At 44.9% G+C, this 288,358-nt stretch overlaps 3 protein-coding genes across 4 annotated transcripts; 1 reads left to right on the forward strand and 2 right to left on the reverse strand.

Moving 5' to 3' along the window:
- Positions 1–14,943: 14,943 nt before the first annotated feature.
- On the reverse strand, positions 14,944–54,097 carry LOC136587442 (cytochrome P450 2B19-like). The gene is made up of 11 exons (XM_066586011.1): positions 53,920–54,097; positions 49,597–49,741; positions 35,811–35,920; positions 32,024–32,173; positions 30,838–30,866; positions 26,570–26,746; positions 24,365–24,506; positions 21,027–21,214; positions 17,676–17,767; positions 17,310–17,359; positions 14,944–15,255 (listed from the first exon to the last, which is right to left on the reverse strand). The coding sequence occupies exons 1-11, from the start codon at positions 54,095–54,097 to the stop codon at positions 15,071–15,073; spliced, it is 1,446 nt and encodes a 481-aa protein (XP_066442108.1). The 3' UTR covers positions 14,944–15,070.
- A 12,623-nt stretch (positions 54,098–66,720) lies between these two features.
- On the forward strand, positions 66,721–132,531 carry LOC136588082 (zinc finger protein 250-like). Of its 2 annotated transcripts, XR_010787536.1 has the most exons (9): positions 66,721–66,791; positions 69,975–70,075; positions 70,533–70,724; positions 70,805–70,928; positions 71,019–71,116; positions 71,195–71,300; positions 74,458–77,030; positions 109,446–109,554; positions 132,466–132,531. XR_010787536.1 is itself a non-coding variant. In XM_066587024.1 (7 exons), the coding sequence occupies exons 2-7, from the start codon at positions 69,998–70,000 to the stop codon at positions 75,771–75,773; spliced, it is 1,914 nt and encodes a 637-aa protein (XP_066443121.1). In that variant the 5' UTR covers positions 66,721–66,791; positions 69,975–69,997; the 3' UTR covers positions 75,774–78,154. The 2 variants fall into 2 exon arrangements, 1 of the variants encoding a protein (XP_066443121.1); XM_066587024.1 differs by lacking the exons at positions 109,446–109,554; positions 132,466–132,531 and having other exon boundaries at positions 74,458–78,154.
- Positions 108,319–239,116, reverse strand: LOC136588079 (pendrin-like). The gene is made up of 20 exons (XM_066587017.1): positions 238,980–239,116; positions 227,046–227,185; positions 204,199–204,309; positions 196,170–196,330; positions 193,175–193,339; positions 189,501–189,653; positions 187,609–187,691; positions 185,509–185,656; positions 179,693–179,806; positions 171,123–171,200; positions 166,556–166,651; positions 159,437–159,543; positions 146,962–147,031; positions 146,784–146,876; positions 140,232–140,327; positions 132,259–132,498; positions 132,099–132,153; positions 108,925–109,070; positions 108,700–108,783; positions 108,319–108,353 (listed from the first exon to the last, which is right to left on the reverse strand). Exons 1-20 carry the CDS (start codon positions 239,114–239,116, stop codon positions 108,330–108,332), a joined length of 2,301 nt encoding a protein of 766 aa, XP_066443114.1. The 3' UTR covers positions 108,319–108,329.
- Between the last annotated feature and the right edge of the window lie 49,242 nt (positions 239,117–288,358).

Consider the following 288,358-nt stretch of genomic DNA (forward strand, 5'->3'; position numbering starts at 1 on the left):
ACCCCCTGATGGGGATGGGACAAAGGGTATAAGATCTCATGTAATCTGTAATAAAGCACATTGGCACAGCCGAGAGCCATGTCCCGTGTGAGGAATTATACCAGACCTCTCTGTGGTGTCTCTTCTTACCGCCGGCAACGGGGCAAGTGGGGTGGGCCCGATTGGTGCTGTACTTATAATATTTTATAACCCTGATACCTTCACACGGGCGATCACACCTGCGTCAGGGTGCCGTCACACGGGCGATCATACCCGCGTCAGGGTGCCTTCACACGGGCGATCAAACCTGCGTCAGGGTGCCTTCAGATGGGCGATCACACCTGCGTCAGGGTGCCTTCACACGGGCGATCACACCTGCGTCAGGGTGCCTTCACACGGCCGATCACACCTGCGTCAGGGTGCCTTCACACGGGCGATCACACCTGCTTCATGGTGCCTTCACACGGGCGATCACACCTGCGTCAGGGTGCCTTCATAGGGGCGATCACACCTGTGTCAGGGTGTCTTCAGACGCCGATCACACCTGTGTCAGGGTGCCTTCACACGGGCGATCACACCTGCGTCAGGGTGCCTTCACACGGGCGATCACACCTGTGTCAGGGTGCCTTCACACGGGCGATCACACCTGCGTCAGGGTGCCTTCACACGGGCGATCACACCTGCGTCAGGGTGCCTTCACACGGGCGATCACACCTGCGTCAGGGTGCCTTCACACGGGAGATCACACCTGCGTCAGGGTGCCTTCACATGGGCGATCACACCTGCGTCCAGGTGTCTTCAGACGCCGATCACACCTGCGTCACGGTGCCTTCACATGGGCGATCACACCTGCGTCAGGGTGCCTTCACACAGCGATCACACCTGCGTCAGGGTACCTTCACACGGGCGATCACACCTGCGTCAGGGTGCCTTCACACGGGCGATCAGACCTGCGTCAGGGTGCCTTCACACGGGCGATCACACCTGCGTCAGGGTGCCTTCATACGGGCGATCACACCTGCGTCAAGGTGCCTTCACACGGGCGATCACACCTGCGTCCAGGTGTCTTCACACTGGCGATCACACCTGCGTCAGGGTGTCTTCACACAGGCGATCACACCTGCGTCAGGGTGCCTTCACACGGGCGATCACACCTGCGTCAGGGTGCCTTCACACGGGCGATCACACCTGCGTCACGGTGCCTTCACACGGGCGATGACACCTGCGTCAGGGTGCCTTCACACGGGCGATGACACCTGCGTCAGGGTGCCTTCACACAAGCGATCACACCTCGTCAGGGTGCCTTCACACGGGCGATCACACCTGCGTCAGGGTGCCTTCACACGGGCGATGACACCTGCGTCAGGGTGCCTTCACACAAGCGATCACACCTACGTCAGGGTGCCTTCACACGGGCGATCACACCTGCGTCAGAGTGCCTTCACATGGGCGATCACACCTGCGTCAGGGTGCCTTCACACGGGCGATCACACCTGCGTCAGGGTGCCTTCAGATGGGCAATCACACCTGCATCAGGGTGCCTTTACACGGGCGATCACACCTGCGTCAGGGTGCCTTCACACGGGCGATCATACCTGCATCAGGGTGCCTTCACACGGGCGATCATACCTGCGTCAGGGTGCCTTCACACGGGCGATCACACCGGTGTCAGGGTGCCTTCACACGGGCGATCACACCTGCGTCAGGGTGTCTTCACACAGGCGATCACACCTGCGTCAGGGTGCCTTCACACGGGCGATCACACCTGCGTCACGGTGCCTTCACACGGGCGATGACACCTGCGTCAGGGTGCCTTCACACAAGCGATCACACCTGCGTCAGGGTGCCTTCACACGGGCGATCACACCTGCGTCAGGGTGCCTTCACACGGGCGATGACACCTGCGTCAGGGTGCCTTCACACAAGCGATCACACCTGCGTCAGGGTGCCTTCACACGGGCGATCACACCTGCGTCAGAGTGCCTTCACATGGGCGATCACACCTGCGTCAGGGTGCCTTCACACGGGCGATCACACCTGCGTCAGGGTGCCTTCAGATGGGCGATCACACCTGCATCAGGGTGCCTTTACACGGGCCATCACACCTGCGTCAGGGTGCCTTCACACGGGCGATCATACCTGCGTCAGGGTGCCTTCACACGGGCGATCATACCTGCGTCAGGGTGCCTTCACACGGGCGATCACACCGGCGTCAGGGTGCCTTCACACGGGCGATCACACCGGCGTCAGGGTGCCTTCACATGGGCGATCACACCTGCGTCAGTGTGCCTTCACATGGGCGATCACACCTGCGTCAGGGTGCCTTCACACGGGCAATCACACCTGCGTCAGGGTGCTTTCACACGGGCAATCACACCTGCATCAGGGTGCCTTCAGACGGGCGATCACACCTGCGTCAGGGTGCCTTCACACGGGTGATCACACCTGCGTCAGTGTGCCTTCAGACGGGCGATCACACCTGCGTCAGGGTGCCTTCAGACGGGCGATCAAACCTGCGTCAGGGTGCCTTCAGACGGGCGATCACACCTGCGTTAGGGTGCCTTCACACGGGCGATCACACCTGCGTCAGGGTGCCTTCACACGGGCGATCACACCTGCGTGAGGGTGCCTTCACACGGGTGATCACAACTGCGTCAGGGTGCCTTCACACGGGTGATCAAACCTGCATCAGGGTGTCTTCAGACGGGCGATCACACCTGCGTCTGGGTGCCTTCACACTGGCGATCACACCTGCATCAGGGTGCCTTCACATGGGCGATCACACCTGCGTCAGGGTGCCTTCACACGGGCGATCACACCTGCGTGAGGGTGCCTTCACACAGGTGATCACAACTGCGTCAGGGTGCCTTCACACGGGTGAACACACCTGCGTAAGGGTGTGTTGCAGACGGGCGATCACACCTGCGTCAGGGTGTCTTTACACGGGCGATCAACACCTGCGCCAGTGATACTTCAAACGGGCGATCACACCTGTCAGGGTGCGTTCAGACGGGCGATCACATCTGCGTCAGGGTATCTTCACACGGGCGATCAACACCTGCGCCAGTGTTCCTTCAAACGGGGCGATCACACCTGTGTCAGGGTGCCTTTAGACGGGCGATCACACCTGCGTCAGGGTATCTTCACACGGGCGATCACACCTGCGTCAGGGTGCCTTCACACGGGCGATCAAACCTGCGTCAGGGTGCCTTCAGACGGGCGATCACACCTGCGTCAGGGTGCCTTCACATGGGCGATCACACCTGCGTCAGGGTGCCTTCACACAGCGATCTCACCTGCGTCAGGGTACCTTCACACGGGCGATCACACCTGCGTCAGGGTGCCTTCACACGGGCGATCGCACCTGCGTCAGGGTGCCTTCACACGGGCGATCACACCTGCGTCAGGGTGCCTTCATACGTGCGATCACACCTGCGTCAAGGTGCCTTCACACGGGCGATCACACCTGCGTCCAGGTGTCTTCACACGGGCGATCACACCTGCGTCAGGGTGTCTTCACACAGGCGATCACACCTGCGTCAGGGTGCCTTCACACGGGCGATCACACCTGCGTCAGGGTGCCTTCACACGGGCGATCACACCTGCGTCACGGTGCCTTCACACGGCCGATGACACCTGCGTCAGGGTGCCTTCACACGGGCGATGATACCTGCGTCAGGGTGCCTTCACACAAGCGATCACACCTACCTCAGGGTGCCTTCAGACGGGCGATCACACCTGCGTCAGAGTGCCTTCACATGGGCGATCACACCTGCGTCAGGGTGCCTTCACACGGGCGATCACACCTTCGTCAGGGTGCCTTCAGATGGGCGATCACACCTGCATCAGGGTGCCTTCACACGGGCGATCACACCTGCGTCAGGGTGCCTTCACACGGGCGATCATACCTGCGTCAGGGTGCCTTCACACGGGCGATCACACCTGCGTCAGGGTGCCTTCACACGGGCGATCACACCTGCGTCAGGGTGCTTTCAGACGGGCGATCACACCTGCGTCAGGGTGCCTTCAGACGGGCGATCAAACCTGCGTCAGGGTGCCTTCAGACGGGCGATCAAACCTGCGTCAGGGTGCCTTCACACGGGGGATCACACCTGCGTCAGGTTGCCTTCAGACGGGCGATCAAACCTGCGTCAGGGTGCCTTCAGACGGGCGATCACACCTGCGTCAGGGTGCCTTCACACGGGCGATCACACCTGCGTGAAGGTGCCTTCACACGGGCGATCACACCTGTGTCAGGGTGCCTTCACACGGGCGATCACACCTGCGTCAGGGTGCCTTCACACGGGCGATCACACCTGCGTCAGAGTGCCTACACATGGGCGATCACACCTGCGTCAGGGTGCCTTCACACGGGCGATCACACCTGCGTCAGGGTGTCTTCACACGGGCGATCACACCTGCGTTAGGGTGCCTTCACATGGGCGATCACACCTGCGTCCAGGTGTCTTCAGACGCCGATCACACCTGCGTCAGTGTGCCTTCACATGGGCGATCACACCTGCGTCAGGGTGCCTTCACATGGGCAATCACACCTGCGTCAGGGTGCTTTCACACGGGCAATCACACCTGCATCAGGGTGCCTTCAGACGGGCGATCACACCTGCGTCAGGGTGTCTTCACACGGGCGATCACACCTGCGTCAGTGTGCCTTCAGACGGGCGATCACACCTGCGTCAGGGTGCCTTCAGACGGGCGATCAAACCTGCGTCAGGGTGCCTTCAGACGGGCGATCACACCTGCGTCAGGGTGCCTTCAGACGGGTCGATCACACCTGCGTCAGGGTGCCTTCAGACGGGCGATCACACCTGCGTCAGGGTGCCTTCACACGGGCGATCACACCTGCGTGAAGGTGCCTTCACACGGGTGATCACAACTGCGTCAGGGTGCCTTCACACGGGTGATCAAACCTGCGTCAGGGTGTCTTCAGACGGGCGATCACACCTGCGTCTGGGTGCCTTCACACTGGCGATCACACCTGCGTCAGGGTGCCTTCACATGGGCGATCACATCTGCGTCAGGGTGCCTTCACACGGGCGATCACACCTGCGTGAGGGTGCCTTCACACGGGTGATCACAACTGCGTCAGGGTGCCTTCACACGGGTGAACACATCTGCGTAAGGGTGTCTTCAGACGGGCGATCACACCTGCGTCAGGGTGTCTTTACACGGGCGATCAACACCTGCGCCAGTGATCCTTCAAACGGGCGATCACACCTGTCAGGGTGCCTTCAGACGGGCGATCACATCTGCGTCAGGGTATCTTCACACGGGCGATCAACACCTGCGCCAGTGTTCCTTCAAACGGGGCGATCACACCTGTGTCAGGGTGCCTTTAGACGGGCGATCACACCTGCGTCAGGGTGGCTTCACACGGGCGATCACACCTGCGTCAGGGTGCCTTCAGACGGGTGATCAAACCTGCGTCAGGGTGCCTTCAGACGGGCGATCACACCTGCGTCAGGGTGCCTTCACATGGGCGATCACACCTGCGTCAGGGTGCCTTCACACAAGCGATCACACCTGTGTCAGGGTGCCTTCACACGGGCGATCACACCTGCGTCAGGGTGCCTTCACACGGGCGATCACACCTGCGTCAGAGTGCCTACACATGGGCGATCACACCTGCGTCAGGGTGCCTTCACACGGGTGATCACACCTGCGTCAGGGTGTCTTTAGACGGGCGATCATACCTGCGTCAGGGTGTCTTCACACAGGCGATCAACACCTGTGCCAGTGTTCCTTTACACGGGCGATCACACCTGTGTCAGGGTGCCTTCAGACGGGCGATCACACCTGCGTCAGGGTATCTTCACACGGGCGATCACACCTGCGTCAGGGTGCATTCATACGGGCGATCACACCTGCGTCAGGGTGCCTTCACACGGGCAATTACACCTGCGTCAGGGTGCCTTCACACGGGCGATCACACCTGTGTCAGGGTGCCTTCACATGGGCGATCACACCTGCGTCAGGGTGCCTTCAGATGGGCGATCACACCTGCGGCTGGGTGCCTTCACACGGGCGATCACACCTGCGTCAGGGTGCCTTCACACGGGTGATCACACCTGCGTCAGGGTGCCTTCACACGGGTGATCACACCTGCATCAAGGTGCCTTCACACGGGCGATCACACCTGCATCAGGGTGCCTTTACTCAGGCGATCACACCTGCGTCAGGGTGCCTTCACATGGGCGATCACACCTGCATCAGGGTGTCTTTACATGGGCAATCAACACCTGCGCCAGTGTTCCTTCAAACGGGCGATCACACCTGTCAGGGTGCCTTCAGACGGGCGATCACATCTGCGTCAGGGTATCTTCACACGGGCGATCAACACCTGTGTCAGGGTGCCTTTAGACAGGCGATCACACCTGCGTCAGGGTATCTTCACACGGGCGATCACACCTGCGTCAGGGTGCCTTCACACGGGTGATCACACCTGCGTCAGGGTGTCTTTAGACGGGCGATCACACCTGCGTCAGGGTGTCTTCACACGGGCGATCAACACCTACGCCAGTGTTCCTTCACACGGGCGATCACACCTGTGTCAGGGTGCCTTCAGACGGGCGATCACATCTGCGTCAGGGTATCTTCACACGGGCGATCAACACCTGCGCCAGTGTTCCTTCAAACGGGGCGATCACACCTGTGTCAGGGTGCCTTTAGACGGGCGATCACACCTGCGTCAGGGTGCCTTCACACGGGCGATCACACCTGCGTCAGGGTGCCTTCAGACGGGCGATCAAACCGGCGTCAGGGTGCCTTCAGACGGGCGATCACACCTGCGTCAGGGTGCCTTCACACGGGCGATCACACCTGCGTCAGGGTGCCTTCACACAAGCGATCACACCTGTGTCAGGGTGCCTTCACACGGGCGATCACACCTGCGTCAGGGTGCCTTCACCCGGGGGCGATCACACCTGCGTCAGAGTGCCTACACATGGGCGATCACACCTGCGTCAGGGTGCCTTCACACGGGTGATCACACCTGCGTCAGGGTGTCTTTAGACGGGCGATCATACCTGCGTCAGGGTGTCTTCACACAGGCGATCAACACCTGTGCCAGTGTTCCTTTACACGGGCGATCACACCTGTGTCAGGGTGCCTTCAGACGGGCGATCACACCTGCGTCAGGGTATCTTCACACGGGCGATCACACCTGCGTCAGGGTGCATTCATACGGGCGATCACACCTGCGTCAGGGTGCCTTCACACGGGCAATCAGACCTGCGTCAGGGTGCCTTCACATGGGCGATCACACCTGCGTCAGGGTGCCCTCACACGGGCGATCACACCTGCGGCTGGGTGCCTTCACACGGGCGATCACACCTGCGTCAGGGTGCCTTCACACGGGTGATCACACCTGCGTCAGGGTGCCTTCACACGGGTGATCACACCTACATCAAGGTGCCTTCACACGGGCGATCACACCTGCATCAGGGTGCCTTTACTCAGGCGATCACACCTGCGTCAGGGTGCCTTCACATGGGCGATCACACCTGCGTCAGGGTGTCTTTACATGGGCAATCAACACCTGCGCCAGTGTTCCTTCAAACGGGCGATCACACCTGTCAGGGTGCCTTCAGACGGGCGATCACATCTGCGTCAGGGTATCTTCACACGGGCGATCAACACCTGTGTCAGGGTGCCTTTAGACGGGCGATCACACCTGCGTCAGGGTATCTTCACACGGGCGATCACACCTGCGTCAGGGTGCCTTCACAACGGTGATCACACCTGCGTCAGGGTGTCTTCACACGGGCGATCAACACCTACGCCAGTGTTCCTTCACACGGGCGATCACACCTGTGTCAGGGTGCCTTCAGACGGGCGATCACACCTGCGTCAGGGTATCTTCATACGGGCGATCACACCTGCGTCAGGGTATCTTCATACGGGCGATCACACCTGCGTCAGGGTATCTTCATACGGGCGATCACACCTGTGTCAGGGTGCATTCATACGGGCGATCACACCTGCGTCAGGGTGCCTTCACACGATTACACCTGTGTCAAGGTGCCTTTACATGGGCAATCACAATTGCGTCAGGGTGCATTCACACGTGCGATCACACCTTTGTCAGGGTGCCTTCACATGGGCGATCACACCTGCGTAAGGGTGCCTTCACATGGGCGATCACACCTGCGTCAGGGTGCCCTCACACGGGCGATCACACCTGCGGCTGGGTGCCTTCACACGGGTGATCACACCTGCCTCAGGGTGCCTTTACTCGGGCGATCACACCTGCGTCAGGGTGCCTTCACACGGACGATCGCAAGAAAATCGCGACAGAGTCATGTCTTTGTTCGTGTGATTTTTGAGCGTCCGCACTGCTTTCCCTCGACAAAACATCGCAGCTGCTTGAGATTTTCTCGTGCTCTTTTTTTCGCCCACTTTTCTCATGAGGCAGACAATAGGACTTTCCAATATTAGAAACGCATCGCACACAAAAATTTCAAGTTTGTGCGTAACGATGCGATAAAACGTAAGCTCCATAGGGAAACATGGGCGAAAAAAAAAAAGCAAAATGCAGAAAGATAGAGCGTTACGCAGGGAAACGTGGGAGATGGAAAAAAAAATCGCACATTGTAGAAGGATAAAGCGCGCGTGATTTTTTTTCCTCGCAACATCGCATCAGTGAAAACATGGCTAATGTGATGGAAGCCGTTGGACCTAAAGCTACATTCACACGAGCGTGAGTCTAGCGACAGTTTTGCACGTTGCGAGATGCAGAGAACTCACGCCAATATGAACGCCATTCTTTTGAATGGAGTTATATACATGACTGATATCTTTCACTCACTGCGAGGTAAGAAAATCGCCGTATCTATTGTTCCCGCCCCTTGAAACGCATCACCTGTTATCAACGGGACAGTCAGACATCGCATGGCCGTGTGAGGGTCATGCCAGTGTGATGTTTACCCTTTAAGTCAGTAAGAAACACTTGCCTGTTTCATGTGCGCTGGAAGATCGGCCGCTGACCGGCCCTGACCACAGCGAGTGACCCTGCGTACGTGAGTGTGCAGGCTGCTTCGTCCGCGCAGACCTATTTTCTTTTCTGGCTTCTCAATACTGCGGTTGGTTGGCGCGGCTCGCCATCGGACATGCACAGCACAATGCTAATTGTGCGCAGGCCGCGGGTCGGACAGCTTCCATTGATTTCAATGGAAGCCGTCCGTGCAGAAACCACAGGAAAATGGAGTATACTACGATTTTTCATCCAAGAGCGGAAATCGCAATTGGTTTTCCGCTTGTGTGCGTGAAGAATCCTTTCTGCATTACATGCTATGGAGGGTTATTGCTGCGCAATCTGGAGGCCGACGCCCCCTCCGCATTCCGCAGCAAAAATCCGCCCGTGTGCGTTGGGGCTCGATTCTGGCTTTCCATCTCTCTGCTCCGTTTTTGGCGGAAACCGCACAATCTGCAGCGCTATTCTTATGACCCAAAAAACAGGAACCGGACGGAACGGATCCATTTTTTTCCCCATTTAATATCAGTGTCCAAAAACAGAGCGGAGAGACGGAGACCGTAACTGAACCCAAACAGAGCGGAGAGACGGAGACCGTAACTGAACCCAAACAGAGCGGAGAGACGGAGACCGTAACTGAACCCAAACAGAGCGGAGAGACGGAGACCGTAACTGAACCCAAACAGAGCGGAGAGACGGAGACCGTAACTGAACCCAAACAGAGCGGAGAGACGGAGACCGTAACTGAACCCAAACAGAGCGGAGAGACGGAGACCGTAACTGAACCCAAACTCGTCTATCCAAACAAATGGAAAACTACCGTACTGGAAGCAAACAGAAGCCGCAGACTGAAAACAGAAGTCAAACAGATCGAATTTAAACAGAAACGTCCATTTTTTTTACTATTGATTTTAATGGGAAAAAAACATCCATTTAAATTCAGTTTAACTTCAGTTTTTCTGCTCCAAAAACGAAGAAACGGAAAGCCCCAACGGAGCAGAAGCCAAAAAGCCTTTATTGCTCTGTACAAAAGGAGGAGCCCTACAATACAACCTGAGGGTGGCTTCAGACGACCGTATATCGGCCGGGTATTCACGCCGATATACGGTCGTCTGAAACCGCCCTACCAAACACAGTGGGGTAGATTTACAAAAGTAATTTTCACATGTTAACCCCTTAAGGACCAGACACTTTTTAGGGATTTTACGGCCTTATTTTATTTTCTTCAGCTACCAAAATGATTTTTGCAGTTTATTTTTTGTGACATATAAGGCCATTTTTAATATTTTTTCTCACTGATTTTTTTTTCCCCATTTTTTCTTTTGTTTTATTACGGGGTAAACTAAAAAAAAGTATTTTTTAAATTCATAATTGTTTATTTTTTTAATTAATATATTTACACTAACATAAAGTACAGGAGGGGGTTCCTTATTTTGCTTCAGACTTTTTGATATATAATTTATATGGCGACGGTTTTAGGTTGGCGTCAGCGGCGGGCTGTTTTCTGTTTTTATATACACTCATTGTCAATAAAAAATAAATCAAGCACCTGGAAGGAGTTGTCTGAATGGGACTTTATACTTGTGATTCGCTGTTAATATTGATAGGCTCACTTGTGATCACGGAGACAAAATATATAAAAAATTCCTCATTTTATTGAATCTCATTACAAGTCTATGATGAACCCTAAGGGCTCATGTCCACGGGCAAAATGTGATTTAAAATCCGTAGCGGATCTCCCGCGCGCGGATCCGCACCCCATAGGGATGCATTGACCACCCGCGGGTAGATAAATACCCGCGGATCGTCAATAAAAGGCATTTTAAAAAAAATGGAGCATGAAAAAATCTGGACCATGCTCCATTTTCCTGCGGGTCTCCCGCGGGGACGGCTCCCGCGGGCTTCTATTGAAGCCTATGGAAGCCGTCCGGATCCGCGGGAGACCTAAAATAGGAATTAAAAGCATTTACTCACCCGCAGCGGGCCGCGAAGCTCTTCTCTTCCTCACGGCCGCATCTCCCTTGCTTCGGCTCGGCGGATGTGCCCGGCGCATGCGCGCGGCACGTCGACGACGTGCCGCCGGCGTCAGGAATTCATCCGCCGGCCGAAAATGAAGATCCGGCCGTGAGGAACAGCTGACCTTCGCCGCCCGCTACGGATAGGTAAATGCTTTTAAATTTCTATTTTCAGCGCTCACGTCCGCGGGGCAGGAGGGACCCGCTGCAGATTCTCCATGTAGAATCTGCAGCGGATCTGATTTTCCCCGTGGACATGAGGCCTTAGTGTTGACAGTAGTTAATAAATTGACGATCACACGTCATCATATTAGGTCAAAACAAAGGTATAACTTGAAGCTCCCGGGCCCCAATGCAAAATCTGTAACAGGGCCCCCAACTATAATGCTATATGGAGAAGAGAGGCCTTATGGGCCCCCTAAGGCTCCTGGGACTTTTTGCATCCTCTGCATGTCCTTTTTACCTTTGCTGATATTTTGGGGGACAAACCTGGCAATCCTAGATGTTAGGACTGTAATTTGCACAGAATTAGGGTGGATTCAGACGACCGTATATCGGCTCAGCTTTCACGCCGATCCCTCCCATTGCAAATAGTGGCAAGGGGCGGGGAAGGGGCGGGAGCTCAGTTCCTGCTCCTGGCTCTTCCATCCCCCCCCCCCTGCAGAGAAGGACACCGTATATCGGCTCGGCGTGAAAACCAAGCCGATATACGGTCGTCTGAATCCACCCTTAGCGCTGAGCCAATCAGGGGGTAGGTCTGACTCACACCCCCTTCACACCCACTGCAGGCCGGCCGCGGGGAACTCCGACTGCCGGAGCAGGTGAGTATGTATATTTTTTTTATTTTAACACTTTTCTGGATGAATTGCAGGGAAGGGCTTATATATTTAAGCCCTTCCCGATAATTCATCCCACACTCGCCCGCAGCGCATTGCTTTCAATGGAGCCGCTGTATTGCCGGCTCCATTGAATGCAATGCGCTGGACAGCTCCGGCCCATTTCTAATGAAACGCGGCTAGGAGCAGATTTTCGGGCACTGGTCACGCGATTTGCGGATGCGCATCCGTCATGCGATCCGCAAATCGCGTGACCGGTGCCCGTCTGACTAAGGCCTCAGATTGTTGTAGCATGGTGCAATTTTTTTTGACTGCTAATAGACTGAGGGAGCCCCCTGCTGTCAACCACTTGTATGCCGCGGTCGCTACTGACTGTGGCATGTAAGAAGTTAAACATAAGGCCTCAAAGGCTTTCTTCTTGCTCCCATCGCTGGCACATAAGCCCCGTCAGGAGACAGCTGTGCCCCAACTCTTCCTGGCACTTGACTCCCATGCTGAGCTTAGACTAGGCTTCCATATAGACTTCTATTGCTGTTCACTAGGGGGTTAAAAATGTACCCGCAGCTGCAGTGTGTGAATGAGATTCGTTAACTTCTCATTTATGTACTGTATTAGGGTGCGTTCACACGAGCGCATAAACGGCGTGTTTTTACGCCCAATCGTATAAACGTGACCATCTGAGGCATTGGCTTCCAATATATTCGTTCGCACGGGCGATTTTACGGCGCGTAAAAACGTCAACCCGCAGAAAATTGAACATACGCGACTGAAATACGCGCCAACGCATATACGGTGGCCAAAAAAGATAGTTTGAAAAGTAGGAACAGATGAGAATACGCTTTCTAGCTCTAGGTGTGATTGCCGAAAAACGTTCTTTCCGGCGATTATACGCTACGCACATGCGAACGAAAATACGCCTGCGCTCGTGTGAATGAACCCTCACATTGTCTATTTTCCGTATTTTCCGTGCATAAAACTGCATAGAAAACTGACCGTATTTCTGGAACATGTGAATGTACGCTAATAACGGGGGGCGAGCTTCACCGGCAGGAATCCTGCTAAACATGGTGACAGAAGCCTCACTGAAGAACACAACTGCAGCGAAGAACAACGTCAACATGTGGGCTGGACTTTAAAGGGAACCGGTCACCTGCCTAAAGCACCATCAACTAACTTATAGCGCTGTTAGGGGAGGTGACAGGGAGCCGCTGCTGAAGTCTGTACGCCGGCCGAAAATCTGACTCCTTCCAGATTCCTGTGCATGCGCTCTCCTATGCTAGTCTATGGGAGCTATGGGAGCACTATTACTACTAGGGCCAATATTTGCAAGTGCGATAGTGGCCCCAAAATAAATGTTTAGACAGGACTGCAGAGGTTATCAATAAACAAATATTTATGGAGAATCAGATCTGTAATAAAAGCATTTAGAAAAACAGAACATGAAGGAAATGAAGCATCAATAAAAGGGGAATCCATCGGCTCCGGTCACAGATGGAAGACGTTCCCAAAGAAAGTCATGCTCATATTAACCTACAATAGGCGCAACCAAGCTCAATGTCATACACATAAAGTGTTACCACATGACCAAGGGTCTGGGAATCCCTGCGCCCCGACGCACGCGGTTCAGCCTTAGCTTCGTCCAGAAAAACGCCTCGCATCCGTGGGTGAAAATTACGGTTCACGAGCGCAATATCAGGCCAAGATTCCCAGCCCGATATTACGCTCACCCATGTGTAGGTAGCCTAAGGGATCTTTCACGTGGCCGTTGGCGTCTTTACGCCCTGCCTCCTCCCATTGCAAACATCGGCAAGGGGCAGAGAAGGGAAAGGGAGTTTAGCAGTCACGCTTCTAAACTCCCTCCCACCTCCCCCGTCCGCCAGCTGTCATTGGCTCCCAGTACGATCTTTCCTGCCCGGCGTAAATGCGCCTGGCATTAGATTGCCCGGCTGGGTGCTTTTACGCTGTGGGAATACACCTGTATGATCTGATGCATTGGAATCCAATACATCAGATGGAAGCGTATATTGTCCAGCTGTTAAAACAATATCCGCTCGTGTGAATATGCTCTAAAACTGCAGCATAAATAGACACACTGTGGATTTAAGTACGCAGGTACGTTCAAACGAGGCGGATCTGCAGCGGATTTTACTTGTGGACCCTCCATGGCATGTATAGTAGCAGCAAAGCGTATAAGACTTTGAAACTCCTACAATAATGTGCTGCGGACATTGACCTGCGGGGCAGATTGTGGATCCACGGCATCTCAATAATAGCATACACTTTCAGTGCAGGCTCCACCTCCTGACACAAAGGGGTGAAATCCACACCAAATTCTGAGTAGAAAACAATGTCACCGTATACTATGTGCCGGACTAGACGTTAGCAATTCAGTCTGCGACTGCTCATTATCCGGCTGTTCCGCCCTGTCCAACAATCAATTAGGATATTATTTCCTCACGGGAAAATGAGGCCCGCCGCGGATTCTTCATGTAGAATCCGTAGCGGGTCCCTCCTGCCCAGCGGACATGAGGCCTAAAAATCAGAATAAACTCACCTGCTCCGGACGATGCGGATCTTCCTTCCTTCGCGGCCGGATTCTTTTTCTTCGGCCCAGCGGATGTACACGGCACGCCGGCGGCGGGCCGCGCGCAAGCGCCGGGCACATCCGCCGGGCCGAGGAAAAAAGATCCGGCTGCGAAGAAGGGAAGAACCGCATCGTCTGGAGCAGGTGAGTTTAATTCTGTTACGGGCCTCCTGCGGATCCGGACGGCTTCCATAGAAGCCTGCGGGAGCCATCCCCGCGGGAGACCCGCACCAAAATGGAGCATGTCCATTGTTTTTCCCACACGCGGATCCGCGCCTGATGAGAAAAATGACATCCGCAGGTATTTAACTACCTGCGGGTGTCCAATAGATCCCTATGGGGCGCGGATCCGCGTGCAGGAGAAACGCTGCGGATTTTAAGCCCGTGGACTTGAGGCTTTAATCAAACATGAGAAATGATATGGCAGAACCTAATTTTGGACAACAAGCTTAATAAGAGAACTAATCAGGATATCCTTTATTAAAACCATAAATGAGAATCAGAATGTAAACTTCTCTTGTGTTGCTTAGAATCCCTTGTTGTACCACAAGCAAATCAAGACCAAGAAAAGTCATGTGGCAGAATGTGAGAAGTAAGTGTCACCAAGTGAAATCTGAAGTCACACTTTCTGCAGATGCCTTATGTGTACATCACATGAACCGCTCTGTTATGTGCGGGAATAGGCTCTCAGGTGATAAGAAAGTCCCTTTTTTCGGAAGGCTCTTCTAAGGGTCCACAGGTCAAATGTCTCAGACGGATTTGCGGCTTTGAAGGTGAACTTCTGAAGAAGAGCAGTAAAGAAGAGGAACGTTTCCATACGAGCCAGTGCTTCTCCAGGGCAGATCCTTTTTCCTGTAAAAAACACATTTTTTAATGAGTATCTCCATGCTAGCCGTAATTCCCTACATTAAAGCCAGAATGTAATCCATACTAGCCACATTGCCCTTAATGCGGCCAAAGTACAACCACCACAGCCATTATGCCCCTTTAGTCAGCCACAATGTCTACAATGTAAGCAATATGGGGCTGCAGCACTGTCCATGTTTACAAAAACCCAGCGGTACTTATGCATCCACACACATGTGATCCTCCCGGTCCTTGTGGTGGAACGGACACTAGGTGACTGCTACAGTCAACTACAGGCCACTGCGGTTGGGTGCCATTCTCCGGACATCATGGCTTACTGCATCTAAACAGATATACCAGAAGAACCAACTGCTGCGGCCTCTACTAGACTGCAGTGGTCACGTGGTGTCCATTCCACAAGACTGGGAGGAACGCGGAGCTACTGCGCTGGATCACTGGGGCTGAGAATGGGTAAGTACCACTGGCTTTGTTATGTAAACATGTGCAGCTATATGTAAGATATCATTCTGCATCCAGACAACCCCTTTAATGCTGTTCCTACACAAATTAAGACTAGAACACATGAGATATACACGCTTTGTAAAAAAAAAAAAAAGATCAAGAAGGAAATATCCTTTTGTTGCAAAACTTGGCATGCAGTCCCATCTCAGGCAGCTATGTAAATGACAGTTGTGATGATTAGATGAATGGTCTTGTCACCAGAGGCCCTAGAAGTGGTTCCCCCTTGGCCTATAAGAGGCTCTCTGAGGCCCCTTGTGTGTAGTGACTTCTTCTGCTTGTGTGGAGCTTTTTGACCACTAGACGCCTTTGCGATGCAATGTAAGAGATTTTGCCCAGTTAACAGAGTTTGAGAGGGGAGTATTATTGGAATCTATGAAGCTGGATAGGTGTATCAACAAATTCCTTGCCACCTGGGCCATTCTGGCTGGATTATTAGGAGGTATTTAGACCAGTGGATGTGTGAGGACACACAAGGCAATCAGGCTCAGGACGCTCTTAACAGATCAGCAGTAGAAAGCATCATCTGATCATCCGAAAAGCATAAGCAGCTCCAACTGTTTCGTTGTCTGCCATTCAAAGACAGTTGGCACTATCGTGACACCCCTGTATCTGTTGGAACCATTTCCAGGCTCTGGGCTGAAGGACATTTGTTCTCACGACACCCATTACATGAACGGACTTTGACGCCTACCATCACCTCCATTTGCAGCTGTGTTGTGAATGACAAAACCGGACTGCTATAGAGTGGAATGGGTTGTCTTCACCTACGAATCCAAGTTTAGTTTTGCCATCGGCGATGGCTGTTTTAGTGTCTGGAGTGCTAGGGTCGAGCTGTGGAGCGGCACTCTGCACCGGCTGCTGGTGTTAGGGTCTGGCGGCCATCGCATACGACAGTCAGTCCCCCCCTAGTAGTGGTAGGAGGGACAATGACAGCTCAGCGATACGTTCAGGACATCCTGCAGCCACATGTGTTCCTCTCATGGCGGCTTCCAGCAGGATAATGCTCGGCCGCAAAACACAAGGGGGTCACAAGAATGTCTCCACAACATTGACACACTTCCGTGCCTGCCTGGTCGCCAGATTTATGTGACCATCTGGGATGCCGACTTCGACAGCCTACAAGGCTCAGTTACAGTAAATGCAGAGTGATACTAGGATACCATACAGAACCAGTATATCTCCATGCCCCCCTCATATCACAACTTCCAGCCAAGCTAGAGGCAGTACAACAGGGTACTAGAGCCTCCATGCCCCCTCATATCACAACTTCCAGCCAAGCTAGAGGCAGTACAACAGGGTACTAGAGCCTCCATGCCCCCCTTGTATCACAACTTCCATCCAAGCTAGAGGCGGTACAACAGGGTACTAGAGCCTCCTTCAAGGGTTTGGTTTTCCGCTACAAATTATGTTTTTGCTCTAATATTGTAATCATGTTCGTATACCAAAATTACAATCACACATAGAAAGTTTCATTCCTTTCAGACAACTCCTTCTAGGCAGGGGATTTTTTTTAAATTAATAGGCCATCTATCATGTACCAGCTGAGAAAGGCATCCAAGCATCCTGTGTGCAGAACAATCCATTCTGGTCCAAGAATAGAGATGAGCGAACGTGCTCGGCCACGCCCCTTTTTCGCCCGAATACCGCGATTTTCGAGTACTTCCGTACTCGGGCGAAAAAATTCGGGGGTCGCCGTGGCGGCGCGGGGAGTTGCAGCGGGGAGTGGGGGGGGAGAGGGAGAGAGAGAGGGCTCCCCCCTGTTCCCTGCTGCTACCCCCCGCGCCACCACGCCTCTCCCCGGCCCCCGGCGCACCCGAGTACTTTTCACCCGAGTAGTGAAGTACTCGAAAATCGCGGTGCTCGATTGCGAAATCGCCCTTACCGAGTACGTTCGCTCATCTCTATCCAAGAAGTTTTCTGGATTAAAATCATAGGGAGTCTTCCAGCATTCTGGATCTGATAACACTGAGCCAAGAAGAGGGAATATAGTGGTTCCCTGTTGAGACATTATCACATGTTAGATAAAATAAAGCAATCTGTGGAAGTTAACTGATCATCCACTTAAAACTAAGTGTCTATTTACACACAACCATCATTGAAAGACTGCCCGTTTATATGGGCCGACTATCGGCAGGTTTTTATGTCTGCATTAACTGCTGTAGAAAAGAGGACGAGGACCTGGAATGTTCTTTGACAAACGGAATGAGCTGTATATATTCACAGCCTGCCGATTCCTCGTTTTTTTTTGTTTTAGGCCACTCTGTTTTCCATACCCCGCACGGCGTGTTCTGCTTTATAACAGCCAGGCGCTCTGTGCAGAAAACAGCTGGATGCAGAAGACAAGCAGGGCCACCCCACTTGTCTTCTGCATCCTCCACTCCGAAGATCGGCTGTATAACAGCCGGGCACACGGAGTGGGGAACAGCTGGATGCAGAAGACAAGCGGGGACACCCCGCTTGTCTTCTGCATCCTCCACTCACAGCTCAAGTTGATCGGTCATCTTAAGCGATCATCTTGCGCTGTAAATGACAACACTTGAGTGACATCTTTTGAGCGATAATCGTTAGATCTAAATGGGCCTTTAGTTATCCAGAACAGTGTTAATTGCATCAACTACAATTATTCAGAACAATGTTAATTGTATTAACTACAATTCCGTTTGTACTTAAATTCTGTCCATATGCATTGTATCGCCATGAATCTGTTGAGTCTGTTAATCCTGTTATATCATCATTCTTGTCTAGGGAATTGAGTCTTGTTAATTCAGAACCTTTCATCAGTGAAGCTGGCCACTTCAGATGTTGGGGGGTCTCAGATTGATAACACTTTGTTCTAAATCAAACATGCGAGCTTAGGTCAGACGAGCTGCTATTAAGCTATTTTTCTTAGTGTATAAGGAGTTGGTCTGGTGGCATGAAGTTAGAGGCTTTTATTTGGACACAGGTTCGGGCATACCCGCACAGTGTAAATCTCCAGGATCTCTCTCTGCCTTTCACTGCTACCTCTCCAGTGATAGACAGATGATGACGAAGGAAGGCTCCTACCGATGAGGATTGGTTTAGTCTTCGCTGTTACTTTCTCCAGCTGATGTTCAATTGATGAATACAGTTTGTATGTTGTGAGTATATTCAAGTGTTGTTTCTTGTAGGGTAAATTATGTTTATGTCTATCATTTGGAGATTTATGTACTTAACCTTTGTCTAGGAGAATCATTATACAATTGTAATCAATATAACCTTATAATTCATAAATTTGTTTAATTATTGTCATTTTAATAAATTGCTATATATCAACCCATCTGTCCTTCTTTAACCCCTTCCTGCTCCATGACGTACCGGTACGTCATGGAGCCGCGGGGTATGTATGAAGAGAGGTTGCGTGGCAATCTCTCTTCATACAGTGTGGGCGTCAGCTGTTTATAACAGCTGACACTCGCGGGCAATAGCCGCGATCGGCCGCGCGGTCGATCGCGGCTATTAACCATTTAAATGCTGATGTCAATTCTCCCCCCGCGGTGAGATCGGGGGAGCCGTGCAGGTATCATGACAGCCGGGGGCCTAATGAAAGGCCCCAGGGCTGCCTTACCAGACTGACTATCAAGCCATCCCCGTGGGGTGGCTTGATAGACTGCCTGTGAAAAAGCAGTATGACGTAATGCTATAGCATTACGTCATACTGCAGGAGCTATCAAAGCATCGCATGTTAAAGTCCCCCAGGGTGACTTCAAAGTAATGCAAAAAAAAAATCAATAAAGTTTTTTTAATTGTAAAAAAAAAAAAAAGTTGTATAAGTTTAAATCCCCCCCCCCTTTTGCCATATCTATTATTAAAAAATCTAAATCATACAATAAAAATACATATTTGGTATCGCCGCGTCCGTAAAAGTCCGAACTATCAAAGTAGCGCATTATTTTTCCCACACGGTGAGCGTCATCCGAAAAATAAAATAAAGAACGCCAGAACTAAACTTTTTTAGTTACCCTGCCCCGAGAAAAAAACGCAATAAAAAGCGATCAAAAAATCGTATGTATTCCAAATTGTTACTATCAGAAACTACAGAACATCCCGCAAAAAATGAGCCCTTGCTCAACTACATCAACGGAAAAATAGAAAAGTTATTGCGCGCACAAAATGACCGCAGAATATAATTGAAAAAAATTAAATGTCTTTGAAAAAAAAGAGTAGTATAGTAAAAAAAAACTATACAAGTTTGGTATCATAGTAATCATAGTGACCCATAGAATAAAGTTATCATGTCGCTTTTGTTGCCGTTTGTGCGCCGTAGAAACAAGACGCACTAAAAGATGGCGAAATGTCGGGTGTTTTTTCATTTTACTCCACTTTGAATTTTTTAAAAGTTTTTCAGTACATTATATGGTCCTTTAAATAGCACCATTGAAAAATACAACTCGTCCTGCAAAAAACAAGCCCTCATACAGCAATGTAGATGGATAAATAAAGGAGTTACGATTTTTTTGAAGGGGGGAGGAAACAACGAAAATGGAAAAAGAAAAAGGGGCCGCTTCATTAAAGGGGTTGTCCCGCGCCGAAACGGGTTTTTTTTTTTTTTTCAACAGCCCCCCCATTCGGCGCGAGACAAACCCGATGCACTGGTTAAAAAAGAAAACCGGACAGTGCTTACCTGAATCCCCGCGCTCCGGTGACTTCTTACTTACCTGGTGAAGATGGCCGCCGGGATCTTCTCCCTTGGTGGACCGCAGGGCTTCTGTGCGGTCCATTGCCGATTCCAGCCTCCTGATTGGCTGGAATCGGCACGTGACGGGGCGGAGCTACACGGAGCCGCTCTCCGGCACGAGCGGCCCCATTCAGAAGAGAAGAAGACCGGACTGCGCAAGCGCGTCTAATCCGGCGATTAGACGCTGAAAATTAGACGGCACCATGGAGACGAGGACGCCAGCAACGGAACAGGTAAGTGAATAACTTCTGTATGGCTCATAATTAATGCACGATGTACATTACAAAGTGCATTAATATGGCCATACAGAAGTGTATAACCCCACTTGCTTTCGCGGGACAACCCCTTTAAGGGGTTAAAGCCGTATCCGATCTTGTTGCCTTTCGAGTTGGCAAAACACCCGCACTGATCAAATTTTTATTACCTATCTCCTCTAAGATGGGATACATCCTCCTATTCATTGTCAGCAAACAGAGATCTTGAAAATGGTTAATACATGTTAGAAAGGTGCAGATTTTTCTACTGCTTCGGTATGCTTAAAATGAATAAAGTCACGTACCTTGGGGATCATAAATCCTCTGAAGGATGTGTCCTCAGACGCCTTGTGAGGGAGAGCCAATGGAACGATATCTACATATCTCATGATCTCATGCACTACAGCATTTGTGTAAGGCATCTGGGTCCTATCAGAACATGTAGGCAGCCTGTTTGGACCAACGACTGTATTTATCTCCTTCTGTACCTTTTCTGCAAATGGAGTAACATTTCAATGATTACATCAACGCAAATAGGCACCTTGCTTACCTGGCACCAAAACTGGTAACTACCTACAATCTTAATATTCATTGTATGGCAGTGGTTTCTAATTATGTACAGAGCCATTCTTCATTTGCGGTGTTGGCATTACGTGAGCCCTGGTATGGTGCCATTTACACTGTGTGGTACCGCTACTTTGGCACTGTATAGTACATTAGATTTGCAGTACATGATGGTGCTGGTACTTTTTCTCATTGTTATGTACACAACTTACTCGGCCATTGAATGGAACTGATATTTGGTTACTGTATTGTATGACGCTGTAATGAGACACTGTACGGTATGGCGTGCGGCATCAGCAGCTGGTAATGCTGTCAAACTTAAATGGTCACTAACTTTTCAAACAACTTGTGCTTATGTGAGAGCCAGTGTGATAACTGAGAAAAAGTGCTAATAACTTTATTTAGCTAAATTGACGTTTTTGTGTTGAAAAATCCCTCTAAAGTGCTGGCCACTAGTAGTCTCCGTTCCTGCTAATTTGCTGTCCACTGCCTGTTGTCAAATGAGGTTTTCTTTGTTATTGGAGACAGCAAGATACTTGTCTAGTACTTGATGCTATGTCTCCGTGTGATACAGATACTTAGGGAGCAGAATCAACAGTTTTCTCTGTGTGCAGTATATAAAAGACATCATAACCGTGGATTCCTCCCACAAGTTCAGAAAGAAAGTAAAATCATAGATACAGCCTGCAGAGGGGAAAAATGTGTGATAAATGCAGGATACAAGTCATATAATGGCTAGATATAGTGTTATTCCTTATGTACAAACATCAGAGAGAAAAAAGTGACACAAATCAACTAAAAAGCATGAAATGCTACGGAAAACGCAGAACTGCCAGTAGAAGAAAAAGCACAGTCATCCACAGACCTGAATCAAAAAAGATAATTAGAGATGAGCGAGCATACTTGCTAAGGCCAATTGCTCGAGCGAGCAGTGCCCTTAGCGAGTACCTGCCTGCTCGAGACAAAAGGTTCGGGTGCCGGCGTGGGGGAGCGGTGAGTAGCGGCAGTCAGCAGGGGGGAGCGGGGGGGAGAGAGGGAGAGAGATCTCCCCTCCGTTCCTCCCCGCTCTCCCCCGCAGCTCCCTGCCCGCCGCCGGCACCCGAACCTTTTGTCTCGAGCGGGCAGGTACTCGCTAAGGGCAATGCTCGCTCGAGCAATTGCCCTTAACGAGTATGCTCGCTCATCACTAAAGATAATCTGTAAGGAGATACAGGTGTAGCTTCATCGCCCAGTCTGACATTACATTTTGTCAAATCTCGGTTGGTACCCTTTGATTTTCGGGAATCTGTGCTTGATTCGATGTCATATTGCTCAATTACCTGTTTTTTTTGCACTCTGTTGGGTATTGACTGTGTATGGTCCCTTTGTGGCTGCTTTCTTTTGCACCTTCTTCCAGATATTCTGTTCTGTGGAGGGTCCTCTGAACATGTATTATTTGATTACAGATTATATTTTTAATTCAGGTCTCTGGTCTCTTGTCTTTTATTGTGTTGGCAGTTGTGCATTTTCTATAACATTTCATGTATTTTTATTATTTTTATGTCTGTTGTGTGCTTGTGCGCTTCAATAAAATGATCACAAAGTTTTTGTGTTGATTTTTTTTCTTTTTGATGTTTGGCCAATGCTTTTGAACACCAATGTAGCACCTCGTGCCGCTATCTTTACTATGAGGCCAATTTCAGGCGATCGTACTTTTGTGCCCTTAAACGGCCGTTATAATCACAGCCGTATAACGGGACAAAATGAAACCACTGCTCTCTATGGGATTTCAGTAGTTTCATTTTACTAGTTTTTTTCCCGTCCAGGAAAAGATAGGACCTGCCCGATAGTGAATAACACGCACGGGAGAGATCAGGCTGCCGCTAGCTTCTCACCTTTTTTTTCAAACTAGACTCTGGCGTGGAGTTTGAACTGCCGGCGAGGGAGAGAAAATCTCCCTCATTCAGGCGCAATTACGCTCCGTGCTGCCTAGTGTAGTTGCGTCTATGGCCATGTGAGTAAGCCTCATTGTGTGGACATGGTAGTGCCCACTCTCTCTTTCCTCACTGGCACCTTATTCTGAAAGGTTATCTGAAAGGTCAGGTAAGCTTTAAGGCCAACTTTGATTCTCTATTGGGCATGAATGGGGGTACTCACTCTACTTCCCAGCAATACCGCTCCCTTTTAACCTCAACAAAACCCCTCTACGCAACGTCTGGCTTTTTACGTGTGGTAGGCCACAGCTTTATTAAATTAATTCTTTTAACTTTCCTTTTAAAACCTTTCTAAAGCCTTTCCAAAAACCTAAACTTTAATGAATCCAAAGAGGCGTCAGAAAGCCCTTTAGAAATAAACCGGGCTTGAAGAACCGCCTTCTCCTAACCAGGGCTGGCATGGAAAGCAATTTTCCACCTACACCTCCAGCTGTGACAACTTCCGAAATCCGCGAATCCACGACTCTTACTTCCCACCATGCAGCTGCACCTCTCTATTACCCAACTCCTGGGTGGGCGAGCGGTTGTCCTCTTCTATCTCCCGAATGAACTGCTCCTCTTCCTCTTTTCCTAACCTAACTAAACCCTTTCTTCCAACTTACTTCCGGTTGTCCAACCCCCTTTCCTCACTAACTGCGCCCCCCAGTCCCTAGCAGCTTCATTAATCATTTTGCTGCCATACATTCTACAGAAATACTTGATAAGATCATATACACTATATGGACAAAAGTATTTGGACACTGCATGTTTTTCAGAAAAAGTGCTTTATTCTTCTATGTAGTAACTTGTCGGCCCTCCTTTTGCTTGTATTACAGAGGCCGCACGTCGAGGCAGACTTCCCACAAGTTCTCTAAGTCTGGGCAGGAATACCTCGCCATTCCTTGTGCAAGGCTGTGAGAAGAGATTGTTGTGAGGATGGGCGTGGGTGGCGGTGTCGTACCCGTAACTCCATTTCGTCCCATAAGTGCAAGCAAATTCACCTTATTTGCAGGAAATCAGGCCAGCACACGCTTTGCGGTATGACACGGAGCTCTATCCTCTAGGCTGATTTTCTGCAGTGCCCAAATCCTTTTGTCCATATAGTGTCTGTAAAAATATATTCTTACCTTGGATGTGTGGATATTGTATCACCGCCAAAAGACTGAACAGGAGTGTATTCGATATGGTCTCTGTTCCAGCTGTGAACAGCTCAAAGGCTAAAGTAACCACACTATCCTCATTGCACTCTTCAGAGTTTATTTCGTCCTCCTAGAATTCAAAAATAGAGTATATACCCTGTTTCCCTGAAAATAAGACATAGCATGATTTTCCAGAATTTTTGAGGATGCAAAATGATTTTTCAGGCTTTTTGAGGATGCTTGAAATATAAGCCCTACTCCAAAATTAAGCCCTGCTGACAGTTAATTTAAAAAGTCAATTTAAATAGTATCCAGGCAGCTATACATGTAAAAAAGTTAAACCTTTTTGAACAAAAATTAATATAAGACACTGTCTTATTTTCGGGGAAACACGGTAATTGGCTTTACAAATTCCCTTGTAATGAAAAAAGGAATGAAAAGCGATGCTGCGGCCGACACCGGCTTTTAGCACTCATCATTGATGAGGTGAGCTAAATGCCCAAAAATAGAACAGACCTAGCGTGAAAATCAAGTGGCTGTCTGAGAGGCTCCATTGAAACCAATGGGAGCCTCTGACAGCCTTTAGTGCTGCGCTAAGCGCTGAAAAAATAGTCTGTTTAGACACAACGATTATCGCTCAAAAGCTGCCTTTTGAGCGATAATCATTGTGTGCAAATGTGCCCATCTTTCAGTTTTCTGCCGAACGACAGTCTGCAGTTCGGGTTAAAAACCGTCATTCAGCAGAACAGCTGATAAGCAGGACCGCACGCTGTGCTCTGCCCGGAGAGCGCTGATAATAGCTGATTGCATTGTCTCAGCTGTCAGCCCCACTGGCAGCACAAAGGGAATTTATTCAGAAAACAGCAGGCGGTCCTCTGAATAAATTAAGCTCCCGGCGGCTCACACTCTGCTAATTGGTACTAATAGGCATTAGTACCAATTAGCAGATTATGCAAAATGATTGCTCAAAAGCCATCTTTTAAGTGATCATCTGTATGTCTAAATGGGCCTACGGGTGCATTCACACGAACGTATATCGGCTCGGTTTTTACGCCGAGCCGATATACGTTGTCCTTGCGTGCAGGGGGGGGGGGAGGATGGAAGAGCCTGGAGCAGGAACTGAGCTCCCGGCCCCCTCTCCGCCTCTCTGCACTATTTGTAATGGGAAGAGGCGGGGCAGGGGCGGGGCTAAGTTCCGAGAATTAGCCCAGCCCCTGCCCCACCTCTCCCCATTGCAAATAGTGCAGAGGGGCGGAGAGGAGGCAGAGAGGGGGGCGGGAGCTCAGTTCCTGCACTTGGCTCTTCCATCCCCCCCCCCACCCTGCACACGAGGACAACGTATATCGGCTCGGCGTGAAAACCGAGCCGATATACGTTCGTGTGACTTCACCCTACATCAGCAGTTCTATCAGATTTGATGACAAACCAGTGCAGCATGCAGTTCTAGTCTTGCTGCTAAATTGACAATAGCCATGGGAGAACCTTCATCATACCCCATTATGACTCACTCGTCTCCATCACAAATCATCTGGGAAAGTCCATAGAATCTGACCAATGTGAACCTACCCCCGAGGCTCTGTTCCCACGAGCGCATATACACGCCTATGTTGCCGCGTTTTCATGGCCGGACGATATACGTGACCATCTGAGCCATTGGTTTCCAATGCATTCATTCACACAGGCAAATTTACAGAAGAACAATGCACCATAAAAATCGAACAAAGGTGACCAAAACGCGCACCTGCTATTATACGCTGGGTAAAAGATACTTCTGGTTCTATCTTTTGACTGATATACGCCGGCGGCTCCCATAGATTCCTCTGGAAGCTGGGAAAAAAAGAGGAGGGGGCAGTTTAGCAGCGCCCAATGCTGCAAAAAGCTTACAGGTGCCTCTATTTAGGCTGTTGAAGACCTTCCGAGGATTTAAGCTGAACGATGGTTTTCAGGGCTGCGACATATTTTTTCGCTAAACCGTTGCGCCGGTTGTGTGAACGGATGAGAAATCGCTAATTATCTCTGTCCGTCATCGCAGAAAATCATCCATTCATGCGAATTTACAGCGCGGACGAGAGAACATAAAAACGCAGACGCTCATGTGAAGAAGCCCTGACACTGGAAACTGGTCCGGAAAGTACATGGAGAAGTAGCACTTTGAATGAGTGGATTCACTTGTTGTCTCACAGGTTCTATTACCTCGTTTGCTCTAATAAGGAAGCAGTCGATGAAATCTCGGGGTGAGTCTGGATTCAGCGTCTTCCTGTGAGCTTGGACTTGCTCCTTGATGAAAGATTTCATGACTTCACATTCTTGAAAGATCTTTTGATGACCGCCAGGCAGATGCTTCATTATCCTTTCAAATGCAACATATATCTGTGGAAAGGAAACGTGTAAGGATAGATCAGAGATGCAGGATTTAAAGGCAACCCCTGTCCATATGCCCCTTTAAGGCTTATAGACATCATAGCGTTGGATCCCCAGCCTTGGATTCTCCTCTAAGCCAAAACGGAGAGCCGAACTACCTGTTCTTGTGGCCATGCATAATACACTGTACTCAGTTAAATACATATGTAACATGAGTATTACCTGTGTATTATAAGGCCAGCTTCAAATGGGCATAACTGCAAGTGCGCACACCTCAGTGCTGCCTTTGTGGAGACTGAACAAGGCTTTTCTTGTGCGTATCGGTGTATCGTACTGTAATCTTACTTCCCGTAGGGCATGTTCACTTACTTACAAGCACACACTGATAGAAATGGCCAATTAGTTTCAGATGTGTTATTTTTCCAGCGCGATTATGCAGTATCCCCAATCATTGTTTAATTCCCAAGGCTTGCAAAGCTAACTTTCGCTTGAAGGAATGCTGCCTTCCACTAGGTGGCACTGTGGAGGTATTATTCCATCTCCCTTAGGGTGCGTTCACACGAGCGCATAAACGGCGCGTTTTTGCGCCCAATCGTATAAACGTGACCATCTGAGGCAATGGATTCCAATGTATTCGTTCGCACGGGCGATTTTACGGCGCGTAAAAACGGCAACCCGAAAAAAAACGGAACATATGCGACCGAAATACGCGCCAACGCATATTCGATGGCCGAAAAGACCGTTTGAAAAGTAGGAACAAACAAAAATACGCTTTCTAGCTCTGGTCGTGATCGGCGAAAAACGTTCTTTCCGGCGATTATACGCTGCGCTCGTGTGAACGTAAATACGCCTACGCTCGTGTGAACGCACCCTTAGGGTGCGTTCCCACGAACGTATATCGGCTCGGTTTTCACGCCGAGCCGATATACGTTGTCCTCGTGTGCAGAGGGGGGAGGCTGGAAGAGCCCAGGAGCAGAAACTCAGCTCCCGCCCCCTCTCTGCCTCCTCTCCACCCCTCTGCACTATTTGCAATGGGGAGAGGCGGAACGGGGGCGGGGCTAATTCCCGGAACTTAGCCCCGCCCCCGTTCCGCCTCCTCTCATTGCAAATAGTGCAGAGGGGCGGAGAGGAGGCAGAGAGGGGGCGGGAGCTCAGTTCCTGCTCCTAGCTCTTCCATCCTCCCTCCCCTGCACACGAGGACAACGTATATCGGCTCGGCGTGAAAACCGAGCCGATATACGTTCGTGTGAATGCACCCTTATACCCAGTATTTCACACATCGCCTTGCATATTGCGCAAAGCTCCCATTGTCTTCTATTGGGACCTTTGGGTCACAAATATGCAGAAGGATAGAGCGTGTTCTAATTTTCCTTTTTGCAAGACCGAAATGCGGACAAAACACAAGCACATCCGCCGGGCTGAAGAAAGAAGATCCGGCCGCAAAGAAGGGGAGATCCGCATCGCCCGGAGCAGGTGAGTTTATTCTTATTTTTAGACCTCATGTCCGCGGGGCAGGAGGGACCCGCTACGGATTCTACATATAGAATCCGCGGCGGGCCTGATTTTCCCCGTGGACAGGAGGCCTTAGAATCTTGACAATTTTCTACTCCAACAGATTCTCAGTTTAAAGTCTTTCTCGCCAGGCAGTATTGTACAAAAGCAGGAGTAGATCCAAAACATGGAAGAAATACAAGTCTTTCAATTAGAGAAGACAAGCTCATTAGCAGTAATGACCTGGTGTGCCCTATAAAGCCACATCTAGACTTTATCTCACTGGTCCACACGAATAGCTCTTCAAAATCGCTCCAGTCAAGTGATCTATAGTTTTTTTTTTTTTTTTTCCTTTTAATGGCTATATTCTGGGATTTCAGAATCATTTTAAAAAGTAGTAGCTAATTTTTTCCTTGGGGCACCACCACATTACACTACATTTAGGGCTCCTTCACATGCGTTTATTTGCGAACACAATAGCAGAGAATAGGACCCATTGATGTCAATGGGTTCGTTCATTTCCTTTCTTTGCATTTCTCGCAGGCGCAAAAAAATAGGACCTACTGTATTTTGCGCACCCAAGGTCCCCAAGTCAATGGTACGTGTGCAAATGTAAGTGCAATGCAGACAAGAATGCGCAATTCGGTGAAAAAAAAGAACACGTCTGGACATCATTAGGCTGGTCATTTATATGCATATGAACATGCCTTGCAAATGCAAAAAAGTACAGTACAATGTGCAGACACTCGCGCAAATCCACCTTGTTCATAGCACCAATATGTAGTGCTGAAGCGGGCGCATTTATGCCCACGCTCTCTGAAGGAGTCCATACAGAAGCATTGAAGTGGATGAGGTTTAAATAAATCTCATCTACATGAGGCTGAAAAAATCCATTTGGAGATTGACATGTGGAGTGTATTGTGAATTGATAGCATGTCCGTTTATGCTGGGGACGGTCACTGCGCATCTGATCCTCTGCATGGCAAAGGCTGAGATCTGCTGCAAATCACAAAGAATTCTATGACACAAGCGGCACCATTTAGGGTAATTTTTGCTGGCCTAGTGCGGATGTCAATGTGTTCTGCCTGGAAAATCCGGCCTTCCCCAATGTAATTGATAGGCCTGAGCTTGTCCATCGTAGAAGTGTTGATGTGCTGGAGGCTGGGAAGTGATTCAGCTGGAGAAGACTAGTGGATCGCGTGTAGCAGAAGGCAGGAGCGTAACTAAAGGCTCAGGGGCCCTGATGCAAAAGGTGAGCTGGGCCCCCCACTATCTGTATCTGTACCCGTACCCATACCTAAACCATGCTGTACAGAGACATAACCTGAAGCTTCTGGGCCCCAATGCAAAACCTGTAACAGGGCCCCCAACTTTACTCATAGTACTGGGCTCCCTATATGGAGAAGAGAGGCCTTATGGGCCCCCTAAGGCTCCTGGGCCCGGATGCAACTGCATCCCCTGCACCCTCTATAGTTACGCCCCTGGCAGAAGGGTTGGCTACTCTGTGGCTTGTGATGTGGACTAGATGGTTTAGTTCTGTGGTATTGTGGACTGAACGGGAGTGTAGGAGGGATTGGCTCAAGGAGGGCTCTGAGGCATAGGGTTGAGTCTGAACAGTGATCCTCATCCTGAAAACATAACTAGTTGCGTTCTATGAAGTGTTTACTGCAACTCACTACTAATTGGTCTTCCCCTCATTAAACTTTCCCCTCTCCAATCTATCCTGAATGCAGCAACTCATAGTTTGCCCAACTGCTACAACAATGCCTGCACCCTATGCCAGTCACTGCACAAACCAAGATGTCCGTACCTCTTCACTGACTAGCTGATGCACACTATACATTGGCAGTGCATCAGGTAGTCTAAGACACTACATGCTGCTGATTGGCCAATGCTGCTCATGTCAGCAGCATTGGCCAATCAGAGCAATGAGTAGTGTCATGGACTGGTAACGCACTACCAATGCACAGTGTGCATCAAGTAGCCAGAGAAGTGGTGTGGCCATCTTGGCTTGTTCGGAATCAGAGCGCCACTTTAATTGTGACAAATTAAGGAGGTCTTTGAAGTTAACAGTGACTGACGTGGAGTTACAGTTCTACACAAATGACTGTTTAAGTTGCATTTCAGATAGAATGATTGTGGTAATATATGTTATATGAAGTAATCCTTAAGGGTTTCCTCCTACATTTTCAGCGCTAAGCAGCTCACAATTACTAGACTGACTAATATATATATATAAAAAATATATATATATAAAAGCCCTCACTCACTGACTGACTACTAATTCTCTAACTTCCCGTTGTCATACAAACATGCAATTTGGCAGGAGCATTCTTCAGGTGCTAAATAGGAAACGTAAAGGGGTCACAACTCGATTATTCAATGCCAAGTGCAAAAGTATTGGCGCCCCTATGTAATGTAACTTCCCGGTGTCGTACAAGCATGAAATTTGGCGCAAGCATTCTTTAGGTCCTAAATGAGAGGATTGGGAGGGGTGGCACATTCTGCAGACTGACATCAGTACATGCAGCCTAAGGAGAATCTATCGTTCCTCTGTGTGTATACATATTTTATTCCTCGGTTCCTCCAAAGTAACCTGGACTTCATACCATTTTCTGTGTGAAGAACACGTAAACACCTGTATCAAATTAATTTGGGTGAAGCTGGGTATATCCACTGGTTTCATCATATATGGATACTCGATTTGCTGTGAACAATCTATACAGTCGTTGTATTCGTGGGTAGCGAGAAAAAGCTTTGCACCATACGTTGTTGGACTATGTTACCTAAAGCCAGTTTAATCCTAAGTTGCATTTTAGAAGTTTCAAGTGTTTCAACTTTGAAAGGTAAACAGTAACAACTAAGCAAATAGTGCAACCAAGAGTGTACTGCAACCATCAAGCTTACTGTGACTTGTAATGTGAACTGTAACTATCAAGCATTTTGTGCGTTGTAATGCCGACTTTAGCTTAAAGGGGTTGTCTCGTGGCAGCAAGTGGGGTTATACACTTCTGTATGGCCATATTAATGCACTTTGTAATATACATCGTGCATTAAATATGAGCCATACAGAAGTTATTCACTTACCTGCTCCGTTGCTGGCGTCCCCGTCTCCATGGCTCCGTCTAATTTCGGTGTCTTCTTGCTTTTTTAGACGCGCTTGCGCAGATGGGTCTTCTCCCCTTCGGCTCCGCTCGGCAGCAGCGGCGTTTTGGCTCCGCCCCCTTGTACGCGTCATCGTCTACTAAATCACTGCTGCAAAGCATGTGGCTGCTCGGCCAATCAGAGAGCTAGGCTCTGTATTTAAGATGGTATTTATTCCCCAGTTTGGCTTCTTTCCCTGCCGTTTCCACATGACTCTCTACGATTAATGAATGCTTGTCTCTTCTCAGTACTCTCCTGAGTCACTATGGGACCACATTCTTGGTTGTGTTCAACCTCCTTTACCAGATGCCTGGCTCTACCAAGTATGCTTACATATCACCCTGGTACCGTATAACTGTATCTACCCGAGAGTGATTACTGACCACTGAACTGCCTAGCCACGCTTCTGTTCTCCCATTTTTAGTTTACTTGCCCAGTACATTTTGAGGCTTTTTTCATTTGCCGTTGACCTATTAATTTATACATGCTTCAACACAATGGAAAAAAAAAGTGGACATGGGGTAAAGTGTCAATAATGACTGCAAACAGAGAAATAGTCATACATAGGTGGGCCTATGGTGGAAGGAGGAAAAAAGTACATAAAATACCTATGGAAATGGAATCTAGGTTCTTGAAAAATGTTGATCTTACCACGTGTAGCTTCTATAGCCTTGATGAGGTTCTCAGCTTCTTCTTGCACTCTTTGCTCCATTGATCTCTTACCCATTCCAAAATTCCTTAGAGTGGTGACAGTAAATCGTCTTCTCTGTCTCCAGTGCTCACCATTGGTACCTACGATACCTAAATCAGAACAAATAAATCAATAGTGATCTAAACAAGCCAGTCATGGCCCTTCAAAAGCCCATGAAGGGAGTATTTAATGCCATGATGGAACATCTAGGTAGCTTCAATTCATCAGTACAGACTGAGCAAAAATAACATGTTACAAATAATATATGGGACCCCACTTACCCATGACTGGTTAGGTCAAACTACTCAGCTGGGCCCAGGACTTCAGGACTAAGGTAATCCAGTGTTCACCTGGATAATAACAGTGGAACAGGTTGCCACTGGAGGTGGTAAATTCTCCTTCAATTGAAGTATTCAAACAAATGCTGGACAAATATCTGTCTGGGATGATTTAGTGATCCTGCACTGAGCAGGGGGTTGGACCCGATGACCCTGGAGGTCCCTTCCAACTCTACCATTCTAGGATTCTATGAATAACTAAAGTCCAAACAGACAAATTCATTACAGAAATAGAACCAAATCCTTAAAGGAATTTTCCCACTAATTACATTTTTTCTTTACGCATGCTCATTCGTTGACTGATCACTGATTTTCAGCCAGCATAAAAATGCTTGTGGATCATTTACACATTTCCCCATTTGTACGGGAACATGTACAGCTGGCCTATGGGGAATAATGATCACACTAGCGGTCGTTGGCCCCATAACAGCAATTCTTGGCTCGTGTGAAAGGAAATGTAAACACGTGCCAATTCACATGCTTGTTGATCAGTGCATGTTAAATCTGGCCAAGAATCGGAACATATAAGAGGACCCAGCCTCGACATAGAAAAGATTTGTTTAATACTACTCAACTGATAACAGGCAGTTGATCTAATAAAATAAAGAAGGGGCATGGTTTGGAAATGGGGTCACCGACATCTAGAGCAAGAGGTAAAGATGGTGTCTGGTTTAGACAATTCATTTCAAATACCATTAGCACTGGCTCTCCTCTACCATAATGGGGCTATATAGTGATTTAGCGCTTTTCAGATTTGCTATAGAAAAACCTCTCATCCGTCTATAATACTTTACACCAACTCCAGAATGCTCGGCTGCATACCTAATTTATAACCTGTAGAAAAAGGGAGGTTGTGATCCTGCCATATCGACATCTGGAATATTGTGTTCAGTTCTGGAGAACTCATCTACAGAAAGACATTGATAAAATAGACCAAAACAGGCTACAAAAATATTGGAAGGTCCCAAGAACAAAACTTATCAAGAAAGACTAAGGCCTCATGTCCACGGGGAAAATCAGGCCCGCCGCGGATTCTCCATGCAGAATCTGTAGCGGGTCCCTCCTTTCCTGCGGACATGAAGCTAAAAATAAGCATTACTTACCTGTCCGGACGCTGCGGATCTGCCCTCCGTCGCCGACGGATCTTCTTTCTTCGGCTCGGCACGCCATCAGCGTGCCGCGCGCATGCGCCATGCACCCTTTTATTTTTTTTGAACTCCTGCTCTCCCGCACCAGAGAGCAGGAATTCAGCTGCGGGTGTGCTGCGGATCCGGACAGCTTCCATAGGCTTCAATAGAAGCCTGCCGGAGCCGTCCCCGCAGGAGACCCGCACTAAAATGGAGCATGCTGCAGTGTTCTCCCGCACACGCAATCCGCGCCTCAAGGGAAAATGACATCCGCAGGTATTTAAATACCTGCGGGTGTCCAATGCATTCCTATGGGACCCGCTGCAGATCTGTCCCCGTGGACATGAGGCCTTAAGGGGTTGTACCAAAATATAACGTTATTCCCTAGCAGCAGGATAAGGGATGACTTCATGATTGGTGGCAGTCTAAGCAATGGGACCCCACTGATCCCAAGAGTATGGGTCCCGATGGTCCCCGCATGAATGAAGCAGTGGTCCATGTTCGTAACTCTGCTCCATTTTAATGACTACAATGGAAGTTGCCAAATACAAGCGCTTGGTTGCTGTTACTGAAATGAATGGAGCAGTGACACATCGCGGCAGGGAAAGAGTTCACAGAGGGAGCGCACTCCCTCTGTGTCTCCGGCTGGCTCTCGCAATATTATCACGAGAGCCCGGCCTGTCGCCATGGTAACAGGACGCCAGACACTGGCGTCCTGTGTTACCAGTGCCTGAGATCGCTGTATAAGCGATAAGGCATGGCAGAGCAGTAGTTCTGCCATGCCTTATGACAGCGATCATCAGGGCAGTGGTCAAAGTCCCCCAGGGGCCACAAATGTTGTAAAAAAACAAAGATTAAAACAATGAATTTTAAAAAAAATATAAAAAAAGAGTAAAAAAAACATTTTTTTATGCTTTTTCTCAGATTAGCATAAAAAAAGGTAAAAAAAAAATAAAACACCACATGTTTAGTATTGTCGCGTCCGTAATGACGCGTACAATAAGTTGCACATACTTTTGACTGTGCACGGAAAAAAATAGCTAAAAACTGAGGCAAAATGCTAATTTTTAGCATTTTGCCTCACTAAAAATGCAATGAAAGTGATCAAAAAAGCCATATGTACCCCGAAATGGTACCAGTAAAAACTACAGCTCATCTCGCAAAAAATAAGCCCTCACAGAGCTCCGTACATCAAAAAATAAAAAAGTTACAGGACTTTGAATGCAGCGATTTAGAAAAAAAAAAAGCTTTCCAAAAAAAAGGGTTTTTATTGCAGAAAAGTGGAAAAACCTAAAAAAAATGTAAGAATTTTGGTATCGTTGTAACCGTATCGGTCCGCAGGAAAAATGGAATGTCATTTATGCTGCATGAGTACCGCTGTAAAAAAAAAAATCTATGGCAGAATTGATGCGTTTTCTCTCCCTGCTATCATAAAAAAAAAATAAAAGTTTTACAATATAGTCAAATGTACCCAAAAATGACGCCGATAAAAACCACAGTTCGCCATGCAAAAAACAAGCCCTTATACGGCCGCGTCAACAGAAAAATAAAAAAGTTATGGCTTTTGATAAACGGAGAAGAAAATCCGCAAAAAAATTGTTGCGTCCTTAATCCCAAAATAGGCCATGCCATGAAGGGGTTAAACAAGAATAGGTAGTTGCTGGGGGAGGGGGCTTGCTGAAACAAAACAAAACTGTATAAAAGATTCGGGGGGCGGCGTGGTGGAGCAAGGGGTAGCAGTGGGGAAACAGGGGGAGCTCTCTCTCTCTCTCTCCCCCCCCCCCCCACTCCCCTCTGCAACCCCCGCTCACCCCCGGCGCCCCCCGAATCTTTTCGCCCGAGTTGGCAGTTACTCGAAAAAAGCGATGCTCGATTGCGAAATAGCCCTAAACGAGTACGTTCTCTCATCTCTAGTTAGACTGGAGTTCATTCACGGCAGCTATGCCTAGAGAGAAGGCTTTATCATCCATTCCTTCATTCCGATTGTTGCTGCTCAGCACATCAAACTCCTCAGGAAATTTGAAGTCAAGTAATAAGGGTGGCCAACCTGAGTGTGTTTTTTTTCTGGACAGCTTATCCAAAAATCACAAACAGATGACATTTTTTACAGACACATTGAGAAACCATAAATGCATCAATGATTATAAGTGATACATGTCTATGTACTGACTGCGGACGTGGAACCACTGTGTCACCCTACCGTGATGACCCAATCCAGCATGTGTGACAGCCGACCCTTGATGTACAAAACCCCATACGAAGATGAGAGCTAAGGAAAGTACCTGAGCTGGTAACAGGGAGAGGGAAGACCCTGCCTATAAGCAGGCCTGACGTCCTGATAAGAATGACCCTGCGATCTTCCTCTGGGTGCTGACTGACCCTGACAGAACACCTATAAAACAAAAGACAGATCAGTACTGGGGAGTACGAAAACAAAGGAGGAACGAGCTGACAAGGGTAAACAGAGAAGCAGATTCACAAGAACGACAGACAGCAGGATACACAAACAGACGAACAATAAAGAACAGAACTTGGGATGATACCAAAATAACTGCAGGAACAGCGACTAAACATGAAGTCATGGAGCAGATTTCACAACAACACTGAAGCACTGTATGGAAGGCCCAGGTCAACTATATAGGGCAGTGATTGGAAAAGGTGCATCAACCGAGCTGGAGGCCCAGAAGCAATTAAGGGGCCCCCTGTCCACGGTTGTTGCGGTATTCCACGGCAGATCTCTGCCGCGGGAGCCGCCGCCCCGGGAGCAGGAGCCAGCAGACAGATCTCCGCTATCAGCTTATCTGACAGATAGGCTGACTGCGGAGAATCGCGGCAATTCGCGAATTGCCATCCGCGAGTGGAGAATCACAATGATTCTCCGCTCGTGGACAGGGGGCCGGCGCTTTCCATAGCAACTCTATAGAAAGTTTCACGACCGGAGAAATCACGCCCGTGGACAGGGGGCCTAAGGAGTGCACCTACACCCATGTTAGTAAGGGTGCGTTCACACGAGCGCATAAACGGCGCGTTTTTCTGCCACCAAACGTATATACGTGACCATCTAAGGTGAAGGTTTCGAATGTATTCGTTCACATGGGCGATTTTACGGCACGTAAAAACGGCAACCCGCAGAAAACCGAACATACGCGACCGAAATAAGTGCCGACGTATATTCAATGGACGAAAAGATCGTTTGAAAAGTAGGAACAAACGAAAATACGCTTTCTAGCTCTGGCCATGATCGGCGAAAAACGTTCTTTCCAGCGATTATACGCTGTGCACGTGCGAACGTAAATACTCCTACGCTCGTGTGAATGCACCCTAAGGTCTATGTTTTTATTACACAATGTACAAAATGCGCTATGACTGTGTTCACACTTTTTGATCCATGACTTGAATTCACAATCTGACAGACACTCGGTCTTAAAAGAACACTTTCTTGAAGAGTGCATGATGAGATACAAACAGAGATTACAGCTGCAACAGATAAAAAGTTAAGAGACTGTCAAGTTCATAGCTTTTAGCGGCCTGAAACAGTGACACCGGCATGATAAAGTGTATATACCGTGTATTAAGTACATGGGATACACACTTTGCAACCAAGTTTTACAAGGAACACTTAAAAAAATCTGTCATGTTAAAGTGAACTATTGTTTTGCCAGTAGTTAAAGGGATTGTCCCGCGAAAGCAAGTGGGGTATACACTTCTGTATGGCCATATTAATGCACTTTGTAATATACATTGTGCATTAATTATGAGCCATACAGAAGTTATTCACTTACCTGTTCCGTTGCTAGCGTCCCCGTCTCCATGGTGCCGTCTAATTTCAGCGTCTAATCGCCCGATTAGACGCGCTTGCGCAGTCCGGTCTTCTCCCTTCTGAATGGGGCCGCTCGTGCCGGAGAGCGGCTCCTCATAGCTCCGCCCTGTCACGTGTGCCGATTCCAGCCAATCAGGAGGCTGGAATCGGCAATGGAACGCACAGAGCCCATGGTGCACCATGGGAGAAGACCTGCGGTCCACCGTGGGTGAAGATCCCGGCGGCCATCTTCGCAAGGTAAGTAAGAAGTCACCGGAGCGCGGGGATTCGGGTAAGTACTATCCGTTTTTTTTTTTTAAACCCCTGCATCGGGTTTGTCTCGCGCCGAACGGGGGGGCTATTGAAAAAAAAAAAAACCCGTTTCGGCGCGGGACAACCCCTTTAAACTAAACATTACAGAACCTATATCACCACTACAACAAAACACTACAACACAGGTACATACCACAGCGGTCTGCAGCAAAAAGGTCAGGCTGGTCATTATGTTATGTCCCCTGGGAGCCCAGAGGGGATTGGCTGGTGGAGAATACCACACCCAGCCAGCTCAATTAACCCTCACCTGTGAAGCTGTGCGCATGGAAACCTGTAGAACCACAGGTCCGAGACGCACAACCTAACACTGATTCTTTACTGGAAAGCCTTGCTACCATAGGCATAGCATGAGGGGTCACTATGGCGACCCGACCCCTGTGCTCAGGGGGCCCCGAGGCCGCCCTCCACCATACGCATATGCACATTTAGTGCATTATTGGCTTGCCACTCTGCAGCACGGCTCCGATCATGCTGCAGGCAGAGCGGCCAGCCTTAGAGGAAGCAGGGTAGAGCAGGGGAAGAGAAGCGAGGCAGTCACATGGGCCGACAGGGACTGATCATGTGATCATGTGCTGCCCCTCTCCCGCTGAACGGAAGATTCTGTGTCTGCCTGTGCTGCTGCAACATGGAGGAGAAGTGGTCTGGGTCCCGGGGGTATGTGTATATGTGTGTGTGTGTATATATATGTGTGTCCTATCTATCTATCTCCTATCTATCCATCTCATATCTATCCATCTATCTATCTATCCAGCTCTCTAGCTCTCTCTGTGGTATAAATTATACATCTCCCTGGATTTACTGTATTTTTTGCTCACTTTACACACAATTTAAAAACGCATCAAAATCACATGCAGTTTTTAATAGTGTCTGCAGCTCCTTAATAACTTACGTGGTCTTTAACCCATTCCCGCTGCAGGGCATAAGTTTACGTCCTGGGAGTGGGGTACTTCCCGCAACAGGGCGTAAACTTACGTCCTGGGGATAGCGCGAGATCACATATGATCCCGCGCTATCCTGCAGCGGGAGCCAGCTGTCAGTTACAGCCGGCCTCCCGCTGTTAACCCCTTCCCTGCCGCGATCTAAGTAGATCGCGGCAGGGAAAGAGTTCTCTTAGGGAGCACGGCTCCCTCTGAGTCTTCGGACGGCTCTCGCGATAACATTGTTGCCAGTGCCTGAGATCGCTGCCATGCCTTATCACAGCGATCATCAGGGCTGTGGTGAAAGTCCCCCAGAGGGACACAAATGTTCTAAAAAAAAAAAAGATTAAAATAATAAATTTAAAAAAAATGTAAAAAAAAAGTTTAAAAAAACCTTTTTTTATGCTTTTTCTCAGATTAGCATAAAAAAAGATTAAAAAAAATTAAACCCCCACATATTTGGTATTGTCGCATCCGTAACGACGCGTACAATACGCTGCACATGCTTTTGACTGTGCACGGAAAAAAGCGTTTAAAAAAACCTGCTAAAAACATAATAAAAGTGATCAAAAAAGCCGTATGTACCCCAAAATGGTACCAATAAAAACTACAGCTCATCTCGTAAAAAATAAGCCCTCATAGAGCTCCGTTCATCAAAAAATGAAAAAGTTACAGGACTTTAAATGCAGCGATTTAGGAAAAAAAAAATATTTTTCAAAAAAAGGGTTTTTATTGCGGAAAAGTGGAAAAACCTAAAAAAAAAAGTAAGCATTTCGGTATTGTTGTAACCGTAACGACCCGCAGAAAAAATGGAATGTCTTATTTATGCTGCATGATTAACGCTGTAAAAAAAATAAATCTATGGCAGAATTGATGCGTTTTCTCTCCCTGCTATCATAAAAAAATAAATAAAAGTTTTACAATACAGTCAATGTACCCAAAAATGACGCTGATAAAAACTACAGTTCGCCACGAAAAAAACAAGCCCTTATACGGCCGCGTCAACGGAAAAATAAAAAAGTTATGACTTTTGATAAATGGAGAAGAAAATCCGCCAAAAATCGTTGCGTCCTTAAGCCCAAAATAGGCCATGTCATGAAGGGGTTAAATACTGCATGCGGGTTTTTTATGTGTCTTAATTGTGGTTTTAAAGTACAACAAAAATATGAAACCCCTAAGGCCGCTCTCAAACGTGTTCAGAAAACGCAGCTTGTAATCGTGGCATTTTTACCGGTATTTAGAGCAGCCTTTTCTAACACAGGTTACAGCGTTTGACAGCACCTTTTAATGCACCCCATCATTGTGAGGAGGGGTGTTAAAAACCATGAAAACTCAAAAATACAACAGACAGCTCTTGAAAAACAGGGCGTTAGGAACACCGCGTTCGAGCGCAGGTTGGAGTAACCCCATTAAAATGAATGGGAGTGTTGTACCACGGTTAGTATGGCGCTCGGGACACTGCGGTAAAATGCGGTGTGTGTGAGTGGCCTGTGGGGCTACAAACAAATTTTCATGTAGTGCAGGAAATGCGTCATGTTTGGAAAAAATTACGCCAAGGGGCAGATCATGTTGGCAGCATGATCTAGGTATGGGTACGGGGGAGTGTGGGGTGGAGGACCAGGGGGGGGGGCCGAGGTCAACCTTTGCACCTGGGCCCCTGAGCCTTTAGGTACGCCCCTGCTTGCTACGGCTAAGCTGATATGAACACATCAGTAGCATTTAACTTCTGCTGTAAAATGATGATAATTACAATCGGAATAACCTGTACAAGCTCCTTGTTTTACAGTGAGTTCAAAGATATGAAAATACATTGGTGTACAAACAAAGGCTAAGAATTAAAGCGATAAAAAATGAAAAAACATACAAACGAGCAAAATATATAATTAAGAGTTAAAAACATACAAGATATAAAAAGACATAGGCCTCATGTCCACGGGGGAAAATCAGGCCCGCTACGGATTCTCCATGGAGAATCCGTAGCGGGTCCCTCCTGCCCCGCGGACATGAGTGCTGAAAATAAGAATTACTTACCTCTCCGGACGCTCTGGATCTTCCCTTCTTCGCGGCCTGATCTTCTCTTCGTCGCGGCCAGATCTTCTGTCTTCGGCCCGGCGGATGTGCTCGGCACGCCGGCTGCGTGCGCACGCATGCGCCGGGCCGAAGAAAAAAGATCTGGCCGCGAAGAAGGGAAGACCTGTAGCGTCCGTAGCAGGTGAGTTAAATTCTGGTACGGGTCTCCTGCGGATCCGGACGGCTTCCATAGGCTTCAATAGAAGCCTGCGGGAACCGTCCCCGCGGGAGACCCGCACCTAAATAGAGCATGTCCGGATTTTTTCCTGCACGCGGGACTCGTGCCTGCAGGGAAAAATGACATCCGCAGGTATTTAACTACCTGCGGGTGTCCAATGCATCCCTATGGGGCGCGGATCCGCGTGCGGGAGAAACGATAATAATTTGCCCGTGGACATGAGGCCATAGTGTAATCAAAAGAAACATAAAATCAAGGTAAACAAACAGCATATACACATAGTATATCAACAGCATGCAGAAAAGCAATATAGTATTATACTTAGCATCCACAGTATGCAGTTGGCAATCTGGAGAGAGCCCAGAGTAGACTTCACCTGTACAGTTTCATGGTAAGCTCCACCAGTCATCTGACTAGAAGAACCTTATATACTAATGATGACACTCCAAGATAATCCAAAGAGCCATTATACAGCCATTCTCATCACTTGGGAGGCCTCTTCTCATAGGTTGTAAGAGGCTCTGCATGTGTCCAAGGCTTTCCACAAAGAATGTTCAGAAAGTAAATATTAAAACTAAATGAAGAGACTCACACACCATCTTTTTGCCCCCCAATCTGAGTTCAGTATAGGGCAGTTAGAACATTGATTGCAGTATGCTGTGTGGATCTGTGCAGTAGTTTGAGAAATTTGCCTTGTATCAGTAGCAGCACATGCATAGAGGACTACTTAAATTAGTCCTGAATATTCATGAGCTGCTAGCTCCACCCACTCCACCCACTCCACCTTCCAGCCACTGATTGGCAGCTCTCTCTCTATGTACAGTAATAAGCAGAGAACTGCCAATCATTGGCTGGAGGGTAGGGTGGGTGTGGCTAGCTGCAACTCATGAATCTGCATATCACGGCCGTATACGCTAGGGTTTCTCGCCCGTGAACACTATGGCCGAGGACAGATAGATCATGCCCTATCTTCCCGCACGTAGTGAATACATCATGTGGGGGACATCGGACAGCACCTATCTTCCTGCAGTTATTTTTGAACTCCTGTGCTCTGGCGCGGTGTTTGAACTGCCGGCGAGAGAGAAGTCATTTCCCTCGTTCAGGCGCATTTACGTTCTGTACTGCCGAGCGTATGTGCGCCTCTGGCAATGTGTTTAAGCCCTCAGTTCAAGCATGCAAAAGTTCATTGCTGTGAATGCCCAAAATATAGTCGTTTCTAGTCCATTAGAATGTGCCCCCCCACCCAGCAGCTGAGCGATAAGATTCACCCTTCCATACAATCACACTACCACAAACAACCATATCTTTCTTGCCTTGCTATACTGCTAGCTAACATATCTATATCAAGGCAGTTTTACATTGTACTCCAATCATCTGTTAACATGCTGCTACCATCTATATGATAAATAACTTAAAGGGGTTGTCCCGCGCCGAAACGTTTTTTTTTTTTTTTCAATAGCCCCCCCGTTCGGCGCGAGACAATCCCGATGCAGGGATAAAAAAAAACAAAACAGGTAGTACTTACCCGAATCCCCGCACTCCGGTGACTTCTTACTTACCTTGTGAAGATGGCCGCCGGGATCTTCACCCTCGGTGGACCGCAGGTCTTCTGTGCGGTCCATTGCCGATTCCAGCCTCCTGATTGGCTGGAATCGGCACACGTGACGGGGCGGAGCTACGAGGAGCCGCTCTCCGGCACGAGCGGCCCCATTCAGAAGACAGAAGACCGGACAGCGCAAGCGCGTCTAATCGGGCGATTAGACGCTGAAGATTAGACGGCACCATGGAGACGAGGACGCTAGCAATGGAACAGGTAAGTGAATAACTTCTGTATGGCTCATAATTAATGCACAATGTACATTACAAAGTGCATTAATATGGCCATACAGAAGTGTATACCCCCACTTTGTTTCGCGGGACAACCCCTTTAACACAAACTTGCATCTCACGATCAGAACCCACCTGAACTACAAGCTCCTATAAATCTATGCTTCTGGGTCGAGAACAAACTTTTTCTCTGTTTGTGGGACATGTCAGAAATTATCTTCATTTTATACGTAGATTTTCATGTATTCAGCTGTATACATCTGAGATAAGGCCCTTTTACATGGGCCGTCAGTCTTTTAACCCCTTCCCGATGCAGAGCGTACATTTACGTCCTGCAGCGTCGGGGGATGTATGAGGGAGATCGTGTGTCGATCTCCCATCATATACCATGGGTACTGGCTGTTTCTTACAGCCGACACGTGGTGGCAACAGCTCCGATCAGCCGCGCGGCTGATCAAAGCTGTTAACCCTTTAAAGTTCTGACAGCGGCATTTAAATCCCCCAAACAATGTTCAGGGGTCCTGTTCGGCCCCCCTGCGATGAGATCGCAGGGAGCCATGCGGGTGTCATGGCAGCCCGGGGGCAGTCAGAAAAGCCCCTGGGCTATCTAGGCAGAATGCCTATCAAGCCATCCCCGTGGTAGACTGCCTGCCCGATCGCAGTATGATGTAATGCTGTGGCATCATATGATACTGTAGGAGCGATCAAAGCGTCGCAAGTTGTTGTCCCTTAGTGGGACTAAAAAAAAAAAAAAAGTAAAAACAAGATCAATAAAGTTTTACTAATTGTAAAATAAAAATAATAACAAAAGTTTAACCCTCCTTTTGCCATATTTATAATAAAAGAATCTAAATCCGAAAAGAAAAATATAAATAACGCATTATTTACCCCACACAATGAACGTCGTCAGAAAAGAAAAAAAGGAACGCCAGAAATGCACTTTTTTGGTCACCCTGTCTATAAGAAAAAATGCAATAAGAAGCAATCAAAAAGTGGTATTTATTCCAAAATAATACCAACAGAAACTACAGGACATCCCGCAAAAAATGAGCCCTCGTACAACTATGTCCACAAAAGATAAAAAAGTTATTGCGCGCAGAAGATGGCGGCAGAAAATAATTTTAAAAAATTAAATGTCTTTGAAAAAAAATAAAAGTAGTATGGCAAAACTATAAAAACTATACAAGTTTGGTATCGTAGTTATCGTACTGAACCACAGAATAAAGTTAGGGTTTTTTTGTTGCGGTCTGTGCGCCATAGAAACAAGACGCACCAAAAGATGGCGGAATTTCATTTTGTTTTTCATTTTACTCCAGTTAGAATTTTTAAAAAGTTTTTCAGTACAGCATATGGTACATTAAATAGTGCCATTAAAAAATACAACTCGTACAGCAAAAAACAAGCCCTCATACAGCGACGTCGATGGATAAATAAAGGATTTATGCTTTTTTAAAAGGTGGGGGGGGAAACGAAAACGGAAAAAAAGGGCTACATCATTAAGGTGTTAAACAACCTCATGAGCGCTGATGTCACTGCTAAGGTCGAGCATTTAACCTGAAAGTCTTGCTGACGGATCACGGGCTTCTCGCTCAGCGCTTCACCTCCTATGGGAAGCACTGAATGGAGAGCATTTACACGGAACGACAAGTCAGTTTAAACAACTGCGAATGACAAGTGAGCGATCTTTTCACATTCGTTTGTTTGAACGAATTTTGAGCGATAATCGTTATGTGTAAATTGGCCTACAGTTGGCCTATTGTTGCTTTCTGTGTTTTACTTTTCTTCATCTTCTGGCTCTGGTGGGAGTAGTATTAGATGAGACTTGCTTGGTTTCACCTGTGGGTAATTTGGGAGGACTATTTAACCTGGCTTAGCTCATTGCTGTTTATGTTCAGTCTTCCTCTGACTGTGGTGGAAGTTAGAGTTTGGTACTGGATCTCCAGTTTGCCTGATGCTTCACAAAGCTAAGTACTGCGGTTACTATAGCTTATATCTTGTTTTCTATAGTTTTCTCCTGTCCCACGTAGGGTCTGCTAGTGGCCCAAGTACATGGTCAGGTTCGCCCTTGTTAGGGCGGGTTATCTGCATATAGGCAGGTCCCTTTCCTGGATAAAGGGTTTATAGGGACAGTGTTTCCCTGCTATCTGTTTTCTTTATTGTTTACCATCATTTTGTGTGCACTTGTGGTCCTTTTGTTCACAGCCTGCAAGTCTTTCGGGGTTAAGGATCCAGCATGTCCAGTTTGGACGTGACAATATCTAGGAGTGTATTTGCGCTAACAGTTTTACTTGCAAAAAATTCTTCCTGCTCTATAACTTCATTCCAGTTCAAAGTATGACATTTTATCTCTACCCTCACAGTTCACATATACAAATATTGTACAAGTGTATAAGTGTATCATTTAATCCTTGTGCAACAGGCGACAAGCGGGAAGAGGCCTGCACTCTCTGAGCAGTTTCTAAAATGTGGCTGAGGAGCCGTGTCACGGTGGCAATGAGTGCAGCACGCACGTTCTATGTAATCTTGTGCACCATTGAAGGTATACAACAGGATCTGGACGAATAATGGAATTAGGTGATCGTGACGCCAGTGCCTGGATTAAGAGCACTTGGTAGTGAAATAAGACGAACACACGTATGTAGGTAAATGACAGGCACACCATTTACTTTCAGGTTTGTGGTTGTCTGCATTATTCTTACGCTCCAGAAATTGCATATACAGCTTGCATATACACTGTTTAACACTTTATATTCGGATAAACAAACTTTGAGGAGACAGCATCTGAGCTAAGGAAGAGCTATAAAGAGAGAACTGACAAGAACTACCCCTTATAAACCCCACCAACAGTTTTGCCATTCCTGAAACACTGCGCTCATGTTTTTTTAGTACTCACAAACTTCTATAAAGATTCTCTACTTCTTGCCTGAATTTGTCCTCTACGAGAAAGCAGCACTGGCTTAAAGGGGTTGTCCCGCGAAAGCAAGTGGGTCTATACACTTCTGTATGGCCATATTAATGCACTTTGTAATGTACATTGTGCATTAATTATGAGCCATACAGAAGTTATCAGAAGTTATTCACTTACCTGTTCCGTTGCTAGCGTCCTCGTCTCCATGGTTCCGTCTAATTTTCAGCGTCTAATCGCCGGATTAGACGCGCTTGCGCAGTCCGGTCTTCTTCTTTTCTCAATGGGGCCGCTCGTGCCGGAGAGCGGCTCCGTGTAGCTCCGCCCCGTCATGTGCTGATTCCAGCCAATCAGGAGGCTGGAATCGGCAATGGACCGCACAGAAGCCCTGCGGTCCACCGAGGAAGAAGATCCCGGTGGCCATCTTCACCGGGTAAGTAAGAAGTCACCGGAGCGCGGGGATTCAGGTAAGCACTGTCCGGTTTTTTTTTAAAGTCCCTGCATCGGGTTTGTCTCGCGCCGAACGGGGGGGGCTGTTGAAAAAAAACCAAAACGTTTCGGCGCGGGACAACCCCTTTAAACGGACATCAGGTTTGGAAAAACAACCAGTCTCTCTCTGCATCGGGGTACTTTATGAGCTGCTGCACACAGGATTTCTTGAAAGTTTACATAAGGAGTCTCTAATTACTGCAGGACAGAGAAGGAAGACGCTGGATCTTTACATGGCTATTTGCTTCGTCCCTCGTGTCCATCTCAGCTCCTCTCCCCTCCGAGTGACATCTTCACTGTGACTTTATACGGCTTACTCCCTTTCACTTCCCTCTTCTATCACTGTTATCAATTTCTAAGTACGCAATCCAAAATGAACCAGAACCCCCACCTTTTCCCCTCACTCAGGGAGCCTGTGACAGCTCTAACTAACCCATTTACAAAGGTGACTTAACAACCTTAACTCTTTAGTTTCCTGACTCCCTCTTCTTACTAAATTTAATTCCAGCCTAACTACACTTTGTTAAATGCGCTGGTAGTTTGAACAGTTGCTCTTAACTTGCAGGTAAAGTACTTTTATCCTGCAGTGCCAGTCCAGGTCACTACACTTGAACAACATTCTTGCTAGGGGTGCTGCAAAATGCTGTCAATCAGTCCCAGATCATGGATGTCTAGACTTCAGAACTTGACAACCCACCTGTTAAGAAATAGGGTAATTGGCTACAGCACAATAAAATCTGTAACCTTTATTGGAGATACCGTTAAAGAAGGGGGATATGCACAACGCTAAATAACTGTCTTTTGTGTTTCAGTTCAACACACCATTATTAGTTAAATATTAACTATGCTGAACTATTAAGGCTGTTTACCTATGCAGCTCTACGCAGCATAGTTGAACAAATGGATGATATATATACACACACTACTGTACAAACGTTTTAGGCAGGTGTGGAGAAAATGCTGCAAAGTAAGAGTCCTTTTAAAAATAGAAGTGTCAATATGTCAGGGCTCAAAACCACAACCTCCTGCTCCTAGATCAGTGGCTCTCATTGTTGAGCCATCCAGGCTTTTGGACAGTTTCTCTGCACACTTTAACCTTGTTCCCGGATCCGGCTATCCACCCTCTGTTCTGGCTCCACCCTGACTCTGATTAGGCTTGCTATATCAACCTGGCCCTGATCCCTCCTTCTTTGCATGATTATTCTGCTCCACAGCATTGACTGGTCAAGCTCCACTTCTACCTGCTCCTCTGCTATTGTGACAAGACCTGCTGATACAGACTTCTGGCTTTCCATCTGACTACTCTCCAGACCTGCGGCTGCTACGCTTGAGAAGCTACCCTAGTGCCTAAACCGCTACTAAATAATAACCGCCCTGTGGAAGCAAGTTAGGGAGCTCCAGGAATTTTGTGCCTCCTAGCAAGAGAAGTTTGCTGGATTACAGGAAGCAGTGTTAGATCAAGAAAAGGAAATAATCAGTTTAACCCTTTCCAATCCAATTTGTATCCTGGTTTTCCTAGGGGGCTTACTCTTTTTCTGCTGTTATACAACGGCGCTATCTGCTGGCTAAAGCCGGTACTGCATGAGGTGACACGTTGGATAGGCTCCTACAGCAGAGAGGCTGGCAATATACAGTAAGAGAACCCCGACGGACGTCTTCCAACATCGGAGCTGTACAGCCTTAAGTCATAATGTCTTCAGACATCAGACAGTGGATTGGAAAGGGTTAAAGAGCCAACTGCTGGATTTGGAAAGCTGACTAGCTGCAACCTCATCGGCCATATGACTATCCTATTGAGCTGCTCCCTGGATCTTCTATTCCATTTGGGCATATCTACTACCTCTCAGAACCAGAGTTAAAAACTAGAGATGAGCGAACCTACTCGTTTCGAGTAATTACTCGATCGAGCACCACGATTTTCGAGTACTTCAGTACTCGGGTGAAAAGATTCGGGGGGCGCCGGGGGGCGGCGTGACGGAGCGGGTGGTAGCAGCGGGGAACAGGGGGGAGCCCTCTCTCTCTCCTTCTCCCCCCCCCCCACTCCCCGCTGTAACCCCCCACTCACCCACGGGGCCCCCCGAATCTTTTCACCCGAGTACGGAAGTACTCGAAAATCGTGGTACTCGGGCGAAAAAGTGGCGTGGCAGAGTAGGCTCGCTCATCTCTATTAAAAACCCTTCAGGAAAATTTAGATGAAAATCTAAAGAAGGGCTTCATCCAGCCTTCTTCCTCCACGGTGGGAGCACCCATTTTCTTCATTGAACAGAAAGATTCTACTCCTCGACCATGCATCGATTGCCGGGAACTAAACAAGATTACTATTAAGGAATAAGGATCACTATCCTCTCCCATTATCTCAGAACTGCTGAAGAGGCTTCGGGCAGCCAAAGTCTTTAGTAAACTGGACCTGAGAGGAGTATATAATGTGGTATGGATCCGCCCCAGAGATGAATGGAAGACAGCTTTCAGAACAAGATATGGACACTTCAAATCTCTAGTAATGCTGTTTAGTCTCTGCAACGCCCCCGCTATCTTCCAGCACTTTATTAATGACGTATTTTGAGACCTGTTGGATCAATTAGTAGTGGCATATCTTGATGATATCTTCATCTATGACAATTTGGAGGAACATTGCAAGTACGTTCAGGTGGTCTTGGAGAGACTCCTAAGGAATAACCTCTACATCAAAGTAGAGAAACGTGGGTTTGAACAGACCCAAATGCAATTCCTAGGATATATTATCTCCCCAGACGGTCTAAGTATGGAACCCAGCAAGATTAAAGCCATCCTGGATTGGCCCATATCAAAAAATTTGAAGGAAGTACAGTGCCTGATCAGTTTTGCAAACTACTACAGAAGATTTATTAAAGGGGTTGTCCCGCGGCAAAATCACCAATTTTTTTTTTTAACTTACCCCCGCATTCTGCCCTGTTAAAATCAATTCCATTTGTTATTTAAAAAAAAAAATCGCTTACCTGCATCCCCGTTCGCGCAGCATCTTCTTTTCTTCTTTTAAAGATGGCCGCCGGTCCTTTCCCAATGGTGCACCGCGGTTTTCTCCCATGGTGCACCGCGGGTCTTCTCCCATGGTGCACAATGGATTGTCTTCTCCTTCCTTGCATTCCACTGCCGATACAGCCACCTCATTGGCTGATCGGCACCACGTGACGGAGGCAGAGCTACGATGACGACGCGCAGACCAGCTCTCCGGCGCGTCTAAAGCAGCCAGAAGACACAGAAATTAGACGGAGCCGTGGAGACGAGGACACCAGCAACGGAACAGGTAAGTGAATAACTTCTGTATGGCTCATATTTAATGCACGATGTACATTACAAAGTGCATTAATATGGCCATACAGAAGTGTATAACCCCACTTGCTGCCGCGGGACAACCCCTTTAAGGACTTCTCAAAGGTCATCTCTCTCATCACCTCCCCCACAAAGAAAGCACACACATTTTCCTGGTCCCCGGAGGCACAAGCCGCTTTGGAGAAACTAAAGACTCTTTTTACTTTAGCACCAGTACTGATCCACTCAAGACCAGAATTACCTTTTGTTGTGGAGGTGGACACCTCTGATAGAGAAATCTAGTACCTTTAAGTAGGCCTGATGTAGACTTCCAGCTTCATGTATGTCTATATCATGTGTTTTCAAAGTTGCTTGCATCGAGGCATGATTTACACTAACCATTCTTTCTTGAAAAGAACAGATCTGTCAGTAATGAGACTTTATGCGCCTTAATTGGCAAAGCACCCACACTTAATTGAAACATTTTTGCCAATTAGCTCTTGGAAGTTATTAACACAAAGGTTCACTTACTTTTTCCTCCTTGCACTGTAGATGTTTACTCAACGTGTTCACAATTTTGCCAGATACACATGGTTAAATGTCTTTGTGAACATACTACGGGTGTTACGTTCATCCTGGACTGCTAACAAAACCCTGAGATGACTTGGTACTGGGTCAGTCAGGACTGACGTGTTTGCTTGCTACACAGGTGGCTAGATACAGGAGCAGACAGAAACAAGAGGTTGCAATCAGAGTGGGGCACTCTGAACCCCCCTCCGACAGAACCAACATAGCAGCGGAGCACCCGTCCCAAAAGGAACCTGAAATGAACCAGAGTTCAGTAAACCAGGGACAAATAGAAACTGATAATAAATAATGACAGGAACACAGAATGAAAGACAGACAGACACACAGGAGCCAGACAGGAGAACTGAGCCAGCTTACTTATCAGGAACACTGAAATATAAGCAGCACTCCCAACCAGGAATAGCTGGGTTATATAGGAAGTGGGGAGAAACTGATTGGCTGACAGAGCTGTCAATCACAAGCCACCACCTCAGCTAACAGCTGCAGGACTAGTTAAAGGGGTTGTCCCGCGCCGAAACGGGTTTTTTTTTTTTTCAATAGCCCCCCCGTTCGGCGCGAGACAAACCAATGCAGGGGTTAAAAAAAACAACGGACAGTGCTTACCTGAATCCCCGCGCTCCGGTGACTTCTTACTTACCTTGTGAAGATGGCCGCCGGGATCTTCTCCCTCGGTGGACCGCAGGTCTTCTGTGCGGTCCATTGCCGATTCCAGCCTCCTGATTGGCTGGAATCGGCACGTGACGGGGCGGAGCTACGAGGAGCCGCTCTCCGGCACGAGCGGCCCCATTCAGAAAAGAAGAAGACCGGACTGCGCAAGCGCGTCTAATCGGGCGATTAGACGCTGAAAATTAGACGGCACCATGGAGACGTGGACGCCAGCAACGGAACAGGTAAGTGAATAACTTCTGTATGGCTCATAATTAATGCACAATGTACATTACAAAGTGCATTAATATGGCCATACAGAAGTGTATACCCCCACTTGCTTTCGCGGGACAACCCCTTTAACCTAACTGAAGACTGAAGACATTAACCCTAGATAGACAGGATAGAACCCACAGAGGTAAATGTGTGCTGGCAGAGAAATGAGAGTGCTGGCAGTGACGTGGTAACGGGTGACATTTCTTCTCAGCACTGTAGGATTCGCTGTTTCAGATTACCCATATTGTGTATTTTTTCCGCATACACAAAGAGAAAAACAAGGGACTTATGCGCACAAGAGTTAGGTACAGTATTCACAAAGTGAGACAGATACAAACTATAATGGATGTGGCAACGCGTTTCAAGGCTGCATGGGGCCTCTTTGTCAAGCATAGATATGATACATGAATAGCTTACTTATGTAGAGCAGGTAACAGTGAGTTAATGGAACGCCGGTGTTGGCGGCGCATGATGATGTCATCACTAACAACACAATATGTACAAGCAGGGCATATTAATGATACTATTGAAAAAACACACCCTTAGGCCTCCCTCACACAGGTTGTTTGCCTTTTCAGCTGCCTTTTCAGCACAGCCCATTCATTTCAATGGGAGACTCAGCTGAAAATGCCCAAAGATAGAACATGCAGCGCTTTTCAAAGCAGCGTTTTCAGCCCTGTGTGAGCGGCCCCATTGAAATAAATGGGAGCCTTGTACAGCGTTTAGCACAGGGCTGAAAACGCTGCTGAAAACGCCATGTGTGAGGGAGGTCTAAGGCTGTAGAGTGGGCACACAACAACAAGAAGGAAAAAGAAAAAAAAGTAAAATACAGTGAGCTCGGAGCGGGGTCACGTGTCTCGGGGCGTGCCCACGCAAGCCGGGATCGTGGTGATGAGAGAACGTCAGGAACGTATCATTGCGTTCCATAGTGCCTTCAAGAAGAACAGAAAGAAAAACATCACACGCTTGATAACGTGGTGACATGGGAGAGCGTAATGTTGCGCTCCATTCTTGCGTTCCACCAGGTTATGGGACAAAACAGAAGAAAAAGATATTGGCGACTTAGAATTAACTATAACGATAGTAATAATGATGGAAATGCTGAAAATGGAAAGATTAACTGAAAAAGGAGTATAAAAAATGATTTTTATATGGTGAAAAATATAACAATAAATCAAAAAAATTATACTACTAAAGAAATATAAAATAATGGTTAAAAATATAGGAAGAATATATATAAATATATATGTAGGAAAATATTGTCAAGATAAATGTTATGTTAGACTAAATATAATGACTAAAATCAGATATCAATATGAAATTGATAAAAATGTTGCCATAAATACTCCAAAATTAAAAAAAAAACCATATACCTCGTATTTCAGTGGTAAAATAAAATACAGAAATGTTGATGCTAAAAACACATAGATACTAAAATCAAATAGTAAAATACTACTTTAGGATGAGATTTTTTCTAATACCTCATTTACACCGTTAGGGGTCAAACAGTTTAGGGTAAAAATCCAGGGCTTTTCTTTTTCTTTTAAGCTGGTGAATTTCCCATGTTCAATTTTTTTCAACTGGAGTAATTCTCAAATTTTTAAATTCCCCATTATGATAATAAATGAAGTGTCTTGATACATTATGCTTTAAGAAACCTTTTTTGAAGTTGATCAAATTTGCAGATGACACAAAGCTAGGAGGGATAGCTAACACTAGGGAAGAGAGAGAGTATTCAAAGAGATCTAGGAAAGCTTGGTCAGTGGGCAGCGACTAACAGAATGGTATTTAACAAGGAGAAATGCAAAGTCCTACATCTGGGCAAGAAAAATGAAAAAAGGACATACAGAATGGGAAGAATTGGGCTAAGCAGCAGCACATGTGAAAAAAACTTGGGTATACTAATAGATCATAGACTGAACATGAGTCAACAATGTGATGCAGCAGCCAAAAAGGCAAACGCAATTCTGGGATGTATTAAGAAAAGCATAGAGTCTAGATCATGTGAGGTAATTATCCCCCTCTACTCTTCCTTAGGCTGCCTGTCCACAGGTGAATTTTCATAGCGTTCCCTGCGGCGATAATCCAGCCGCGGGGAACGCAGTGAACGCTTTCCATAGCGTTGCTATGGAAAACGCAGCCCCCCTGTCCACGAGCGGAGAATCATAGCTATTCTCAGCTCGCGAGCGGCAAATTGCAGCATGCTGCGATTTGTTGTGATTCTCCGCGGTGAGCCTGTCTGTCAGATAGGCTCAGTGCGAAGAACCATCAGCTGTCTCCTGCTCCCCGTCGGCAGCTTCCGCGGCGGAGATCCGCCGTGGGATATCGCTACACGCGTGGATAGGGAGCCTTAGTCAGACTTCATCTGGAATACTGTCTCCAGTTCTGGGCACCGCACTTTAAAAAAGACAGACAAATTGAAGCAAGTTCAAAGAAGAGTTACCAAGATGGTGATTGGTCTGCAAATCATATCTTACGAGGAACGGTTAAAGGATCTGGGAATGTTTACCTTGCAAAAAAGAAGGCTGAGAGGAGACTTAATAGCGGTCTACAAATATCTGAAGGGCTGTCACAGTGCAGAGGGATCAGCCCTATTCTCCTCTGTACAAGGAAAGACCAGAAACAATGGGATGAAACTGAAAGGGAGGAGACACAGATTAGATATTAGACAGTGAGGGGGATCAATGAGTGGAACAGGTTGCCACGGGAGGTGGGGAGTTCTCCTTCAATGGAAGTGCTCAAACAAAGGCTGGACAAATATCTGTCTGGGATGATTTAGTGATCCTGCATTGAGCAGGGGGTTGGACCCGATGACCTTGGAGGTCCCTTCCAACTCTACCATTCTATGAGTATTGTACTGTATATTAGCACAGCACTTACACCGCTTTAGTTTACATTTGAAAGACAGGCAGCATACTACATGATGCAAGTTGGATGAAATTTTGCCTACCAAAAAAAGATCAGCTCTGAGTATCCCCTACTGATTTTTTTTTTCTATTTAATATCCATACGTGACTGTTATAGTTGGTAATAAAAGCGGTTCTTTTAATTTTATTTTAATTCATATTTCCATTACTATTTGCACTTTCAGTCTTTGGTCCATCTAAAGCCTTAGAATAGGCTACTTCTATAAGAGTATTCAAGTAGCCATTTTCTTTAAATCTTTTTTTCAAAATATTGGCTTGTTCTTTATAAATGTTGATGTCGGTGTAGTTTCTTTTTATTTTCTGGAACTGTCCGTAGGGTATGTTCATCTTCCAACTCCTAGAATGGCTGCTGGCAAAATTAAGATAGCTATTCTTATCCACTGATTTAAAGAAAAATTTTCTTTGTAGTTTATTGTTTTCAACATACAGTTCCAAATCTAAAAAGTAATACTGTTGTGGCTCATTGCGCTTGTGAACTGCAGCCCCAATTATTCTGGTTCAGATCTTCGATAAAAGTATGGATGTCCTCTATACACCCATTCCAAATAAAAGAGAGGTCTATAAAGCGTCTATAAAACTTAATGCATGCATCACAAATTCTCCTCTCATATGCCCCCATATAGAGGTTAGCATAAGCTGGGGCGAACTTAGTCCCCATAGCTGTACCCCTTATTTGAAAATAAAAAGATCCCTTCTATTTAAAGTAATTATTCTGTAGGACGAACTTTATAGCTTCCACTAAGAAGGCTTTTTGCTGGTTAGGCATAAGTGGATCCTCATCTACCATTGCCTTATCTAAGAGGGAGTAAAGTTTCCTTGGGTTGTCATTGACGGGGTCACAGGCAAGTTTAGTGTAATAATTATTGTCGTCTAGTATACGTGCTGCTTCAAATGCAAAGTAGCTTCTATCAAGAATGACTACAGACCCGCCCTTGTCCGCATTTTTTATTACAATGCTTGAGTCCTTCTGCAAGTACCTGGTTATGAAATGTCTCTATAAATTGACCTTTACTCTCAAGGGGTTAAAATGGACTCTGAGGCTTGAGGGCTGTGGAAATAGGATCATCTAAAATGAATTTCTCCTGTGGGTCTTGTGACAAAAAAATGTTAGTGGGGTCTAGATGAGAACGTGAAAAATGTCACTGCAAGGTGAGTTTTCTTGTAAATTGGTAGAGATCAATAAAAAGTTGGAAAAGATCCAGGGGTTTCGATGGACAAAAAGATAGACCTTAAGATAAAACGTCTTTGCAAATACCACGTTTTTTGCATGATTCTGGACGAGTGGTGGTTGGGGAGGATTTTGGCTTCCTTGTAGTAAATGTTCTCTTCCTCTCCCTCGTTTCCCTCCTCTTCTTGTCATCCTTGCTTTTGTCGTATGACTTGTGTTCCTTGCGTCGGTGAATAGAGCTGCGTGATCTTGCTTCTCACTACAGGTTGGGAACTTTTGAGTTATTGTCCTGGATACCTGTGGAGCGGTATGTAATCGTGGTCTGGGGGTAGGATCTTGTTTCTTGCAAATATTGCGAGTCGAGTTCCGAACTCTGTGAGGTCTGTTCGAGGCAAGATGGGAGAGTTCCGGTCTTAAAGGGGTTGTCCCGCGGCAGCAAGTGAGTCTATACACTTCTGTATGGCCATATTAATGCACTTTGTAATGTACATTGTGCATTAATTATGAGCCATACAGAAGTTATAAGAAGTTTTATACTTACCTGCTCCGTTGCTAGCGTCCTCGTTCCCATGGTGCCGACTAATTTTCGGCCTCCGATGGCCAAATTAGCCGCGCTTGCGCAGTCTGGGTCTTCTGCCGTCTTCTATGGGGCCGCTCGTGCAGAATGCCGGCTCCGTGTAGCTCCGCCCCGTCACGTGCCGATTCCAGCCAATCAGGAGGCTGGAATCGGCAATGGACCGCACAGAAGCCCTGCGGTCCACGGAGACAGAGGATCCCGGCGGCCATCTTCAGCAGGTGAGTATGAAGACGCCGGACCGCGGGGATTCAGGTAAGCGCTCTCCTGTTTGTTTTTTTAACCCCTGCATCGGGGTTGTCTCGCGCCGAACGGGGGGGGGGGTTAAAAAAAAAAAAAAAAAACCCGTTTCGGCGCGGGACAACCCCTTTAATTCTAAAAAAGTATGGGTAGTTGATGTATGATGCAGACGGTAAGGTAGTACAAACTGCAGTGCGTTTAATGGTGTTACCATTGGAGTCATGTTACACTGCAGGTTCAACGGCACAACCTACAACAGGTGAAGTGTTCATTGTATTGGGGTTCTGAGACCCCAAATCTTCACCCCAAATTTCCCCTGAAATTAGGTTTGAAACTACCAGGGGGGCCTCAAGGAGAGTCCCCCCAAAATAGTAAGTCCTCCTTTCAATTCTAAGGTTTTACTGTACCTAAGTCCTGTGAGCATAAATCCTTTGTTTTTCTTTTTGTCCATATTTGTCTTTGATCGCTATATGCCTCCTGGTGTTGCTCGGTTTGCTCACCATTTCGGTGGCTGTAGGAAGTACAGTTTTACCCGTTGAAGACTGGCATCACTAGCTGGTGGTCAGCTCGTGCCAGTGGGAACACAAGCCCACAGGTGAGTGGTCACCATTTGATACTAGTCTATGATTTTGGAGCGCTGCCCCTTTTAACGCTTCTGTTTTTCTGCATATACAAGAGGCTTTAAATGTCCCCAGAGATAAAAGTCTAATAGTGGCCATTCAACCGGACCTCTACGCTCAATCCAGTGCCCATCTAGCCATCTGTGTACAGCCACTGCAAAGTGCAGAGGTGCGCCATCCTGCTGCAAATAATGTGGGAACTGACTGTTCTCATGGAGCACAGATGGGAATATGATGTCCTCTAACATCCGGAGGTACTCCTCAACGTTAAATGACCTGTCCATAAAAAAATGTCCTGAATGTCTGACTCCTAAACAAGTAAATATAGGGGAAAACTTAAACTTCTAGTGTATTTCAGAGTGACTCCTCGCCAAGACTGATATATCACATGACCCTATTCCCATTTTAAAAACCTGAGCTGATTTGAGTATGATGGAGTTCAAAATGGCCACCTGATCTTAATTAGCGTATTTAAAGCCATTGATATGAGGCGCTGCTGTGTGAATGTTAAAAAGCATGCTGAAGCAATGGCAAGCTACAATCTGCAGAAATCCTCGGAATGGCATTAAAATGCCTAATTACACCAGCTGTCTTCTTTTCCCAGCGTTATACGCAGGTAGCTCCCTCCCCCTCTGTTTTTTCAGCTGCCATAGAAGTCTATGCGAGCTTGCTGTGTATCACATAAAGGCCGGCTTTCCATGGCCGTGACGGGCTCCGCCGCGGAATTCTGGGCTCTGGGCTCCGCTGCGGAATTTGTCATGGCGCCCCCCAGAGACCCCAATACTTACCTCCGGATACGGCATCTTCTGTCCCGTATGACGCTTCGGCGCGCATGCGCAATAGAGCGTGTGATGCGACGCAGCGTCATGTGACGCGCTGGCCAGGTCATATGACACGCCCACAACGTCACATGACGCGCCCACAGCGTCACATGACGCGGCTGGCGGTGGGCGGGGAAGCGGTTTCACGCTATCTTCCGCTGTGCTACAGCGGAAGATAGCATGACGGACGGCTTCCATTGGCTGCAATGGAAGCCGTCTGCGCGTACACCCGCGGCAAATAGAGCATGCCGCGGGTGAGGTCGGGTGATTTCACGGTGCAGAATTCCGCGATGGAATTCCGCACCGTGAGCATTGTGCTATCAGGTTCAATAGAACCTAATAGCCACGTTGCCCGCGGGTGGTACAGGAGGTGGAAGGGGGGGGGGAGCAAGGCATGGGGAACACAGGCATTAGGGGATTTCATGTGGAATTCAGTTATTAGAAGGCAAACGAGATGGGGTGGTAAGCAGGTGCAGGGGTAGAGGTCGTGTGCGATAGGCAGGGTGGAAGGTGTGGGCAGCCATAGGGAGAGGCGGGGGACTAGGTCAGGGAATTTGGTATGCCTTCCTGAAGAGGTGCATTTTTAAGGAGCGTCTGAAATTTCATGCATCGGGAATTGTCCGGATGCCTTGGGGTAGAGCGTTCCAGAGGATGGGTGCTGCTCTGGTGAAGTCCTGGAGGCGAGCATGAGAGGTTCGTATTAGAGGGGTGTTTAGTCGGAGTGTGTTAGGGGATCAGAGTGTGTGGGCTGGGTGGTGTACTGACAGGAGGGAGGCCATATACGGTGGTGCGGCGCCATGCAGAGCTTTGTGGGGGAGGTTGAGGAGTTTAAATTTAGCTCTGCAACGCATGGGCAGCCAATGCAGTGACTGGCATAATGCAGAGTCGTCTGAGTGTGAGGGCATGTGTATATATTGCTATATGTTTTTATATCTTTAGACCTGAGTGCAAATTCGATGCAATGCTTTGTGACAAAAAAAACTTAATATGCATTCTTAAAAAATCATATCCGATATGACAAGGCGGAGAGGAATGTGTCTTGGAAATTACAAAGAGGAACAAGATATGACGGCGATTAGCTTGGCAGTTGTAGGAACTTGCAACATCTTGCTCAAAGGACTGAGGAGAAAAGTAGAAGTGCCTGATGTGGATAAGGAACATGTGATTGATGCAGCTGCTTGTCTGATTAATATTGCTATGGACAGTATTATGGACATATATGATGATGCTATATATCTGGACCAATGAGATGCTATATGCTTTGTGATACAACAGGAGGGTATAAAGCCCTGTGTAAACCAGTAAAGTTACCGCCATAAGGCTGGATTCACACGAACGTATATCGGCCGAGCCGATATACTTCGTCCTCATCTGCAGGGGAGGGGGGGGGGGAGGATGGAAGAGCCAGGAGCAGGAACTGAGCTCCCGCCCCCTCTCTTCCTCCTCTCCGCCCCTCTGCAATAAAAGGGGGTGGGCGGGGCTAAATTCTGTGAAATAGCCCCGCCCCCATCCCGCCTCTCCCCATTGCAAATAGTGGAGAGGAGGCAGAGAGGGGGCGGGAGCTCAGTTCCTGCTCCTGGCTCTTCCATCCTCCCCCCCCTGCAGATGAGGATGACGTATATCGGCTCGGCGTGAAAACCGTGTGAATCCAGCCTTACTCCCGTACAGGGAACCGTACCAGACCTGTGTGTTGTGTTTTTTCCTTTACTGTCGACCACGGGACATTAAGGTGGGCTTTGATTGGTGCTGCATTGATTGATTACCCTGACATGAGTAACAGCTGGATAGAAAAATGAGCCTAGCTGCCGCATTTAGTATGGATTGGAGTGGAGTGAGTCTGTTGCAGGGGAGGCCGATGAATAGCGACTTGTAGTAGTCGAATCGGGAGTGGAAGAGGGCGACAACGAGTGTCTTTAGAGAGTCCGTGGTGAGGAACGGATGTATTTTGCATGTTGTAACGCATCTGGAACTCATTAGATTAATTAGCCATTTTAATCAATGCGTGCAAATGAACACGCCTTGCGGGCGCAGAATGTACAGTAAAGTACGCTGCGCACGTGCAAAAAAAGCATTGTTCATTCGCTTACGCTCGTGTGAAGTCGGCCTTACCCTGAGGCCTCCTTCACATGGGAAGTTGGGCGCGCAAAAATCATGCGGCTATTAGAACCAGTGGTTTCCTATGAGAACGTTCAGATGAAGGAATCTAAACGTCCCCATAGTAAACCATTGGTTCTGGGGCGATCTCCCTGTATGAATGAGCCCTGAGGATGCGACTGTTAGGATAGTCTCCTATTCCTGCAGGGTAGCAGTGATCACTGATGCAGGCATCCAGCTGAGGACTACAAGTAGGTGGGGTCACGTAGCAGGGTAGGGCAAGGAGGAAAGGCTCTACTCGCTCGAGTAATTTGCTTTATCCGAGTATCTCCCCGCTCGTCCCTGAAGATTCGGGTGTCGGCACGGAGCGGTAAGCTGCAGGGGAGAGCGGGGAGGAACGGAGGGGAGATCTTTCTCTCCCGCCCGCTCTCCCCTGCTCCCCGCTGTGACTCACCTGTCAGCCGCAGCGGCACCCGAATCTTCAGGGACGAGCACAGCGATACTCGGATAAAGCAAATTACTCGAGCGAGTAGTGCTTTTCCGAGTACGCTCGCTCATCTCTAGACGATACCCATCGATCCTGCCTCTGGTCCTCAAACACTCTGCAGTATTGCAAGCTGGCAGTCATTAAATCTGGAATAATGATCCGCGCCACCATATAGTATTTTTGCAATGTATTAACTCACCTGGTGCATAGCGGGGTTCCGTGAGGTACAGGGACACCCCACCTGCACCTGTGGTCCGAGTTTGCTTGTAGTATTAAAGGGATCCCCAGATATCCTTCGAGATGAAGGAGAGCAGCAGGCAGGAAAAATGCCCCAGAAGGAGAGAACTCCAATGGGTTAAAAAAACAAGGTTTAAAAATCTAAAAGCTTTCTTCAGCGCTCCTACTGTGGGTCTTCTTATCCAAACGAATCAGCTGTCATACCAGACAGTCTTTTACAGGATACATTTATTCAGGATTGCATACAAGTGAAACTATCTTGTAGCAGTAACCATGCAGCGCGTTTCGGCGTTTTAAAACGCCCTTTTCAAGCATAACATACATATACAAATAGTGTGTTACCTTATGGAGGTGGAGGTCCAGAGCTTGTAGCGTGCGCCGCCATATCGTGTCGCTCTGACGTAATCTCAAGGCGTCTCATAACTCGGCAGATAGTGCTTCTGCGGCGCATGCGTACGTCAAAACTGGACGTACTTTACGTAGCTGTCTGGGAGATTAGGCAAACAGCGTATCTCTCAGCTAGTGCATGCTCAATGGACCCCGATCTCCGCAAGGAAGAACTTAGTTTCTGATTCTTGGACATTTCACCTTCTATATAGCACTAACATATGCTCTTATATTCATCACTTAGATTTGAAACATATAATGTATAACTTAAAGGGGTTGTCCCGTGCCGAAACGGGTTTTTTTTTTTTCGGCGCGAGACAAACCCGATGCAGGCATAAAAAAAACAAACCGTCCAGTACTTACCTGAATCCCCGCGCTCCGGTGACTTCTTACTTACCTTGCGAAGATGGCCGCCGGGATCTTCACCCTCGGTGGACCGCAGGTCTTCTGTGCGGTCCATTGCCGATTCCATCCTCCTGATTGGCTGGAATCGGCACGTGACGGGGCGGAGCTACGAGGAGCCGCTCTCCGGCACGAGCGGCCCCATTCAGAAGGGAGAAGACCGGACTGCGCAAGCGCGTCTAATCGGGCGATTAGACGCTGAAAATTAGACGGCACCATGGAGACGAGGACGCCAGCAACGGAACAGGTAAGTGAATAACTTCTGTATGGCTCATAATTAATGCACAATGTACATTACAAAGTGCATTAATATGGCCATACAGAAGTGTATACCCCCACTTTGTTTCGCGGGACAACCCCTTTAATTATTATATACACAATCAAAATAGATTTGTCAATGGGATTATATTACTTCTAAAGATTTTAGACTCTGGCAGTCGTTAGAATACAGGCTGAGTTGTACCCAGCTTTCCCAGACCTCTGCATGCGAAGTGGAAGCTCAAATCACCTGCTCCGTTCTAACGCACTCCAGAGCTCTACAATATGCATACAGCGGCCACCACCAATTTGGTTACGGTAAATTATGAATACCATCTTCGGAGAATCTGGCTCCGTGTTACACGGACGAGGATCACTAATTAATTTACAGTTTAATTCTCAAAGAAAAGAGCCGTGCTTATTTACAGAAGAATACAAAATGATGTTCCCAGACGATCGGCTGGAGACGTACATGTGATACCCCAGACAGTAAGATAACAGGGATTAACAGAAGAGTGATACTATTGTTATGCGTGGAGGCTCGCGGGATACGATGGGGCAGTCATCACATATGGTGACCTCCAAGGGTCTGACCCCGAGCACACGTCCCTGTGCAGTTTTTAAACTCTCACTGGGGTAACTCCTATTTAGTTCCCTCCAGCCCCCGTGGGGGATGGCTTATCTTGGGACATATATTTCCTTCATAACTCCGTGGGGGTGTGACCCACCATGACAATATGACAATCATGTTCCTCTCATGATTTTACGTGCGTTTTGAGCCCACACACGAGTAGGTTTGGACGCATCTGGTCTGAGATACGCAATTCTCGGTTCCTGAGCATCGTGCCAATATGGAATATCCCGTCAGCGGGCGGCGACGTACAGATCTTTCATGATTCCTAAATTACATTTTCCTTTGTCTGAAGGGTGCATTTTTTTGTTAACTTTGCCTCCAAACATTATCAGGTCAGCAGGTTATGGTCTTCAGGAAATAGAGAACTATTGGTTCATGAAGGGTTAATTCCTGTCCTTATCTACTAACTAGCTGATATACCCGGCTTCGCCCGAGTTAATTTGGTACTGGTGTTTATCTGGTGTTCACATGGAAAATCTTATGAAGTCGTGGTTACTTTAGAGATACTGAGGAAAAACATATGTTCACCATTTTGCATAGTTCTCTGCGTTACCCAGGAAACACTACGGGGAGGTAACCATGTGACGTTTCCTTCATATAAAATGACATCAGGAAGTGAGAGAATTAGATTACGTACATAAAATAAGGACACTAATTCTTTTGCGCTTAGAATTGAATAATCGAGTTGGGACCCATTAACTTTTCATACTTAGGACAGAATCAATGCTTGTGCCAAATTTCCCGTTTCTATGACACCGGAAAGTGAGAAAATTACATTCCGTACGTAAAATTTGGACGCTAATTCTTTTGCGCATAGAATTGAATAATGAAGTTGGGACCCATTAGCTTTTCCTATTTATGACATAATCAATGCTCGTGCCAAATTTCCTGTTTCTATGAGACCGGAAAGTGAAGAAATTACATTCCGCACGTAAAATTTCGACGCCAATTCTTTTGCACATAGAATTGAATATTCGAGTTGGGACCCATTAGCTTTTCCTATTTATGACATAATTAATGCTCGTGCCAAATTTCCCGTTTCTATGACACCGGAAAGTGAAAAAATTACATTCCGCACGTAAAATTTCGATGCCAATTCTTTTGCGCTAGAATTGAATAATCAAGTTGGGACCCATTAGCTTTTCCTATTTTTGACATAATCAATGCTCGTGCCAAATTTCCCGTTTCTATGACACCGGAAAGTGAAAAAATAACATTCCGCACGTAAAATTTTGACGCCAATTCTTTTGCGCATAGAATAGAATAATGGAGTTGGGACCCATTAGCTTTTCCTATTTTTGACATAATCAATGCTCGTGCCAAATTTCACCTTTCTATGACACCGGAAAGTGAGAAAATTAGATTCTGTACGTAAAATTTGGACACTAATTATTTTGCGCATAGAATTGAATAATGGAGTTGGGACCCATTACCTTTTCCTATCTATGACATAATCAATGCTTGTGCCAAATTTCCTGTTTCTATGTCAGCGGAAAGTGAAGAAATTACATTCCGCACGTAAAATTTGGACGCTAATTCTTTTGCGCATAGAATTGAATAATCGAGTTGGGACCCATTAGCTATTCCTATTTGTGACATAATCAATGCTCGTGCCAAATTTCCCGTTTCTATGACACCGGAAAGTGAAAAAATTACATTCCGCACGTAAAATTTCGACGCCAATTCTTTTGCGCATATAATTAAATAATGGAGTTGGGACCCATTAGCTTTTCCTATTTATGACATAATCAATGCTGCTGCCAAATTTCCTGTTTCTATGACACCGGAAAGTGAAAAAATTACATTCTGCACGTAAAATTTGGACGCCAATTCTTTTGCGCTAGAATTAAATAATCGAGTTGGGACCGATTAGCTTTTCCTATTTTTGACATAATCAATGCTCGTGCCAAATTTCACGTTTCTATGACACCGGAAAGTGAGAAAATTAGATTCCGTACGTAAAATTTGGACGCTAATTCTTTTGCGCATAGAATTGAATAATGGAGTTGGGCCCCATTAGCTTTTCCTATTTATGACATAATCAATGCTCCTGCCAAATTTCGAGTTTCTATGACACCGGGAAGTGAGAGAATTAGATTCCGTACGTAAAATTTGCACGCTCATTCTTTTGCGCATATTATTGAATAATCAAGTTGGGACCCATTAACATTTCCTATTTATGACATAATCAATGCTCCTGCCAAATTTTAAGTTTCTATGACATTGGGAAGTGACAGATTTAGATTATGTACGTAAAATTTCGACGCCAATTCTTTTGCGCTAGAATTGAATAATCGAGTTGGGACCCAATTACTTTTCCTATTTTGGAGAAAATCTATGCTCGTGCCAAAATTTCATGTTTCTACGACATCGGGAAGTTGGAGAACTTTTGGCGAGTGAGTGAGTGAGTGAGTCAGTGAGGGCTTTCGTCTTTATATATATAGATATAAACATTTGCTGGCTCCCAGGGGCGTAGCTAGAGGCTCATGGGCCCGGGTGCAAAAGTTTAGCTTGGGGCCCCCCTACAGACCCCTCCAACCCCCACTCCTTTTCACAGCTACTCCTTCTACATCACTTTTAGCTACATTACTGTTTTTTTAATGACCCATCAATAGATCATTAGTAATCAGGGGTTTAGCAGAGTTTTAAAACATCCAGAACCCAAGCATCAAGGCACGCTTCGCTTCCTCAGGAAAGAAAATATATATATACTGTATACACACATATACATTGGAGACAGCATAATAATATATACAATAGAGACAACATAAGCTAACTTTATATAACATGTTAGGGCGCAGTGAACGGAGTCAATGAAAGTCAATGGACTGCGTGTAGATATGCAAGAGAAATAAATCCCAGCATGCTCTCTCTCTTTGTGTACCATGCAATGTGAGCCCTGTACACTTGTATGGGCTGCATGTGATAAACTGCCCATACGCAATACATTGTTTCCATACGCATTGACACTCTAAACACTCCCCATCACATGGAACACCCCTTGTCGTCGTCGCCCCCCCACCACCACCACACGGAATGCCCCTTATACCCCCCCACTACACGGAACGCCCCTTGTTTTCCCCCCACACACTCCCCATCACACAGAACGCCTCTTATTCCCCACCCCCCACCACACAGGATCCCCCTCGTTCTCCCCCCCCATCACACAGGATCCCCCTCGTTCTCCCCCCCCATCACACAGGATCCCCCTCGTTCTCCCCCCCATCACACAGGATCCCCCTCGTTCTCCCCCCCCATCACACAGGATCCCCCTCGTTCTCCCCCCCATCACACAGGATCCCCCTCGTTCTCCCCCCCATCACACAGTATCCCCCTCGTTCTCTCCCCCCCATCACACAGTATCCCCCTCATTGTCCACCCATTACACAGGGCCCCCCTGGTTCTCCCCCCCATCACACAGGGTGCCCCTCGTTCTCCCCCCCCATCACACAGGGTGCCCCTCGTTCTCCCCCCCCATCACACAGGGTGCCCCTCGTTCTCCCCCCCCCATCACACAGGGTGCCCCCCGTTCTCCCCCCCCCATCACACAGGATCCCTCTCGTTCTCCCCCCCCCCCCATCACACAGGATCCCCCTCGTTCTCCCCTTCCCCATCACACAGGATCCCTCTCGTTCTCGCCCCCCCATCACACAGTATCCCCCTCATTGTCCACCCATTACACAGGGTGCCCCTCGTTCTCTCCCCCCCCCATCACTCAGGGTCCCCCTCGTTCCCCCCCCATCACACAGGGTCCCCTTCGTTCACCGCCCCTCACACAGGGTCCCCCTTGTGCTCCCCCCACCACCACACAGGGTGCCCCTCGTGCTCTGCACCCCCATTACACAGGATCCCCCTCGTTCTCCCCCCCATCACACAGGGCCCCCCTGGTTCTCCCCCCCCATCACACAGGGCGCCCCTCGTTCTCCCCCCCCATCACACAGGATCCCTCTTGTTCTCCCCCCCCATCACATAGGATCCCCCTCGTTCTCCCCTTCCCCATCACACAGGATCCCCCTCGTTCTCCCCTTCCCCATCACACAGGATCCCCCTCGTTCTCCCCTTCCCCATCACACAGGATCCCTCTCGTTCTCCCCCCCCCCATTACACAGTATCCCCCTCATTGTCCACCCATTACACAGGATCCCCCTCGTTCCCCCCCCCCCCCCCCATCACACAGGGTGCCCCTCTTCCCCCCCCCCCCCATCACACAGGGTCCCCTTCGTTCACCGCCCCTCACACAGGGTCCCCCTTGTGCCGTCCCTCCCCCCCCCCCCCACCACACAGGGTGCCCCTCGTGCTCTGCACCCCCATCACACAGGGTCTCCCCCCCCCCCCCCCGGGAGGTCCGGGAGGAAGCGCCGGCGTGCAGGAGAAGCTGCCGGCCGCGCAGAGACCTTAGTGAAAGTAACTGCGGTCAGTCCGTGTGAAAGAGGGCCCCCGGGGGCTCAGGGGCCAGGTCGCAACCGCGACCCCAGCAACCCCTATATGTACGCCTATGCTGGCTCCGGCTTCAGAGGGGCTGTGGGACATCAGAGACCCCCTGGGGGAGGAGTAGAACAGCCTTTGCTGAAGTCTACTTCAAAGGTATTTCAGCACCCAGCTTTTCTGGGTACTGAAAAACATCCAACTCCTTCACCTACAGCTACACATCAGTGTTGCCACACCACATGGGACTAAGGTCCCACCTCACAGGTGGCAGACGCCATGCAACGTTATTCCAGAGAGAAAATGGACGGGAAAGTGAGTGTATTAGGACCCTCAGTGACACAGAGCACCACACAGTGCAGGGCTGACCAACAATCACGTGACTCTCCCTTCCCGCCCCTTCCACAGCAGTCCTATAGACCAGAGATAGAAATCACACTGTGGCCACATGAGGGCGACAATCCATCGTGTCAGTTAGCCTCCACTCATGACTGGCATCTTGCAATGCATGCTGGGAGTTGTGGTCCAAATGTAGGCAGGAAAAGCGCAATCTGGAAATAAATGACTACAACTCCCATAATGATGCAAAGGAGGAACAGAACGGCAGAATGTGACGGAGGAGACGATAATCATAATGAGGCTCGGAACGCACGGACAGGAAGTAATGACATCAGGTATGTGAGAGCTGAGAGAAGGCAAGAGAGGGATGACAGCAGCTCATGCAGACCACGAAGGTGCTCTCTGCAGGAGGAGAGGACTGGTGTGCTGGCTGTTACTGTAATACACAAGAAGTAGTCTGTGGACTACAGGAAGAGCAGACTAATGCCTTATACCAAGGGAGCTGGCTCTGCTGTCCTGCCTTGAAGGGGGTTTCCAGGCAAATGCTATTGCTGACCTAACCTCAGTAGATGATTGGCTGGGGTCTGCCACTCAGGACTCCGAACAATTAGCAGATTGCGAACCGCTGTCAGCGCCGCAGTACACAGGGGACGGAGCAATACTGCTGCTCCTGTGTAGTGGCCGCTGCTTGTAACTGCAGTCAAAGCTCTCATTAAAGGGGTTGTCCCGCGAAAGCAAGTGGGGTTATACACTTCTGTATGGCCATATTAATGCACTTTGTAATGTACATTGTGCATTAATTATGAGCCATACAGAAGTTATTCACTTACCTGCTCCGTTGCTGGCGTCCTCGTCTCCATGGTGCCGTCTAATTTTCAGCGTCTAATCGCCCGATTAGACGCGCTTGCGCAGTCCGGTCTTCTTCTTTTCTCAATGGGGCCGCTCGTGCCGGAGAGCGGCTCCTCGTAGCTCCGCCCCGTCACGTGCCGATTCCAGCCAATCAGGAGGCTGGAATCGGCAATGGACCGCACAGAAGAGCTGCGGTCCACCGAGGGAGAAGATCCCGGCGGCCATCTTCACAAGGTAAGTAAGAAGTCACCGGAGCGCGGGGATTCAGGTAAGTGCTGTGCGGTTTTTATTTTTAACCCCTGCATCGGGTTTGTCTCGCGCCGAACGGGGGGGGCTATTAAAAAAAACAAAACAAAAAAAAACGTTTCGGCGTGAGACATCTCCTTTAAAGGAACTCCGTCACCTACTTGTAGCCCCATGACCTAACCTTCTGGCTGAAAGCAGGAGCCCGGGTGTGATACGCCCGCTTCACACGGATGTCTGCACAATTAGGCACACCGTAGCGCATCTTTTTGTGCTAGAAATGAGGCTTTTCTTGGTGCGTGCAAAATACTGTGTTTTTTGCGCACTGATTTGAAATGGCCAATTCATCTACTGAGTTCCCGATGACGTCTATGGGGATCTGTGCTACATAAATACGCTGACGAATAAAACATCTATTTTTGTATTTTGACCGAAACGTACGCGCCAAAATACGGAAATGTGAATGAAGCGGCAAACGAATGGGTTCTCTTCTCTGCGTAGTAAATGCCCGGATATGTCCCTGTGCAGTCGGCCTCATACCCACCTCCCCTGTTGTTGGTGTCAGCGTTGAAACTGCTGCTTAATGCGTTAACTAGTCTGCCTGTTCTAAGTCTACAATGGGCGGACTACTTGGCAGCGTCACTGACATCGGGGAGGGTGAGTATACATCCCCGGACTCAGCAGGTCACCTACTGTCAGCCATGAGCTTGGCTCATAGGGTTAAATGTGGGTGGCAGAGTCCCGCCTCAAATACTGCCCATAGCATGCGATGGTAAAGCGATTCTTCATGCGGATGAAACATTGTAGCATGCTCCGTTTTCCTGTGGATTCCGCACAGACGGCTCCCATCAAAGTCATTGCGGACGGCTGCGGATTCCTTGGGAAAAACAGGAGTTAAAAAGAAAAATCTGTACTGCGCGTGTCTGACAGCGAGCCGTGCGGAGCATCCGCGGTACAGAAAGAGGAGAAAATTAAAGACAGTCAGCGCGGGCGCCTCTGCTGCCAGGGCCGGATTCTGCATGCAGAATCTGATCCGACTGTGTGCATGCGGCCTAAAGGGGTTCTCTGGGGACACGGTTTTGTAAAATAACAGAATTCCTTCTCGCCTTCCACGGCCCACCAGCTCTCCGGTCTTCACTTCCCGGCGATGACCTTCCAGAAAAAAGGACTATGTGATCTAAGTAGCCAATCACCAACTCTCTGTAGCCGGTGGATAACTGCGGTGCTTGCGTGACTCCGTGTCGGATCGTCATCACTCCCCTCTAGGAAGTGACGTTTAATGGAGGAGCGTTGAGCCGGCAGCGGTGAGCGAGTGCGGAAGGGCGAGCATGAATTCTGTTATTTTACTACTGCAAACTGAAGAAGTGTTTGAACAAAGCTGTGTGCCCGGATAACCCCTCTGAAATCAACTACATCTCTGCCTGCAATTACAAGCGCCGGCCACTACACGGAGCCGACCCCTAACTATGGCACTGATAGTGAACCCCCGATCAGCTGATTGACCATGGTTCCAAGTGGCGCACCCCGACCGGAACTTCCAACGCAGACGTGAAACCACCCTTAGGTCCCTCTTACATGGCCGTAGGTGTTTTTACGTGCGCAGAAATCTAACGTTTGTGCGCCCGTTCACACGGCACGGGCCCTGGCGCATATACGCTGAGGCTGCAATGCTGTTGCCTCCCCTTCCCTTACCGGCTCACCTCCTCTCTCCTTCCCTCTGGCTGTTTGTAATGGGAGTGGGCAGGGCTAAGAAACGCCCCCTCCCCGCCCTTTGTCCGCAGCCAGCAATGGGTGGGGTGAAGCTTAGCTCTGCCCCCTTCTATTGCAAACAGCCGGATGGAAGGAGAGAAGAGGGAGTTTAGCAGTCACGCTTATAAACTCCCTCCCACCTCCCTTCTCCGGCCGCTGTCATTGGCTCCCATAGGAGCCCATGCAGCGGTCGATGTGTCCGGCCGAAAAAGATAGTTTCAGGACTATGTTTTCTGCCCGGCATGAAAGAGCTCGCCGCTATATTGGCCCAGCCGGGCGATTTTAATTTTTTTTACCAGAATTAAACTCACCTGCTCCGGACGATGTGGTTCTTCCCTTCTTCGCGGCCGGATCTTCTTTCTTCGGCCCGGCGGATGTGCCCGGTGCATGCACGCTGCCGGCCTGCCGAGCACGTCCGCCGGGCCGAAGAAAGAAGATCCGGCCGCGAAGGAAGGAAGATCCGCATCGTCCGGAGCAGGTGAGTTTATTCTGATTTTTAGGCCTCATGTCCGCGGGGCAGGAGGGACCCGCTACGAATTCTACATGAAGAATCCGCGGCGGGCCTGATTTTCCCCGTGGACATGAGGCCTTAAGAATGTTTTTAGTTGAGGTGTAACGATGAGGATATTTGTATCTATATTTTAGCTCTGTAACAAGTTTATCTCATACATTTCTAGTCTGATCAAATGCTTTACTGAGAATGGAGAAGGAAGCTAATCCCACGGCCAAGAGGATCTTAAACCTCACCATGGAGATCATCTACCTGCTGACCGGAGAGGTGAGGGGGTTTGGGAATGATTCATTATTATCTCTTACTAACACAAGTTCATCATTGGGGTCCTTTTAGGCAAAACGATTTATCGCTTGAACGGGCGAGTGACGTTACCGCCGGCTCGTTCGCCCAGCAGCCTGTTCAGACAGGCAGATACATCGTTGGCTTGTTCAAACAAGAAATCATTCAGAATCGTTCACATTCGCTGTATTAAGTGACGGAGGATGACTTAACGAGCGCTGGTTAACCGAACGATAAGTGGACGAGCCAACGATGATTTTTATGCTGCATACAATGAACGACGAGTGAAAAGCAAACGATTATTGTTCGGTTATTGGCTGCGTTTAGACCGAATGATTATCGTTTACTTTCGCTGGTTTGAAAGATTTTTTTGACCGATAATCGTTCGTTTTAAAGCACCCTTAGACATGTGGATTTAGACAGTGTTTGTCTCCATATATAGGATTACACTGTGGTGAAGAAGAAAACTGCTGAGTGTGAGACCCCCAGCAGTCATTCTGATGTGTCAGGAGGATGGAGCCGAAGCCAGAGCCCCATCATTGAGTCTGAAGCCCATTCACTGATACCTGAGAGGACTAATGATGAGAAGATCCTGGATCTCACCAACAAGATCATTGAGCTGCTGACCGGAGAGGTGAGGCTGCTGGGGATGCTGGGACATTATACGGTGGGGCATAATATGGCTATATGATGACCGTATCATTGTGTTGTCAGGTTCCTATAAGGTGTCAGGATGTCACTGTCCATTTCTCCATGGAGGAGTGGGAGTACTTAGAAGGACACAAGGATCTGTACAAGGACCTCATGATGGAGGACCACCAGACCCTCACATCACCGGGTAAGAGGAGACTTTCATTGATCACAAAGGAGCGAGCACTTTTCATGATACCCAGATCATCTGATCATGACATATATGTGTGTCCCACAGATGGATCCAGTAAGAGAAATCCACCAGAGAGATGTCCCAGCCCCGTGGACTCCCAGGACTGTCCAGAGGAAGATCACTGTGAGCTTCAGGATGATCAGGTAGCTTACACTGGGGTCTCGTGAAATGATAAGGTCAGCTAATTAAACCTAAGTTATTTATGGTTTATGTTTGTTGAGGATGAAGATCTGATTCATATTAAAGTTGAAGTTACGGAGGAAGATGAGATTGACATGTCGGCTGATGAATGTAAGGAGGAAGATGTCAATGTACATATTACCCCCGGTAAGTAAAGAAAATGCTTGTTATCGTGTCAGCCAGTAGAGCAAAAAGTGATTGTTCTCAACAAAAGAAACCAAGTAATCTTGTAGATACGAGAGGCTGCTGATAAGTCTTTGGCTTTACCCAGAAAGTAACAAGATAGGAAGATGAAACTTTACATTTCTTCCACATACTCTCCACTGATGCCAACACACGTCTTACATCGGTATACCAAGTTCTGTAAGCCTTGAAAAAAAAAAAGGATTTCGGTTGTGCCTCAAACCAGTCATCCATAGCAGCCATGGCATCAGAAATGGTGTGAAATTTGGTCCCCTTGAGGTGTTTCTTCAGGTTTGGAAACAGATGATCGTCAGAGGGAGCTAGATCTGGTGAATAAGGTGGGTGGTCAACCAGCTAGAAGCCTAGCTCCATCAGTTTTGCCGCGGTCGCTTGTGCAGTGTGAGCAGAGGCGTTGTCTTGCAGGAACAAGATTCCTTTGGACAGCTTGCTGCACCTTTTGGCCTTCAGAGCGGCCTTCAATTGGTCCAAAAGTTCAATGAAATACCTTGCATTGATGGTGGAACCATTTTGAAGGTAGTCCACTAGCAGCACGCCCTCCTTATTCCAGGACACAGACGCCATCACCTTAGTGGCTGATTTTTGCACCTTGAACTTCTTTGGGTGAGGAGAACCACTGGGCCTCCACTCTTTTGACTGCTCCTTGGTTTCAGGGTCCTACAAATCAATCCAGGTCCCATCCATAGTGACCAGTCCATCCAGGAAGTTCTTATCAGTCACGGAAACACTGACAAATGGACCGGGAAGTTCTCACTCACATGCTTTTCTGATCTGTTGTCAGACATTTGAGGACTCCCTTTGCAGATAGCTTCTTCATGTTCAAATGTTCATGGATAATGACACAAACACGTTCACGAGAAATCCCCATGATGTCGGCTATTCCTGCAGCTGAAATTGGCCGATTCTCCAGTATGATGTTGTGCGCAGCATCGCCGATCTCTGGAACAACAACCTCTCTCGGTCGTCCAGGACGTTCCTCATCATTGGTGCTGAAGTGGCCTGTTTTAAATTTGGCAACCCAGTTCCTAACTGTAGAATATGAAGGGCATTGATCCCCCAATGGGAGATGATGTTACAGCGAGCTTTTATATCTATTTAGGATTCTTCAGCAGGCATTAATAATAACCACTGTCTGATGAGGCATCCTAAGGAGATTCGAAAGCTCGCTGTAACATCATCTCTTTTTGCTAGACGTTAAAAGTTATCATATCTACAAGGTTACTTTGTTTTTCTTAGGCTTCATTTATACGAGCGCATATACGTCACGTTTCTATGCCCAGCATATATACGCGACCATCTGAGGCATTGGTTTCCAATGCATTCGTTCACATGGGCGGTTATACAACGCATAAATATGTTGTCACCGTGAAAAATTTAACATACGTGGCTGAAATACTTCCGGCGCATATACACTGGTCAAAAAGATAGTTCTGCAACTATGTTTTGGCCAATATACGCCGGCGGGTCCCATAGACTCCTATGGGAGCGGGGAAAAAGAAAGGAGGGGAAGGCATTTATGCAGCATCCAACACTGCGAAAAGCTTACAGGTGCCTCTATATAGACACTAGAAGGCATCCCGAGGATTTCGGCAGAGTGAGGGCTTTCCGGGTTGCAGCGTATTTCTTTTTTAGCTAAAAACGATGCTCGCGGTCGTGTGAATGGATGAGCAAAAACTGTCCGTGATCGCGGAAAAACACCCATTCAGGCGCTTATATGGAGTGGGCGTGAGAACGTAAAAACGCCTACGCTCACGTGAAAGAGCCCTTACTGAGAACAATCCTATTTTATCTGAAGAGAGACACATCCTCTTCTGGTTTTCTACTCACTACAGTATTATATTACCTTATTAGCAATAGTCTTCATTATCTGCAGATGTGGTTCTAAAAGTGCCTAAACACATTAGACTAAAGTTGATGAAAATGGACTATCTCAACAAAACAAATGTTCATTGAGTAAAACGTAATATCAAACCATTGTTTTAGCTGCTGGATGACATGCCATTATAGTCTTGAGCAGTGGGCCATGTTTGGAATGTTTTGCTGCCAAATTAAAGATCTTTAGTCTACAGACTAATAACCTTTCCAGAAAGGTTGTTCACCCATTGCCCATTATTATTGCACATGTATCACCTGTTTGAGTAACTGTAACAATTAGTACAAACTAAAATGTGTGTGGCTATGGCTGCATCAGCAAAACGATTGTCCTCTACCTGATCGTTCGTTCAGCGGTTGTCCTGTCCTCCACCTACGTCTGTCTAGTGTGTAAGGCCACCATAGATATATAAATATGTACTAGGGATTACCCTAAACCATTATGGTGATCCTATGTGGCGCCTAGCACCGAAAACAAGTGTATCGATGTGTGTTCCGCTTTCGTAACCTTTGTTAGAATGCAGTGCCAACAAAAATATTTATGTATGGAGTAACGTGGCGGGCCACCACCATGATGGTTGATACCACTGAGCATGTGTACTACTGAGCATTCACGTGCATCCATGTTATCACGACAACACAAGCAACAAGTTCACCATCAAGCTCATCAGCATGGAGACAAAGTTGCCTGTCAGCGCCGCTCAATAATGCCAGACCAGTGCATAGAACCTTAGAGTTGGAAGGGACCCCCGGGGTCATCTGGTCCAACCCCCTGCTCAGTGCAGGATTCACTAAATCATGCCAGACAGATGTCTGTACAGCCTTTGAAGATTTCCATTGAAGGAGAACTCACCACCTCCCATGGTAACCTGTTCCACTCATTCATCCCCCTCACTGTCTAATATCTAATCTGTGTTTCATCCCTTTTAGTTTCATCCCATTGCTTCTAAGTGCATGCTTGGTGCATGACCATCTCCCTAGCACAGTTGGAGCAAGAGTAGAATAGCGAAACCTTGCACTAAAAAGGCTCTTAATTTGCAGAAAGGAAGACGGCATATAGTTACGATATATATAGGGGACACACAGTGGTCTAAACAATCCTCAATACCACGTATATAATACCAAACAACATCTTATAACTTGACATAGGACGTATAAGAATAAAGTCACAAGTGCCAAATATATAGCCACCTTAACTCATACGTCATATTAATTTCTTTTGATTCAACAGGTTTACTGAGCTCCACAGATTTTACAGACGGACATCTGATTTTACCTCCAGATTGTAAAAGAACAGTTAGCGATTTTCCACAAGATTTTCCGGGACACTTTTTTGCTCCCGATATATCCTCCATCCTTCCTAGTAGCGATCTGCTATTTAATCCCTCCTCTGATGAGGAACATTCTCTGGATAAATCATTCATTCTTACAAGTGCAGATCAGAGAGATGGCAAATTATTTTCTTGTTCCGAATGTGGGAAGTACTTCAAAAATAGAGCGAATCTTCTTCGACATCTTAGAATTCACACGGGGGAAAAACCGTTTCCGTGTTCTGAGTGTGGGAAATGCTTTACTCAGAAAAGTGGTTATATTCAACATATGAGAATTCACACGGGGGAGAAGCCCTTTTCTTGTTCCGAATGCGGTAAACGTTTTAGACTGAAGTCTACTCTTGCTCAACATCAGAAAATTCACACGGGAGAGAAGCCGTTTTCATGCTTAGAGTGTGAAAAATGGTTCGCCAGAAAATCTGAACTTTTTAGACACGAGAGAACTTATCACACAAGCAATAAGCTATTTCTTTGCACTAAGTGTGGGGAAACCTTTACAAGGAAATCGGATTTCATTCAACATCAAAGCATTCACACAGGGGAGAAGTGTTTTTCATGTTCTGAGTGTGAGAAATGCTTTACAAGAAGGTCCAACCTTGTAAAGCATCAGAGAGTTCACACTGGGGAGAAGCCATTCTTGTGTTTCGAGTGCGGGAAAAGTTTTGCAAAAAAGTGTAAACTTGATAAACATTTGAAAATTCATGCTGGGGAGAAACCGTTCTCATGTTCTGAATGTGGGAAGTGCTTCATGTTGAAGTTTAACCTTGTTACACATCAGAAGACTCACACTGGGGAGAAGCCGTTTTCTTGTCCCGAGTGCGGAAAATGTTTCTCGCGGAAGGCTAACCTTGTTGAACATCAGAGAATCCACATGGGGGTGAAGAGATTTTCCTGCTCTGTGTGTGGAAAACGGTTTTCGCACAAAACGGCTGTCGTCCAACATGAAAGAAGTCATGTGGGAGAAAAACCATTTTCTTGCTCCGAGTGTGGCAAATGTTTTACACGGAAAGCTAGTCTAATTGAACATCGGAGTATTCACACAGGGGAGAAGCCTTTTTCATGCGCAATGTGCGGGAAACGTTTTTCCCACAAATCAGTCCTAGTTCAACACGAGCGATCTCACATGGGGGAGAAGCCATTTTCATGTTCTCGGTGTGGAAAGCGTTATACGCGGAAGGCTTACCTTGTGGATCACCAGAAAGTTTGCAAGCTTTAGAAGCCGGGCGCATATGAGAAATCATGTGAAATATAAGTTTTGTTGGAAATCAACCATAAATAGAACAAAGAACTCCCAAGGAAAATGGGATGATATTGCTGAATTTCTAGAAAGCCTTACATAGCTCATGTTCTTAGAAATACTTTTCCGTTATGTGAGTCATGGATGTTCGATCAAAGAACAACAGGTCTGAGAGTGGAGAATGGCCCACTGAATAATCACATCTTGCTTGACTTGGGTTGCGGAATGTGTACTAGGGGGAAAAAATGAAGAATAATTTACTGTTCCATCCTGAACTTTAGCTGTATGTATGCCTTCATAGGCGTTCTTCAGTCACCATATCAAATTTACAGTAGACATTTATTTTACACTTTTGATATGTTTTATTAAATTAGTGTATTTTTCCCGTTTTTCCCTAAAGATCTGGAACCTATTGATATTTCAGAAAGTACAATACATTACATGGCCAAAGTTATGTGGCCACCTCTACTGAGTTCGGGTGTTTCAGCCACACCCATTGCGTGGTTCAGGTAGTTCAAGGTTGACTAAACCTTCCATCCTTCCGAGGTCAGTAAAATGAGTACCCAGCTTGCTGGGGAGGGGGTAAAAGATGACTGGGGAAGGCAATAGCAAACCACCCTGCAAAAACAGTCTGCCAAGAAAACAAGGAGACAGTCTTCATTCGGTGCTTGCACCAGGGGACTTGACCTTTACCTACATGGCCAAAGTTATGTAGACATCTCTACTGAATTCAGATGTTTCAGCCACACCCATTGCAAACAGGTTTATAAAATCAAACACACAGCCATGCAATGACCCTATACAGACAATGGTGGTGGTAGTATGGGTCATACTGAAGAGCTCAGTGACTTAAAATGTAATGCAAAAACCGAGATCTGGTGATGCCGCCACGGGTCCTTGAGATGTATAATTTTATTGTTAAACCTTGTATAGCTTGTATGTGCCTGACAGCCACAGCTGTTTCTTCTGTGCTTTAGGAGCAAAAGGCATTCAAGTGAATGGAGGCAGAGCAGAGCGGTGAACGTTGCAGCCGCCTTCTCAGTAAAAGAGGCGTCGCTCCTAGGTTGAGCGAGAAGCTGCTCAGCAGGAACGACTAGCAATAACTGAGCGACATGTTGCTCAGTGCCCTGTTGGGGGGTCGTGTGTACACAAGGCGATAGTCGCCTGAAGTCGCTCAAAGGTACCTTTTTATATGCTCTCTTCGGAGTTGTGCCTTGTTCTATATAACTCCCCTAGGTGAGTAGCATTTCACACAATAATGTGCTCATAGTTCAGTATCCATTATCTTTCTGCACCGGGTTATCGGGTTATTTTAGCTATTGTTCATTAAGTTTGCCACAAGTTAGTTTTTGAACTCTCTAACTAGATTTGACTGGATGAACTATTAGTGCTGTTTCTCCTAAATTCTTAGCAGTAACCGCTCCGTCATGAAGTAGTAGACCATGTAGATTCAAGGACACCAAGTGCTGAACCACGTGCCACGTATTGATCACCTACAGTGTATTGCATTACTCACTGCTGAATTCAGGATTGCCTCTAAAAGTGACATTCGTTCAAGAACTGAGGGATAGGAGCTTTACGAAGTGGGGTTTCCTGGACAAGCAACTTAAAAAAAATCGTCATTTGGATTGGTGTAAAGAACACCCCTACTGGACTCTGTTTCAATATATGGCACTCTTATGGATGAATCGGGGTTTGGTGGATGCTAGGAGAACAATACCTACTAGAATGCATAGTAAATATGGTAACATTTGATGAAAACGGGTAAAGCTATGAGTCTGTTTTCCAGGATTTGATCCAGGCCCCTTATTTCCAGTGAAGTTTAATGTCAATGGGGCAACATACGTAGATATTGGAGACAGATGTACTTTTCCAACTTTGGCAACAGTTTGGGAAAGGCCCTTTACTGTTTTAGCATTACTATGTCTTGTGCACAAAACGAGGTCTATAAAGTCGTTTCTTGTGGAGAAACACAAGTGTCCAGCATGGAGCCCTGATGTTTACCCAGTGGAACACCTTTGGGATTATCTGCAATGACTGTTGGAAGCCAAACCTTGTCTGACGTCCTGAATGATTGGTTGGCTGAAGGGGCATAAATTCCCATAGTCACAAGTCTAATAAGATTAGAGGCTGTTTTAGCCTCAAAAGGGATCCCAACTCCATATTAACAGCCATGGTTTTGGAATGGGCTATCCAGCAAGCTCCTATGTTTGATGATAGTGTCCATATGTTTTTGGTCGAATAGCATACTTCATGTCTATTTTACATGAGTTGAATCAAGATCTTGGAAGCTGTTATATACAAACAAAACAAAGTATGTTTTTCAAGGGTGATGATGTCATAATGATGTCATTTATTTAATAAATAGTAAAAATATGAATGACATTGTTTTACCTATTTGTTTCCTGTTAATTATATAGTGCCAGCATAGTCCGTAGCGCTGTACACCGAATGACCAGCTGAAAGAAACTGTAGGAGACCATAGAAACCTGGAGAAAACCATGCAAGCATGGAGAGAACATTTGGGTTTGGTTTCAAAACCTTACCCCACTGTTGGAAGATACCAGTGGTGGGGATCAATGGTGATTTCTTGGTCTAAGTGGTAGTTTGTTTATAAAAAGGTTTAACCCCTTCCAATCCACTGTCTGCCGACTGAAGACATTATAATTTAAGGCTATACAGCTCCGATGTTGGTAGACATCCGTCGGGGCTCTCTTACTGTATATTGCCAGCCTCTCTGCTGTCGGAGCCTATCCAGTGTGTCACCGCATGCAGTACTGGCTTTAGCCAGCAGATAGCGCCGTTGTTTAACGACAGAAAAAGAGTAAGCCCCCCTAGGAAAACCAGGATACAAATTGGACTGGAAAGGGTTAAAAAGCGGCTAAAATGTGCTTTTATTACGACAAAATTACATTGTTTGGCTTGTTGGGAGGAAAATTATCTCCATTTATTTGTGGTTAAAAAGCTGGGCAGAAAAGTGATGATTTTGAGTTATTAGAGGCAGTTGCTTTCAGAGATTGTGAATTTTCTCCTGGCTGGATGGTAAATAAAGGCTGGTGGTGAGCAAAGAATTGCCAAAAATGAATTTGTACCTCTTTGAGACCATTTATCACTCCCAGAAGTAAGGAAAATAGAGTGTAACATATTTTGATGTAATAGAGATATAAAAAGATTGTCAAGTATTGTAGGAGGGAAAACCTAAAAAATGTAAAAACACTTCTTCACTGACAGATAATGGAAAATTTAAGGGAGTTAAGGTAAATTGTATTGATTAGAATGGTTAGTAGAGGACAAAACTTGAAAAGGTCTAAACTCAACACTTTACACAAAACTAAAACAGGATGGGGCGGATGAACCAAAGTTGAGATGTTTTAAATCTAAATGGGGAAGGGATAGAGGGGTGCGTTCACAATGGGTAGACACATTAACCCCTTCATGACCCGGTCCTTTTTTTTTTTTTTCATTTTCACTTTTTCCTTACCCCCCCCTCCTCCCCCCCATAAAAAATCATAACTTCTTTTTTTATCCATCGATGTCGCTGTATGAGGGCTTGTTTTTTGCGGGACGAGTTGTATTTTTCAATGGTGCTATTTAATGTTCGATATAGTGTACTGAAAAACGTAAAAAGTGGAGTAAAATGAAAAAAAAAAACGACATTCCGTCATCTTTCACTGCGGCTTGTTTCTACAGCAAACTGCAACAAAAACGACAAGATAACTTTATTCTATAGGCCGGTACGATTGCTACGATACTAAACTACTTTTTATTTTTTTTCAAAGACATTTAATTTTTTTCAATTATTTTCTGCGGCCATCTTGTGTGCGCAATAACTTTTTTATTTTTCCGTCGATGTAGTTCAGCGATGGCTCATTTTTTGCCGGATGTCCTGTAGTTTCCGTTGGTACTATTTCGGAGTACGTACGACTTTTTGATCGCTTTTTATTGCATTTTTTTCTGGGAGATAGGGTGACTGAAAAAGTGCATTTCTGGCGTTCTTTATTTTTTTTTTTTTCGGACGACGTTCACCGTGCGCTGTAAATAATGTGCTACTTTGATAGATCGGACTTTTACGGACGCGGCAATACCAAATATGTATTTTATTTTATTATTTAGACTTTTTAATTATAGATATGGCAAAAGGGGGGTAATTTAAACTTTTATTACTTTTTTTTTTTACACGATTAAAAAAACTTTATTGCTGTTTTTTTCACTTTACTTTTAAGTCCCCCTGGGGGACTACAATATGTGATACTTTGATCGCTCCTGCAGTATGACGTAATGCTATAGCTATAGCATTACGTCATACTGCATTCTGACAGGCAGCCTATCAAGGCAGCCCTGGGGCCTTTCAGAAGGCCCCCGGCAGCCATGACACCTGCACGGCTCCCCCGATCTCACCGCGCGCGCGCGCGGGGGGCGTACGGGACGTTGTCAGAACTGGTATCCGCTCGCTTGCTGCTCATGCACTGCTTTACAGTTCCTTGCCTAAGTGAACAATAAGGTGTGCCTAGACGGAACGATTATTGTTCCAAAAATCGTTCAAATTAACTAAAGTGAATGATAATCCTTCAGTTTAACTGTGAGTCAACAACAAACAAGAGTTGTGCGCTTCTTTTAAAGAAGATAGTTGGCTTCTCGTTACATTTAAACACTGGAATAGGAATGTAAAACACTGAATGAAAAGTGAACGATTCCCACCGATGGCTTGCCTGTCTAAACAAGCTGCGCAAACAAGAATCGTGAGATTCCCATTTGGTGTGAAAGGGCCATTACACTTTGTACACAAACATCTGCAGAACAATTTGCATCAAGTAGAGTCAAGAATAGATCATAGCATGTTTCCCTGAAAATAAGACCCTGTTTTATAATAACTTTTGCCCCCAAAAAGAGCCACAGGGTCTTATTTTGGGGGGATGTCTTATAGTCACCTAACAGGAGCCATCCAGGTCCCTCCCGCTCCTCTTCGGCATTCCAGCAGGCTTCCATGCAGTTGTCAGCACCGACAGAACATCAGCCACAGTGCTCGACAACCAATCAGAGCAATCTCTTGCTGGAGGTGGGGTTTTCAAACTCTGTTACCAGCAGGATATGTTCTGTCGGTGCTGGTTGCTGCACGGAAGCCTGCAGGAATGCCAGAAAGCAGCGGGAGGGACCCGGACGGCACCTGCTAGGGAAGTAATGCTTTTTTTGCACGTAGTGTGGCTAGGGCTTATTTTCAAGGCAGGGCTTATATTTTAAAATAACCTGACAATACCTGACTCTAATGCTAACTCTCTATAAGTCTCTCCCTAATCTGTCCTTGACCCTAACACCAAACACTATTGTCCCTGAATAACGCTGTGAAAGCCCTATCTAAAATACTATTACTAACAAGCATTTAGAGAGCACTAGGATCCAAAGACAGGGAAACCTACAAAACTCTGAAGCAAAGACTGGATTAGAAAAGCACAGGAGCAAAGTATACTGACAAGATACCAACAAAGGTCTGTCACTTCATTATTCTTTCATAATTGAAAGTGAACTAGGTCTCGACTTGGCAGGAAGCTCATGTTTGGAATTATAGGAATCATCCTCGAGGGCTTTGTAGAAAGATTTAAAACACATGTTTCTCCATATTCGATTAGGATAAGTGAGCGAGCTACTATTGCACAAATTAGAAGCCATAGGGCTATCTGATCACATCAAGCTTGGAAATGTATATAGAGCAATTCTGGACTCCTCAATGTCAACCCATAACAAAGCCTTGGTCCCAAGGTCTCAAGGTCTCTATCCATTGGGCCATTCTTGCTGATGTAATACACAACACAATTCTGGGATGTATTTAGAGAAGCATAGAGTCTAGATCACATGAGGTCATTATCCCCCTCTACTCTTCCTTAGTCAGACCTCATCTGGAATACTGTGTCCAGTTCTGGGTACCCCACTTTAAAAAAGACAGACAAATTGGAGCAAGTTCAGAGAAGAGTTACTAAGATGGTGAACGGTTTGCAAATCATGTCCTATGAGGAACGGTTAAAGGATCTGGGAATGTTTAGCTTGTAAAAAAGAAGGCTGAGAGGAGACTTAATAGCTCTAGCTCTTAAAAGACCAGAAGCAATGGGATGAAACTGAAAGGGAGGAGACACAGGTTAGATATTAGACAGTGAGGGAATCAATGAGAGGAACAGGTTACCACGGAAAGTTGTGACATGTCCTTCAATGGAAGTCTTCAAACAAAGTCTGGACAAATATCTGTCAGGGATGTTTTAGTGGGTATTATTGTATCTTGACACCACCAGGAAGTCCTGGTGGATTCAAGATTGACAGGGGGTGACGCCCCCTACAGCTGATTGGCTGGAGAGGTGGTTACCTGCTGGTCCTGGTAGCCGAGTAAGCTAATGGTGCGGCTGAATGCAGGGCGACCTGCACAGCAGCACGTTGCTGGTCCCCGCTGCAGCAAAGAGACCCTTCCCCTCCGGTGGGCCTGAAGCCGCTACCTGACAATAAGCGCAGAGCGGGTTCGGCATGAGGGAGCGCATATTGCCGTAAACCGCCTTTGCATGGTGGAGAGGCAAAAGCCCTCACAAAGGATGCCACCGAAGAGAAAGCCAGACGGCGTCACCGTCATGAGAGGCGTCTGTCATCACTCAGCACACAGGCGGACACTGTCGGAGCACTGAGCCACACGGCAACACGGACCACACAGCTGCCCGCCGTCACAGAGCACGCAACCTATGGGCCGGACGAAGGCGTCAGCAAGCGGCTGGGATGGAGGTGGCTGTGTCGGCTGGTAAGCATGTCTGAAATGTCGGGCGGGACGGAGTACTCAGGCTCCAGCGCCTGGATTCATTTCTGCCTGCCATGGAGGCTTAGTCACACGGTCCCATTGCTTTATTACATGTAAATGCTGCAATGTTACAGTGCTAACATGGCAGCATTTACAAGGATGAATGTAAGCCTAAGAAGCAAAGGAACCTACTGCGTAAGGCTGCAGTGCAGGCACAATTCAATGCACATGGTCTTAGGAGCTTTGTACTTTGACCCTATCGGGAGCTGGGGGTGTGAGAGGGGTGTTCATCCTCTCAAACCCCTAGCTTCCAGTGGCGTCAAGGTACAAAAATACCGATTTAGTGAATCCTGCAGTGAACAGGGGGTCGGACCCGATGACCCTAGAGGTCCCTTTCAACTCTACCATTCTATGATTCTAATATTTCATTAAGTTAGTGGCAGAGATACCCCCCTTTCTTCTATGGTAATGCATTATATTGTTCTTAATTCTAGGGAGTTTAGTGGTCCAAATAAATTTGAAGATTAAGTCACTGAAAATTTGCTATGAGTCTACAAGGGATTGGGATAGGCAGCGTCCGAAAGAGTAAGGCTCAATGCACACGGCTGAGTCAGACCCTGTGCCGGACGGTGACCCCTCGCGTACCTCTCTGGATTCTCTCTCTCTGTGCTGTGGATGTGTCGTCCAGAGTAAATGCGAAGTGCAGAGAATGCCGCACCATCGGTTTTGAAATTAACATTTCTGAATCGTCGTGGGTGGGATGGTTTCCATTTACTGCAGTAGAGTAGAGCATGCGGTAATTCTTCCTCTGCTAGCAAAAATTGCACACACACGCAGGACTTACATCCTATGGATGGCGCAGGCTCAGAAGTAGCTGACAACCTGCTTTCCACTGCAACAGCGGGGATCGTCAAGACCACCACTCGAACACCGTCCAGGCCTGCCATGGTCTGTGATTATCATTGTGAGGGAGAATGCATTGCAGTACAGGGGTACTGCAGTGTATTATCATAGCGATCACAACTTCTCTGGTTCAAGTCTCCTACAGGGGCATTAAAATAGGGTAGAAAAAGAAAAACAATAAAAAAAAAACACGTTCAGTATCCTCATATAGGTGATAACCTGTACAATAAATTGAAAACACCATTTATACTGCACAGGAAAAAAAAAAAAAATAAAATAAACAGGAGCCAAAAAGCTTATTTTGGTCATTTTGTCTCCAGAAAAGCTATATGTACCGCAAATGGTACCAATAAAAACTACAGCTTGTCGCGTAAAAGACAAGTTCTCACAGAGAACTCTCATAGAAAAAAAGTTATAGGACTCTGAAGACCGCGATGCAAAAAGAAAAGAAAAGAAAGTTTCTATCATCCAAAAGTGAAAAAAAAAATTATAAAACACATATATAAATAAATATAATTTTTGGCATCTTCACAATCGCACAACCCGCAGGAAACAAATGATGTCATTTATGTTGCATGTTTAACGATGTAAAGAAAAATAACCCCAAAACACTGGCGGAATTGGCGCAAAGAGAATTCCTAAAGTTACATAATACATTACATATAGTGAAAAAACGCAATTCATCATGCACAACGGAGCCGCATACGGCCGCGACGCCGGAAAACTAAAAGTTAGATCTTTTAAAAAGAGGAGATGAAAATCCCCCCCCCAAAAAAAATCGTAGCATCCTTATGGCGTACATCATACAGTAACGGTGCCTGTGAACGTACCTGTTATGTGTGCTCCTGGGATTTGTTGTACTATGTACTCCTAGCAGCACAGCTACAGGTGGTTGAGGGTTAATTGAGCTGGCTGGGTGTGGTACTTCCTGCTAGCCAATCTCCTGGATCTGTGCTCACATATAAACCCAGCTCCTGGGCAGTTTGGCTGGGCCCCCAGGGTTATCAGTCATGTTCAGCTTGGGCCCACACTGATCTGTGTTTGCAAGTAAGTCTGTGTCCCTCAGCTTCCCTAAAGATTGTTTGGACACCTGTAGTCCTAGTCTGCAGTACATGCAGCCCCCTTTTCCTTCCCCCTTTACAGGTGCAGCCTCCAAAGGTCTTATGTCTTATTCTGGGTGTTCGTGTAACTGGACACTGTACCCTATGTCAGCTTGTGTAGTTGACTGTCTGTTCTGTGTGTCAGTTGGTGTAACTTGACACGGTTCCCTATGTGAGCTTGTGTAGCTCACTGTCTATTCCCCCTGGTATGAGGACACATAGACTTGCCGTGAGTGTCATCTGTGTGCATGTGATCTCTGAGTGGAGTTTGCCTGGGTGTGTGCCCTGTACTCTGTCCTGTTCCTGATGCAGCTGGCTGTGTGTCCAGTGCTCTGTCCTGTTTTTGATGCAAGCTTTGCTGTGTGATCTGTGTCTTGCTGGTTCATGTCCGTTTGTACGTTTAAATTCTGTCAGTTTTGTGTCAGTTTGCTCTGTGACCAGCTATCTGTGTCTTGTCATGTTGCAGCGTTCTGTGTGAACTCTGTCCGGTTCTGCTGGACTCCTGGTTAGTGTAGGGACTAGCGATATAACCAGGAGCTGTGAGGTGGCCCGCTAGCTTCCATGTTTTGTACAAAATGTCAACCAATACCTGGTATTTATATTCAGCTTATCTGTTACTAGTGGTTGTATTGTGGCTGCTGTATGCTGTGTATTTTGGCTCTGTGTATCCTGTGGTTCTGTCTGTCATGTAGCATGTGTATGTCTCCTGTTCTGTGCGTGGCTCCTAGGTTCAGCTAGGGCCCAGTTCCGAAGACCACTGGGCCGCCCTTTATTGGGGCGAATTCCCCGCTTAGGTAGGGCCATTTCATCCTCCCGCGTAGAATGGGGTCAGTTGCCTGAAACCCGTGTGAATACCGTGTTCTACTTGTGTGCATGCATCCCATCTCCCATCCCATTATCCCATTTTGGGTACGATTGTGTGGGCTCCCATGCTTAGGTTGCCCACACGATCGTAACAGCACCGCTCTGTCGTCACAAGATCTGCCAACTACGGACAGCATCCATTTGTGAGAATGCAGCAAGTCTCCATCAGCAGGTGCAGGTGGCGGACACTGGGGGGCGCTTTATTAGAGACACTTGCTCTTCGGCAATGGGAGCCTCTCTGTATAGGAATTAGACATGTGACCCCGGCGCGCGGCATAAAGTTACGGAACAGGTTCTCCGTGGATCAGTTTCAGTGTGAATCCACATCAGTTTTGGAACATTCAGCGAGGCCGGGTCATGGGTGCACGGGGCCAGCATCGTAAGAGTCGCCAACCGGTGGGGGGGTTTGTGACCCAGCGTGGAGGAGGAACACCACCAGGGGGCGGTGGATGGAAACAACTGGTTGACAAAAAATGTCAGAAAAAGGGGCCAGGAATCGTCATAACAATGCGCTGCTGGGCCACGGACACGTCTGCGTCACGTTATCCCTCTGGGCTTAGATGCCAAAAACAGCACGTCTTTACTTCAAGCCGCCAGATGGAGTGGCGGACATCCGGCAGAGTTCTTGTGCAGGAGGTGGAAGACTACGGAATAATCCTGTCTCGTGTGAGAGATCCCCAGTGGCCGAATGTGCGATGCACGGCTGGCTGCGAGAAGCGTCTCTCGCACCACCGCTGTCTGCGGATCGCAACCTCTGTCACCGCTTCCCACTAGACAGGAATAAATAGCGCAGCACATTGTAAATTTCGGCAAAATGTTACAGATGGAACAGACGCCATTATAGTCATAGTGGCGCCAACGTTTGGTGCTACCGGCCGGCTGGACACATTGCCTGTCAGATGGATTTGGATACCTGCTGCACCGTGCTGCTGGGGGTTGGTCAGAGTTTGGCACAAGCAACATGCATTGATGACCCCATCCTGTCCGCAGGGGCCGGTACTCAAGCAGAATGACTACTACACCTGGAAGTCCGATGCTCTGCTGCATGGCTACACCGGGCTACTAACCGCTATGTCCAGCTCAGTCCGCGGGCCCTGAGCTCGTCAATGTTGACATTGCAGTCTGGAAGCTGCTATAGGATTGCGTTAACAAACGCAATCCTATGCAGACTGCCGCGATTTGGCCGCGTAAAAACTCGTGCGGCAAACAAATCGCGGCATGCTCTATTTGTCGCAGAGCCCCGCACAGAAATGTCACTCACTGTCCGCCAGCTCCGCTCTGCGCATGCGCTGGCTGCCCGGCAGCCGGCACATGAAAGAGCCGGGGCCGCTGGAGCAGGTGAGTGACACGCTGCTCTCTGCAGGCGGTCGGGTCCCGCTGCGAGAATTCTCGCAGCCAGATCCGACCCGGCCGTCTGCAGGCGGCCATAATTGTAAGCCAAATCGGAAAACGAACCCTCCAGCACGGGCACAAAATCACTACACACTCTGCAGCTGTCCCTGCGCTCCCTGGTCTCAGTGGTCCCCGCACCCACTTTTTTTGCAGCCACTGTGCCGCCTTGTCAGTGGCATCCCGGCCGCCAATTGCCCCAGTCACTCACTGATGGTGTCCACTGTTCCTCTGCCTCAGCCACTGCCAGTCTTGGCACGGTCCTCCTGCTGCGTCAGAACGGCACTTGGGGGATTCAACAGGCTGCCACTCCCAGCCTCGCCAGTCTTCTCCAGTGCCTCTTCCGCCGCTCCCTTTGTTGCCGCTGTCTTCCTGCCGTTTCAAAACGGCAGTGGCCAGTGTCCTATGGCACCTCTGGCTCTGCCTGCGCCACTGCCGTGTCAGGATGGCATTTTGGGGATTACACACGCCCCCAGCCAATCAGAAGCTGTGGGTGTTACTACATTGTTTGACAGCTGGTACCTTGTCACCACCCCTAACTTCCGGTGGTGAAAAGGTTCAATAAAATTGTGTGTATCTGCTGTGTGTACCTGTTGTGTGTACATGTAATCATAGAATTGTTGTAAGGGACCTCCAGGGTCATCGGGTCCAACCCCCTGCTCAGTGCAGGATTCACTAAGTCATCCCAGACAGATATTTGTCCAGCCTTTGTTTGAACACTTCCATTGAAGGAGTCCACCATCCGTGGTCATCGGTTCCACTCATTGATCACCCTCACTAATATCTAATCTGTGTCTCCTCCCTTTCAGTTTCATCCCATTGCTTCTGGTCTTTGCTTGTGCAAATGCGAATAGGGCTGATCCCTCTGCACTGTGACAGCCCTTCGGATATTTGTAGACCGCTATTAAGTCTCCTCTCAACCTTCTCTTCTGGTAAACATTCCCAGATCCTTTAACCATTCCTCATAGGACATGATATGCAGACCGCTCACCATCTTGGTAACTCTTCTCTGAACTTGCTCCAGTTTGTCTATGTCTTTTTTAAAGTGGGGTGCCCAGAACTGGATACAGTATTCCAGATGAGGTCTGACTAAGGAAGAGAAGAGGGGGATAATGACCTCATGTGATCTAGACTCTATGCTTCTCTTAATACATCCCAGAATTGTGTTTGCCTTTTAGGCTGCTGCATCACATTGTTGACTCATGTTGACCCATTTGTAGCAACATATACTCCGTTATATTAATTAGGCCGCCTGCAGACGAGCGGGTCGGATCCGGCAGCGAGAAATCTCGCCGCGCGATCCGACCCCAGAGCCTGCAGGGACGAGCGCGTACTCACCCGCGCCTGGCGGCCCCGGCTCTTTGATGTGCCGGCTGCCGCGCAGCCGGCGCATGCGCAGACCGGAGCCGGCGGCCAGGTGAGTGCGTGCCCCGCAGAAAATTAGAACATGCAGCGGTTTGTTTGCCGCGCGAGATTTCGCGCGGCCAAACCGCGGCCGTCTGCATAGGAGTGCGTATTGTAATGCACTCCTATGCAGACTTTCAGCGGCGGAAATCCCGCGGGAAATCCCGCGGCGGGATTTCCGCTCGTCTGCAGGCGGCCATACCTTGCATAATTTTGTATCGTCTACAAATATTGATATTTTACTATGTAGACCTATCAGGTCATTAATAAATATATTGAATAGAATGGGCCTAATACTGAACCCTGTGGCTCCCCATTAGTGGTCCAATCAGAGTACGAGCAATGTATTACCACCCTCTTCTTTCTATCTCCGAGCCAGTTCCTTACCCAGATACACACGTTTTCGCCCAGTCTCAGTTGTATCATTTTATATATTAACCTATTATGCGGCACAATGTCAAACGCTTTAGAAAAATCCAGATGTACGAGATCAATAGACTCTCCCAGGTCCAGCCTAGCGCTTCATCGTGGCAGCTGATCAAATTGGTCTGACATGAACGACCGCTCATGAGGAGTTATACCATTATTTTCATTGAGGTATTCTAGAATGGCGTCTCTCAGAAACTCCTCAAATATTTTTCCAATTACTGAAGTGAGATTTACCGGCCTGTAGTTACCAGGCTCTCTTTTAGCCGCTTTTTTGTATATTGGGACCACACTGGCAATGCGCCAATCTAGTGGTACAACCCTGGTCTCAATGGTGTCCCTAAATATAAAAAATAGCGGTCTATCTATCATGTTACGTAGTTCCCTTAGAACCCTTGGGTGTATGCCATCTCGGCCCGGCAATTTATCGATTTTAATCCTTTCCTAATCGGCTCTGCACTTCCTCCTGTGTTAGGCATGCAATACTTAGCTGGGGGGGGGGGGGGGGGGGGTCATTTTATAACCCTTCATCTTGTGTGGCATTTCTTTTTAATTCGTGAACACACTTGAGAAAAAAACTATTTATTATGTTTGCCTTCCCCCATTCTATGGTTTCCCCTGCATTATTTGTTAAGAGGCTAATGCTTTCAGTACTGTTTGAAGAATAGTTTAGGGTTATTTTTGCTCTCTTTGGCAATCAGTATCTCTGCCTCCTCCTTGGCAGTTTTGATCTTTTCCTTACATAATTTGTTTTTCCCCGTATGATTTTAGTGCTTCTTCACTGCCTTCTTGTTTTAGTAATTTAAATGCTTTCTTTTTATCACTTACTGCCGCCCTTACAGTCTTGTCGAGCCACATTGGTTTCCTTCTACTTGTAGTTCATTTATTTTTAAAGGGTATGAACTGCTCACATGAGGTAATTAGGATGATTTTAAACTTCTCCCATTTGTTGTCTGTGCTGTTATTTTTGAGGATGCTGTTCCAATTAATGTTGCCGATAGTAGTTCTGAGCTGATCAAAATTTTGCTTTACTGAAGTTTTTTTTTCTTTCTTGCATCCTGATAAGACTTCGTATTGAATGATATCTAAAATTTAATTATATTGTGGTCACTATTTCCCAAGTGTCCCTCAACCTGCACCCCCATTATTCAGTCCGGTTTATTAGTTAAAGGGGTTGTCCCGCGGCAGCAAGTGGGTCTATACACTTCTGTATGGCCATAATAATGCACTTTGTAATATACATTGTGCATTAATTATGAGCCATACAGAAGTTATAAAAAGTTTTTTACTTACCTGCTCCGTTGCTAGCGTCCTCGTTCCCATGGAGCCGACTAATTTTCGCCCTCCGATGGCCAAATTAGCCGCGCTTGCGCAGTCCAGGTCTTCTCCTGTTCTCTATGGGGCTCCGTGTAGCTCAGTGTAGCTCCGCCCCGTCACGTGCCGATTCCAGCCAATCAGGAGGCTGGAATCGGCAATGGACCGCACAGAAGAGCTGCGGTCCACGGAGGAAGAGGTTCCCGGCGGCCATCTTCACAGGTAAGTATAGAAGTCACCGGAGCGCGGGGATTAAGGTAAGCGCTCCGGTAAGCTTTCTGTACGTCCCTGCATCGGGGTTGTCTCGCGCCGAACGGGGGGGGGGTTGAAAAAAAAAAAAACACGTTTCGGCGCGGGACAACCCCTTTAATACTAAGTCCAGAGTGGGCCTCCCTCTAGTTGGCTGCCTCGCAAGTTGGGTAAGGTAGTTATTTATTCTCAAACTTACCGCTCTTACTGGATTTACAAGTTTCATCTTCCCATATTATATATGGATAATTGAAGTCCCCCATAATAATTACTTCATTGCGGTTTGACGCCTCTTCTATTTGCCTCAATAATATGTTTTCAGTTTCTTCTGTTGCCTTTGGTGGCCTATAGAAAATCCCTATCAGGATTTTGTTATTCTTTGCACCCTGTATTTCTACCCACAGAGATTCCACATGTTCATCTCCTACACCTATGTCTTCTAGTAGCTTTGGTATTAGGTACGATTTGACATACCCCTCCCTTTTTCTGGTTGCCACGGTCTCTTCTGAAGAGATTATAACCCAGTAATTTCACCGTCCAATCACACTTATCATCAAGCCATGTTTCTGTTACTCCCATTATATCGTGATTTTCTTCAGACATTGTAAGGTCTTACCAGCGCTTGATTGGAGCCCAGGTGTAGTAGCCAAGCCGGAATAGAAAGTAGTCGGGAGTAAGCCAGGTCGTTAGCAGGTGGTCACAGTTGCAGTACAGTGGATGAGACAGAAATCATAGTTAAGTGGAAGCCGAGTCATTAGCAGGTGGACACAGTTGTAGTAGAAGAGGAGCTGGTAGCTGTGCAGCTTAATTATAGGCTGAGAGCTCAGTAATCACGCACTGAAGGAGTGGAAGGTCTAGGCCTATATAGGAAGTGCAATCAGGAACAGGTGCAGGGTCAGGACTAGGAGGCAGGAACTAGGTAACTGGGAAATACAGAACAAGGCTAGGTTTTCAGCAAGTGAACTGTCCATAGCCTAGCGGAGAGAGCTACAGACTGAAATACAAGAGGTTTGGGTTCGAGCCTTGACAGGTGTCGGCTTCCCTGGGTATCTCCTGTGAAACTCCTTTGTGAGCCTCAGAGCATGCACGTTCTTCTCTAGGTCCCAGGAGTTCTCTAGCCCATACCCTTGCCACTTCACTCTCTGGAGTCTTCTCTACCACGAACTTGTCCTGGCCCTGAACTTTCACAGGAGGGGGAAGCAGCTGATATCTTCCTATATATCTTCCTAAAGTAGGAAGATATCAGGTTTTAGTAAGGAAACATGAAAGACAGGGTGAATCCTCAGAGTGCCCGGGAGCTTCAGCCAGAATGCCACCTGGCTAACGCTCACTGCAATTGGGAAAGGTCCCAAGAATCTTTGCCTAAGTTTGGGAGAGGATACATTAGCCTTCAGGTTCTTAGAGGCTAACCATACCTTTTGTCCAACTTGGAAGGTAAAAGCTGCTTGGTGATGACAGTCTGATACCTTTTTGTAGGTATTCTGGGCTTCCTGTAAGGTTTCTTTTAATTGCTTCTGTGTTTATGCTAACGCCGTAAGTCTATGGTTAACCGTTGGGACCAGAGTGTTGATAGGAAGGCCAGGAATAAAGCCAGGATGTGTACCGTATTTGGAATAGGACAGGCTCTAGATGGTAGAGCTGTTTTGAGCATTGTTGTAGGTGAAGTCTGCTGTTGACAAATAATCCATCCAGTCATCCTGTAGATGGGAGATAAAGCAGTGGAAATATTTCTCCAAAGTTTGATTTGTTCTTTCCGTCTAGCCATTAGATTGCGGATGAAAGGCAGAGGAGAGATTTATGGTAATACCCAGAGCAGTGCAGAAATGTCTCCAGAACCTCAAGGTAAACTGGACCCCTCTGTCAGAGACCACATCATCCAGAATTCCGTGTAATCTGAAAACTTCCCGGATCATTAACTCTGCTGTGTGCTTAGCGGTGGGAATCTTTTCTATGGGGATGAAGTAAGCCATCTTCATAAGTCGATGCACAACCACAAGGACAATAGTCACCCCTTTTAAGGGAGGCAGATCCACTATAAAAGCCATGGATATAGATTCCAGGGTCTGGATGGGACTGGAAGGGGCTGTAGCAGGACCAGAGGGGCGAGCTAATAGCGTCTTGTTCTGAGTACATATCTTGCAAGAGATGATATACTTCTTCACATCCCTCCTGCAGTTAGGCCACCAGAAGGAACAAAGTAGAGGTTTTGAAGTCTTTGTGGTCCCCAGGTGACCAGCCAGCTTGGAATCATGGACTAGTTTAAGGATTTCAAGTCTAGCAACTTCAGGAACACACAGTTGGTGTTCTCACCTCCAAAGCCCTTCTGTAAAGGAAAGCTTCACATCCTTAGAAGGATAACTCAAGAAGGGTCCTTTTCATATCCTCCCATAAGCTTTGTTAGGAGGTCTTCAGAGTGTAAGATGTCCAAAAAAATTTTGGGGACAGAATTGTCGTCTGTATTTGCCCTCTCTTCAGACTATGTACTTATCCTAGACAATGCATCTGCCTTGCCATTTCGGGCATCGGGGCGGTAGGACACAATGAAATTAAACGTGGAGAAGAACAAGGCCCATCGTTCTTATCTCGCAGATAACCTCTTGGCAGTGCAAAGGAACTCAAAATTTTTATAGTCAGAAAGAACTGTCACTGGATGATAGTCTCCTTCCAATAGGTGTCTTGGTGAAAGCTGGTTGTAAGGACTGGATGTGGAACCACTGTCAACCTACCAGGTGGGTGAAGATCCGATCCAGCACGGCTGCCAGCCAACCCCAGTGTGGGAGGTAAGATACTGTATGAACAACCTGTATATTGATGGAAACTAGGGAAGGTATCTTGCCCTAAACTGATAACCAGGAGAGGGAGACCCCTGCCTATAAGCGGAGCACTCGTCCCGATAAGGATGACCTAACAGTCTTTCTCTAGGCGCTGACTTGCCCTGGAGGGCCACAACGCCTATAAGACAAAGATAGAACAGCGTCGGGGAGTACAGAAACAAAGGAGGAACAAGCTGACAAGGATAAACAGAGAAGCGGACAACGGGAATAACAGATCACAGAGTACACGAACGAAGAACACAGAACATAAGCAGACAGAAAGTTAGCAAGCTAACTGTCAAAGCAGCGGCCGGACATGAAGTGATAGGAACAAACTCAACAAAACTGCAGCAAGGTCTGAAAAGGCCCAGGGCATCTATATAGGATGGTGATCAGAAAATGAGCATCATTTGAACAGGGGACCAGAAGCTATTAACCCTAGGAGTGCTGGAAGAGAGTGAATATAAGCTCAGGGAACAGAGAGAATGGGACGACACCCATGTTTACCAGACATAGAAGCAGAAGATTGTGTCTAAACAGTGCACCTAACACTGCTGAAAGCCACTTTGATGGCCAGAAGCTCCTTGTTTCCCACATCATAGTTTTTTTCAGCAGGTGATAACGTGTAGGATAGAAATGCACAAGGGTGTAGTTGCATCTTATCTCTCATTCTCTGTGACAAAATGACTCCCACCGCGAGGTCAGGGGCGTCCATCTCCACATCAAAAGGCAACTCTGGGTTTGGGTGGATCACTATTAGAGGTAAATAGTCTTTAGTTTTTCAAAAGCAGTTTGTGCCTCTGGGGACCAGGAAAGCGTGTGCTTGGAGAAATTACTTTTGAAGTCCTTGATAAACCAATTTAGGAATGAGCCAATCCAGGACCGCTTTAATCTTGCTGGGATCCATACTTAAGCCCTATGGAGAGATAATGTATTCCAGGAATTGTATTTGGGTATTTGGGTTGTATTTGGGTCTGTTTAAATTCACATTTTTCTAACTTGATGTAGAGGTTATTCTTTTGAAGCCATTCCAAGACCGCCCGAACGTTCCTGCGATGTTCCTCCAAATTGTCAGAGAATAGGAGAATGTTGTTGAGATATGCCACCACAATTGATTCAACAGGTCTCGAAACACATTATTGATAAAGTGCTGGAAGGTAGCGGAAGCATTGCAAAGACCGAACGGCATCATTGGGGATTCAAAGTATCCACATCTTGTCCTGAATGCCAACTTTCATTCATCTCCGGGCCGTATTCGCACAAGATTGTATGCTCCTCTGAGGTTCAGTTTTGTAAAGACCTTGGCTACCTGTAGCCTCTCCAGCAGTTCTGCGATTAATGGGAGAGGGTAGCGATTCTTAATGGTGATCTTGTTTAGCTCTCGGTAGTCGATACATGGATGAAAAGTTGAATCTTTCTTTTTAACAAGGAACATGGGTGCATCTGCTGGAGAAAATGAAGGCCAGATAAAACCCTTCCTTAGATTTTCATTAAGATGTTCTCGAAGGGCCTCTAACTCAGGTTCGGCGAGGTTGAAGATGCGCCCAAAGGGCATAGAAGATCCCGGGAGCAGCTCAATAGCAAAGTCATACGGCTGGTGAGGTGGCAGCTGGTCAGCCTTCTTACTGCAAATATCCTTGAACATCCAGTAGTGTACTGGTAATTTCTCTAAGTCCTGTTGCTCATCCTCAAGGTCATGTACTGGTTTAGGGGTAGATTATGCCATCTGGCAGTTCTCCTTACAGTATTCTGAGGGGAAGGCAATGGTCCTAGTTTCCCAGTTGATAAGAGGGATTATGGGTAGAAAACCAGAGGATCCCGAAAATCATTGGAAACTTAGGGATGAGATAAGCTCTAAGCTGATTGTCTTGTGGTGGTCAGGATTCATGTGGAGCTCCAATTCAATTGTCTCCTGTGTGACAGGGCTTTAAGACAAGGGTGACCCATCCACGGTTTCCATATCTATTGGTATGGACCTGATTCGGGTTTTATTGTCTTTGTCATGAGCGAATGTTAAGTCCATGAAGTTTTCCCCCACCCCTCCCCCCGCTCCCAAGTCCAACATCGCTGAGCACTGTCTCTTCTTATCACCCATTACAATCTCTATTGGGAGGTTAAAATAATGGAGTGGGGGAAAGGTTTCCACACCGTCCTGAATTACTGGTACAGAAGTGTGCTAGATGGCATCACCTTGTTTCATGATGGCTGGATTGGTCATTTGCTTGGCATGGGCCAAGGCGACAGTCCTTTAGAGCTTGCTTGGACAGTTTAGGGCATAATGTCCTGAGCTCCCACAGTAAAGGCACAAATTTTTTGCCCGGCGCCTTTCTATTTCCGTGATAGAGAGAGGTCTACGGATGACCTTCACCTGCATGGGTTCAGGGGCAGCTTCAGTGCTTGGGTGGGAACTAAATGTGGGTTGACTAAAAGAGTACGGGGTGCTTGGAAAGTCTCTGGTCAATCTGGATGCATAACTGGATGAACCCAGGTTTTTGGAAGTCTCCACTCTGGCAAGTTCATCTTTTACCCACTCAGATAATTCCCGACGAAATTGCCTCTGTTCTGCAGCAGGATTTCACATGGTACCATTGGCCTAGTGACGAAATTCTGTATATTCTGCAAGCGAACGTTGCTCTTGTCGTATGTTATGCAACTGCCCTTTAGCTGTGGCACAGTGGTTTGGATCATCAAAAATTTGTCCAATAGCGGCCGTGAAGGCATTAAGGCGGTCATGGAGATTAATGTTGGTCTCGACGTATGGCGAGGCCCAGGCAAGCACCCCATCAGTGATCAGGTTAATGATTAAAAAAAAAACCTTTTTCTGGTCACTGGTAAACAATGTGGGCTGTATTTGGAAATAAATCCAGCATTGATTTAAGAAACCCCGATATTGGCGACGGTCACCTGCAAATTTAGCTGGTAGCAGTATGCGGACATCTGGTGCAGAGTTGCGCATCTCCAACAGCTGTCTCTGTTCCCCCTCGATCTCCCATTGCATAGCATCAAACTTCTCTTGGTAGGAGGCACAAAATTCCTGAGTGTGGTCACTATGGACTCCATTTTTGCGTGTGATTTATTTTGTAAGGCCTTACCAGCGCTGGATCGGAGCCCAGGTGTAGTAGCCAAGCCAGACTAGAGTAGTTGGGAGGAAGCCAAGTCGTTAGCAGGTGGTCACAGTTGCAGTACAAAGGATAAGACAGAAAGCGTAGTCAAGTGGAAGCCGGGTCATTAGCATGTGGTCACAGTTGTAGTAGCAGAGGAACTGGTAGCAGTGGAGCTTGATTACAAGCTGAGAGCTGAATAATCATGCACTGAAGGAGTGGCAGGACTAGGCTTATATAGGAAGTACAATCAGGACCACGAGACAGGAACTGGATAACTGGGAAATACAAAAGGCTAGGTTTTCAGCAAGGGAACTGACCGTTGCCTAGTAAAGAGAGCTGCCAACTGGAATGCAAGAGGTTGTGGGTTCGAGCCCTGGCACACATTCTCGCTTCAATCTCACCCACTTTGTTGTTGAGACTTCTAGCATACGTTGCCATACAATTTATATGGTGGCTGTTATTCTTTATTTTCATTGTTCTACATTTGGTCTTATTAGCTATACAGCCAGTTCCAACTGTACTAACCCCACCTCCTGCCCCCCCCCCCACACACACACTCCCATTACTTGGCCCCAGGTCACTGTCTACACTATCTATCCCCCTATTTCTCTTGGTTCCCCCCTCCCTGGTCCCTAGTTTAAACACTCCTCCAGCCTTCTAGCCATCTTCTCCGCAAGCACAGCCGCACTCTCCCCATTGAAATGCAGCCCATCTCTATGATAGACAAAGCTAGGAGGGATAGTTAACACTAAGGAAGAGAGGGAGAGTATTCAAAAAGATCTAGAAAAGCTTGCACAGTGGGCAGTGATTAACAGAATGGTATTTAACAAGGAGAAATGTAAAGTCCTACATCTGGGCAAGAAAAATGAAAAACGCACATACAGAATGGGAGGAATTGGGCTAAACAGCAGTACATGTGAAAAAGACTTGGGTATACTAATAGATCAGATGAGAATAGGGCTGACCCCTCTGCACTGTGACAACCCTTCAGATATTTGTAGACAGCTATTAAGTCTCCTCTCAGCCTTCTTTTTTGCAAGCTAAACATTCCCAGATCCTTTAACCGTTCCTCATAGGAATAAGCCAAAAAAGAGAGATGTGGGCTCACCTCACCAGCAGTAACTTTCAATGTTGCAGGAAGATCTGGGATCCAACAGGAGCTCCATCCTCAAGTAGCCGACGGCAAACGGCCAGATTCCATATGAGCAGAAAATAGAGATGGAGGGGAGCTGCTACCGTTAAAAATTTCCTTCTTTATTGAATAAAATAAAGCATACAGCTCACAAGTGCACGCTGAACGCGTTTCGGCAAAAGCCTTTGTCAACAGCTGTTGACAAAGACGGTGAGCGGTCTGCAAATCATCTCCTATAAGGAGCAGTTAAAGGATCTGGGTATGTTTAGCTTGCAAAAAAGAAGGCTGAGAGGAGACTTAACCCTTTCCAATCCAATTTGTAGCCTCGTTTTCCTAGGGGGCTTACTCTCTGTCATTATACAACAGCGCTATATGTTGGCTAAAGCCAGTACTGCATGAGGTAACACGCTGGATAGGTTTCAGCAGCAGAGAGGCTGGCAATCTACAGTAAGAGAACCCCGACATACGTCTTCCAACATCGGAGCTGTACAGCCTTAAATCATAATGTCTTTAGACGTCAGACAGTGGATTAGAAAGGGTTAATAGCTGTCTACAAATATCTGCAGGGCTGTCACAGTGCAGAGGGATCAGCCCTATTCGCATTTGCACAAGGAAAGACTAGAAGCAATGGGATGAAACTGAAAGGGAGCAGACAGGTTAAATATTAGAAAACATTTCTGACCGTGAGGGTGATCAATGAGTGGAACAGGTTACCACTGGCGGTGGTGAGTTCTCCTTCAATGGATGTCTTCAAACAAAGGCTGGACAAATATCTGTCTGGAATATTCTAATGAATCCTGCACTGAGCAGGGGGTTGGACCAGATGTCACTGGAGGTCCCTTCCAAATCTACCATTCTATGTTTCTAGAGCCTGTAGTCGACATCAAAGTCAGCCCAGTTCTCCATTTGGCCTGCTTTGTGTACATGATGTGTGTACATGTGCCGTGCTATGTGTCCAATGTGTACATGTTAAGTGTCCATGTCTCCTGTTGTGTGTACATGCACCCTGTTGTGTGTACATGCACCCTGTTGTGTGTACGTGTGTCCTGCTGTGTGTACGTGTGCCCTGAGATGTACACACAGTTGTCAGTACATGTTCCCTGGTATGTGTACATGTTGTGTCTATATGTGTCCTGCAATGTGTACGTGTCCTATGTGTACATTTGCCCTGCTATGTGTACATATGACTTGCTATGTGTAAATGTTGTGTATGCGTGTGCCCTGCTATGTGTGCATGGTGTGTGTACATGAACCCTGCTATGTGTACATGGGTCCTATTGTGTGTTCATATGCCCTGTTTTGTGTACGTGGGTCCTGTTGTGTGTATGTATGCTCTGCTATGTGGACATGTTCACATAACACATACGGCTCTGCTACATGTGCATTGCACACGGCTGTGCTACATGCGCATCGCAAACGGATCTGCTACATGCAAGTCAGGCACATGGCTTTGCTACATGCACCTCACGCACAGTACACACGGCTCTCCTGTATGCGCGTGACACAGCACAAACAGCTACATGTGCATCATGCAAAACACGGCTCTGCTACATTCGCATGACACACAGCACACATGGCTCTGCTACATTCTCGTGACACAGCACACACGGCTCTGCTACATTCTTGCATGTAGCAGAGCCGTATGTTGAGCTGTGTGGCACGCACATAGCTGTGTGTTGTGCTTTGTAGCATGAACATGTAGCATGCATGGCACGCACAAGGTGAAGAGCCATGTGCTTTGTGTGACACGCGCATGTAGAAGAGCCGTGTGACATGAATGTAGCAGAAGCATGTGACAGACGCATGTAGCAGAGCCGTGCGTGCTGTAGTGTACATGTATGCTGTGTGTCACGTGCATGTTGCAGGACCACATATGCTGTATGTGATGCACATGTAACATAGCCCTGTGTGTGACACGCGCATGTAGCAGAGCCATGTGACACGCGCATGTAGCAGAGCTGTATGTGCTGTAACGCAGATGTATGCTGTGTGTCACATGCATGTAGCAGAGCCACGTGAGCTGTATGTGACGCGCATGTAGCAGGGCGATGTGACACGTAGCAGAGCTGTGTGATGCACATGTGGCAGAGCTATGTAACATGCATGTAGCAGAGCTATGTGACACGCATGTAGCTGAGCCGTGTGTGCTGTAACCCGCATGTATGCTATGTGTGACGTGCATGTGCCAAAGCCGTGTGTGCTATATGTGACATGCATGTAACAGAGCAATGTGTGTTGTGTGTGACACGCATGTAGCAAAACCGGGTGTGCTGTGTGCAACGTGCATGTATCAGAGCCATCTGTTCGGCACGTGACGCGCATGTGGCAGAGCCGAGTGTCACGCACATGTGGCAGAGCTGTGTGTGTTGTGTAAGACATGTAGTCGAGACGTGTTATGTGCAACACGTATGTAGCAGTGCCGTGTGTGCTGTGTGTGACAACCACGTAGCAGAGCCATGTGTGCTGTGCTTGACTTGAATGTAGCAAAGCCATGTGTGATGCACATGGAGCAGAGTGCTGTTTGTCACGTGCATGTAGCAGAGCCGTATGTGCTGTGTGTCAAGCGCATGTAGTATAGCCTTGTGTGTTGTGTGTGACTGGCGCAGGTAGCAGAGCCATGTGACACATGCATGTAGCACAGCTATGTGTGCTGTGTGTCACATGCATGTAGCAGAGCTGTGTGTGCTGTGCATGATGCACATGTAGCAGAATCATGTGACACACATGTAGCGAAGCTATGTGACACATATGTAGCGGAGCCGTGTGTGCTTTATGTAACCCACATGTATGCTGTGTGTGATGCACATGTAGCAGAGCTGTGTATGATGCGTGGCACGCACAAGGTGCAGCCCTGTGCTGTGTGTAATGCGCATGTAGCAGAGCCATGTGTGCTGTGTCACGTCCATGTAGCTGAGCTGTGTGGGACATGCATGTAGTAGAGCCATCTGTGCTGTGTGTGATGGGCATATAGCAAAACTGTGTATACTGTATATGACATGCAGTTAGAGCAGTGTGTGCTGTTTGTCACACGCATGTAGTAGAGCCATGTGTGCTGTGTCATGATAATTTATCAAAGCCTTGTCTGCTGTGTGTCACGCATCTGTAGCAGAGCAGTATGTGCTGTCCATGATGCGCATGTAGCAAAGCCTTGTGCCTGATGCGTCATGCACATACAGCAGAGCCAAGTGTGATGTACATGTAGCACAACTGTGTGTAACGCAATGTTTCAGAGCCATATATGCTGTGTGTTATGCGCATGTAGCATAGCTCTGTGTGCTGTGCCATGCGCATGTAGCTCTGTGTGCTGTGTGTGACACACATGTAGTAGAGCCGTGTGTGACGTGCATGTAGCAGAGCGGAATGTGCTGTGCATGTAGCAGAGCCGTGTGTGCTGTATGTACTTCATATGTACCAGACCCGCGTGTGCTTTGTGTAATGCACATGTAGCAGAGTCATTTGTGCTGTGTGTGACTACCATGTAGCACAGCTGTGTGCTGTGTGACGCGCATGTAGCAGAGCTGTGTGTGCTGTGTGATGCAAATGTAGCAGAGCCATTTGTACTGTGATGCGCATGTAGCAGAGCCATGTGCTGTCTGTGATACACATGTAGCAGAGCTGTGTGTGCTGTTTGATGTGAATGTAGCAAAGCCATGTGTGATGTCCATGTAGCAGAGCTGTGTGTGCTGTGTTTCACGCGCATGTAGCAGAGCCGTGTGTGCTGTGTGTCACGCGTAGTAGAGCCATGTGTGCTGTGTCACATATCCATGTAGGAGAGCCATGTTTGCTGCGTGTGATGCGCATGTAGCTATGTATACTGTGTCAAGTGCATTTAGCAAAGCCATGTGTGTTACACGCGCACGTAGAACAGCATGTGACACGCGTAAGTAGCAGAGCCATGTAACATGCATGTAGCAGCGCCGTGTGATACACGCATGTAGCAGCGCCGTGTGATACACGCATGTAGCAGAGCCACGTATGCTGTACATGGCGCCTATGTAGCAGAGCCCTGTGTGTGATATGTGCAGGTAGAAGAGCCTGTGCGTGACACGTGCATGTGGCCATGTAACTTGCATGTAGCAGAGCCATATGACATGCATGTAGCAGAGCCGTGTGTGCTGTTACTCGCATGTATGCTCTGCGTGTCACACGTGGCAGAGCAATGTGTACAGTATGATGTGCATGTCAGAGCTGTGTGTGACGTGCATGTAACAGAGCCATGTGTATAGTGTGTCTCACGTGCAAGTGGCAGGGCTGAGATTGTGTGACACGCATGTAGCAAAACCATGTATACTGTATGTGACATGCAGGTAGCAGACCATGTAGCAGAGCCATGTGTGCTGTGTGATGATCATATTTCAGACCCATGTGGGCTGTGTTTAGAGCACATGTAGCAAAGCTAAGTATGCTGTGCATGACATGCATGTAGAAGAGCCGTGTGTGCTGTGCATGGCGCACATGTAGCAAAACCGTATGTGACATGCACGTAGCAGAGAAGTGTGTGCTGTGTATCACTTTCATGTAGCAAAGCCATGTGTGCTGTGTGTGACGTGCATGTGTCAGAGCCATGTGTTCCGTGTATGACGTGCATATAGCAGAGCTTAGTGTCACGCACATGTAACAGAGCCATGTGTGTTGTGTGACACGCATGTAGCCGATATGTGCGTTGTGTGTGAAACATGTAGCAGTGCTGTGTGTGATGCTCATGTAGCAGAGCCATGTGTGCTGTGTTACGCGCATGTAGCAGAGCCGTGTGTGATGCGCATGTACTAGAGCCCTTTATGTTGTGTCACGTGCATGTAGCAGAGCTGTGTGTGCTTTATGTGATGTGCATGTAACAGAGCCATGTGAACTGTGTGTCACGCACATGTAGCAGAGCTGTGCATGACTTGCATGTAGCAGAGCCTTGTGTACTGTGTGTGATACGCATGTAGCAGAGCCGTGTGTTCTGTGTTTGACGCAAATGTAGCAAAGCCACATGTAATGCACATGTAGCAGAGTTGAGTGTGCTGCTTGTCATGCGCATGTAGCAGAGCCATGTGTGCTGTGTGTCAAGCGCATGTAGTATAGAGCCATGTTTTCTCTGCATGACATGCATGTAGCAGAGCCGTGTGACACAGGTATGTAGCAAAGCTGTGTCACATGCATGTAGCAGAGCTGTGTTTACTGTGTGTGATGTGCATATAGCAGAGCAGTATGTGGTGTGCATGATGCACATGTAGCAGAGCCAATATTTGTTTTTGCGTGACACGCATGTAGCAGAGCCATGTAACACACAGTAGCAGAACCATGTGTACTGTGTGGCACGCGCATGTAGAATCATAGAATGGCACTAAATCATCCCAGACAGATATTTTTTCAGCTTTTGTTTGAACACTTCCATTAAAGGAGAACTCGCCACCTCCCGTGGTAACCGGTTCCACTCATTGATGACCCTTAGGCCGCCTGCAGACGACCGGGTTGAATCCGGCTGCGAGAATTCTTACAGCGGGACCCAACCCGAGCGCGTGCAGAGAGCACAGCGGACTCACCTGCTCCCGCAGCTCCAGCTCTTTCATGTGCCGGCTGCCGGGCAGCCGGTGCATGCGCGGAGCGGAGCCAGCGGCCGGTGAGTGACGTTTCACAGAATTAGAGCATACTGCAGTTTGTTTGCTGCGAGTGATTTCGCACAGACAAACCGCAGCTGTCTGCATAGGATTGCGTGCTGTAATGCAATCCTATGCAGGCGTCCAGGGGCGGAAATTCTGCGGGGAATCCCGCCGTGGAATTTCTGCTCGTCTGCAGGCAGCCTTACTGTCAAAAAGTTTTTACTAATATCTAATCTGTGTCTCCTCCCTTTCAGTTTCATCCCATTGCTTCTAGTCTTGCCTTGTGTAAATCAGAATAGGGCTGATCCCTCTGAACTGTGACAGCCCTTCAGATATTTGTAGACGGCTATTAAGTCTTTTCTCAGCCTTCTTTTTTGCAAGCTAAACATTCCCAGATCCTTTACCCGTTCCTCATAGGACATGATCTGCAGACCGCTCACCGTCTTGGTAACTCTTCTCTGAACTTGCTCCAGTTTATCTATGTCTTTTTTTAAAGTGGGGTGCTCAGAACTGGACATAGTATTCCAGATGAGGTCTGACTAAGGAAGAGTAGAGGGAGATAATAATGACCTCACGTGATCTGGACTCTATGCTTCGCTTAATACACCCCAGAATTGTGTTTGCCTTTTTTGCTGCTGCATCTCATTGTTGACTCATGTTCAGTCTATGATCTATTAGTATACCCAAGTCTTTTTCACATGTGCTGCTGCTTAGCTCAATTCCTCCCATACTGTATGTGCTTTCTTCATTCTTGCCCAGATGCAGGACTTTGCATTTCTCCTTGTTAAATACCATTCTGTTAGTCGCTGCCCACTGTGCAAACTTGTCTAGATCTTTTTGAATCCTCTCTCTCTTCCCTAGTGTTAGCTATCCCTCCTAGCTTTGTGACGTCTGCAAATTTGATCAGTTTCTCATCAATTCCCTCCTCCAGATCATTTATAAAAATGTTGAACCACACTGGGCCTAGGACAGAGCCTTGTGGCACCCCACTTGATACATTCTTCCACTTGGATGTGCAGCCATCATGTATGACCACTCTTTGAGTACGATCACTCAGCCAGTTGTGAATCCACCTAACAGTTGCCTTGTCAATCCCAGATTTGGTCATTTTTTTAATTAGTATGAGATACTTTGTCAACTGTTTTACTAAGGTCAAGATAAAACTATATCCACCGCATTTCCCTGATCAACCCAGTCGGTGATTCTGTCATAGAAGGAAATTAGATTAGTCTGGCATGACTTGTTTTTTCTAATATCTAATCTGTGTCTCCTCCCTTTCAGTTTCATCCCATTGCTTCTAGTCTTTCCTTGTGCAGATAAGAATAGGGCTGATCCCTCTGCACTGTGACAGCCCTTCAGATATTTGTAGACCGCTATTATGTCTCCTCTCAGCCTTTTTTTTTTTTTGCAAGCTAAACGTTCCCAGATCTTTTAACCATTCCTCGTAGGACATGATTTGCAGACCGCTCACCGTCTTGGTAACTCTTCTCTGAACTTGCTCCAGTTTGTCTATGTCTTTTTTAAAGTTGGGTGCTCAGAACTGGACCCAGTATTCCAGATGAGGTCTGACTAAGGAAGAGTAGAGGGGGATAATTATCTCACGTGATCTAGACTCTATGCTTCTATTAAAGGGGTTGTCCCGCGGCAGCAAGTGGGTCTATACACTTCTGTATGGCCATAGTAATGCACTTTGTAATGTACATTGTGCATTAATTATGAGCCATACAGAAGTTATCAAAAGTTTTATACTTACCTGCTCCGTTGCTGGCGTCCTCGTCTCCATGGTGCCGACTAATTTTCGGCCTCCGATGGCCAAATTAGCCGCGCTTGCGCAGTCCGGGTCTTCTGCTGTCTTCAATGGGGCCGCTCGTGCAGAATGCCGGCTCCGTGTAGCTCCGCCCCGTCACGTGCCGATTCCAGCCAATCAGGAGGCTGGAATTGGCAATGGACCGCACAGAAGAGCTGCGGTCCACGGAGGGAGCAGACCCCGGTGGCCATCTTCAGCAGGTGAGTATGAAGACGCCGGACCGCCGGGATTCAGGTAAGCACTCTCCGGTTTTTTTTTTTTAACCCCTGCATCGGGGTTGTCTCGCGCTGAACGGGGGGGGGGGGGGGTTAAAAAAAAAAAAAAACCCGTTTCGGCGCGGGACAACCCCTTTAATATATCCCAGAATCGTGGTTGCCTTTTGGCTGCTGCATCACATTGTTGACTCATGTTCAGTCTATGATCTATTAGCATACCCTAGTCTTTTTCACATGTGCTGCTGCTTAGCTTAATTCCTCCCATTCTGTATGTAGCTGAGCACTGTGTGCTGTGTGGCACGCGCATGTAGCAGAGCACTGTGTGCTGTGTGGTACACGCATGTAGCAGAATCGTGTGTGATGCACATGTAGCAGTGCTGTGTGTGTTGTGTTTCACGTTCATATAGCAGAGCTTTGTGTATTGTGTGTCACGTGCAGGTAGCAGAGCCATACATGTTGTGCCACATGCATGTAGCAGAGCGTTGTGTACTTTGTTTGACACGCACGTAGCAAAGCCGTGTGTGCAACACATGTTGTGCTGTGTGATGCACATGTAGCAGAGCAGTGTTTGTTGTGTCACGTGCATGTAGCAGAGCTGTGTGTGAAACGCATGTAGCAGATTCGTGTGTGCTGTGTTACACACATGTACCACAGCCATGTGTGTTGTGTGTGACGCACATATAGCAGAGCTATGTGTGCTGTGTGTCACGCGCACATACCGGAGCCGTGTGTGTTGTACGTGACGCTTATGTAGCAGAGCCTTGTGTGCTGTGTGGCATGTGCATGAAGCAGAGTCACTTACGCTGTGTGGCATTCGCATGGAGCATAGCCGTGTGTTCTGTATGGCATGCGTATGGAGCAGAGCTGCGTGTTCTGTGTGGCATGCGCATTTAGCAGAGTCATGTGTGCTGCGTGTGACATGCACATGTAGCAGATCCATTTGTTGTGCTGTGTGGCACGCACATGTAGCATAGCTGTGTGTTGTGCTGTGTAGCATGCTCATGTAGCAGAGCCGTGTGTGCTGCATGGCACACACAAGGTGCAGAGCTGTGTGCTGTGTGTGATGTGCATGTAGCAGAGCCGTGTGTGCTGTTACCTGCATGTAGCTCAGCTGTGTGCGCTATGTGTGACACACATGTAGCAGAGCCGTGTGTGCTGTGTGTGACGGGCAAGTAGCAGAACCAGGTGTGCTGTGATGCGCATGTAGCAGAGCCATGTGTATTGTGTGTCAAGCGCAAGTAGCAGAGCCATGTGTGTGACGCACATGTAGCAAAACAGTATATACTGTATGTGATATGCAGGTAGCAGAGCAGTGTGTGCTGTGTGTCATGCGCATGTACCACAGCCTTGTGTGATGTGTGTAACATGCATGTAGCAGAGCCATGTGTGCTGTGCGTCACGAGGATGTAGCAGAGCCTGTAACTTACCTGTAGAAGGGCAGCGTGTGCTTTGCATTATGCACATGTAGGTGTTTGTGCTGTGTCACGCACATACAGCAGAGCTGTGTATGCTGTGTGTGAAGCGCATGTAGCTCTGTGTGCTGTGTGTGACACACTTGTACTAAAGCTGTGTGTGCTGTGCATAATGTGCATGTGGCAGAGCTGTTTGCAATGTACAGGTAGCATAGCCGCATGTACTGTGTATATACCAGAGCTGTGTCACTCGCATGAAGCAGAGCCATGTGTGCTCTGTGTGACAAGCATGCAGCAGTGCCGTGTGTGTTGTGTGTGATGTATATGTAGTAGAGCCATCTGTGCTGTGTCACGTGCATGTAGCAGAGCCGTGTGTATTGTGTCATGTGCATGTAGCAGAGCCATGTGTGATGCGCATGAAGCAGTGCCGTGTGTGTTGTGCGTAACGCTTATGTAGTAAAGCAATCTGTGCTGTGTGTTACGCGCATGTAGCAGAGCCATGTGTATTATAACGTGCATGTAACAGAGCAGTATGTGATGCGCATGTAGAAGAGCCGTGTATGTTGTGTGTGACACGCATGTAGCAGAGCTATGTGTGATGTACATGGGGCAGTGCCGTGTGTGTTGTGTCACACGCATGTAGTAGAGCCATCTGTGCTGTGTGTCACACGCATGTAGCAGAGCCATGTGTATTGTGTGTCACGCACATGTAGCAGAGCAGTGTGTGATGAACATGTAGAAGAGCCGTGTATGTTGTGTTACCTGCCTGTAGCAGAGCCGTGTGTGCTTTGTGTGACACACATGTAGCAAAGCTGTGTGTGATGCGCATGTAGCAGAGCAGTGAGTGCTGTGTGTCACACACAGGTAGCAGAGCCGTGTGTGGTGTGTGTTGTGCATGCATCAAAGCCATGTGTGCTGTATCACATGCATGAAGCGAAGCCATGTGTGCTCTGTGTGACACACATGTAGCAGTGCCCTGTGTGTTGTGTGTGATGCACATGTAGTAGAGCCATCTGTGCTGTGTCACGCGCATGTAGCAGAGCCATGTGTATTGTGTGTCACACGCATGTAGCAGAGCCATGTGTGATGCTCGTGTAGTAGAGCCATGTATGCTGTGTCACATTCCGGTAGCAGAGCCTTGTGTGCTTTGTTTGACACGCAAGTAGCAGAGCCGTGTGTGCAGCACATGTAGCGGAGCCATGTCTGCTGTGTGTCACGTGCATGTAGCAGAGCCGTGTGTGCTGTGTTTGACACCCAAGTAGCAGAGCCGTGTGCTGTGTGTGATGCGCATGTAACAGAGCCGTGCGTTCTGACTGACAGGCATGTAGTAGAGCCATGTGTACTGTGTCACGCAAATGTAGCACAGTTGTGTATGATGTACATGTAGCAGAGCTGTGTGTGTGACACACACATGTAAGCAATGACATGACGTGATCGCAGATGCTAACCAGCAGGTCCTAAAGCAGTAGCTGTGGTTTATAACTCCAATCCCTTGCACTACATTATATCAGTTAGTGGCATTTGCACCACCAGAAACACTGGTACTATTTTAAGCTCCTAATAATTACTAGTACATATAATATAGCCATGAGTACACAGACAACAGCTGTACCTTGGCACAAATGCCAGTATTTTATTAATAGTGGTTACCATTCTGCTTAGGTAATTTACTTTTCCAACATTATTGCCATGGAATCTTAGAATAGAATCAATATATCCTTGGACAAAAACGGTACGGTCACTTGTGTTATCAAGAGGGGTTATGAATATTTTAATGTATATGAATCATGTATAAACAGACATCCAACTTAATGTGGACTGGAACCCAACATTCAACACAAACCTAATGACGTGTGATTTAATTTATAGCTTGCCACTCTGATCAATAACCCTTCCAGATTTGGACTGTGATTGGCTAAGGATCTACTGGAAATTCAAGGCAAGTCTGGCTTGATGGTGCTTTCTTTGTAGGTCTGATGGAAGGACTATTATGGGAAAAAGATGAAGATATTGACATAAATAATGAATCAGCAGTAACATGCTTTGTTTTCTTCAGAATGCCAGCGCCCTCATTGCCTGTCAAGTAAACACAGCTCATTAGTCCATATACCTGACCAACAATATTAATGTCTTCAGATAAGATAAAAATACCGAACATACAAAAGACACCAGAACCATGATCTTGAAGTATATAAGCCATTGCTTTTCTAAATTATATATGGTACACATCATAACCCAAATATGAAGAGTACTGGTGGGCATATACCTGTACCTCTATCTACTCTAAGCAGACAAAAATTTCAGTGATACTGGCCACTAAGCTATTACAATTTGAGGTCTGTTTTTTTTTAAGCCCAAAGTACATGAAAGAATGGCACAATCTACAATACATTTACTTTATAGACTTTAATAGTCTCCTTACCTCATCTGGTTCGTGAAGGTCCAGGTATGCTGGATCCAGAATCAGATGTTCTAATGGAATTTTTGATTCCTTCATTAGTGAAATCTTTGGAAGAAAAACAAATCCATGTTTAGCTGATTAAGTTGAATGTTGATAGGCATTGGCTACATGACAAATACCATCAGGGCCGAATAGCTCCACAGCAGTTATGTCAAATGGCCCCTTTGTAGTCCAAGCTTTTTATACCTTCTCTAGTAGGGGATCATGTCCATCCCTGAATGTCTGAGTATGTTCTATGTACAGGACCGCATCATGAACAGTGAGGAAAAAGAGATCGGGCTTGATGGTTTCATCGAAGAAGGAGCAGGTCTCCAGTTTCTTCAATATGTTATCTGAGGAAAGGGAAGGTATGATTATTTCTGTATTACGAAGTTCCTTTAATGACTTTGGGGCCCTAATATGATTTCATGAGCTAAACGTCAATGATGAATACCTTAGAAATGAACTAGGAATATTTTTACGTACTACTGATTTTATATTGGTGATTTTACACCCCATATTCCAAGTTTCTGATGAAATCTCAGACATAGTAGTTATGACTACAGATCTTCTTACCCTGTAGATTACCATTTGTTAAAACCAGTTGATCTGTCACTATACCTGTATCAAAACAGGCCTCTGATTGCTCACCAAAGGATTATTGGCCTATCTAAGATCTGTAGATCTCTACTTATTTGAGTCACTAAAGAATATAAACTTCTTTGCAGTTCTGTTGAGATATTTCTGGAGGGAATGATTCGATTAACCTCAACATAACATTCACGAGAAAAGCGGTGAAGGAGCAGGAAAGAATGATGACAAGGAGGACTTTGTTCTGTAAGTTTGCCAAATGTTTTTACCTTCTACTGTAGATGATGCCTTATACCTTAAACCAGAGGTGTCTAACTCATTTTCACTATGGGCCACATCAGCATTACAGTTGCCTTCAAAGGATCATTTATAAGGACTAGAGATGAGCGAGCATACTCGTTAAGGGACAATACTCGAGCGAGTATCGTCATTTTTGAGTACCTGCCTGCTCGTCAGAAAAGATTTGGGTGCCGGCGGAGGGAGAGCAGGGGGGAACGGGGGGGAGGGGTCCCCCCCCCCCCGCTCACTCCTGCTCACTCCCGCAACCCACCGCTCTCCCCCGCCGGCACCCGAATCTTTTCTGACGAGCAGGCAGGTACTCGAAAATGATGATACTCGCTTGAGTATTGTCCCCTGACGAGTATGCTCGCTCATCTCTAATAAGGACTCATTCACACAGGAATGTTTGAGCTCTATATTACACATGTATTTTATACCTGCATAATACGGACAGCTTGATTCCTATTAGTTTGTAGTGGGGTATTCAGACACACGTTTAATACGCCAGTGAAAAAAAAATCGCAGCATATCTTATTTTTTTTGTTTGTATTATGGAGCAAAATTGCCCATTAAATTCAATTGGATTGCGAAAATATGCAGTAAATATGCATGATACAGTCCTACAGGATAAATTTACATGGTAAAACACAGAAAATGAACTATATGAAATATCTTCAAAACCAGAGCCAAGAAAAATTTTTCATGGTCATATTCGTGTTCAGCCCCCCAAATACTACAGATTAGGAGCTAGAGATGAGCGAGCACCAAAATGCTCAGGTGCTCGTTACTCGGGACGAAATTTTCGCGATGCTCGAGGGTTCGTTTCTAGAGATGAGCGAGCACCAAAATGCTCGGGTGCTCATTACTCGAGACGAACTTTTCGCGAGGCTCGAGGGTTGGTTTCGCGTAACGAACCCCATTGAAGTCAATGGGTGACCCGAGCATTTTTGTATATCGCCGATGCTCGCTAAGGTTTTCGTTTGTGAAAATCTGGGCAATTCAAGAAAGTGATGGGAACGACACAGCAACGGATAGGGCAGGCGAGGGGCTACATGTTGGGCTGCATCTCAAATTCCCAGGTCCCACTATTAAGCCACAATAGCGGCAAGAGTGGGCCCCCCCCCTCCCAACAACTTTTACTTCTGAAAAGCCCTCATTAGCAATGCATACCTTAGCTAAGCACCACACTACCTCCAACAAAGCACAATCACTGCCTGCATGACACTCCACTGCCACTTCTCCTGGGTTACATGCTGACCAACCCCCCCCCCCTCCCCGCACTACCCAGTGTCCACAGCGCACACCAAACTGTTCCTGCCCAGCCTTCAGCTGCCCTCATGCCACGCCACACTCATGTCTATTTATAAGTGCGTCTGCCATGAGGAGGAACCGCAGGCACACACTGCAGAGGGTTGGCACGGCTAGGCAGCGACCCTCTTTAAAAGGGGCGGGGCGATAGTCCACCATGCTGTACATAAGCAATGAGAAATCCAATCCTGTGCCACCTCCATCTGGAGCTGCACACGTGGGCATAGCAATGGGGAACCTATGTGCCACACACTATTCATTCTGTCAAGGTGTCTGCATGCCCCAGTCAGACCGGGTTTTTTTATAAATAGTCACAGGCAGGTACAACTCCGCAATGGGAATTCCGTGTGCACCCACGGCATGGGTGGCTCCCTGGAACCCACCGGCTGTACATAAATGTATCCCATTGCAGTGCCCTGGACAGCAGAGCTAACGTCAGATTAAATGCAGGTGGGCTTCAGCCCACACTGCATGCCCCAACCGGAGCAGGGTTTTTAATTCATAGACACAGGCAGGTACAACTCCCTATTGTGAAGTCCCTGTGGACCGACAGCATGGGTGGGTGCCAGGAAGCCACCTGCGGTACATAAATATATCCCATTGCATATCACAGCTGAGGTAATAAATTCATGTTTAATGCAGGTGGGCTTCGGCCCACACTGCATGCCCCAGTCAGACTGGGGTTCTTTAGAAGTGGACACATGCAGTTACAACTCCCTGTGGACCCACAGCATGGGTGGGTGCCAGGAAGTCACTGGCAGTACATAAATACATCCCATTGCAGTGCCCAACACAGCTGATGTAACGTCAGCTGTAATGCAGGTGGGCTAAAAATTAATTTGATTACACTGTAGGCGAGGGCCCCCAAAAATTGGTGTACCAACAGTACTAATGTACCTCAGAAAAATTGCCCATGCCCAACCAAGAGGGCAGGTGAAACCCATTAAATGGTTAATGTGGCTTAATTGGTAACTAGGCCTGGAGGCAGCCCAGTTAAAATAAAAATTGGTTGAGGTGAAAGTTTCAACGCTTTAATGAGCATTGAAACGTATAAAAATTGTTTACAAAAATTATATGACTGAGCCTTGTGGGCCTAAGAAAAATTGCCCGTTCGGCGTGATTACGTGAGGTTTCAGGAGGAGGAGCAGGAGGAGGAGGAGGAATATTATACACAGATTGATGAAGCTAAAAGGTCCACATTTTTGATGGGGATAGAGAACGATGCTTCCATCCGCGGGTGCAGCCTACGTATTGCTTAGGTATCGCTGCTGTCCGCTGGTGGAGAAGAGAAGTCTGGGGAAATCCAGGCTTTGTTCATCTTGATGAGTGTTAGCCTGTCGGCACTGTCGGTTGACAGGCGGGTACGCTTATCTGTGATGATTCCCCCAGCCGCACTAAACACCCTCTCTGACAAGACGCTAGCCGCAGGACAAGCAAGCACCTCCAGGGCATACAGCGCGAGCTCAGGCCACGTGTCCCGCTTCGACACCCAGTAGTTGTAGGGGGCAGAGGCGTCACGGAGGACGGTCGTGCGATCGGCTACGTACTCCCTCACCATCCTTTTACAGTGCTCCCGCCGACTCAGCCGTGACTGGGGAGCGGTGACACAGTCTTGCTGGGGAGCCAGAAAGCTGTCAAAGGCCTTAGAGAGTGTTCCCCTGCCTGTGCTGTACATGCTGCCTGATCTCTGCGCCTCCCCTGCTACCTGGCCCTCGGAACTGCGCCTTCGGCCACTAGCGCTGTTGGATGGGAATTTTACCATCAGTTTGTCCGCCAGGGTCCTGTGGTATAGCATCACTCTCGAACCCCTTTCCTCTTCGGGTATGAGAGTGGAAAGGCATCCTAACATGAAGTCAGCCATGTGTGCCAGGGTACCTGTAGGCAACACATGGCTGTCCTCACTAGGAAGATCACTTTCAGGATCCTCCTCCTGCTCAGGCCATACACGCTGAAAGGATGACAGGCAAGCAGCATGGGTACCCTCAGCAGTGGGCCAAGCTGTCTCTTCCCCCTCCTCCTCATCCTCCTCATGCTCCTCCTCCTCCTCCTCAACGCGCTGAGATATAGACAGGAGGGTGCTCGGACTATCCAGCGACATACTGTCTTCCCCCGCCTCTGTTTCCGAGCGCAAAGCGTCTGCCTTTATGCTTTGCAGGGAACTTCTCAAGAGGCATAGCAGAGGAATGGTGACGCTAATGATTGCAGCATCGCCGCTCACCATCTGGGTAGACTCCTCAAAGTTTCCAAGGACCTGGCAGATGTCTGCCAACCAGGCCCACTCTTCTATAAAGAGTTGGTATTCCACTATAGCTCTACGCTGCTCATAGAGCCTGGCCAACATGTGGAGTGTAGAGTTCTACCATGTGGGCACGTCGCACAGCAGTCGGTGCACTGGCAGATGAAACCGATGTTGCAGGGTGCGCAGGGTGGCAGCGTCTGTGTGGGACTTTCGGAAATGTGCGCAGAGCCGGCGCACCTTTCCAAGCAGGTCTGACAAGCGTGGGTAGCTTTTCAGAAAGTGCTGAACCACCAAATTAAAGACGTGGGCCAGGCATGGCACGTGCGTGAGGCTGCCGAGCTGCAGAGCCGCCACCAGGTTACGGCCATTGTCACACACGACCATGCCCGGTTGGAGGCTCAGCGACGCAAGCCAGCGGTCGGTCTGCTCTGTCAGACCCTGCAGCAGTTCGTGGGCCATGTGCCTCTTCTCTCCTAAGCTGAGTAGTTTCAGCACGGCCTGCTGACGCTTGCCCACCGCTGTGCTGCCACGACGCGCGACACCGACTGCTGGCGACGTGCTGCTGCTGACACATCTTGATTGCGAGACAGAGGTTGCGTAGAAGGAGGAGGGTGGTTGAGTGGAGGAAGCATACACCGCCGCAGATACCACCACCGAGCTGTGGCCCGCAATTCTGGGGGTGGGTAGGACGTGAGCGGTCCCAGGCTCTGACTCTGTCCCAGCCTCCACTAAATTCACCCAATGTGCCGCCAGGGAGATATAGTGGCCCTGCCCGCCTGTGCTTGTCCACGTGTCCGCTGTTAAGTGGACCTTGCAAGTAACCGCGTTGGTGAGGGCGCGTACAATGTTGCGGGAGACGTGGTCGTGCAGGGCTGGGATGGCACATCGGGAAAAGTAGTGGCGACTGGGAACTGAGTAGCGCGGGGCTGCCGCCGCCATCATACCTTTGAAAGCCTCCGTTTCCACAACCCTATAAGGCAGCATCTCCAGGCTGATAAATTTGGCTATGTGCACGTTCAACGCTTGAGCGTGTGGGTGCGTGGCGGCGTACTTGCGCTTGTGCTCCAACACTTGCGCTAGCGACGGCTGGACGGTGCGCTGAGAGACATTGGTGGATGGGGCCGAGCACAGTGGAGGTGAGGTTTTGGGTGCAGGCCAGGAGACGGTAGTGCCTGTGTCCTGAGAGGGGGATTGGATCTCAGTGGCAGGTTGGGGCACAGGGGGAGAGACAGCGGTGCAAACCGGAGGCGGTGAACGGCCTTTGTCCCACCTTGTGGGGTGCTTGGCCATCATATGTCTGCGCATGCTGGTGGTGGTGGCTCCCCGGCTGATCTTGGCGCGACAAAGGTTGCACACCAGTGTTCGTCGGTCGTCTGCACTCTCAGTGAAAAACTGCCAGACCTTTGAGCACCTCGGCCTCTGCAGGGTGGCATGGCGCGAGGGTGCGCTTTGGGAAACAGTTGGTGGATTACTCGGTCTGGCCCTGCCTCTACCCCTGGCCACCGCACTGCCTCTTCCAACCTGCCCTGCTGCTGCACTTGCCTCCCCCTCTGAAGACCTGTCCTCAGTAGGCGTAGCAAACCAGGTGGGGTCAGTCACCTCATCGTCCTGCTGCTCTTCCTCCGAATCCTCTGTGCGCTCCTCCCTCGGACTTACTCCAATTACTACTACCTGAGTGATAGACAACTGTGTCTCATCATCATCGTCCTCCTCACCCACTGAAAGCTCTTGAGACAGTTGCCGGAAGTCCCCAGCCTCATCCCCCGGACCCCGGGAACTTTCCAAAGGTTGGGCATCGGTCACGACAAACTCCTCCGGTGGGAGAGGAACCATTGCTGCCCAATCTTGGCAGGGGCCCGAGAACAGTTCCTGGGAAGGACCGTTGGGGTTCTTGAAGCCTAAAATAACTCCTAACGCTCTCCCTATAGCAGCTCTGGCACTAGCAGCACTTTCCCTGATCTCTGTCAGAATGCATCTGTGGCGAGCCGCGGGAGGGGCCGATTTATATACTCAGGTGACACCTGATCTCGCCAGCCACTCACTGCAGGGGGGTGGTATAGGGCTTGAACGTCGCAGGGGGAAGTTGTAATGCCTTCCCTGTCTTTCTATTGGCCAGAAAAGCGCGCTAACGTCTCAGAGATGAAAGTGAAAGTAACTCGAACATCGCGTGGTACTCGTCTCGAGTAACAAGCATCTCGAACACGCTAATACTCGAACGAGTATCAAGCTCGGACGAGTACGTTCGCTCATCTCTAATTAGGACCCTTTTAAGTCAGCAACAATTTCAGTGTTGACCAGTGTAATGGGCTTAGACTGCAGTAAAAGTAAATGAGCTCAGACTGCAGTGACACTCTGGACCTCCGCACAATGGTCAAAGCTGCCTGCTTCCGGCAACATAGCAGTTCCATACATTAGAACATCTGATCATTGGGGATCCCATGTAAGATCACTTACGGATGACCTATCCTGAGGATAGAAGTGGGGCAACCCCTCTAAAATATTGCTATGTGTAAAGGCAGCATATTACAGATTCATAATACTAAAATGTCTAAAAAAATGTGCTGATTGGCTACTAGGAGCGCTAAATGGGTACACTGGAGGTGGTGAGTTCTCTTATAATGGAAGCCTTCAAATAGAGGTTGGACAGACATATGTTTGGGATGATTTAGGGAATCCTACATTGAGCAGGGGGTTAGACTCGATGACCCTGGAGGTCCCTTCTAACTCTACAATTTTATGATTCTATGACTGCATACACAGTGAGTCAGTTGAAAGGTTGCTAACTGTCTGTCAATGCCTGGAAAGTTTATAAAAATAGGGCACTGTCCTCCACAGTTCATAATAAGAAATCTGATGCATTCATGATTTTCTGAAGCTGGAGGAGCCAGTCTTCTAGTTTAGACTGTTTTCAGTTCCACAGATTTTTTTTCAAACCAGAATTTCGCCCCTAGTTTCACTGGCTGCTTCTAGTTTCATTGGCAGCCGCTGACCCACGTGGCCTCGCTGCTGATTCAGCCTATGTGATGATCTGCTCAGCTTCTCCTCCTGATGCTGAAACGCTACCCACCCTTCTCCAGCATCGCTGTGGGCACTAGTGAAACAGTACTGCAGTGTAATGTAAGCAGCCATATTTACCCAGATAACACAGTTATAACTTAGGACTGCAGGTGACATCACTGTGTTATCTATCCTAAGTAACAGCACAGAGAACACACAGTGATAACTCTGAGGACAGATAAGGATGTCACCTACATACATAGTAACATAGTATGTTAGGCTGAATCAAGACAATGTACATCTAGTTCAGCCCGTTTTAACCCCCACCTTGTTGGTCCAGAGGAAGGTTAAAAAAAACCCAAAAACCCAAGCAGTCATTTAGCTTATTTGGTGGAAAAAAAACCCCTTCCTGACTCGATAATGGCAGCCAGAGTAATCCCTAGATCAACATTTGAGATAATCAACCCCACCGGTCACCTAATATCTACATCCTGTAATATCATAGAGTTCTAGAAAGACAGCTAGTCCCTCTTAAATTCCTCTATCGATTTTGCTATTACCAACATCCTCAGGCAGAGAGTTCCACAGTCTCACTGCTCTTACAGTAAAGAACCCCCTTCAAGGTTGGTGATCAAACCTGCTTTCTCCTAGACATAGCAGATGCCCTCTTGTTACCGTTGCAGTCCTGGGTATAAACAGATCATGGGAGAGAACCTTGTACTGTCCCCTAATGTATTTAAACATAGTTATTTGATCGCCCCTTAACCATCTTTTCTGCAGGGTAAATAATCCCAATTTTGTTAGCCTCTCTGGGTATTCCAGTCCTCGCATTCCGTTTATTTTAATTGCCCTTCTTTGAACGCCCTCAAGTACTGCAACATCTTTTCTGAGCAGCGGTGTCCAGGGCTGTATACAGTATTCCATGTGAGGCCTGACAAGTGCCTTAGGTAGTGGGAGAGTAATGTTCCTGTCCCTTGCCCCTATACCTCTTTTAATGCACCCCAAGACTTTATTAGCTTTTGCAGCAGCTGACTGGCATTGATTACTCCAGTTTAGTCTACAGTCCACTTGTTCCCCCAGATCTTTTTCCATATCACTTTTCCCTTGCAGTACCCCATTTAGTGTATATTGTTACATCCGTTTCTCCTGCCCATGTGCAGAACCTTACATTTATCAACATTGAACTTCATTTGCCATTTTTCTGCCCAAGTCCCCACCTTATCTCGGTCTGTTTGTAGCCGCACATTGTCCTCTGTTGCATTGATTATATTGTATAATTTTGTATCATCTGCAAATATTGATATTTTGCTGTGCAGCCCCTCTATCAGGTCGTTGATAAATATATTGAACAGAATGGGGCCTAATACTGAACCCTGCGGCTACCCAGATACACACGTTTTTACCCAATCCGAGCTTCTCATTTTATATATCAGCCTATCATGCGGTACAGATATACAAGATCAATAGACTCTCCTAGGTCCAGCCAAGAGCTTACTACATCGTAGCAGCTGATCAGATTGGTCTGACATGATCGACCCTTCATGAATCCATGCTGGTGAGGAGTTATTCCGTTGTTCTCCTTGAGGTATTCTTCAATGGCGTCTTTCCGAAACCCCTCGAATATTTTTCCAGTTACTGAAGTGAGACTTACCAGCCTGTAGTTACCAGGCTCACTTTTGGACCCCTATTAATAAATTGGAACCACGTTGGCAATGCGCCAATCCAGTGGTACAACCCCGGTCTTGATAGTATCCATAAATATTAGATATAGCGGCCTAGCTATCTCATCAATTAGTTGCCTTAGTACCCTTGGGTGTATTCTGTCTGGGCCTGGCGATTTATCGATTTTAATCTTCTTTAACCGGTTCCGCACTTCCTCCTGCGTTAGGTATGAGATATTTTGTGAGGGGTTCATTTTGGTCCCCTGCATCTCATGTGACATTTCCTTTTCGTTTGTGAATATGCTTGAAAAGAAACTATTTAATAAGTTTGCCTTCCCTCCATCATCTTCGATGATTTCTCCTGCATTATTTTTTAAAGGGCCAGTGCTCTCGGTGCAAATCCTTTTGCTCTTAATATAGTTAAAAAATATTTTCGGGTTGTTTTTGCTCTCTTTGGCGATCGGTCTTTCAGCCTCCTCCTTAGCAATTTTGATCTTATCTTTGCATATTTTGTTTTTTTTCCCTGTACGATTTTAGTGCCTCTTCGCTACCTTCACTGACCCGAGGTCCTATGTAACAGCACAGATAAAACACAGTAACATGTTCAATAACATGTTAAATAATCATTTATTCTTTACAGTAGTCTTTTATATTCATTTATTATTGTTTTTGATATTAAAAAACAATTTATTCTCTATTAAATGTGCTTTGGTGTGTTTTTTTTAATGGAATGTCTAGAACAAATTAATTGGATTTACATTGATTCCTATGGAAATAATTGCCTCAAGTTGCATTGATTTCAAGTTTGGCCAATTGCTTTCGGACGGATTACTAACGAAACTAGAGGTTTGGCTGTATTGTAATTGTTGTCATTTTACAGTATCCGTATTCTCGTTTCTTTTATAATCTATGATTTTACTGTGGTATTCCATTGTCCATAAAAAGTGCTAGTGGTCTGTGATTTTTGCATAAGTTGTGCAAAAAAAAAAAAATGAGGTTGGCATCCCTGGTCATTTGTTTTCATGAGGACTGCACCCCCAGCAAATAACCCCTTAGTGAACACCCATGCATATTTTCACATCCTGGGTGTCTGGGCTTGATTCTATAGGGCCGTAAAAACACTCTGGCCCTGTACAATAAAGCCTTATTACAGCACCCTGCTTTCGGCTACCTTTGGTAGCCGAGAGCCTGGACCTGTCATCAGGAACTGCGGTATGCGGTCCCTGGTCACACGATCGCGCTTATCCGGTGGATAGTGATGATCATATAAAAGTTAAAAAAAAGTTAAAGTTTCATCTCTCCTCAAGGACCTGTTACCGGCTTTTGTGCATGTGCCCGTTTGGCAAAATGTCAGGCACATGCGCAGAAGCTGAGGGAGACCATTAAATTTAAAACCATCCTGCTCCCGGCTACCAAAGGTAGCTGAGAGCCTGGAGATTTCCTAGGAGACTGGGGTATGTGATCGCTGTTGTCCATGAGAGGAGAGGAAATGTTTTACCTAGGGCCCCCGGATTTGTCCCCCAACGGCTTCTTTATTCATTGACCTTTTCTCAGCTTCTGCACATGTGCCCATCACATTCACGGGGAGGGGGGACATGGTATGTGTTCCCTGGTCACATTAACCATTAGCCGATGGATAACGCACACTCATGTAAAGGTAGAAAAAGAGATAAAGTTTCATTTTTCTTCACGTATGCGATCCGAGACGAAGTTACGTTCCTAAGGCCCTCGAATTTGTCCCCCAATGGGATTTTTATCCTTGGACCTTCCTGGTTTCTGTGCCTGCACTCGTTGGCAAAATTGTCATAGCATGCGCAGGAGCCAGGGAGTACCCGGGAAACTTAAAATTTCCTTGTTCCTGGCTAGCTGATAACTTGAAACAGTGACTGAAGGCCACGGTGAGCGGTCCTCGGCCACGTGATCACCATTATCTAATGGAATAAAAAGGTAGAAATCTACCTTAGGCCGGTCTCACGGGACCAGATAGGAATTACGGATTCCGCAAGCATTTGATCCATAGTAATATACAGATCAATTAAATGCACTGAATTACACAATTCTGCTAAATTTAGCGGATCGTAATTACATAATCCACTCACAGAAAATACAGTGCAGCCCATTGTGCTCCATGGTTGCAGATATACCCACAGCCCATACACAATTACATAGCTGATGGGCTGCAGGTACCCACGTCATCATTAAGCAACGAAATACAAACAAACAAAAACAAGTGCACTGCACATTACTGCCTGCGTGAGTACACAATTATGCGCAGTAAATTAGGCGTCCATAGGCAGGACCATGGCCAGGTTCACAGCTGGGATATGCTACGGGCCTGCACAAGCGGATTCCACATACAGCCACGTGAGCCCCACGTTATTCAGACCGCTACCTGTAATACGTAATTTACAAGAAGCTCCGGGAACGCTCCCCTTCCTGAAGTTCCAGGAGCAGCTTTTTGAGTGCCTTCTGTTTAAGACATACTTTCTACACCCTATCCTTTCCACTGATGTCAAGAAATCACAACCTCCTCTCAAATGTTGGGTTTGCAGCAAGCATGGGTGGAGGGATACACCGTTTTATTGCCCCATGTGCCCATCCCAACCAGACCTCTGTAATTACACCTGTTTTCAGCCATATCACACAGTTTACATTATTACTTGTAACTAAGATTTAGGGAATGCCAAAAAGGAGGTGGATTCTTCTTAGGGAGCCATTTTCTTCTGCACAAGTGTGCAATGTTGCAATTTTTTTCTGCAAAGTTGTGCCCTGAAAGCTAATGGGTGTTCTATTATAGGCCTAGCCATGTGTCCAGTAAGCAGATTGGGGCTACAATGGGGGTATTGCTGAACACAGCAGAACTAGTGGTATAAAATGTAGGGTGTGTCTTTCCAGTTTTTCCTGCTTGAAATAAAGGAAACTATCATGTAAGTGATATTTGTGAAAAAAAACCCTAAAATTTCATATATTTTTCACCTGCTTTATAATTAGTTTTTTTTAATGGGGTCAGAATGCTCAGTACACACCTATATAAATGGGCTAAGGGGTCTAGATTTCAAGCTGGGTCACTTGTGGGGGGTGTACTATTGTTTTGGCAGCACGATGGCTCTACAAGTGAGCAATGGGGACTGGACCACAATTTAGTTGTGCCCTGAAAGCCAAAGGGTGTTCCTTCCATTGCAGGCCTAGCCAGTAAGCAGATTATGGCCACAATGAGTATATATGTCTGAACACAGGACAAATGGGTCCATTTTGGGGTACAAGTCTTCATTTATATGTGTGCTGTACAAAAAAAAAAGTTTCTTAAAATTACACAATTGCTTAAATAGAAATCGTAATTTTTTCTTTCTGCTTTGCTTAGATTAATTCAAAAACTGTTGGGTCAAAATACGCGATACACCCCTAGATGAATTCGTTAAAGGGTCTAGTTTTAAAAATTGGGTCAGCACCATCCCAGCAAATAACCCCTTAGTGAACACCCATGCGTGTTTTCACGTCCTGGGTGTCTGAGCTTGATTCTACAGGCCTGTAAATACACTCTGGCCCTGTATAATAAAGCCTTGCTACAGCACCCTGCTTTCAGCTACCTTTGGTAGTCGAGAGCCTGGAGCTGTCATCGGGAACTGCGGTATGCAGTCCCTGGTCCCGCGATCGCGCTTATAACAATGATCAGACAAAAGTTTAAAAAAGTTTAAGTTAAATAAAGGACAGCACCGCCCCAGCAAATAACCACTTATTGGGGGTTCCCTTTATTTTAACAGCTCAAGGGCTCTACAAGTGTGCAATGGGGCCTGTAGCACCTTCAAACAAAATGTCTGTTCTGAAAGCCACCGGCTGCTCCTTTTCAGCTTGGGCCCAGGTGTGCATAGAGACATATTAGGGTCACAATACGTATGTTCCTGAACACGGGAAAACAGGGGTATCAATTTTTGGGTGAAAAATCCTCATTTTCTGTGTTCTATAGAAAAAAAAAAACAACCTATCATTAAAAGGATGTGAAATATGAAATTTTATTTTTTCTTCTCTAAATTGCATTATCTCCCCCCAAAAAACTGCGTGGTTAAAATACTCATGTAACCCCTCAGTACATTAGGATGTGTATTTTTTAAAATACACATCCTAATGTAGACGGCTATGACACTAGCGGTACGGGCTGATCGGCGTCTGAGGGCTGGGGGTGTCGCTAAACCGGAGAGTTTCACTCCAGCGTTGATGGAGCAGCATCCCATTGGTTCCAACAATCAGACTGAGGAGATGGAACTGGGTTATTTGTCATTTGTGGGGGGGTATCTATCATTCGAATACCTGTCAGGAGGAAACTTACTCTGGCGGTGGTGGTACACGGGGCGGGCTTGGCGGTTCTGCCGGGTGCGGCGTCTACCGTGGTGGCGCTGCTTGGCGTTCTGGTCGGCTTGCGGCGTGGGGTCTGCTGCAATGCTAGGTGGGGCCTCTGTGGCCGGGCTCGGAGTTCCCCTGTTAGGGAATGCGGCCGGAGGAGGGCCGGACTTTATGCATTACCAGCCAGAGCGTCATCAGGCTCCGCCCCGACCTAGGCGGGGTTTTGGGTATTTAGCTCTGCAGACACTGTCAGTCCCTGTCAGTGTTTGCTAATGGTTCACCAGCTAAAATCTGCTCAGGTTACTCATTCCAGTCGTCTGACCCGGCATGCTCTGACCTTGATCTTGTCTCCCCCTTGGTTTCTTGATAGTTGTTGGTGGTTACTTGGCTCTTAGTCCTGACTTGGAATTTGTTATATTCTGTCGTCTGGTTAGTTGGTCTCTCCTGTCCCTGTTCACGTCCCCGGGGTTCCTTTAGTGCAGAGTAGGGACTGCCGCCCAGTTGTCACCCTGGGGTTTAGGGACAGGGGAGAGGGTTGGTTGTAGAGACTTCCTGTCTTTCATTCCTAACCAGCCCTGACAGAAACACTGGCCATACAAAGATCAGGGGTAAGTTGGACCCCGAGTATCCATTTGCTTTGGAGGCAGTTTCAGTAGTATCTGATCAGGTTCTGAATTTGACCCAGGTCGTACAGGAAATGTCGTCTCGTCTTTTGCGCCAGGAGCAAGTCGGGGTTGAGGTGCAGGCGAGGTTGTCACAGGAATCTGTACCTGTAAGGGAACCCAAGGCGACTATACCAGACTTCTTTTTTGAAGACCGTAAGGCGTTTTTTGCAGTTCCACGAAGGTTGTAGACTTTATTTTAGCCTGCGCCCACACTCTTCTGTGTCTGAGCACCAGAGGGTAAGTATAGTCATATCCAGACTAAGAGGGGACCCACAGAATTGGGCCTTTGCATTACCTCCGGATTACCCCCCCCCCCTCGCCAGTCAGTGGAATCTTTCTTCTCAGCATTGGGTCAGATTTACGATGAGCAAGATCGTGCAGATTATGTAGTTTCTAAGTTATTAGGTCTCCGTCAGGGCCAGAAGACGGCTGAGAAATTTTGTTCTCATTTCCGGCAGTTCTGTGTGGATTTAGGGTGGAATGACCGGGCCTCTTTCTTACCGGGCTCAGGGTGGCTGTAAGGAACTTGTTACTGAGCCACCATGAGCCGGAGACGTTAGAGACAGCTATGACACTAGCGGTACGGGCTGATCGGCGTCTGAGGGCTGGGGGTGTCGCTAAACCGGAGAATTTCACCCCAGCGTTGATGGAGCAGCATCCCATTGGTTCCAACAATCAGACTGAGGAGATGGAACTGGGTTATTTGTCAGCGCCAGATGCCAGGGCCTTCCGTTGAAAGAACGGGCTGTGCTTCTACTGCGGGAACCCTGGACATTGTGTCGTCACATGTAACAAGAGGCAGCAGCAGGAAAAGCTTCCGCGCCTAGGCGAGGTTCGGAGGGATCACCTAGGGGCTCAGGTACTTCTGGGTATTCCCAAGTTGTTTCTCCCTTGTTCTATTTCCTTGGGTTTTTGTCAAAAGAATGGCCGTGCTTTCGTTGACTCTGGGGCAGCTGCTAATTTTGTGAATTCCGAATTCGTCAGGTCATTTGCTTCTGAACTGCGGAATGTGGATCCTTATATACAGGTCTCTGGAATAGACTCCACCCCGTTGACTACAGGGTTGATAAAGAAGGTTACACCTGAACTAAGATTTTCAATAGAATCGTTACACACAGAGACCTGTACATTCTTTGTTATGGAAAATTTATTGGTGGATATCGTGTTGGGATTACCATGGTTGCGCCTACATAACCCAGTTATTGATTGGGCAGCTTCCAAGTTGATTTGCTGGGTTTCTGGATGTGGAGATCATTTGACATCTGTCCAGCTGCATTCTTCTAGTTGTGAGATTTCCGATCTACCTAGGTACCTGGAGGATTCCCAATCCAAAGGAATTTTAGCTCCCGGGGTGGTGGTGGTGGCGGCCTTGACACCTGACATATCCGACCAGTTTTGGCTGGCCAGACTGATTTCCCGGCTTCCCCGCCTGAAGCGAGGTGGTTTGTACCCAGTTCCGAGCGATGACAGGTACTTGAAAAGGTTCATGCTTCAGGTTCGGCGGGACACTCGGGTTTTTGGGGGACGTTGGAATTATGCAGACGTTCGTATCGGTGCCCGCAGATGGCCCGCGATGTCAGGGGTTTTGTTGAATTCTGTACTGTCTGCGCCCGTGGGAAGATTCATAGAGTCTTTGATAAACCCTTGTTGAAGAAGTACGTCCAACCAGCACTCCTAGAGTTAATAGCATCTGGTCTCCTGTTCAGCTGATGCTCCTTTTCTAATCACCATCCTATATAGCTGCCCTGGGCCTTTCAGACCTTGCTGCAGTGTTGTTGAGCGTTTGTTCTGATCACTTCATGTCCAGCCGCTGCCTCGGCAGTTACCTTGCTACCTTGCATTCTGCTTGTGTTCTGTGTTCTTCGTTCGTGTACTCTGTGATCTGTTATTCCCGTTGTCCGCTTCTCTGTTCATCCTTGTCAGCTTGTTCCTCCTTTGTTTCTGTACTCCCCGATGCTGTTCTATCTTTGTCTTATAGGTGTTCTGGCCCGCCAGGGTAAGTCAGCGCCTGAAGGAAGGCCATAGGGTTGTCCTTATTGGGACAAGTGCTCAGCTTGTAGGCAAGGGTCTCCCTCTCCTAGTTATCAGTTCAGGGCAAGATACCTTCCCTAGTTTCCATTCATTTAGGGGCTGTTCATCTGGTATCTTACCTCCCATACTGGGGTTGGCGGTCAGCCGTGCTGGATCGGATCTTCACCTACCCAGTAGGTTGACACAGTGGTTCCACATCCACAGTCCTTACATCAATGAAGTACAATATGTGGCGAAAAAACAATGTCACAATTAGGCTGCTTTCACACGGGTGACAAAATTGCACGATTTTCTCGCATGTATCTGAAGCCCATGCTTTCCTATGGGTTCCTTCACAGTAGTGATATTTTGACTGTTGCGATTTTGCAAGGAGAAAAATCTCGGCATGCGCTATATAGCCACAATTTGAGAGTATTTGTAGCCAATGTTTCCCTATGGAGCATCCTAGTTTATCACATCACATCTCACAAACTAGCAATTTTCGTGAGATTTCCCTACCCCTTAAATAATCCCTAGCTGCATTCCCTGAAAAACAAAGGGAATACTAACCTAAAAGGCTCGGGACAGGCCCTCTCGCTGCTGTCCGGAACTCCGCTGGGTGTTGTACAGGCCTCTTTTGCTCACAGAAGATCACTTGCTGGTTGCAGGATTCAAAAATTTCGTCTCCAGAAAGCAATGGCTCTGATTGGTTGATCCAAGACTACTCAGCCAATCAATGATACTCTTGATAAACCAATGCGAGGGCTGTAATTGGTTCATCCAGCTCTGCATTGATTGGCTGAGCAGAGTTTGACGAATCATTCACAATTTATGAATAGGCTGAACTGTGGTATTGATTGGTAAATTCCTAAATGCCGCCTCAACAGATTGGCTCTTCAAACTCTGCTCAGCCAATTAATGCAGAGCTGGATGAACCAATCACAGCGCTCGCATTGGTTCAACGCTACTCAGAACCATCCCCATCGCTTCCTGGAGGCAACCAAGAAGGGATCTTCTGTGGGCGAACAAGAACTGCAGGATGCCTGGCAGAGCTCTGGGGAGCAGCGGGAACATCCAGCTCGAGCCTTTCAGGTAAGCATTCCCTTTTTTATCAGGTATTGAAGCTAGGGCTTATTTTAGGGGTAGGGCTTAACCTTTTTGCAATAAAATCATGCAATTTTATCGCTGTCAGCAGCAAAGTGAGGCTCGATTTTTTTATTTTTTGTATTTTCAGAAGAAAAACACATCGCTTGTGGGAATACAGCTGCGATATTGCCACGATTTTTTAGTGGCGATATCACTGTTGCTCGTGTGAATGAGGCCTTATTTGGGTATGCAAAATGTTTACAGAGTTATTCTAAGTTAAAGTGACACATGTCAGATTTCTAAAATTTGGCCTGGTGACTAAGCTGCAAATAGGCTTAGTCACTAAAAGGTTAAGGAGGTCATTGGAAAACTGCTGTATCTGCACTTATGTGTAGTAGCCTGTTAACACTCCCCTCATGAATACACAAACAGGCACAATTTGTCTGCCACTTTGGCTTCTAGAAGATCAGACTAATAGCTGTAATGTTCTGCCTTTACATAGGACAGCAAATTAAACTGACAGATTCACTTTAAAAGAGTTTTTCCACTACTTGAAATTGCTTAAAGGGGTTCTGTCATTAAAAACAAAAAATTTTATACTTACCTATTGCTCCCCAGGCAGCCTGCTTACCTCTTCTTCTTATCCCAAATCTTCTCCTGGAGCCGCTTGTCAATTCGGTCACGTGACCTCCGGCACCCGATTTTCCTCCATCCGGTCAAAAAGCGTACACTGCCTACCTTCCGCTTCCTTCAGGTCAATGTACGCATACGTCACTAGTGACGTGTGCGTACATTGTCTTGTGAGGAAGCGCGGAATGAAGGTAGCCGCGCGAGACAACGGCACGACTGCGCACGCGCGAGACAGCGGCACACGACTGCGCATGCGCGAGTCTGCGGCGCGCTCGCGCTCGCCTGGGTGCACTTTACATGTGCACACTCTCTGCCAATAGAAATGTATCCCTGACACTGTTGTCAGGCAGAATACATTTCTATTAGCCAATGGAAATGCAAGCTTCTGCTGCCTCTCGGCCAATAGAAATGTATCCCTGACACTGTTGTCAGGCAGAATATATTTCTATTAGCCAATGGAAATGCAAGCTTCTGCATATAAGCATATATATATTTTATTTATATAAATATATATATATAAATAAAAGTATATATATAAAAAAGCATATATGTGTGTGCATATATAAATATATGCATATATATATGCATATGCATATATATATATATATATGCATAAATATATATATATATATATATATGCATATATATATATATATGCATATATATATACGCATATATATATATACACACATATATATATATATATGCATATATACATATATATATATATATATATATATACACATATATATATGCATATATACATATATATATGCATATATACATATATATACATATATATATGTATATATGCATATATGTGTATATATATATATATGTATATATATATATATATATGTATATATGCATATATATATATATATATATATATATATATTTATGCATATATATATATATATGCATATGCATATATATATGTATATATATATATATATATGTATATATGCATATATATATATATATATATATATATTTATGCATATATATATATATATGCATATGCATATATATATATATGCACACACATATATGCTTTTTATATATATATATATATATAAATAAAAGTATATATATAAAAAGCATATATATTTATATGCATATATATGCTATCTGTATCTGTCTACCCGTCTGTATTTATCCGTCTATCCGTCTACATTTATCTCTCTATGCATCTGTATTTATCCATCTATCCGTCTGTAATTATCCGTCTGCCCGTCTATCCATCCGCGTCTATTCATCTATATGTTTATGTGTATATACACACATATATCTATCTAGCTTTATTTGTCTGTGTGTGTGTATATGGCGGTTTCAGGCGAATGTAATTTTCTTCCCTTATGCGGCCATGATTGTCACGGCCGTATATTGGGACAAAACTAAGCCTATGATTACTGTGGTTTCTCTCTCGTTAATACTTGACCGAGAAAATATAGGACCTCCCCTATGAATACTATGTGCGTGAAAGATCAGGCGGCCGCCGTATTCCCACCATTTATTTTGTTTCTTACAGTTGCTCCTACAGCGGTGTGTGTGTGTTTGTATGTATGTATGTATGTATGTATGTGTATATATATGATACACACATACGCACATCACAAGGCATTGTTCTTACAAGGCGCACTGCACTGGCAGACACACTCGCATATTTGCCATGCAAGATATTGGTTTGAGTTTCTCGGGCTGATATAGTGCTCACTTGTGTAAAATCAGACACAGAGAATGAATGTAACATCACCAAAGACATAAAGCTATACATTGCCCTCTATTGTCAGCATACTGTTATCCTGACCCCCAAGTGTCAATGCATAATGCATCCCAAGTGGCAGCTTGCCCACCCATATCACGTCTTGTATCCAAGCTAGAGGCGATACAACAGGGTCCTAGAACGTCCATGCCCGTCCGTTTCGCATTTTGAATCCAAGCTAGAGGTAGTACAACAGGGTACTAGAATCTCCATGTCCACCCGTATCACATCTTGTATCCAAGCTAGAGGTGGTACAACGGGATACTAGAGCCTTCATGCCTGCCTGTATCACATCTTGTATCCAAGCTAGAGGTGGTACAACGGGATACTAGAGCCTCCATGCCTGCCTGTATCACATCTTGTATCGAAGCTAGAGTTGGTACAACGGGATACTAGAGCCACCATGCCCGCCTGTATCACATCTTGTATCCAAGCTAGAGGTAGTAAACAGGGTACTAGAGTATCCACGCCCGCCCATATCACATCTTGTATCCAAGCTAGAGGTGGCCCAACAGGGTACTAGAGCCTCCATGCTCCCCGTATCACATCTTGTATCTAAGCTACAGGTGGTACAACAGGGTACTAGAGACTCCATGCCTCCCCATATCACATCTTGTATTCAAGCTAGAGGCGGTACAACAGGGTCCTAGAGCCTCCATGCTCCCTGTATAACATCTTGTATCTAAGCTACAGGTGGTACAACAGGGTACTAGAGCCTCCATGCCCCCCGTATCACATCTTGTATCCAAGCTAGAGGCGGTACAACAGGGTACTAGAGCCTCCATGACTACCTGTATCACATCTTGTATCTAAGCTACAGGTGGTACAACAGGGTACTAGAGCCTCCATGCCCCCCGTATCACATCTTGTATCTAAGCTACAGGTGGTACAACAGGGTACTAGAGCCTGCATGCCCGCCTATATCACATCTTGTATCCAAGCTAGAGGTGGTACAACAGGGTACTAGAGCCTGCATGCCCCCTGTATCACATCTTGTATCCAAGCTAGAGGCGGTACAACAGGGTACTAGAGCCTGCATGCCCCCTGTATCACATCTTGTATCCAAGCTAGAGGCGGTACAACAGGACATACATATATACATACAATAAGACCAGCTTTATACAGATGTAAGTGCAGTTGCGCACACTTTTGTGCACTTTTTTGTCTCTCTGAGGGCAGCCGCACATGGGTGTAAGCGTGGAACGTACATGTCCTATGCAGTGTGTAGATATATTACTATACATATTATATGTGTGTGTGTGTATGTATGTGTATATATATATATATATATATATATATATACACACATACATACATATATCTATACACACACATCTTGATACATATACGCATAGATAAATGTATATATACAAACACTCATACAATACATTGCATGGGGAATATTCCTGTTTTTACCATGTGGAGTGACTGCTATGAGTGACTGCTATGAGTGACTGCTATGAGTGACTGCTTTGAGTGACTGCAGTGAGTGGCTACTGTGAGATTGCAGGGAAGATCTGGAGGCCCTTGGGAAACTCTGGGTGTTCAGAGACCCAGGGAGAAACACTAGCAGATTTTGGTAGACTGCAGGCAGGACTATTCACTGCACTGGATGGGCGGAAGTAGCTTTGTGAGGGCGGAAGTGGTCAGCACAGCAAGGGGTGCTGGGAGATGACCTCCTAGCAGGAGGGGCTGAAGATGTAAACAGAGCATGGAGGTGAAAAATGGAGCCTAGGTAAGTACTACTTCTGAAAAAAACGTTTTATATGTGTTATTTACCACAGGTTGTGCCAGCGGGGCAGATTTACTGGAGAAAAAAAATACAGATTGTAATGACAGAACCCCTTTAATGTCCCTCCTAGTTGCAGCTGACCAGGACATGTGACTGCTGCAGCCAATCAATGGGCACAGCAGTGACCTTCTATAGGCAGTGATTGGCTGGAGCAGTCTCATGTCCTGATCAGCAGCAGGAAGGGCAGAGTGGTTGTGAAGCAACTTTAAGTAATGGGAAAACTACTTTGAGGATGCTTAACTCTTGGCCAGCATGGGGAGAGGCCAAGGCAAATAGAAGAAGTGTCAAACCGCAATGACGTAATTATTATGGGGGACTTTAATTATTTGGATATAATATTAGAATATAAAACCTGCAAATCTCACAAGGGTGCTAAGTTCTTGAGAACAATTAAAGATGACCACCTTACCCAACTTGTGCCAAAGCCAACTAGAGGGAGGGCCACTCTTGACTTATTACTAACAAACCAGACAGAATCATGGGGGTGCAGGTGCAAGGAAACTTGGGAAATAGTGACCACAATATAATTAATTTCCAGCTGTCACTCAATAGGAAGCCTTATCAGGGAGCTCCAAAAAAAACCAAACTTTCAAACTTGATCAGCTCAAAACTACTATCGGTAACATTAATTGGGACAATATCCTCATAAATAACAGTACAGATGACAAATAGGAGAAGTTTAAAAACATCCTAATTACCTCATGTGAGCAGTTCATTCCCTTTAAAGAGTCTATTGATCTCGTATATCTGTATTTCTCACAGTGCCGCACGATAGATTGATATATAAAATGAGACAGCTTGGTCTGCGCGAAAACCTGTATCTGGGTAAAGAACTGGCTCGGAGATAGAAAGCAGACGGTGGTAATAAATGGTTCGTACTCTGATTGGGCCACCATTGCTAGTGGGGGCCACAGGGTTCAGTATTAGGCCCCATTCTGTTCAATATATTGATCAATGACCTGATAGAGGGGCTGCACAGCAATATCAATATTTGCAGATGATACAAAATTATACAAAACAAATGGACCTAGACAAGCTGGCGGCTTGGATAGAAAAATGGCAAATTAAGTTCAATATTGATAAATGTAAGGTTCTGCACATGGGCAGGAGAAACGGATGTCACCAATATACACTAAATGGGGTACTGCTAGGGAAAAGTGATACGGAAAAAGACCTGGGGGTACTAGTGGACTGTATATTTAACTGGAGCAATCAATGCCAGTCAGCTGCTGGCTCAGGGCAGCTATATAGAATGGCGATTGGAAAAGGTGCATCAGCTGAACAGGAGACCAGAAGCTATTAACCCTAAGAGTGCTGGAAGAGAGTGAATATAAGCTCAGGGAAAAGAGACGATGGGATGACACCCATATTTACCAGATACAGAAGCAGAAGATTGTGTCTGAACAGTGCACCTAACAGGGTTCTTTACTGTAAGAGCAATGAGCCTGTGGAACTCTTTGCCTGAGGACATGATGATGTCAAAATCCATAGAGGAGTTTAAGATGGGACTAGATAGAGTGCTATTATATTACAAGATTTATACATCAGATGACCAGCGGGGTGGTTGTTCTCAAATTTTGATCCTGGGATTACTCTGGCTGCCATTATGGAGTCAGGAAGGAATTTTTGTGCCTCCAAATGAGCTAAATTGGCTGGCTGGGTTTTTTTTTTTGCCTTCCTCTGGACCAACAAGGGTGAGGGGTTGAAAGAGGCTGAACTAGATGGACATATATTCAGCCTAACATACTATGTTACAATGACTATATCTCACTCCGGTGGAGCTGTCCTGTCTTGCATTACACATACAAACTAATGATTGGAATGGATGTTGTGTAATGCATTATTTTCTGTGGTGGTGCCGCAGAGAAATTCAATACTTACTACCAGTTTTTCCCACTAACGGCTGTTTTTTGGGGGTCTCAACAAGGGGACACTGAACTGATTATGGTCTTGGGACTCTTCTAACAAGAAGGAATTTTCCAAAGGGGTGAACCCCTTGGAGGTGTACATGTATATTTACCGTCACAAGCAGCGATGTACGGATCTACATCAATCCTCTTAAATTCTTTAAATATCTGTGGAGGAAAATACATAGATTAAGGTGGTCACATTACACAGATCAGTTTGCCCCCTCTGATAGTTGATAACACAGGCATGTGATACACATTATAAGGGATTACCAGCTTCAGGACTTTCACAGCCACCACATCCAGGAAACTTATCTGACTAAAATCCAAAATAATGCTGTGTATAGACACTTTTGGGACAGATACTTTAACAGGCAGCTCAGAGTTCCAGTCAATTTGAACCTCAACTTCCTTTGTTTGAATGCCATCATCCTCAGCACCTTGAGGATCCTCAAGATCATCTTCTGTTTCATATCCCAGGTTGTCTACCCCAACTGGACTGATGACACCATTCTGAAAAAGACAGACAGCAATGTATGCTTTCCTCTGACAGGAAGACTTGTTGATACAATATGTAAAGCCCTCTAGAAAAAAATGCCAATAAAATGTATTAAACCACAAGTGTAAACCTTTTCCTGTGCTGTTAGTGACTGGACATGAGATACAGGGGCTGTAACTGATTACTGACTAAGGCCGCCTGCAGACGGCCGGGTCGGATCCCCTGCGAGAATTCTCGCAATTTGATCCTACCCGCATCCCTACAGGGACCAGTGCGGCTCTCACCTGCTCCCGCGGCTCCAGCTCTTTGATGTTCCGGCCAGCCGACACATGCGCAGAGCGGAGCCGGGCCGCCGGGAGTGACGTTTCTGTGCGGACCTCTGCGAGACCCGCACAGAAATAGAACATGCCGTGATTTGTTGTCCGCGTGTGTTTTCACACGGACAAATCGCGTCCGTCTGCATAGGATTGCGTTTTATAATGCAATCCTATGCAGGCGGGTATGGGTGGAAATTCTGCGGGATATCCCACTGCAGAATTTCCGCCCGCATGCAGGGGGCCTAAAGCTGCCTGTCCACGGGCATTTTTGAATTGCATTCCCCACGACGATAATCCGGCCACTGGGAACGCAATACACGCTTTCCAGACCATTGCCATGGAAAGTGCTTCCCCCTGTCCACGAGCGGAGAATCATAGCGATTCTCCGCTCGCAGACGGCAATTCACAGTGTGCTGCGATTTTCCACGATTCTCTGCGGTCAGCCTGTCAGATAGGCTGACAGAGGAGATCCGCCTGCCGGCTCCTGCTCCCAGGCAGTGGCTCCCATGGCCCAGATTCGCCGTGGGATTTCGCAACGCCCATGGACATGCAGCCTTACTTGGAAGAGGAGGCCTACTGGGATCAGTAAAACTCCTCCAGATCCAGGTGAACATAAGAAAAGACGTCCGTGGTATGTGCAGACTCTTCAGAACACCTTTAACCCCTTAAGGACCAGGTTGTTTTGTACCTTAAGGACCAGACACTTTTTAGGGATTTTACCCATGTGGCGGTTTTATTGCTCTATTTTTTTTCCTTTAGCTACCAAAATTATTTTTGCTGCGTTTTTGTTTCCGTGACATATAGGACTATTTTTTTAATATCTTTTTCACTGACTTTTTTTCCCGTTATTTTAGTTTTATTGTGGGTAAAAGGCTAAAAAAAATGATTTTTTTTAACATTTATAGTTTTTTTAAAAATTATTTTTATATTTACACTAAAATAAAGTATGGAAACGGGTTCCTCTATTTATTTTGGACGTTTTGATATATAGTATGTATGGTTTTGGTTTATAGGGCGCATACGGTGACGTTTTTTGTTGGCATCTGCTTTGTGTTATTCTCTTTCTTATGTATGTATTGTTGTTTTATTCAGTTGTTTTACTTATTTATGTAATTGTGTTTTTTACTATCTGTGTCCCCCATGACGTCATATAAGACCTCTGGGGGACACTCACTTTTTCTTTTTTTTTTTAACTTTATTTGACATTTTCCCACTGTAGCTGGGGCGTCCATAGGAGCCCTAATTATAGGGGAAAGCAACCCCTGTGGTGACATTAGTCACCTGCAGAGCTGCCAGGGTCTAAGTCTGACCCTCCAGCTCTGCATAGCAGGGAATCCCGGGAGGTCACATGACCCCCCGAGGCTCCCGTAGTGAAAGTAAATGTTACTTTCGCTTTCCCCATACAGTGCTCATTGAGCACTGTATATCGGGGAAGCAGAAGGCAGGAAGAGTTAAAAACCCCTCCTGCCTTCTGCTCCGGGTTATCAGCTGTCAGTGACAGCTGATAACCCGTTCCTGCCTCTGACTGATTGCAGAGACAGGAGACTTAGAGCACCGCCGTATTTTTACGATCGGTGGTCCTCTAAGCCCAGGACCAGCCGCCATATATATACAGTGGCTGGTCGTAAATGGGTTAATCAATATGGGAAGACCAATGTAGGCCTACAATAGGATACTGGGAGACTGCACTGCAATGCAATTCGGGAATATCAAAGAGGCGGCTGGGGGTGAATGCTGAAGGTACAAGCAAAGTTTACTGAACTTTTCCAACAGTAGATGTAAACCTGGGTAATTTGGAAGCGCTGCACTACCATTGTCATCACTTTGGCCAGACAAGGTACGTGTGTAAGATTGCTGAGGCAAAGGGCTGCCAGTAGGTTGGCCCTATAATCACACACAACCTTGCCTGGCTGTCAGCCACATGTTAGCCTGGGCCTACAAAAATAATTAAAAAATTTAAAGACACGAGCGGGCAGAGGCACGCGAGGAGTGCGATCTAGTTTATTTTCGTTACTTCTGTAAGTAAATTTGTAGATCCCCACTAGAATAAGCTCCATGCTTCACAATGATGTCCAGTGTGCTACTTCTGCAATGTATGCGGTTTTTGATAAGCCAATCGAGGGTACGTACTGTTGCGCAAGATGCATGCACGTCGAAAAAATGTGCCCAAATCCTAGATCTAAATGAGCGATCCAATGACAATATGCTCACTGAGCAGGCGCTCGTTGGGGTAGATGCGGGGGAAGGATGGTATTTCAGAAGAGCAGGCAGCTAGCTGAGTGACAGTAAGAAAGGAAAAAAGGGAAAAGAACCAGGGAGGCTAGTCCTGAACTGGCAGACCCCAATAAGTTTGTAAAGTTGACAGATGAGGGGAAAGCCATTACAGAGCCAGCACCACTGCAGCACGACATGCCCTCAATGCCAGGGAGATGACTGCTCCAGTAAGAAGGTGATGGGGACGCAGGGCAGGTTAGACAGGTCATAGTGGTGGGGGGACTTAATTATAAGGGGGACAGACAGGGTAATTTGCCACAAAGACGGGGATCGTCGAACGGTGTGTTGTCTTCCTGGCGCTCGAGTTTGACACATCGCGGATCGGGTTGACAGATTACTGGGAGTGTAGTAGAAAAGGATGATTAATTAGCGTAAACTGTCTATTGATTTGTATAAACTAGATGTATTACAAAGCTATAGTGATTTGACTCTGCAGAGACTCATAGCAGCATCTTTCATCATGATAATTGCTGAACAATGGCGTGATGGGGGGATGTGAGCTGCATTATCAGCCCAATGTAAGTATAGTAGAATGCAGTCTCTCTAGGGTTATATTACATAGGTCTTCAGCTAACTGGGAATTACAACTTGGGCGTCTCTCTTACCTTCCCCCTTCTCAACTTCTCAACTCCTAGAACAAAAGACCTCATGGTCTTACAGAGACGGACGCTGGGAGGGGAAGAAGGGGAGGGGCCCCAGTTGGCTGAAGGACCAATAACAATGCTTATGAACCACGTATGTGGCCCTGCCCGCCTGTGCTTGTCCACGTGTCCGTTGTTAAGTGGACCTTGGCAGTAACCGCGTTGGTGAGGGCGCGTACAATGTTGCGGGAGACGTGGTCGTGCAGGGCTGGGTCGGCACATCGGGAAAAGTAGTGGCAACTGGGAACCGAGTAGCGCGGGGCCGCCGCCGCCATCATGCTTTTGAAAGCCTCCGTTTCCACAAGCCTATACGGCAGCATCTCCAGGCTGATCAATTTGGCTATGTGCACGTTTAACGCTTGAGCGTGCGGGTGCGTGGCGGCGTGCTTGCGCTCAAACAGTGGCGCTAGCGACGTCTGGACGCTGCGCTGAGAGACATTGCTGGATGGGGCCGAGGACAGCGGAGGTGAGGGTGTGGGTGCAGGCCGGTAGACGGTCGTGCCTGTGTCCTCAGAGGGGGGTTGGATCTCAGTGGCAGGTTGGGGCACAGGGGGAGAGGCAGTGGTGCAAACCGGAGGCGGTGAACGGCCTTCGTCCCACCTTGTGGGGTGCTTGGCCATCATATGCCTGCGCATGCTGGTGGTGGTGGCTCCCCGGCTGATCTTGGCGCGACAAAGGTTACACACCACTGTTCGTCGGTCATCAGGCGTCCCTGTGAAAAACTGCCACACCGTAGAGCACCTTGACCTCTGCAGGGTGGCATGGCGCGAGGGGGTGCTTTGGGAAACAGTTGGTGGATTATTCGGTCTGGCCCTGCCTCTACCCCTGGCCACCGCACTGGCTCGGCCTGTGCCCACACCCTGACTTGGGCCTCCGCGTCCTCGCCCGCGTCCACGTCCTCTAGGCCTACCCCTACCCCTCAGCATGGTGTATTACCAGTAGTGCAGAAACAGAGCGCTGTAATTAAATGTGCCGCTTATTGGCCTGTGGTTGGAGGCTCACTTCGCTTACCGAACGCACAGCAGAGCCAGGAAATAATTTTGCACAAGCCTGCTGTAACACTTAGCTGGCTGCGTATGAATTAGGAGGACAACTACACCCAGCACAGACCCAGTACACTGAGGACAGTCACAGGCAGCCCAAATAGATTTTTTTCCCCAAATGTTTTTGGAAAGGCCCACTGCCTATATTCAATAATTATATGTCTTCTGTCCCTGCCTCACCACCACTACCGGCCCTGGAGTATATGTAATTACTGCAGGGCGCAATGCTCTGCACGGCCGATATACAAAAAAAAAAAATTGTGCAACACTGCAAAAAGCAGCCTCCACACTACTGCACACGGTTAGATGTGGCCCTAAGAAGGACCGTTGGGGTTCTTGAAGCCTAAAATACTCCTAACACTCTCCCTATAGCAGCTCCCGCACCAACAGCACTTTCCCTCCTCTATGTCAGAATGCATCTGTGGCGAGCCGCGGGAGGGGCCGATTTTTATACTCGGGTGACATCTGATCTCGCCAGCCACTCACTGCAGGGGGTGGTATAGGGCTTGAACGTCACAGGGGGAAGTTGTAATGCCTTCCCTGTCTTTCTATTGGCCAGAAAAGCGCGCTAACGTCTCAGAGATGAAAGTGAAAGTAACTCGAACATCGCGTGGTACTCGTCACGAGTAACGAGCATCTCGAACACGCTAATACTCAAACGAGTATCAAGCTCGGACGAGTACGTTCGCTCATCTCTAGTCCCAACTTGATTATTCAATTCTATGTGCAAAAGAATCAGCGTCCAAATTTTACGTGCGTAATATAATTTTCTCACTTTCCGGTGTCATAGAAACGTGAAATTTGCTCCGAGCATTGATTATGTCATAAATAGGAAAAGCGAATGGGTCCCAACTCCATTATTCAATTCCATGCGCAAAAGAATTAGCGTCCAAATTTTACGTACGGAATGTAATTTTCTCACTTTCCGGTGTCATAGAAACAGGAAATTTGGCACGAGCATTGATTATATCATAAATAGGAAAAGCTAACGGGTCCCAACTCCATTATTCAATTCCATGCGCAAAAGAATAAGCGTCCAAATTTTACGTACGGAATCTAATTTTTTCAATTTCCGGTGTCATAAAAACGTGAAATTTGCCCTGAGCATTGATTATGTCATAAATAGGAAAAGCTAATGGGTCCCAACTCCATTATTCAATTCCATGCGCAAAAGAATTAGCGTCCAAAATTTACGTACGGAATCTAATTTTCTCACTTTCCGGTGTCATAGAAACGTGAAATTTGCCCCGAGCATTGATTATGTCATAAATAGGAAAAGCTAATGGGTCCCAACTCCATTATTCAATTCTATGCACAAAAGAATTAGAGTCCAAATTTTACGTACATAATCTAAATCTCTCACTTCCCAATGTAATAGAAACATGAAATTTGGCACGAGCATTGATTATGTCATAAATAGGAAAAGCTAATGGGTCCCAACCCCATTATTCAATTCTATGCGCAAAAGAATTAGTGTCGAAATTTTACGTGCGGAATGTAATTTCTTCACTTTCCGGTGTCATAGAAACGGGAAATTTGGCACGAGCATTGATTATGTCATAAATATTAAAAGCTAATGGATCCCAACTTGATTATTCAATTCTATACGCAAAAGAATTAGCGTGCAAATTTTACGTACGGAATGTAATTTTGTCACTTTCCGGTGTCATAGAAACAGGAAATTTGGTAGGAGCATTGATTATGTCATAAGTAGGAAAAGCTAATGGGTCCCAACTTGATTATTCAATTCTATGCGCAAAAGAATCAGCGTCCAAATTTTACGTGCGGAATATAATTTTCTCACTTTCCGGTGTCATAGAAACGTGAAATTTGCTCCGAGCATTGATTATGTCATAAATAGGAAAAGCGAATGGGTCCCAACTCCATTATTCAATTCCATGCGCAAAAGAATTAGCGTCCAAATTTTACGTACGGAATGTAATTTTCTCACTTTCCGGTGTCATAAAAACGTGAAATTTGCCCTGAGCATTGATTATGTCATAAATAGGAAAAGCTAATGGGTCCCAACTCCATTATTCAATTCTATGCACAAAAGAATTAGCGTCCAAATTTTACGTACGGAATCTAATTTTCTCACTTCCCAATGTAATAGAAACATGAAATTTGGCACGGGCATTGATTATGTCATAAATAGGAAAAGTTAATGTGTCCCAACTCGATTATTCAATTCTATGCACAAAAGAATTAGCGTCCAAAATTTACGTACGGAATCTAATTTTCTCACTTTCCGGTGTCATAGAAACGTGAAATTTGCCCCGAGCATTGATTATGTCATAAATAGGAAAAGCTAATGGGTCCCAACTCGATTATTCAATTCTATGCACAAAAGAATTAGCGTCCAAATTTTACGTACATAATCTAAATCTCTCACTTCCCAATGTAATAGAAACATGAAATTTGGCACGGGCATTGATTATGTCATAAATAGGAAAAGTTAATGTGTCCCAACTCGATTATTCAATTCTATGCACAAAAGAATTAGCGTCCAAAATTTACGTACGGAATCTAATTTTCTCACTTTCCGGTGTCATAGAAACGTGAAATTTGCCCCGAGCATTGATTATGTCATAAATAGGAAAAGCTAATGGGTCCCAACCCCATTATTCAATTCTATGCGCAAAAGAATGTGTCGAAATTTTACGTGCGGAATGTAATTTCTTCACTTTCCGGTGTCATAGAAACGGGAAATTTGGCACGAGCATTGATTATGTCATAAATATTAAAAGCTAATGGGTCCCAACTTGATTATTCAATTCTATACGCAAAAGAATTAGCGTGCAAATTTTACGTACGGAATGTAATTTTTTCACTTTCCGGTGTCATAGAAACAGGAAATTTGGTAGGAGCATTGATTATGTCATAAGTAGGAAAAGCTAATGGGTCCCAACTCGATTATTCAATTCTATGCGCAAAAGAATTAGCGTCCAAATTTTACGTGCGGAATGTAATTTTTTCACTTTCCGGTGTCATAGAAACGGGAAATTTGGCAGGAGCATTGATTATGTCATAAATAGGAAAAGCGAATGGGTCCCAACTCCATTATTCAATTCTAAGCGCAAAAGAATTAGTGTCCAAATTTTACGTACGTAATCAAATTCTCTCACTTCCTGATGTCATTTTATATAAAGGAAACGTCGCATGGTTACCTCCCCGTTGTGTTTCCTGGGTAACGCAGAGAACTATGCAAAATGGTGAACATCTGTTTTTCCTCGGTATCTCTAAAGTAACCACGACTTCATAAGATTTTCCGTGTGAACACCAGATAAATACCAGTACCAAATTAACTCGGGCGAAGCCGGGTATATCAGCTAGTATAACATATGCTCCAAACTAGCTGACAACTAGTTTACATGGCCTAGTTTTTAGAAATGTTCTCAGATATTTTTCCCACCCCAACAACTGTTCGTGTTTCCAAACAGGCACGGTATAGGAAAACGGACTCTAAACTCACCTTTGTAGTTTTCAACTCTCCTTTCTTTATAAGTTTATGGATCTTGCTCAATGCTTTGGTCCTTTTTGTAAAAACCTTCACTGAATCAAATCCAACCTTCAAGTAAAGAAATGCTTATTAGTAAACAGTACATCTATGATAGTTTATGTTCCCTTCGCCCCCCAAGTGTATGTTGTCGTTGTTAGCAATTTGGTCGTTCACAGCCCTGAAGGCGAGCTCCCTCCATATTTTCCGGTTTTTCTTCTTTCAGTTGTGTGATATCCATGCCAGTATCTGCTTTGACAGTATCAGCCATCGTGTTCTTTGGCGGATGTTTTTTTTTTTGCCACTGATCTGTCTAGGCATTATAGATTTTTCGATAGATTTAGTGACTCGCATTACATGGCCAAAATACGTGAGTCTGAGTATCTTGCCTCCCAGTGATATATATTGGCTCATATACGATAATATATTTATACGACTTTTCCAACAATTAAAAAAAAAAAATTAAAAGATTTGCAGATTTTGCTGGGGATCGGTGGGAAAGTGCATCCATATAGAGAAGTCCTGAACTGTATATGTACATGGTCATATTTTCTGCCATGGATTTCCCCACTGATCCCCAGCAAAATCTGCAAATGTTTTAATAGTCGCTATTTTTACTTTTCAAGATTACAAAGGAAATGTGAACTAATACCCCCAGTAGCAGAATACATAAACGGCGAACACAAGCAAAGAACAATGCATCACATAATAAATGTATCTTTTATCAAAAACACATCACTTCATTTCTAATTAACACATCATTCACATCACCTATTCAATGAATGGGATCAAGGTAGAGCGTTGTGTTGTGCGCAGAACGTACAGCAAAACACATAGGCATTTGCAAATACACAATGCCCATTAAGCAAATACGTGGCACAAATGCGCTTATGCCAGTGTGTAACTGGCCCTAAAGTCACATAAAAAATGTGAAAAAACCCCACCTGAAGATGACACTTTTTGTATTATAGATTTTGAATGTCTTAACCCTTTAAAAGGACCAGATACTTTTTAGGAAAGTTACTCATCTGTGTTTTTAAGGCCCTATTTTTTTCTCCAGCTACCAAAATTATTTTTGCTGCACTTTTCATATCAGGCTGCCCATAATATATATTTGTTTACAGAATTTTGTTTTTTTTCTAATGATTTTTAATACCGTATATACCGGCGTATAAGGCGACGGGGCGTATAAGACGACCCCCCAACTGTCACCTTATACGCCGGTATACAGTGGAGAAAAAAAAATAATTTATTACTCACCTCCCACGGCGTTCTGTCGCGCTCCGGCAGGATGTCGCTCGCTCCGGCAGGATGTCGCTCGCTCCTCGTCCCCGCCGCAGCATAGCTTTCTGAATGCGGGGCTTGAAATCCCCGCTTCCAGAAAGCTAGTACACACGCCGGCAGCCATGACATCATTGAATGGCTGTGATTGGCTAAAGCGCACGTGGCTTCAGCCAATCACACTATTCAATGACATCATTGAATGGGTGTGATTGCTAACACGTGCGCCTTCAGCCAATCACAGCCATTCAATGCTGTCATGGCTGCCGGCGTGTGTACCAGCTTTCTGGAAGCGGGGATTTCAAGCCCCGCATTCAGAAAGCTATGCTGCGGCGGGGACGAGGAGCGAGCGACATCCTGCCGGAGCGCGACAGAACGCCGTGGGAGGTGAGTAATAAATTTTTTTTTTTTACACTTTTTTTTTTTTTTTGTATTACCGGCGCATAAGACGACCCCCGACTGCAGAGCAGATTTTTCGGGGTTCAAAAGTCGTCTTATACGCCGGTATATACGGTAGTTGTTTATTTTTAAAATGAGTAATTTTACAATTAAATGAAGTCTAGGAATTGGTTCCTCATTTTTTTCAGACATTTTGATGTATAATTTGTATAGCCTGGGATTACAGGGCACATATAGTGTCGGTGGTGAGTGGTTTTCTTTTTTTATGGATATATTTTTATTTTATTCATAGAATCATAGAATGGTAGAGTTGGAAGGGACCTTCAGGGTCATCTGCTTCAACCCCCTGCTCAGTGCCGGATTCACTAAATCATCCCAGACAGATGTCTGTCCAGCCTTTGTTTGAACGCTTCCATTGAAGGAGAACTCCCCACCTCCCGTGGTCACTTGTTCCGCTCATTGATCACCCTCACTGTCAAAAAGTTTTTTCTAATATCTCATCCCTTTCAGTTTCATCCCATTGCTTCTAGTCTTTCCTTGTGCAGATGAGAATAGGGCTGACCCCTCTGCACTGTGACAGCCCTTCAGATATTTGTAGACTGCTATTAAGTCTCCTCTCAGCCTTCTTTTTTGCAAGCTAAACATTCCCAGATCCTCTAACCGTTCCTCATAGCACATGATTTGCAGACCGCTCACCGTCTTGGTAACTCCTCTCTGAACTTGCTCCAGTTTGTCTATGTCTTTTTTAAAGTGGGGTGCCCAGAACTGAACACAGTATTCCAGATGAGGTCTGACTAAGGAAGAGTAGAGGGGGATAATGACCTCTCGTGATCTAGGCTCTATGCTTCTCTTTAATACATCCCAAAATTGTGCTTCCCTTTTTGGCTGATGCATCGCAATGTTTACTCATGTTCAGTCTATCATCTATTAGTATAGCCAAGTCTTTTTCACATGTGCTGCTGCTTAGCCCAATACCTCCCATTCTGTATGTGCTTTTTTTCATATTCTTTCCCAGATGTATGACTTTGCATTTCTGCTTATTAACCCCTTGAGTGGCACGCCCGGAAATTTTCCGGGACGAGCTCCACTGCTCATAGCAACATAGCCCGGAAGATTTCCGGGCTATGTATCACTATGGGAGCTGCAGAGCTCAATGCCACAAGCTGTGACAGTGTGCTCTGCCTGCACAGACCCACACAGAGCAGTGCAAGGGCTTTGAAAAACCAGCAGAAGATATTGCCGGCATATCGGCAATGTCCTGCACTGGTTTGTTTACAGGTTGCCATAGAGACCATCGGCTTGTCAGAAGCAAGCCGATGGTCTCTGTGGCAGGGAGAGCGTGGGGCTTGGCTGTCAGAGGACAGCTAGGTACTAGCTCTTACAGCAGAGATCAGAGAAAACCTCCGATCTCTGCTGTGTTAATCCTTTACATGCTGCAGTCTATGTGACTGCAGCATGTAAAGGGCTGTCACTGCAGCATGTAAAGGGCTGTCACCATCGGACCCCCGGAATGTGATCAGGGGTCCTGATGGGTCCCTGTGGAAGTCCCCTAAAGGGACAAAAAAAAATAAAATTAAAAAAAAAAAAAAAAGGAAAAAAATTATTTAAAAAAATTATAAAAACACTTGTCTCCCTTTACTTTGTAAAAAATCAAAAATACAATCACACATGTGGTATCCGTGTGCGTCGTAATGACCCAGAGAAGGAAGTTAATGCATTATTTAACCCCTTAATGACATGGCCCCTTTTTTTCTTTTTTCCCCATTTCTTTTTTTCCTCCCCCCTGTTTAAAAAATCACAACTTGTCCCGCAAAAAACAAGCCCTTATATGGCCATGTCAATGGAAAAATGAAAAAGTTATGGCTCTTGAGACGCAACTGCAAAATTAGTTGAAATTCAATGATTAGACCATTTTAAAAAACCTGCCCTGGTGGGCACGACAGGGTGGTAGGAAACCCGCCACTCAAGGGGTTAACCGTTCCTCATAGGACATGATTTACAGCCCGCTCACCATTTTGGTATCTCTTCTCTGAACTTGCTCCAGTTTGTCTATGTCTTTTTTAAAGTGGGATGCCCAGAACTGGACACAGTATTCCAGATGAGGTCTGACTAAGGAAGAGTAGAGGGGGATAATGACCTCACATGATCTAGACTCTATGCTTCTCTTAATACATCCCTGAATTGTGCTTCCCTTTTTGGCTGCTGCATCACAATGTTGACTCCTGTTCAGTCTATCATCTATTAGTATAGCCAAGTCTTTTTCACATGTGCTACTGCTTAGCCCAATTCCTCCCATTCTGTATGTGCTTTTTTCCATATTATTTCCCAGATGTAGGACTTTGCATTTCTGCTTATTAAATGGGGGGAAATTCTGTAATTTATTTTATACTATCTATGACCCCCATGACAGCATATACAACCTGTGGGGGTCATTCACATAGTCTTTTTTTTATTTTGGACTTCACTCTTTTCCACTGTAGCTGGGGCATTCATAGAAGCCCCAGTTACAGGGCAAAACATCTGCCTGTAGTGACCATAGTCACTGACATACCTGATATGGGTCTACTAGGACTCTGCAGCTCTGCTGAAACAGGGGAACCTGGCACTCACATGATCGCCAGGTCAAATAGCGGAAGTGGCATCTGCATCTATATCAGACATTTATGGCATATCTTGTGGATATGGCATAAATGTCTGAGATGGAAATATCCTTTATAGCCAATTTCACACAAGCGCTAATATCGCACGAGTTTTGTGCGATGCGAGACTCACAAAACTTGTGCGAATATGAACTCTATTCTTTTGGATGGAGTCATACGCATGAGCGATGTTTTCCCCTCACAGCGATGCTGGGAGGAAAATATTGTAGCATGTTCTATTTTTTCCCATTCCTCAGAATGCAGTTGCCATTTATTTCAATGGAACCATAAAAAACGTTTCTTTTGCTTTTAATATACCTCAAAAATTCCTTTTTTAATTGCTTTAGGCCTCTCTTGCAAGTCTCAATTCATTATTAGCTTTTCTGACACTTGCCCTACAGTTTCTGCAGACCACATTATATTCTTCTTTAGATATTCCCCCGTCTTTCCATTTTATAAATATATTTTTCTTTGTTTTTAGTATGTGTGCAAGTTCTGTGTTCATCCATCCTGGTTTCTTTAAATGCTTCCCATTCTTCCTTCTTTTAGGGATTGTTAACGATTGTGCTTTGAGAATCTCATTTCGCAATATTTCTCAACCTTCTTGGACATTTCTGTCCTTAAGAACATCCAGCCATTGGATTCTTCCTATCCTCTTTCTGAGGTCATTAAAATCTGCCTTTCTGGAATCCAACCTTGAGATCTTGGTTTTCTCAGGTCTTCCTCCCCTTGTTATCCAAAATGTAAGGATAGCATGATCACTGCCTCCTAAGGTCCCAGCCACCCTTGCTTCCTCAACCATTTCCTTTCTGTTGGTAAGAATCGATCCATGATAGAAGATCCCCTTGTTTTTTCTTCTAAATTTTGGAAGATAAATTTGTCAGCAAGAGCAGAAAGGAATTTGTTGGACCTATTACTTGTGCCTGAGTTCCTCAACAAATGTCTGGATATGTATGATCTCCCATGATCACAATGTCGTAGTTTTTTGAGAGCTTGACCATCTGATGTAGAAAGAGTTCATCCATATCTTCTGCTTGTCCAGACAGCTAATAGTAAATGTCTACAATGGTGTCCTTTCTGTTCTCTGCTTGTATTCTTACCCAAACATCTCTGTGGAGATGTATGCTTTCCTAACATACAACACAACATCTTCTCCTCTTTTCTTAGGCCTGCTTCTTATTGATAAGTTGTATTCTTCAAGCCTTGTATTCCAATCCTGTGCGTCATTTCACCAAGTTTTCGTGATGCCTATGACATCATATTTCTCTTCCTGTGTTAGGAGCTCCAATTCCCCTTTTTTCCCTCCCCATTCACACAGGTGAGTTTCACAATCAAGTTCCATCCGATTGTGATATGGACGGAACTCTCACGCAAAAGTACATGTATTACATGTATTAATCTTTCAATTCACATGAGAGATTTTTATCTCAGACCGATAGAAAAATTGCTACCTATCCTATTTTTGGGAAATTCTAGTTTAAAAAAAAAATCACCCATAATATCCTTTCGGAGGCAAGAAAAAAAATCAAATAAAAAAACATGGAAAGCAAATGCTAAGCTTTCAGTTTGCTTCCATTCCATTTTATTCAGTTTTTTAACTGAACAAATAGTGTTCATAGATAGAAACCCCTTAGAAGGGATCTCCATTTTTAGCTGGAGTGTTTAGCAGCTCTATATTACTCATAAACCCATTAATATCAATAAACATCATGTGAACTCAATTTTCCTGTAATGGAGCTGAAGGATAATGAAATGCCAGCTGTAAGGGCCCTTATAGCTAATAATTGGACGTCCAAGCTGCAGGACACCATTTCTAACAAAGGAAAAGACCTTTAAAGAGAGGACCTGTCATGTCGTAAACACAGCGGGCTGGCTGCATAGCTCTGCAGCCGCACCCCACTGACTTTACGCTCCTTTTGTTCCCTTCATACTCATTCATCCCTGTTCACCTGTAGGAGCTTTTTTTTAGATCTGGCACCCAGTGCTGTGAATTTGTCAAGTGGGCGTTCCCCACCACTCACTCATTAACAGTGAGTGGTGGGTACCGCCCACCTGATAAAATCACAGTGTGGGAAGCTGGGTCTGACAAGAGCCCATAATGGCGGTATGAAAAAAACTAAAAGCAGTGATAGAGTCAGTGGGGTGCAGCTGCTACACCTTAACATGACAGGTCCTCATTAGAGCGATGATACAATGTCACTTTACTCACAATTCTTTTAATGCCGTTCCTTAGTCCCTCCACATTGCCATAGAAAATTCCACTAGAGAAACGGACAATTTTCACTCCCTCTGGTTCGACAAGCTGTAAAATACTATTTGTTAATGATTTGCAATTTTTAGAGCCGATTTATATTTCAGAAAGTTTTGCTGTGATGTGAAATACTAACATGTTTGTAAATCTTCACATTTTTGTAGAGATCAGTGTCCACAACATTTCCGAGAGAGTAACAGGAGGGGCTGAAAATGAAACAAGATAGAAGATATGCTGACCAGTCTTAAAACTAGAATATGGGAAGGTAAAAATATACAGCTAATTAATACATTTGAGAACCTCGCTATTGTGACGGCTATGAGCATAAAACATATGTAATTCATCCTGTCTCCTATGGTCATCTTTGACATACGCTTCTGAAGGCTATGGGTCTAAAACATATACGTATATATTTCATTCTGTCTCCTATGAACATCTTTGATGTACGCTTGTACATTCATGTGTTGTTTGCACGGCAAGATTGCATTGTTACAGGAATTAGAAATGGAGAATAGTACTTAGTAAAAGTATATATCTTACATTCTTCCTTATCTTCTGTTACATTGTTCAAAGGTCAGTTTGCAATAGTGTACAGTAAAGACAATGCCTTAATGTTTAACTGATATTTATGTAAAAACACATGACTGGCTGAAATGTACACTTATTGACAATAGAACACTCTCCTTTAAAAATACTATATAAAGAAAGATGTTTTGTAATAAAGGTAGATTGCTTTAAGACACGGTCATAATGTCTGTGTCCACTGCTTTCTCACAGCGGCCGCCATAACCACCCCTGATTTTGAGCCTCACAGCATATTGACGGAACATTGAATTTCCCTAACACTATTAGAAGTGGAAAGAAAGAACAGAGACAAAAAGTTCAAAAGGAAAGTAGAGGAGCAAGAGACATCGATCACAAACTAAAATGTTTCTACACAAATGCACAGAGCAGGGAAACGAACAAGGAGAATGGGAGCTTCTAACACAGGGAGAGAAATATGATGTCATAGGCATCACGGAAACTTGGTGGAATGATGCACATGATAGGAATACAAGGCTTGAAGGATACAACTTATTTATAAGAAACAGACTTAAAAAAAGGGGAGGAGATGTTGCGTTGTATGTAAGGAAAACATTCATCTCCACAGAGATTCAAGCTTCAGAGCATGGTCATTCTGTAGAAACTGTTTAGGTAAGAATACAAGGAGGGAACAACAGAAAGGACCCCATTGCAGGCATTTACTATAGGCCACCGGGACAAGCAGAAGATATGGATGAACTATTTCTACATCAGAGGGCCAAGCTCTCAAAAAAGCCCAACATAGTGATCATGGGAGATTTTACCGATCCAGACATTTGTTGGGAATCTCTCTCAGGTAAAAGTAAGGCCGCCTGCAGACGAGCGGGTCGGATCCGGCGGCGAGGATTCTTGCCGCAGGACCCGACCTGAGCGCCTGCAGGGACGAGCGCGTACTCACCCGCGCCCGGCGGCCCCGGCTGCCGAGCAGCCGGCGCATGCGCAGACCGGAGCCGGCGGCCGGGTGAGTGACGTTTCTTTGCGGGGCTCTGCGAGCCTCGCACAGAAATAGGACATGCCGTGGTTTGTTTGCCGCGCGATATTTCGCGCGGCCAAACCGCGGCCGTCTGCATAGGAGTGCGTATTGTAATGCACTCCTATGCAGACTTTCAGTGGCGGAAATCCCACGGGAAATCCCGCCGCGGGATTTCCGCCCGTGTGCAGGCGGCCTAAGGGATCCAACAAATTCTTATCTGCTCTTGCTGACAACTTTATCTTCCAAAAGGTAGAAGAGAAAACAAGGGGATCTGCTATCTTGGACCTAATTTTTACCAACAGGGTGGAAATGGTAAAGGAAGCAAGGGTGGCTGGGACCTTAGGAGGCAGTGATCATGATATCCTTGAATTTTTTGTATAAAATGGGGAGGAAGACCAGAGAAAACGCAGACCTCAAGGTTGGATTTCAGAAAGGCAGATTTTAATGGACTCAGAAAGAGGGTAGGAAGAATCCAATGGCTGGATGTTCTTAAGGACAGAAATGTCCAAAAGGTTGGGAAATATTGTGAAATGAGATTCTAAAAGCACAATTGTTAACAATAGGGAATGGGAAGCATTCAAAGAGACCAGGATGGATGAACACAGAACTTGCACACATGTTAAAAACAATTAAAAACATGTTTATTAAATGAAGTATAAATGAGGGATGCGCTAGAAGAATAAAATAAAATAGATGGTTTGATGAAAGATAAATCACTCACCTGGTGCCTAGTGAGGTAAATCTACCGAAAATTACCTCACTGGCACCTCCAATCCAAGACGACGTGTAACAGGTGCTTTATTCCACATCCGAAGAGAGCCGCAAAAACATCCACAAGCAACCACCGTGAATTGGGGGCTTGTAACATTAAACAATAGCAGAAAAAATAAAAAGGATTTCTGCGCTCGTGGGGATAAAGCGTGTCAGAAAGGTGAACGAATCAAATATTTATTATGCACTGAGCAACGCGTTTCGGCGATAGACCGTCGCCTTTTTCAAGCTCACGAAGGGAGAATAAAAGAATGGGGGAATAAAAGAATGCAGGCTATCTATAAGCTGAGAGATGGTGAGGGGGAACACTTAGCTAACTTAAATGAATTCAATTCCCAAGGTCCAGATGAATGACATCTTAGGACACTAAAGGAAGCAGCAGAGGTAATTGCTGAACCACTCGCCATAATCTTTGAAAATTCTAAGAACAGAAGAAGTCCCAGAAGAATAGAAAATTAGGGCAAATGTTGTCCCTAGCTTCAAAAACGGGAAGAAGGTGGATCTAGGAAACTACAGTCCTGAGAGCCTGACTTCTATACCGAGAAAGATCTTTGAACAAATTATTAAACAGCACGTATGCAAATACTTGGATAAAAATGGAGTAATTAAACACAGCCAGCATGGGTTTGTAGCAAACAAGTCATGCCATACGAATCTAATTTCCTTCACTGACAGAATCACCAACTGGGTTGATCAGGGGAATGCGGTGGATATAATATATCTTGACATTAGTAAAGCATTTGACAAAGTATCTCATACCATACTTATTGAAAAAATGACCAAATATTGGAATGGCAAGGCAACTGTTAGGTAGATTCACAACTGGCTCAGTAATCATACTCAAAGAGTGCTCATAAATGGCTGCACATCAAAGTTGAAGAATGTATCAAGTGGGGTACCACAGGGTACCACAGGTCTGTCCTAGGCCCAGTGTTCAACATTTTTATAAGTGATCTGGAGGAGGGAATTTATGGGAAACTGATCAAATGTGTCGACGACACAAACCTAGGAGGGATAGCAAACATTAGGGAAGAGAGAGAGAGTATTCAAAACGATCTGGAAAAACTTGAGCAGTGGGCGGCGACTAACAGAATGGTATTTAACAAGAAGAAATGCAAAGTCCTACATTTGGGCAAGAAAAATGAAAAAACCACATACAAAATGGGAAAAATTGGGCTAAGCAGCAGCACATGTGAAAAAGACTTGGATATACTAATAGATCATAGACTGAACATGAGTCAACAATGTGATGCAGCAGCCAAAAAGGCAAACAGAATTCTAGGATGTACTAAGAAAAGCATAGAGTCTAGATCACGTGAGGTCATTATCCCCCTCTACTCTTCCTTAGTCAGACCTCATCTGGAATACTGTGTCCAGTTCTGGGCACCCCACTTTAAAAAAAGACATCAGCAAACTTGAGAAGTTCAGAGAAGAGTTACCAGGATGGTGAGCGGTCTGCAAATCATGTCCTATGAGGAACAGTTAAAGGATCTAGGAATGTTTAGCTTGCATAAAAGAAGGCTGAGAGGAGACTTAATAGCTGTCTACAAATATCTAAAGGCCTGTCACAGTGCAGAGGGATCAGCCCTATTTTCATCTGCACAAGGAAAGACCAAAAGCAATGGGATGAAACTGAAAAGGAGGAGACACAAATTTAGATATTAGAAAAAACATTCTGAAAGTGAGGGTAATCAATGAGTGGAACAGGTTACCACGGGAGGTGGTGAGTTCTCCTTCAATGGAAGTGTTCAAACAAAGGCTGGACAAATATCTGTCTGGGATGATTTAGTAAATCCTGCACTGAGCAGGGGGTCAGACTAGATGACCCCATAGGTCCCTTCCAACTCTACCATTCTATGATTCTTGCTAGTTACACTCATTGGAGCTGCAAGGCCTCATCGCCACAGGCATAATTGAATTGCGGAATCCATGTGGTTCTCCTGCGCGTATGATCCGCAGTTCAATATGCCCATAGACTATCACTGGGCATCCACAGGTATTTAAATACCTGCGGATGTCAATTTTTTCCTGGTGTGCAGGTCGCACGCATGGGGAAGAACGCAGCATGCTCCATTTTCTGTGGTTTTCCTGCACGGACGGCCTCCGCAGGGTTGCCAAAGTCAATGGAAGCCGTCCGGATCCACGGACACAGCGGACATGTCAGGGACTGCAGGAAAGCAGGAATTAAAAAAATAAATAAAAGAAGGTGCGACACGGCGCTGGCATCCCGAATGCATCCGCTCTGCAGAGGAAAGAAGATCCGGCCATGATGGAGGTGAGCCCCGCAGTGTCCGGACAGGTGAGTTTAATGTATTTTTTAGCCTCATGTCTGCAGGCCAGGTGGAATCCGGGGGATACTGCACAGGGAAACCGTGCGGGCCAGTGGACATGAGGCCTAATGTTATGTTTTAGAGCTCCTAATCTGCTGCTTCACAAAGTTATAGCATTAAATGGCGGTTTGCTGCAGATTTGTACCCCAACTATTGAATGCATGAAACAGTATCTGTGGAAATCTGTGTGTAACAAACTTCCCTAGTGTCAAGCCAAAATAGATCATTTAACCCATTTAGGACAAAGCACAGTAAATTTTCAGCGCTTGACCCTGGGCTTTAAACCCAGCCGATAGCAAAAATACGGTGGGGGTTTAAAGTCTATGCTTTTGCAATAAATCAGAAGCATGCTGGTTTGTCAGCTGTTAGTGACAGCTGAGAACCCGTGGGAGAAGGCAGGAATGGTTTTTAACCCTTTCTGCCTGCTCCTTTCTCTAGTACGCAATGAGCGCTATGTACTAAATAGTGAAAGTGAAAATCATTCTTCCATTGTGCTAGCTGGCTGCCGGGATCCCCTGTCACAGCATAGCTACAGGGTCCTAGCACACCCTGATCAGCTCTGCCAGTGACTATTGTCACTACAGGGGATGTTTTCCCTGTAACTAAGGCTCTTATGGATGCCCCAGGTATAGTTGAAAAGTGTCAAAAAAAAACAAACATGTGAATGTCCCCCTTAGGTCTTATATGACATCATGGGGGACATACATATTTAAAAAAAAAATAACGTACAGAAGTCAAATAAAATTACTGAATAAAATAAAAATATAGAAGAAAATAACCCAACGCCAACCAAAACTATCGCCGTATGCACCCTGTAATCCAAAACCATACATATTATATATCAAAACGTCCGAAACAAAATCAGCAACCCGTTTCCATACTTTATTTCAGCATAAATATACTCATTAAAAAAAAGTAGCTATAATCTAAAAAAAAAAATCCAAAAAAATCACATTGTCTAAATTATATATATTTATTTGCATTTTACACAGAGAAATAAGTATTTGATCCCTCTGGCAAACAAGACTTAATACTTGGTGGCAAAACCCTTGTTGCCAAGCACAGCAGTCAGACGTTTTTTGTAGTTAATGATGAGGTTTGCGCACATGTCAAAAGGAATTTTGGTCCATTCCTCTTTGCAGATCATCTCTAAATCATTAAGATTTCGAGGCTGTCGCTTGGCAACTTTGGTCTTCAGCTCCCTCCATAAGTTTTCTATGGGATTAAGGTCTGGAGACTCGCTAGGCCACTCCATGACATTAATGTGCTTCTTTTTAGCCACTACTTTGTTGCCTTGGCTGTATGTTTTGGGTTATTGTCGTGCTGGAAGACCCAGCCACGACCCATTGTTAAAGTCCTGGTGGAGGTAAGGAGGTTGTCACTCAGGATTTTACGGTACATGGCTCCATCCATTTTCCCATTGATGCGGTGAAGTAGTCCTGTGCCCTTAGCAGAGAAACAACCCCAAAGCATAATGTTTCCACCTCCATGCTTGACAGTGGGGATGGTGTTCTTTGGGTCATGGACAGCATTTCTCTACCTCCAAACATGGCGAGTTGAGTTAATGCCAAAGAGCTCAATTTTCGTCCCATCTGGTCACAGCACCTTCTCCCAATGACTCTCAGAATCATCCAGGTGTGGATTTACAAACTTCAGATAGGTCTGCACATGTGCCTTCTTGAGCAGGGGGACCTTGAGGGCACTGCAGGATTTTAATCCATTAAGGCGTAATGTGTTACCAATAGTTTTCTTGGTGACTGTGGTCCCAGCTGCCTTGAGATTATTAACAAGTTCCCCCTGTGTAGTTTTAGGCTGCTCTCTCACCTTCTTCATGATCAAGGATACCCTACGAGGTGAGATTTTGCATGGAGACCCGGATCGATGCCAAATGACAGTCATTTTGTATGTCTTCCATTTTCTTACTATTGCACCAACAGTTGTCTCCTTCCCACCCAGCGTCTTACTTATGGTCTTGTAGCCCATTCAAGCCTTGTGCAGGTCTATGATCTTTTCCATGACATCCTTATAAAGCTCTTTTATACAGGTGACCATTTAAGTCAGCTGTCTTTAATGCAGGTAACGAGTTCATTAGGAGTGTCTAACTGGTCTGGAGGAGCCTGAACTCTTAATGGTTGGAAGGGGAACAAATACTTATTTCTATGTTGAAAATGCAAATAAATATATATAATTAAGACAATGTGGTTTTCTGGATTTTTGGGGGCTTATTCTATCTCTCACTGTTAAAATTAAGCTATGCTTAAAATTATAGACTGTTCATGTCTTTGACATTGGGCAAACCTACAAAATCAGCAAGGGATCAAATACTTATTTCCTTCACTGTATCCATCCATTTGTCATCTATCTCATATATCATCGCTCTCTCTCAGATCCCTCTCTCCCTCTCTCAGATCCCTCTCTCCCTCTCTCAGATCCCTCTCTCCGTCTCTCAGATCCCTCTCTCCGTCTCTCAGATCCCTCTCTCCCCCCTCTCCCCCCCCCCTCTCTCAGATCTCTCTCAGATCTTGTCTGGTCTATCTATCGCTGGTATAAGTTATGCATCTCCCTGTATATAATTGCACAATTTACACACAATTAAATAACGCATCAAAAACACATACAGTTTTTTATAGTGTATGCAGTTTCTTAATAACCTACGTGGTCTTTGAATATCGCATGCAGTTTTTTTATGTGTTTTTCTTAATTGTGGTTCAAAATTACAACAAAAACATGAACACACCCTAAGGCTGGGTTCACACAGGGCAGATTCTTTGCGGATTTACTGTTTTTTACTGTTGCAGATCTGTATAGTCGGATGGTATAGTCTCTCCCCAAGGAGAACACCCAGAAGTAGTGTGGGGACACCTAAAAGTTAAGTATGGAGACTTATAAATCAATGCTCCTCTGGAAATTTATGCAAATCAGAATGATTTTAGGTGTCCCCACACACCTTCTGAGTGCTCTCCATGGGGAGAGACTATACCATTCCCATATCCACTCACCCCCTAGGTATCCTCAAACACTTTTTGGGTGCTCTCCTTAAGGAGACATGACACCGCTTCTGACCCAAGATATAAATTTGCATACGTCGGTGCGCAGGACATACCCATTGCGGACCCAAGATATAAATTTGCATATGTCGGTGCGCAGGACATGCCCATCGCGGTCCCAAGGGTCTGGGGGTAGATCTTGTTACCAAAGGAGAAGACATTGTGTTCCAGTACAAAGGAGAAAAGATCCAAGACAAATTATAAGTTATGAGTTTCCAAAACTACACTTTTTGATTTAAGAAAGTGACTCACTGCTTCCTTCCCTCCCGCATGTGGAATAGATGTAGTGCCTCCACCTCTAGACTTGCCAAGAGCAATTGCTGTTCAATAGATAGCTCTTGTAGTCTTTTCGTGACATCTGTTGTCTCTTTGACATAGGATGGAAATGTCTTCACATAAGGTTTTAGAATAATGTCCAGGTATATGCTGGCATTTTGTGTCAAATTCTCGACGCCAGACACAATGTCTTCCATTCAATAGTGGATATCTTTTGTGAACTTTAGACAGACTATAGAAGGTGAAAGTAACTGGATGTTTTTTGGGGAAACATAAAATTATATTATTTGTCATTGATCACTTTTTGGTCATTAGCAGATGTACGTAGAGATTCTAGATCTTTCTTATGTTTGAGTATCGGATTCAAAGTCAATCTTTTGTAGCACTTTGTATCCTGTAGTATGTTATTCCACATTTCTTCATACATGATCCTTGACATTAAAACTATATTCCCACCAGGTTTGATTATTATGTCCTTTCATTTCAAAAAAGAGCAATGCTTCTATTTCTTTGGTAAATTTTGAGATTTCATGTTTTTTTTCTCCCAGTTCTCTAAACCTCCCCTCCACCAATGCAACAAAAAGATCAATATTTCTTTAGTCGACTAATTGTAGTGCTTTGACACTCCTAGGATGCAAGTCTGAACGGACCTTCAGAAATATCTCTTTGACTCTCTGCATGTAGATCTTCTAGATCACGTAATCCCCCCCGCAGATCTTCCATTTCCAGATTCAGCTCAACACGTCTTTTTGTCTATTAGAGCTAAAACATTTTCCCCATTTCAGCTTCCTCACTAATAAATTGAGATTTTTGGTCCAGGTGAAAAAAAAATCTAATTTTGTACTAGAAACAAATGTTATACCCTTCAGAATCAAAACGTACTAAGCTTAATGATTCGTAATTCATCATTGCAGGTAGTTGGGAAATATACTGTGTCATCAAATGTGAGTTCGCTTCAAAAAACCCAAAAAAACTGTTAGCATCTTTTCCTCTCCGGCCTCCTCTATTTTATTTCTCTCTTATAAGATGATCTCCCTCTACTATTTGGTTGGAATCTAGTTATTTCTGTGTTGGAGGTCTGATAATCCGAAGAGGAAATGTCTGTCTCACATGTCATCCTGTCCTGTACTGCATAATCATAAATCCTGTTTTCTCTGAAATCCTTTACACCTCTAACGAATTGGAAGTTTTTTACGTTTTTCCCATCTAGTTCTGTGTCTGCCTGTTACTAATTAAATGCAAGTTTCTCTAAAATTCCTGCACCGATTCATCCATCATTGTAATCAGTGTGACAGGCTCTACCTGATGGTGCTGTCAGTTGGGGATGCATAAACATGGTGACAGTCTCTTTAAGCTCTGCTTGGCTGCTGAATTCAGGGAAGGGTGGCACAGTAGGTCATGGTACTTCTTTGCCTTCAGTAAATGGGCTGCCAGAGAGCGTAATAAGCATGCAGGTCTGAGCTTATAAAAATACTAACGACCACCTGTCTGTCAGTGATGAGTGACTGTTTAAGTTACATGTAATGACGTCACTTTCATATGATCAGTCTCAAGGGCTCTAAACTCCACCGCTGCTCACATGCAGTGATGTCATCACAGGTCCTAAAACATGCAGAGCCTAAAAGCAGCTGTGTGCTTACAAGTCCTGTGAGGATGTCACAGTCATGACATCAGGGATGGAGCTCAGAGCCCTGGTGACTGATCAGTAGGGTTATCGTGTCTCCTTAAGGAAACTGGTCCTACAGTCCACATTATCTGTTAGGTACCACTCCTGAAAGGGGAACACTCCGGAGGAGGATGGGGATAGGATCACTCCACAGACACTTGTTTCAGAACTTAGATTCCTGCACGGCGGACTCTTCTCTCCACTCAGCTCTCACTCTCAGATGAAGGTTCCTGGGATAGGGACATCAGGATAGGTTTCCTCAGTCTTCATTCTCTTCACCACATGAGGGTTGAAGGTACCCCCATGTGGCCGGCACTCACTCCTGTCACTAACGTTGAAGATTATGGAACCCTTTTACCACACCCCAATCACTCACATTTATAGGGTCTAACATACCACGTGAAAGGACATAAATTGATACTTTCCCAGACATATCCCAGCCACATTCAGACATTAACGTCTCATATGCTGCAGCTGTGCAATACACACAACAAGAGATTAGACAGTATACACAGCATCTACACAAAATACATGATAGTATTATTGTATCTTGACGCCACCAGGAAGTACTGGTAGAGCCAAGATTGATGGGGTGACGCCCCCTGTACGTGATTGGCTGCACAGCTGGCTGGCCTGCAGCTCCTGGCAGCCCACTAAGGAAGGCCTTTTTTACCAGGATACAGCAGCCCCCGCTGCAGCTGCACAGTCCCAGGTGCAATGCCCTTCGCTGGCAGCGTGACACAAGCAAGCCCCCCTCCCCCCGATGTCATTTTCACCTCATGGCGGACAGCAGGGACGCCACTGCGCTGGGGGGAGACACTGACAGCCGCTAGCTGCAGACTGCAGCACCACAGCAGGGATCCCACTACGCCGCGGTACAGCAGCAGGAGCGTCAGCGACACATGGGAATTAACTGTGCGCGGGGGACCGGCCGTGACGGAGCAGAGAGGCGCCAGGCTGAACTGAGCAGGCAGCCGGGACAGAGGCCTCATCCACCAGGCGGCCGGAAGCAGCGCGGAACCGAGCGGTGAGAGTCACAGGTGCAGCATCTGCATTGCTTTTTGCCGACCCTGCAGGCTTAGGGTGAGGGTTAGTTTTCTTCTTAGGCTTAGATTATAAACTGTAAATGCTGGCATGTAAAACGAACCCTCAACCCTAAGCCAGCAGGGCCGGCAAAGGCAATACACACACTGCTAGGACCTTCAAGCCTTGACCCTATCGGGAGCTAGGGGTGTGACAGGGGCATTCCTCCCGTCAAACCCCTAGCTTCCAGTGGCGCTAAGATACAATAATACCAGACATGACATGTATGACATTTATGGAGGGGTCAGAAATAGGTGTTTCGTGCCACTACAGAAATAGTATATTCAGACATCAGAATCCAATGCTTAACTGTAGATTTCTGCTGTAACTAAACATTTGAAGGGCCGGAAATTCACACATGGATGTAGTTAGCCTTTTTCAATGGGCAAATCAGTCTGCAAAATTCCCAATGTGAATTTTGCACAGAAATTACCACAGAATCTGTGTGAAGAAGTAATATGACAGACTATGGCATAGATTCCCATGGAATGGGCATGGAGTGAGTGGCTCTCCCCCCGAGCACTGCTCTTCCTGCCCTCTCGCAGGTACAGGCTGCTTTTTCCGCAGTTACAAATATGCTTGTATCTGGGTAAAGAACTGGGTCAGAGATAGAAAGCAGAGGGTGGTAATAAATGGTTCATACTCTGATTGGGCCACAGTCGCTAGCGGGGTGCCACAGGGTTCAGTATTGGGCCCCATTCTGTTCAATATATTTATCAACGACCTGATAGAGGGGCTGCACAGCAAAATATCAATATTTGCAGATGATACAAAATTATACAATATAATTAATGCAACGGAGGACAATGTGCGGCTACAAACGGACCTGGATAAGCTGGGGGCTTGGGCAGGAAAATGGCAAATGAAGTTCAATGTTGATAAATGTAAGGTTCTGCACATGGGCAGGAAAAACGGATGTTACCAAATATACACTGAATGGGGTACTGCTAGAGAAAAGTGATATGGAAAAAGGGCCTGGGGGTACTAGTGGACTGTAGACTAAACTGGAGTAACCAATGCCAGTCAGCTGCTGCAAAAGCTAATAAAGTCTTGGGGTGCATTAAAAAAGGTATAGGGGCGAGGGACAAAAAGATTATCCTCCCACTATATAAGGCACTTGTCAGGCCTCACATGGAATACTGCGCACAGTTCTGGGCACCGGGGCTCAGGAAAGATGTTACAGTGCTGGAGGGGGTTCAAAGAAGGGCAACTAAACTAATACATGAAATGACGGGACTGGAATACCCAGAGAGGCTATCCAAATTGGGACTATTTACTCTAGAAAAAAGACGGTTAAGGGGTGATCAAATAACCATGTATAAATACATAAGGGGACAATACAAGGATCTCTGCCAGGATCTGTTTATACCCAGGACTGCGACGGTAACGAGAGGGCATCCGCTACATCTAGAGGAAAGCAGGTTTCATCACCAACACAGAAAAGGGTTCTTTACTGTAAGAGCAGTTAGACTGTGGAACTCTCTGCCTGAGGATGTGGTGATGGCAAAATCCATAGAGGAGTTTAAAAAGGGGACTTGATGTCTTTCTGGAGAGGAAGGCTATTACAGGATATAAATCTTAGGTTAATTGTTAATCCGGGTATATAGGCAGGTAGGAACTATTAGGGGTTGATCCAGGGAACAGTCTGATTGCCATTAGGGAGTCGGGAAGGAATTTTTCCCCCAAAAGGGCTAATTGGCTCCTGTCTCTTGGGGTTTTTTGCCTTCCTCTGGATCAACAACAAAGGAGGCTAGACAGGCTGGACTAGATGGACATTGTCTTCATTCGGCCTTACAAACTATGTTACTATGCTTAAATTAAATAAAGTTGCCTATTATCATAATAAAAGTAATATGTTTCCCAATTATTATCAATGTACTTACAACTGGACACGCAGAACAACAGTCAGTAATCCAAACACCAGACCAGCCAATAACCCCAAGTCCAGGCCGAGGATGATTGCTGCGATACATGTAAATACCCAAATAAGCTGTAAAACAAACAAAAATAATTGCATATTAATGCTGTGAAAGACTTTGGAAGCCTTCACATGGACATAAGCGCATTTATACACACATTTGCACTGCGTATTTGCGTGCTTTTGTGTGTGTTACTGTATTTTTTGCACGCACATGTTGTGCAGATTTACACTACCGTTCAAAAGTTTGGGGTCACATTGAAATGTCCTTATTTTTGAAGGAAAAGCACTGTACTTTTCAATGAAGATAACTTTAAACTAGTCCTAACTTTAAACAAATGCACTCTATACATTGCTAATGTGGTAAATGACTATTCTAGCTGCAAATGCCTGGTTTTTTGTGCAAAATCTACAAAGGTGAATAGAGGCCCATTTCCAGCAACTATCACTCCAGTGTTCTAATGGTACAATGTGTTTGCTCATTGGCTCAGAAGGCTAATTGATGATTAGAAAACCCTTGTGCAATCATGTTCACACATCTGAAAACAGTCTAGCTCGTTACAGAAGCTACAAAACTGACCTTCCTGTGAGCAGATTGAGTTTCTGGAGCATCACATTTGTGGGGTCAATGAAACGCTCAAAATGGCCAGAAAAAGAGAACTTTCATCTGAAACTCGACAGTCTATTATTGTTCTTAGAAATGAAGGCTATTCCATGCGAGAAATTGCTAAGAAATTGAAGATTTCCTACAACGGTGTGTACTACTCCCTTCAGAGGACAGCACAAACAGGCTCTAACCAGAGTAGAAAAAGAAGTGGGAGGCCGCGTTGCACAACTAAGCAAGAAGATAAGCACATTAGAGTCTCTAGTTTGAGAAACAGACGCCTCACAGGTACCCAACTGGCATCTTCATTAAATAGTACCGCAAAACACCAGTGTCAACATCTACAGTGAAGAGGCGGCTGCGGGATTTTGGGCTTCAGGGCAGAGTGGCAAAGAAAAAGCCATATCTGAGACTGGCCAATAAAAGAAAAAGATTAAGATGGGCAAAAGAACACAGACATTGGACAGAGAAAGACTGGAAAAAAGTGTTGTGGACGGATGAATCCAAGTTTGAGGTGTTTGGATCACAAAGAAGAACGTTTGTGAGACGCAGAACAAATGAAAAGATGCTGGAAGAATGCCTGACGCCATCTGTTAAGCATGGTGGAGGTAATGTGATGGTCTGGGGTTGCTTTGGTGCTGGTAAGGTGGGAGATTTGTACAGGGTAAAAGGGATTCTGAATAAGGAAGGCTATCACTCCATTTTGCAACGCCATGCCATACCCAGTGGACAGCGCTTGATTGGAACCAATTTCATCCTACAACAGGACAATGACCCTAAACACACCTCCAAATTGTGCAAGAACTATTTACAGCAGAAGCAGGCAGCTGGTATTCTATCGGTAATGGAGTGGCCAGCGCAGTCACCAGATCTGAACCCCATTGAGCTGTTGTGGGAGCAGCTTGACCGTATGGTACGCCAGAAGTGCCCATCCAACCAATCCAACTTGTGGGAGATGCTTCTAGAAGCGTGGGGTGCAATTTCACAAGCTTACCTCAACAAATTAACAGCTAGAATGTCAAAGGTGTGCAATGCTGTAATTGCTGCAAAAGGAGGATTCTTTGACGAAAGCAAAGTTTGATGTAAAAACAATGTTATTTCAAATACAAATCATTATTTCTAACCTTGTCAATGTCTGGACTCTATTTTCTATTCATTTCACAACGCATGGTGGTGAATAAGTGTGACTTTTCATGGAAAACACAAAATTGTTTGGGTGACCCCAAACTTTTGAACGGTAGTGTACGTATTTAGCTAAATTGGTTTAATATGTGCTATGTTCATGCACAATACACACGGAAATAGTACATGCTGCAGAGAAAGAAATGGATGTGCAGAATACGCTCATGTGAACGAACCCATTGAAATCAATGGGTTCTATTCACTGCATATTGCGTGCATAATACGCCGTGCAAGTGCCTTTGTAAGAATAAGCCCTTAGTTTAAAGAGATTTTCCTGGACTTTAATATTGATGGCTTATCCTCAGGACAGGTCATGAATATCATGCTGGTGCTTGTCCGATGGTGCCTGGGGAATGCTGCAGCAGCTGTGCCTGGCATTGCAGTCCTACAGCACAGCTCTAGAAAATGCATGGAGCCGTGTCTTCAGTCGGCTGATCGGCAGGGGTGCTAGGACTCGGAGTTCCCCGGATGTGATAGCTTATCCAAAGAACAGGGCTTCAATATTAACCCTGCTAGAACCAGGGAAAGAAGATTTTAATTGAATCCCCCACCAATTTCGCAGTATCTATTGAGAGAGAGAAGGGAAGCATGAGAGGTAATAGTAGAGAACGGAATACTTGGGACTTCCAGGTGATTACTCCCCTTCTGGAGGTACAGGCAGTATTATTCTGCAGGAGATGACGTTTTGTCGCTGCAGTTGAATTGAAGGCCTTTGAGTGGGTCAAAAGGAAGTGTCCAAAGCAGCTGAAAGTCACATAGAAACAGTGTGCGAGAGCGAGTGTGGAGACACACTTATAATGTTTTGGGGGAACCTGCCCCTATATTTTACCTTCTGCAGGTTCGGGGTGCGGCTGTTTCTTAAATAATAAAAAAAACATATTTGGCATCGCCGCGTCCATAAAAGTACGGTGTAGCAAAGCAAAGCATTATTTACACCAGACGGTGAACGTCGTCAGAAAAAACACAAAACAGAGTTGCGCATTTTTTATTCACCCCGTTTCCAAGAAAAAATGTAATAAAAAGCTAACAAAAATGCACTCCAAAATACCAATAGAAACTACAGGGCGTCCCACAAAAATATGAGCCCTCGCACAACGATGTCAATGCAAAAATGAAAAAGTTATGGCTGTCAAAAGATGGCGGCAGAAAATAATGAAAAAAAATTTAATATCTTTGGAAAAAAAATTAGTACAGCAAAAAGACAAAAAAAACTCTATAAATTTGGTATTTTAGTCATCATACTGACCCATAGAATGTTATCGTATCATTTGTAAGCTGTAAAAACAAGACCCCTCAAGGATGGCGGAATTTAGTGTTTTTCCCATTTCACTCATAGAATGGTAGAGTTGAAAAGTACCTCCAGGGTCATCGGGTCCAACCCCCTGCTCAGTGCAGGATTCACCAAATCATCCCAGACAGATATCTGTCCAGCCTTTGTTTAAAGACTTCCATTGAAGGAGAACTCACCACCTCCCGTAACAACCTGTTCCACTCATTGATCACCCTCACTGTCTAATATCTAATCTGTGTCTCCTGCCTTTCAGTTTTATCCCATTGCTTCTGGTCTTTCCTTGTGCAGATGAGAATAGGGCTGATCCCTCTGCACTGTGACAACCCTTTGGATATTTGTAGACAGCTATTAAGTCTCCTCTCAGCCTTCTTTTTTGCAAGCTAAACATTCCCAGATCCTTTAACCGTTCCTCATAGGACATGATTTGCAGACCGCTCACCATATTGGTAACTCTTCTCTGAACTTGCTCCAGTTTGTCTATGTCTTTTTTAAAGTGGGGTGCCCAGAACTGGACCCAGTATTCCAGATGAGGTCTGACTAAGGAAGAGTAGAGGGGGATAATGACCTCACGTGATCTAGACTCTATGCTTCTCTTAATACATCCAAGAAATGTGTTTCCCTTTTTGACTGCTGCATCACATTGTTGACTCATGTTCAGTCTATGATCTATTAGTATACCCAAGTCTTTTTCACATGCGCTGCTGCTTAGCTCAATTCCCCCCATTCTGCATGTTCTTTCTTCATTTTTCTTGCCCAGATGTTTGGCTTTGGTATTTAGCAAGGAGAAATGCATTCTGTTAGTCGCTGCCCACTATGCAAGCTTTTCTTTTTGAATACTCTCTCTCTCTCTTCCCTAGTGTTAGCTATCCCTCCTAGCTTTGTGTTGTCAACAAATTTGATCGGTTTCCCATAAATTCCCTCCTCCAGATCATTTATAAAAATGTTGAACAACACTGGGCCCAGGACGGAGCCTTGTGGTTCCCCACTTGATACATTCTTCCACTTTGATGTGCAGCCATTTATGACCACTCTTTGAGTACGATCGCTCAGCCAGTTGTGAATCCACCTAACAGTTGCCTTGTCAATCCCAGATTTGGTCATTTTTTTAATTAGTATGAGATACTTTGTCAACTGTTTTACTAAGGTCAAGATAAAACTATATCCACCGCATTTCCCTGTTCAACCCACTCAGTGATACTGCCATAGAAGGAAATTAGATTAGTCTTGCATGACTTGTTTGTTACACACCCGTGCTGGCTTTGGTTAATTACTCCATTTTCATCCAAGTACTTGCATACATGCTGTTTATTAATATGCTAAAAGATCTTTCCCGGTATAGAAGTCAGGCTCACAGGCCTGTAGTTTCCTGGATCCACCTTCTTCCCTTTTTGAGGATAGGGACAACATTTGCCCTTTTCCAATCTTCTGGGACTTCTCCTGTTCTCCAGGAGTTTTCAAAGATCATGGCGAGTGGTTCAGCAATTACCTCCACTACTTCCTTTAGTATCCTAGGATGTAATTCATCCAGACCTTGAAACTTGAATTCATTTAAGTTAGCTAAATGTTCCCTCACCATCTCTCGGCTTATAGATAGCCTGCATTCTTTTATTCCCCCCAATAGCACAGGGAAGATCAGCTGATGTTCCATCTACTTTCTGAGAGAAAACGGATACAAAATAGGAATTTAAAAGTTTGGCCTTCTCAACATCATTCTTAACTAATTCACCATTTTCATCTTGTAAGCATCCAATAGCATCTTTGACTTTTCTTCTGCTTTTGACATACCCCCAAATCCTTTTTTTATTGCTTTTGGCCTCTGTTACAAGCCTCAATTCATTATTAGCTTTAGCTTTTCTGACACTTGCCCTACAGTTTCTGCAGACTGCATTATATTCTTCTTTAGATATTCCCCCCCCCCTTCCATTTGATAAACATATTTTTCTTCGTTTTAACGTGTGTGCGAGTTCTCTGTTTATCAATCCTGGTCTCTTTAAATGCTTCCCATTCTTCCTTCTTTTAGGGATTGTTAAAGGGGTTGTCCGGCCAGAAACATTGCATGTCATTACTTTTGTTTGCTCATTTCCATGCACTTTGCTTCATTTTCCATGCACAATGTATATTACAAACAGAAGTTTTGGACTTACCTGAAGGGGTGCCCCCCCCTGTGTTGATCCTCCGTCGTCCCCGGTTACGACAAGAATCTTCTCTTCTTCTTGTCGGGCCGCACCAGCTGTCGTCGGCACGGGAACGCGCCTCTTCTCATCCGCGCATGCGCAGTTCTTCTCTCTGCAGCGGGGACCGATATATGATCTCCTTGTGTGCAGGGGGGGGGGGAGGATGGAAGAGCGAGGAGCCGGAACTGAGCTCCCGCCCCCTCTCTGCCTCCTCTCCGCCCCCCTGCACTATTTTCAATGAGGAGAGGTGGTACGGGGGCGGGGCTAAATTGTGCAAATTAGCTCCGCCCCCGTACCACCTCTCCTCATTGAAAATAGTGCAGAGGGGCGGAGAGGAGGCAGAGAGGGGGCAGGAGCTCAGTTCCGGCTCCTCGCTCTTCCATCCTCCCCCCCCCCTGCACACAAGGAGATCGTATATCGGTCCCGGCTACAGAGAGAAGAACTGCGCATGCGCGGATTAGAAGAGGCGCGTTACCGCGCCGACGAGAGCTGCTGCGGCCCGACAAGAAGAAGAGAAGATTCTTGTCATAACCGGGGACGACGGAGGAGCAACACAGGGGGGGGGGGGCACCCCTTCAGGTAAGTCCAAAACTTCTGTTTGCTTCATTTTCCATGCACAATGTATATTACAAAGTGCATGGAAATGGGCAAACAGAAGTAATGACATGCAATGTTTCTGGCCGGACAACCCCTTTAAGAATTAGGTCCAAGATAGCAGATCCCCTTGTTTTCTCTTCTACCTTTTGGAAGATAAAGCTGTCAGCAAGAGCGGATAAGAATTTGTTGGATCCATTACGTTTACCTGAGATTCCCAACAAATGTCTGGATAAGTAAAATCTCCCATAATCACTATGTTGGGCTTTTTTGAGAGCTTGGCCATCTGATGTAGAAAGAGTTCATCCATATCTTCTGCTTGTCCAGGTGGCCTGCAGTAAATGCCTACAATGGTGTCCTTTCTGTTCTCTCCTTATATTCTTACCCAAACAGTTTCTACTGAATGACCATGCTCTGATGTTTGAATCTCCATTTAGACTTTTTCAGTACATCATATAGAACCATTAAAAAAAATACAACTTGCCCCGCAAAAAACAACAACAAGCCCTCAGACATCTACGTCGATGGATAAATAAAAGAGCTATGATTTTTTTTAAAGGGGGGAAGGCAGTAAAGAAGAAAAGACAGGTATGGAGGGTCCCCAGCAGGGAGCACGGATGAATTCTGTATGTGCCCATGTGTAGGCGTCCTTAAGGGGTTAAGCATGCACCATGTAGTCTGTGTGTAGGTGTCTTTAGAGTTTGAGCATGTCTGACCGGGTGCATTCAGTGCTGAATCCCCCATATACGAGGGAATGATAACACTCTGATGTCTATACAATTTTAGGGATAGTACAAAAGAGAATTGTTAAAGACAACCTGTCATGTCCCAGATAAACTAAGTTCTGGTGCCGTTAGGGGTAGGTGACAGCGAGCCAGGGAAGGTATGTTTTAAACTCATCCACTCCTACAAACCAGACTCTTTTCAGAGTTCAATGCACACACGTCTCCCACAGACCTGTATATGGAGGGCACATATGCACTGGGCCCAGAAACGAGTCAGATTTCATGTCGCATACCAAGTTTAGGGGAATAGCACTGGAACATGGGAGCTGGCGAGTATTAAAAAAATACCTCCGCTGCATCACTGGCCCCTCCCCTAACAGCTCGATAAGTTAGTTAATGTGGAGACATGACAGGGTTCCTTTAAGAAATGGGGAATACAAATATTTAAAAAAGCAGACATGGCAGGTCCTCTTTAATGTCAGTATCTGTCTGTCTATCCTTAGAAAACGCTTACCGAATCCCACTTGTTCTCCCTCCAAAGCCGGGGCACATCACGGACCTGCCAGAACATGCCTTTCAGATTGGCTATGCAAATAGCTGCCAAAACAGACTTTCAAAGAAAAAAAGAGAAAATGGTTAACTTGGCATCTAAATAAACCTTTCCGACAATATGAGACAAAGCATACTTCCTTATACTAGATTACATGATAACTTATAATTCTTTAGGCTTTCATCATATTCCTTTGCTGTTTGCAGTACCTTATTGTAGTGACTCAAAGTTGGGTCACTCCATCATTTGTAAGTCTGTTTGTCTTTAAGTAAGTTTGGTTGTCTACCTGTCCTAGGAGTGTGTTGTGATTGGTAGTTTGGGAGCAGGGGGAGGAGTTGTGAGTGAGAGTGGTGAGGAGAGAAGACAGTTGTTGGTGGTTGTTGGAGGAGGTGCGTGTAGGAGAGACAGGCTGATGCTCCTGCCAGGGGTAAGCCATGGTTCTATCTTCGCCACTAGAAAGCTTGTCTCCTCCGGGGACGAAAGCACAGGAGATGCTGCTTGAAAGTCGGTATGGGAAACAAGTGTCGCCCGCACCCCCACTGAACTGCATCCAGAGATGAAGTGCAGAAGTCCATTAGAGCCGTCAGCTAAAGTGAAATTGATGTGAAAGGCCATGTAGCACAAGTAAGTGTCCTTCAGATAACAGCGACTGAGGATGTGTCTATTGTGGGGAAATTTTTTTTTTTTTTAAGTGTACTTGGAAAATGGAACTCATGAATCTGTTCAGAAGCCTGTAACTTCATGTTGAGAAGTACAGGTAATTTGCCTGTGTTGGAAAATCAAAGTTGGATCGTGAGTAAAAGGAAACAGTGTGTCCCCAGTTTTGAAAAGCACTTATGTTTGTGGATTAATTAATTCATCGCAAGTAACTTGTTACTTATCGAGGAACACTGGCGTCACGACAATAATATAAAAACTGATCTGTGGGAATTGGGTCTGCTCAAATCTTATCTCCCTTGCTAGTAACTGAGCTGGGCCATACTTCAGCCTTTGGGAAAGCAGATGGTAGAGCCATTGTGAACCGCCAACATCTTGTACCCGGCTGTCTCCTCGGCTGAAGGCCTGGTTCCCGGTCGCTGCCCGTTCCTCAGTTATAGCTTGAGGTAACACCTTGTGTTAACTGTTAGTACGTGCATGGTGTACCAGGCAGAGAGGTGTTGCCCCGAAACGCGTCTTTTTATGCTATTTAAAATAAAACGGGAGAAGCTGAGCTTAGTTATTTTTTGTACTGTACTGAATTTTATATTTCGGTCAGCTGCGCCTGCACCCACCACATTTTTTGCTTCACTAACCTATGAGCCTTTGCAATCTTGGCTTGGTGTAGGAAAACAAAAGGTTCCTCAAAATGTTGATAAAGGCTCAACGACAGAGAACTCCCACAAATATCCCCATTTTGTAAACTAGACCCCTTAACGAATTCATCTAGAGGTATACTTCGAATGAATCTAAACTAAGCAAAAGGGAAAAAAAATCAGATTTTCATTTTTTTGGGAAAATGTGCCATTTTAAAAACTGATTTTTTTATACAGCACACATATGAATAAAGACTTGCACCTCAAAATGGATACCCCCGTTTGTCCCGTGTTCAGAAACATACCCATTGTAGCCCCAATCTGCTTATAGGACACATGGATAGACCTATATGGGAGGGAACACCCATTGGCTTTCAGGGCACAACTGAATAAATTGCAGGCCCCATTGCTCACTTGGGCAGAAAAAAAAAATTGACTCCCTAAAAATTATTCTCCCACCCCATGCCCGACCTTTTTGGCATTCCCTTAATATTAGATAAAAGTAATAATGCAAACTGCGTGATATCTCTGGAGACAGGGGTAATTACATGCTTTTTAGTTCCATGCTTTTTTGGGGGGTATTTCTTGACCTCAGCGGCAGGGATGGGGTGTAAAAAGTGGCGCTCTGTGAGGCTTCTTAGCTTACTGAGTTGCGGCGGTCTCACACAGAAGGCGCTCAACAAGCTGCCCATGGAACTGCAGGAAGGCGAACGTTCCCGGGGACCTCTTGTAAATTACGTATTACAGGTAGCGGTCTGAATAATGCCGGGCTCACACGGTTGTATGTGGAATCTGCTTGCGGAGGCCCGCAGCGGATCCCAGCTGTGAGCCCGGCCGTGGCGCTGTGTACGGCAGCGTAATGTACTGCGCATAACTGTGTACTCACACAGGCGGTCGTGCGCAGTGCACCTTTTTTTGTTTGTATTTCATCTTTGGTTGCCGGGAAAAAGGAGATTTTTTAAAAATTTCCCCAGATCTCCCTAGTCCTGCGCATGTTGCCGGCGGGCACATGTGCAGAAGCCGGGAAGCTCCACGGAGGAGGATCGCGTTGGCATTCAAATGCGGAGGCTTTTGATAAGAAGTTTCATCTCCTCCCACCGATTGCACCAGTGAGCGGAGATGAAACTTAAATAAAAAAAAAAAACTTTTATGTGATTGGATGCTGGCAATCACGGGCCTTGGGACTGGTCACTGCGGTCCCGGTGATTTCTCCTGCCTCCCGGCAGTAGCTGGGAGCCAGCAGATTTCAAATTTCCCTGGTCTCCTGGCTTCTGCGCATGTGAATGACGTAATGACGTCTGGCACGCATTTGCAGAAGACCGGCGTCAAGTCCTGAAGGACTAGATCGCTACAGGACATCGTGGAGGATGGGGGTGAGTATGATCAGCTGCCCTCATGGAGGGGCGCGCTCGCGTAGCAGAGGCACGTGCGTGTGACGCGAGTGTAGCAGAGCCGTGAGGTGTGTGACGCGCGCGCGTGACAGAACCTACGGAATGGTCGTGCTAAATTTCAACTTTGATCAAGAAAATTAACCCTTGCGCTGCCTATAACCAAAATCAGGATAGATGGATAAATAAAAAAAGTGAAGTCATAACTTACTTCACTGAGGGGGTTTGGACTGCAGGGTAGCCAGATATATGGAAATGAGATGATGCCTTTTCATATATCTGGCTATCCCAGACCTGAGGGGGAGTTGGGTGCAGTCCAAACCCCCACAGTGAAATAAGTTAGTACTCCACTTTATTAATTTATCCATCTATCCTGATTCTGGTTATAAGCAGTGCAAGGGTTAATTTTCTTCATCTATACTGACTCCGACTTGATTGCTTGCTACCGAGGGTAAAAACCCCAGATCTCCTCCCTATGCTGCTCTTCTGACCTAATACCAACAGAGCAAGATAACCTACAAGGATATTTGACCGCCATCTTGGTGTGAAGCCCTGTCCCCATAGACTGTCTCCACACCAGGTGAGCCCTCCGCCATCTTGGTGTGAAGCCCTGTCACCATAGACTGTCTCCACACCAGGTGAGCCCTCCGCCATCTTGGTGTGAAGCCCTGTCCCCATAGACTGTCTCCACACCAGGTGAGCCCTCCGCCATCTTGGTGTGAAGCCCTGTCACCATAGACTGTCTCCGCACCAGGTGAGCCCTCCGCCATCTTGGTGTGAAGCCCTGTCCCCATAGACTGTCTCCACACCAGGTGAGCCCTCCGCCATCTTGGTGTGAAGCCCTGTCACCATAGACTGTCTCCACACCAGGTGAGCCCTCCGCCATCTTGGTGTGAAGCCCTGTCACCATAGACTGTCTCCACACCAGGTGAGCCCTCTGCCATCTTGGTGTGAAGCCCTGTCCCCATAGACTGTCTCCGCACCAGGTGAGCCCTCCGCCATCTTGGTGTGAAGCCCTCTCACCATAGACTGTCTCCGCACCAGGTGAGCCCTCCGCCATCTTGGTGTGAAGCCCTCTCACCATAGACTGTCTCCGCACCAGGTGAGCCCCATCTGTTAGTCTTCTCCTTTATTTGATCAATAGCACCATTTAATTTAATTTAATTTAGCTAACTGCAAATCTCCCCTAGTAAGTGCGGATACATTATTCTAAATTTCAAGTTTGTATGACTCCACGAAGTTAGAGAATTAGATTAGGTACACTACATAGGGGGTCACTTACTTAGCCCCTATAAAATGGTTGCGCCAAATTTCACGTTTGTACCACCCTGGGAACGTAGAGAAAACGTAGAGAATTAGTGGAGAGTCAGGGCTACCTCTATCTCAATCTCTCTAGAGAAATATATATATTTATAGTTCCAATTGACAATTATCTGATGTCGATCGGGGCTTATTGCCTCGACAAATCATTGCTTAATACGATTGTTTGTCCCCATAAGCTTGCCTTCGTCAGTAACACAGGGGGGGGGGGGGGGGGTGCTGCTGGCGAGCGGGTATTACCCGTATCATTGATGCAATCTGTCAGCTTGTCACAGAGAGGCTTACACAATGATTGGGAACAAGTGTTCATACAAATAATGAACTGTGTGAGAATCACGCTGCAGGAAATAACTGTACAGAAGCGCAACATAGTCACAAAGAAGTGTCTGCCACTATGTTATGTGAGCTTAGACTAGAGGCTCCCTTACAGGATAGCTCTCCTTATAACTCACTGTGATATGTACATCGGCTTCTAACACATTCCAAGCATAGAAAGGATAGTCTTCTTATTACACCTTACTATTCTCTTACCTTCTGAAGCGGTTCCAGGAGCCTTCCTAATGCCATTATTGCAATCAGTACCACTACGGCCGAAATGAGGCTTGCAAACTGAGAAAGAAGAGAAAAACAGGAATTCTTCATAACCAAGGCACTGTGACCTGAAGGAATATTACAGTACTTACATTCTTGTCTATAGTAGAATAGTGGTTTTTATTATTGCCTACAGGGGCAGCATTATAATAGTTATATTCTTGTACACAGGGAGCAGTATTATAGTAGTTATATTCTAGTACATAGGGGCAGTATTATAGTAGTTATATTCTTGTACATAGGGGGCAGTATTATAGTAGTTATATTCTTGTATATAGGGGCAGTATTATAGTAGTTATATTCTAGTACATAGGAGGCAGTATTATAGTAGTTATATTCTTGTACATAGGGGGCAGTATTATAGTAGTTATATTCTTGTACATAGGGGGTAGTATTATATTAGTTATATTTTTGTACATAGGGGGCAGTATTATAGTAGTTATATTCTAGTACATAGGAGCAGTATTATAGTAGTTATATTCTTGTACATAGGGGGCAGTATTATAGTAGTTATATTCTTGTACATAGGGGGCAGTATTATAGTAGTTATATTCTTGTACATAGGAGGCAGTATTATAGTAGTTATATTCTTGTACATAGGGGGCAGTATTATAGTAGTTATATTCTTGTACATAGGGGCAGTATTATAGTAGTTATATTCTTGTACATAGGAGGCAGTATTATAGTAGTTATATTCTTGTACATAGGGGCAGTATTATTGCAGTTATATTCTTGTACATAGGGGGCAGTATTATAGTAGTTATATTCTTGTACATAGGGGCAGTATTATAGTAGTTATATTCTTGTACATAGGAGGCAGTATTATAGTAGTTATATTCTTGTACATAGGGAGCAATATTATAGTAGTTATATTCTTGTACATAGGGGCAGTATTATAGTAGTTATATTCTTGTACATAGGGGGCAGTATTATAGTAGTTATATTCTGGTACGTAGGAGGCAGTATTATAGTAGTTATATTATTGTACGTAGGGGGCAGCATTATAGTAGTTATATTCTTGTACATAGGGGCAGTATTATAGTAGTTATATTCCTGTACATAGGGGGCAGTATTATAGTAGTTATATTCTTGTACATAGGAGGCAGTATTATAGTAGTTATATTCTTGTACATGGGGGCAGTATTATAGTAGTTATATTCTTGTACTTGGGGAGCAGCATTATAGTAGTTATATTCTTGTACATAGGGGGCAGTATTATAGTAGTTATATTCTTGTACATAGGGGGCAGCATTATAGTAGTTATATTCTTGCAGATAGGGGGCAATATTATAGTAGTTATATTCTTGTACATGGGGGCAGTATTCTAGTAGTTATATTCTTGTACTTCGAGTGCAGCATTATAGTAGTTATAATCTTGTACATAGGGGGCAGTATTATAGTAGTTATATTCCTGTACATAGGGGGCAGTATTATAGTAGTTATATTCTTGTACATAGGAGGCAGTATTATAGTAGTTATATTCTTGTACATGGGGGCAGTATTATAGTAGTTATATTCTTGTACTTGGGGAGCAGCATTATAGTAGTTATAATCTTGTACATAGGATGCAGTATTATAGTAGATATTCCTGTACATAGGGGGCAGTATTATAGTAGTTATATTCTTGTACATAGGATGCAGTATTATAGTAGCTATATTCTTGTACGTAGGGGGCAATATTATAATAGTTATATTCTTGTAGATAGGGGGCAGCATTATAGTAGTTAAATTCTTGTACATAAGGGGCAGTATTATAGTAGTTATATTCCTGTACATAGGAGGCAGTATTATAGTAGTTATACTCTTGTACATAGGGGGCAGTATTATAGTAGTTATATTCTTGTACATAGGGGGCAGCATTATAGTAGTTATATTCTTGTAGATAGGGGGCAGCATTATAGTAGTTAAATTCTTGTACATAAGGGGCAGTATTATAGTAGTTATATTCTTGTACATAGGAGGCAGCATTATAGTTGTTATATTCTTGTACATAGGAGGCAGTATTATAGTGGTTATATTCTTGTACATAGGGGGCAGTATTATAGTAGTTATATTCTTGTACATAGGAGGCAGTATTATAGTAGTTATACTCTTGTACATAGGGGGCAGTATTATAGTAGTTATATTCTTGTACATAGGGGGCAGCATTATAGTAGTTATATTCTTGTACATAGGGGGCAGCATTATAGTAGTTATATTCTTGCAGATAGGGGGCAGCATTATAGTAGTTATATTCTTGTACATAGGGGGCAGCATTATAGTAGTTATATTCTTGCAGATAGGGGGCAGTATTATAGTAGTTATATTCTTGTACATGGGGGCAGTATTATAGTAGTTATATTCTTGTACTTGGGGAGCAGCATTATAGTAGTTATAATCTTGTACATAGAGGGCAGTATTATAGTAGTTATATTCCTGTACATAGGGGGCAGTATTATAGTAGTTATATTCTTGTACATAGGAGGCAGTATTATAGTAGTTATATTCTTGTACATGGGGGCAGTATTATAGTAGTTATATTCTTGTACATAGGAGGCAGTATTATAGTAGTTATATTCTTGTACATGGGGGCAGTATTATAGTAGTTATATTCTTGTACTTGGGGAGCAGCATTATAGTAGTTATAATCTTGTACATAGGGGGCAGTATTATAGTAGTTATATTCCTGTACATAGGGGGCAGTATTATAGTAGTTATATTCTTGTACATAGGATGCAGTATTATAGTAGCTATATTCTTGTATGTAGGGGGCAATATTATAATAGTTATATTCTTGTAGATAGGGGGCAGCATTATAGTAGTTAAATTCTTGTACATAAGGGGCAGTATTATAGTAGTTATATTCTTGTACATAGGAGGCAGTATTATAGTAGTTATACTCTTGTACATAGGGGGCAGTATTATAGTAGTTATATTCTTGTACATAGGGGGCATCATTATAGTAGTTATATTCTTGTACATAGGGGGCAGCATTATAGTAGTTATATTCTTGCAGATAGGGGGCAGTATTATAGTAGTTATATTCTTGTACATGGGGGCAGTATTATAGTAGTTATATTCTTGTACTTGGGGAGCAGCATTATAGTAGTTATAATCTTGTAAATAGAGGGCAGTATTATAGTAGTTATATTCCTGTACATAGGGGGCAGTATTATAGTAGTTATATTCTTGTACATAGGAGGCAGTATTATAGTAGTTATATTCTTGTACATGGGGGCAGTATTATAGTAGTTATATTCTTGTACTTGGGGAGCAGCATTATAGTAGTTATAATCTTGTACATAGGGGGCAGTATTATAGTAGTTATACTCTTGTACATAGGGGGCAGTATTATAGTAGTTATATTCTTGTACATGGGGGCAGCATTATAGTAGTCATATTCTTGCAGATAGGGGGCAGTATTATAGTAGTTATACTCTTGTACATAGGGGCACTATTATAGTAGTTATATTCTTGTACTTGGGGAGCAGCATTATAGTAGTTATAATCTTGTACATAGGGGGCAGTATTATAGTAGTTATATTCCTGTACATAGGGGCAGTATTATAGTAGTTATATTCCTGTACATAGGGGGCAGTATTATAGTAGTTATATTCTTGTACATAGGAGGCAGTATTATAGTAGTTATATTCTTGTATATAGGGGGCAGTATTATAGTAATATTCTTGTACATAGGAGGCAGTATTATAGTAATATTCTTGTACATAGGAGGCAGTATTATAGTAGTTATATTCTTGTATATGGGGGCAGCATTATAGTAGAAATATATTTGCAGATAGGGGGCAGTATTATAGTAGTTATACTCTTGTACATAGGGGCACTATTATAGTAGTTATATTCATGTACTTGGGGAGCAGCATTATAGTAGTTATAATCTTGTACATAGGGGCAGTATTATAGTAGTTATATTCTTGTACATAGGGGGAAGTATTATAGTAGTTATATTCTTGTACATAGGGGGCAGTATTATAGTAGTTATATTCTTGTACATAGGAGGCAGTATTATAGTAGTTATATTCTTGTACATAGCGGGCAGTATTATAATATTTATAATCTTGTACATAGGGGGCAGCTTTATAGTAGTTATATTCTTGTACATAGGGAGGCAGCATTATAGTAGTTGTAATCTTGTACATAGGGGGCAGTATTATAGTAGTTATATTCTTGTACAAAGGGGTCAGCATAATAGCAGTTATATTCTTGTACATAGAGGGCAGCATTATAGTAGTTATATTCTTGCAGATAGGGGGCAGTATTATAGTAGTTATATTCTTGTACATGGGGGCAGTATTATAGTAGTTATATTTTGTACTTGGGGAGCAGCATAATAGTAGTTATAATATTGTACATAGGGGGCAGTATTATAGTAGTTCCATTCTTGTACTTGGGGAGCAGCATTATAGTAGTTATATTTTTGTACTTGGGGAGCAGCATTATAGTAGTTATAATCTTGTACATAGGGGGCAGAATTAAAGTAGTTATATTCTTGTACTTGGGGAGCAGCATTATAGTAGTTATATTCTTGTACTTGGGGAGCAGCATTATAGTAGTTATAATCTTGTACATAGGGGGCAGTATTATAGTAGTTATATTCTTGTACATAGGAGGCAGTATTATAGTAGTTATACTCTTGTACATAGTGCGCAGTATTATAGTATTTACAATCTTGTACATAGGGGGCAGCTTTATAGTAGTTATATTCTTGTACATAGGGAGGCAGCATTATACTAGTTGAAATCTTGTACATAGGGGGCAGTATTATAGTAGTTATATTCTTGTACATGGGGGCTGTATTATAGTAGTTATATTCTTGTACATAGGAGCAGTATTATAGTAGTTATATTCTTGTACATGGGGGCAGTATTATAGTAGCTATATTCTTGTACTTGGGGAGCAACATTATAGTTGTTATAATCTTGTACATAGGGGGCAGTATTATAGTAGTTATATTCCTGTACATAGGGGGCAGTATTATAATAGTTATATTTTTGTACATCGTGGGCAGTATTATAGTATTTATAATCTTGTACATAGGAGGCAGCTTTATAGTAGTTATATTCTTGTACATAGGGAGGCAGCATTATAGTAGTTATATTCTTCTACATAGGGAGGTAGCATTATAGTAGTTATATTCTTGTACATAGGGGGCAGTATTATAGTAGTTATATTCTTGTACATGGAGGGCAGCATTATGGTAGTTATATTCTTGTACATAGGAGGTAGTATTATAGTAGTTATATTCTTGTACATGGGCAGTAGTATTATAGTAGTTATATTCTTGTACAATACATAGAGCAGTTTTATAGTAGTTATATTCTTGTACATAGGAGCAGTATTATAATAGTTATATTCTTGTACATAGGGGGCAGTATTATAGTAGTTATATTCCTGTACATAGTGGGCAGTATTATAGTAGTTATATTCTGGTACATAGGGATCAGTATTATAGTAGTTATATTCTTGTACAATACATAAAGCAGTTTTATAGTAATTACATTCTTGTACATAGGAGGCAGTATTATAGTAGTTATATTCTTGTACATAGGGGGCAGCATTATAGTAGTTATATTCTTGTACATAGGAGCAGTATTAAAGTAGTTATATTCTTGTAGATAGGAGGCAGTATTATAATAGCTATATTCTTGTACATAGGGGGCAGCATTATAGTAGTTATATTCTTGAAGATAGGGGGCAGTATTATAGTAGTTATATTCTTGTGCTTAGGGAGCAGCATTATAGTAGTTATAATCTTGTACATAGGGGACAGTATTATAGTAGTTATAATCTTGTACATAGGGGGCAGCATTATAGTAGTCATATTCTTGTACATAGAGGGCAGTATTATAGTAGTTATATTCTTGTACATAGTGGGTAGTATTATAGTAGTTATATTCTTGTACATAGTGGGTAGTATTATAGTAGTTATATTCTTGTACATAGGAGGTAGTATTATAGTAGATATATTCTTGTACATAGGAGCAATATTATAGTAGTTATATTCTTGTACAATACATAGAGCAGTTTTATAGTAGTTATATTCTTGCACATAGGGGACAGTATTATAGTAGTTATATTCTTGTACAAAGGGGGCAGTATTATAGTAGTTATATTCTTGTACATAGGGGGCAGTATTATAGTAGTTATATTCTTGTACATAGGGGACAGTATAATAGTAGTTATATTCTTGTACATAGGGGGTAGTATTATAGTAGTTATATTCTTGTACATAGGGATCAGTATTATAGTAGTTATATTCTTGTACAATACATAGAGCAGTTTTATAGTAGTTATATTCTTGTCCATAGGAGCAGTATTATAATAGTTATATTCTTGTACATAGGGGGCTGTATTATAGTAGTTATATTCTTGTACATAGGGATTAGTATTATAGTAGTTATATTCTTGTACAATACATAGAGCAGTTTTATAGTAGTTATATTCTTGTACATAGGAGCAGTATTATAATAGTTATATCCTTGTACATAGGGGGCTGTATTATAGTAGGTATATTCTTGTACATAGGGGGCAGTATTATACTAGTTGTATTCTTGTACATAGGGGACAGTATTATAGTAGTTATATTCTTGAACATAAGAGGCAGTATTATAGTAGTTATATTCTTGTACATAGGGGGCAGTATTATAGTAGTTTTACACTTATACATAGGGGGCAGTATTATAGTAGTTTTACACTTATACATAGGGGGCAGTATTATAGTAGTTTTACTCTTGTACATAGGGGGCAGTATTATAGTAGTTATATTCTTGTACATAGGGGACAGTATTATAGTAGTTATATTTTTGTACATAGGGGACAGTATTACAGTAGTTATATTCTTAAACATAGGGGGCAGTATTATAGTGGTTATATTCTTGTACATAGGGGTAGTATTATAGTAGTTATATTCTTGTACATAGGGGACAGTATTATAGTAGTTATATTCTTGTACATAGAGGGCAGTATTATAGTGGTTATATTCTTGTACATAGAGGGCAGTATTATAGTGGTTATATTCTTGTACATAGGGGGCAGTATTATAGTAGTTATATTCTTGTACATAGGGGCTGTATTATAGTAGTTATATTATTGTACATAGGGGACAGTATTATAGTAGTTATATTCTTGTACATAGAGGGCAGTATTATAGTGGTTATATTCTTGTACATAGGGGGTTGTATTATAGTAGTTATATTATTGTACATAGGGGACAGTACTATAGTAGTTATATTCTTGTACATAGGGGACAGTATTATAGTAGTTATATTCTTGTACATAGGGGACAGTATTATAGTAGTTATATTCTTGTACATAGAGGGCAGTATTATAGTGGTTATATTCTTGTACATAGGGGGTAGTATTATAGTAGTTATATTATTGTACATAGGGATCAGTATTATAGTAGTTATATTCTTTTACAATACATAGAGCAGTTTTATAGTAGTTATATTCTTGTACATAGGTGCAGTATTATAGTAGTTATATTCTTGTACATAAGAGGCAGTATTATAGTAGTTATATTCTTGTACATAGGGGGCAGTTTTATAGTAGTTATATTCTTGTACATAGGGGGCAGTATTATAGTAGTTATATTCTTGTACATAGCAGTAGTATTATAGTAGTTATATTCTTGTACATAGGGGGCAGTATTATAGTAGTTATATTCTTGTACATAGGAGCAGTATTATAGTAGTTATATTCTTGTACATAGGAGCAGTATTATAGTAGTTATATTCTTGTACATAGGGAGCAGTATTATAGTAGTTATATTCTTGTACATAGGGGGCAGTATTATAGTAGTTATATTCTTGTACATTGGGGGGCAGCATTATAGTAGTTATATTCTTGTACATAAGAGGCAGTATTATAGTAGTTAAATTCTTGTACACAGGAAGAAATATATTCCTGTAAATAAGGGCGGTATTGTTATAGGTTATTATTGACAGGTATTAGTATAATAGTATATCTAGACTTTACCATACAATATTATTTTACAGGGCATATTCTGCTACTTTGCATAATATTGTAACATTGTAAATACATTGTATTAGCTTACGGTCTGATCACACCTTTGTTAAAATAACGGCATGCTTAATCCATCATATGAATGACATCAACAGTGCCTGCTGCAGCGGATTAGCTTACATTGATTTTGTCAAGTCTCCCTTATGATGGTTATTTTTGCAGAAGTAGCTGTGCTACATTTTCCTGCCATTCATGATGGAACCCCTTGACAAAACCTCCAAACAGAGGTGGGAAGTGATCATTAGACTTAATGTGTCTTCTAGTTTATAATTCAACATTTTATTTACAATTTTGCAGGTTTAAAGCCGACACAGAGCTGGCTTAGTGCTCTACAGTCTTTAATAAGGTATGTCCTTTTATACAGGTTGTATGTCAGGATGAGTACAGAAGTAAGCTAATGTAAATAAACTGTATATATGATGCTTCACGGTGGTTATATTCAGTGTCGTCTTCATCATTGCGATAAATTAGCTCCTATGGTACTCTACCTGACTTTTTCCTCCAGTGCCCTCCTGGATTGCAGTTCGTGAGAGAGCAGTACTGGCACAGAAGCAAGAAAAGATGCCACCAAACAAATTGCTGGCGCCATTTGCAATAAATTCCTGTTAAAAAGGAAGAATAATATATTAAGCAGATCAGTGGGCAGTCCTAGCTATGAAGGAGGAAAACTAATAATGATAATTAGGGTGTTAAGGCCCATTTAGACGCACAGATTATTGCTCAAAAGATGTCTTTTGAGCGATAATCATTGCCTCATTTACAGCGCAATATGATCGCTCAATGTTGAGTAATCACCCTGCGCTCCGGAGGATGCAGAAGACAAGCTTGTTCTCTGCATCCAGCTGTTCCCCGCTGGGAGCACCCAGCCGAGCGCTCCGAGCGGAGGATGCAGTGACAAGCGGGGTGGACCCGTTTGTCTTCTGCATCCAGCTGTTCTCTGCACTGTTCGTTCTCTAGTTTAAGATCAATTAAAAACAGTCGCTGGTTAATTACCCTTTGATGTAAGCAGGCAGTCCTTCTACGTTCTTGACTTTTTCAAATAGGAAAGTTCTTTTCTTTTATACAGGGTTACTACAAGTAATCTTCCCAATGTGAAACACTCTAACTCCCATTTAATGACCCTCAGATACTGAAATTTGATATCAATGGGAACAAACTCAAAACATTTAGGTGTACAACATTAAAATATTCTCCACATCAACGGTGTGGCCTTTGTCACCGGACACACATGGAGCCTGTAGTTCTTGCCGTACACGTTGTAGCGGATCACGTCAGACTGATGCAATGGCTTCTGGGATGCCACGGATAATGGTGGGCGGTACTGGGGTCACATAGACTCTAATCACAAGGTGTAAGGTCCGGAGAACATGGAGGCCAAGTAAGAAGTTCACCATTGTCATGACTTGCACGGCCAGTCTATCGGTTTGATAGTCACCACTCACTTCTGACTTCATTGTGATAATGGGCAATGATGTCCTGTCCCAGCTGTGGCAGACGTTATATCTGTAGCGTGTCAAATTACTAAATCCATAGGATTGAGTCATTTAAGAGAAAAGAAGGTGTAGACTTTCCTATAGGATATACTGCAAAACACATTCACCTTGGGATAATCCCAAATATGCTCCATGTAGACAGTTGGGTTTCCCCTTCCTCACATTCTGATGTTACATTTGTTGCCCGAAAGGTGGAAGGCAGCTTCATCACTAAACACTAAAGACCCCATGAAACCCTCGCTTTCCATTAGAGCTTGCACTCTCGCAGAAAGAACATCGCTGCGAGTTATCATCCAGTTTCAGGGCCTGTAATAATTATGCCTGGGTGCACATCTAGCCTAGGTTAGGCAGCTTTCAAAATTGCACTATTATTTTGCCTTCCTCTGGAAATCGGAGACGGAGCAGTGGACAGAAAAATTAAGTGTGTAAGATGCCTCTTGTATCAGTTAAACTCCTATTCAGAAGCTTTTCCCGGTGTACTACATGCTTTAAATACAGACCAAAATCGCAGTGTAAGGAGTACCGAAACATCTTTCTAAATTTAAGGGCAGCCGTCTGTCACCCCAAGCTGCAGAGATGAAGCAAATCAATGATCAAAAGCACACAAGTATGTCAACTATAGAATAGTTGAAGAAGATTTAGGTTATGGAATGGCCAAGTCAGAATTCTGACCGTAAGGGAGGTTTCAGACTAAGGGCTCAGTCACACGGGCGTTTATTGCCGCGATTTGCGCATGCGCATGCGTCCGGCGATTTTTAAAAACCATTGCTTTGCAATGGTATCGGACACATGAGCGCTTTTTATGCGCTCATCCGATAAATTAGAGAACAGAAATCGCAGATCGCACCTATCTGCGATCTGCGATTCCTGTTCTCTTCTCTATATGCGCTCAATGGGGCCGGCGGCAGCAGCGCCGAGCCCAATGAGAACATATAGAAGATAAATCATTCTTCTCTTCCACAGCTGGAACAGCTGTGGCAGAGAAGAACGATGTTTGCCCATTGAATTCAATGGAGCGTCAATACAGCCGCTCCATTGAAAGCAATGGGCTGCCGGCGTGCGCGGGGTTAATTGTCGGGAAGGGGTTAAATATATAACCCCTTTCCTGCAATGCATCCTGAAAAGTGAAAAAATAAAAAAAAAGGATGTACTCACCTGCTCCCGGCAGCCTGAGATCCCCACGGCGGTCCTGCAGTGGGTGTGAAGGGGGTGTGACTCAGGCTTGCCCCTGATTGGCTCAGCCTGAGCCAATCAGAGGCTGATCTCAGTCACACCCATTCATGAATTCATGAATGGGTGTGACTGAGACTTGCTTCTGATTGGCTCAGCGCTGAGCCAATCAGGGGCAAGCCTGAGTCACACCCCCTTCACACCCACTGCAGGCCGGCCGCCGGGATCTCCAGCTGCCGGGAGCAGGTAAGTACATACATTTTTTTTATTTTTTCACTTTTCAGGATGCATTGCAGGAAAGGGGTTATATATTTAACCCCTTCCCGACAATTCATCCCACACTCGCCCGCAGCGCTTGCATTCAATGGAGCCGCTGTATTGCCGTCTCCATTGAATGCAATGCGCTGGACAGCTCCGGCCCATTTCTAATGAAACGCGGCTAGGAGCAGATTTTCGGGCGATTTTTGGGCCGATTTTTCGGCGCCGGTCACGCGATTTGCGCATGCGCATCCGTCATGCGATGCGCAAATCGCGTGAAAAAACGCCCGTGTGACTAAGGCCTAACATGGTTTGCTCCCATTATGTGGCACTGATATCACGGCCACACAATGGGGCAAAACAAAACCCACCTCCAGGAAATTATGGCTCTGATTGGCTAAGCTGAGATCTTTCTTATGTAATGCAGCTAGGTCTTACTTTCGGGGTAGGTTTTATTTTCAGAGAAACAGTATTTAAGTGGATTTACAGGTTATTTTATGGGCGGATCGGAATTGCAGGAGATACGCAATTCAAGTCACCCATACGGAAGCATGGGCATCCGCACTGTAATTAAAGCATGCAGATTTGTTTTGCAGACTTTGGTCCGGAAAATAAATCGCAGCATGCTCCATTTCAGTATGGTTTCTGCACGGACTACTTCCATTTAAGTCAATGGAAGCTGTCCTATCCAGGGCCTGCCCCCAGCTGACACTACAGATGGGCCGCAGATCCCGCAGGAGATTTGAAAAAAAAAATCTATACTGCACATGTACATCCACAGTACAGATGTCCCGGAAGAAGAGAGGTCAGCACGGACACCGCCACCTGCCTGCACAGGTACACAGGGTCCTCGACCGTGGATAGGGTCAGATTCCATCAGACCTCATCTGGAATATTGTGTCCAGTTCTGGGCACCCCACTTTAAAAAAGACAGACAAACTGGAGCAAGTTCAGAGAAGAACTACCAGGATGGTGAGCGATCTGCAAATCATGTCCTATGAGGAACGGGTAAAGGATCTGGAAATGTTTAGCTTGCAAAAAAGAAGGCTGAGAGGAGACTTAATAGCTGTCTACAAATATCTGAAGGCCTGTCACAGTGCAGAGGGATCAGCCCTATTCTCATCTGCACAAGGTAAGACTAGAAGCAATGGGATGAAACTGAAAGGGAGGAGACACAAATTAGATATTAGACAGTGAGGGGATCAACGAGTGGAACAGGTTACCACAGGAGGTGGGGAGTTCTCCTTCAATGGAAGTGTTCAAACAAAGGCTGGACAGATATCTGTCTGGGATGATTTAGTGAATCCTGCACTGAGCAGGGGGTTGGACCGGATGACCTTGGAGGTCCCTTCCAACTCTACCATTCTATGATTCTATGAGTATGCTATGGGCTTCCCTACACAGAATCAGACCTGCCTGTGGACATTAGGCCTTAGGCTGGGCTCACACAGGGCAGATTTGCCGCGGAAATTCTATGCGGAATTTCACTGCAGCAAATCCACCTGCGGCCACTAATCAAAAATCTCGTCCACACGGGATGGCAAACCTGGCAGAAGCCGGCGTAGATTCTCCAGCTGCAGCAGGTCTACTTTTTTCCGTTGCGGCCGTGCTCCTTTCTATTGGGAGCGCCGGCTGCAACAGAAAAGCATGCGGCCAAGCCGCTCCAAAACTCGAGGCTAAGTGCTGTGGGGTTTGAAGCGGCGCTTTTCCGGCAGAAATCTCGTGATTTTTCGCTGCGGCAAAACCGTGAGATTTCCCCCTGGAATGTGACCTATTTGACTCCAGCCTTAGGCCGCCTGCAGATGGCCTGGTCGGATCCGGCTGCGAGAATTCTCGCAGCGGGGCCCGACCTGAGCATCTACAGAGAACAGCGCGGGCACTCACCTCTCCCGCAGCCCCGGCTCTTTCATGTGCTGGCTGCCGAGATTTTGCGCGGCCAAATCGTCTGTATAGGATTGCGTTTGTTAACGCAATCCTATGGCAGCTTCCAGGGGCGCAAATTCCGCGGGAAATCCACCGCGGAATTTTCGCTCGTGTGCAGGCGCCCTTACTTTTTCTCCCTGCACTGTGGAGATTTACTCAGCGCGCTCAATAAACGAAACTAAAACAGTCCAACTGTTTGTGTGTTATTAGTAGAACTAGACTGCATATAATTGTAGCAAACAGACCACATTTTATTAGTAATCAATGCAGAAATCCAGGTAACTGTAAGGCTGGGTTCACACAGGGCGGATTTGCCGCAGTTTTGCCGCAGCAGATCCGTCCGCGGCCGCTAATCTTGGGATTAGCCAGCCATGTGGACGAGATTTCTCAGAAACCTCGTCCACACGGGACGGCTAATCCGCTGCGGTAAATCCGGTTGAAATCGCGGCTGCGGCCACCGCAGCTGCGGTTTCAAAAGAAGCAGCATGTCTGTTTACTTTCATTTTTTTGTTTATTTACGTCGCGGCCGCGCTCTCCTCTATGGGAGCGCCGACCGCAACGGAAAAGCATGCGGCCGGGCCGCTTCAAAGCCGCCGCGGCTTAAACCGCTGCGGTTCTCCCGGTGGAAATCTTGCGGTTTTTGCTGCGGCCAAACCGCGAGATTTCCGACAGGAATCCGCCCTGTGTGAACCCTGCCTAAATGGCTCACTTACATTTTCTTGCAACTGTATCTATGAAATCCTTCTAAGGCTGGCTGCACACACGACCCGATTTGCGATCACCCTCCGTGCGGACGATCTGCTGGATTCCACACCCATTGAAAAAATAGAACATTTGCATGTCCCCTAAGAGGAGTGTAGAGCGATTGCGATTTCTGCAAGTGGATTTAAATTCGCAGTATGTTTTGTTTTTGTGCAGACTCCGCATGGACGGTTCTATTAAAAAGTCTATGTAAGCTGTCCGCCCCGCAGCCCATCTGCAATTAATATTCCTTGGTCGGCATCAATCCTTGGTATGGCTTCAATTGCTTAAATAGAGCTAGCGGTCATCTTTTTGCACTGTTGGTCGCAGCTAAACTCCCTACCCCTCTGTTTCTGCAGCTACCATAGGAGTCTGGAGGAGCCTCCCGCGTATCTCAGCAAAAGATAGGTCTTGCCCTATCTTTTCCGGCAGCATCTAAAATCAGTCACCCTTTTTGCTCACCGATGTCCTATAATTCCTGGCGTGATGTTTTAACGCGGCTAAAAATTGCTCATCTGAATGAATACATTGGAAATTAATGTGTCAGAGCGCAAATTTTATCGCGGCTAAATTGGCCACGTAAAAATGCTTTTCGTGAAGCAGAGCTTAGTCTGAGCCCATGTAATACATTAATGCTACCTACGGACACAGGAACCACGAGCACCTTCCTCATTTACTCACCAGGAAGATATCCCTCTTCACCACATGCAACAATTTACCTGGTTTCCATCCACAGGATAGTTGTGTTTGGTTCCATAGACTTTGGCCACGGACACAGCTACAGCATATGCAACTATTCCAATGGAAAACGCAGAGCCAATCATTGAAGAAAACATGCTCACATCTGGTGCCATGGGTTTAATGAACCTAAAACAGAAGACATGAAGCCATCACTGACCTGTCAACTCATCTTACACCGTACTTTATCTCAAGAGGTCATTATGGTATTTAGTAAGGATAATAATTGGAGATAAGCAAGCGTCTGCTAAGGCAAACTCCTCGAGCGAGTAGTGCCTTATGCGGGTACCTGCCCGCTCGTCTCTAAAGATTCGGATGCCGTCGGGGGAGAGCGGGGAGGAGTGGGGGGGGGGGGGGACAGAGTGAGAGATCTCCCCCCTGTTCCTCCCCGCTCTCCCTCGCCGCTCCCCACCGGCACCGGACTCTTTAGGGACGAGCGGGCAGGTACTCGCATAAGGCACTACTCACTCGAGGAGTTTGCCTTAGCGCGTACGCTCACTCATCTCTAATAATAATGCATGCCGTTGTTATGTATATTTATAATGCACCTATAATGTGAGACCTGCTCTGGATGCCATTTAGAGCGGCTAGGTGGGTTACTAATTCTTTCCTTCTCTTCACAGAAATTAAGGGAGCCCGCCACACAAGCTATAAAACGTTAAATAACCTCAGCAAATTGGGGATTACACAAAGATTTTAATTATATCTTACTAGATAAAATTAAATCATTCTCCATTTGGAACCAAGTAAAACTGTGATCAGTCGCCAAATACACCCATTGATCAATTATTGTCCGTTTTCAGTGGTCTAAGGCCAGCTGCACACCAAAGGGTTGGATTCCACACCGAAATCCAGCCTTGATGGCATCTGGCGTCCACTGCTACTTGTCACTTTTGTTCTTTACCTGCACTGCGGCTGGCTGCAGTGAGCCGCCGTTGGTCAGGCACAGTACATTTTTTAAATGTTTTTTTCCTGCACTGTTGCTAGGTGATGATGCAGGTACACGCGACTTATCAGTGTTAGGGGTTAATCCTATTTTTAAATAGCCTAGCATAAGAAAGATAAGGAAACAGTGTAATAAATGTGACATTAGTTATTTGGTTGTATATGTTATGTATTATGGAAATGAAAAATATGTAAAACATTCCAGAAGTTGCTAATAGAACTTGGATATAGAATCATATGTAAAAAGGTATATTCAAGCGTTTATTTGGATGACGATTTTAAAATACTAAATGTATTATTTCATTCAGCCATCTTGAATACAAGTTTGAACCTTTGACCAGAATGTACTGAATATACTGAGTAAGGTGGCTAAACCAGTTCTATGTGCAAATCAGAAGCAATGTCCCCTCTTTTGATGTGCAAATTCGATTGACTTGGAGACAAGGTTGAACTTAACATGATGGGAATTTAAGATTACATTCTGGTCTGGGAAGAGGTGTAATTAAGTTTGTACTCAGACAGTGTGGAGTCAATCTTTATGATCATATGCAACTGTTTGATGTTCACTTCACACAGGAGTGTGCTGATACCTTTTGTTTAGAAGGCCTTGATTTACAGCCATATTGTAATCTGTTGAAATGAGGACTTGGTCAGCAATATCAGAATGTAAAGTAGTTTGAAACTTAGTATCAGGCAACATTTGGAAATGCCTTCTTTTCATCTTGTATAAAAACTGGCAATGTTCAACAATAAAGTAGAATTCATTCTGATTCACTAGACTGTGTGTGTGTAGTGGCTTATTATGGTTCTCTCCTATGAGTACTCATTATAACTTTCCTTTGAATTTGGACTCAGGCAACATCAGCACTGGTCTCCGTTGAAGACCCCCGACATCAGCAATGTCAATTGTGGATGGGCCGCAGGTAGCACAGCTTCCATTGACATCAATGAAAGACGTCCGTGCAGAATCAGCACTAAGAACATGCTACAACTTTTCCTAAGCTTTTACAAAGCATGTAACCAACGGTATTTGCTGCAGATCCACGGTGCGGACGCCGACTATGGATTCCGCAGTGCAAATCCGATCATGTGCAGCAGGACTTAAGATGATGTGTTGTTGAAGTACAATGACTCACCCGCTGGGGATGGTTGCCACAATTGAAGCATTATACCTTTCTTTCAAATTTGCTCCGTAAGACACTCCTGTAGCTACTATTGTCTGAAATGTAAAAGCAAAAAACATTTTAGACACTTAGATTTTTGGATGATTATGCATTATCTCTTTGATTCCTTACTGTATGTGTCTCTGCAGATGTATTAGAAACTGGAATAAAATGGGTATTTTCAGTAGTCCATACATAGAAGTAGACGGTATTCTCTGTACTTCGTTCTCCTTGATGTAAATGTTAAACTATTATACTTAGGGATTCCATGCAAATCTCCCCAAACCTTACACTGAGTTAATAATCATAATAGTGTATCAGTTTTAGGGTGAATAAAATTGTGCAAGTTTTGTGCATTGCGAAACGCACAAAACTCACCCAAAGACAGAACCCATTCTTTTCAATGGGTCTATTTACAAGAACAGAACATGCAGATGTGTAGTCTCCAGCAGATCACACAGCAAATGGAAGGAGTATCCGTGTCCTGTGTGATGCAAGTCGTGCCCAAGAATGTCTTGTGTGACTCGCGCTTGCCCATGTGAAGGCACCCCAACTTGGCTGGGTTGTTCCTTTAACCCCTTACGGACGCGACCCCTTATTTTCATTTTTTCTTCCTCACTTTAAAAAAAAAAAAAAACACTTTTTTTTTCTTCTGTTTGCATAGCTACATGAGGGCTTGTTTCTTAATGAGCAAGTTGTAATTTTTAGTGGTACCATTTAATATTCCACATAATTTACTGGAAAACTTTAAAAAATTGAGTGAAATGTAATTTTAAAAAATGCAATTCCGCCATCTTTGAGGCTGCAACAAAAATGGCATGACTTTACTCTGCGGGCCAGTACAATTACCACGATGGTTAATTTAGATAGTGTTACTTTTGTTGTACTACTTTTTTTTTTTTAAAGGGCTTGTTTTTTGTGGGATGTTCTGTAGTTCTTATCAGTGCCATTTTGGAGAATGTGACTTTCTGAACACTTTTTATTACATATTTTTGTCTAGAGATAGTGTGACCAAAAATGCACAATTCCAGCCTTTTTTTCCACTATGAGGGATAAATAATGTGTTACCTTGATAGATCTGACTTTTGTGGATGTGGCGATACCAAAAATAATAATAGTAATATCATGGGAGGTGGGGGGGGGGGGGGGGGAGGTTAAACTTACTTTATTCTTTTCCCAAGGATTGAAAATGGGATTGAACTTGCAATTGCTCATACAGTACAATGTAATACCACAGTATTACATTATACCACATTTTGACAGGCAATCTATGAAGGCATGCTGCAGACATTAGCACTGATTGTAGCTGCCTGAGATACCTTTTATGGAGCGGGATTGGCTTGCGATCCTGCTCCATATAAACCCCGCACAGCTGGAACGTAACTATGTTTTTTAGTGTTAATGAGGTAAAGGGATTGTATAGGGTTAGAAAAACATGGCTGCTTTCTTCTAAACACACTTGTCTGTGGGTTATGTTTTGGCATTGCAGTTCAGCTCCCATTCACTTCAATGGAACGGAGCTGCAATGCTGTAAACAACTCTATGGACAAGGGTGGTGCTTTGGAAAAAGGCAGCCATGGATTTTAAACCCTAGACACTCCCTTTAAGTAGGTTAAAGGAGTTGCCGGTTTAATAAAAAGTACGGGGCAAAGTTATTCTGTTATAGGGTTGAATTAAATAAAACCTATGAAAAGAGAACACGCCTCGCCTCTTCCTCCATGTGCAAATGACCTTCATTCACACACAATCTGTATATTTCCTCCAGGTTCCTTCCGGTTTACTTTATATGACCCTTCTGTGTCAATAACTAAAATGCATAACAATTACCTGCAGGACACGGGCATTGACAGTCATTTCAAACTTACTACAATAATTTCTATTGGAATCGGCACACGAAGCTTGTGCTTGAATCTTTCATTGATTTCCTTTACCACCACACATACTAAAAAGGCCAAAAGTCCAGCGACGAAATCACAGATGTTGGTTTTAGCGATGTCGCGGAAGATATCAATAAGTGACTAAAACACAAAAGAAAAAGACTAAGATATAAAAATGGAACATGTACAGGATTATCTAAATGCAATAAATTAGTAATAAAGTATTAAAGGGCCACTCTGATGATATCCTTTTGTATATACTGGGTAATATAACTATTCCAGGTGGGTCAGGTGATCTCCTTGTGACAGTCCGAGACATACTTGCCTTTATGTTCTCTCAAGAAGTCACTTTTTGAAATAGCAGAATTTGTTTGATATTACATGGACTGTAGCATGCAGGGGGTGGAGGCAGAAACTCCTATCACAGTTACTGATGCTGATTAGAGGCTCTTGGCACACCGTTAGTGATAGAGGAGATGATGGTGCATCGTCTTAATTGTATACTTTTGGTCTTTAGCTTATTTAAGTGACTATAGAAGGTAATGAAATTAGATGGTACTGGCTCTAGCTGGTCATGTGATGCATCATGGGATTGCTAGCACAGTATAGAAGAAGTAAGAGGGAGAAATCTAAGCATAAGGGCTCACGGCCGTGACGGGCTCCGTAAGCGGAACACCTCAACGGGGTCAGTCATGGAGCCCCCCCCAAAGACCCCATACTCCCCTCCGGATCCATTGCGTAGCTCCCGCATGAGGCGGCCGACGGGGCGTGTATTCATGCTATACTTCGACTGTAGTAAAGCGGAAGTATAGCGTTATGGGCGACTTCCATTGACTACAACGGAAGCCATCCGCGCGTATTCCCACGGCAAATAGGACATGCCGCCGGTAATTTCACGCTGCATGAACATGGAGTCTGAACTGTGTTTTCACTAGTTTGTTGGCTTGAAAAAGACCTTGTTTGTAGGTCGAAACGTCGCCTCTTTTAAAACTGTGAAACAATAAAATATGCTCCTTTAATCAAGAAGCCTTTTTTTTGCATCATTATATGCTGCCACAGCTTTGCTATGGTAATTTCACGCTGCAGCATTTCACCACAGAATTCCGCAGCGTGAACATTTAGCTATTAGGTTCAATAGAACTTAATAGCTGTGGTGAAGCGCCATGGGCATTAGCCCTAAAGATTAATTAGATATCTGGTATGTAGCAGAGAGGAGGCTGAACTGCACGGAAGTGACTGCAATATACATAAGGGGTGTGCAAAGTGTGGCAGACAATCAGGGGAGCGGTGCCGGGATGTAAAATGTGTTATCGCTGTTGTGGCCTTTTGAGCGATGGAGCGCACATTGTGACAAACAATACTGTAATCTTTATTTGCAAGCCAAATTAGTGGTACAGTCTCTAACTTGGCTCACAGTTTCAGTACTTGGCAATACTGACTACTACATGCCAACGCTGTCTCGGCTTATCAGCTCTTGTGTAATCAAGTCACAGTCTCTTTATATACTCAGGAGGCCTGGTGTAACACTCACTGTTTTCTAGTGGCGGACTTGCACTCTCAACAAGAGCTCTCATAGTCAAGAAGGTCTGACTGATCAGGCACTCTCCGTACTGACCCGGAGGCTCCAGGGCTTTCTGCACCTCACACTCATGAACTGCACCACTTTCACAGCAGACTCCAGGGCTTCTCCCGGGGTGCACAACTCAGGCCACACACGCACACGCAACCTTACACAGACCCCTTGTACTTGCTTCTCACTCTACCACCACAACATCTTGCATGTCACATTGCTCCATTGGTACTAAACACAGGTACCACTCTGTTGAGCAAGTTGTGCCCAACTATTTGTCCATCTGATGTACATGCCCTGCCCAGCTCAGTGACCAGTTATGCAAATTGGATATGTGGCCATCATGACTGATATTTAAACCACTCAGACAATGTACCTTAGGGCCAAAACTGGGACTGTTACAATAAATTAACTGCACCATCATCAGTAGTTGTGCAATAACCAATAGGTGTTAACCAATCTCTCAACATACACATCAGCATTCATAACCCTTTTCATCAATAAACTGCATTATCCTATATCATCCAAATACTAACAACCTGTCCGTCTGTGCATGAGTGAGTGACATGCTCTGCCCCTGAACACATGATGGTGACATCATCACAGGTCTTTTAAACACGCTTCTGCTGTCCAGCTAGATGTTAATTAGTATTCCATAGCAACTGAGGACTCGGGGGTTTTGTAGGGGACGGAATACTAAAGAACACCTACAGCAGCCATGTGCTTACAGTGGGAGGATCTGATTTGCAGAACCCATGCGGGAGATCTGTAAATCAAACTGCCTGTAGGAATGCGTTAGCGTCCGCAGTAAAAAGCATGCGGATGTGATTTTTTCCTGGCGTGCGGATCGCAGTTGCAGGAAGAAATGGCAGCATGCTACATTTTTCTGTGGATCCTGCACGGAGGGCTTCCATTGAAGTCAATGAAAGCTGTCCGATCCGTGGACCACCCACAGCTGTCACTGTGGTCTAGCCGTGGATCTACAGGAAAGCAGGAGATTTAAAAAAAAAAAAAAAGCACTGCACATGTGCCGGGTGCATCAACCAGCGTGCCCAGACACATCCACCGTGCTGAAGCATCATAGAAGCATAGAAGCATAGAATCGTAAAGGACCCCCCGGGGCTTCTGGCCCAACTCCCTGCTCAGTGCAGGAATCACTAAATCATCCCAAAAAAGAAGATCTCACCGCGACGGAGGAGACCCACGCTGGATCCGGAGAGGTAAGAAAATGTCTTTTCCTCTCCATCTCCGTGGGCACGCACTAATACCGCTGCGGGATTCAGCCGTGGAATCGGTGCGTGCAAGTGGACATTGGGCCTAATAGTGTTTACCTGACTACAAACAGTTTAAAGAAGTGTTCTAGTAAGATAAGGTTATATAAGGTGGACAGGGGTTAACTAGATGATCAACAGGGATCAGACGGGACCCTCACTGATCGCTTGAACAGGAGGTCAGTGTCGTCTTAAGAGACTGGTTAATGAATGGCCATTTTCAGCCACTGCTCCATTCATTTCTGTGAAAGCGCTGATAATAGCTGAGCTCAAGCACTTGGCAATCTCCAGCCCTCCCATTCATTTCAATGAAATGGTCTGCTGCTCCATTCATTTGTCAGTCTCTCAAGGCGGCACAGGATCCCCATTCTGGCAATTGGCAGGGGTCACCAATAGTGATTGGACGCCGACCAATCATCTAGATATCCCCTATCCTGTAGATAGGAAATAACATCACCTTACCTTAATACCCCTTTAACCTTTTCATGTGGTTCTTCAGCGATGAGAAAGCAATGCCAAGCTGTCATTTTGAGCGCTTGTGTGGCCCACATTTTTATGGTTGCTCCTAGATCTTTCCATTTCTGACTGACTAATGCATTCTGTTTGTATTTGAAGATTGCATAGCTGATGTGTTGTAGCCAATTAGAACTAATAGCAAAAATTAAATACTATTGCCCATGTAATAAACACAATTCCTATATCTGGCATCACCATTTCCTCACAAATTATAGTGTATAGTTAAAATGTATTTGACTTCTATTACATTGTGATATATCAACAACATGCTATGTCTGTACAGTATTCAGTAGTGTGGTACTTACATATATTATGGACAATACTCCATTGTGGTTCTTCCCTGTAAGGCTAAGGAGTTGATTAATTTGTGACACAAGAACCTGAAAAGCTGCAGCAGTTGTAAATCCTCCAACCAGGGGTTCTCCAAGATATCTGACAATGAAACCAATCTGAAGGACACCAAGACCCAACTGCAGGAGCAAGGTGGATATCATGTATTAGTATCTCAAAATAGTTTTTTGCTATAAGCTATGAGAACTATCTGTAACTGTTTCTAACTCCAGTCATGTTTTCAGGATTTCATGGTAGGAATTTATATATATTTATTAGCTGATATACTCGGCTCGTGCCAAATTTCAAGTTTCTATGACATCAGAAGTGAGAGAATTAGATTCTGTGGGTAAAATTTGGACGCTAATTCTTTTGCGCTAGAATTAAATAATCAATGATTGAGCTGGGATCTCTTTACTTTTCCTATTTAGGACATAATCTATGCTTGTGCCAAATTATAAGTTTCTATGACATCGGGAAGTAAGAGAATTAGATTCCGTACGTAAAATTTGGACGCTAATTCTTTTGCACTTAGAATTGAATAATCGAGTTGGGACCCATTAACTTTTCCTATTTATGACATAATCAATGCTCGTGCCAAATTTCTATGACAGCGGGAAGTGAGAGAATTAGATTCTGTACGTAAAATTTGGAAGCTAATTCTTTTGTGCTAGAATTAAATAATCGAGTTGGGACCCAATAACTTTTCTCTCATTATGACATAATCAATGCTCGAGCCAAATTTCATGTTTCTGCGACATCGGGAAGTTGGAGAATTAGTGGCGAGTCAGTGAGTGAGTGAGGGCTTTCGTCATATATATATATATATATACACACATATATACACTCATCTAGAATTGGCACATAGGTTTTCCTCTGGGATATGAGATAGATAAATATAAGATAGATAGATAGAGGTGACATTTGGATTTTGTTTGCAGGGCCACTTTAAGGCCGCTGTCACATGGGTTGTATTCATCATTACACATTGCGTGCACAAATACATTTGTGTGACATATAGGCCTAAGTGTGTGCTACATAGGGATAGGGAAGCAAGATCTCCTCTCCTCATTGTGTGCTGTGTATGGAGACATCATAGCAGATGGTCACCAACCCTTCTGGAGTTCAGGTCACTGAAGTTAGGCTTGCATAAAGGACTGTGATATAATTATGAGATGCATGTATGGATGTACAAACATCTGGAACTTTTAATGCACTGAAATGCCTCCTAGCAGACTCATCCTCTTGACTGACAATTTTAACCCCTTAGAGATGGAGCTTTTTAAAAAAAAATTTTTTTGTTTTTTCCTAACCCTTTAAAAAAATCGTAACTCCTTTATTTATCCATCCATCTAGCTGTATGAAGGCTTGTTTTTTGCGGGACGAGTTGTATTTTTCAATGGTACAATTAAATGTACCGTATAATGTGCTGAAAAACTTTAATATTCTAAATGGAGAGGAATGGAAAAAAAACAACATTCCGTCATCTTTCGGTGAGTTTTGTTTCTATGGCTCACAAACTGCAACAAAAATGACATGATAACTTTATTCCGTGCATCAGTACAATTATTACGATACCAAACACATAGTTGTTTTTTGCTGTACTACTTGTATTTTTTTTTAAGATATTTAATTTTTTTAAATCATTTTCTGTCTCCATCTTCTGCGCACAATAACTTTATTTTTCCATCAAAGTAGTTGTGTGAAGGTTCCTTTAGTGCGGTACGTCCTGTCGTTTCCGTTGGTACCATTTTTGAATACAAAGGACTTTTTGATCGCTTTTATTACATTTTTTCTTGGAGACAGGGTGACCAAAAAAACGCATTTCTGGCGTCTTTTTTTTTTTCAATGACATTTACCTACGCGGTAAATAATGCATTACTTTAATAGATCGGACATTTACGGACACAGTGATACCAAATAGGTATTTTTGTTTTATTATTCTGATTCTTTTAATACAAATACGGCAAAAGCTGCTTTTTTTAAACTTTTTTTTACTTTTTTTTAATAATTAGTAGAACTTTATTATTCTAATTTTTACATTTTCTTTTAGTCCTCTTAGGGGACCACAACATGCGATGCTTTGATCGCTCCTGCAGTGAGATGTAATGCCACAGAATTACATTATACTGTGATCTGACAGGCAGTCTATCAAACTGCCCCACGGGGGAAGGCTTGATAGGCATACTTCAAGACAGCCCTGGGCTGCCATGACACCCACACAACTCCCTGCGATCTCATCGCGCGGGGGGAGGGGGGGGGGGTATGGAGCCCCTGAACGTCATTCTGGGAATTTAAATGCCGCTGTCAGAATTGACAGCGGCATTTAAAGGATTAACAGCCCCGATCAGCCGCGTGGCATGTCAGGGCTGTTGCCCCCAGGTGTCAGCAGGAAAGAAAACAGCTGACACCCACGATTTATGGAGGGAGATTGCAGTGCCATCTCCCTCCATACAGGTTCTGCAGCTGCAGGATGTAAAAACACTATGGGGCTTTCACTAAGGGGAGAAGTTCCTGAAAAGTGCCTCATTTTGTAAGTTTAGGCGCAGTATTTGTTTTGGGGTCGCACCTTATGCTAAATCAGTCACATGTCAAACATTAAGCTATATGAACCAATCAAATTTGACCTCCAATTCTCAGTGCAATTTAGATGAGCAAATATACTGGCGCCCATACACAGGTCAAGATTCCCTGATTGTCGGGCAGCACATGGATGAAGCAATCAGATGTCCAGGTGGCAGCCATCAATCAGCGGTCCTTGCGGTCCTGGCAGCATGTACAGTAACCCCAACTGCTTGTGGTTATTTAACAGTATCAAAAATTAGCCTTTAGTGAAATCTGAGAATTACCAGTAAAATCTCTTAGCAGACAGTCTACTTCATGCCAGTATGTCTGCCACTATCACATCTCTGATAACACAGTAATGGAGAACTAGGCATCTTATGAGGGTCACAAGACCAACTATGTTACCTGTATAATTCCAATTAAGAAGCAGAGTGTTCCTGAAATTAAGATCCTCTTGGCTTCTAATGATTCATTGCCTGTATTGTTGGAATCTGGTAGAAGATCTGAATCCGGAGCATATTGTTTAACAACTGAACCCACCATCAAACTAACCACGGGGAAGGGTCCTGAAAAGAGAACAGATAAGGACAGGCGTGGGAGGGTAGTGCTCATGGGCATCTTATGACCACAACTCCCAGCAGGTATAACATGTTCTGCTTGGTGGTTTTATCAGGTGCAACCTGAAATCTGTTCTGCCAAAATAACATCAGCGTATTGCACAACCCAGAAGGGGGGTTAAATGTTAGGTCCTTGCCTCTTCACTATGAGGAATGCATTTTGCAGTGTTTAAAGGCCAGACTTCGGGACGTCCGGTCACTGTGGGATGCTCGCAGATGCAATAATGTAGCAAGGCAGCAGAGGGCGCTCTTATTGTGTAATGAACTGGACTGCCTGAGGAGTCTTCGAGCAATTTACATGATTTTACTGAAAAGTTGACTGGTAGCATGACAACACGATCAGTTGGAGACCATGGTGTGCTGTGGAAGGCTAAATATGACCCAAGGAAATCCATCCTCGGGCTATACCCACAAAATAAAAAAAATTACAGATTTCTACCGTAGATTATCTGCACATAAATTAGCCCCATAATTGATGGGGCTAATCTGTAGCTTTTCCCTTGCAGAATATAGAGTGTGAATATAGCCTTAGGGTGAAAGAGAATGATGCTGTTGGGTGTCAGGATCTGCTGAGGGTATGTGATAGGGAATAAAGACCCCATTTACACGCAACGATTATCGCTCACAATTAGTTGAAACAATGGCTTTTGAGCAATAACTATTGTGTGTTAATGCGAGCATCGTGCACTTTTCGTTTGAACGATGATTTTTAGTTCAGCATAAAAATCATCGTTCAGATCGCATACTGGGGGCAGGAGATAACATTACAGATCTCAGACCTCCTGCTGAGTTCTGCAACAGCTCCTGGAATCTCATTTGCATGCAAATGAAGCTGATAAAGTACTAATGGGCATGAGTGCCAATAGTACTTAATGTAAAATGATCACTCAAAACTGTCATTCTCCTTAACTTTTGAACAAATTTTGAGCAATCATTTTTGCGTGTAAATGGGGCATAAGGCAATCCCTTATGTCATGTAATTTGGAGCTGGTGGGTCAACTGAATTAATGTATGATTTCCCTGTAGAGCAGCTGTTTTCTGGTTTGCATTTCTCATGGTCAATATTGGGTCAAACGTAGTACAAAAATGCATGCTGTGGACTATGTTTCACGTCCCATATGTTTCTGAACTTTTTTGTGGAATGGAAAATCTACCCTACTATGCTTTTCTGTCCCACAAAAAAAAATATGGAAATGTATCATTTTCTCCTTAACATTACAGTCAATGGAAAGTGTATGGCTCTACCTTTCCATGCATTTAATGTATATGCTTTTTGCCATCAAATGCCTTAAAGGAAAAAAAAAAGTGTTCTACTATAAAATAAGGTTTCTTAACGTAAAAGCGGACATGGACATATAGAATGATACGGCTATGCGTTTAATGCATATATTTGAAAAACGGACAGGTATGATTAAAATGGTGTATGTTTGTATGTGCTTCTTCACGCACAGTTAACGTATATGTTAAATGTACAGGAGAATCATAATGTGAACAGCCCCCACGCTTGGTTCTTGCAGTGGATTCTGACTGCCCTAAATTCCTTAAAGTGCAAACCAATCCCATCCGTGTCTGTGCCTTGTTACAAGTATGCATGTCATAAGTGTGTATAAATATGCATGCCCCTTCGGATCTATTTTATTTAAGCCTGAAGAAGAACCCTATGTTGGTTCGTAAGCTCGCTTTAACATCATGTATTTTTTGTTAGCCATTAAAAGGTATAGATTACATAGTTTCTCTTGACGGGAACAATCACATTTTGTTGACCGTTACCATGGAAATGCACGTAAGGTTTATAAACAAAAATAATGGGAAAATTTGAATTAGGACCAAATATAAAGTTACTTCATTTTTCTTCTTAGATGAATTAAGACTATAAAAAATAATAGTCAAGGTGGACATAGCTCTTGAAGTGGACCTGTCGGTTCTCTTGACATGCCTATTTTAGCAAATACTTGTATTGTTTATTAAAGGGGTTGTCCCAAGAAAGATACTGCAAATAGTTAAATAGAGCCCATAATTATAAACAGTTTCTATATTTACACGTATTAATGTTTTTCTGTCCCCAGATACTCCAGGACTGATGTTAGAATAGCGCGACCTGCTGTTAATATCCCTAGATACTCCAGAACTGATGTTAAAATAGCACCACCTGCTCCTTATATGCCCAGATAATCTAGGACTGATGTTAAAATAGCGCCACCTGCTGTTTATATCCCCAGATACTCCAGCGCTGATTTTAGAATAGCACCACCTGCTGTCTTTAATCTGTGTCCACCTCAGTAAAAGTTCCACTTGCTCATCTTGCTCCTCTCTCCGCTCCACTGGGTATATGGAGGGATCCTCGCTGTGGGAGCCTGATGCTTATAAAATAAAAGCAGGAAAAAGGGTTTTGTATGTAGACTCACTGCAATTACACATCCACTCACCTTATATAGCTGTGTATCACACGGTATGATGTATACCTTAACCACCTCCAGATATTTGCCTTCTGAGCCCCTTGCAAGCAGTGCCTTACATGGACAGCCCGATGTGGGAACCACACTGCGTCATACATGCTGATTACCAGGAGGCTCAGATGCTGAATCAATACACAATTACTACAATTGTTGAGGACCTGTGAAGAACTTTCTGTATGCAGCAAGGATCTTCCACTACCATTGGTCCACCTGACCAGGAGAAGAGAGGTGCCCTCGGATTGGTCAAGGGGCAGAGCTAACCGGAGCTAAACTGAAACAAGTCCCCTGAGTCGAGGAAGCTGTGGATTTTCCCTTTTCTTTGAGCTATATGGCAGCAGAAAAATATAAAAGGGCTGAGAGGTGGGAAAAATGGAGGAGTGAATAGAAAGAGAGAGGCAGAAGGAGGGGGAAGGACGTCTGCAGCCAGTTTGTTGGCTTTCTCCCCTGTCCTGTTGCTTGAGAAGCTACTGAACCTTTTTCCAACCCCCTGTTGAGCTGATCATTTACCCACTATTCTGAGGGAAGCCTGCGGTCGTCTTCAAGACCTGAAACCCCTTTCAAGCCATGCCTATCCTCCCATGCTTTCATTGAACAGCCAAAGAAGCCCCAGCACCACAAGCCACAAACAGCAGAGAACCTCCATAGACCATCTGAGTGAATACTGGAGAACTTTAGCTCATGTTTCAGGTTGGCAATTACTGTTAGATGGATGATAAGGGTTTTCAGTTTCTGTCAGTCTCTCTATAGCTTTCCCATAATTCAGGTGCTGCATCACCAGGGCTTAACTATGCATGGATCAAAGTTGAACTGTTGATGCAAATTCTATTGTTAAAAACTCTTTCAGATTGCCATGTTAAATAGTAAATGGTGTGCCTGCAGTTTACATGTGATATTCTTATTTCTCCACAAAGTTCTCTTAAATCAAGCTCTGCATCACGACTTTCTAACTTCACCACCCTTCCAGATTCTGTTGTATACCTTCACCTATGTACAAGATTGTACAGAGCAAACTACACTCATCGCCACCATAATGCGGCTCCAAGCCACCCCTTATAAACCACTCTGAGAGTGCAGGCTTCTTCCTGCTTGTTGCACATACAGATATCAAACCATAGTTAGTGCAAGTGTCCTTACACCAAGGGGAAAGAGTCAAACACCGAACTGACATAAAGGGAACCATGCCCAGCATCACCCACCTGACAACACACAACACATCAGATGTCTGGAGGCTGCACCTGTCAAAGGGAAGGGGAGAAGGGGTCTGCATAAGATGCAGATGGGGACTACAGGTGTCCAGACCATCTTCAGGGAAGATGAGTGAAACACTTCACATGCAGACCACCAAGCTCTGAGTGGGACAAAGACAGAATGAATAAAATGATCAGCATCCTCTAATCAGAGGAGCTGGTATTCATGTGCAGCAGACTAGTGGGGAATGGCTGTCTCGAAAAAAATCCACACTCAGACAGACAGCTCAAATATCCCACACCTGTGAAGCTGTGCTGCTGGAAATCCATATTGAACAACAGATCCCAGCAACACAACCTGACAGTACCTCCCCTTTAAAAAAGGGGCATCTTAACACTTAGGCATAAAAAAGTTAGCCCCTCCTCCAACAGGCACACATCATACAGGACTTATCCTACGGGCCTGACACCAACGCATGAATGACATACAGGAGGGAGTAAACTATTGTGCACCACTAAGCAGGATCACTGTGTCTTATACCAAGAGGCTACCAAACAGTAGAATAGAGAATGCAGAAATGCAGAGGGAAAAGGATGGTAACCACCCCTTCCCCCGACACAACATATCACAGGACATATCTGTCTAGGCTTGATGCAGATGCAAACATGTCAGTTAGGAGAGGAGGAAACACAAGTATCAAAGTCCTTAGCTCCACCCCGTTCCGCCCACTCCCATTGCAAAAAGTGCCAAGGGGCAGAGAGGGGGCGGGAGCTCAGTGCACTGCTTCGCTTCTGACTATTCCAGCCTTCTCCCCCTGCAGAGAGGGACACCGTTTATTGGCCGGGCATCAAAACCCTTCCAATATACAGTCCTCTAAAGCCACCCTGCAGAGATCTGAATTTCAGGGTTTCTTCACATGAGCAAGATAATCACGGCCACATAATGGGATGTAACAAAACCATTGATTTCAATTATTTCATTTTCATTAGTAGGATTCTCGTCCCTTAGTACTACATGCAGGAAAGATGGGGCAGGACCTATCTTATCGGTGTTTTTTTCAAACTTGCGCACACAAAAAATTAAAACCCTGTTCATGCACAACTACGCTCCGTAGCGGTGAGTGTAGTTGTGCATATGGCCTTGTGTTTTTGCCCTTATGGTTCCTAAGCTGATTACTTATCTTTTCTGACAGCAGAGAAGGCGCTGGAGCTTCAGAAGCAGCCGCTCTCCACACCAGGGGGTATTATTGTATTTTGACGCCACTGGAACTAGGGGATGGAGAAAAGATGCACACCCACAACCAACGCCCCCAGCTGGGTTGGCTGGCTAGAACAAGGGGTGGGCATCATCTCTGCAGCCTGCTCCTGTAAATGTGCCCTCCAGCGCTCGCTCGGGCTTAATGGGCTCCAGTCAATGTCCCCTCCGCCGCTCTCCGGTCGGCTGCTGGCAATCCCCCTCCTTAGGCGCTCGGCCTTAATGGGCTCCTGTCCATGTCCCCTCTGCCACTCACTGTTGTTACCTTGAGCCGGCCGAGCACACTGACAGCAGCTGAGCGACTGCCAGGAGCTGAGAGGGGTGAAGGCAAAGCTGCGGCCCCGGCCTCACTGACAGCTGAGGGCATGGAACTGTCAGCAGGGGGACCTTGACACTGCTGCCGTTAGAACTGGAGCAACCAGCGAAGGAGTCCGTGACACAAGCTCTGGCAGCCAGTGTTACAGTGGGAGAGGGAGTGGACAACATAGATAGACTGTGCTGCACACTGCTGGTGTGGGTGAGTGTGAGCAGTGGACCACTTGGCAGCCCAGCACCACACACATCATCCAGAGGACGACAGCGGGGTGTACATAGCCAGCACGGCAGGGTACGAGGACATGCTGCCTGCCACCCGGACATTCAATGACAGTAGTGCCAGACGGCACTTCACAGGTGACACCCTCACATAGCAGGGCATCACTTCTCAGTGCTGGCTGCCGACGGGGGATGGGGGTGACAGTGCTGGAGCGAGAATGGAGAGCAGACACTGCAGCAGGGACCCTAGATTGTGGAACCCAGTGGGGCAATCACAGAGTCTCGGCAGCTGGGGATCTGCACAATGCTGTCTGCCAATCAGAAGCTAGGGGCTTGACAGGGGGCGTTAACTCCTGCTAACCCAGGTCAGCCCCTAGCTTCTGGTGGCGTCAAGATACAATAATACCCACCAGGGGCCCTTCACATATTCAGTGGAGTAGAGAGAGAAGCAAGATGAGCTGGTGGAACAATTACTGAAGTGGACTCAGAAAAGAAACAGTAGGTTGTGTTATTCTAACATCAGTCCAGGAATATTTGGGGATAGAAACATTTTTGTATTTACACTTCTTTAAAAAAGTTTCTAATTATGGATACATTTAACTATAAACAATATTTTTTGTTGGACAACCCCTTTAAATAACCATTCTGGAGCAAACCTTCTTACAACGCTGCACTGTGCTGCTCCTCTGTTTTTACTTCTAGAAATGTCTAAATTAATTGGTAACTGTGAACTCATACTGTCCTATCAGTGCTGCCAGAGTACGACTTTGTAGAGACACTTTTGAAAAGGGGAATGGTAGCTCCCGGTTGACAATTTATTCATAACAATCCGGGAGGAATAATAGAGGAACTGCACAATGCTGTTTCAGGCCTCATTCAGGCGAGCGCTGTTTTAGCGCTTGAGAGGCACCTGAAAAAGTGCTTCTATAGGAACCAATGAGTTCCTATAGGTGCACTCACCTAAGCGCTTGTTAGACGCACTGAATCAGCGCATCTAACAAAGATAGGACATGCGAGTGCAAGCTCACATGTCGGCTCTAAGGGTGCCCACCCACTAGCGTTTTTTTACTGCGAAATTCGCAGCGTTTTTTTTTTCTGCAGGGGTCTTTGGGCTATGGGACATGCAAAGCTAAAATCGCGATCGCGCAAAATCGCGATTTTGCGCGATCGCGATTTTTACATTACAAGTCCCATAGACCCCCTGCAGAAAAAAAAAACCTGCGAATTTCGCAGTGAAAAAAAAACGCCAGTGGGTGGGCGCCCTAAGTTGTGCGCAAAGATAGGACCTGTTCTATTTTTGCTGCGTGCTGTCCTTAGGCTATGGGAGCCCTGAAAGCACGCGCCTTGCAAATCGGATCGTGTGATCACATAGCTTGAAGTAGCCCGTTCACGCCATCTTTTCAGCACTATAGCTGCAAGATTTTCTCGCTGTTATCAGCGCTAAAACAGCGCTCGTCTGAATAAGGCCTTGAGAAGACGATGGTCCCAAAGTTATTTCATGGGGAATGCACACATTTACTAAAATACTCATGTCAGGAGTGTTGATGGGTACTCTTTATATCGCCCAGTAGCTTTGACACATGTGCTGATGAAATGCTTTAAGAAAACAGTTTTGTCCCACATTAAAGGGGTTGTATCAGATTAGAAAAACATGGTTGCTTTCTTCCAAAAATAGCGCCACTTCTGCCCATTGACAGAGCCTGGTACTGCAGCTCAGCTCCATTCAAATAAATGTGCTGCAGTACCAAACACATGCCATAGACTCATGCGGGAGCTACTCAGCGGATTCGGAGGCGAGTATGGGTTCTTTGGGGGGGTGCTGTGATGGCCTCCACTGCGGTATTCCGCTTGCGGCGCCCATCACGGCTGTGGGCCTGAGCCCTTAGTGAGGTGTTTGCATACAGGGAGAATAGATCTACGGAGGAAGTTGCTTGTAATTATGCAAGAGTTTTGTTTGCCAATTTGAGCTCAGCTTCTGACACTGTGGTGGCTTAAACCTAAACTGCTCCCACGGACGTAACATACATATGGGCTGCTAGATGAGCATAAGTTGTGCGAAACATTAGTGCTAGAGATGAGCGAGCGTACTCGCCAAGGCAAACTACTCGAGCGAGTACCTGCCCGCTCGTCTCAAAAGATTCGGGTGCCGGCGGGGGAAAGCGGGGAGGAACGGGGGAGGGGGGGGGGAATCTCACTCTCTCCCCCTGCTCACTCCCGCAACTCACCACTCTCCCCCGCCGGCACCCGAATCGTTTGAGACGAGCGGGCAGGTACTCGCATAAGGCACTACTCGCTCGAGTAGTTTGCCCTAGAGAGTACGCTCGCTCATCTCTAATTAGTGCCCATTTAAAGAAAGCATTACATGTAATCTATATTTGCACTTACCAATTGAAAGATGTTTTGACGTCCCCAGAAAAAAATATATCAATACGGGAAAAAATGAGGAATACAGGCCATAACCCACAGGGACTGCAGCCAGCAAGGCGAATGACAATCCTGAAATCACAAGGGGCATGCATCAAAGTATTGTTAGTTTAGAGTCTACAGCTAGGAGATTGTAAAGGCGTCACTTGTTTCATAGGTTTAGGACAGAGTGTGTGACCCAGACCCTCTCCACATGACCCAGACCCTCTCCACATGACCCAGACCCTCTCCACATGACCCAGACCCTCTCCACATGACCCAGACCCTCTCCACATGGCACAGACAATGACATGGACACAGCAAAACTGGCGTTTACTCACAATAGGGTAACAGGTGTGGTAGTTATACTCTCCCCAAAGAGAGCAACACACTTAATAGTTATACTTATTTACAGAGCTACACATCTTTATAGAGGCAGTGGATTAGCAGTTTACTTAAACCAGTGGGTGCACTGCAGCAGAATGTAAAGCGTTAGGTAACTGAACTTCAGTTACCTAACACTACTTAAACCAGTGGTTGCTGGTAGCAACCACAAGTCTCCACTAGACGCGCTTGCACTTTGGTACTGCGTGTCAGGCAGTTCCCAATTAGCAGCACTTGCTTTTCCTCTGGTCTTCAGTGGGTTTCGTACAAGAGCAGGTCTCAGTGCACAACTCACATTACACACACTTGTTTCAGGGTAGCGAACTGCCTGGATAGTAGAGCTCAGGTCACATTTACTGGGGGTCTCTTGTAGAGGTTGGCAAGCATTCCCATGAATCCCTCTGGGCTTGGCTCACCTGAGCTGTTTCTCTCACGTAATTTGGAGCTCTTTTACACGGAACCCATCATCATTCAAAAAATACTTGGCTTACGCAAATTTGAATGGTATGGTAACTGTTCAGTGTAAACACGGCCAATGATTGAATGGCGAACAAGAATTAATTCATCAATCATTATATACAGGCATAACAATAATTGTATGTCTCTGCGTGTGAACAGCAATCATTTAGTTGTTCACATGCATTAGTATAGTGATAGTCAACGACTAAACAATATGTAAACAAAATTGCAAACGATTTTTCTGCCTGTGTTAACAGGTTGCACGAGCGAACAAGTGAACTCTGTCATCATTCCCTTGTGTAAAAAGTTTATCGCTTAGTATTAAAGAAGCCTTGGAGTCTCAACCATCGAAATTCCAGGGCACCTCCACAAGTAGTATAGTGTGCCCAATTCTACAAACAATGAAGATGGAACAATACCTCTGCAGCGCCACCTACTGGATGGCAGCATTCCTTCAAGTCAGTGCTTGACCCTATACAGGTCTGTAGAGCAATGATCGGGAATTGAAAACCAAGCCAGAATCCATACACAGACAGCTGTTTCAGAGTTTTTGCTCCTCATCAGTGTGCAGTAGGATCCTGGCTTGGATAGTGAGAGGCCTGTGACGTGAGTCGGGAGGGGTTAACATCACTCCTTAGGGAGAGCACCAAGAAGGTGAGTGAGGAGACTTATAAGACCATACCTGTTGCTCTGGGTAATATGAAAATACGGAAGATAGAACAAAACCTCTGCAGCGCCACCTATTGGATGGCAACGTTCCTTGAAATCATCCCTAGAGAGATGTTACCATTCCCGACCCAATTCTACAATCACAGAGCTTTTGTCATAGCTCACTGTAGCCTATTGTGGGCAGTGGAGCACTATTTTGGGCTCTATTTGTCCCTGGTGGGTGCACCCACTACTGCCATGAGGTACTGTAAGCAACCTCCTTATATAACATGCCCTTAGTCATTGGGGCCATGTGGCACAATTCTAATATGTCTGCATGTGTGACCAATTACCCAGCCAGTTTGCTCGCCCCTTGTCTAAGGCTGCATTCCCACGAACGTATATCGGCTCGGTTTTCACGCCGGCCGATATACGGGGTCTCACTCTGCAGGGGGAGAAGGTTGGAAGAGCCGGGAGTAGTGCTCTGAGCTCCCGCCCCCTCTCTGCCTCCTCTCCGCCCCTCTGCACTATTTGCAATGGGGAGGGGTGGAACGGGGGCGGGGCTAATTCGCGAAACTTAGCCCCGCCCCCACCCCACCTCCTTTCATTGCAAAAAGTGCAGAGGGGCGGAGAGGAGGCAGAGAGTGGGCGGGAGCTCAGTTCCTGCTCCTGGCTCTTCCATCCTCCCCCCCCCCTGCAAATGAGGACGACGTATATCGGCTCGGCGTGAAAACTGAGCCGATATACATTCATGTGAATGCACTCTTAAAGAGACCCTCCGGGCCTGCAGGAACAAAGATGACCACACCAGTTTCTCTGACTGTGCATTAGTATGCATCACTAGTCTAAGACACTACACCTGCTTTGATTAGCCAGAGCTGCCCCCAAGAGCCGTGCTTGTCAGTCAGATCAGCATGTAGTGTCTTAGACTACCAATGCATACTCTGCTCCATGTGCATCCGGTAGTCAGAGAAGTGGTGCAGCCATCTTTGTTTCTCCAGGCCCAGAGGGTTACTTTAAAAGTACAGTGTACAATCATTATTATAACAGTATGCAATATAAATTCTTCCACCAATAGCCTATAAATAAAGTGCATATTAGAACAGCGGGAACAACATCCACAAGACTAAAGTATGGAAACACCGTACTAAATATATACCTTAAGTTACATGGGACTGATAGATATTCAGTGCTACACATTACAATGGTGAATGCTCCAACAGTCAAGTATTCATAGTTGAAGAATACAGAGATGGACAGTTGGTTTGCTGACAGTCCTCATCTGTTTCCAACCCTCTTTCGAGCTATAACAATTTTGTTTAAAAATATGTTAGCCTAATTCCCTGTAATGCCAGATATATTACATCAACTAAAACATCTTCTAAAAATGGAGAAACTGGAGACAGAAAAAAGTGCAGAATCCCAAGCATCAAAATTCTGGGAGAAATTGCGAGTTTTCATAGAAAGATTCCTGGACCCAGATGAGATCATGGAATGTATGCATTCATTTAGTAACACATCTTGGTATCACACTCAGGGCTTATTCACATGAGCGTACATTGGCCGCCGTTTTCAGGGCCAGCCGATATACGCTACCATCTGATGCATTGGATTCCAATCCCCTTCACAGTAAGGAATATTTAAAACATGTAAACTTTATTGAAATAATTTAAAAGTAGCGACACTAATGGGCAACAAACATAAAAGGCTTCCAAAATCCCACTGGATAGGAACGATGCGAGGAGTGTGGAAACACAGGAAACCACTTAGTGCTAATAAAGCTAATGGTCGTGTGTGTATATTTACTCCAATGAAAAGGTACATAAACTATGTTTCTGGATTTACACAGTTAACCCACACTCATATCCTAATGGACGTGCAGAAGTGTCTTAAATGCCTCATAGAGACAACTTGCTGAAGACTATAGAGGACGGCGTAATGACACATTGACACTCATGTAATATCTTTGCTAATGTGGATTACTGTGGAATCAGTAATGACCATAGAGTTTCCTTCTCGGAGCGCAGCTCTTAAAGGAGTTCTGCTCGATTTTGAATCACTTAGGTGTGTTTGATTCAAAAGAGAAAAAACATTTTTTTTCCTTCGTAATGTTAGCTCAACGCGTTTCTCCGCAAGATAGCAGCGGTTCATCAGGAGTACTTAGATTAAAAGGAACTGATTCGCTAGAAGGTTAAGCTGGACTGTTTGCAACAGGATAAGCAGTCTGTTAATTACAGAGGAGCTACTATCATATATCAGTCTATATGTGTTAAGCCTGAGGTTGTATCAGTGCTAGAACACAAGGTAATAGCTAAAGAGAATTGATGGTAAGCTATTGTATTGTTGTTCGATGAGGTCACCGGTGTAAATGAGGAAAAGTGCCTCTTACATAAACTGTGTCAAACAGTGCTGTGTACGTAGCTAGCACTGATTATCTGGTTATTAAGTTAGTGACACTGATATGTAGCGACTCTGGCCTCAGAGAGGATGAATAGATATGTAACACAGAAACTCTCGTAGCTGGGAAGACCACTGAGATGCGAGTGGCTTGCCGGTATACAATACAATAGCTTACCATCAATTCTCTTTAGCTATTACCTTGTGTTCTAGCACTGATACAACCTCAGGCTTAAAGGGGTTGTCCCGCGCCGAAACGGGTTTTTTTTTTTTTCAACCCCCCCCCTGTTCGGCGCGAGACAACCCCGATGCAGGGACTGAAAAAAAGAACAGCACAGCGCTTACCTGAATCCCCGCGCTCCGGTGACTTCTATACTTACCTGCTGAAGATGGCCGCCGGGATCCTCTACCTCCGTGGACCGCAGCTCTTCTGTGCGGTCCATTGCCGATTCCAGCCTCCTGATTGGCTGGAATCGGCACGTGACGGGGCGGAGCTACACGGAGAAGATTGAGAAGATAAGAGGACCCGGACTGCGCAAGCGCTAACCTTCTAGCGAATCAGTTCCCTTTTAATCTAAGTACTCCTGATGAACCGCTGCTATCTTGCGGAGAAACGCGTCGAGATAACATTACGAAGGAAAAAAATGTTTTTTCTCTTTTGAATCAAACACACCTAAGTGATTCAAAATCGAGCAGAACTCCTTTAAGAGCTGCGCTCCGAGAAGGAAACTCTATGGTCATTACTGATTCCACAGTAATCCACATTAGCAAAGATATTACATGAGTGTCAATGTGTCATTACGCCGTCCTCTAGAGTCTTCAGCAAGTTGTCTCTATGAGGCATTTAAGACACTTCTGCACGTCCATTAGGATATGAGTGTGGGTTAACTGTGTAAATCCAGAAACATAGTTTATGTACCTTTTCATTGGAGTAAATACACACACACGACCATTAGCTTTATTAGCACTAAGTGGTTTCCTGTGTTTCCACACTCCTCGCATCGTTCCTATCCAGTGGGATTTTGGAAGCCTTTTATGTTTGTTGCCCATTAGTGTCGCTACTTTTAAATTATTTCAATAAAGTTTACATGTTTTAAATATTCCTTACTGTGAAGGGCAATTCTAATTAATTAAATTCTATTTGGGATTCTTTCTGCCTCTGTGAACTATATTGAATTCCAATCCATCAGATCACACAAGCGTATTCCCGTGGTGTAAAAGCACATGGCCCGCAAATATAGCACCGGGCCCTTTTACGCCGGGCTGGAAAGATAGTCCTGGAACTATGGGAGCCATCGACAGCGGACCGAGAAGGGAGGTGAGAGGGAGTTTAGCAGTGTGACTACTAAACTCCCTTCCCTTCTCTCCTCCTCTCTCCTCCCCTCCGGCTTTTTGCAATGGGAGGGGGCAGGACAGGAGTGGAGATAAGCTCTGCCTTGCTCCACCCCCTCCCATTGCTGGCTGTAGACAAGGGTCAGGGAGGGGGTGGGTGCTTAGCTCCACCCTCATCCCGCCCACTCCCATTGCAAACAGCTGGAGGGAAGGAGAGCGGAGGTGAGCCGGTGAGGGGAAGAGAAGGGGAGGCAGCGAACTAAATGGGCGAACAAATGTTAGATTTTTGCGTCTGTTCACGTGTTTTTCCGGGGCCAGCAGGCGCACGCAAAAACGCCTACGCTCGTGGGAAAGAGCCCTCAAGCAGGAGAGGATAGATTAGGAAGATTAAAAGTAACTTAAAGCAATATTATTAAGCTACAAAGAAAATAGAAATATTACATATTGATATGTTGTAAAGTATAGTAAATTAACAAGAGGAAAACTAAAGAAGAGACACAAAGCCATACTCTTAATCTCCACCTTTATTTACTGATTTCATTGAACGATTGATTTGGATGTTGATAGTTAAAGTTAATATATTATATGCACAAATGTTTACCATTACGATAAAATTATTCAAGGATATCAAATATGCAAGACATGTTGTATTTACACTACCACTCCTATGTATATAATAGAGCTTAAACGCACGCATGAGCAAATATATCTTGAGGGCATTAATCTGAATTAGGCTAACCTTTGAATCCCCCTTCGGGGCTTGTTTTTTCCCAGTGGAGGTATATTTATGTGTTGAAGATACAAATGTAACCTGACTACGCAAACCTTTTGTACCGTGATGTGAGTTGACGATATGTTTATGGCTCGATTATGAGAAAACTGTAATAAAAAGATTAAAAAAATATATATATATGCTAGCATTTGTTCCGTTTCTATGTAACATTCATAGTGTGCTGTATAACATTAAAACACTTGGTGGTGGATACAATTCTTCTACTGCAAATTCTGCAATAGTTCGAATCCACATATCTGATGCCAATAAACCAAGCAATCCTCGCTGGTCACATGTAGAGATCTACGAACCACCTAGAATCAAATTACACAACCTTAAACTTGCTGGAAAAGAAAACTGGTACTCAACCACATTCCTTGCCACTCACCAGGGCATAGAGAAGTGAAAGGGCATGTTTCTAATGGATTAAATTTAACCTACCTCATAAAGATTATTTCTATCTGAATAGATGGTAAATTTGCATATAGCATTAGCAAATACCATTTCTCAGAAATCTTTACCTAATTTTGAGATTGAAAAAATGCATCAAGGAGCTAAACTGAAACTTCTCTGGTAGGACTTCAAACCTGCTAAGAACTTTGTTTCTAAAATCCACTCCTCTTTGTTTCTCTAGCTCCCGGCCATAATTTTATATGATCTGTATGTTCTCATGGGGAATATGCATGTGCTCATAATATTGCTATATACACCAAACCCTTTGGATATATTGTACCTGTCCACTATGCCTCATGTCTTCTATACCATATAGTGTGATCTTCCTTCTGGATGGCACCTTGCTTTATTGGCTTTCTCCTTAGAGCTCTTCAAGAACCCTTTTAGTAGGATTATATCAGATAACCTATCTATAAAAATGATAGGTGTGAAAGCGCTCCATAAAACCTTCATTTTATTGTGGTGATTCAGCTGTAGCTAGATCAGCTTCGTGTTAAAGAGACTTCATGGAAATTTACCAGGTTGACTTTCCTTAAGCCCTTCTGTTTTAAGGAATCATTATGTTTAAGAGAACCTTCTTCCACGTAAAGTCTGTCATTCTTTTAAGAGCCAATTAACTAAGGCATAGTCAAAGGTGATGCAAATCTTCACATAAAAGTCTAAGTATAGTAAACATTGTTCTAACATTGGGACAATACCATGAGTCTCCTTTCCTAATTCAAGAACCTCTATGATCCAGTGTTATGAGCAGCGATGGTTTAGTCCTGAAGCTACAGGATTAGAAACAGCATCACACTTGTCTATCGACTGTGTCTGCTATTGCATCTCCTCTCCATTCAAATGGCTTTAAGTGCTCTTGCTGCCACCTCCTTCCAAACTGTAGATTAGGGAATTATACATAAGAGAATTAATGTCCAAAGAGGTGCTTGCCATCTATATTGAAACCGTGATATATGGTGGCTCCTCGAGTGAAGCAACTCATTTTGCCTCCACCGAGTCTCCGTGCACATACCCCTGCCATATGCATAAGTCTTAATTGTCCCGCGCCGAAACGGGTTTTTTTTTTTTCCAACCCCCCCCCCCCCCCCGTTCGGCGCGAGACAACCCCGATGCAGGGGTTAAAAAAGAACACCGCACAGCGCTTACCTGAATCCCCGCGCTCTGGTGACTTCTTACTTACCGGTTGAAGATGGCCGCCGGGATCTTCTCCCTCCGTGGACCGCAGCTCTTCTGTGCGGTCCATTGCCGATTCCAGCCTCCTGATTGGCTGGAATCGGCACGTGACGGGGCGGAGCTACACAGAGCTACACGGAGCCCCATTGAGAAGATAAGAAGACCCGGACTGCGCAAGCGCGTCTAATTTGGCCATTAGACGGCGAAAATTAGACGGCAACCATGGAGACGAGGACGCCAGCAACGGAACAGGTAAGTGAATAACTTTTGATAACTTCTGTATGGCTCATAATTAATGCACAATGTACATTACAAAGTGCATTAATATGGCCATACAGAAGTGTATAGACCCACTTGCTGCCGCGGGACAACCCCTTTAAGTCAGTGGAATGTTACTAGAATGCATTCAGATGCCACCAGATCCTTAGCTAACTCATAACCACTAATGAAATCTCCATCCATATAGAACATTCAGAGTTGATACAATTGCTTCTAGATGACTTCTTCAGAATGTTGACTGTTATGTTTCTTTTACGACTATGTAAGCCTTAAATGAGGGTGACTTGGCCTCTCATTAAGTTTAGAGATAGCTAACATTTCTAACTTGGGAAGAGGTCAACCATATTTACTACACACGCTGAGTAGACACTTTTTTCTTTGTTAAAACTGTTAACCATTTATTTGCCACATATACAAAATGCAGCAAGCAGGACAAAATTTCCTATAAGGCCATGTTTCTACTTGCAGCAACTGCTGGGAAAAGGGAGGGTCTGCTGTCACCAGTGGTGAAAGAGGGTGAGCCTTACACCCGTAAAACTGTTTTACAACAATGTCTGTTAGTGCATTCTTTGTATGTACCCTTATGAAGGTCCACAAACTTGTATCTTGAGAGCTTCATTCAACTTTTCAACAAAGGTTGGGAGAAACACTCAACTCATAAAATGGGGAGAAACATCTTAAACGAAAGCATGAAATAGGAAATATTTGCACATTGATATCATACCATCCAAATTGGCCTAGGATGCATCTGCTATATTGTCATTGGGGCTGTCCTATTGCAGTCAATGCAAATGATTCATGGTCCTAACAGTTAACTCTTCACTAGCATATAGAAATATACAGTGAAACATCTTTGAGTCGACAACTCAAAATTGCATTGCAAAGTGATCTTCTAGGGGAAGTGCCGTTCTGTAAAGGATCCCGTCCATGGGTGAATTTTCATTGCGTTCCCCGCGGCGATAATCCTGCCGCAGGGAACGCTCTCCATAGCATTGCTATTGAGAGCGCAGACCCCCTGTCCACGAGCAGCCGGCAGATCGCAGTATGCTGCGACTTACTGGGATTCTCCAGATAGGCTCACTGCGGAGATTCGTCTGCCAACTCCTGCTCGCGGGCAGGGCGGCAGCTCCCTCAGCGGAGATCCGCCGTGGGATTTTGCAACGCCAGTGGACAGGCAGCCTAATACTACATTGCTGCAGGGGCACTGCTTGGATGGCCGAAAGCAGGACCCAGGGTGATCAGCTCTTCTCTTTAGGCAGCACATTCAGGGAGAGGTTGTGCATCTTGGTATATGCGCTTTTTATCAAATTTTTGGCATTCAGGACCACATAGTTTTTTTCATTTCTGCCTTATCCTTTTATTTTCTTGTTGTAGCTGTAGGAGGTCTTGTTTTCGAGGACCACGTTAGTATTAAATTTCATTTGTTTTTGTGGGTTGCAAAAGAAAATCTGTAATTTTTTTCAGATATTTATCAAATATTAAGACATTGCTTTACATTAAGATATAGGGATACTAAATTTGTATATTTTTATACTTTGAGACAAGTATTTAATACAAATTGTTTTCTTAAAGGGGTTCTGACACGAATTATATTTTTATGCTTTAACAGCCATTGTTCCCTGGTCTGCCTAATGGACACACGATTTTCGGCTGTTAAAGCATAAAAACATAATACTTACCTTGTGTTCTCTTGTTGTTGTCATCACGGGGTCATCTTCCAGCAGGCAGTTTTCTTCCTCCGACGAGCCAAGGACGGGCCGCCCCCCTCCGGGATTGCGCGCATGCGCAGTGGAGAGGTGTCCTCTGACAGGAGTCAGGATGGCACGCGCAGAATCTCGGAGTTTAGCCAGGCCGCCCACAGCAAGCACTGTTTGTGACGTGCTTGCTGTGGGTGGCCCGTCTGTTCACCTCGGAAGTGGCTGATGGACGGAGCAGAGCAGGAAGCGGTCATTTTGACCGCTCCTGCACTGCTTATAGAAGCCACAGAAGAAGATGCCGGATGGAGGGGACATGCCCGGCGATCAGCCCTAGCCAGGCAAGTTGAGTAAAATTTTTTTTTTTTTCATGTCAAAACTAGAGATGAGCGAGCACCCAAATGCTTGGGTCCGCGTTATTTGAGTCGAGCTTTTTGAAAAATTCGCGAGCTCTACCCGAATAACGAACCCCGTTGACTACAATGGGAGACTTGAGCATTTTTGTATGTGGGACTTTTGTAGTTACTTGACAAGACCGATGCTCGATCGAGCATCAGCCTTAAACGAGCGTGCTCGCTCATCTTTAAAAATTACGATATAGTAGGAATAATGGAAACATGGCTTGATGGTAAGTGCGATTGGTGGTGAATTTACAGGGTTACAATCTCTTCAGAAAAGACTGTGGAAACAAAAAAGGAGGAGGAGTATGCCTGTATGTTAAATCGTACTTAATGCTGAAGCTATGAGAAGTTGTAGGTCCAGGAGATGAACATGTAGACTCCCTGTGGGTAGAAATACAGGGAGGGAAAAATAACAAAATCCTGATAGCCCACAATGCTGTTGAGAATGGATGATAAATTGACGTACGATCATCATTCCAATCCCGTGCCACCTCCCTCACAAAATTGTCAGGAGGCGCAAACGTGGGCATAAAGGGGACTCAGGTGCCAGCACTTCTACACATCTCCACAATGCAGCAATACTCTGTGTGGGAAGCACGTGAGCGGGCCCAGGGTCAGGCTCAGTCCCAGCCTCCACCTTGTGTGACCCAAGGTGCCGCGAGTTACATAGCAATGGGAAATCCATGTGTCAACACACTATTCATTCTGTGTAGGTGTCAGATAGCTCAACACTGCAAGGGAAAGTCTTTGAGTTCCTTGGGCTCGCCTATGCTGTCAGTACACAAAGATGGTATTACACAGGAAGAAATCAGAGTGCCCAAACATGGCAGAGTTTCACCCTGCCAAGGACCTCGGCCCACATTTCTGCCCTAGTCAGTCAGTGTATTTGTGCCAGATAGGTAAAACACCACGATGGGAAGTCTTTGTGCACCCACAGTATAGGCAGACCCCTGTAACATTTCTGTAGCAAGAGTATAGGCGGACCCCAGTAACATTTCTGTAGCAAAAGTATAGGCAGACCCCAGTAATATTTCTGTAGTAAAAGTATAGGTGGACCCCAGTAACATTTCTGTAGCAAGAGTGCAGGCGAACCTCTGAAACATTGGTGTACTGAAAGTATAGGCGACCCCAGTAACATTTCTGCAGTAAAAGTATAGGCGGACCCCAGTAACATTTCTGTAGCAAGACTGTAGGCGGACCCCAGTAACATTTCAGTAGCAAAAGTATAGGCAAACCCCTAAAACATTGGTGTATCAAGAGTATAGGCGGACCCCAGTAACATTTCTGTAGTAAAGGTATAGGCGAACCCCTGAAACATTGGTGTACCAACAGTGTAGGCAAAGGCCGGAAAAATTAGTTAGATAACAGTATGGGCAAGGGTCAGAAAAATTGGTGTACCAAGAGTACAAGTGCACCCCTGAAAAATTGCTCAACCGCGAGGGCAGGTGAAACCCATAAACATTTTTTAAAGATACAGCTCGCTGTTGCTTAATTTGTAACAGAGCCTGGAGGCAGCCCTGTAAAAAAAATTGGTTTCTGTTAAAATATCAATACTTTTGAAACTTTAAAAAATTGTAAAAACCTTTTAAACACAGCCTTTTGGGCCGCAGAAAAATTGGCAGTTTAGCGTGATGACATGCTGTTTTAGGAGGAGGAGGAGGAGGAGTAATAATATCCGAGAGTGATTGACAACGCTAATTCCCCCTTTTTTCTGGTGATAGAGGATACATTTTTCTCCTATTGCAGTGAAAAGAATCATTAGGTTCTTTCTGCCAGTGGAGAAGAGAAGTCTGGGGAAGTCCAGCCTTTGTTCATCTTTATGAGTGTAAGCATGTCGGCACTGGCAGTTGACAGGCGGGTACGCTTATCCGTGATGATTCCCCCAGCTGCACAAAACACCCTCTCTGACAAGACGCTAGCGGCAGGGCAGGCCAGCACCTCCAGGGCATACAGCGCAACTTCGTGCCAAGTGTTCAGCTTTGACACCCAATAGTTGTATGGAGCAGAGGCATCACGAAGGATGGTGGAACAATCGGCTACATACTCCCTCACCATCTTTTTACAGTGCTCCCTCCGACTCAGCCTTGACTGGGGAGTGGTGACACAGTCTTGCTGGGGAGCCATAAAGCTGGCAAAGGCCTTGGAGAGTGTTCCCTTGCCTGCACCGGACATGCTGCCTGATCCCCCGCGCCTCCCCTGCTACTTGGTCCTCGGAACTGCGTCTTCTGCCACTAGCGCTGTCAGATGGGAACTTTAGCATCACTTTTTCCACCAAGGCCCTGTGGTATTGCATCACTCTCGTAGCCCTTTCCTCTTCGGGAATGAGAGTGGTAAGGTTCTCCTTATACCGTGGGTCGAGAAGGGTGTACACCCAGTAATCTGTGTTGGCCAGAATGCGTCTAATGCGAGGGTCACGGGAAAGGCAGCTTAACATGACGTCAGCCATGTGTGCCAGGGTCACAGTACACAACACATCGCTGTCCTCACTAGGAAGATGACTTTCAGGATCCTCCTCCTCTACAGCCCATACACGCTGAACAAATGAGTGGCAAGCAGCATGGGTACTCTCTGCAGTTTGGCCAGCTGTCTCTTCCCCCTCCCCCTCCTCCCCTTCCAAAACGCACTGAGATATAGACATGAGGGTGGTCTGGCTATCAAGAGACATACTGTCATCCCCCATCTCCTGTTCCAACCGCAAAGCATCTGCCTTTATGCTTAGCAGCGCACTTCTTAGCAGGCAAAGCAGCGGGATGGTAATGCTAATGATTGCCGCATCGCCGCTCAACATCTGGGTAGACTCCTCAAAGTTTCCGAGGACCTGGCAGATATCTGCCATCCATGCCCACTCCTCAGTAAAAAATTTGGGAGGCTGACTACCACTACGGCGCCCATGTTGCAGCTGGTATTCCACTATTGCTCTACGCTGCTCGTACAGCCTGGCCAACATATGCAGTGTAGAATTCCAGCGTGTGGGCACGTCGCACAGCAGTCGGTGCTCTGGCAACTGAAACCGATGTTGCAGGGTCCTCAGGGTGGCAGCATCCGTGGTGGACTTGTGGAAATGTGCGCAGACACGGCGCACCTTGCCGAGCAGGTCAGACAAGTGGAGGTAATTTTTCAGAATCCGCTGAACCACCAGGTTGAAGACGTGGACCAGGCATGGCATGTGTGTGAGGCTGCCGAGCTGCAGAGCCGCCACCAGGTTACTGCCGTTGTCACACACGACCATGCCCAATTAGAGGCTCAGCGGCAAAAGCCAGAGGTCGGTCTGCTCTGTCAGACCCTGCAACAGCTTGGGGGCCGCGTGCCTCTTGTCACCTAAGCTGATTAGTTTCAGCACGGCTTGCTGACGCTTGCCCACCGCTGTGCTGCGGCTCCGCGCGCTACCGACTGCTGGCGACGTGCTCACACTTCTTAATTGAGAGGTAGAGGTGGCGGAGGAGGAGGAGGGGGAGGGTTTGGAGGAGGTGGCATAAAACGCCACAGATACCAGCACTGAGGTAGGACCCGCTATTCTGGGTGTGGGTAGGACGTGAGTGGTCCCAGGCTCTGACACGGTCCCAGCCTCCACCAAATTCACCCAATGTGCCGTCAGGGAGATATAGTGGCCCTGCCTGACAGTACTTGTCCATGTGTCCGTGCTTAAGTGGACCTTTCCAATAACCGCGTTGGTGAGGGCACAATTTATGTTGCGGAAGACGTGCTGGTGTAGGGCTGGGACGGCACACCGGGAAAAATAGTGGCGACTGGGGACCAAGTAGCGTGGGACCGCCGCCGCCATCATGTTTTTGAAAGCCTCCGTTTCCACAAGCCTGAACGGCAGCATCTCCAGGCTGATTAGTTTGGCAATGTGCACGTTTAAAGCTTGTTCGTGTGGGTGGGTGGCGGCGTATTTGCGCTTTCACTCCAATGCTTGTGTTAGCATTGTGAGAGACATTGCTGGATGGAGTGGAGGACGGTGGAGGTGAGGGTGTGGGTGCAGGCCGGGAAGCACTCGTGCCTGTGTCCTGGGAGGGGGATTGGATTTGTGTGGCAGGTTGGGGCACAGGAGAAGAGGCAGTGGTATGGCCTTCGTCCCACCTTGTGGGGTGCTTGGCCATCATATGCCTGCGCATGCTGGTGGTGGTGAGGTTGGTGGCTCCCCGGCTGATCTTGGTGTGGCACAGGTTGCTCACCACTGTTCGTCGGTTGTCCGCGCTCTCACTAAAAAACATCCAAACCTTTGAGCATCTAGCCCTCTGCATGGAGGCTTGCCGCGAGGGGATGCTTTGGGAAACAGTTGGGGGATTCTTCGCTCTGGCCCTGCCTCTACCCCTGGCCACTCCACTGCCTCTTCCAACCTGTCCTGCTGCTGCACTTGCCTCCCCCTCTGAAGCCCTGTCCTCAGTAGGCTTTGCAAACCAGGTGAGGTCAGTCACCTCATCGTCCAGCTGCTCTTCCTCCGAATCCTCTGTGCGCTCCTCCCTCGGACTTACTGCCCTTACTACTACCTCACTGACAGACAACTGTGTTTCATCATCATCCTCACCACAAAAAGCTCTTGAGACAGTTGTCGGAAATCCCCAGCCTCATCATCCGGACTTCGGGAACTTTCCAAAGGTTGGGCATCGGTCACAACAAACTCCTCAGGTGAGAGAGGAACCAGTTTTTCCCACTCATGGCAGGGACCCGAGAACAGTTTCTGGGAGTCTGCTTTCTCATCAGAATATGTCATTTACATGGAGTGAGGAGGCTGGGAGGAAGGAGGAGCAGCAGCCAGAGGATTCAGAGTTGCAGTCCCTAGGCCGGGAGTAGTGGACTGCGTAGAAGACTGGGTGGTTGATACATTGCTGGACGCATTTTCTGCCATCCACGACAGGACCTGCTCTGTTTGCAATAAAGGTCTACCATGCGGACCCGTAAATTGTGATATGAAGCTGGGGACCCGAGAAACTTGCCTCTATCCTAATCCCGCAGCAGCCGGCTGTGATTCACCTGGACCAGGAACTCGGCCTGTGCCCACACCCTCACTTGGACGTCCGCTTTCATGTCCTCGACCCTTACCCCTACTCCTCATCATGGCGGATTAAGAATAGAGCAGGGCCCAAATAAATTACCCCACTCTACAGCACTGACAACTGTGGCTTAATTCACAACACACAGAGACTTGTAGATAGCGGAGGCTCTATGCTGTGATTAGGAAAAAATTAACCCGCTGTCTTGCGCTGATACCTAGGGGTGATTTACCGCTCGCAGAGACTTGTAGATTATAGAGGCTGTGTGGAGTGGGAGAAGACAGTAAAGCCAGTGGATAGTGCTGGTAACTGCGGCAATCTCAACCCCACCAAGGAAAGGGTATTGTGAGATGCTCTGCACAGCGGCTGAGCTGAAATACTTTGCAGTGGCCCAGGAAATATTACAGTACTGTTTAGCTGTGAGACCTCTGTCTAATGCACTGCAGACACAGACGGTTATAAATGAGGTCGTTCGCAGTAGGCTAGGAGATGTTAGAAAGCAGTTTCACAGTGAGAGCTGGTTGTACGGCACTGCAGCCTGAGAACGCTATGACTGAAAGGCTGGGAACAGGCCTAGACGCGTAATACAAAAATGGATGCACTACAACTCCCAGCAGGCCACAACTAAAATGCACACGGTCAGATGTAGCCCTAAGATGGAGCTTTGGGGTTATTGCACGGAGTATCAGGACTGAATAGTTTATAACTTTCCCTATAGAAGTGGCTGTGCCCCCACACTGTGTCTAATTACCTGCAGACACAGAACGGTATAAATGAAATCGCTTGCAGTAGGCTAGGAAATATTTGAGTGCCGTTTCACGGTGAGAGCTGGTTGTACGGCACTGCAACCTGAGAAAACTATTACTGAAAGTCTGGGAACAGGCCTAGATGCGTAATACAAAAATGGATGCACTACAACTCCCAGCAAGCCACAAGTATAATGGACACGGTCAGATATAGCCCTAAGAAGGACCCTTGGGCTTCTTGAAGACAGGATCCTACTCTAACACTTTCACTATATCAGCAGCTCCTTCCCTAAACTCTGCATAATACACTGCAGACTGAGAACACTATAGCTGAAATGGCCTGCACAGCCCGCGGTGAAAAAAAAAAATGGATGCACTACTACTCCCAGTCAGCACAGCAGTAATGCACACGGTCAGATGTAGCCCTAAAAAGGACCATTGGGGTTCTTGAAGACTGGATCCTACCCTAACACTTTCCCGATATAAGCAGCAGCTCTTTCCCTAAACTCTGTATAATACATTGCAGATTGAGAACGCTATAGATGAAATGGCCTGCACAGCCTGAGGTGAAAAAAAAAAATAATGGTTCACTACTGCTCCCAGACAGCCACAACAGTAATGCACACGGTCAGATGTAGCCCTAAAAAGGACCGTTGGGGTTCTTGAAGACTGGATCCTACTCTAACACTTTCCCTATATCAGCAGCAGCTCTTTCCCTAAACTCTGCATAATACATTGCAGATTGAGAACGCTATAGATGAAATGGCCTGCACAGCCCGAGGTGGAAAAAAAAAATGGTGCACTACTGCTCCCAGCCAGCCACAACAGTAATGCACACGATGAGGAGTAGCCCTAAGAAGGACCGTTGGGGTTCTTGAAGACATGATCCTACACTAACGCTTTCCCTATATCAGCAGCAGTACTTTCCCTAACCTCTGCCAGCATGTGTCTAAGGCGGGCCGCGGGCGGAACCAGTTTAAGTACTCGGCAGTCACCTGATCGGCCCAGCCACTCACTACTGTGGTGTGGGATAGGGCTGACACGTCACAGCAGGAAGTGGTAATGCCTTCCCCGCATGTCTATTGGCTAGAAAATGGTGCTAACCATGCGGGGAAAGAAATGCAATTGACTCGAGTGCCGCGTGGTGTTCGACTCGAGTAACAAGGATCTCGAGTACCCTAATGCTCGAACAAGCATCAAGCTCGGACAAGTGTGCTCGCTCATCTCTAGTACTCAGTAAAAGGATTTCCACTGAAAGCACTGGCCTTCTAAAAAATAATGTAGGAAAAAACCATAGAAGACGATATGGGGAAGGCAAATCTATTAGTTTTTTTTCTAGTGTATTCACGGTTGCAAATTAAATGCCACACGAGATGCAGGGGAATAAAATGAACCCCCACTAAATATTGCATGCCCAACACAGGAGGAAGTGCAGAACCGGTTAAAGAGAATCAAAATGGATAAATTGCCGGGCCCGGATGAAATACACCCAAGGGTTCTAAGATGACTAAGTTGCGTGAGAGCTAGACCGCTATTTCTTATATTTTGGGACACTATTGAGACTAGGGCTGTACCACTGGATTGGCGCATTGCGAATGTGGTTCCAATATACAAAAAAGCATCCAAAAGAGAGCCTGGTAGAATCATAGAATGGTAGAGTTGGAAGCGACTTCCTGGGTGATCGGGTCCAACCCCCTGCTCAGTGCAGGATTTACTAAACCCTCCCAGATATATACTTGTCCAGCCTTTGTTTGAACACTTCCATTGAAGGAGAACTCACCACCTTCCGATATTTGTAGTCCGCTATTAAGTCTCCTCTCAGCCTTCTTTTTTGCAAGCTAAACATTCCCAGATCCCTTAACCATTCCTCATAGGACATGATTTGCAGACCGCTCACCCTCTTGGTAACTCTTCTCTGAACTTGCTCCAGTTTGTTTATTTCTTTTTTAAAGTGGGGTGCCCAGAACTGGACACAGTATTCCAGATGAGGTCTGACTAAGGAAGAGTAGAGGGGGATAATGACCTCCTGTGATCTAGACTGTATGCTTCTCTTAATACATCCCACAATTGTGTTTGCCTTTTTGGCTGCTGCATCACATTGTTGACTCACATTCAGTCTATGATCTATTAGTATACCCAAGTCTTTTTCACATGTCCTGCTGCTTAGACCAATTCCTCCCATTCTGTATGTGCTATTTTCATTTTTCCTGCCCAGATGTAGGACTTTACATTTCTCTTTGTTGAATACCATTCTATTAGTCGCTGCCCACTGTTCAAACTTGTCTAAATCTTTTTGAATACGCTCTCTCTCTTCGCTAGTGTTAGCTATCCCTACTAGCTTTGTGTTGTCAGCAAATTTGATCAGTTTCCCATAAATTCCCTCCTCCAGGTCATTTATAAAAATGTTGAACAATACTGGGCCTAGGACAGAGCCTTGTGGTACCCCACTTGAAACATTCTTCCACTTGGATGTGCAACCATTTATGACCACTCTTGGAGAACGATCACTCAACCAGTTGTAAATCCACCTAACAGTTTCCTTGTCAATCCCATATTTGGTCATTTTTTTCAATAGGTATGGTATGAGATACTCCACCACATTTCCCTGAGCAACCCAGTCTGTGATTCTATCATAGAAGAAAATTAGTATTTTCTGGCATGGCTTGCTTGTTACAAACTCATGCTTGCTCTGGTTAATTACTCCATTTTTATTCAAGTACTTGCATACATGCTGTTTAATAATTTGTTCAAAGACCTTTCCCAGTATAGAAGTTTGGCTTACAGGCCAGTAGTTTCCTGGATCCACCTTTTTCCCTTTTTTAAAGATAGGGACAATATTTGCCCTTTTCCAATCTTCTGGGACTTCTCATGTTCTCAAGGAATTTTCAAAGATTAAGGAGAGTGGTTTAGCAATTACCTCCTTCCTTTAGTATCCTAGGATGTAATTAATCTGGACCTTGAGACTTAAATTCATTTAAGGTAGCTATGTGTTCCCTCACGATCTCTCTGCTTACAGATAGCCTACATTCTTTTATTCCCCCAATAGCACAGGAAAGATCAGTTGATGTTCCATCTACTTTCTGAGAGAAAACAGATACAAAATAGGAATTTAAAAGTTCAGCCTTCTTAACATCATTCTTAACCAATTCACCATTTTCATCTTGTAAGCATCCAATAGCATCTTTGACTTCTCTTTTGCTTTTGACATACTCCCCAAATCCTTTTTTATTGTTTTTGGCCTCTGTTGCAAGCCTCAATTCATTCTTAGCTTTAGCTTTTCTGACACTTGCCCTACAGTTTCTGCAGACCGCATTATATTCTTCTTTAGATATTCCCCCCTCTTTCCATTTGATCAACATATTTTTCTTCTTTTTCAAGATGTGTGCAAGTTCTGTGTTCATCCATCCGGGTCTCTTTAAATGCTTTTCCATTCTTTCTTCTTTTAGGGATTGTTAACAATTGTGCTTTGAGAATCTCATTTCTCAATATTTCCCAACCTTCTTGGACATTTCTATCCTTAAGAACATCCAGCCATTGGATTCTTCCTTAGATATGCTGACGTTGGAACTAGAAAGTACATTGTACTATACGTATACAAATAATGTAGTCAAGAGACTATGCAGCTCACAAGGTAGTCGTGTCGTCAGACAGCTCAAGGTTAGTACATAAAGGAATATGGCCTAACCAATAATGTGGGGATGTTAGAGACTAAGTGAGCCTATGTCATATTCTATTGTGTGATTGTTCTCAGTAAGAAAAACCAAGTAATCTTGTAAATAGGATACCTATTCTATTGTAAAACGAAACTGGAGTACCTGAGAATGATGGAGTTATTATGGGCACTAGACTGATGGAAAAGATTCTTGTGGTACCCAAGTACGGGAGCAAGAACGTAGGACAGACATTATAATTTCTGCACTATTTACTCAACTATTTGGCTACTAATCCAGGTAATAGATGAACTATACCAGAATCATAAAAATGTGATTAAATTCTACTTTCTGCCAACTTGAGTTTTCACCATTAGTCTATCATCAAAAAATTACTGATTTCCTCAAATTGGAATTCTAACAAACTTCTTGACAGAACCACATGGACTTGTACATTTGTGCATTCGACTACACAACCTGCTCCTATGAGGCGAGTTGAGTAGTCTACCTCAGGTGGTGTGCCTTCTGTATTCCAAGGGGCAGCAATTTAAAAGAACCACTGCCTGCCTGGGATCAGTGGGTCACCCTTGCTGCCCACTAATCCTCTATGGCAAAATTTAAAGTTAATTGTTTCTTTGTCTTTAAGACAGGAATACAATAAACAATAGCAGTGTCACTGTTGGAAGCCACACTGGGCTTCCTGCACCACTGCTCGGTGCCTTCTATGTGACACAGGCAGCACAATGATGTCATCATGTTACCAGTGTCGTTCTGTAGGATGTGTAACAGTATAGGCACTTGGTGGATGGAAGGCTCTGTGGGACAGTGGTGCAGGTGAGTGAGCACACTATGGCTACAAAAAGGGATAGCATGGCTAATTCTAAAGTGGACATCAAGGCTACTAATTTTTTCTTTTCTTTTTTTGGAGTGGGAGGAGCGCCATTTCGCCTGTGACCTAGACTACCATTTTGAAAAAGTTGCCCTCTGAGAATACAGAATGCACTCTAAGTTTCTATATGACAACTGAATATTGGAGATTCATAGTTTTGAAGTGCAAAAGACAAACCTGACAAAATGCTGGCCCCCATCATTGCCTCCAAACCTGACAAAATGCTGGTCCCCAACATTGCCCCCAAACCTGACAAAACGCTGGCCCCCAACATTGCCCCAAACCTGACAAAATGCTGGCCCCCAACATTGCCCTCATAGATACTCTAGAAGTGAGACTTCATCAGCAACACCAACAATTTTTTTTCACCATTGATTTGAATTTTACAACCTTTTTTATGAATCTGTTTCTCAAACTTCCTAGAAATGTTTGAACTCCTTTTTTCCTAAAATACAGACTTTGAAGTGCCTTGATAATTTTGGCATTATATTTCTTGTTGAAACCAGTTCTTTCACTCATTCAAGGACACCACTTCTATGATTGAGACTGTAACCTGGCAGCCTGGCAATCCTGCACTGAGCAGGGGGTTGGACCCGATGACCCTGGAGGTCCCTTCCAACTCTACCATTCTAGGATTCAGTCTATTCTATCAAGATACTGTAGTATCTTATTGAGCTAGCAGTTATGGTATGTGCCTCTAGAAAGTCTTTGCAAGTTTGCCTTCTAATGTCCATGGCCCTTTTACATGGGCCGACAGTCGAGTAAACAATTGCACGAGTGCTGACATCACCGCTAAGGTTGTTAGTGTCTGTGCAGAGTACTTAGACCGGCAGATCACCACTGGCTTCTCACTCAGTACTGCACCTTCTATGTGAAGCGCAGAGCGTTTACACTGAATGATAAGCCAGCGATCCAGCAATGATATTTATGCTGACTGAAAGTGAGCGATAACGAGAAGTGAATGAATAGTAAACTTTGTTTTTACATTTAAATTGAACGATTATCGCTCATTTTCCTTTGTTTGAACGAATTTTCAGCGCTGATCGTCCCACCTAAATGACCCATAAGTCATATATCAATTATATACCAGAAGAATTACATGTATGTGTTAGGACCGCCAGAGGAGCGGGGGACCTGGGCTGGTGTCTCTGTCCGGGGTTCCGCCACTCTGGTGGTTGGTGGCGGTGACCAGCGGCACGCCCCACATATTGTGTGTGCGCGCCTGTCTGCTGGTCGGCCGTGCGGCGCTCGGCTTGGTGCGTGCCGGCGGGGGGAGGTGGTTTCATGAATTCACCATAAATAAATGTATCCCATAGTGTTACTGGGTTATGGCCAGCTTAACCTCCAGGACTAGAGATTTATCATTTTTTGTCCTCGTCTCCCAAGAGCTATAACTTTTATATTTTACCATTGACATAGCTGTACGAGAGTTGTTTTTTTTTTCATTCAATTTTTTGAAGAACTGGGATAACAATGCAGGATAAATATTGCAATATTTTAATAGTTCAATCTTTTACATACATGCTGATACCAGATATGTGTGCGTGTGTGAGGCGGGGGGAGGGAGGGGGTTAATTGCTTAGATTTTTTATGGGATAAATAGGAAAAGGTTTTTTGTTTTACTTTTAATATTTTAAACATTTTTTTACCATTAAAAAAAACTTTATTGAATCTTTTTTCAGCTTTTATTTCCCACAGGGGACTTGACCTTGTGATCATTTGATCGCTTGTACTATAGTACTGTAATATTTCAGTATTGCAGTATATAACTTTAATGTTGCCTATTAAACTATTCCACCGGCAAGACTTGATAGGCATCTATACATGGCAGCTCTGGAGCCTTCAGTAGGCCAAGCTAGCCCATTTACAACCACTGATCACGTTGTGGGGTGTGCCAATGCGGTGTAAGAAGAGGTCCCCTCCTCCTGTAAACTGTTTAGGTGTGCTGTGACTCTGATCCCTGCAGCTACCGGTGGCTGCTCCATACACTCTTCACAACCACATGAAGTATATTCACGTTATTCAGTTGGGAAAGGGTTAAAGGGGCTATCCTGTGTTTGGAAAATATATATTTATATATATTTAAATATAAGCCATATGTAAAGACACTTTTTATTTGGTAGATGCCTTGTTTTCCTACTCTGTAAACAAGTCATGTGACCACACTGCTGGTGTATACTCCCTGGATCAGTGATTTTCTGTATTCTGACCATGTGCCCCTTCTCAGCTCCCAAAGGAGGAAGCATAGGACGCTCAGAAAACAACATGGTGGGCCTTCCTGTTTGCCGAATGAGTTCAATTAAAAACGGGCACCATGGGGGAGCAGATATTACTAAAAAAGGCACAAAAACCAACACAGGAGGCACATATTAGTATGTTCCGATAGCATGCATGCTTTTTTAAGTGATTCAGATGATCCCTTTAAGTATCACTGCTTACTTAAAAAAATTGATGACGAACCTTATGTTCAACGAGAAGTGGTGACATTTCATTGTCGGATGGTCTAAAGCTGCTCGTAGCCTCAGCATTGTTCTCTATGGATATACGTGGAAACTCACCCTGTAAAGTTGATATCAGTCCAGTAGTGACTCCAGAGATAAGGTCACCTACTATCCATTCCTTCCATCTGTATTTAGGAATCCAGTCCAATATCGGGAAAATAGATTTGAATATCAAGAGAACTCTTCTACTGGAGCATCTGTTGGGAAACAGGACATTACAAGCTAGCACAGGTACTATAAACGGATGGAAATGAAGCTCACCTTTAATTAACATTGGTCCAATGAAATGTCATATATTAGGATTTTTTTTCCCTTTGTTGCTTATTTTTGGCTTATCTCCTTTTATGTGCAGTACAGAAAATGCACTGTTGGTGACTGTAAACCATCAAAAAGCAGGCTGGTTTTGTTGATTGAGCTGTTTATACGTTTTGTTTTTTTAATTAATGAAAGATGCATTGACAGCAAACAGGGCAAGATATTATCGTGCATTTATAGTATTAGATGCGGACAAATAAGAAGAAGAAAAGATTTGGCAACAGCAATTAATTGATGATTTTCTATTAGCAAAGAGGTTTTTGGTTATAAGAGGTAATGAAATTCTGTCACAAAGATGCTGCCGTTGAATAATATTAAATGGACCTTCTGGTTTAGAACACCCATTGTTAAAAGGCCTTATTAGGGAGTTTTGAGAGAGGAATTCCTTATTCTAGATAGTCATAAATTACACAGAGTGGAGAGTGGCTATTAGGAGTGTCTGGAGGACCCAACATGTCTGTATTTGGCTACTAAGAGTGTCTGGAGGACCCAACATGTCTGTATTTGGCTACTAAGAGCGTCAGTAAGACCCAACATATCTGTATTTGGCTACTAAGTGTGTCTGGAGGACCCAACATGTCTGTATTTGGCTACTAAGAGTGTCTGGAGGACCCAACATGTCTGTATTTGGCTACTAAGAGCGTCAGTAAGACCCAACATATCTGTATTTGGCTACGAAGTGTGTCTGGAGGACCCAACATGTCTGTATTTGGCTACTAAGAGCGTCAGTAAGACCCAACATATCTGTATTTGGCTACTAAGTGTGTCTGGAGGACCCAACATGTCTGTATTTGGCTACTAAGAGCGTCAGTAAGACCCAACATATCTGTATTTGGCTACTAAGAGTGTCTGGAGGACCCAACATGTCTGTATTTGGCTACTAAGAGCGTCAGTAAGACCCAACATATCTGTATTTGGCTACTAAGTGTGTCTGGAGGACCCAACATGTCTGTATTTGGCTACTAAGAGTGTCTGGAGGACCCAACATGTCTGTATTTGGCTACTAAGAGTGTCTGGAGGACCCAACATGTCTGTATTTGGCTACTAAGAGCGTCAGTAAGACCCAACATATCTGTATTTGGCTACTAAGAGTGTCTGGAGGACCCAACATGTCTGTATTTGGCTACTAAGAGCGTCAGTAAGACCCAACATATCTGTATTTGGCTACTAAGTGTGTCTGGAGGACCCAACATGTCTGTATTTGGCTACTAAGTGTGTCTGGAGGACCCAACATGTCTGTATTTGGCTACTAAGAGCGTCAGTAAGACCCAACATATCTGTATTTGGCTACTAAGAGTGTCTGGAGGACCCAACATGTCTGTATTTGGCTACTAAGAGCGTCAGTAAGACCCAACATATCTGTATTTGGCTACTAAGTGTGTCTGGAGGACCCAACATGTCTGTATTTGGCTACTAAGAGTGTCTGGAGGACCCAACATGTCTGTATTTGGCTACTAAGAGCGTCAGTAAGACCCAACATATCTGTATTTGGCTACTAAGAGTGTCTGGAGGACCCAACATGTCTGTATTTGGCTACTAAGAGTGTCTGGAGGACCCAACATGTCTGTATTTGGCTACTAAGAGCGTCAGTAAGACCCAACATATCTGTATTTGGCTACTAAGAGTGTCTGGAGGACCCAACATATCTGTATTTGGCTACTAAGAGTGTCTGGAGGACCCAACATGTCTGTATTTGGCTACTAAGAGTGTCTGGAGGACCCAACATGTCTGTATTTGGCTACTAAGAGCGTCAGTAAGACCCAACATATCTGTATTTGGCTACTAAGAGTGTCTGGAGGACCCAACATGTCTGTATTTGGCTACTAAGAGTGTCTGGAGGACCCAACATGTCTGTATTTGGCTACTAAGAGCGTCAGTAAGACCCAACATATCTGTATTTGGCTACTAAGAGTGTCTGGAGGACCCAACATGTCTGTATTTGGCTACTAAGAGTGTCTGGAGGACCCAACATGTCTGTATTTGGCTACTAAGAGCGTCAGTAAGACCCAACATATCTGTATTTGGCTACTAAGAGTGTCTGGAGGACCCAACATGTCTGTATTTGGCTACTAAGAGTGTCTGGAGGACCTAACATGTCTGTATTTGGCTACTAAGAGTGTCTGGAGGACCCAACATGTCTGTATTTGGCTACTGAGAGTTGATGGAGGATGCAAACTCAATTATAGCTGTATAATTTTTTATAAATTTGTAACAGCAGCAGGAACACTGTCACTGTAAGCAGGGGTAACAGTTTGGTGCTTGACCCCATAGCAGTTGCGTATCCAGATTGTGCCACAATGACAGAACAAGACAAAATGATGAGAGGCTCAACTTATGGTTGTACAAGGAGGCCCACTCATCGGAGGCCTGCATAAACAGCTATAGCTCCAAGACTCATGATCACATTTTAATGAAATCTGCTCCACACATACATTACTTAATGAGAATCCGGCACCACTCATACCATGTGTTGCAAGTGTCCTCTATTTGTGGTCAAGCATGCCTGACCCCAAGGCTTGAAGTTGCTGAACAATTGTGCAATGTTCCTTTCCATTTCCTGGAGAGTTTGTGGGTTATTCAAGGAAACTCTTCCCTTCAGGAGGAACCACAAGAAAAAGTCTGGTGGGGTCAAATCAGGTGACTGTGGTGGCCAAAGTACCTTTAGAAATTATTATATCCCTCAAAAATGCCCAGATCTCAGGCATGATGGCATTGGAGCTGCATCACGTCGCTCCATCCTGTTGAAATTATCCGGTGCTAATTTCCTCATTGTCAAATTGATTCATGAACATGTGGAAGGTCTTCACGTACAATGCATGGATCACAGTATTGCCAAAAGAGATGGAGCCAATTATTTGTCGCCATGATATTGTGCCAGATGCCAATTTTGGCAGGGTGAAGCAGGGTTACATGCATTTGTGATGATTTTCAGCTGCCCACATCCACATACTTTGGGAGTTTACATAGTTGTATAAGTGAATCCAAGCCTCTTCTGTATATCACATGACTTTAAGGATATTCAGATTGTCGGTGGCATATGCTTCAAATCAATGGCAGTACATGAGATGTTTGTCTTTATTGGGACTTTTCAATTTATGCATTTACCCTTTCCAATCCACTGTCTGACGTCTGAAGACATTCTAATTGAAGGTCGTACAGCTTCGATGTTGGAAGACGTCCGGCAGGGTATTCTTACAGTAGATTACTAGCTGCTCTGCTGTTGGGGGCCTCTCCAGCATGTCCCATATCACAGTACTGGCTCTAGCCAGCAGATGGCACCATTGTATAATGGCAGAGAGAGAAAGCCCCCTAGGAAACCCTGAATCCAAAATTGGATTGCAAAGGGTTAAAATAAGGGATGAGACTAACCTGGGCAGTAAAAAGTCCTATACTATAGCAGAGAGACATCACTGATTGTAACACTTTGCGGTGTTGTGTAATGGCTACTGAGGCTTATGTATGCCCAGAGGCCTTGCCCTTGTCACGGTGCTGCCGAATGGTAACACAGGGGGGTATTATCATAGGGAAATATATATTACGTCGTGACACTACTGTTCCCACACCATTATTCTGTACGGCAGAGTAATAAGCACAGAGGCTTGTGTGTCGTACCTCGGGACCTCAGGAATGGTTGAGACCCAGTAAACTTTACTTAGGTAAACATTGCAAACAGGTTATTACAGGTACAATTTCACTTGTATGAAGTTACAGGCAGAAGCTCAGAGGTTGGGAGGAAAACACAGGAACAATGCGGCCCTATAGTCCACGTTATCTATATGTCACCGGTCCTGGAAATAGTCCAGAGGAGGTAAAAGGTAGGGGTCTCTCCACAAACATTCTGGCAGGCAATTACTGCAGAAAAGGCTTAGCCTAGATGCACCCCGCACATTATCCGCGTGGGTGTCACAATTACGTACCTCTGTGTGGTGATCCTAATGGCGGACAGCCACACAAGAAAAAAAATGCCTGTGGTGTGAATGGGTACCTGGTACGGTGGGTCACTCTATACAGAATTACTTGGGGGTTTCTCTCACTCTGGAGGATTTAGTGACTCACTTGTTCTCTCATACGTTTCACATGCGGTGGGGCTGTCTCTCTTTCATCTCCATATTAGACACGAGGAAACCAGGGCTGTCTCCCTGCGCCCCTGCGGTTTCTCCAGCGGATTGGGGAAGAGGGAAGGTTCTCAGCTCCAACATGGGGAGCCTCTCCTTTTTCTCCATTTTCAATGCAGGGAAGCTAAAGATGCTTCCCTGCATCCCTGTGGGTCCTCCAACAGCATGGGTAGATGGATGATCATCAACAACCTTACCCGCTCTCAGACACTCCCTTTTACCACCTCACTTGTACCACATGACACAATAAGAGAGATACATTCAGCAGCAGAGCTGACAGGCGATGATTTTAAGGGAATTAACCCTTCAAGCACAGCAACTGTGCAACATACATGCAGAAAATGAACAGAACAGCTTTGCACAGTACATCCACATAAGACAATACATGTATGACAATTATGAAGAGGACCAGGATGTTGTTCTGGGACACTGCATTAGTATAGCGCCAACTTATTCCGCAGCGCTTTCAAGTAATTTATTTATTACATCCTACCAAGCTGGGTACTCATTTTACCAACTTTGGAAGGATGAAAGGCTGAATCAACCTTGAGCCGGCTACCTGAACCATGAGGGGATTGAGTTTGCAGCCTTCAGGTCATGAGCGAGAGCTTAGGACTGCAGTTCTGCTGCCTTAGCATTTTGCACCACACAGGGCTCTTACAAAGTTACACTGCAATGAAAATGTTTGCCTTCTGTTGATCGCTTTCAGCAAGGTAACATTTTCTGTGGGTTTGTTACTCTTTGATGACTATATTACACCAATGAAACTACTTTATAGCCACTTCAGAGTTATCAATTAACTCAATCAAAAGACATTTTATTCCCTCCTTACATTCTTATCCCAGATGCCAAGTTTCATTTGACTCCTCATCTTCTATACTAAAAAAGCAAGAGATTAACCCTGATTTGAATCACCTGATTTGACCTCACCAAACTTTTTATTTTGTGGTTCTTCCTGAAGGGGAAGTTTTCCTTGAATGAGCCACAAACTATCCAGGAATTGAAAAAGAACATTGTGCAAGAAATTGCTGCAGTGACTTTGGACATGAATACTAGAGTGTTCAGCAATTTGGAGACTTGGAACAATAGTTCCAGTTTTCATTTTGACTACAGCATGATGACAACAATTGTCTACTGACCAACCAGCCAACAAAGTAACAGTGAGCACAAGAATAGTAATTAAGATGTGGATCATCAAAACATAAATAGGATAAACAAAATGCTGATATTGCATCTATGCTCTTCAGTTTGACTTATTCTTGACAACACTAGGATCTTATGTCAACTTATGCATTCATATGACAATTTAAAGTTAGTCAAGTAGAAGTCACACTTAAAAGTCCTACTAGTGCAGATTTAAAATATTATACAAAGGGGGCAGTATTAGGGTGCGTTCACACGAGCGCATAAATGGCGCGTTTTTGCGCCCAAACGTATATATGTGACCATCTGAGGCAATGGTTTCGAATGTATTCGTTCACATGGGCGATTTTACGGCGCGTAAAAACGGCAATCCGCGGAAAAATGGACATACGCGACCGAAATAAGTGCCGACGTATATTCGATGGCCGAAAAGACCGTTTGAAAAGTAGGAACAAACGAAAATACGCTTTCTAGCTCTGGTCGTGATCGGCGAAAAACGTTCTTTCCGGCGATTATACGCTGCGCTCGTGCGAACGCACCCTCATAGTTATATTCTTGTACAGAGGGTAGTTATTATAGTAGTTATATTCCTGTACATAGAGACCCTTCACAGATATAGATATTAAAATGTAATGACTTTTATTAATAAATTCTAAAAACGTGGGCTCACAGACGATACACAAAGAAACAAGTAACACATATGTAAGGGATCAGCCCTAGTTAGGGATCGTGTAGGGTAGCGTGTCTCCCAGGTAGATTGAGGAGATAAGTACCGCTCATAAATATGGAAAAAAAGGGGTAAAGGTCCAGTAATTCACAAAATTTTTTGTGTCCAAGTATAGAGGATAGATGTTTTGAATACTGGTGCGGTACAAGAATTGATACCCACTTATAACACGATGTTGTTTTGCATATTGGAATTGCTAAAACAGTTTACTAAGAGTACCCATTTGTAGCACGGTGTTGTTAACACATATGGAGGTGCTAGATACGTGGGCTCATTGCACGTCAATGATGCTGAACAAAGAAAAAAGGTTCAGAAAGCTCGACGCGTTTCCCTGTCCTGGTAAAGGGCAGTTCCTCAGGAGCACGGGTGATTGTCACCCATTAATTCGTGTATCTAAATTATCACAGTAAAATAATAAAGCAACAGGATTTGGTACTTCATCAGGACGTTATTAATGGTTAGGTCCTGCTTAGATAGTACCACCTGTTTAATATTTCCCGTAGAATTACGGTTACCACTTCGGGCTTTCCGTTTCCGTCGCGGTACCTAGATTAGTACCGCTGTCAGGTTTTCTTTTAACATGGTCATTAGTTAGGCCTGGCATATAGAGTGGTATATACCAGTATTACTCCAGGTATGTCACGTGGCACCTCGGAGCAGCGGATGACAGCCTCAGATCTAGCTTAGTCACCCACTACTGGAGCGATGCCAGGTAATGACCCCCTGAAAGTTCCCTGCTGTGCCCGTCAGGATAGTATCCCAAGTCTAAAAGTTTCTAGGACCGGTGTAGATTAATATGACACCCATAGAGGTTAATCTGTCACAAGCAGTTTGTTGTATCAGGTGCTCCTCTATAATCCCTAGAGATCCGCTCTATCACACTTGGTATGAATCCAATCTGTGTGTATCAGGGAAAATGCCCTTAGAGACGGATGGCTGAGGTCATATGTAGTATATGCCCCAGACAACGACAAGTTAACTCAGAAAGAGGAAAAAATTGTCGGAGCTAAATTCGGGGGATAATACCCCGTTTGCGATTCTTTCAGAGAAGCAGAGGAGGACAGAACCCCTTGAGTGTCTGTCCAAACTGGATTAGACCGGGGTATAAAGCAGGGACAGAGAGGAAGAAGTGGCGCCTGCGGCTCTGATGGTGAGCAGCCGGCTATGAGGTGCTGGAGCTTCTGACAGTGCTTAAAACAAGGTGTAACTCCTCCTCTATGGGAGGGGTTATATGATCCAGCCTATTGGGACCCGGGAGGGCGGTACCAACTGTCGTAGGGAAAGCCCTCCTGGTAATAATGCCCGTTATAGTATTTGTACACCTCTAGGCGATACGATGATCAAGCGGCGCTGCAGACAATTGTTCAGTAGTTTATTATCCCCCATCTGATCGGTGTGGATGTCTATGCGATCCACTTCTAAAGCAGCCGTGCAGAAGCTTCCGCGTTCCACAGTGGAACGCATGACGCGCCGCGTGGTGACGTCATCACGTAGCGTGCCTCCTCATTGGGTAGTGTATCGGGGAGGGAGGAGCTTAGTGTGGGAAGTCTAATGTATTAGATTTCGATGGCTTAATCGCGCGGGGCGTCACTCAGGGGTGGCAATAGAGCCACTCAGTCTGTCCTGTTCCAGTGTCCGCCGCACGAAGAAATCGTCGCGTGGCGTATCATTTTATTAGGCTGCATGTCAGGTGTAGGCGTATCTTACATGACATCCGCACGTCATCTGACGGGGGGGCGTCACCCAAGAAGTGACAGTGGGGCGTGAAGAAGGGCGTGGTTTAGACGTAGCCCGGCCCTTCCCGGAGACCAACAGGACAGATCGTATACAGAAGTGAACGCAATCAAGCTTGATGCAAGGGATGTAAACAGCATCAGCTTCTACTTAAGTAAGTAGAGCTGAAGGTACTCCAACTATACAGTTTATATTGTGCAGCGGCAGACAGGTAAAGGGGATTTCTTTATTACAATTAGAAGTGCAGGGGGGAACCTCTGAAAGTTTTGTATCAGGGTCTGCAGTTCGCTCCTCTATCGTAGCGCTCCATCCAAATCGTAGTGTCATACGTAAGTCATATAGTACCCAAGGTGTTAAACTGATGACTTAAAAAATGAGTCAGATTCTGCTTATGTGGTGCCAGAGAGAGTTACATAATGCATAGATATGTATCTTTAGGGTGATACCTGAAAAACGTTTAGTACGTACACCCACATTCAGAGGGATTGTCGTGGTTATGTGGCCGAAGGAGAAGCCTCTCAGAAACTATAGAAAGCAGTTGAAACTTAGTGTCGCATTTGGACCAGCTGGTTTTACCGTGTTTAGTCTAAATATCCAATTGGCCTCTTTTTGTAACAGTTTTTTATCCGTGTCTCCTCGTCTTGCGTTAGTCCGTAGGATTTCAATTCCCTGGAATTTTAGATCTTTAAGTTCACCATGATGGACATCCCCAAAGTGATCCGCTAGTGGGGTAGACTCCCCACGTTGGATGTTGCCGACATGCCCCAGGATACGACGCCGGAACTCCTGTATGGTCTTTCCGACGTAGTTCCTGGGGCAGGGGCAAGAAGCCATATACACCACATTGCGAGTTTCACAGTTGATAAACCCACGGTTAGAGTAGGTTTTATTTGTACTCGCACTTGTGAATGTATTGCTTTTTAGGATGAATCTGCATGCTGCGCAATCGTGGCAGGGGAATGTCCCAGATGGTTTCCGGCTATTTAACCAGTTCTCATTGGTATCAGAATTCAAATGACTTTTGACAAGATGGTCCCTTATGTTGTGTCCTCTACGGATTATTCCTGTACATAGGGGGCAGTATTATAGTAGTTATATTCTTGTACATAGGAGGCAGCATTATAGTAGTTATATTCTTGTACATAGGAGGCAGTATTATAGTAGTTATATTCTTGTACATAGGGAGCAGTATTATAGTAGTTATATTCTTGTACATGGAGCAGTATTATAGTAGTTATATTCTTGTACATAGGGGCAGTATTATAGTAGTTATATTCTTGTACATAGGAGGCAGTATTATAGTAGTTATATTCTTGTACATAGGAGGCAGTATTATAGTAGTTATATTCTTGTACATATGAGCAGTATTATAGTAGTTATATTCTTGTACATAGGAGGCAGTATTATAGTAGTTATATTCTTGTACATAGGAGGCAGTATTATAGTAGTTATATTCTTGTACATAGGAGGCAGTATTATCGTAGGTATATTCTTGTACATAGGAGGCAGTATTATAGTAGCTATATTCTTGTACATAGGGGGCAGTATTATAGTAGGTATATTCTTGTACATAGGAGGCAGTATTATAGTAGTTATATTCTTGTACATAGGAGGCAGTATTATAGTAGGTATATTCTTGTACATAGGAGGCAGTATTATAGTAGTTATATTCTTGTACATAGGAGGCAGTATTATAGTAGGTATATTCTTGTACATAGGAGGCAGTATTATAGTAGGTATATTCTTGTACATAGGGGGCAGTATTATAGTAGTTATATTCTTGTACATAGGGGGCAGTATTATAGTAGGTATATTCTTGTACATAGGAGCAGTATTATAGTAGTTATATTCTTGTACATAGGGGGCAGTATTATAGTAGTTATATTCTTGTACATAGGGGGCAGTATTATAGTAGTTATATTCTTGTACATAGGGAGCAGTATTATAGTAGTATTATGCTTGTACATAGGGGGCAGTACTATAGTAGTTATATTCTTGTACATAGGAGGCAGTATTATAGTGGTTATATTCTTGTACATAGGGGGCAGTATTATAGTAGTTATATTCTTGTACATAGGGGGCAGTATTATAGTAGTTATATTCTTGTACATATGAGCAGTATTATAGTAGTATTATGCTTGTACATAGGGGGCAGTACTATAGTAGTTATATTCTTGTACATAGGAGGCAGCATTATAGTAGTTATATTCTTGTACATAGGAGGCAGTATTATAGTAGTTATATTCTTGTACATAGGAGGCAGTATTATAGTAGGTATATTCTTGTACATAGGAGCAGTATTATAGTAGGTATATTCTTGTACATAGGAGCAGTATTATAGTAGTTATATTCTTGTACATAGGGGGCAGTATTATAGTAGTTATATTCTTGTACATAGGAGCAGTATTATAGTAGGTATATTCTTGTACATAGGAGCAGTATTATAGTAGTTATATTCTTGTACATAGGGGGCAGTATTATAGTAGTTATATTCTTGTACATAGGAGCAGTATTATAGTAGGTATATTCTTGTACATAGGAGCAGTATTATAGTAGTTATATTCTTGTACATAGGGGGCAGTATTATAGTAGTTATATTCTTGTACATAGGGGGCAGTACTATAGTAGTTATATTCTTGTACATAGGGGGCAGTACTATAGTAGTTATATTCTTGTACATAGGGAGCAGTATTATAGTAGTATTATGCTTGTACATAGGGGGCAGTACTATAGTAGTTATATTCTTGTACATAGGAGGCAGTATTATAGTGGTTATATTCTTGTACATAGGGGGCAGTATTATAGTAGTTATATTCTTGTACATAGGGGGCAGTATTATAGTAGTTATATTCTTGTACATAGGAGGCAGTATTATAGTAGTTATATTCTTGTACATATGAGCAGTTTTATAGTAGTATTATGCTTGTACATAGGGGGCAGTACTATAGTAGTTATATTCTTGTACATAGGAGGCAGCATTATAGTAGTTATATTCTTGTACATAGGAGGCAGTATTATAGTAGTTATATTCTTGTACATAGGAGGCAGTATTATAGTAGGTATATTCTTGTACATAGGAGCAGTATTATAGTAGGTATATTCTTGTACATAGGAGCAGTATTATAGTAGTTATATTCTTGTACATAGGGGGCAGTATTATAGTAGTTATATTCTTGTACAGAGGGGGCAGTACTATAGTAGTTATATTCTTGTACATAGGAGGCAGTATTATAGTGGTTATATTCTTGTACATAGGGGGCAGTATTATAGTAGTTATATTCTTGTCCATAGGGGGCAGTATTATAGTAGTTATATTCTTGTCCATAGGGGGCAGTATTATAGTAGTTATATTCTTGTACATAGGAGGCAGTATTATAGTAGTTATATTCTTGTACATATGAGCAGTATTATAGTAGTATTATGCTTGTACATAGGGGGCAGTACTATAGTAGTTATATTCTTGTACATAGGAGGCAGCATTATATTAGTTATATTCTTGTACATAGGAGGCAGTATTATAGTAGTATTATGCTTGTACATAGGGGGCAGTACTATAGTAGTTATATTCTTGTACATAGGAGGCAGTATTATAGTGGTTATATTCTTGTACATAGGGGGCAGTATTATAGTAGTTATATTCTTGCACATAGAGGCAGTATTATAGTAGTTATATTCTTGTACATAGGAGCAGTATTATAATAGTTATATTCTTGTACATAAGAGCAGTATTATAGTAGTTATATTCTTGCACATAGGGGGCAGTATTATAGTAGTTATATTCTTATACATAAGAGGCAGTATTATAGTAGTTATATTCTTGTACATAGGAGACAGAATAATTGTAGTTATGGTCTTGTCTGTATCTAGGGGAGATTCACAGATAGCCAGAAGAATTCCTATTTTGTAGCAAGAACAGTTTGTAAATTAATTCTCTGGTATAAACATGGTTTACTGTACCTGCAGCTCTTTTTCAATCGTTCACAATATGTTTTCTTTACTCTCTCTTTTTTTTCATTTTCTTCTGAAAATGTTGACTCATTATAAACTGATCTCCGCACCAAATATTGGGCATTCCCAGCTTTGGATAAGTCCATGTTCGGTGACACCATCTAGCATGCAACTGTTAAGATAAGAAAAAATTAAAGTTTTCTTTCTGTGTCTGATCATATAATCAAAGACCAGAAACTAAGCTTTGATATTAAACGAGTTAACTGTACAAAGAACATTTGTCACATGCCAAGCATGCATGTGAAAGAAGAGTAAACTGCTACCAGAAATCCCTGGCAGTAACTAATCTCCCCAAGAAGAATAAGATTGCACATGTTGAAATCCATCTGCCTGATCCTTATTTTCCCCAATATCTGCCAATGGGGGGCATGATTGTTGCCTTTAGTAAACTTTTCCAGAATTTTGCTTACTACAAAGATCTCCCCAATTTTCGATGAACTTCTAACTATGAAAGAAATAAATGAAAACATGGAAGCCACATTTACAAAAAATGCTAGAACATTATGGCATACCAACAAACCAACAACTTAAGAACTGTATACGAGAAACGGGACGATTCACACCAACTATCTGTTGTTTTTTTTTTGTATTATTTACATCATCTGGAGATCAACATTATTAATTACTTACCCCTCAGCATAGCCAAACAGTGAATCTGATCTGCACACAAAGGCTTTGCCGATCTGAGCTCTTCCAGACTACAGCAACCTTGAAAGATGTTTCTGTTTACCCTGTGCAATATATAGTGCCAATAAGTTAAGGGCGGATAACTTTATGAGTCTCTCATTTGCAGTTTTAACAAGAAAAATGTGACATGGAATTACATATAAATTCCCAAATTGTATTTAAAATTGTAGGTGTTGCTTACAATAATTAACTCTTCAGTGACATGCCCTTTGCTACATTGAGCTATGCACACAAGGCAGTGGCATTTCAGCGATGGACTATGGTAGCCATATACAACAGATTTCTAGATGAGAGTCAATAATCCACCACAAAACGTTAGCATCCAAAGCTGCCTGGCACAACCACTTGGTGTTCAGTTTATTGTCTACTTGTGAAGTCCTCTGGTAAAACAAGCTTAACCCCTTAGTGATCAAGCCTGATTGCACCTTAATGACTAGGCCAAATTTTGCAAATCTGACATGTATCACTTTAACATGGAAAAACACCAGAAAGGTTTTGCATATCCAAGCGATTCTGACATTGTTTTTTTTGCCACATTTAGGCAGAAAAAATAGACCGATAGAATTTATGTTTATTTATTAAAAGCGCCAAAATTGGGAAAATTTTGAAAAAATTGTCATTTTTTCACATTTCCAACTGCAATATCTTAAATATGTGCAAACATAATATAGAAATTTTTGCTAAGATATATATTTCCACCCGTTTACTTTATTTTGGGCGCACATTGGAAAAACTTTTGTTTTTTTTAACCATTTAGGAGATGTACAAATTTAACATTACTTTTTAGCATTTTGAGGAACACTTTGTTTTCCTACACCAAGCCAAGATTGGAAAGGCTCATGAGTGTCAGAATAATAGATACCCCCACAAATGACCCCATTTTAAAAACTACACCCCTTAGTGTATTCACAGAGGGGGGTCAGGAGTATTTTGACCCCACAGTTTTTTTTCTGGAATTAATTCAATTTAGAGGAGAAAAAGTAAAATTTCATATTTTTGCAAATCTGTCATTTTAAAGACATATTTTTTTCCTATAGTTTACATGAAAATGAGGATTTACACCCCAAAATGGATACCCCTGTTTCTCCCGTGTTTAGAAATATACCTATTGTGGCCCTAATCTTATGTCTGGATGCACAACGGGGCCTAAAATAAAAGGAGTAGTCGATGTCTTTCAGAACAGAAATTTTGCTTGAAGTCCTTTTAGGCCCCATAGCACAGATGTAGAGTTCTTGAGCGCCCAAAACCAAAGAAAACCCCCACAAATGACCCTATTTTGAAAACTAGACCCCTTAACGAATTTATCTAGGGGTGTACTGCATATTTTGACCCCACAGTTTTTGAATGAATTCAAGCCAAGCAAAAGGAAAAAATTGTGATTTTCGTTTTTTTGGCAATTCTGTCATTTTAAAAACAGCTTTTTTTGTACAGCACACATATGAATGAAGACTTGCACCCAAAAATGAATACCCCTGCTTGTCCCGTGTTCAGAGACATACCCATTGTGGCCCTAAGATTAGGGCCACAATGGGTATGTCTCTGAACACCACAGGGCCCAAAATGAAAGGAGTAGTCAGTGGCTTTCAGAACATAGATTTTGCTTGAAGTCCTTTTAGGCCCCATTGCCCATTTGTAGAGTTTTTGAGCGCCCAAAACCATAAAGAACCCCCACAAATGACCACATTTTGAAAACTAGACTCCTTAACGAATTTATCTAGGGGTGTACTACGTATTTTGACCCCACAGTTTTTGAATAAATTCAAGCAAAGCAAAAGGAAAAAAATTAGGATTTTTGTTTTTTGGCAATTCTGTCATTTTAAAAACAGCTTTTTTTGTACAGCACACATATGAAGGAAGACTTGCACCCTAAAATGGATACCCCTGTTTGTGCTGTTTTCAGAAATATACCCATTGTGGTCCTAATCTTATGTCCGCATGCACAACGGGGCCCAAAATGAAAGGAGTAATCGGTGGCTTTCAGAACATAGATTTTGCTTGAAGTCCTTTTAGGCCCCATTGCCCACTTGTAGAGTTCGTGAGCGGCCAAAACCATAGAGAACCCCCACAAATGACCCTATTTTGAAAACCAGACCCCTTAACGAATTTATCTAGGGGTGTACTGCATATTTTGACCCCACAGTTTTTGAATGAATTCAAGCCAAGCAAAAGGAAAAAATTGTGATTTTTCGTTTTTTTTGGCAATTCTGTCATTTTAAAAACAGCTTTTTTTGTACAGCACACATATGAATGAAGACTTGCACCCAAAAATGAATACCCCTGTTTGTCCTGTGTTCAGAGACATACTCATTGTGGCCCTAATCTTATGTCTGGATGCACAAAGGGGCCTAAAATGTAAGGAGTAGTCAGTGGCTTTCAGAACATAGATTTAGCTTGGAGTCCTTTTAGGCCCCATTGCCCATTTGTAGAGTTTTTGAGCGCCCAAAACCATAAAGAACCCCCACAAATGACCACATTTTGAAAACTAGACTCCTTAACGAATTTATCTAGGGGTGTACTACGTATTTTGACCCCACAGTTTTTGAATAAATTCAAGCAAAGCAAAAGGAAAAAATTAGGATTTTCGTTTTTTGGCAATTCTGTCATTTTAAAAACAGCTTTTTTTGTACAGCACACATATGAAGGAAGACTTGCACCCTAAAATGGATACCCCTGTTTGTGCTGTTTTCAGAAATATACCCATTGTGGCCCTAATCTTATGTCCGCATGCACAACGGGGCCCAAAATGAAAGGAGTAATCGGTGGCTTTCAGAACATAGATTTTGCTTGAAGTCCTTTTAGGCCCCATTGCCCACTTGTAGAGTTCTTGAGCGGCAAAAACCATAGAGAACCCCCACAAATGGCTCTATTTTGAAAACCAGACCCCTTAACGAATTTATCTAGGGGTGTACTGCATATATAAACCCTACAATTTTTGAATAGATCTAAGCAAAGCAGTAAGAAAAAATTACGATTTTCATTTTTGGGGCTATTGCGTTAATTTAAAAACATGTTTTTTTGGACAGCACATGTACAAGGCCTACAATGAAAGGAATACCCGTTGGATTTCAGGGTACAACTGAATAAATTCCAGGCCCCATTGCCCACTTATAGAGCCATTGAGTGGCCAAACCTATAAAGAACCCCCTCAAATGACCCCATTTTAAAAACTAGACCCCTTAACAAATTTATCTAGGGGTGTACTGTGTATTTTGACCCCACAGTATTTGAATGAATCTAAGCAAAGCAGAAGGAAAAAGTTACAATTTTCAATTTTTTTGGCAATTTTTTAAATTTAAAAACAGTTTTTTTGTACAGGGTACATAGGAATGAAGACATTCACCCCAAAATGGATGCCCCCGTTTGTCACGTGTTCAGAAACATACCTATTGTGACCCTAATTTACTTACAGGACCCATGGCAAGGCCTATTAAGGAGGGAACACCCGTTGGATTTCAGGGCACAACTGAATACATTCCAGGCCCCATTGCTTATTTGTACGGAATAAAAATTGACTCCCTAAAATTTTCCCCCCCGCCCACACACTCCGCGCCCTTTTCGGCGTTCGCAAATCTTATATAAAAGTAATAATGTGAACTGTGTGGTATTTCCGAAGACAGGGGTAATTACGGGGGCCTGGTTGGGATGGGCGCATGGGGCAATAAAACCGGTATCCCCCTCCTCTCATGCTTTTTGGGGGTCATTTTGTGACCTCAGTAGTGGGTATGGGGTATAAAAAGTGGCGTTCCGTGAGTCTCCGTAAGCTTGATGAGGTGCGGCGGTCTCACACAGAAGGCGCTCAACAAGCTGCTCCTGGAACTGCATGAAGGCGAGCGTTCCCGGGGCTTCTTGTAAAATACGTATCACAGGTAGCGGTCCGGTCTGAATAACGCCGGGCTCATGCAGCCGTAGGCGGAATCCGCTTGCGGAGGCCCACAGCAGATCCCATCTGTGAGCCCGGCTGTGACCCTGCATACGGCCGCGTAATGTACTGCGCATAACTGCGTACTTACACGGGCGGTCATGCGCAGTACACCTTTTTTTGTTTGTATTTCCCGCGCCATCGCTTAGCGATGACGCGGGTACCCGCAGCCCGTACACAATGTAGTTGCGTATGGGCAGCGGGTATATCCGCGACCATGGAGCACAATGGGCTCTATGTTGCGGATATCCGCAGTAAAATAGAGCCTGCTGCGTTCTCTTTTCTGCGAGTGGATTACGCAATTCCGACCCACTAATGTGAGCGGAATTGTGTAATCCAATGCGATTGATCTGCGTATTACCGCGGATCAGACGCATGCGGAATCCGTAATTCCTATCCGGTCATGTGAGATCGACCTATGTTAGAGCGCTACTCTTTTTTTACGTGACCGGGGACCGCTCAATGAGGCCACCCGTCACTGCTCCAGGCTCTTGGCGACCGTTGGTCGCTGAGAGCAAGGAGGTTTTAAATTTCCTGGGCTCCCCGACTTCTGCGCATGTGTCCGGCTTTTTGCCGGCAATCGCATGTGCAGAATTCGGGAAGGTTCACGGAGGAGGATTGCGTCGGGGGTTCAAATACGGAGGCCTCTGGTAAAAAGTTTCATCTCCTCTCACCGATCGCATCGGTGAGGGGAGATGAAACTTCAATTTTTTTTAAAACTTTTATGTGACCGCCATTATTGGATAACAGCGAACACGTGACCAGGAACCGCTCACCGCGGTCCTCCGTGAAATCTCCAGGCTCTTGGCTGCGTTTTGTAGCCAGGAGCAGGGAGAATTTAAATTATCCTGGCAATCCACAGCTTTTGCGCATGCGTGCGCCATTGTGGCAACAGGCGTGTGCGCAGAAGCTGGGGTAAGGTCCGCAGATAAATCCGGGGGCCTTATGTACGTACTTTCATCCTCCCTAACGGATATGATCTATGAGGGGAGATGAAACGTAAGCTTCTTTAACTTTTTAAAAACTTTTTAAAACTTTTTTTTAACATTTTTACACTTTTTTTTACTTTACATGATTACTGTTATCCATTGGATAACAGTGATCACATGCTCGGTGACATCCCTCTGCTCCTGGCTACACATGGCAGCCAGGAGCAGAGAGATTTTAAATTTCCCGGGGCTCGAGCCCCTCTGTGCACGCGCCCGACGTCAATCATCAGGCGCGCATGCGCAGAAGGGGACTTCGAGTCCCGGGACAGCGGGAAATCGGGGAGGACGGAGGTGAGTATTTTCACCTCCCCTCATGGATCGGATCCATGAGGGGAGGTGAAACTGCTTTTTTAAAACTTTTTTTCACTTTTCCGCGATCGCCGTTATCCATTGGATAACGGTGATCGCGTTACCGGGGACCGCTCACCGCGGTCCCCGCTGGCATCTCCTGCCTCCCGGCTACCTACAGGAGCCGGGAGCCAGGAGGGATCTGATCCATCAGGGCAGCTGAATCTTTAACTTTTTTTCAACTCTTTTAAACTTTTATGCGATCGGCGCTATCGATTGGATAGCGCCGATCGCATTGCGGGGGGGCGTGGGGGGTCCGTGCAGCCCGGGATGACAGCTCCATGTTGTTGGCTACCTGCGGGCACCGACAGCATGGAGCTGTCACGTCCAGAGCCCGAGGGGCTGTATTCTCTGCAGGACACATGTTTTTATGTCCTCACAGAATAAAGCCCACTTCGGGAGGATGTAAAAACACTATGGGCTGGTCGTTAAGGGGTTAACAAAATTGAATAGCTTACATGTATGACACAAAAAGGTGATTGTTCTCAGTAAGAGAAACCTAGTAATCTTGTAGATATGAGACCTTTCTGCACCCAAGTTAAATTTATAAATAAAGAATTTATACAAAAAAACCCCATCATATTATAGCGAGCTTTCTAACCTACTCAGGGTCCTTCCAAAGACACAAAAATGTTACCCCTCCTAATATTGGCACATTTTTAGTTAAACTGTACAGCACAACTTTTTTTTTATTTTTGCACTAATCAGAATTATCATGTCAGCACCTCTGCAGACCAAATCATGAATAAAATGGCAAAGTTATTCACATTGTTCCTCGCCTGTTTTTGGACCACTTTGCTGCCTGGCTCCCCCACTTCTTATCCTGCGAAATTCCAACCCTCATCTTAGGTGATTTTAACATCCCCACTAATGACCCCAATTCCCCATCTGCCTCTCAGCTTCTTTCGCTCACCTCCTCTCTTGGTCTCAACTCACAGCCTATGCCACTCACAGGGATGTCAATACTCTTGATCTGGTCTTCCTCCGTCTCTGCTCTGCTTCCAACTTCACTAACTTCCTTCTCCCGCTCTCAGATCATGACCTCCTCTCTTTCTGTCACACTCCCTAACATCTCTCCAGACCCACCTACCTACAGTACCTACAGGAACCTTAAGGCCACTCACACCCAGGACTTTGGTGAATCCCTACAGTCCTCTCTGTCCCCTATCTCTCTCCTCTCCTGCCCCAACCTGGCTGGTGCTCACTACAACACCGCTCTCAAACATGCCCTGGATGAAGCGGTGTCCCCCATGACCCAAGCCATCCGATGTGGAACGCGGCAATCCTGGCTCACGCCTCAAACACGCTTCAACCGGCGGTGCTCTAGAAGTGCTGAACAGCTGTGGAGGAAGTTGCAAATGTCCGCAGACTTCCTCCACTACAAATTCATGCTCAGAACCTACAACCTCGCCCTCCACCACGCCAAACAAGTCTATTTCACCTCTCTAGTCTCCTCACTATCCCACAACCCTAAACGGCTCTTTGATACTTTTCACTCCCTTCTCAGCCCTAAACCGCAACCCCTGTGACAGATCTCAGTGCTGTAGATTTGGCTGCTTACTTCAAAAAGAAAATTGATGACATCAGTCAGGAAATAACTTCCCAATCCCAGACTAGCCCGGACCCTAGTCTTGTCAGCACTGCATCTAGCTCCTGCTCACTGTCTGTACTCAGACCAACGACAGAGGAAAAAGTCTCCAAATTGCTCTTCTCTGTTCGCCCCACCACCTGCGCTACCGACCCATTTCTAACCTCCCCTTCATCTCCAAACTACTAGAATGCCTAGTTTACTCCCACCTTGTAAGCTATCTGTCAGAGAACTCTCTCCTAGACCCCCTACAGTCTGGCTTCCGACCCCAACACTCGACAGAAACTGCCCTTACAAGGGCATCCAATGACCTACTGACAGCCAAATCGAGGAATGATTACTCCCTACTGATCCTCCTCGACCTCTCCGCAGCATTTGACACTGTTGACCACAAACTCCTCCTCAGTATACTTCGCTCCATCGGCCTAAAGGACACTGCTCTCTCCTGGTTCTCCTTCTACCTATCTGACCACTCTTTCAGCATTTCCTTTGCTGGCTCTACCTCCCCTCCTCTTCCCCTTGCTGTTGACGTCCCCCAGGGCTCGGTCCTCGGTCCCCTCCTTTTCTCTATCTACACAGCTCCTATTGGACAAACCATCAGGAGATTTGGCCTCCAATACCACCTTTATGCTGATGACACCCAGCTCTGCACCTTTCCTCCAAAACATCACTAAAAACCTCTCTAAAACTGACTTACTAATATTTCCACTCTCCACTAACCGACCTCATCCTGACATCTCCATTTCAGTGTGTGGCGCCACCATAACTCCTAGACAACATGCCCGTTGCCTTGGGGTCATATTCGACTCTGATGTATCATTTACCCCCTACATCCAATCTCTCACCCGAACATGTCATCCGCACCTCAAGAACATCGCAAGAATCCGCTCTTTTCTCACTGTAGACACGCTAAAAACGCTTACTGTTGCTCTCATTCACTCTCGGCTCGATTATTGCAACTCGTTGCTGAGCGGCCTCCCCTGCACCAGACTCTACCCTCTCCAATCCATCCTGAATGCGGCAGCCAGGCTCATCTTCCTGTCCAGCCGCTACTCGGACGCCTCTGCCCGTTAAATACACAATTCAATTTAAACTCGATACCCTCATCCACAAAGCCCTCCACAGCGCAGCGCCCCCCTATATTGCCTCCCTCATCTCAATCCATCACCCAGCCCGGGCTCTCTGCTCTGCTAACAAAACCAGACTTAGCGCCCCTTTAATTCGAACTTCTAATTCCCGCCTCCAAGACTTCTCCAGAGCAGCACCGGTCCTCTGGAACGCACTACCAAAGGCTACCTGGGCAATCCAGGACTCGCAGAACTTCAGGGGTGCTCTAAAAACGCACGTCTTCAGGGAGGCATACCGCATACCCTAAACAAACCCTTCTGTACTCCGCCTGATAACATGTTCCCTGACCTATTGACTGCAATCCCTACTAGCCATCATTAACTGCCCCTGCAGTCATACCGATTCTGCCATCACACGGACAAATATCTGACCCTTGTCTGTGTATAGAATCCCTCACTCTCCACCTCACCATGCCGTGCACATCTCCAGCCCCTTTACCTTCTGTATCACCCCATTACTTGTAGTATGTAAGCTCGTTAGAGCAGGACCCTCACCCCTATTGTTTCCATCAGCTGATTACTATGTAACCGTGGTTCTGTAATTTTTCAATTTTTTGTCTTTCTGTATCTCTATGTAAGCGCTGCAGAATATGTTGGCGCTAAACAAATAAAGATCATTATTATTAACTCTACCCCTCTATCTCTTTTCTTGGATGCTGCAGGGTGGAGTTAATTTGGCATCATGAACAGGATGAATCTTATGTGTCTGTTCTCAATAAACCGCTGAAAAAAAATGCCAAAAAGACGCTCTCCCGCCATTTTTCCAGTCACGGAAGATTTTTGCACACGCAATAACTAGAGAAAGTTACTTCCGATTCTAAGGCCCCCTGTGTTATCTCAGACGTCCAGGACAAGATCACTCCGACTTTTATGAATAGATCGCTGGTCCTCTGAGCCTATGAACATTTTACCAGAGTGGTGCCAGACCAAGTCAGTTGCCGGAGATGCAGAGGGAGAATCTTAAAATATATGTAGTAGAGATACGCTACAGATGGACTGTGATGTGTTGCTTGACCGTGTGGAGTTGCCTACGTTACATGGCGAACAACAAATTGTAAATATGCACTTTGACTGTACTCAGAGTCAAGATGGTGTCCACCCCCATGTTCTTCAGTGAATCTTCATTCCTTGAAAATTTCCCGCCAAGTTGTTCCCACCAAGGCTGAGCAACAGTCTGCAGCTGGGAAACACCCAGAGGAGGAGACTTCCCCTGCTTCCAGCGAGCTGCTCAATCTGTTTCAACAGACGCACCAGCAATTCTCAGAGAGTGAGGACATGACCTCCTATATGACCCTGCGCTGCGTGCCAGCAGGATATCCGCTACCTCAAACCAGATTCCACTGGGTAGATGAACAGGCGCTGCAAGAGTTAGCTATGCCGTTTCCATCCCCTCTTTCTCCACTGCCAGAGGGATGCCTTAAGGAACCATCCAGGTAGGAGTCTATTCAGCTTAGAGACTTGAAGCCTGCCAGGAAGAGGTCTCTCCCAGCTTCCACTACTTTGGAGGAGGCCACATCTACTCAAGGCCCAGAAACTTTTCAGCTGCAAGCAGAGCCTTTTCACATGCCCTGGATTGTTATCCACCAAGACAACAGTAAGGCCAGAGCTTCTATCCCTCCTAGGTTGCGTCCGCAGGGGACTTTGAGGACCCTGAGGTGCAGCTCTACCTTCAGGCCCAGAGACAACTGGCACCTGTGGTCAGACTGCGCCGCCCACTCAGCAGACCCCCGCCTGCCATTACTGTCCCCCAGGACCATGGAAAGTTAGAGGGCGATGAGGTAAGGGCTTAACTTTGCCCCAGCCCATCTCTTTGTTCATCCATTGGCATCAGTTCCTGGAGCAGTATGTACACCCCCACTGGATTCAGTACTGAATCCGAGCCTGAAGAATCAGTGGATCCATCAGTGCTGAAAAGAACCACTTGGTGCTAAAGAGACTCCCTTTTTGTTGGACTTTATTTATTTCAGTTTAGCCCCAGAAAGGACTTGAAAATTACCATTCCCTTTTTCATAGGGAAATCAGCAGTTTTCCGCAGGTAGTGCTGATAGCATTGTTTCCCGCTAGAGAACAAAAGAACTGAAAGCAGATAAGAGCCCTAGAGCTATTACTGCTTTCAGCTAAGGCTTCATTTGCACACTTAATTGTTCTTAAGTAACTGAGTGGCTACTTAAAATTTTATGCAAAATGATCGCTCAAGGCTGTCACTCAAACTGTACTTTGAGCGATTTTTGAGCAATCAGCGCTCCAAGTAAATGGGCCTTAAAGTGTTTGCCTCTCTAGGGAATGTTTGTCTGAAATAATTGTATGCAAATTAAGTGGGGAGGTTCCTGCCTGCAAGTCTTGCTAGTCTGTGTCAGTGTGCCAGCATGCTATTCTACCTGTCCCAAGGAAGGCATCCGCAATTTTCAACTTTATCTTCAGCTCAGTTGGGAGTATTTACCTAAGGTTACTGCCCTCCATCAGACAGTCTTACAGGAAAGTGCTGAATGATTCCACTTATACTATATTCAGTACTACCAGTCAACTCTTTCTCTATTTTGTGTCTAGTTGCGAAGGGTTGTAAGTTGCAACCTTTTCTTGTAGTCTTTGGGGAGAAGAGCCATGTATTAGTGCCCCATAGCAATGTTAGTGCATCCTGGATTCTGTCTAGCCTAACAGATTTTTGTGGTAATGGCCATACCACTTCAGCATGCGCCGTCATAATAAGTAGAAGGTGATGTGGGGGGTTAATTCAGGTTTATGCCTTTAAATAGAGAATGATAAGTGTATTTCACAGAATACTTATGTGTTTATAATTTGCGTCTTCTTCTGCTAAAGGTTTAAGCTTATACGTGTAAGGGCTGACGCTTTAAAAATAGACTACAGAGACTCCATTTTGCCTCTTTGCTTGTCTGCTTTAATACATATATATATCTGTATTAATTTCAACTTTCACCTAGAAATATGTTAGATCTCAGTCTGAATAACCCACCTGGAAATATTAATTGGAATATAACAAGGTTTCTGTCCTGTTCTAATCTTTAAACAACTCTAGTTGAAATTTATTAACAAGCTCATAGGAATGTACCTCCCGATTAACACCCACCTGAGGAGGACATACTGATAAGAGGCTGAGATGTTTTAAATCAATCTATGTGCTTATTAATTTTAATTGTATCTGGCATAAAGCCACTCGCTTCGTAGAAATGTATAAAGATTGAATACATTGTACGTTAAACAGGCATTTCTTTGGTTAGCACATACGGTGTGGTGTCCATTGATCTCCTCCGAGTATACTCGCATGTTCAACTGATTGGGAAGCAGACAGCATCAGCTAACGGGTCCCCTTGTGACCCCCCTAACAATACTTGGCGCTCCAACGAGGGACAGAAGTTAACTCCTTACCTGCAGCCGATACCTGACGACCCTGCCTGCCAACCAGCCGGACTAGAGGCCACGGGACCCCAGATCTACAAAACACCGATGTAAGGTAAGCCCTTGACTTACCACTCTAAGATCTGGGTTCCCCGGACTTCAAGTCACGTGTCGACAGACGGTTAGTTGCTGCATGTTTATAGGACACTTCTGCCTGTTATTTACGGTGTTCTTAGTAACCGTGCTAGACGGAAGAACCCTTGTGTATACTGTCTGCTGTAGAAAGTATTGCTTTTTGCCGGACTCATAATGTTAGCTGTAATTTGTAATAAGATTACTAAAAGCCGCCCAGCAAGGCAAGCCGTGGTCCTTCCTCTATCCCCGTAAGTATAGTAGTAATATATTCGTAATATAGATTGCGAATATCCTGCCCGTTGCGGACGTGGCAGAAGGGACTGAAAAGTCCAAAAGTATTTCTGACAGTTGCGGACTTGCAGAAGAAGAAATATCCTGCCAATACTTGGCAGGAGGGCCCTCAAATATCCTGCCCCGTTGCGGACGTAGGCAGAAGGGACTTAAAAGTCCATAGTATCCTGCCAGTTGCGGACTCGGCAGTAGGGACAATAGTGGTAAATCAAGAAGTAAGTCCATAGCTAGAATGGGGTCTCAGACTTTCCTGACACCCATTGAGATAATAAGATTGGGGGAAGGGAAGGACATCTGTAGGCAAGCCTATAAAATATATAAACAGATAGGTAAAACGGCGGGAACCTTTAACTATGAGTTCTGGCAATAGTACAGGAGAAAGCAAGTTAGCCGTGGGGAGAGAATCTAGCAAGTTGTTGAGAAAAGAAGGTTAGAATTTTGGGAATCTTAGACCAACAAGTTTGGGAAAGATTCAGAGATAGTCAAAGGTTGGATAAAAGTACGTTAGAATAGATAGATTGAGGCAAGTGTAGATACGGCAGTTATCAGAGAAAGGGAATCCTTTATAGTTTGTGTTCCTTTGGGACATAAAGCAAGTTCATGCAGAATCTGTGGATAATTATGTGTCAAATAACCAATATTGTTTGTCTTATTGTCATGTAATCTAATCTTTGTTATACGTCTTTAGTCTTCTTTGTCCTTTTTTTTATGTGTTTAACTATTCCTCTGCCGTCTGGGTTTGATAGTCTGTGCAGAGAAATATACCTCTTGTTGTTGCTAATGATTGGTGTTGTTTGGAGTCTGGATGTTCTGGCTGTTTTCCAAAAATCTTAGTTATTGTTCTGTTCCATAGAGATATAAAAATTCAAAGTCATAGAAGAAAGACAGACGTTGAATATATTATGTGAATTATGTGGTTTTAAAAATAGAATACATATATAGGGATTTTAAGATATATTTTTGCTTTTTATGTAAATGTCAGTTCCGTGATTGGTTGGACGTGTGCATGATTGCAAAATGTGTGTTCCTTTTTTTTTTTTTTTTTTCTTTTCCTTTTTTGGACAAACAGTTAAAGTTTGACTGATTCCAGGGGGAGGTGGGAGTGATTGAATGCATTTGTTTGCAAGATGAGGACAGTTGCATCATACTCGTTACGTCCTGTGTGAACTCTTACTAACGTTTGAATGAGACTTGACCGCATGAACGGATGAGAGTAAATGACCCGTGTTCAGACTGTAATAAATGTAAAATGTGTGATGTAGGCGCTGTGTGCTGATAATTTGGAAGCCTGCCAACAAGCCACAATTATACTGTTTCTGAGAGAATGTTCTATAGAAGAAACGCGCAAACAGCCATACCTGTACTTACACCTGCTGCCAAACTCCGCACCTTTCTGGGCCTTGTTTTCATACTGCCGGCCATGGGTCCACTCTGTTTCTGCTCTTATGCAACTACTCTATGACTGTCTTTCAATCATTCTTTTCTCTCTCTCACCCCTGAAGCTCATTTCTCACCCTTTTACACTTTATCCTTTATTCTTTTCTGTACTGAATTTTCTGGCCAGGGGACGACAGTATTGACACAAAGGCACGGAGGACAACCACGGCCACCTGGATACTACTCCATGAAGCTGTATCCAGTGGCTCGAGGAGCTACCTCATGTGTTTGTGCGGTGGCAGCAGTACAGGCAATGGTTAACAAATCTTCGGAGTTGGTATTGAACCAACCCCCCCTAGTGGTCCTCACCCCCCCATGACATCCGGAGCATATACACGCAAGTGCAACCCAAGCACTTATTTCTGGCCCGTCAAATCCAGCTACAATGTGCTCTTGTCATTCTTCTCACTGTTGCTACTACCTTGAACTCGGTTACTCTTCCAATTAAGTACCCTAGTTCAAAGGGGGGGGGGGGAGGGAAGATATAAGTGATCTAGGTATTGCAGGTCAGCTATTTTTAAATTTTTAAAAATTTTTCTTTTTCCTTCTTGCAACAAGGTTATGATCTATTTGAAATAGAATACCAGCCTGATTGTCTAGCGGTAATCGGTGCAAGGGGTTTCAGAAGTGCCAATTCAGCTGGCAGAAACTGAACCGCTTGAGGTAATGTTTAAAGGGTCGCGATGCCTCACGCGCTTCCTTGTGCTGGAAGGTCCTGAAAGCATATTGGAAACTGACGTGATGTGACCCTTGGGATGTTGTATCAAACTTCACCCGTCCAGTGAGGCTCATATACACCCCGGGTCTGAAAGTCACCCGACCTTCTGTCGGATGGCAGCAGACCAAGCGACACCTCTCCCTGTCCTCACTCTTACGCACGCAGAGGAACAAGCTCTTAGCCCCCTTGGTCTATCAGTACCCCCTGGCACATCTCCAGGAAGATGCAATTGCAGACACTGTCTCTTCTTTATGTTAACTGAAAGCCCTTGTTAACAATGCATATTTTTAGTTTTTTTTGTTATAGATGGTACCAGGGGTGATTGACAACTCCACACTGGAGATGCAGTGGTCACACAACAAGATGTCCTAAAAGCAGAAGCTCTGCCTCCGCATGTTTCAGGACAAGAAGCGGAATTGAAGGCCCTCACTGAGGCGTGTAGAGTGGTAGAAGGTAAGACGGCAAACATTTACACTGACTCCCAGTATGCATTTGGCATAGCTCATGATTACGGCCCAACATGGAAGGCCAGACAGCTTGTTACCTTAGCAGGACAGCCAATTAAGAATGGTGCAGCGGTGCAGAGTCTCATGGAGGCCCTACTTACTTCTACCTGACAAAGTGGAAAGCTCACACCAATTCCTACACCAGAGAAACAAGAGGCAACGCCATCACAGACCACAAAGCAAAGGCAGCGGCCCTCAAGCCATGGAAGAAAAGAAGAATTTAACAATAACTTTGGACTTTAACAATAACTTTGGACTTTGACTAAACCTTGGACTTTGATATGAACTTGGACTTTGATAAAAACTTTGGACTTTGATAAAAACTTTGGACTTTGATATGCTAAAGACTTTACAGTTACAAGCCAGCAAGAAAGAAAAAGACAAATGGACTAAATATGGGAGCAGCAGAAATGGGACGGCGTATGGCGAACAGTCAACAGCACTTGCCTACCACGGTCCCTGTGCCCCATGATGGCCAAGCTGATGCACGGAAAGACACACCTATCAAAGCAGCAATGATGTCGACGCTTGAACGAGGACGGGTGGCTCCTGGGTTTTCTGTAGCTGCTGCATCATCATTTGCCCAATTTTGCATGATCTTTGCCGTAAGCAACAGGGCAGAAGTAAATTTGCCACATAACACTTGCCTAGACCACTCTACCCATTTCAGGGATTGCAAATTGACTACACTCAGGTCCCACTTGTTGGGAAGTATGAATACGTGCTTGTTGTTGTTGATGTCTTTTCAGGTCAGAGACCTACCCTGTTACCAAAGTAAATAAGCAGGTTATCGCACAGGAGCTCATGAATGAGGTAACCTGCAGATATGGGGCACCGGAAGTGATTGACTCAAACAAAGGTACACACTTCACACCTGCAGAGTTTAGGCAAAGTTAAAAGACTAAATGGTACACTTAAGTTAAAAGAAGTGTTGTTTGGCTCTATGCCAAGATTGGGGCTGTATCATCCACAGGCCTTACAGCAGGGCTATGACATAGTAGCCGGATATGTAAAGCACCTGTGTGACCAACTAATGGTAACCCAGAATCTAGTCTTTTTCTCCCATTCCAGACCCAGACAACCTAGAGGGATCTCACTCCCTACAACCTGGAGACTGGGTGGTCGTAAAGAGGCGTGTCCGGAAATCCCTAGGGCCCAGATTCAAGGGGCCCTATCAAGTCCTGCTGACCACACCTACTTCAGTAAAGTTGAAGGAACTGTTGCTTGTCTTGAGACTAATGAGGCTTTTCACGCCCTACTTTGCCCCCCCCCCCCCCCATGAGAAGGAAAAATGAAGGACATTTTGTTTATTGATGGACTTTTTGGACTCCTCACTCCATGCTTCGCCCTTGTGAGAGGGTGCAAAAGGACAATGCCCAGAACCACCTTGTTATACACCACCAAATACTGGTAGATGGACTGAACACCTCACAGGTGAAAGACTGTTGGACTTGTACACACACACCTGGTGCCACTAGTTTTCCTTTCTTGGCTGTTCCTGTTCCGAACTGTTTGCATGGACAAATGAAAACTCAGAAACCAGAGATAGCTGGTGGGGTAACACATTTAGTTATTTGAACCCTGACAATTGGTTCACTGGTTTAGGAGGGTGGTTCACGGGAATATTACAAAGTATGCTTCAAGTAGTGATGATTTTGCTCGTCATATATATGTATTGCTTTAAAGTTAATCATGTCTTGTACCACACGTTGTAGTGAAAAGGCTTTTGCTAAACTTCAACCCAGATGGACTTTGGGACCACCACATGACTCTAGGGAATCGGTTGTAGTACCTAGCATGATGGTGGACCCTATGTCCAAACAGGGAGATGTGGGGGGTTAATTCAGGTTTATGCCTTTAAATAGAGAATGATAAGTGTATTTCACAGAATACTTATGTGTTTATAATTTGCGTCTTCTTCTGCTAAAGGTTTAAGCTTATACGTGTAAGGGCTGACGCTTTAAAAATAGACTACAGAGACTCCATTTTGCCTCTTTGCTTGTCTGCTTTAATACATATATATATCTGTATTAATTTCAACTTTCACCTAGAAATATGTTAGATCTCAGTCTGAATAACCCACCTGGAAATATTAATTGGAATATAACAAGGTTTCTGTCCTGTTCTAATCTTTAAACAACTCTAGTTGAAATTTATTAACAAGCTCATAGGAATGTACCTCCCGATTAACACCCACCTGAGGAGGACATACTGATAAGAGGCTGAGATGTTTTAAATCAATCTATGTGCTTATTAATTTTAATTGTATCTGGCATAAAGCCACTCGCTTCGTAGAAATGTATAAAGATTGAATACATTGTACATTAAACAGGCATTTCTTTGGTTAGCACATACGGTGTGGTGTCCATTGATCTCCTCCGAGTATACTCGCATGTTCAACTGATTGGGAAGCAGACAGCATCAGCTGACGGGTCCCCTTGTGACCCCCCTAACAGTGACGTCCTATGTTTCCAGAATGGAATAGAAGTAGTCTAAAGTACACTTAGATGGGTAAGCTCTAAAGTAGCACCGAAGGGTGAGTTGTGATTACAGGTTTCCCCTTGTACACTCAACGACTGTGTAGGTAGTTTTTCAGATGTTATTGTGAAGGACACTGAAGGCTAGTCCACTCCATACTTTGCAGTCTGTTTAAGAGGTGCTGGGGTTGGTTTGTTTTTAAGTAGGGGGGAACTGTAGTGGCCCGGTACAAGAGGGCCCCTCTATAACAGTATGCATGCATTTTTCTATGTATTGTCTGTGTCTTCTGCGCTGCATGATTGATGTGTATTTTATAACCTGCAGCACTGAATGGGTTAAGTGTCTGGTTTGCAAGCTGACTGTCTGGAATGTATCATTTTATGTTGTGGGTGGATGGTCACCTGACCATGCTATATATATGTGGATGCAAGGTGTATGGAAGGAGAGGAGAGGCAAGTCAAGTCGAGTCTAGAGTGGAGAGTCTGGAGTGCTGCAAAAGAACTACGCCAGCACCTTCAGTCTGTGTGGCCGAGAATGGAAGAAGCTGAAAGATGTCTACAGCCTGCCCTGGGCTTGCTGGACCCATGAGTTACTGAAGGACTCTTCCCGTGCTAAGAAAGAGAGTGAGGAACCGCCATGCAGCGTACCTTTTGCTATCAAATGGGAGTGTTGACCGGTAGAGTGATGGAGAGAAGAGAGTGTGTTCCCGGGATCAGCACCTACAGATAACGAGACTGTGGTTTCTTCTACACCCATCTGTCTTTCCTGTCATACCACTTTGACGTTCTACGTCATAGTGGTATGTTTTCCTGCTGGCATGCATTTTAAAGTTGTAATCAAGTTCCTTCAAGTAAAGCGATCAGTCGTCCGTCTGTTTCTGGAGGTTGTGTCTTAAAAGAATCCAGTGTGTGTGTGTGGGGGGGGGGGGGGGGGGGATTTACTCCGACAACTAGGAAATTCCCTGTGGAGGCTACGCAACAGTAAGTTTACTCCACCATTCACGAATTCCCCTGTGGTTAAGAAATGGTGGCACCCCGCATGACACCAAACAGAACTAAGGTCATCCAGTATTGGGTTCCCTGTTTATTAACCTTCCCTCGGCCTTTGGACGTGTCACCGCTTACCCTCTGGGTGGTAAACGGTAGAGCCACCGTGACAGGACCCAAACTTTACCCCGCTGTCTCCTAGACTGTGTTCAGCTCCTCGGACACTGTATGTGCAACACCTGAAAATACGTCGGAAATGTTGTATCTGCTGTGAATCCATCTGCGGATTATGTCCAAATTTGCCAATGCATCTATGGAAATTGTAGTGTATTTTGTAAGTGATCATGAATCAGATGTTCTAGGACACTAGTGGGACTTGCAAAAAGAAAAAAAATATTTTACAAAAAACTTTTTAGATTTAAATAAGAAAAATAGTTTTTTTTCACTCAAGTCCTTTATTATTGAAAAAAAAGAAAAAATATTTAGAGAGCTGTTTTTTGATAGTGTTGCAAGCCAGGCACAAAATATTGAGCCCTGAAATGGCATATCTATGCTAAATTGCCAAATCCACTGTACCTTAATTTTTAGAAAAATGTCATGACGGTATAGTTTCTACAATGGCATCTTTTGGTTGTGTTTCAATGCTCAAAAGTTGGGAGGTATGGCTAATACAGTCTGTCCACAATGCTTTACTAAATATACAGTATGGAGAAGTTGTGGATAAAGTCTAAATGTATCCCCAAATTTATAGATTAGCTTCATCTAACTAGTGATCGAGGATTCAACAGAGAGAAAGTCCCTTATCTGCATATGGGTTTTGCTCAAAGACCTGGCAATAGGGACTGGTTGCTGGAGTTGGGAAATAAGACTTTGCCCCACTCTATCCACACAAGTCTGGTTTTGGCATGTCGGGTTTGAGTTATTAACCCCTTAGTGACCAAACCTGTTTGCGCCTTAATGACCAGGCTAAATTTTGGAAATCTGACATGTGTCACTTTAACATGGAAAAACACCGTAAAGGTTTTGCATCCCAGTGATTCTGACATTGTTTTTTCGCCACATGTTGTACTTCATTTAGGCGGAAAAAATAGACCGATAGAATTTGTGTTTATTTATTAAAAGCGTCAAAATTGGAAACATTTTGAAAAAAATCGTCATTTTTTCACATTTCCAACTGCAATATCTCAACTATGTGCAAACATAATATAGAATTTTTTTGCTAAGATATATATTTCCATCTGTTTACTTTATTTTGGGCGCACATTGGAAAAACTTTCGTTTTTTTTTTTTTAAACCATTTAGGAGACGTACAAATTTTACATTAATTATTAACATTTTGATGAACACTTTGTTTTCCTGCACCAAGCCAAGATTGCAAAGGCTCATAGGTGTCGGAATGATAGATACCCCCACAAATCAGCCCATTTTAAAAACTACAGCCCTTACTGTATTCACTGAGGGGAGTCAGGAGTATTTTGACCCCACAGTTTCTTTTCAGGAGTCAATGCAATTTAGACGAGAAAAAATAAAATTTCATATTTTTGCAAATATGTAATTTTAAACACTGGATTGTTTTCTATAGTGCACATGAAAATGAGGATTTGCACCCCAAAATGGATACCCCCGTTTGTCCCGTGTTCAGAAACATACACATTGTGGCCCTAATCTACTGTCTGGATGCGCAATGGGGCCCAAACTGAATGGAGCATCAAATTTTAACTGTCTTTTAACTTTTACGTGATCGCCATTTTCCATGGATAATGGCGATCACGGAACCGAGGACCACTGACCGCGGCCCCCCCGTGACATCTCAAAGCTCTCAGCTACCTTTAGTAGCCAGGAGCAAGGAGATTTTAAATTTCCTGTGCCCTTCCCAGCTTCTACGCTTGCATCAGTCATTCTGGCGACGGGCGCCTGCGCCAATGCTGGGGAAAAGTCAATGGATAAGGATCCTGTCGGGGGACATCGCCAGTGGCCTTGGTTAAGCAATTTCACCTCCCCTCATTGATCGGATCTGTGACGGGAGGTGAAATTTTAGCTTTTTTTTACTTTTACGTGATCACCGTTATCCATTGGATAACGGTGATCGCATGACTGGGAACTGCATACCGTGGCACCCTGTAAAGTCTCCAGGCTCTTGGCTACATTTAGTAGCCAGGTTCGGGGAGATTTTAAATTACCCCAGCAATCTGCAGCTTTTGCGCCTGCGTCCGCCATTTTGACAACAGATGCATGCACAGAAGCTGGGGTAAAGTCTGCAGATAAATCCGGGGGACTTAGGTACCTAATTTCATCTCCCCTCATGAATATGATCCATGAGGGGAGATGAAACAGACTTTTTAAAAACTTTTAAAAACTTTTACATGATCGCTGTTATCCATTGGATAGCAGCATTCATGTGACTGGGAACCGCATTCAGCGGCTCCCGATGACAGCTGCCTGCTCTCAGCTACTCATACTAGCCGGGAGCAGGGATTTTTTTTAAGTTTCCAGGCCTACCGGCCCTCTACGCATGCGCGTGATGTAATGCGTCTGGCGTGCATGTGCAGATGCTGCTGGCAGGTCTGGGGAGGACTAGAAAGATGCCAGGCATCACGGAGGACGGGGTGGTGAGTATTCTCAGCTCCCCTTATGGATCGGATCTGTAAGGGGAGCTGAAACTTTGACTTTTTTTTACTGGCCATTAACTTTAACGCGGTCGCCGGTATCGGGTATCGATACCGGTGATCACGTGACTGGGAGTGGGGTCCCGTGGCCCGGGATGACAGCTCCATGCTGTCGGCTACCTCCGGTAACCGGCAGCATGGAGCTGTCACGTCCAGGGCCTGCAGAGCTGTTATTCCCAGAGGAATCACGTTTTTACGTCCTCTGGGAATTAAGCCCAGCAGGCCAGGACATAAAAACACTATGGGCTGGTCACTAAGGGGTTAAGGATCAGGTGTGATGGCCCTTTAAATAGGTTGCAGTTCAGATAGATTCTTTCTCAGCCTGGAGGAAGAAGTAGATGCTATGAGAGCTCTGAGCTACTGTATTAGGTCGTATGGACTGCCGTATTTGTGTTTGGTGCCAGGAATTAAGTTGGCACAGTGGTAGGTGTCATGGGTTGTTGGAGCTGGAGACACAGGTTTTCATTTTGCTTGTTTTGTTTTACTTCTGTTACCAGAACCAGAAAATAAAACTGTCTGAGGTCACTTGCACCATAATTGTACTGTATGGAGTGGTGTTTTCTTGTGTGCCTGACACAGATAGCCAGTCTACCCTGTGAAATGATTGTTCTACTACCTGATCCATTAGGGACTTTTCACACAGGTGAATATTTCCACAGCATGCATGGGAATTTGCTGCATGGAGAAATGCACACCAAATTTTGCATGCCTAAATGCAGAATTGCTAGCAGTGTTCTGCCATTTTCAATCCCACAGCAAAAGGTAGACTTGCAGATTTTGATGCAGAATTTTCTGCATGGTGGCAAATTCCGCTGCAGTATTGTGGAAATATCAGCCGTGTGAAAGGTTCGTCTTACAGTATATCGCTTAACTATTGTGTAAACCTATTTATTATCGCAATCCACTGTAAAATACAAAGTGACATCTCTTTGTGTACGTCACAGAGGGGAAATATAAAAACAAACAATCACTGAAAATGGCCATATACTTACTGACTCAGGAGGGCAAACAGGTGCACCACCTCAGCATACAGGTAGCAAATGCCAAATGAGAGAGCTAATTACACCTTTGACGGACACCCATGAAACAGCCACTCACATAACCTCTTAATATAGAGGGGGGGTAGCTGCTTGGTGTATACTCCTGCACAGAGTACATACAAAGTGTCAGACCATTCTGATACATGTAGTGCACCATGCAGACCAGCAACCTTAATAATGATGCCACAATAGTTCGGCAGGTTGCCCTGCACCTCTATAAGAGAACCACATTGGTACTGCCACCCTGGGCTCCCCCAGGCGTCTAAAAGCCACACTACATGTGAATAATATATAATAATTGCAAGGTATTAGTTTGATGTTGGCCAAAATACATGAGCTCACACGCCGCGTCAAGGCTCCTTGTGTGTTGTGAGTCTCTACACTAATATAAATACGTCACAGAGGGGAAATATAAAAACAAACAATCCCTGAAAATGGCCATATACTTACTGACTCAGAAGGGCAAACCTATTGAGGTGCAGGGCAACCCGCTAAACTATTATGGCAACATTAATAGGTTGCTGGTCTGCATGGTGCACTACATGTATCAGAATGGTCTAGCACTTTGTATCTACTCTGCATGGGAGTATACACCAAGCAGCCACCCCCTCTATATTAGGAGGCTGTGTGAGGGGCTGTTTCATCGGTGTCCCTCACAGGTGTAATTAGCTCTCTCATTTGGCAGTTTTCTATCTGCATGCTGAGGTGGTGCACATGTTTGTCCTCCTGAGTCAGTAAGTATATGGCCGTTTTCAGTGATTATCTCTTTGTGTAGGTGGATTTTATATGTAGACTGTAAATTAACAGGGGATGAAGGCTTTAACCCCCTAGTGACCAAGTGTTTGTTTTTTCTATTTTTGTTTTTTCCTCCCCCCTTTTAAAAATTTGTAACCCCTTTATTTATCCATCGACGTAGCTGTATAAGGGCTTGTTTTTTTGCGGGATGAGTTGTATTTTCAATGGTATTATTTTATGTACCATATAATAGTACTGTTGTATCTTGTCTCCACTGGAAGAATGGGTGGAGACAAGGTGCCAGTTTGACAGCCAGATGATGCCCACAGTTCATAAGTGGCTGCGTCGTCCAGCTGCATCCTCCCCGACTGCATGTATTGTGCACCTCCAGCTGGCATGCAATGTTCCCAGGCCACGTCTTCACTCCCAGCTGCTGTAACAGTTAAACTGCCGGCTCGTACACTCTGTCCCCCAGCCAGCTGCTGTCACAGACCCTGTCCCTGTGCTGTTCCTTGAGCTATAGCGGTTGCCTGCTGATGCTCCTGTTACTCACCCTGTAGCGGCTCCGGCGGTGTTTAAGATTCCCTGGCCACCTCTCTCCTCCTGTCTGATGTCACAGACCCTGTCCCTGCCTGTCTCCGGTCACTCACCCTGTAGCGGCTCCGGCAGTGTGGTGCCGCAGGCCTCTGTTCATCCTGCTTCAGCGCCACTGATGCTGGGGCCGGTGTCAACATAGCTGCATGCAGCGCTCCTGTATGGAAGAAGCCATGGAACTCTGTCACCAGCAGGAATATAACTGTGAGAGCGGCAGCAGCTTTAGCTCCCTGCCTCCTACTGCGGCCACTGATAATGCTGCGAGCTCCTGAACGTGCCTCCGTCTGTTTCCCCGGCTGCTACTCGTGTAAACCAGACCTTATCCTAACACTCATCCCAACTCTAACCCTCAAGCCATGCCAAAACCACACCCTAGCCAATCAGCAGCTTGGGGGCGTTAACTGGGAGTATACTGTCATTCCCTAGGTCTCCACCCATCCTTCTAGTGGAGACAAGATACAACAGTACCCCATATAATGTGCCGAAAAACTTTTAAGAACAAAAATTGAGAAAAGTAGTTTCGCGCTGCAATGGAAACCAGTCATGGATTAATTAATTCATTCAATAAATTCTACGCCACGCGTTTTGTCACTCCATTGTGCCTTTTTCAAGCATAAAATAAACCATTATACAAAGCAAATATATACAAGAAAATACACTCACATCATGCCCTCTGACGTAATCACAAGGGAGGGAACTTTCTTCCTGTTGCGTGCCATGATCACGTAACCTGATTTGGAACGCTACGTGCAGTTCACTTCAACATAAAACTTTATCAATCTATCTGAAAATGACAAAGAAGCATTCGCCTTTCCTCATTCTATGCATTGAGAATATGTTACACTCCCGTTTGTGCCCATGTATATCGATCTGATTACAGCTTTCTGCTATACATATATGAACATTACCTAATTTCAGAGCACAGATGATAGGTAGATCGAAAATAAATTCAATATATTCAATATTAAAAATGCCTTGGGATAGATCATATACATTAATTCTACATATAAACATGTTAAAATTCTTAAAACTATGTAATTATTATTAAATAATTTATGCATTGTTAAACATTGTTAATAAATAGATGGTAAATTTTTATGCTGTTCTTGCATTATTGGTTAATCTAACAAACCGATGAGGTGAATGATTGACACTGATTTTTTCCACGTTATGGGTATCTGGATTATATAGCTGTGATTACATTTTTTCTAATATTTCCTTAAACCCATGAGCAATTAGTGTCTTTAGACGAAATATCCAATACATGTCTTTCCTCCTTAATGCTGCAATAGAGCCCAACTTCACATGCTCCAACGGTGTCACTTTTAACCCCTTATAGTCCCGATTATGAACCTCTCCAAAGTGCCTAGAAACGCTGTGCTGTAAATGAGAATTTTTTTATATTAAAATTATGTTGACATTCATATATTTCGTTTATTTGTGGTCCTGCCTACATATCTAATGCCACACGGGCATTCTAACATGTATATTACATGGCTAGTTTCACAAGTTATTCTTTGTTTAATATGGATTTTATTCCTTCATGGCATGGCCTATTTTGGGCTTAAGGATGCAACAATTTTTGGCGGATTTTCTTCTAGGTTTATCAAAAGTCATAACTTTTTTATTTTTCCGTCGACGCGGCCGTATGAGGGCTTGTTTTTTGCGTGGCAAACTGTAGTTTTTATCGGTGCCACTTTTCGGTACATAGACTATATTGTAAAACTTTTTTTATTTTTTTTTATGATAGCAGGGAGAGAACGCATCAATTCTGCCATAGATTTTTTTTTTTTTTACAGCGATAATCATGCAGCATAAATGAGACATTCCATTTTTTCTGCGGGACGGTACGGTTACAACGATACCAAAATTCTTACATTTTTTTTAGGTTTTCCCACTTTTCTGCAATAAAATCCCTTTTTTTTGGAAATCTTTTTTCTATTCTAAATTGCTGCATTCAAAGTCCTGTAATTTTCGATGTACGGCGCTCTGAGGGCTTATTTTTTGTGAGACGAGCTGTAGTTTTTATTGGTACCATTTTGGGGTACATACGGCTTTTTTGATCACTTTTATTGCATTTTTAGTGAGGCAAAATGCTAAAAATTAGCATTTTGCCTCAGTTTTTTAGCGTTTTTTTCCGTGCACAGTCACAAGCATGTGCAACTTATTGTACGGGGCGTTACGGATGCGACAATACCAAATATGTGGGGTTTTTTTTTTTTTTACCCTTTTTTATGCTAATCTGAGAAAAAGCATAAAAAATGTTTTTTTTACTCTTTTTTTACATTTTTTTTAATTCATTTTTTTAATCTTTGTTTTTTTACACTGTTTGTGTCCCTCTGAGGGACTTTAACCACTGCTCTGATGATCGCTGTCATAAGGCATGGCAGAGCTACTGCTCTGCCATGCCTTATCGCTTATACAGCGATCATAGGCATAGGCAATACAGGACGCCAGTATCTGGTGTCCTGTTGCCATGGTGACAGGCCGGGCTCTCGCGATGACATCGCGAGTTCCGGCCGGAGACACAGAGGGAGTCCGCTCCCTCTGTGAGCTCTTTCCCTGCCGCGGTCTACTTAGATCGCGGCAGGGAAGGGGTTAACAGTGGGGGGGGGCATCGGAGATGCCCCCCCGCTGTTGCAACAGGACGCCGGCTGTGACTGACAGCCGACTCCCACTGCGGGATAGCGCGGGATCATATGTGATCCTGCGCTATCTCCAGGACGTAAGTTTACGTCCTGTTGCTGGAAGTACCAGGCTGCCAGGACATAAACTTACGCCCTGCAGCGGCAAGGGGTTAATGTGCTAGAAGTGGGCAAAATGTACCTCTTTTTCTATAGCATTTCGAGACTCCCCCAACAAGTTTCAGATGTTGGCTTTGAATGTTGAATGGGTTGATCGCACTTTCATTCTTCTTTACTTTTGTAGTGGGATTGGATGGCGCAATAATATCTTCTAGAGTTCTATTTCTTTTAAAAACTATTTTCATATTTTTTTCTAATATTTTTTCAAGGTATGGATCCCCCTGGAGTATGTTCCAATTCTTTCATAGAATTTTACTTATTTCCGCGGTATTACTACTATAGTTAAAAACGCACTTCTTTTTTTCCCTTCCTCTTTTTTCTATCAGATATACTCTCTTGTTTTTCTGATGTCCTAAATTCTTCTTCTTTTTCGTCATCATTCTTGAGTCTCATATATGCAAAGTATTTTTTTCTAAGATATTTAATTTTTTTCAATTCTTTTCTGCCACCATATTCTGAGTGCAACAACTTTTTTATTTTTCCATTGACGCAGTTGTGCAAGGGCTCATTTTTTGTGAGACATCCTGTAATTTCTGTTACCATTTACTTAATTTTTAATAATTAGTAAAACTTTATTGATCTTATTGAGCTTTGATTGTTCCTGCAGTATGATGTAATGCTATGGCATTATATCAAACTGCAATCTGACAGGATGGCTTGATAAACATACTGTCAAGACAGCCCTGGGGCCTTTCAGAAGGCTACCAGCTGCCATGACACCTGCACGGCTCCCTTCGATCTCATCACAGGGGGCCGTACGGGACCCCCAAACATCGGTGGGGGGATTTAAATGCCGCTGTCAGAATTGACAGCGGCATTTAAAGAGTCAACAGCCCCAATTGACCGCGCAGCTCCTCGGAGCTGTTGCCCACAGATGTCAGCAGTGATTAACAGCTGATGCCCGCGATGTATGGAGGGTGGTCGATGCAACAGCAGGACCTAAAAACACTAAGGTGGTCACTAAGGGGTTAAACTAGCGTATTTTTCACCAAAACTGAAAAACCTTTTCAAATACGTTTCAAGCTGACGTAGCATGCTTCATTGACCATTATCCTATTTACATAACTTCAAGGATACATAAAATGTTCAACCTTAAATTCATGATCTTTCCTTGTTTCACAACAAGATATGAGAATGCGACACTCAAGAGGCCTGATGTAGTACATGCCACCTGAAAAGGAAGGGGAGTATAGAATGATTCAGCATCTGTGTTATCGCACAAGGAGGGGGAGGTCAACGATGTGATAGGGAAAGAGGGGAGTGAGGTGCATTACCATTCGTTTGAGTTGGCACTCGATTTGGTAAGGGGTTGCGGTGAAGGGGCACTAATGCAAAAGTAGACATTGAACTGGCTTTTCTGGTTCAATCAATTTTATTTATTTTTATAATTTTTTTTTTTTATTGTCTAAGTTTTGGAACAAAAGAGAAGATGGGCAAATTAGACCAAGGCATGAGAAACAATAGGCCAGAGAGAGCAAGGCTGATCTCTACCTCAGGTTCTGCAGCGTCCAAGGAGCAGATATATATTGTCACGGGGCTCTATCGTCTCCTCCCGAAGGGTAGCTTGGGACCCAACCTCATTACTAACAGGGAAATATCACAAATTGAACAGGTTACCACAGGTCAGTACTCCTTCAATGGAGGTGTTCAAACAAAGGCTGGACAAATATCTGTCTGGGATGATTTAGTAAATCCTGCACTGAGCAGGGGGTTGGACCCGATGACCCTGGAGGTCCCTTCCAACTCTACCAATCTATGATTCTATATAAATTAGGTAACGGTCAGGGGCATACCTAAAGGCTCAGGGGCCCGGGTGCAAAGGTTTAGCTCGGGCTCCCCCTTTTCCCCCCGGGCCTCCATATCCCCGTACCCATACCTAGATCATGCTGCATACAGCTGCAAAATGAATTTTCCGTACATGATCTAGCCCCCCTCAAAATTGCAGTAAAAATGATACGATTTCAAGCTGCGTTTTTGAACACATGCGTGGAAGTGGCTCTAAGGTGTGCATGTTTTTGTTGCACTTTTGAACCACAAATAAGAAAAACACATTAAAAAACTGCATGCGGTATTCAAAGACCACATACATTATTTAGAAACTGCATACACTATTAAAAACTGCATGTGTTTTTGATGCGTTTTTTAAATGTGTGTTAAGTATTCAATTATTCACAGGAAGATGTATAACTTATACCAGACATAGATAGATAGATAGGTTATTAGTGCAATATGTCTCCACCAGAATTATGGCCTCAGGGGGGGTTTGCCGTGGTTGGAGGAGCTGGCCGAGCAGGATTAGAAGTGTCCATAGCCGGACTGTGGGAGACGCTTCCACGAGCTGGCCAGCTAGAAGCAGGAGCGGCCACTGAGCTTTCCGGCCAGAAGAAGGAGGGGGCGCTGAACTGGCCGGAAGCAGGAGTGGGTGCTGAGCTGAACGGCCAGAAGCAGGAGCATCCGCTGCGGGACTTGCAAAGCCATTTTCAGGAGGTCCCCTGGCAGGAGCTAGAGCACTTGGAGCCGCAGTGGCGGCGCTGCCTTTTCAGGAGGTAGTGCGGGTGCTGCTTGCAGGAGCTGGGTAGGCTGCAGCATGAGCAGGAGAGGCCGCAGTGGCATATTGGCAGGGCCAGCACCGCTTACAGGAGCTGGCCGGCCTGGAGCAAGAATAGGAGCAGCCGCAGCAGGACAGCTGCAGCCGCTTGCAGTAGTAAGTCTTCATTGCCGGCAGGGAGTGGGGGTGGATGTTGCTGGAGAAGGCGCCAGGAGCTGAGTAGCTACAAAGGGCACATCTCCAGCAGCCAATGAGCAGCTGTGGGTGTTGCTTTTTACTCATTACTGCCAACCCATGTCTCCACCCATTCTTCCGGTGGAGACATATTACACTAATACAGATAAATAGACAGACAGACATGAGATGGATAGATATGAGACAGACATATAGGAGATAGATAGGGAGCTAGAACGATATGAGACAGGTAGACACACAGATATGAGATAGATACATAGAGAGATATGAGATAGATACATAGAGAGATATGAGATAGATACATAGAGAGATATGAGATAGATACATAGAGAGATATGAGATAGATACATAGAGAGATATCAGACAGATATCAGATAGATATCAGATAGACAGATATCAGATAGACAGATATCAGATAGACAGATATCAGATAGACAGATATCAGATAGATATCAGATAGACAGATATCAGATAGATATCAGATAGACAGATATCAGATAGACAGATATCAGATAGACAGATATCAGATAGACATCAGATAGATATCAGATAGATATCAGATAGATATCAGATAGATATCAGATAGACAGATATCAGATAGATATCAGATAGACAGATATCAGATAGATATCAGATAGACAGATATCAGACAGACAGATATCAGATAGATATCAGATAGACAGATATCAGATAGATATCAGATAGACAGATATCAGATAGATATCAGATAGACAGATATCAGATAGATATCAGATAGACAGATATCAGATAGATATCAGATAGACAGATATCAGATAGATATCAGATAGACAGATATCAGATAGATATCAGATAGACAGATATCAGATAGATATCAGATAGACAGATATCAGATAGATATCAGATAGACAGATATCAGATAGATATCAGATAGACATATATCAGATAGATATCAGATAGACAGATATCAGATAGATATCAGATAGATATCAGATAGACAGATATCAGATAGATATCAGATAGACAGATATCAGATAGACAGATATCAGATAGATATCAGATAGATATCAGATAGACAGATATCAGATAGACAGATATCAGATAGACAGATATCAGATAGACAGATATCAGATAGACAGATATCAGATAGATATCAGATAGACAGATATCAGATAGATATCAGATAGACAGATATCAGATAGATATCAGATAGACAGATATCAGATAGACAGATATCAGATAGATATCAGATAGACAGATATCAGATAGATATCAGATAGATAGACAGATATGACATAGACAGATAAGAGACAGATAGATATGAGGTAGATAGAGAGATATGAGATAGACAGACAGACATATGTGAGATAGACAGACAGATATGAGGTAGATACATAGATAGACAGACATATATGAGATGGATATTAGATAGAGAAATAGATATAAGATAGACAGACATATGAGATAGATAGACAGATTTGAGATAGATAGATAGATATGAGACAGATACAGACAGATATGAGATAGACAGACAGATATGAGATAGATACATAGACAGACAGATATGAGATAGATAAAGAGATATGAGATAGACAGATATGAGATAGATTGATGTGAGATATATAGATAGATAGAGAGATATGAGACAGACAGAAATATATGAGATAAATAGACAGATAGATATTGTCAGAACTGTGGACGTGGAACCACCATGTCAAACTACCAGGTAAGGGATGATCCAGTCCAGCACGGTTGACAGCCGACCCTAGCGTGGGAGGTAAGATACCAGATGTACGAACCCCGGATGCAGATAGAAACTAGGGAAGGTATCTTGCCCTGAACTAATAACCAGCAGGGGAGACCCCTGCCTATAAGCAAAGCACTCGTCCTAATAAGGACGACCCCACAGTCTTCCTCTAGCCCTGACTGACCCTGGCAGGACAGAAAACCTATAAAATAAATGACAGAACAATACCGGGACGTACAGGAACAAAGGAGGTACAAACTGACCGGGATGAACAGAGAGGCAGACTCACGAGAGTGACAGACAGCTGGATACACAAACGGAGAACACAGAACACAAGCGGGTAGCAAGGAGATAAGGTAACTACCGTAGCAGTGGCTGAACATGATGTGAAGGGAACAAAAGTCACATCAACACTGCAGCAAGGACTTACGCCCCCTCTGCACTGTGACAGCCCTTCAGATATTTGTAGACAGCTATTAAGGCTCCTCTCAGCCTTCTTTTTTGCAAGCTAAACATAAAAATGCTATAAAGGGGGAAGTGTATTTTGATTGTACAGGAAATTTCTTTTTTGAGACATGTTATAATCCCAGATGGTTTCAAGATGGATCCAGATAAAGGTGTGCAGTCATTGAATCTGAGGGCGCTCTAAAGATTCTTGGGGACTGTTATTTCCAAAACTTGGAGATTTTTGGAAATTCTAATTCTAAATGATCACATGCTAAGTGTCACATGCTTTTTATGTCTTGAAAAGGTGTTTTGCAGTAGCTCCTATACAGCTGGATTTGTCCAAACCTTTTGTGGTGGAGGTGGACGCCTCAGAGATCGGGGTGGTAGCAGTTCTGTCTCAGGGCACTAGTGAGTTGAAGAATCTTCACCCTATGCTTTCTTTTTACGGAAGCTTACCTCAACCAAACAAAATTATGACAGAGAGCTGTTGGCTAACAAATATGGCTTCGAAGAGTGGCAGCATCTCCATGAATGGGCTCAACATAAGGTCACCGTTTTTACAGATCACAAAAATCTGATATAGTTAGAATTCGCTAAGAGACTTAACCCTAGAAAGGCGCGGTGGTCATTGTTCTTTTCTTGCTTCGACTTCTTAGTTATGTTTCCTCTTATGAAGTTTGTGATAGAACCAAATCTATGAGAGTCTCCCTGCTGGGAAGTTATTGCCCCTCCCGGTTACTGAGAAACCTTAGACCCATATGTTCATGGATTTCATCATTGACTTGACTACCACTAAATTAAACACTTATCTGGATGGTGGTTGATCGATTTAGCAAGATGTGTCATTTCTTGGCTAAACGGTTCATAGCTCATGATGGGTTACACGGGGAACCATCTAATATTGTCTCTGACTGGAGTGTTCAGCTTTTATCTAGGTTCTAGCACTTTGTGTGTCACCAGTTAGGAGTACAGCTGTCTTTCTTTTACTTATCATCTGAAAACAAATGGTCAGACGAGAGGTGAAACCAGAGTCTTGTACAGTATCTACGGTGTTTTGTTTCTGGTAATCAGGAGGGCTGTTTGGGTATTTACCTCCAGCAGAATTTGCTGTGAACAAAAGATCATTAGAGTCGAAGGACACATTCACTTTTTTTTGTAATTCTAGTTTCCATGTTTTGGTTCATTTTCTAAATCTTTGTCTGAGGTACCTAAAGGAAATCAATTTTCATCCAGCCTAGAGGCACTTTGTGAGGAAGTCCAAAGAAATCATAAAAGATCTGCAAAGGGTGGTGGATAATAGTTGGTCGGAGGGGGTTAGTTTTCAAGTGGGGGATTTGGTTTGGTTGTCTACTAAAAACATCAAGCTTAAGCAACCATCTTCCAAACTGGCTCCGAGCTTAATTGGTCCTTTTAAAATCAAGGAAACCATTAACCCTGTGTTTTTCCAGTTGAAGACTCCCAACTCGTTGAAAATCACCCATGAGTTTCACAAATCTTTATTTAAGAAGGTTGTTAATCCAATGCGTCGGTCATCTCCTCCTTCTCCAGTGATGATGGATGGCAATCTTCAATTTGAGATCAGCCACATTGTTAATTCTCATCGAGTCAGGAACTCATTACAGTACCTGGTGCATTGGCGAGGGTACGGTCCTGAGGAGAAGACATGAGCTCCAGCGGCTGATGTCAATGCAGGTCGGTTAGTTTCATAGGTGGAATTCTAGTAGAACAGGTCCTGAGGCCCTTCCTCGGGGTGAAAGGTACTGTAGCGGCTTGTCAGTTGCGACAGTGTCGTGGTATGTTAACCACTATGTGGAAGCAGACTAGTCCCTCTGCTCCTATACGGGTTGCTGGTTGACACCTTTTGAGGGGGGAGTTGCCTGCTACTATCTGTATCCATATGGCTGCATGTTGGTATTTCCCTCAGAGTCCTCCACCTCTGACAGTGGTAACAGGGTAGGCTTCCAACCTGAAAAGACATCAACAACAACAAGCACATATTCATACTTCCCAACAGGTGGGAGCTGAATGTAGTCAATTTGCAATCCCTAAAATGGGTAGAGTGGTCTAGGCAAGTGTCTTTGGGGCACCTTTTCCCTTCTGTCCTGACTAGCCTATGGCATGGATCATGCTAACTGGACAAATGATGCAGCAGCTACAGAGAGCCCAGGAGTCACCCGTCCTCATTCAAGCGTCGACATCATTGCTGCTTTACTAGGTGCGTCTTTCTGTGCGTCAGTTGGGCCATCATGGGATACAGGAACTGTGGTAGGCAAGTACTGTTGACTGTTCGCCATACGCTGTCCTGTTTCTGCTGCTCCCATTCTTAGTCCATTTATCCTTTCCTTCCTTGCTGGCTTGTAACTGTAAAGTCCTTAGCATATCAATGTCCAAATTTTGTCAATGTCCAAGTTTTTGCCTCTGACTCGTGCTGTCAGTATCTTTTCTTCTTTCTTCTACGGCTTGAGAGCCGCTGCCTTTGCTGTGCTATCCACGAGGGCGTTGCCTCTTGCTTCTCCAGTGTAGGAATTGGTGTGAGCTCTCCACTTTGTCAGGTAGAAGTAGGGCCTCCATGAGACTCTGCACCGCTGCACCATTTTTAATTGGTTGTCCTACTGAGGTAAGAAACTGTCTGGCCTTTCATATTGGGCCATAATCATGAGCTATGCCAAATGCATTTCATTTTTCACGCAATTTGCCAAACGTAGTCTTGGTTTTTATGTGAGAAAGAGGGACTTAATTGCTCAGAGTAGGATGTCAATTCATCCGCATTCTTTAGTCTTTTCCTTATATCTTTGTATATTCTAGTGCCAGTCTCCACTGAAGCTATAATTTTTTTCAGACAGGATAGTCGAAGTCAAACTGTAATTCCCTGAATGCCATTTTGACTGGGTGGCTGCTAATAGGCTTTTTTTCCCACTGTTGCTTGTGTTGCGCCCCCTTGTGTTAGAAATGCTAACTGCGACAAAAAAAAGGGTATTTTCGCTCAGATTTTGCTTCATGCAATGTGCTTGTTTTTGTGCCTGCTGGTATCCTTTTTCAATGTTGTACTACTTTGAACCTGACTACTCCTTTTTTAATTGAGTATCCTGGTTCAAAAGGGGGGGTCATAGGTGATCTAGGTATTGTAGGTCAGCTATTGGGTTTTAAAAAAAATAATAAAAAATTTTGCTACAAGATTCTGATCTATGTGAAATAGAACATCAACATGATTATTTAGTACTGATGCAGCAAGAAACTGTAGGTATGCAAACAGTTACTGGAACCCCCTGTTGATAATGCATATTTTGAGCTTTTTGTAGATGGTACCAGGGTGAGGATTGACGACTCCACATCGGATATGCAGTGGTCACACAACAAGATGTTCTAGAAGCAGAAGTTCTGCATCCGCATGTCTCAGCACAAGAAGCAGAACTGAAGGCCCTCACTGAGGCGTGTAGAGTGGCGAAAGTAAGACGGCAACCATTTACACTGATTCCCAGTTTGCTGGGTGACTATAGGGAAATTATTCCATCTGTAGGAGCCTTCCTTAACATCATCTGTCTGAACATCCACTGGAGAAGCAGGCAGTGGAAAACAGAGCCCCTGGGAACACACCATGAGAGAGCGTCCCCTGCTCATGGGTCCCTGGCCTCTGTCCTCCATGCATCAACTCCAATCTTCCATACACTATAAACTAGCTTAGTCATCTACTATGTCCTAGGCTGCATCTTTTCAAGGAACAAAGGTTTGTTTCCCTGAACCTATCACACATGCAAGGTGGCCTCATTTTTGGGTGTAATAAAGTCTGGTCAAACAAGACCTTACTTCAGACAATGATGATGTTAGCACTGGACACAGTGGCGTTGGGGAATTAGGCCTCCCAAGTGTAACAAGATGGTCACCAGAGGAGGATGGGGCGGGGCTTGGGGCAACAGATCTTCCAAGTGAGGCAAGATGAATGCTGGAGGAGGAAGGGGCGTGGCTTAGTCCTGTCTCGGATGGGAGGGGCCAGAAGTGATGTCACACATCCTGTGGTGATGTCAGGATGAGGGCGGGGCTCCCCACACTTGCTGCAGAGTCACACTATGTGGGGTTTTAAACTTTGCAAACATGGCCGCCATCATAGAGAGGGGTTGTAGTCGACACAAAGGCATTACATTGTTTATGATACAGGCAATACACATCCCCCACTACCCTCTCACCTCCTCCCCCACCCAATTCTGCTCGTGAATCCCTTTTGCTACTCTATACCACCTTTCAGCAGTTTGAAGCACTTTCCTGTCTGCCAGGGCCCACTTATCTTTCAAAACTTTTCTGCGGTCTCTGTCTACCCAACCCCCCTCCATTATTCTCATTTCCCAACATACTCTGTTCCTTTCCTTCAGCAACTAAATCACATGCTCTATGCCCCTTATCTTTGCTTGCTTTGTTTCCCATTCTCTGGAATTCCTGGACAACCTGGATCTATGCTGTATTCTACTCTGCCTGCTCATTCTATCCTATCTGAAATTTCTGGACACAGTAAACTTCTTTAGTAGATTCCACCTTTCTCAGATCCTCCCAGTAGAATCTCTTCTTTCCTCGCAAATCACAATGCACATTAACTTTATAACACAAAACAAAAGGAACAGACGGGTTTACTGGGGAATACTCTCAGTGGCTTAAGGTATACATATCACCTATCTGTGCAACAGCCTACACTCTATCAGTAATCCCCATGACTAAACCCTGCACACCCTTTAGACAAGACATTTGGCTATACACAAAGACTGACGATTATATTCAGTGACCAAGACCTCAACAGTATTTGGAGTATCCAGCCATCATACTACACACAGCCGGCGCTCGATCATTCACAGCCATTCAGTGATTGGCTGGCGAACGATCACCAGCGCTTACTTGCTGACGGCAAGTAAATTCAAAAACCCCATATAACAGAGACTGCTGACCACGGGTAGAATTGACGCTGACTGTGAGATGAGTATTGTGTTTTGCTTTTTTTTACCTAGTCTAGCTAGGCTTATACTCGAGGCGCCTAATTTTCCCAGATTTTTGTGGTAAAATTAGGTGCCTTGGCTTATACTTGGGTCAGCTAATATTTGAGTATATACGGTAGATGGAAAGGATGAAAAGGGTGGTGTTTTAAAGGGAGGGAGGATCCACAATCCGAATCACTATATAATCAACAACGTCATAGAGACCTGGCCACTCATGAAGAATCTTATATACAGTCATAATTTGATGTTAAGTCTCAATTATTGGGAACAGTGAGCTACAGGAGGGAGGATGATATACGATGTTCTGTTAGTTTTAGTTATTGCATTTTTTTAATTTTAATTTATTAAAATTCAGTTAGAAAAAAGATGTAAGGAAATTTTTGAAAAATAAACTATAAGAAGCAATTGAATGAAAGCTTTTCGTTCAGTCCTTTAGGGGAGAGGCAATCTAGGTGAAAAATCCATGATGCTTCCTCTTGCAAAAGAGGTTTGTCTATGTTGCCTCTCCTATTGGATGTTCTGAGCAGTTCCACCCCTTGAAATGTAATTTGATCAAACACTACCCTTGTCATCCTTTCCATCTATATTTACACTGGACTGTTGCCTAATAGAGATGAGCGAACGTACTCGTTTCGAGTAATTACTCGATCGAGCACCACGATTTTCGAGTACTTCAGTACTCGGGTGAAAAGATTCGGGGGGCGCCGGGGGCGGGGGGAGGCGTGGCGGCATGGGGGGGTAGCAGCGGGGAACAGGGGGGAGCCCTCTCTCTCTCCCTCTCCCCCCACTCCCCGCTGCAACCCCCCACATCTTTTCGCCCGAGTACAGAAGTACTCTAAAATCGCGGTGCTCGGGCAAAAAAGGGGCGTGGCCGAGTACGCTCGCTCATCTCTATTGCCTAACAATTGCCTTGTCATTCCCATATTTGGTCATTTTTTGAATAAGTATGGTATGAGATAATTTGTCAAATGCTTTACTGAAGTCAAGATATACTATATCCACCGAATTTCCCTGATCAACCCAGTTGGTGATTCTGTCATAGAAGTAAATTAGATTAGTCAGGCATGACTTGTTTGTTTAAACCCATGCTGGCTCTGGTTAATTACTCCATTTTTATCCAAGGACTTGCAGACATGCTGTTTAATAATTTGTTCAAAGATCTTTCCCGATATAGATGTCCATTTCCAAATAATTACATACCATATGTAATTCTTGTAATTTCTGTAAATTCTCATATTGTTTGTCTTCCCTATATGCCTCCAAAGCACTATGGCATAAATTGGCTCTATACAAATAAGGATTATTATGATCAGTAAAATAATTGGAGTTATAGGATGCCCACATGATATGACGAATGTGACAGGGACAGGGCACTTTGGGAATGACAGCGCTATGCACATATATGAGATGATATTAGAGTTCCCTGAGACTAAAATTACTTGAGATGATATTTGGGAGGTCTGGCAGGATGAGGAAAAAGGTAGGGCAGCATGGGTGGAATCTAGCTTTTTTTGGTGGCAGATTGCAGCATTGCACTCATAGTACAGTTTTGGCGATGGAGCTCAGAGTTTTTGACCACAAACCTCACAGCAGGGTGGAGTCACATGTGAAGGACACTAGTTACACAGCAGGTCTCCAGGATGTTTTGGGCCAGGACAGCCACGAGGGTTGGACAACTGTTCATCAGCTGCCTGGGGGCATAGCTGTCCTGGTTCAATATGTAATGTTGGAAACAGCACATTGGCAAAAATATGAGTGCATGACTCAGAGAAATCCGATCTGTGGTTCCTTCAGTTTCACAAATGAAATGAAATGAAAAAGATGCAGCACTTACCAAGTAAAACTTAGTCTTTTATTTCACCAGGCAATGTTTCACACCAAACGAACACTTGAGAAAGGTTTGTTTAGACTGAAGCGTTGCGTAGTGATGTAATGGCCCAGACGGTCTTACACAATCATTGTCTTGCCACACCAGGCTATGTGCTTCAAGGATGCATAGAAGGTGACGTACGTCGGAAAAACCCTGTTTCTCCTCTTCCTAAGCTAAAAGCTTGGCAACAGCTGGCTGCTAATTGGATGCATGTCATGCCCCCGCTGATTGGTCAGGGGGTGTGGTTGGAGTTCAGAGTGGAAAACTTACACATTGAGCTGCTATGCTGAGGGGGAGGAGAGAAAGTGCGGGAGCAAGGCAGGAAGTGAAGGAGGAGTCAGAGCAGTCTTCAGTAGTCAGTCTGCGTAGGAGGATGTGCAGGGAGGACGTCTGCAGTGCGAGCAACTGAAGAAAGTGTTTCTTTTCAGGGAAGCCAAGATTCACAAGCTCCCTAGTCTTACTGGCAGTGTGGAGGAGTAAGGTTGAAGCCATTCCACTAAAACAGTGAGTTTACACAAAACCCGATAAATTCAAAGCCAGGGGTAGTAAAGCAGCCATCTTCATTCTAATTTCAGAGGAAATTGTATTTACTTGGAAATCAACTGTGATACACAGCCATTTGCTCTACTATTATTCTGCAAGACTGCCACTGTTAATTGTACCATTTTTCAACTACGTTAAAAGCTGAAATAAAAACTGTGCACTTCCAGTTTGCTAACCAAAACAACTACCAGGATTCGTATCAAATTATTTCTGCCATTGACTACCGGAATACTGTGGTCTCCCCTACTTTGGCGCATCTCACTCGGACGCTGCATACCCACCGCTTTGGCGTCATGAACAGGATAAAATGCCTCTGTGCTGCATCCACGTGTTTGCTTTAACGCAAGACCTGCTCACAATCACTTGTAAAAGACTGTTCCAAAATGTCTGACCACGAGGATATTGCCTCTGGCAACCAACAAGCAATTGCTACTGCTCCAGTAGTTGCCCCATACCACCCACTTGCTGTAGCGCCCACAGATACCGCTCCGGTAGGCCCTAGTGCATCTGGTTTCGTGCTATTAGCTATGCCGTATTGCTTAGGAGCTCCATTGCTGCCCAAATGTATTGGGGAGAAACACTCTCAGAGTTTAGAGGAAACATGGGAGCTGTATTTAGATTGTACACGTTAGTAGCTGAACAAAAAGTTGAAATACTAATGGGACAGTTGGAAGGAGCTGCCGCCAGAGAAGATAAAACATGGCTGCGTGAACATAAGAAAACGGTAGAAGATATATCTGAGCACCTGCTGGCATTATTTGATGTACATACAATGGCAGAAATGAAGAAACATTCCTTTTATAAGAGACAGAAAGTGGGTGAAACTCTGAGGTGAAACACATTGTCCATTCAAGAGAATATGAAGGCTGTAGTATGTGCTGATCCTAAAGAGGCCAGTGGCACTGACCAGGCTTGAGGGAACAATTTATTGAGGGCTCATTGACAGAAACCCTCTGGAGCCAACTTTGAATGTTGTCTGTCTGGTAGCCGGACAGTACTTTTATTAAATTTATAGAGTTGGCCATGAAAATTCTGGGTACGGAGCCCCAGGCCACCAAAGGGGAGGAGTCTAAGTACGGGATGACTTTGATGGGTGACGATAAGCTGTCCTCACAAGTGTAACATGTACAGGCAGGCTGAACAGTCCAGCAATGCTGCTAGTGAGCCCCTGCTAGAAATGCAGTTTCAAATGGTCAAGCTAACCAGCAGTGTTGCAGCTCTCTGCAAAAAGATCAGTGTGATGCAGAGCTTACAGGCATCCCCCTGGTCCTTAGTTCCCGAGCGCAGGCTACCACCTGGACCACCTCGGCCGACCGGAAGTTACCAGTTTTGTGATCATTGCTACGAGTTTGGCCATGAAATCAATGCCTGCTACCATTAAACAGGGCAACCCTAGGAAGAAGGACTGTAACCCAGGAGGACAGACACTAGGTCCACACACCCTGAAAGGGATTTCTAAGTATGTAGGCCCCCTTCTTGAAATAACTCTATATATGGATGTTTTGCTGCTGCCTGCGTTGATAGATACTGAGTCACAGTTGACTACCAATAGAAAGATAGATTTTGAAAAATACTTGTCACCTGAAGTACTAAGCTGCCCCCCTAAACAGCTAATAATTTTTTTTTTGCCAGCAATGGTTTAACGGTGTCTCGATTGTGGGATACTGGGAACCCACCGTGATAGCTGGTAAAGCTGAACTGTATAGCCAAGGTATTCTGGTGGTAGACGCACCTATCATAATGTTGGGTATCAACATCCTCCGAAATTGTTATGTTGAAATGCTGAAGGCTCTGCAAAGTAATATACCTGCAGCATCACAGGCTCAGTGGGCAGTGCTGCAGACCACCATTATGGCCCAAGCAGCGCAGCAAAGGTTCACCAACCTGCAGGGCCATGTTGGTAGAGCCCGTGTAAAGGACGTCAGATCGGTCTTAGTTCCGCCGGAGTCTGAGTTTATTCTGTGGTGCCAAACGTGGCCTGGTACTCACAGCCATGAGTATGAGGCATTGGTGGAGCCCATACCTATTGATCGTCACCCATTTTTAATGGCTGCCCGTAGTCTAGCCACAGTTAAAGACAGGAGAGTCCTGATCCGCCTGATTAAAATTGGTAACATCTTCTTTCAGCTAAAAAAGTACACAGCTGTAGCCCAGGTGTCTTTGCTTTTGCCTGACGACGTACTAGACAGAGAGGCAGATAAAGTCCAGCAGGGGCACAGTCTGTCCAGCCAGAGGCCAGTAATCTACCTTACTGGCTGCAGGAACTCCATATAGGGGATGATCAGATGTCTACTATTAAAATTCAAGGGGCCAGTCCGAATAAAAACTTTTTGAACGAAAATTCAAGGGGTCACAGATGTAGCAATGGAGATACAAGCCGCCTTTAGTCAGCACAGCATGGATTTTGGGAAAGTAAAAGGTATATCCCATTCCATCCCAACTAATGGCCATGCCCCTATAAAAGAAAGATATAGACCTATTTTCCCTTCATCTTATTAGTAGGTGATGACAATGATTCAGGAGATGAAGGACAGTCAGATCATTAGAGACAGCTATAGTCCCTGGGCTGCTCCAATCGTGCTAGTAAAAAAGAAAGATGAAGGCATCTGCTTCTGTGTGGATTACCGCAAATTAAATAATGTGACCCACAAAGATGCCTATCCACTACCACATATTGAGGAATCCTTAACTGCCTTAGGTACTACTGCCTACATTCCCACTTTAGACTTGACCAGTGGTTACTGGCAGGAACCTATGAGTGAATTGGACAAAGAAAAAACTGCTTTCACTAACACCATGGGGCTGTTAGAGTTTAACTGTATGCTTTTTGGTCTCTGCAACGCCCTTGGAACCTTCCAACAACTAACGGAGAGGTGCTTAGGCCACAAGAATTTCAAATCCATCCACTTATACCTTGATGATGTCATAGTATATTTTAAAAGTTATGAGGACCATCTCCAGCACCTTAGGGAAGTGTTCCAAATCCTTGTTGACCATTGCCTAAAAATGAATCCTTCTAAGTGTCATTTACTCCAGACCAAGGTACGCTATCTCGGGCACATTGTTAGTGCTGAGGGAGTGTATCCAAACCCTTACAAAGCTGACGCTGTCTGAAACTGGCCTACACCAAAAAAAACTCAAAGATGTCAGAAGCTTCCTAGGTTTTGTGGGGTACTACTGCAGGTTCATACCTAAATTTTCCCAAATAGCAGCTCCTCTTCAAGAAGTCCTGAGAGGGCACTCTGAAAAAAATCCCATGCCTATAAATTGGGAAATAGAACAGGAACTGGCATTCCAAACCCTTAAAGAAAAAGTAACTACTCCACCTATTCTTGTGTATCCAAAATACAGCCTTCCATTTAATTTATATGCAAATGCTAGCTTTAAGGGATTAGGCTCAGTGCTTAGCCAAGTACGGGAAGGCAAGGAAAGGGTAGTTGCATATGTAAGTCGCTCATTAAAAGGTTAAGAATGAAATGACCAAAATTACAGTTCCGTCAAATTAGAATTGCTTGCACTAGTATGGGCAGTAGCAGAAAAATTCAAAGACTATTTAGCCGCTGCTGCCTTCACTGCTTATACTGACAACACCCAGTAGCACACCTTAACTGCGCTAAACCAGGAGCCCTTGCACAAAGGTGGCTTTCAAGACACGGCAATTTCAACTTTAGAATAAAATACATAGTTGAAAAAGCTGATACCAACACTTATGCTATCTCTAGGTTACCTGAAACAATAGACTACACCCAAGAAAAGGATCAATGGGAAGACATTGAGATACCTAATTTCACGGCCCATGAAGCCTAACAAAAGTGTTACCCAGCAACCAATTGTTCTAATTCCTCGCCTGAATCTACAGATACTTCACACAGGTAGTTCCTGCTGCAACAGGATAGTAGAACATTTGGGGAATTACAAGAACATTTACTGTCAGGAGTTATACCCAGGGGAATCCTTCTCAAATCATCTGACCCTGAATTGCAGCGCTTATAGAGACAGAGGAAAAGACTTTTCCTGAAGAAAAATCTCATATTCTGAAGTTCTACTGATCCTACCTCTGGAAATAGAGTTCATCAAATTCAAATCCCTTGCAGTGATGCCAGTCAAGTACTACTAGCCTATCACGATCAATCCGGTAACTTTGGAGTCTATAAAACCGAAGCCATCATCCGTCAAACATTCTACTGGATTAGCATGTGCAACAACATTGAGAAGTGGTGTCAAGAATGTACTGTTTACGTGACTCGCGGGAATACTAAAACTGGCCAAAGAGCCGCTTTACACCCTATTGTTTCTACCAAACCACTTGAACTCTTGGCCATTGATCATCTTAAAATTGAGACTAGTAAGTCCGGGTACAGTTATGTACTCGCTCTCATCGATCACTACACCAAATTCACAGTAACAGTCCATGTTAAAGACTTCACTGCAAAGACCACAGCAGCTATTGTCTGCAAACATTTTGTTCTAAATTATGGATATCCTGACCAAATATTGTCTGACAGAGGTCCTGCCTTTGAGTCCCAGCTTTTCCAGGAACTATGTGAGGTCTATGACTGTAAAAAATTAAGAACCATATCGTATCATCCCCAAGGCTTATGTCAAGAAGCTAACCAAACCATCCTTGAATTGTTAAGAACTATCCTACAAAAACAAAGATCCGATTGGCCAACCTTGTTGCCTGTACTAATCTATACGTACGATAATACTCCTCACTTCCGCCCGCTGGAGTTCTTCCGCGCAGTACACTCAATCCCAGACATGGAAATCTTTTGCCTGCAGCAGATTAAACATTTTGTACTGTCTCTAACTGAGGATAGACGCACATTAGCTACTATGTCCATTTTTGAAAGCGTCTGTAACACAACCTCAGGTGGTGCAGGAACCATTACCAAGCTTTATTCCAATTTTACGACACCACGGGGTAAACTCTTTTAGATGACTAAATGGGAAGAGAAATTGGGAGAGGAAATACCAGCCTCTGACTGGCATGAAATAGCTAATACAACAGCAAAGCTGTCCATCAGCGTATCTATCGCAGAGGCAGGATATAAACTTCTTATGCAATGGTACCTAACCCCGCAGAGGCTTTCTAAGATGTTCCCAGGAACATGGGGTTTATGCTTCTTAGGTTGCGATGGGCAGGGCACATTCTTACACATTTCGTGGAACTGCCTTAGATTAAGACGATTCTGGATACAAGTACAATTGGTCCCATGCTTGCGATCAGGTTCCGTTCCAGGAACCTGTTTGTAAGTACATTTGTTCGTATGTCCGAACAAATGTTTGTATGGAGTGGGATTGCGGGTCCCGCTCCATACAACGTCGGTGCAGGCTGTTTCTTACAGCGGACACCCGGCGGCAGCAGTTTCGACGAGCCACGTCGTTCGTCGGAACTGTTAACACTTTAAATACCGCTGTCAGAGCGGTATTTAAACTGCTAACAGTTCCAATGAGAGGCGCGGCTCATCGGGACTGCTGCCGCTGGGTGTTGGCTGTAAGAAACAGCCGGCACCCGACGTTCAGGGGGCCCATACAGTGTCCGCAGCAGGACACTGTGCGGTTGCTAGGCAGCCGGTGGCCTTCTGAAAGGCCCCAGGGCTTCCTATGCAGAGTGCCTATCAAGCGCACGGCTTGATAGGCGCTCTGCATAGGCAGCCCTAGGGACTTTCAGAAGGCCCCCGGCTGCCTAGCAACCGCACAGTGTCCCACGATCTGACCGGACAAGCTTCGATCAGGCTTGATAGAAGCCTGTCTGGTCCCTGCACAGCATGATGTAATGCCATAGCAGGACAGATTGTTCGCAAATTGCGAAGTTCGTAAATCGAATGTTCGCAAGTTGGGGACTATCTGTATATAATTTGATATGTTCGATCACAAATGTAAATCTGTATAAATCTCCATGGGAGGCACTCTTGGGAAGGCGGATACCTGATATACTCAATTGTATGTCCCGATGGATCTCCCTCTGCTTCTTATCTGCTCGAGTGGCTATTGCGCACTCCTGCAGGAAGGCCTTAGTTAGCATTGACCTTGTTATAGGGGTTGTCCCGCGAAAGCAAGTGGGGTTAAGCACTTCTGTATGGCCATATTAATGCACTTTGTAATATACATCGTGCATTAAATATTGGCCATAGAGAAGTTATATACTTACCCCCTCCGGTGTTGGCGTCCCCGTCTCCATGGCGCCGACCGAAGCCTTCTTCTGCCTGGATTAGACGCGCTTGCGCTGTCTGCTTCTTCTGTCCCGCTGAAGGGGCCGCTCCGGCGTGCTCGCGCCACACAGGTCTTCTGTGCATGCGCAGACCTCTGTGGCGCGAGCATGCCGGAGCAGGACAGAAGAGGGCAGACAGCGCAAGCGCCAATATTTAATGCACGATGTATATTACAAAGTGCATTTATATGGCCATACAGAAGTGCTTAACCCCACTTGCTTTCGTGGGACAACCCCTTTAAGGTTAAATTATTATGGATAATGACCAACAAGAAATTGGCCTCCCTCCTGATGGACCAGGAGGAACTCTGATTGTACGTGGGCATTATGGTATCAATATTCCCTAACAATGGGGATCTGGAACCCCACGGCCTTAGCCCAGACTACCCCCCGCGATCTTAGTCAGCCTTTTAGTCCTGCCTCTACACCACCTGTTTAACAGGAAGTAGCTCAAGGGAAACCATGAGATTGAAAGAACTTCATAGGCCAGGCAGACATGAAGATGCCCAACTTTAAACTATCTCCCCCCCCCTCCCCACAACCCTCATGTCTTGACCCCAATAACTCCCTTTCCCCTTTTTTTGCTGTTAATGTTTTGGCAGTCATATCTCAAGGTAATTATTTCTGCCAAGAATTCTTTTGAATTGGTAAAATGAAGTAGTTAGTTCCTTACAATTTTATTAGAAGTGAATGATTTTCTATCAGGAGTATAAGCTTCCTTGAGGCATCCTATACCCGATGTTTATTGAATAATGACTGCATTGTTTATATACGTTTCAATGTACTGTTATTCTATCAAAATTTAATAAAACTTATGAGAATCAATAATGCTCCTCACTGTCCATACTATCTAATATTCGGTTGTCAAGGGAAATTGCAAGCAGACTTAAAGTACAAGTCTCAGATGGCAATAACCCTTTACCTAAAACAGACTGGGTCCAAGACCATCAGTGTCACCTAAAAAAAGCACATGAAATAGTAGAAGTCAGGAAGAAACAAACCAGAGACATCAACAGGAATGTCCATGCAACAGATCTACAAGTAGGAGACCAAGTATGGTTGAGTTTTCTCACCGCACAGGAAAATTAGATGGGAGTTACAACCTTATACTGTGATCACTATCATCTCAGCTGATTGGAAAAACCAAATGATGTGGTATCAAAATCCTTTTGCGAGACTACTATACTATACCAAAAGCCAGCACCTGTACCACCATCCCAAAGTGGATCCCAAGTCTCCACACTTGTGTCTTCACCAATATTATCACCAACCAGTCCAATTTCTTCATCACCTTAATCACTAGTAATCCCAACTTCATCATCACCTCAGGCATCATCAGTGCTTGCAGAACTAACACCAAGAAGAAGACTTCCTGAAATCCCCATTCCCAGAAGATCCACCAGGAGTACATGTGGACAATTGCCCCTGGCTGCAGGATTAACTTTATTACCTGTATCTACAAAATCCTGTGGATTCTACAAGAAAACTGTTTTATTTATTCAAGTTCCAGTAACCAGGATTTGTGCCCTGAGAGTTCCCAATGTGTTCTACAAGTTCAACAAAATTTAAGTAATGTGCCTCAAGAGACTGTTTGATGCTTCTACCAGTTTATTGTTCAGTTAATGTTTTACATGCTTACCTTTACTCTATTCTTTCAGAGACGTTAAACTTAGTGCACTGCACTAAAGCATTCTGGACTCTATGTGTATCCCGCTCATCGCAAGGACTCCTGCTTACCCCTTGTGGCAAGGTAGCCACCAGTAAAGGTTTGCCAAGCTTAAAAAACCACTGTCTTCTTGCATGTGTTGCTTTCAGGTTTTCACGTGCATATGGACTTTGTACAGGACTCAGAAGTTATAATGTGTGACTGTTGATGCAAAAGAGAATTCCTTCCCTTCCAGGTTGCCTACTGTTCAGTACAGGTCTTTGAAAATGTCATTTATTGATTGCGTTTAATATTTATGCATATTCTGTCTGCCTTTGGGGAGAAGAGCTATGTAGGTGCCCCATAGCTAGCTGGGATCTAAGGTTCTGCCTTGGCCCAACGCAAATTCTAAAAATAATACTTGCAAGTACTCTACGAATCTAAAATTAATGTGCTAACACACATATTCGGTAGGTACACCTTTCCGCCCCTCGCAGCTCAGCACAGCCGAGAGCGACTGTGTTTTGAAGTAGGGGGGGGACTGTAAATAGTGGCTCATGCCACAAATCTTTTTTTGCCAAGGATTGAAGGTTGTGGATATTATAAGTGGCTTAATTCTCTAGGCAGTTATCATATGTACACCTTATGTAAAGAGCTCAGTGAATATAACGAGGTGTAGCTGGAAAACTCAGTTTTTCTGATATACAAACATTAAATCTTATAGCCCTGTTCAATATGTTTAAAGACTGGATCCACTAAAGTGATTTTCATGCACACTCATCTTTAGACCAGCTCACACCCTTTCATTCTCTAATCTGCTACATACATCCTATACCATTGGTAAGGGAAAACCCCCTTATAAACACTTAGTGGTTATGGTGAATGATTTAAACACCACACATTCAATATTTACAACTCTATTAGGTAAACTAAATTTCCAGAATGGATGGCCAGATCATACCTTTTAAGTGACCCTCCAGTTTCAAAACAAAGTTTTCTTCCAGGAGCGGAGGAGGAAGGTGACATATTGCCTGCATTTGTTTTTTCTCTGCCACCGCTCTTATCCACCGGTTCTGGATCCTATTTTGGGGCATTCCAAATGGCCAAAACAATCTTCAGACAATTCCCACAGTGCATCGCTAGTGTTAGACTACCAATACCTGCTCTCTGATTGTCCAGAGTTGCTCATGTAATCAGCACTGGCCAATCAGAGCAGTGCACAGTGTAAAATTACTAACATCCCTAGAGGGCAGATGTTGACTCCATATCACTGTTTAGACTACGATCGTATCAGAGCGCATCCAACAGTGTGAACACAGGCATTCCTAGACTTTAGATTTCCAGATGTTTTTAAGAGCCAATGATGCTATCCCATTTCTTTCAATGGGGCTAGCACTGTTGCAGCTCCATTGAAAGCAGTGGGTTTGGAGCGATGATTTTGTATACAATATAAGCCCTTCCCTGAAAGTCATGGCAAGCTGTAAAAAAAGTTAAAAAAAAAAAAATGATTAACTCACCTTGTTTGGCCAATCAGAGGCAGCACTCAGCTGTCATTCAATGATTGGCCACAGCGCTCAGCCAATCAGAGGCAGCGCTTTCTGGAGGCGGAGATTTTTTAATCCCCAGCCACCAGAAGAGAGAAGAAGGCTGCCGGGGCTGGAGAGAAGAGCCGGATGGCTCTCTTAGGCTAAGTTCACACAAGGCGGATTTGCCGTGGAAATTCCGCCTGGAATTTTGCCACGGCAAATCCACCTGTGGCCGCTAATCCCGGGATTAGCCAGCCATGTGGACGAGATTTCTCAGAAATCTTGTCCACACAGGATGGCGAATCCGTCGCGGCAGTGAAAACATCGCAAATGTAAATTAAAACATTGAAAATCATTGGTTTCATTATCATGCGTTTTCACTCACTTTCGCATCGCAAGGATATCATTTAGCCAGTGGGTGTTCACCCTTAAGGAGAAAATATGATGATTGGAAAACTAATTTTGGAAATGGCTGCATGGTATCTCAGTGTCAGAGAACCTTTATTCTGTTAAAAAAAAAAAAAAACAACAACAAACAAAAAACTTTTCACTGAGAAGTTCTCTTAAAACATAACTTTTATTTCACAAACATAAAATACTAGCCCTGGTGCCCAATACAGAAGGCGTGCAATGCTATGATATTAGAACGTATGCATAAATTACACCTATGCTTATTAATGCTATGTTAATGTGTTAGCTATATACTGCTGAGGTAAAATAAAATCTGCTCTGTGATTGGTTGCTATAAGCAACAGCTTTTAATCCTCTTAGTGCTGAGGTAAAACAAAAGCTGCTGTGTGATTGGTTGCTATAGGCAACACTACTTAATCCTCTTAGTGCTGAGGTAAAACGAAAGCTGCTCTGTAATTGGTTGCTATGGGCAACATAAACAGTTTTTTACTGTTTGTTAATTTACTGTTGGACAGTTTTGATAAATGAAGGCCAGTGTTCATAAATTTGCTCCATGTATTCCTGTCTGGGGACATATCATTTCCTGAAACACAAATTTTCAATGCTCAGTATTGGCTCATGCCCATGAGCGTCACGAGATACGACCGTGGATTTACACTGTGGGAGTACCGTAATTCTAAACAAAAACGTACCTGCGAGTGATCGCGGATTTCTGTGGCATTCATTAATGCTACATTAATGGAGACCTCCTGCAGCATAAATCCGTGGCAAATAGAACATGCTGTGCTTTATTTCTTGCTGCAGAAATCCGCAAGTGAGCATTGG

This window comes from Eleutherodactylus coqui, chromosome 13 (assembly GCF_035609145.1).
Source record: "Eleutherodactylus coqui strain aEleCoq1 chromosome 13, aEleCoq1.hap1, whole genome shotgun sequence".
In the NCBI taxonomy this organism is placed as follows: Eukaryota; Metazoa; Chordata; class Amphibia; order Anura; family Eleutherodactylidae; genus Eleutherodactylus; species Eleutherodactylus coqui.

What these genes read in the sequence shown, in the direction of transcription:
- LOC136588082 (XM_066587024.1), top strand. Translation starts at nt 69,998, where the DNA reads ATGGAGAAGGAAGCTAATCCCACGGCCAAGAGGATCTTAAACCTCACC. An exon ending in TTGAGCTGCTGACCGGAGAG is followed by an intron (nt 70,725 to 70,804) that starts GTGAGGCTGCTG and finishes TTGTGTTGTCAG; the next exon opens with GTTCCTATAAGGTGTCAGGA. An exon ending in CAATGTACATATTACCCCCG is followed by an intron (nt 71,301 to 74,457) that starts GTAAGTAAAGAA and finishes TTGATTCAACAG; the next exon opens with GTTTACTGAGCTCCACAGAT.
- LOC136588079 (XM_066587017.1), bottom strand. Translation starts at nt 239,116, where the DNA reads ATGGACTTATCCAAAGCTGGGAATGCCCAATATTTGGTGCGGAGATCA. An exon ending in GCACTGGAGGAAAAAGTCAG is followed by an intron (nt 171,201 to 179,692) that starts GTAGAGTACCAT and finishes CTTCTTTCTCAG; the next exon opens with TTTGCAAGCCTCATTTCGGC. An exon ending in ATGATCCCCTACTAGAGAAG is followed by an intron (nt 108,784 to 108,924) that starts GTATAAAAAGCT and finishes TTTCTTCCAAAG; the next exon opens with ATTTCACTAATGAAGGAATC.
- LOC136587442 (XM_066586011.1), bottom strand. Translation starts at nt 54,097, where the DNA reads ATGAACATACCCTACGGACAGTTCCAGAAAATAAAAAGAAACTACACC. An exon ending in AAAGACTGAAAGTGCAAATA is followed by an intron (nt 49,742 to 53,919) that starts GTAATGGAAATA and finishes GTTCTTTTCAAG; the next exon opens with AAAGAATGGTTAGTGTAAAT. An exon ending in GAGGATTTATGATCCCCAAG is followed by an intron (nt 17,768 to 21,026) that starts GTACGTGACTTT and finishes ATGTCTCAACAG; the next exon opens with GGAACCACTATATTCCCTCT.